Source organism: Trichosurus vulpecula, chromosome 8, assembly GCF_011100635.1.
Source record: "Trichosurus vulpecula isolate mTriVul1 chromosome 8, mTriVul1.pri, whole genome shotgun sequence".
Lineage (NCBI taxonomy): Eukaryota > Metazoa > Chordata > Mammalia > Diprotodontia > Phalangeridae > Trichosurus > Trichosurus vulpecula.
This window is the reverse complement of record NC_050580.1, coordinates 100,483,010-100,724,574: the sequence shown is the minus strand read 5'-3', so window position 1 is coordinate 100,724,574 and position 241,565 is coordinate 100,483,010. Positions and strand designations below refer to the sequence as shown.

The following is a 241,565-nucleotide window of genomic DNA, read 5'->3' as shown; positions in this document are numbered from 1 at the left end:
TTACTACCTCTGTGTCATTTCTGGGACTCCCCTCAGTTTCCTCATCTGGAAAGTAAATGTTGTTCAGTTGTTTCATTTGTATCTGACTTTTCATGATTCTATTTGGGGTTTCCTTGGCAAAGGTACTAGAGTTGTTTGCCATTTTCTTCTACAGCTCATTTTACAGATGAGGAAACTGAGGCAAACAGGGTTAAGTGACCTGCCCAGGGTCGCACAGCTAGTAGGTGTCTGAAGTCAAGTTTGAACTCAAGTCTTCCTGATTTCAGGCCCAGCGCTCTATCTACTGTGCCACCAGAAGATGGCCATAGTCTTTTCTGGTTTATCCCTATTCATCATGACTACTTCCACTGTGACAAGAATCAAAGGACATTGGATATGACAAACATCAAATAACAACTCAAAATGAAACTCATCACAGGCTAACCCACAGGGAACCACTGGTTATCTAAATGAGAACCATTTCCAAATCAGTTGTCTTTGTAAAGTCAGACCACATGTTAGAGCAGAGATAAAAATCAATGCCAAACTAGCAGAAAGAATGAAAATGAGAAGACATGAGTGTAAGTGGGGAAATTCCAACTTATTTCCTAAACGATGACATGTAGTTAGATGGACAACCCACACAGCTGATCTAGCAGTACATATGTCTTAGACAAACACTGCACGTGTTCATGAGCTGGGCCCAGAATTGAACAGGAGGAGAGTGGGCAGGATTGCTTTTGGAAAAATGCAAGAGCTTTTAATTACCCTAAGATTCTCCCTGAAACAGAAGTTCATCTCTCTTTTTTTTTTAAACACCAGTATTCTTCCAGTGATGCTGTAGGGCTGCAAATCATGGAATCATTTATAGAATATGATGGAATGTTTCTAAAGAATCAAAGTTGAGAGCCACCCAAAGGAGAACAGAGAGATGCATACCGGGTGTGAGTAGAATACAGGGGCTAGAATACTGGGCCAAATCTGGTGAAATTCAATAGTAATAAATGTAAAGTCTTATGTTTGTCTTAAAAACAAACAAGCAACCTTTCATGTACCTAAGATGAGGGAGGTGTAGCTAGAAAACATTTTATCTGAAAAGAATCTGGGGTTCTTAGTGGACAGCAAACTCAGCACAAGTCAATTCAGATATGACACACACACTAAAGCTAATGTGATCTTAGAAAACATTTAGGGAAGTGTATCATCCAGAAAAAGGAGGGAATAGCTCCCCTTCATTGTTCCCTGATCAGCCTATATCTGGAATAAGAGTTACTGTGGGGCACTATATTTTGGGATAGATATTGATTAGCTTGACCATATCTAAAGAGTTTCAAACCCTTCTGTGTCATGAATCCTTCTGGAAGTCTGGTGAAGCCAACAGATTCCTCAAAGTGTATTTTAGTCTAAGAAGTCACAGAGATAGTCAGTGGAGCTATAGGAGTAATGATTCACAATCCCTTATCAAATACAAAGGTAATTACTGATTTTATTATTGTTCTCAGGGTAAGAGATGGAAAGTGGTGGAGGAATCTGCATATGGCAGCATGTGAGATGGCAAAAAAAAATGGCCACGATAAAGCGTGGTCTAGTTAGATGAACTGACTATATATAATGGGCTCTCACCTACCAGGACAGTATAGTCCCACAATGAGAGTTTCAAAACCAATTGGCTTAATTCTCCAAAGTTTCAGTTTAGAGGGTATAGCAGCGGCACAGTATGGCAAGAAGGTATCTGAAATGAAGAAATCAAAGGCTATAAGTCAAGCGTTAAAAGTCATTGAAAATGAATGAATGATGAATCAATCGATTGTGAGTTCCTTGAGGGTACGAACTACCCTTGTTTTTTGGTTGGTTTCTTTGGGTTTTTTTTTTTTTTTTGCTTTTGTGTCCCTGCCATGTAGCACAGTGCTTAGCTCAGAGTTGCTCAATAAATGCATATTAATTGATTGATAAATGAATGAATATGCTAGCTAATATCATAATTTGATTAGTTAGGAATTACCATATACACCCTATACGTACCTCCAATTTTTAAATAACTGGAATACTTAACGCCAAATGATATTAAACACAATCCAATCTTTCTTTGATGACTCAGACAGCCCTTCAGGATTTGCAGTGCCTCCAGAGAAATCATCTTGAGCACTAATTATCATGTTACCAGTGAACAGGTTGGTAGGAAAAAAAAGTAAGTAACAAAACTATATAATGAATCCATCCTATTAAATAAAACTCAGCTATAGGGGCCAAAAACATACACAAGTATTTGACTTTTGGGAAAACATTCTAAGAAAATGTTATTTAATATAGGACCTGAGATTAGGTCCACCCAATTACTTGAGGGATTAGGATATATTAAAAAGCTTGATAAGCCCCTGAATTCTTATTTGTCTTTATAGTAACAATATATAGTGTTCCCAATACACACCTAAGGGAAGGAGTCAAAGAGAGGCCAATGATCCTTGACTCCAGGAAGGGAATAGGAGCTGTTTGTTGAAGACTAAGGAGAACCATTCTGTCTCCTTGACCCTATGAGCCAATCTGTTGGTTTAGCTGTATCAGTTGTGGGGATTTAGGAATAGACTAACCTGCAAACACCAGCTCCAAGCTACAAAGCAATGAAGTAGGGGTTGTAAAGACATGGAATAAGGACATGGATACATAGGTGTGGGGAGAGGATTGGCCACCGGGACCACCAGGTTGATCCCCACATGACGTAGGTGAAAGAGGTGACTTTTTCATCATGAGCTAAATTGGCTGAAAGTTCTGACTTGGAGGATTTGCTAAAGACTACCAACCAGACCATCAAGGTAAGAAGTGGCCAAACATCCTCCAATAGTTCTCTTGGACAAAGTAGGCCCTTAATAAATTCACATCGAATGACAGCAAAGTTGAGATTTCCACTCTGGTTTGTCACCACAGACTAAGATTCAATGAGTTGAGGTATCCCCAAATTCAGGGTTGATAGTTATAGGTGCTTCACAGGGTCATAAAATCTCAGACTTGAAAGGTATCTCATAGGCCTTCAGGTCCAAACCAACTGAATAAAAATCCCTTCTACAGAATACCTTGCAAGGCTCAGGTTGGGAAGTTATTCCTTATGTCAAGCCAGAATCTTCCTCTCTGTAACTTCCATCCAGTGCTCCTAGTCTGAGCCTCTGGAGCAAACAGAATAAAGCCAACCCATTTTCCATTGGACCTTCCTGCAGTACTTGAAAAGAGTTTTTATGTCCCACCAGAAAATTCTGTTTTCCAGGGTAAACATCCATTACATAACTCTGTATCTCCTTCCCTGTTTAGCATAGTACACTGAATATGGTGAATGATGAATCAATGTTTTTTAAACTGAACTATAGAACTGATGTCATACCCTTCTCTGACCTACACATTACTGACTATTTTAATGCAGTAAAAGTTCGGGAATCCAAGGAACTGTACAAAGAATCAAAGTCCCACAAGACAGAATGCAGAGTCGGCAGAGAGAAAAGGGAAGCAAGGCAGCTTTGTTGAGAGGAAATACAGTGGGAAGGGCAGTCACGGATCATAGAAATGGAATGCTGGGTAATAAAATTGATGTGAGGTTAAAGGGTTCCTCTCTGGGTCAAGCAGGACCAGCCCTTGAGGGGAAGGATTATGGAGCCTGGCCTGGGTTTACAGATCAGGGACAATGCTAGGAAATTTAAACTCCCTGCCAGAGAGAAAAGGAGCTTTGGGCCCTTTGACTACTGCAGACCTTACTTTGACCAAGTGACTTACGGGATTTGAGCCTCCCCAGAGGTTTCTCTGTTTAGCTGGTTGTGGAGGCTACTAAAGTTCTTACACTGAACTATGCCCTTGGAGCAGCACCCCAATTCCAAAAGGTATTTATTACCCTTCCCTGTCAACTTAATGGCTGTTTCTCATCACCTAGAGGGGCAACTATGCAGTACAGTGGATAGAGTGCCAGACCTGGAATCAGGAAGACTCATCTTCCTGAATTCAAATCTGGCCTCAGACACTTGCTAGCTGTCCGTCCCTGGGCAAGTCACTTAACTTTGTTTGCCTCAGTTTTCTCCTCAGTAAAAAGAACTGGAGAAGGAAATGGCAAACCGCTCCAGTATCTTTCCCAAGAAAACCTCAAATGGGGGTCACAATGAATTAAACATGACTAAAACATGGCCCGACAACGTCACCTAGAACTGCCCCTCCACAAAAGCATTAAGATTCAAATCTTTACTCTGTACATATCAAGGCTCCAAAACATTAAAAGTATGACTTAAATACAGACTCATAAGGTGGAGTAAATGCCTCGTACCATATAACTCTTTCCTTATTAACATGTTGAGTGGATTCTAGGAATATTTTCTATTTGCAAATAAAGAAAGAGCCAATAATGTACATTAATATATGCAAAGAAAAAATGATGGTGAGGGGAGCAATTTCCTATCACAAAGATAATAAAATATGTAGCTTTAGAGTCCCAGTTTTATGTCCTATTTCTTTTCTTTTCCACTGACCTTAGGCTCGTTGCCTTGATTTTATTTTTATTTTAGTTATCTTATAAATTCCCCTGAAGAATTTTAGTCTGTGTTATATTCCCCGTACTTCCTCTGAACTCTTGGAAATCCACACTCCCAAAATGTAGGGTACATACCACATGATGCTCAGCTTTGCTCTCCTTCTTTGTCACAGATGCTGAGATGGAATGGTCATAGCAAAACCACTACTTGGCCACGTGCCTCAAAGAAAGCAAAGACACACGTGTACAAAAATATATATAGCAGCAGTTTTTGCTGCATCTGAGAACTGGAAACAAAGTGGGTGTTGAATGGTTGTCAAAAGGCTAAAAATGTGGTACATGGACATAATGGAATATTAATATACTGAAGGAATGATAGATATGGCAGATTCAGAGAAACATTAAGATTTGTATGAACTGGTGCAGAGTGAAATGAGCATGACAGGAAAACAGTTCACACAATAACCACAGAAATGTAAAGGAGAACAACTTTGAAAAACTTCAGGGCTTTGATTAATGCAATAACCAATATGAAGACCAACGATAAAGCATGCTTCCCATCTCTTGGCACAGAGGCCATGAACTAAAGGGGCAGAATGAAATACACATTTTCATACATAGTCAATCTAGTGTCTTGTTTTGTTTGCCTTTAACTATTTATTTAAAGAGAGGGCTTGGAGGGAGGGCAGGGGCACAATTGATAAATAATGGTTATGCAAAAGCAGAAGAAAAGAAAGAAGAGAATGTCAATGAAACATTAATAATATACACAGAAGAGAATAGAAGGAAGTTTGAAAGGTGACACAAACAAGCAGGGCAGTTTTGTTGTCTTGTGAAATTAAACAGTTGTCCTGTTAAATAAACCGTTATTTTTAAAAATTGCGTGTAACAGAAGCTCACAGTTTTGTGTATGATTTTCTTTCCTATTCTTCTTTGTATGCTGAAATGTTCATGTGTGTTAAGTTCATAGTGAAAAAGAAAAATATATTTAAATGTAGTCAAGTGAAGCAATGGTCAGCTGGTGTGTATGCAGAATGTATGATTAGTTGAACAAAAACAAAACCAGAAACCTCCACCTGCTACTGGCTCATTTCCTTGTCAAGTCTTGATGGGTTCAAAAGCAATCTGCGGTATAAACATTCAAAGATCACTAAAAATGAAAAAAAATATTCTAATTAGCTTATCCTCTTCATCTTGAACTAAGGAAAATAACCTCTCCCTTTTGGGTTTTCCTCCCCTCTCTCAATTCCAAATTTATAAGCTGAGGCAGAAATCATTGCAAGTGGCTTTATCTTTAAAAACAGTAGCTTCAAGTAACACAGAAACGCAAATAAGCATTAAAGGAATAGGCTTGCTCTTACATACTGTGGTGGCTTATGATCACAAGTTAAATCTAGCTGAAGAGACGAAATTAACCTATAGTACACTATACTTTGTTTATCTAGAATCCTCCAGGAATGAGATATTTCACCTAATTAATTTTCCAGATAAATAAGCTTCCCTTTTAAGAATTAAACATTTTTCGTTAAATCATTGCCAATGGAAGTATATCTAAGCATATTATTTCTAACCTTGACATCTCAAACAGAATAAACTGAGCCAAATTTAATTTTTTCTTGATGACTCACCATTATCAATTAACGTGCTGTTATTATACATTAGTGTCAGGCACGATTTAATTTAATTCAATTAATTTGGCAAATATTTGTCCATACTAAGTGTAATACAATGGCAATATGGATAGGGCTATTTGCTCTGTAAACAAAATGGGGCCAGACTGCTATGCTATATAAAGTCTTGTGTTTCTATAATTTTTCTTCCATGATATTTACTAAAGACTAGGAGCTGCTACTACTTACTTCTCTCAGTGTGTCTGCCTGTAGCATCATCATATGCCTTTGGCAAGCCAGGTGAACCAAATAAGCAAGTACTAGTTGATTGTGGTAGAGTTTGCCCCAGCGCCCACTGGCACTGAATGTTAAGTCCCAGAGCTTGGCTACTGTATCCCATCAATGCTGTAGAGGTAACCCTGAGGAGCATAGGAATGTATTTTCTAGTGCTTTATCTCATGAGCCTCCACCAGTGTGCTTCTCCCTCATGATTATCAGTTGATACAAATTGGCCAGACTTCATCAGCTTTTAGAAAGGGATATATTACTGTGGCAATATAGTTGACGTAGGTGTATCAACATTTCTTCCAAAAATCTGCTATACACTCCTGCCATTATATATAGAGTCCAGGACAAAGTGGGCTCAAGCTTAGAGAAAACATGTGGCAAAAAGGCTACTCACAGCTCCCGGAAGTCGTTTTACTAGAGTCCTCAAGATATTGCCCTTGGGTATGATGTAGTTTTTCTTCTAGGCCCTTTGTACAGTTTTGAATTTGCTTTCCTCGTCTAGTCCAATACGTCCTTTGTTCTCAATTTAGACATGTATGTCAACTGTTCTGGGGACATGGCAAGTCCAAAATTCTCTAGACTCTACAAAGGCCATAGTATCCTCCTCTGACCAAATAGGGGAAGAGAACAAAGCTCAGCCTGAGGTGTTTCCTCTCCCACTGCCCTCCCCCACCATGGTTCTTTCTCAAGAACTTGTCTGAAACTGGATTGCAATTCATTCAAATCTCTGATTCGAACTAGCTCCCTGGTTTTATACAGCCCCTACAGGGCAATGCAAAGTCCCTTAACCGATCTAAACAACCATCCTGTCATACCTAGGGACGAGATTAAGTTTGTTCAAATCTAGTGAAAAATTGACATATGTTCTGGCCTGAAACGTGTCAGAGTATAACATCTTGTCATTTACTTTAGATGGGGGTGGGGTGATTTATTCAATCAATTCTCTTTTACTTTATACAACCTTGTTAATAAAATATCTACATCTAGTGGGTCCAAAGGATCTGAATGGATAGTTCTCAAAAGAATTACAAATAATTAACTACTCTATGAAATATTACTCTAAATCCCTAATAATAAGAGGAATCATGATAATTACATAATATATAATTATATAATCATAAAATAATAATTAAATATAAAATAACATAAAATATAATATAATTATATAATATAATAACTATTAAAAAAACCTGAAGTTTAACCTCAGTCCCAGCAAAATTGGTAAGATGGCAACAGAGAGGAATTATTAATGTTAAAGGGGCTATGGAAAGATACCCACAGTGATGTAGTATTGGTGGAATTGTGAATTAGTACACCTGTTCTGAAAAGTAATTCATAATTATGCTAAGAAAACGTCTAAGATTTCTTCTAGACCCTTTGACCCAGAGATCTTACTCATAGGTTCATACTCTAAGAGGTCAAAGTCAGAAAAAAAAATGCCCCATATATACAAGGCACCTTTTGTAGTAGCAAAGAACTAGAAACAAAGCAGATGCCCATCAACTGCAGAATTGGTTAAACAAGTTGTAGTACATGAATGTTATGAAATATTTCTGTGCTATAAGAAATGGTGAATAAGAATACCAGAGAGAAGTATGGGAAGGAATATAAACTGATTCAAAGAAAGTAAATAGAACCAAGAAAACTGCACATTTGATCTTTATAACAATATAAATGGAAGGACAAAAGGCAAAAACAGAAAGAAATGCTGTATCATAATAACTAAATTTGATTCCAAAGAAAAGATAATAAAATTTACCACCCACCCTTTATAGAACTGGGGAACAATGGCTATGGAACACTCAGTTGATAAGTCAGTTAGTTTTGGTGCGCCATGACCTTTCTTTCTATTTCTTTGTTATGAGGGTTTCTTCTTTGGGAAAGGCAATGAATGCAGACTACAAATGGAAATGAAGATGACGTAAAAACAAAAGATAGTAATAGCAACTCTTCAAAATCAAAGTAAATGGTATCTTAGTGTGGGCTGGTGGGTTTCTTTTTGAGTAAAGTGCATGAATTTTACTGCAAAGTCTTTACGACATCTATTTTAGCTACTTAGAGGTAACTTTTTTAATCAGCTTTTAGCAATATAGTTGATACAGGATGTCCCTTTCTCATCCCAGCTGGACGTGCAGGGGCTACTCCTACTACTGAAAGGAATCATAGCTTTGACTTGCTCCACTTCTGACCTGGGCCAGTTTGCCACACCTCTTTAGACCACCTGGTGGCATCCCAACCCCTCCTGGGGGCTCACCATATTGACACTGTGGACACCTGATCAGCTTAAAACACTGCAGCTCACAACTGCTCCCTGCCTCAAGAAAGCCTCAGCCTCAGCCTCTCTAGTTAACAGGGATTACAGGCACCTGCCACCACGACTGACCCTTAGAGATCATTTGTGCTTATTTTCTGATTTTCCACTTTTATTCAGATAGTTAAGTTTGCCAGCACAAGCAATCTCTGAATAAACATCTTGTTATTGCAGAAGAAACAATTAGAGAAAAATTAGCTGCTAAAAGCTGTGTGATCATGATTATAAGAGCAAAAGGAGTTTGGAGAAAGGATGGAGACTTATGGACTGGCACTGTGGCAGAGGCAGAACTGGAGCTAATTTTGAAGGATGAGCATTTAGATGGTGGAAAGGAAGAGGGAAGGCATTGCAGATAGGGGAACTGAAAGCAAGAAGGAGCACACTATGACCCAGGCCTTCCACAGTGGCTGAAATACAGTAGGCAATTAATAAATGTTTGATTCATTGGTTGGTTGATTTGGAATAGTAATTATTAATAATAATTAATAGTGATAAGAATTGCTATCAATGTTACATAACTTTGATTATTATTGGAGCAAACATTAATATAACACTTTAAGGTTTGCAAAGCACTTTACATATATCGTTTGAGTAACAACAAGGGCAATAGAATTAGGATCATTGGATTTTGATTTCTCACTGAAGGTACTTCCGACCCCACTTCCAGGAGCTCTGATTTCATTAATGCATGTTCGCATTCCTAGGCAGCCTCTGGCCCAAGAAAACAGAAATAATGGCCAACATCTTTGTTATGTACAGGGCAGTTAATCTTAAATGCTTCAGTTATCCATTAAACAGTAAACTTTACTTTCAGGAAGAGGAAATGTTATGGTAATTCCCCACTATAAATGCCTTTCTTTGTTTTACTCTTCTTTCCCAGGATTGCTGGGAAGGGTACATCCCCAAGGACTAACCCTTCTTCAGACTGGAATCTCCAAGCAACTTGTTTTCTGACTCAGCATTGATGAAGAAACCTTGATGTCCTGGATGCAGACCTGGGCTTCTAGAAGCAAAAGGAAGAAAGCAAAACCTATTCTTCCCCCAGGGCAGGGGGCAGGTTTAATGTGGCACTTGGTGCATGGGAGCAGCCCTTGACTTAGAATCTCATACAGTGGGACCTTCTTTATTATTATTTTATTATTGTTAGTGGTAGTAATAGTGGTGTTGTTAACAATAAAAATAGTAATGACTCAAATGGCACTTTAACATTTATAAAGCACTTTTCTCACCACAAGCTTGTAAAATAAGGAAGAACAAGAAGGGAAAAAGGAGGAGGAGGGGGAGGAAGAGGAAGAGGAGGAGGAGGAAGAGGAAAAAGAGAAAGAGAAGGAGGAGGAAAAAGAGAAGAAGGAGGAGAAAGAGGAGAGGGAGGAGGAGGAGAAAGAGAAGGAGAAGGAAAAGGAAAAAAGGAGGAGGAGGAGGAGGAGAAGGAAGAGAAGGAGGAGGAGGAGGAGGAGGAAGAGGAGGAGAAAGAGAAGGAGAAGGAGGAGAAGGAAAAGGAAAAAAGGAGAAGGAGGAGGAGGAGGAGGAGAAGGAGAAAGAGAAGAAGAAGAAACATTGCAATTACATGTTATCTGCATAGCTTGTTCAACACATACTTTCTTATTTGATCCTTGAGACAACTCAGTGTGGCTGATATGTTTAAATAATAATCACTAACAAGCATTTTATTTATTTAAATTTTATGGAGTGCTTTAATATGTTATTTAATTTGATCCTTGCAATAATCATGTAAGGCAGGAGCTATTATCACCCCCATTTTATAGATGGGGAAACTGAAGATAAGCAGTTTAGTGACTTGCCCAAGGTCACACAGGTAATACGTGTAGGAGGCAGGATTTAACTGAGGCCTCTCTGACTCCATATCTAACACTATCCATTGTGCCATCATTTACTGAGCACCTGCCAAATATGCATATAGTACTGAGATTAGCACCGGAAAAACAAAGAAGTATAAGATAAGGCCTTCTGCTTGAAGGTATTACAGTACTATGGTATTATAGATAGTATTACTGATGAAAATGCTGGGCATTTACATTTTTTTAAAAAAGGCAAAGATCTCTACTGGAGGAGTCCCTTCGTTGTAGGAAGGGGAAAAAAGCAGAGGCGAGGCCTTCATCTGAAGATATGTGTCTGTCTTTTGCAATGTGCAAAGGGTAAGGATGAGTCCAGCTGTGCCCATAAGTAAGACAATCTTGGTATAATTTAGGGGGATAAAGGAAAGAGTACCTCTGTCTCAAAAATTCCTATCTGCTCCATGATGCCTTACATTCCTTTAACAGTGGATAATACTTGCCATTACACAATCAAAAAGAAGGCTCAAATTCAATACCTCAGGAAAAGAAACCTTGTTTATACTAAGGTTTAAATGGTTGATGGCAGAGCCTTTGCTGACGATGGAAGGAAAAGAGAGGTCTGGAAAGGGTGAAGGGAAGGGGCTAGAGGCATTCTACTTCACAATGTTGACTCTAGAATTAATACTCTGCCACCAAATCCCCAAAGCCTTACTTTGGGAACATCTAAGAGAGCATGATAACTCAGCCTGGAAAAAAATATTTGGGTTTGTCTAAACTTTGAATGATTAGGGCCTAGTTGGAAGTCTTCCACCACTTAGCATAGGGTCTGGCACATAGTAGGTACTTAATAAATACTTGCAGAATTTAATTGAATTTCCTCCTAATTGTCCCCTATCCCCTTCCATTTAACTTACAGTTTAAGGTGTCTCATAACTATTATTGGACCTCTTTATCCCTAAAGCTCTAACTTTTTTTCCATTTACTGAACCTATGTGTGTAGACATCCAGGCCAGAGCATCAAAGCTACTTTTTAGGTTCTAAAGTATCCAATCTGCAAATTAACACTGCTCCAATGCACCAAATAATTGCTAAATCCTTGAATTAGTTTTGTCTGAGTAGACCTGTTGTGAGAACGATAGCTACTCTGGATTAGAGTCAGCAATGGAGTAAAATATTTCCTATCCCTCTATGATTCTAGGTCTCTAATGGAGGTCTGATACTAGCTCTCTCAACCTATAAAAAAGCATTAAATGTGCACTTATTATGTGCAAAGAAAGAGGAGGTCACTGAACCAAACGTCTCCTTGCCTTCTTTCCCAAACCTGACTGCTATCAAGGATCTGATAAACATGTTATCACTCTGATTGTATAGACCCCAAGAGTTTAGAAAGATTTCCATCAAGAACTTCACCTTTTTCCATTTGCTTAACTAAGATTTATTGCACATCCACTACGCCCAATACATGTGGTAGACGATGGAGAAGATCAAAAGATAGGTAAGATACAGTCTCTGACCTCAGTGAGGTCTACAAAGACGATAAGATGTGTGCATTGATAAATATACTCCAAATTAAAATATGAGTAGGACTTAAGAAGACTATAAAGTGTTATGAGATCAGCTGATGGAAATATCACTTCAGATCAGAGAAGCTTGTTTCATTTTTCATCTGTGAATTCCCAAAATCTAGCATAAGCCCCTGCGCAGAGAAGGTGCTTAAAAAGTGTTTGCTGGATTGAACTGAGGTGGCGTTTTAGGGCCTCAAAGGATACACAAGATGCTAATGTCTCAAACACACCAGGCAGTATGGAGATCAATCCCTCTACTACCAGAACATTGGCAAGTTCTTCCATCAAGCACATGGAGAGGAAAGGAAGAATGTGTTTAACTGGTTACCCATCACAAGCAAGATGCTACTGGCCCAAAACAGCCTGGACGCCTTTTTTAATTAATATCTGACACAAACAAAGTGGGTGCAATACCACAAAGTCCTGCCAAGATTCCTCACTGCTTGCATAAGCTACACTTGAGCTGAGATTTGGATTTATTAGACAACACAACAGACATTTTTAATGCAATATTTATTTGCTGAGCTATATAAACAGACTACAAGACTAAGTGTCACAGTCAGCTTGAAGAAGATGTTTCCCTTTAAATAGCCTTATGTTGGCTGTTGAGCATTTGCATAGCATTCATCATCTTCAAGGCATTTCATAACCTTCCACTCCAGAGCCCTCTTCCCCATTATCTGTGTGTGCAAACGACTAGTCCAGATTATCCAAGCTGCCATATTGGACTTGAAGCATTTAAATTGAATTCCCTATATCACAGGGACTGAAGGGGCCTCCAAAGAGTAAAGTAAATCATAGACTTCAATATTGGTCAGGCTTTGAATTTCAAGAAGCAAAGATAATGACTCATGTGCATCTAAGCTAGTTGTTACTATTTAGTTATTTTTCAGTTGTGTTGGACTCTTCATGACATCATTTGGGGTGTTCTTGGCAAAGATACTAGAGTGGCTTGCCATTTCCTTCTTTAGCTCATTTTACATATGAGGAAACTAAGGCAAACAGGAATAAGTGACTTGTCCAGGGTCACACAGCTAGTAAGTGTCCAAGGTCAGATTTGAACTCAGGAAGATCAGTCTTCTTGACTCTAGGCCTCGCACTCTATCCACTGGGCCACCTAGCTACCCTCCCCCAAGCTTGGGTTTAGCAATAGTAGACAAACTAACTTAGTGTGCATACTCACTCACGTAAGAAAGGTTCAAGGCATGTACACCCAGCTCCACTGCCATTTGCTGGATCCTCCATCATTGCTGGCTCAGGAAAATGATGATGATATAACTGGTACCATAAAGTCAGATCTATCTAGATATGATTGGAGTTTTCTTCTGAGGAGAACAAGGGAGTTGGAGCCTCTTGTAAATGCTTGAGTCTTGGATAGATCAAGTAAGAGTAAACACAGGAATGTGGGGAATTCCCTTAGAGCTGAGTGCCGTACTCATGGAGATCCACTAGTCACTCTAGATGTCTCTGTCTGCTTGTTCCTCTTCTTCTTACTACATGGAGCCTTATCTAATGAGTCTATCCTAACTGTCAAGTAGGCTTCTATAATTTAATACCAAGAAAAGCAGCACCCCCTGTTCAGTTTACTTAGCTTTGCTGCCTCAATACACTAAGTAGTTGCCTAATCCTCTGTTCTGAGAATTGATCTCATCCAGAGACAGCACTGGATTGTAGTATGACCTAGCTCCCTAGGATCTCTATATCCCCAAATAAGGTATGAATTCAATGTTAACCTTCTAGAAATTGCCCTTAAATTATCTACCTGCAAGGAAGAATGGATCCAGTAATACCAACTGGAATAACATAGAACTAACAGAGTTTCTCATAGAATTCCAGGCATCAGTTTCCTCATTAGCAAAATGAGGAATATTATATTGCTTACCTATGGAGGAAGCATGGCACAGTGGACAGAGCGCTGGCCTTAGAGTCAGGAGGACGAGTCTCTGACACGGACTGGCTGTGTTACCCTGGGCAAGCCCCTTAACTTCTCTGTATTTCCAGGTAACTCTGTAAGTGTAGGTGCTGATCTGCTTTGAAAGAGGAAGCTTCCTGACAGGGAATTCCTTATGCTAATGAAGTCATCTAGACCAAATAAAATTGTTGTGGGGAAAGCATTATGGTAATGGTGACCAAATCACTCTTGTGTTCCCTTATGGTCCCTTCTAGCTTTAGGACCTATGATTATATGATTCTATGGGATAGGAGTGAGGAGTAAGAGGGAGGGAAGATAAATAAGGGAAGGGGAAGGGAACCAGCACTGAATGTCTTTCATGTTCCAGTGCTTTACAAAGTGCTTTACAAATATTATTTCATTTTATCCCCCTAACAACCCTGGAAGGTAGGAGCTACTATTATCTCCACTTCACAGTTGAGAAAACTGAAGCAGACAGTGGTTAAGTGACTGAAGAAGGCATCTGAAGCCAGATTTGAACTCAAGTCTTCCTGATTCCAGTCCTATGGATTTATCCACTGTACCACTAGATGAGACTTCAGTGGAACATGGAAAGATAAGTAAGATCTGAAGGAGGGAGATGGGAATAAGATAGGAAGGAGGAAGAGAAGGAAGTTGAAGGTATTTCAGGTAAGGGGAACAACATAAAGGAAGGTACTGAGGTACAAAGGAACACAGAGTGTTAGCCACCAGAAGAAGTGCAGGCCTGAACTAAAGCAAGTGGCACATGTTGGGGCTGGATGATGGAGGGTATGATGAAATGACCTTTCACTTCTTATAGGGTATATGACAACTACTATACAGGTGGTATTGAAATCTTGTAAACATTTGAGAGATCTTGAGTTATGACTTATCAGCTTGCACACAAAGAAGTAGGTGGGGCCAACAGCAGGGCTGGGACAAGGACAAAGATTGACTAGTTTGATTAGACACAATGAGTGTTTAGTCTCTAAAACCTTGTTAATGGCAATAGGGTAGAAGAGGTGTCATATTTGAAATGAAAACAAAGCAATAATTGGGTTAAACCTGACAGACTGGAGTATCTCCTGGGGCTGCTACCCTAGGCCCCTAGGGATACAGGATAGTAAAAAAAAAAATCAGTACAGAAAGTAAGTAATGAGAAGAAATTCCCAGGTGAAACCAAGATAGAGCTTTGAAAGAAGGCCTCCTTCCTGCTTGGGGTCATGTCATTACCTAGGGCCATTTGCAAAGTCTGTGGGATCACTAACTACTCTTGAGTTCTCAAGTCTCTGTGAATTAATTTTTCCTACCAGGTGTTATGAGAGACAGTATCAGAGATCATTCTCTAAAGTCCTTGACGCATTTGACACTGCCTCACCTCATGGCGGGCACAATAATTCCAGTGCATTTGATTCCCTAGTTGCTCCATCACACTCCACTTTTGCCAACTGTAACTGATAATATCTTTTATTTTGCCGAATTCTGAGGTCACCAAAATCTGAAGGTGATTTCCAGTATCTGCTTTGCTTCCTTTTTTCTGCCTTACATCTCTTCTCCTTTTTGAATGCTAGTATTTAATTAACATAGTCACCTAGTAACTCCCTATTCTTCCAGGTTATTTAGGAGAACACTGGGAAGGGCCAGTCAGTAAGGACACTCAGTTTCCATAATTCCATCTGATGCCTCTCATTCACATAGAGAGTCACATTTTTTAAAGAATTTTGTGCATCATCCTCAGAAGCTGTTTGAGTGAGGCCTAAATCTCCTGAACTTCATTTTGATCATTAACAGTGAGCTCATCTCATTAGGATTCTCATTAAGTTCCTGACTCTTCTTATTTCTCCATGCTTCTACCTGCTGGTTCCCTGTCTTTTTTTGTTTTCCTAAGCTTCCTCTTTTTTGCTCTTCTCCCTTGTCTCTTCTAAGAAAACAATACTGCTTTTTGTGTTACCCTCTCACAGAGTTCCTACAGGCCTCCCTTCTACTGTTACTCAAAGCACCGAATACATTTTGAATTTAAGATCTACATATGACAGAAATAACCAATCCCTACTGATCCAAGTGACTCCAAAGGGAGTTGTATTTTTTTTTCCCCACCCTATCCCCTACTTCAAAAAGCCTTTGATAAGGTTATCTCCACTCAGTGGTTCTGTTGAAGCATTTCTTCCAACGTGGATAGAGCCAAATCATTGGTGTTTTAGTATTTTCAAATGATCAGTTCCTACATCACATCTAAATTCTCAGAATTTTAGATATGAAGGTGACCTTAAAAATACTCTAGACCTTGGGTGCTTAAGCTGAGGTCTCTAAACTCTTCACAAAGAGGTTCAGCGGCTAGAGTGCTGGGCCTGGAGTCAGGAGGACCTGAGTTTCAGCTTCAGTCACTTTGTAGCTATGTGACCCTCGGCAAGTCACTTAACTCTGTTTGCCTCAGTTTCCTCACCTGTAAAGTGAACTGGAGAAGGAAATGGTGAACCACTCCAGTATCTTTGCCAAGAAAACCCCAAACGGGGTCATGGAGAATCAGACACGACTGAAACAACTCAACAACAACAAATGAACTTTTTTAAAAAATATATATTTTATTTATATAGTGCCTGCTATGTTCCAGGCACTGTGCGAAGCACTTTTACAAATATTATCTCATTTGATACTCACAATAACTCTGAAAGGTAGGGGTTATTACCCCCATTTTATAGATGAGGAAACTGAGGCAAACAAGATTCAGTTATGTACCCAGGGTCACACATCTACTGAGTGTGTCTGAGATCACATTTGAACCCAGGTTTTCCTGACTCCAGGTCCAGTGCTCTATCCAGTGGGCCATCTAGCTACCGTGAAACCACTTCAAAGGAGACTGAGATATTACCTCCCCATTGCCATAGAAAGGGCTCATCACTGATGACCTGCTGATGCATGAAGTCAATAAAATCATGATCCCTTAAGCATCCACAGATGCTGCACCTAGAATTAGTCAACTTACCACCCGACTTGTTGGAACAATTGGATGGCAGGAAGTACTACTAACTATAGTACATTTTAGGAGGTGCATCGAGGAGGACATTGTTTAAACAATGCACTTCCTAAAATGTGACACCCGGAATTGAACACCATGCTCCAGATGTGGCCCCTGAATGGCAGAGCATGCTGGGAATAGCATCTCTTCATTACAGGAAGGCCTGCCTCCCAACGTCACTTGAAATCATCTTTTTTAAAAAAGTATTATATCTTTTGTCTGCCATATCACACTATTGACTCCTATTGAGCTTATGATCCGCTAAAGCCCCTAGACCAAGGGTGAGTAACCTGCAGCCTCAAGCCCACATGTGGCCCTCTAGGTCCTCAAGTGTGGCCCTTTGGCTGAATCCAAACTTCACAGAACAAATCCCCTTAATAAAAGGATTTGTTCTATAGAACTTGGACTCAGTCAAAAGACTGCACCCAAGGACCTAGAAGGCCACATGTGGACTTGAAGCTGCAGGTTCTCCACCCCGGTGCCTAGATCTTTCCTGAGGGATCTACAAGTTCCCTTCCAGACCTAATAGTCTATTTTATACCAATGTTTAAGCTCCAAATGGGTGCCCAGCAAAAGGAAGAGTCTTTCCAGAAGAAATTAAAATTTGAGCAACACTAAAGAAGGAAGGTGATTCTAAGAAAAATGGCAACTCTTTCGTGAATAAAAGCCAGAAGTGGGAAGCTATCTTTAAGAATTAGCAGGTAGATACAGATCTGCCATTAAGCTGAGAGAGCAAGAAATGAAGAATATCCCATTATCATCAGTGTGAGAATGAACTCCCCACATGTCTGATGCCCTCTAGTGCCCTTGAGCACAAACTTCAGGTACTGGCTTTTCTCTAACCTAATCCCTAACTATAATTTTTAAAAATCACCGAATAAATCAGAGTTAGAAGGTACCTTGAAGTCCATCTGGTTTAGTGTCCCATTTTACAGGTGAGGAAATTAAGGCTCAGACAAGTAAAGTAACTTGTCCAAAGTCCTCCGACTATATAGTTAGAACTTGAAACAATCTGTGGCTTTTTCTATTATCTCCCAAGAACAGAAAGAAATTGAGTGGCACATAGGGTGATGAAACAAATAGCTTCACCCCAGTGCATAGGCTTTAAAGTGTTTTCTTACTGGCAGCATAAAAAAATTATCTTAAAATAACACCAAAGTCATCCAGATGGTAAATTCATATGGAATTTCATAAGGATGGTGCCTTAGAAATATCGGTGAGGAAGTACAGGTTTGTATAACATTTTTTCATAAATCAATCTCTTTCCATTTTATTTTTGGAAAAAAAAGAAATTTCTGGAAATAGAAAAAAAAAGTTGCTGCAGGACTGAAAAGACAACATGTCTATGTGATCAATCACCATGTAGAATTTTTCTGAGCCAGTATTTCCTCAGAAAAACAGAAGACGACGTCTGAACATCTAAGATTCATAATCCTTATTTTTGTCTTGATCAGCCTCATTTCTTGAAATGTAATTGTGAATGTCTACTGTTCAATTCAATTAAATAAACAATTCTACTAGCAATAGCTCATTTATTTAGAACTTCACAGTTTACAGGTCAATCAATCAATCCATGGCATTTATTAAATGCCTACTATGCCAGTCATTGTGCTAGGTATAGGGATACATATACAAACAATTGAAAGATCTTTCCTCCCAAGGAATAGAGATTCTATGGGAGACACATTAATACGTATGTATGTAGGTAGGTTGGTAAGTAGGTAGGGGGTGGGGTGGTTTTTATGTGTGTATATACATATGTGTGCATATGTACAAACACATATGTATATACCCACACAAGTACACAAAATAATTATGAGTATTAGGGGGAAGGGTCCCTAACAATTGGTGAGACCAAAGAAGCTGTGTAGAAGGTAATTTCTGAGCTACATTTGAAGGAAATGAGGCATTCAATGAGACAGAAGTGAGAAGGCATCTTCCAGGCATGGGAGATGACCAATGCAAAGGTACACAAACAAGAGGAGAGGGTGATGTGTGAGGAAGAAAGAGAAGTCCAGTTTGGCAGTTTGTCCAGGAGATTCATGTAAAATGAGACTGGACAGATAGGTACCATCCCTGCCCTAGAGAGGTTTATAAATTAGGGTGGGGAAAGGAGAAAAACACACCAATAACTGTAGTTCAAGATAGAAAAATGCAAATAAAATGGAATAGGGATTCAGAGGAAGAAGAAATCACATCCATCTTGGAGGGAATCAGGGCAGCCAGCCAGGAAAAAAGATGACATTTAAGCTTAGCCTTCAAACGTGGGTGAGATTTCAATAAGCAGAAATAGTGGTGGATGGGCAGGAATGGGAATGGCAAAATTTAGATTTGGAAAGGGTCTTAGAAGTCACTGAATCTACCACTGGTCCTCTGTGTTACAGATTAGGAAACTGAGACCCAGATAAGTTAAATGATATGCCTAAGGTCTCCAGGTAATAAGTGACAGAGCTAGACTCCCAATGGGATCCTTATCCAAAGCTCTTTCTTCTGGTGAAGTAAACATGAGCAAAAGTTCTGCAGTAGAAAAAATAGGTTGGATCCATAGAATAGTAACTGGTCTGGCTTGGCTGAAGGACACAACATGTGCAAGGGAATAACAGAGGTTGGCCAGGAAAAAAAGGTTGAGGAATATAGGGGGAGGGAGAGGTATTGAAGGCCAGGGCTGTGGGCTGAAGATTCAGAGAATATCAATCAAGTCGTCTGGAAACTAACATTTTTTCCCTTTGATCAGTCTCAATCTCAGAGCAGAAGCAAAAAAAAACAAAAAAAAAACCTAATACATGTCATTTCCACTTTAGCAAATTTCTAAACTGCCCTAGACCTTGTCTCTTGCTGGTAATATCAGCTCTGTGTGTGTGTGTTTAGTTGTTTTTAGTTGTTTGATTGTGACCCCATTTGGGGTTTTCTTGGCAAAGATACTGGAGTGCTTTGCTATTTATTTTTCCAGCTCATTTTACAGATGGGGAGACTGAGGCAAACAGAGTTAAGTGACTTGCCCAGCGTGACATAGGTAGTAAGTTCTGAGGCTGGATTTGAACTCAGAGAGAGGAGTCTTACTGAGTCCAGGCCCGGCACCCTGTCCACTGTGCCACCTAACTGCCCTGTGTGTACACACACACACACACACACACACACACACACACACACATGTTAATAGCTAAAATTTACATATACCAGGTACTGTGCTAAGCACTTTAGAAATATCATCTCATTTGATCCTTATAACAACCCTGGGAGGTAGGTACTATTACTATCTCCATATTACAGAAGAGTAACCTGAGGTAAACAGAGGTTAAGTGACTTGCCCAGGGGTCACACAGCTATTAAATATCTGAGGCTGTATTTGAACTTAGGTCTTCCTGACTCCAGGCCCAGCACTCTATCCACTGAGCCACTTAGCTGAATCTACCAAATAATCTCCTGACTCTTTGGACTTTCTCTACCCTGCCACAGAAGACTCTTCACTCTGGAAGTTCACTGCACCCCTGTATTTCTCATACCGAAGTATGCTCCACCCCTGGGGCCCCTTCTTCTGATTGGCTTGTTCCTCCTAGACCCTGAACTTTAAGGAAAACACCCAGGCCAGCCATGTCTTTGTTTCTCTGCCGGTTCTGTTTCTGAGTCTTTGGACTTTCTCTATCATTCCTTCTTCCTCCCCCCCAACCCCGCTCTCCCTCCACCCCATTTTTCAGCTTCCTTTTCTGGGGAGTTGTCTTTACCCGGTTAGAATGTAAGCTCCTTGAGAACAGGGACTATCTTCCTGTATCTTCCTGCTTGTATTCATGTTACCAGTGCTTAGGGCAGTGCCTGGCACATAGCAAAAACTTAATAAATGCATGTTGACTGTATGTGGGGAGAGCTGCTGAATCAGGGGGTGGAAATACATATAACTGTGTTCTACTTGCTTGAAAAAGACATATAAAGCTTGCCAATTTCTTTTTTAGGTTCAGTTTTTATTGATTGAGCTCACATGCACATTAAAAAATAGCCTGTTTTCAGTAATATGTATACATGCATATATGTTATGTAATACAAATTTAAATACCATTTGTTTAGACTATGATCTAATCTTAAAGAAAATCTTGAATTCATACTCAATATATAAGCAGTCTCAGAAACTCTTCCAAATTGTCTCTCTTTTATTCCAAAGATCTTCTGTCTTGCTAGGTTAAGATTTCTGGTGCCAGCATGATTTTGGCTCTCCTTATTTGACAAATGTAGTCTTTTTCAAGACTTGTTTTTGTCCTGGGAAATCTCAATCCCACATGTGTGTCCTTGTAAAGGTCCCAAATCCCTTTTCACTATTGGCTGCATTCCTATAAGGTAGCTGGAAAGGTCAGAGCCTTCACAACAGCATCTTTATATCAGCCCTAACCCGATAAGCAATTATTAGGCACCTACTACATGCAAGGCAATATTCTAGGAAAAATTGTTCCAGACCTCACAGAGCTAACTTTCTAGGGAGACATAACATATATACAGATAAGCATATATATGCATGTGTATATGTATACATGCATATGTATGTGTATATGCATGTATACACATGTATGCATACACACATATAACTAACTGCAGAATGTGGTAAATGAGCAGAATTATAATGGATATAAAAGATTCTAAGAAGGGATGTGTGGGGATGGAATATATTCCAGCCATCAGGGACAGTTTATGCAAAGGCCCAGCAATGGGAAATGGATGACCAAGTTGGGGATGGGAGGAGAAACAAGCAGACTGGTTTAGCTGAAATAGACATTACATAAAGGTGAGTAATGGGCAATATTCCTGGAAAGGTAAGCCAATGGCTTCAATCACCAAATTGAAGAATTCACAATTTATACTAGAAGCACTAGAAAGCCACCAAAGCTTCTTGACCAGTGGAATGACATGATCCACCTCTCTGTTAGAAAGGTTGTTTTTACAGCTTTCAGAAAGAAAGAGACTATACTTAAATAATCCAATAATATTCTGTACCGTTGCAATAAAGTCAGAAATTGCCTTAAAAAAGGATCATTTTAAGGGTTAACGAGGTCTCTTTGGGCCTCAGTTTCCTCATCTGTAAAATGAAGGGGTTGGATTAAATGGCCACTAAGGTTCCTTCCAACTCTAAAATCCTGTTATTCTAGGCTTCATGCTGAGCTATGGTTTCTTGAATTTGTCAAAAGAAATGAAAATAACACATGTGGGCTCACCAATGAATCATCAAGACAGAAATCAGCCTGAAGTTACCCACTGTTCCATCTTGACCTGCGTCAGTATCCCATTTTGAAAATCCATTAGATCTCCATATAAGAATCCCTCCCTCATAGTCTGGTGATAATCTGAATCAAGCAGACTGAACCCTGATGAGCTGTCCCATTTAAATTTAAATAGCACAAGATTTGGAGGCTGAGCAATCCATTTCAGTGATAACATTTTTGTTAATATTGACACTAATCTCAACATCTTTAAACCAGCTGTTAACTTTTCAGTAAAGAGTTCAGAAATGACTTGTTCCCAGGGTTTAAATATTTACTATTTTAGCAACAAACACACACACACACACACACATCCACATATACATGTGTATATGTATGTGTAGATATATATATATATATATTTTTTTTTCAATCATCCCAACCTCCTTAGGTCTATTTTAAATACTCTGAATTGCAATCTTGGTTAAGTCCAGGGTTGGAATATTGTGAAATTTACTCCTACACCTTCACTAGGAAGCAAACAGCATCATAGAAAGATTGAAGTATGGAATAAAGGGCTGCCCCACCAAAGAGTCAATGTCCCCAGCCATACTTTGGTATGTTGTTTTCAAGCTGTTGAAAGACCAGATGTCTGGGTCTTCTGATTAATTTCTTTAGCAATAAAATTAATCATTGGTCCAAGAGTTCAGGTCCTCAAATGAATAAGGATAGGAGGCTGGCAATGGGACTATAGGAAATTTCTTTTTCTCCTTCTATTCCCTTTTGGATCAGTTTATATAATGGAGGCAATATGACTTAGTAAATAGAGAGCCTTGGAACAAAGAAGACCTGGGTTCAAGTCCCACCTCCAACACATACTAGCTGTGTGACCCCGGATATATCACTGTTCTAGGCAAATCTCTTAACACCACACATTGCCATTGGCAAAGGGAATTTCCTCATCTAGCACTTCCCTACAGTAATGAAATCACAAGCATAGTTTCTATCCCATATGTAAGAAAATGTATGAAGTGGGAAACTTTGGGAGAGGGTTCTTATTGATTCATACCCTACTTATATGAAATTGGTGATAGCCCATGTAGAGTAAACTATATATGATTCTTTGGAGGTAAAAGCAATTGAAATCCTTTTTCTTCTGAAGCGTTTCATGGTCTTCTTTCAGAACAAGGAAAATCCGGTATAAAACCAATGGCTCAGCTGCCAAAGGGATCTTCCCAAAACACGGGTCTCACAATATCACTTTCAATAAACCCTACTGGCTTTCTATCATCTCCAGAACCAGCTCGTGAAGCCCTTCATTCATGACCTTCACCTCATTCTCAACTTCAGTCCTTTTACATCTCCCCCCACCTCACCCCCACACACATACGTATACACATCCTTGGCCATCCATTGATGTTGGACTCCATTTTGTTCCTCATGACAATCCACCTTCTGGCTCTAAGCCTTTTCAATGGCTGCCCCCCGTGCCTGGAATTCTCTGCCCCCTCATTTCCTCAGCTTCCTTGGCTTCCTTCAAGTCCCTCCACCTTCTACAGGAAGCTTTTCACAATCCCTCTCAATTCCAGCACCTTCCTCCTGTTGATTATTTCCTATTGATCCTGTCTATAACCCATCTGTACATAGTTATTTGCAAGCTGTCTCCTCCATTAGACAGTAAGCTCCGTGAAAGCAGGGACTTTCTTCATATCTCTGTCTCTTAACACAATGCCCTGTACATAGTAGGCACTTAATAAATGTTTACTGACAATACTGGATATAAGGATTCTAAAAATCAACTGTTTCTTTTATGGCTCTGAATTCTGAATACAACCATGAAGTCTTGTATAATGAAAGGCAGCTATGTTTACAGAAACATTATTTTGAAAGATAGGCCTATTTTTATGAATTACTATTTTCCCCATGAACTTACCTCATGCTTATTATTAGTATTCTCAACACTTTATATGTAGAGATAAGGGGCAGCTAGGTGGTGCAGTGAGTAGAACACTGGCCCTGGAGTCAGGAGGACCTGAGTTCAAATCCAGCCTCAGACACTTGACATACTTACTAGCTGTGTGACCTTGGGCAAGTCACTTAACCTCACTTGCCCTGCCTTCCCCCCTTGAAAAATAAATTAAAGTATATGTAGCGAGAAGATCATAGATCTAAATTGGAAGGGTCCTCAGAAGCCACCTAATTAGTGGTTCTTCTCTCTTCATTTTGGAATCCCTACATTATTTGCTTTTAATATAGGAGAAATATATAGATTAAGATTCCAAACAGTGGAGAATCTACTTTGCAAGCTAGGAAGGAACCACACACATAAGCATGCACACATGCACACACACATATACACATACCCACACAAAAGTGAAATGTTAAATTGAATTGAAATGTGCTAGTAAAATAACCAAGAGAAAATTTTACAGTAGAATCATACTTCAACCCCTTCCCCCCACCCCACCACCACCACCCTCCCAGGTACTCACACTCCCAGTGGGGAAAGATAATAAATCTCTTAAACACTACTCACTCCCCACAGAAATTCGCATACCAAGGTGAAGGAGGAGTGCCTCACCTTTAGATGGGACATCTCTCCAAGGGGCAGTTCTTGCCTCCTAAGTTATCATTTGCCAAACCTTGGTCTCCAAGGCTGTCATTTACTGAAGTTATGATCTACATCTACTGCTGTCACTCACAGAATCTCTGACTCTAAAGGCGCCTTTCACTGAAGCCATATGTCTGCTAAAGGGCTGCTTTGGTTTTTGTTGTTGCTGCTGCTGCTTCAAATAAATGGATGTTATACTTTTAGACTCCTATTACCTCTGTTACTATTTTATTAGAATCAGACCAGCTGGGCTATCTCTCTAGAAAGTTATTCACCAAATTTCTGTCTTTTTCACCTATGATGTCCACCTGCTTGGCACCCAAAAAGGCCCCCACCCATCCAGGCAACTGCTATGAGACAATTCCTCACCCTTTTCCATAGAAGGTCCCCAGCCCTTACTACCTGCTGGGTTAAAGTGAGTGACTTTGTCTTATCAGAGACATTGATTTTCCTCACATTTTCTGAACCTCATGATGCTTTTATCTGAGGCCAGGAATAAATATGTTGACCTTTCTTCATTAGTCCTTTTTTTATTCTTCTTCCCTACTTTCCACTCCAAACAGTGGTCTCTCCATTTTCCATCAGCTTCTCTGTTTGGTTTTGACTCCCCCAAGATAAGATATCCCTCTGATAAAACTAGATTTCTTTGGACAGCTCATAGAATTCAGATTTTACCATCAGACTAGACAGGCTCTCTTCCCACCCCTGAATTAGAGAGATTTTATTGCAAATGAACTATAATTATCTACTTTTGATCTAGAAATAAGGAATGAATAGGTTGTCCTTTGTGCAGAAGATATATACCTCCAATCTGTCTTCAGAAAAGAGCGATAGAGGCAAGCACAATCTTCCCACTCTGTTTCCCAGTAGCAGTGCTGAATATGAACATGGCCAATGCAAGTCTGGCAGGGCAAATTGAATTTTTGTGGACCAAACAATTTTGGGAAAACTATTTGCAAGGCTGTGTTTCTTGGCTGCCCCTGCTATTTATACTTAAGATTCAGAGCTTTGGATGTTCCTCTTGCATTATATTAAGGCTAGAGATGTCATGGTCTGTGTAAAAAAGGCTGGAAAAATTTGGTAGGGGAAGAGGATAGGTTTTTTTCCAAGGACATTTCCTATTCTCTCTACTCAAACAAAACAAAACAAAACAAAACTATGCATTGTTTGTAAAAGCAAGTTGTGTTTCTTTTTCCTGGGCCTTTTAATATCTTTAACTATGGATGGCTTTAGGATATTATGAAACTTCAGTTAACAATCATTTATCTTGGTGGAGCCAAGATGGTGGAGTACAGGCAACAACCCAGCTGAACTCTCCCAACATTCCCCTACGAACAACTTTACAATAACTCCTCTAATGAAATTTTGGGTCAGCAGAGCCAGCAAAAGATCAAAGTGAAACATTTTTTCATCCTAAGACAATTTAGGAGATTAACAGGTGAGGCCTATGAAATTGAGGTCGGTGTCTTCTCGGAGTAAAGCAGGAACACCAGCAGTCAGCCTTGGAGGCCATGGCAGCAGTGGCAGCAGTAGCTTTGGGACTTCTCAGCCCAGAGACAGAAAGGGGGTCGCACAACTGGCCAGATAGAGATTACAGGGGAAACTTAGCTGGCACTAAGTACAGCTGGTATAGATTGGCAAATCTATTGCCATCAGGAGTTCTAGGTCACAGTTCCAGGGCAGAGAGAAGTGTATGGGACTGGTCACAAGGGAGCCAGGGCCAATGTCACAGTTCCAAGATGGAAAGGAGTACTAGTGCTTGTTGTTGCAGGGGAGTGGGGCCTTTCCTGGGTAAAGACCACAGCACAGATGAGAGAGTGACTACACCTCTCCCTGGGTCACACCACCTTGGGAGCACCAAAAAACTGCAGATCTACAGAGTTAGCACTGAAAACAGCAGCATAAAGAAGCCTGAAACTTGAGACAGTGCCTCCCAAGTCCCAGGTGAGCAGAACCCAACTTTAACATAAAGTTCAAAGTCAATAAATAGACTGGGAAGATGAGCAAACAACAACAACAACAAAGAATTTAGCCATATAAAGCTACTACAGTGGCAGGGAAGACTAAGACATAAAATCAGAAGAAGATAACAATGTGAAAACAGCTACAAGCAAAGCCTCAAAGAAAAATAATAAATGTACTCATATCCGACAAGAGTTCCTGGAAGAATTAAAGAAAGAGATAATATTAGAGGAAAATTTGAAAAAGGAACAAGAGTGATGCAAGTAAATTATGAACAGAGAATTAACAGCTTGGTAAAAGAGGCACAAAAATACTGAAGAAAACAAAGACTTAAAAAACAAAATTGGCCGAATGATAAAAGAGGCATAAAAACTTAGGGAAGAAAAGAACTTAAAAAGCAGAATTGGCCAAATGGAAAAGGAGATACCAAAATTCACTGAAGAACACAACTCCTTAAAAAGTAGAATGGACCAACTGGGAAAAGAGGTAGAAAAGCTCACTGAGGAAAATAGTTTCTTAAAAATTTGAATTGAGAAAGTGGAAACTAACAACTCCACAAAACTTCAAGAAACAATAAAATAAAGTCAAAAGAACAGGAAAATAGAAGAAAATGCAACACATCTCATTGGAAAAATTACTGACCTGGAAAATAGATCACGGAGAGGTAATTTAAGAATTATTGGACTACCTAAAAGCCATGATCACCTCAAAAAAGAGCCCTGACATCATCTTTCAAGAAATTATCGGGGAAAACTGCCCAAATATCTTAGACACAGAGAGTAAAATAGAAATTGAAAAAAAAATCCACTGATTATCTCCAGAAAGAGATTCTCAAATGAAAATTCCAGGGCTCCCATATGAAGGAGAAAATATTGCAAGCAGCCAGAAAAACAATTAAAATATTGAGGAGCCTCAGTTAGGGTCACAGAAGATTAGCTTCCGTGTTAAAGGAGAGTAGGGCTTAGAATATGATATTCCAGAAGGCAAAAGAGATTGGATTACAACCAACCATACCACCCAGCAAAACTGATATAATATCATGTGGTATAATATTTCAAGGGGAAAATGGATATTTAATGAAATTGAGGACTTTCCAGCATTCCTGATGGAAAGATTAGAGCTAAATAGAAAATTTGAAATTCAAATACAAGACTCAAGAGAAGCATAAAAAGGTAAACATAAAAGAATAATCACAAGGTACTCAACGGAGTGAAACTATTCGCATTCTTTGTAGGAAAGTGATACATATAACTCCTAAGAGTTTTATCATTATTAGGGTAACTAGAAGGAGTCTACATAGGCAGAGGGCATGAGTATGAGTCAATTGTGTGGGGATGATCTCCAAAGAAGAAGAAGATGAAGAAGAAGAAGAAGAAGAAGAAGAAGAAGAAGAAGAAGAAGAAGAAGAAGAAGAAGAAGAAGAAGAAGAAGAAGAAGAAGAAGAAGAAGAAGAAGAAGAAGAAGAAGAAGAAGAAGAAGAAGAAGAAGAAGAAGAAGAAGGAGAAGAAGAAGAAGAAGGACAAGGACAAGAACAACAAGAGGAACAAGAGGAACAAGAAGAAGAACAAAAACAAGAAGAACAAGAAGGAGAAAGAAAAGAAGGAGGAGAAGGTGGAGGAGAAGAACAAGAATAAGAACAAGAAGAACAAGTCGAAAAAGAAGAAGAACAAAAATGAGAAGAACAAGAAGAAGAAGGAAAAGAAGGAGGAGGAGGAGGAGAACAAGAAGAAGAAGAAAAACAAGAAGAATGAGAAGGAGAAGGAAAAGAAGGAGGAGGAGAAGGAGGAGAAGAACAAGAATAGGAACAAGAAGAACAAGAGGAAGAAGAAGAAGAACAAGAAAAATAAAAACAAGAGGGAGAAAGAGAAGCATGAGAAGAAAAAGAAGAAGAAGGGATGAGAAAGAGGAATGCATTGGGATAAGTGGAAGGGAGAGGTAGAATGGGACAAATTTTCTCACAAAAAGGAAGTGAGCAAGGAAGAGCTTTTATAATGGAAAGGAAAGTGGAAGAAGATCGTGGGCAATGCTTAAACTTCATTCTCATTGGAATTAGGTCAAAGAGGGAAGAATAAATAGAACCATGTAATGGCAAGCAAAGTGGGGCTTTTTGCTGTTTTTTTTTCTTTGGAATGCTTCTCAGCACTAAGGCAATCAAGTGTCTTTGATTGAGTCTTGCCTTTGTTTCAATCAAGAGTCTTTGGTGGAATCAAGAGTCTTTGATGACCTGCTTAAGTCACAAGAAAGCCTAAGTCACATGAGCTTGAGTGACATGGTTGTGAAGCCCTCAGGCCCTGAAGAAGTGTATATATACTCTGAAGTTAGCATTCTGCTTCGGGGGCTCACTCATTGGAGGAGTGTTTGTGTGATTTAGCCAGACAAGACTCTGGGTAGCCATTAAGGAGTCCCCCGGCTTTGAAAACCTAGATGTTGGTGTTTCTCTCTCTGGTAACTATGTATGTACGTATTGCTATGGACAGACAGAAGCCTTGTCTGCTGATTTGTGTTATTTGCTCTGTTTATATAATTTCTGCTTGTAATTTTTGTTTGTGTTTTCTCTGAAGTTCAGGGTACTGACTTTTTCCCCTGAACTAAGTGAATGATACATGTATGTTTAATTAAAGTGAGATTGTAAACCCCTTAAAGTTGCTTTCCTTAGAAAAGCATATCAAAGAACCTTTGCTAGCAGCCCTCCTGTGTGCTGGTGTTATTGGCCTTACACCTCTACAGCAGCTGCAAGCAGCATTGTTGTTACAACCCACTTAGTTGGTTATAGAAATCTACCTTGCCTAGGTAAACAAAAAGGGAGATAAGAGATATGGGGAGAGGATGACAAAGGGAGGGTGGATTAAAGGAGGCAGACTTTTGAGGAAGGATAGGATAAAAAAGAGAGAGAAAGATAAACAGAAGAAAATAGGATAAAGTGAAATACACAGTTAGTGAGCATAATTGTGAATGTGAATGGGATGTGCTCACCCATAAAACAGAAGCAGATGGCAGAATGATTTAGAATTAGAATTCTATTTGTTTTCTAAATGCCTACATATGTATGTGCTTTCAAGAATACAAGGTCATTGAAGGCAGAGACTTGACTCTCTTTTGCTTTTGCATTCCCAGCACCCAGTATAGAGCCTCACACTTAGTAGACACCTCATAAGTACTTGTCGATTTATTGATTCAGTTATAGCTTAGACTGAATGGATAGGAGATCGTATTATACCCTTCTATGGGTGTATTTAAGAGCCTAAGATATCAGACTACTGGATTGTGCAGAACCTTGGACTAGGTGTTATAACCTCATCAGGATTGAGGATGCAGAGTTTCTAGAATTGGGCATGACATTGCTTGTTCAACAAAGACTACGCGTGAGGCAATCATTGCTCCAAATACCTGGGCATGTTTTTTTTGGCTTTCTCTTGCTGCCCAAGGAATTAGCTAAAATAGGAGTTTCATTTAAAGCTACTTAAATGTGACTAAAATAGGACATTATCTTGTCAGCAATTAAAGAGAGGCTTGCTTCCATTTTCTGTTACTGACTTCTGGAGAGAAGCCCAGCTTAAAAATGTTTATAACCTCATGGCCTCCCACTCCAGAGAGCATAATAAAGATTCAAGTTAGAATTAAATTTATAATGTGATGACTGGAGATTTCATTTCTAATAAGATGCACTACATTCCCCATAAAGCATTGCATTCATTCTATGCAAATATCTAGAATTTACAGATGTCCACCCCTACCCTCACTCCACGAAACTGCAAAATACTGTTAATGATATCTGGCTTCTTAAATGCTGACAGATTTGTTTACAGGCTGAATTCAATATTATTTTAAGCTTTCCAATAAAAACTGAAAGCCTTAGTAATCAACAACAGTAGAGCACTTAATCATAACCTCCTTGCATTGCTAATTAACTGTTTGACAGGTTCTTATTTCCCCAACTGGATTGTAAACCCCTAGAGGACCGACATAATTTTCCTTTCTGGTCGCATTGGTATAGTATGGAAAGCATCAGACTTGAATCTGAAGACAAAGATTTTAACCCTAACCCTCTTACTTACTAGTTACATGACCTTAGAACTTACTCTGAGGATAATAAAGTGAAAATTCAACATTCATCCACTCAGCATTTGTTACGCACCTAAAGAATACATAGTGTTGTACTCACTGCTGAGAGAGATATAAAATTTAAGTAAGACAAAGTCCACATCCTCATAATTTTTGATCTAGTGGGAGGACAAGACACAAACACAGGTATGTTTAAATTATAAGTCCATTAAACAGCTGAAAATAAAGTGTTAAGGTGAGTCCTGGGTGGGGGAGAGGTCATTTCTGATCATGAGGTCAAGGAAGGCTTCACGGAGAAAGTGAATTGTAAACATTCCTATTCCAAGCAGATGTTATATTGCTCCCAAAATTACTGCCTTTGGCCAAATTAGGTTTAGCTTGTAGACCTAGAGCTTGACCTAAGTAAGAAACTGACCCACAGCTGCTCCCTATTGCAGTCTTCTCTTGGAGTGACATGCGTGTTCTACTCTGGAATGCTGACCCATTGGAAAGCATCCAGGAATGAAAGAAGACATTTGCAGTTATTGTACTGTGTCTGTGCTTGGTATCCACCCTGGGGTAAGAGGGTCAATACACCAGATGGTCAACTCTTCTTGTCTCTGAGGCCACTTAGTTCAATATTAATCTGAACAGGAATCTCCTCTATAAAATACCCTACAAAGTGTTGTTTTGGCTTGAAGACCTATAATAAGAGAGAACTTGCTGTCCTGTGAGGCAATCCGTTCCATTTTTGAATGGCTCCATTTGTTAGGAATTTTTTTTAAAAATTTAACATCAAGATTGAATCTGTTTCCACAAAAAAGTACTGAAGAAAATATCACCTTAAAAAACAGAATTGAACTAGTGGTAAAAGAGGCACAAAAATTTACTGAAGAAGAGAACTTCCTTATAAGCAGAATTGGCCAAATACAAAAAGAGGTACAAAAGCTCACTGAAGAAAATAATTTCTTAAAAATTAGAATGGGGCAAGTGGAAGCTAATGACTCTGTGAGCCTTTTAGAAACAATAAAATAATAAGAAACAATAAAATAACAAGAACGGAAAAAATAGAAGAAAATGTGAAATATCTCATCAGAAACACAACTGATCTGGAATATAGATTGAGGAGCAATAATTAAGGAACTGTTGGACTACCTGAACAATGACAAAAAAAGAGCCCAGACAACATCTTTAAAGAAATTATCAAGCATAATTGCCCCAATATCTTAGACACAGAAGGTAAAACAGAAATTGAACGAATCCATTAATCACCTCCAGAAAGAGATCCCCAAATGAAAACTCTCAGGAATATTATAGCCAAATTCCAGAGCTCCTAGGTCAAGGAGAAGATATTGCAAGTAGTGATAAAGAAAGAAATGAAATATCAAGGAGCAACAGTCAGGCTCACAAAAGATTTAGCAACTTTCTTGTCAAAGGAGAGTAGGGCTTGGAGTGTGATATTCTGGAGGGCAAAGGAGCTAGGATTACAACTGAGAATAACCTACCCAACAAAACTGAGGATAATCCTTCAAGGGAAAAAAGGAATATTTAATGAAATTGAGGACTTTCAAGCATTCCTGATGAAAAGACCAGAGCTGAATAGAAAATCTGACATTCAAACACAAGACTCAAGAAAAGCATAAAAAGGTAAACATGAAAGAGTAATCATAAGGGACTCAATGGAGATAAACTCTTTACATTCCTTTGTGGGAAGATGTCACATGTAACTCCTAAGAATTTTATCATTATTAGGGCAGTTAGGAGGAGTCTGCATAGGCAGGGGCCATGAGTGTGAGTTGATTGTGTGGGGATGATTTCTAAAAAAAATGAAGGATAAGAAAAGAGAATTCACTGGAAGAAGGGGGAAGGGAGAGGTAGAATAGGACAAATTTTCTCACATAAAAGAGGTGGGCACAGAAGAGCTTTTATAATGGAAGGGAAAATGGGGGAGATGCTTGAACCTCACTCACATCAGAATGGGTTCATAAAGGGAAGAATATATATATATATATATATATATATATATACCCACTCAGATGGGTATAGAAAGCTTTGTTATCCAGTGAGGAAGTAAAAGGAAAGGGGATAATAGATATGAGGGACAGGTGATATGGGGAGAACAGATTGTGGGAGGTAGTGGTCAGAAGGCAGACTTTTAAGGAAAAAGAGGATAAAAAGAGAGAAGAGGATAAACAGAAGAAAACAATATGAAGGGAAATACACAGTAATCATAGCTACAAATGTGAACGGATGAGCTAATCCATAAAACAGAAGCAGATAGCAGAATACAATAGAAACCAGAATCCATCAATATGCTCCAGTTGAAGTAAAAAAGAAGGCGGTGGCAATCATGATCTCAGACAAATTAAAAGCAAAATGAGACCTAATTGAAAGAGATAATCAGGGAAACCACATTTTGCTAAAACGTATCATAGACAATGAAGTAATATCAAAACGTTTTACAGCAACTTTCTCTGATAAAGACCTCATTTCTCAAATATATAGGGAAATGAGTCGAATTTACCAAAAAAAGCCATTCCCCAATTGATAAATGGTCAAAGGATATGAATAGGCAAGAAGAATTTTGCAAGAAGAAATCAAAGCCATCTATAGTCATATTTTAAAATGTCCTAACTCACTGTTTATTAGAGAAAGGCAAATTAAAACAACTTTATGGTATTACCTCATACCTATCAGAAGTGACAAATGCTGGAGGGAATGGAGGAAAATAGGAACATTAATGAGCTATTGGTGAAGTAGAGAATTGGTCCAACCATTCCGGAGGATAATTTGGAGCTATGCTCAAAGGGCTATAAGACTGTGCATACCCAGCAATACCACTACTAGTTTTGTATCCCTAAGAGATCAAAGGAAAAAGAAAAGGACCTATGTGTGCAAAAATAGTTATACCAGTTCTTTTTGTGGTGACAAAGAATTGGAAATTGAGGGGATGTTCATCATTGGGGAATGGCTGAACAAGTTGTGGCATATAATTGCAATGAGTACTATTGTGCTATAAAAAATGATAAGGGAGGTAGTTTAAGAAAAAAAACATGGCAAGATTTATATGAACAATACAAAGTGAAGTGAGATCTGGGAAATCATTGTGCATAGTAACAGGAATGTTGTAATGATGACCCTGTGAAAGACTTGGCTACTCTGATCAATATAGTGACCCAAGACAATTCCAAAGGACTCATAATGAAAAAATGCTATCCATCTCCAGAGAGAGTGAATGGATGAACTCTAAGTGCAAATTGAAGTATCATTTTCTCACTTTTTTTACAATATGGCTAATATGGAAATATGCTTTGTATGACTTCCCATATACAATTAATTGATATCATATTCTTTACCTTCTCAGTGTGTGGTGGAGAGATGAGAGAGAAAGAGTCAGGAACTCAAAATTTAAAATGAAAAGTATGTTTAAAATGAATAAATAAAAAATGAAAAATCTTAAAAAAAGATTAAATCTGTCTCTCTGCAATTTCCACCCCTTATTCTGCAAACGAAATCAAATCCCTCCATTAAACAACATCCCTTCAGATATATTACCTATTACGCCCCCACAAGCCTTCTCTCTTCCATAGGCAGCTAGATGGCACAGTGGATAAAGCACTGGGTCTGAAGTGAGGAAGACCTATGTTCAAATTTGACCTCAGATACTTACTAGCTGTGTGACCTTGGGCAAGGCACTTAACCTCTGTCTGCCTCAGCTCCCTCAACTGTAAAATGGGGATAATAATAGCATCAACCTCAAAGGGTTGTCAGAAGATCACATGAGATATTTGTAAAGTTCCTTGTATATAGTAGGTGCTTAATAGATGCTTATTCTCTTTCCTTTCCCTCCCCTTTAAGATAAGCATCCTTAGATCCTTCAACCAATCTTCCCAGCTTCTCCAGCTTACTGATGTTCTCACTAGAATGTGTTGCCCAAAAACAAACACAGCACTACAAATGTGTTCTCAGTAACTCCCTATTTTCCCTCCTGGTCCTATGCACTGTGTCTCTTGATACAGTCCTAACATTAACTTTTGCGGCTGCCATATTATATTCAATTCAACAAGCATTTATTAAATTCCAACTGTATGCAAGGCACCACGCTAGGTGCTGGACACTAGACAGAAGATGTATAAGACAGTGTATCACATTATTGATTCATACTAAGCTTTCAATCCACTAAGGCCTTCAGATTCTTTTTAGATGAGTGACTGCCTAACAATGCCTTGCCCATCTTGTACTTTTGAAGTTTATTTTTTTTAAAAAGAGTAAGAATTTATATTTATCCCTATTAAAATTTCATCTGATTATATTAATCACAACATTCTAGGATATCAGTATCTTTTGGGAATCCAGATTCTGTCATCGAATTTGCTAATTGCCATCTGCAAATGTATTAATTATACCATTTATGCCTTTAACAAAGTCAATGTTAAAAATAATAAACAGAATAGGAAAAGAACAGATACTTAGGAATTCTACTAGAGACCTCCTTCCAAGTTAACATTGAATCATTAATAACTGCTCTTTGGGTCTGGATAGTCAATTGATTCTGAATCCACCTAATCAGTCCTTTAATACTTCCTGCCAGCAGCACTGGCCTCCTGGCTATTCCACAAACAAAAAACTCCATCCCTTGGCTCCAGGCATTTTCCCTGGCTGCCCCTCCTGCCTTCTTATCTATGCCTCCTGGTATCCCTGGTTTCTTTCAAGTCTCAACAAAAACTGCATCTTGTATGAGAAGCCTTTCCCAGCCTTTCTTGATTTTAGTGCCTACTTTCTATTGATTATTTCCAATTTAATCTGTATATAATTTGTGTGTACATAATGGTTTGCATGTTGTCTCTGCCATCAGATTGTAAGCCCCTTGAAAACAGGGACTGCTTTTTGTTTGTTTGTTTGGGTTTATTTTTTTCTTTCTTTGTAACTCCAGAGCTTAGCCCAGTGTCTAGAACATAATAGGCACTTAATAAATTTTGTTGACTTCATTTTCCTTATGATTACTCAACAACCTAATCTTGGGTGACACTTCTAATTAGAGTGCATTTTACCTGGAGGAAATCTCTCTTTAGATAGACAGATAGATAGATAGATAGACAGACAGAGCTATATTTACATATAGATCTATATCTATCTATCTATATACATATATATACACATACACACATATATATCTATAGATATACATATACACACACATACATATATATGGATATATATGTATGTGTATGTGTGTGTGTATATGTATGTGTGTGTGTGTGTGTGTGTATATATATATATATATATATATATATATATATATATATCTTAGGATTGGGAGGTAAAGCCAAACAGAAGAGAAGGCAACACTGGTCTTGGATTTCGAAAAATGGTATTTGAATTCAAGCTTTGCTACTCACTATGTGGTCCTTGAGAAATGCTTTGTCTCTTCCAGGTCCCAGGGTTTTGCGGTTTTTTGTTTGTTTGTTTGTTTTTTAATGTAAACTGAGAATATTGGACTATAGGATCTCTGACATCCCGTTGAACTCTAACTCCTATGAAAGGAGTTAGAACAAAACTAGGAATGAAGGGGAATTCAACTTTTGTTCCTAAAATAGAGCATGGTTATGTTTGCTCCCTTAAGCATTAGAAAGTCACACCTTAACTTAGTATATGAATTTCCCTGGCTTGTATACTCTGTATAGAGTATGAGAAAAGCACACATCTTTTGAGATCATTAAATAAACAGATGTCAAAAGTTGCCATAATAACACCAGGACACTAAGGATTGTTTCTGATTAGTAAGAAAATAACTTCTGTGGAATGAGATGGGCAATTTTATATTTCAAGGAGAAGATACAAAAAAATTATGAAGTTGAACATCAGTTTCAGGCAAGGTATTTGATTCAACAAAAGAAACCTCTGATTTAGCAAAGTGAATTCAATCATTAGAATTTTTACCTGTTTACTTTAAATAATAAAACAGGAAGAAGCATGTGTTATATTGACTCATTAGGTATGTTTTTGGTATCAGTTGAGATTCAATGTTCTCCTACCTGAGGGATGCATTTCCCCAGCATGATGAATCACAGTATCCAAAATCTAATTATGTAAAAGTGGAACATTTCACCCACCAAACCTTAGTCCTAGGAGACAATACTCCTTGCAATATACTTGCAGATTTGCCTAGGCAGGAACCTAGGATCCAAAATAAACTGGACAAAGACTGAGAGAAATAGAGATGTAATGGAATGATAAGGATTAATGAGCATAGTTCTCTGATGGATGTTTAAAAATAGTGGATATCCCTAAGGAGCTGTTACGAGTCCAGTAAACTCCTTAAAGGCAGAGATTGTCTTTGTATTCCTGGCACCTAGCAGCACATTGCCTTGAACATAGATAGATAAACAGATAAATAGAACATTTATTAAATACTTAGTATGTTCCAGATACTGTGCCAACCCCCAGAAACACAAATACAAGGAAACAATGGCATCCCAATCCTCAAGGACCTTACATTCTAATGAAGGAAGACAGTACATACAGGGAGCTATAAAAGAGGCCAAAGTGGTTGGTCAAGAGGTGGAAAAAAAAAGTCCATAGAGTACATCTAGCCAGGAGTGAAGTGAACATGATTGGGGCTCCCTTCTAAAACAGCAGTCCTAGAGAAGGAACCACCACTAAGAGAGCTGGGTTTAAGAAATGTTTGCCAAATTGAATAATTTTTACAAATCTATGTTTTCAAAGGTTTTATGACTTCCTCCATTACAGCTCTCTACACCTTTTTATCTAGTAGTATTTTCATCCATTATCTTTCAGAACACCTAGAGAATCCACCTAATTCACTGGAGTTTCTTTTCTGGTTCTTTTAATAGTTAATGGGGAGAGGGGGAGCCAAGATGGCTCTGTGAAAGGAAGGAACTACCGGAGCTCTCTCACAAATTCTGTCAGATATGGCTAAAAAAGTGAATCTGAGCAGACTTGAGAGAGTTAGAAGCCACCAGTAGACTGAGAGGGGCAAGAGCTCCAGGCACGCACAAGGGCACCAGATCAAATCAACTGGAACAGCAGAGGAATCCAGCCAGCATGCAGGTCTGGGAGAGCACTGGGTGAGGGAAACGCCGGAGCAGGCACCGGCCCAGGGTGGAAGTACCAGCTGCGATTGAGCCCCAGGCCTCTTAGCCTAGGACAGGAGTCTGTAGGAGCGCAGAGCCTGTGGCCGCCACAGGCACAGCTAGCCCAGAGGCCTCCAACCCACAGTCTAATGGTTTGAAAATCGCCTTCTTGAATTTCCGGGAGCCATGATGTGCAGGTAAAACAGCTTTTATCCCTCCCTTGAATAAACTGAGAGAATAATACTTCAGGAGAAACAGAGGAGCCAGAAGTGGAGCTTCAGTAGCGAGAGAAGTAGAGGAGAGGGCCCTTCCTGTGGTGGCAGAAGGAGACTTAGTGCAGGAAGAGAGGTGTCCCAGCAGCCCTCACTTCAGCAGAACAACAAGAGTAACTGAGCCCCAGGGGGTGGAGCTAACAAATGTCAATGCCAAGACACCAGACTGGGCTTTGCACAGCCAGGGGAAGTGGCAGACACCAGCACAGACAAGAGCTGAGACCACCCACTCTATAGAACAATCCTGGGGAAGAGAAGAACCCCCAGTAGCCAGATCACCCCTCTCCCACACTTCACAAAACCAGAGGCTGTAGAATGTAAAGCCAGTGAGCAGACCCACAGATTCCAACACAAGAAACTTGGGAGAGAGCCCCCGGAGCTTCAGAAACAGAGATCCACTTTAGAAGACAGGAGGGAAAAAAAAAACACCATGAAAAAAGATGCTAAGAAGCCAAAGATGGTTGATTCGTATTATGGAGACAGGGAAGACCGAAATACCAATTCAGAAGAGGACAGCATAGACACTACACCCACATCTGAAACCTCAAAAGGGAAAGTGAACTGGTCTCCAGACCAAAAAGCATTCTTGGAAGAACTCAAGGAGAACTCTAAAAACCAAATTAGGGAGGTAAAAGAAAAAATGGAAAAAAAAATTCAATGAGCAAAACAAATCTTTAAAAGGTAAAATTGAGGAATCAGTTAAAGAGAATCAGAATATAAACAGAGAAAATGTCTCATTGAAAAGTAAAATCAACCAAATGGGAAAGGAGATAGAGAAGATAAAGGAAGAAAACAATATATTAAAAATTAGAATTGGGCAAGTAGAACCTAATGACTCTATGAGACATCAAGAATCAGTCAAACAAAATCTAAAGAATGAAATAATAGAAGAAAACATGAAATATCTGATTGGAAAAACAACTGACCTGGAAAATAGATCCAGGAGAGACAATCTAAGAATTATTGGTCTACCTGAAAGTTATGATGAAAAAAAAAAGCCTGGACAGTATCTTCCATGAAATCCTTAAGGAAAATTGCCCAGAAGTCCTAGAACCAGAGAGTAAAATTGTCATTGAAAAAATCCATCGATCACCCCCTGAAAAAGAATCCAAATTGAAAACTCCAAGAAATATTATAGCCAAATTCCAGAACTACCAGGTCAAGGAGAAAATACTGCAAGCAGCTGGAAAGAAACAATTCAAATATACAGTAGGATCATGCAGGATCTTTCAGCTTCTACCTTAAATGACAGGAGAAATTGGAATATGATATTCCAAAAGGCAAAGGAGCTTGGACTACAACCAAGGATCAACTACCTAGCAAAACTGAGCATAATTTCCCAGGCAAGTAGATGGATATTCAATGAAGAAAGGGAATTCCAGACCTTCCTGATGAGAAGGCCAGAGCTCAATGGAAAATTTGATCTCCAAATACAAAACTCAAGGGAGACATAAAAAGGTAAACGGGGGAAATAAACTACCTAGTTAATCAATAAGGCCAATTAGTTGCATCCTAATATAGGATTATTTTGCTTTATATATGTTTTATATATGTGTCAATCTTGAGAATTGTATACTTATCATGACAATTGAAAGAGATACTCAGAGACTGTGGGTATCAGTATAAAATAACCGATATAATGACAAAAATATAATTAAGAGATCTAGAGGGATGGTTCTGGGAGAAGAGGTAAGGAGGTAGTAGAAAAGGGTAAATTACATCACATGAAGAGGCACAAAAACATATTGTAGTAGAGGGAAAGAAGGGAGGGAGAAGAGCAGTATTTGAGCTTTACTCTCATCAGATTTGGTTCAAGAAGGGAATAACATACCCTGATGAGTATAGAAATCTAACTTGTCCTACAGGCAGTGGGAGGGGAAAAGGGGAATAAATGGGAGGGAGTGGTCAGAAGGGAGGGAAGAAGTAGCAAGGGGAAAATGGTAAGATAAGGGAGGGGAATCAAGAGGGAGGGTAAAATGAGGAAGGTGGCAGTCAAAAGCAAAACTCTGTTGAGGAGTGGAAGGGGAAAGGGAGAAACAAAAGCATAAATGGGGGGAAATAGGATGGAGAAAAAGACACAGATAGTAATCATAACTGTGAATGTGAATGGGATGAACTCTCCCATAAAAGAGGTGGATAGCAGAATGGATTAAAAACCATAATCCTACAGTATTCTGTTTACAAGAAACACATTTGAAACAGGGGGATACACACAGGGTAAAGGTAAAAGGCTGGAGTAGAATATGTTGTGCTTCAGCTAAAGTAAAAAAAAGCAGGGATAGCAATCCTAATCTCAGACAAAGCAAAAGCAAAGCTAGATCTAATTAAAAGAGATAAGGAAGGACACTACATCCTGCTAAAAGGCACCATAAACAATGAAGCAATATCATTATTTAACATATATGCACCAAGTGGTATAGCAGGCAAATTCTTAGAGGAGAAGTCCAAGGAGTTACAGGAAGAAATAGCAAACCATACTAGTGCAGGACCTCAACCTCCCCCTCTTTGAACTTGATAAATCTAACCTCAAAATAAATAAGAAAGAAGTTAAGGAGGTAAACAGAATTTTAGAAAAGGCAGATATGATAAACCTCTGGAGAAAACTGAATGTGGATAAAAGGGAATATACTTTCTTCTCAGTGGTACATGGCACATATTCAAAAACTGACCATGTACTAGGGCATAAAAACCTCACAATCCAGTGCAGAAAGGCAGAAGTAGTCAAAGCATCTTTTTCAGATCATAATGCAATAAAAATTATTTGTAACAAAGAACCATGGAAAAATAAGCTAAAAATTAATTGGAAACTAAATAATCTAATTCTAAAGAATGAGTGGGCCAAAGAACAAATCATAGAAACAATTAATAATTTCATTCAAGAGAATGACAACAATGAGACAACATACCAAAACTTATGGGATGCAGCAAAAGCAGTTCTTAGGGGAAGTTTTATATCTCTAAATGCTTACATGAATAAAGTAGAGAAAAAGGAGATCAACGAAGTAGGCATGCAACTGGAAAAGCTAGAAAAAGAACAAATTGAAAATCCTCAATTAAATGCCAAATTAGAAATACTGAAAATCAAAGGAGAGATTAATAAAATTGAAATCAAGAAAACTACTAAATTAATAAATAAAACCAAGAGCTGGTTTTATGAAAAAGCCAATAAAATTGATATACCTTTGGTCAATTTGATCAAAAAAAGAAAGAAGAAAATCAAATCACCAGTATCAAAAATGAAAAGGGTGAATTCACCTCCAATGAAGGTGAAATTAAAACAATAATTAGGAATTATTTTGCCCAATTGTATGCCCATAAATTTGACAACCTTAGGGATATGGATGAATATCCACAAAAATATAAATTGCCCAGGTTAGCAGAAGAGGAAATAAAATACCTTAATAAACCCATCTCAGAAAAAAGAAATTGAGCAAGCCATCAATGTACTCCCTAGGAAAAAAATCTCCAGGGCCAGATGATTTTACATGTGAATTTTATTAAACATTCAAAGAACAATTAATTCCTATACTTTATAGACTATTTGGGAAAATGGGTGAAGAAGGAGTTCTACCAAATTCTTTTTATGACACAAATATGGTACTAATATCTAAACCAGGAAGAGTCAAAACAGAGAAAGAAAATTGTAGACCAATTTCCCTAATGAATATTGATGCAAAAATTTTAAATAAAATATTAGCATAAAGATTGCAGTAACTTATCACAAGAATAACACACTACAACCAGGTAGGATTTATTCCAGGAATGAAAGGCTGCTTCAATATTAGGAAAACCATCAGCATAATTGACCACATCAACAACAAAACTAGCAGAAACCATATGATCATCTCAATAGACAGAAAAAACCTTTGACAAAATACAACACCAATTCCTATTAAAAACACTAGAAAGCACAGGAATAAATGGAGCCTTCCTTAAAATTATAAATGGCATCTACCTAAAACCATCAACAAGCATTATTTGCAATGGGGATAAGCTAGATGCATTCCCAATAAGATCAGGGGTGAAACAAGGATATCCATTATCACCCCTGTTATTCAATTTGGTACTAGAAACGTTAAGAGAAAAAGGAGAAAAAGAAATTGAAGGAATTAGAATGGGCAAAGAAGAAACTAAATGATCCCTTTTGGCAGGTGATATGATGATTTACTTAGATAATCCTAAAGAATCAAGTAAAAAACTACTTGAAATAATAAACAACCTTAGCAGAGTTGCAGGACATCAAATAAACCCACATAAATCCTCAGCATTCCTATACATTACTAACAAAGTCCAATAGCAAGAGATAGAAAGAGAAATTCCATTTAAAGTGACTGTAGACACTATAAGATATTTGGGAGTCTATCTGCCAAGACAAACCCAGGGCCTATATAACATAATTACAAAACACTTTTCACACAAATAAAGTCAGATATAAATAAATGGAAAAATATCAGTTGTTCATGGTTAGGCTGAGCTGATATAGTAAAAATGACAATTTCACCTAAATTAATTTATTTATTCAGTGCCATACCCATCAAACTACAAAAAATTATTTTACAGAGCTGGATAAAATAATAACAAAATTCATCTGGAAGAACAAGAGGTCTAGAATATCTAGGGAATTAATGAAAAGAAATGCTAGGGAAGGTGGCCTAGCCATACCAGATATTAAACCGTACAATAAAGCAGCAGTCATCAAAACTACCTGGTACTGGCTAAGAAACACAGACGTGGATCAGTGGAATAGGGTGAATACACAAGACACAGTAGTCAATGACTATAGCAACCTACTCTTTGATAAACCCAAAGAATCCAACTTCTGGGCTAAGAATTCACTATTTCACAAACACTGCTGGGAAAATTGTAAAATGGTAGGGCAGAAACTGGGCATAGACCAATATCTTACACCATATACCAAAATAAAGTAAAAATGTGTTCATAATTTAAGAATAAAGACTGACACTATAAGCAATTTAGGAGAGCAGGGAAAAGTTTACCTATCATATTTATGGAAAAGCAAAGAATTCATGACACAATGAGAGATAGAGAGCATTACAAAATGCAAAATGGATAAGTTTGATTATGTTAAATTGAAAAAGTTTTACATAAAAAAAGCCAGCGCAGGGGCAGAGCCAAGATGGTGACTGGAAAGCAGGGACTTGCTTAAGCTCTCCCCCAGGTCCCTCCAAACACCTGTAAAAAATGTTTCTGAACAAATTCTAGAGCTGCAGAACTCATGAAATAGCAGAGGGAAGCAGGGCTCCAGCCCAGGAAAGCCTGAATGGTCACTGGGAAGGGTCTATCTCACAGAACTGGGAGTGGAGCACAGCACAGCCCAGCATGAGGCCAAGCTAGGACCAACCAGACCGGGAGCCAGGCAAAACAGGCAGTAGGGCCCTGAATCATTGAGCTGTGGCAGTTACCAGACTTCTCAACCCACAAACGCCAAAGACAACAGAGAAGGTTAGTGGAAAAACTGCTAAATAGAAATGAAAGGAGTGTGCGGTTCGCCCTAGCCCCAGGAGTGTGGAAGTGGTGTAGCTCTAGGGCTGTTTCCAGAGTTCCAGCTGCATTTGCCTCCAGCCCTAGGCCCACCCTGTGGGAGGAATTAAGCAACCGATCAGAGTGGGAGTGCAAAGCCTGTTTGGATCTGGGTTGCAGTCCGGGTTGGTGGTTCTCGGGGGAGGAGGAGCCCTGGTGTGGCAGAGCTTGCTGTGTAGAAGTAGCTCTGAAAACAGCAGTGCAAACCCTAAAGCTTGGGACAAAGTACTCTATACTCTACAAGCAGTCATACACTGACAAAAAGCTCAAGGGTCAAGTAGTTGGCTGGGAACATGAACAGGCAGCACAAAAAGACTCAGATTCAGACTCGGAATTTTTTTGGTGACAAAGAAGAGCAAGACATACAGCCAGAAGAAGTCAACAAAGTCAAAGAACCTACATCAAAAGCCTCCAAGAAAAATATGAATTGGGCTCAGGCCATGGAAGAGCTCAAAAAGGATTTGGAAAAACAAGTGAGAAAGAAGTAGAGGAAAAATTGGGAATGGAAATGAGAGTGATGCAAGAAAATCACAAAAAACAAGTCAATGACTTGTTAAAGGAGACCCAAAAAATTCTGAAGAAAATAACACCTTAAAAAATAGACTAACACAAAAGGCAAAAGAGCTCCAAAAAGCCAATGAGGAGAAGAATCCCTTGAAAGGAAGAATCAGCCAAATGGAAAAGGAGGTCCAAAAGATGACTGAGGAAAATACTACCTTAAAAACTGGATTGGAGTAAGTGGAACCTAATGAATTTATGAGAAATCGAGATATAAAACAGAACCAAAGGAATGAAAAAGTGGAAGACAATGTGAAATATCTTATTGGAAAAACCACTGACCTGGAAAATAGATCCAGGAGAGATAATTTAAAAATTATTGGACTACCTGAAAGCCATGATCAAAAAAAGAGCCTAGACATCATCTTTCAAGAAATTATCAAGGAAAATTGTCCTGATATTCTAGAGCCAGAAGGTAAAATAGAAATTGAAAGAATCCACTGATCACCTCTTGAAAAAGATCCTCCCCCAAAAAACTCCTAGGAATATTGTCACCAAATTCCAGAATTCCCAGGTCAAGGAGAAAATACTGCAAGCAGCCAGAAAGAAACAATTTGAGTATTGTGGAAACAAATTGTGGAAAGCACAAGATCTAGCAGCTTCCACATTAAGGGACTGAAGGGCTTGGAATATGATATTCTGGAGGTCAAAGGAGTTAAGATTAAAACCAAGACTCACCTACCCAGCAAAACTGAGTATAATGCTCCAAGGCAAAATATGGGCTTTCAATAAAATAGAGGACTTTCAAGCTTTCTCAGTGAAAAGACCAGAATTTAATAGAAAATTTGACTTTCAAATACAAGAATCAAGAGAAGCATGAAAAGGTAAACAAGAAAGAGAAATCATAAGGGACTTACTAAAGTTGAACTGTTTTGCTTACATTCCTACATGGAAAGATGATGTGTGTGATTCATGAGACCTTTCTCAGTATTAGGGTAGTTGAAGGGAATATACATATATATATAGACAGAGGGCTCGGGGTGAGTTCAATATGAAGGGATAATATCTAAAAAAATAAAATAAAGTTAAGGGATAAGGGAGGAATATATTGAGAGAGGGAAAAAGGGAAAGATAGAATGGGGTAAATTATCTCACATAAAAGTAGCAAGAAAAAGCAGTTCATTGGAAGGGAAGAGGAGTAGGTGAGGGGGAATGAATAAATCTTGCTGTCATTGGATTTGACTTGAGGAGGGAATAACATACACATTCAATTGGGTATCTTAACCCACGTGAAAGTCGGGGGAAGGGGATAAAAAACTGGGGACGATAGAAGGGAGCACAGATAGGGGGAAGTCAAGTAATCAAAAGTAAACACGTTTGAAAAGGGACAGGGTCAAGGGAGAAAATTGAACAAAGGGGGGCAGGATAGGACGGAGGCAAATATAGCTAGTCTTTCACAACATGACTATTTATGGGAATGTTTTGCATAATGATAAATGTGTGTCCTATGTTGAATTGCTTGCCTTCTTAGGGAGAATGAGTGGGGAGTAAAGAGGGGAGAGAATTTGGAACTCAAAGTTTTAAAGCAGATGCTCAAAAAAAGTTGTTTTGCATGCAACTGGGAAATAAGATATACAGGCAATGGGGCATAGAAATCTATCTTGCCCTACAAAAGAGTAAGGGGAAAAGGGATGGGGGAGAGGAGGAGTGAGGTGACAGAAGGGAGGGCTGACTGGGAAATGGGGCCATCAGAATATATGCCTTCTTGGAGTGGGGGGGGGAGGGTAGAAATGGGGAGAAAATTTGTAACTCAAAATCTTGTGGAAATCAATTCCAAAAGCTAAAAAATACTAAATAACAAAGTATGGAATTCAAAAAACTAAAAACACTAAAAAAAAAAGGCATGAAAAAAAGCTTGAATGTTGTCTATGTTCTGAAAGAAGCCCTCTTTGGAAAAAAAAAATCTTTCTATATACATATTTGTGTCTAATGGTAGCCACCTCTAGGTTGGGGGAGAGTAGGAAGGAAAAAAGGGGAAAAAAGAAAGTTACATGATAACTTTATTATATATTTAAAAGTAACAGCAAGTTGCACATAATAGATTTGTAGTTTCACATACAATCATCTTTTTTTTTCCTATTCTATGTTACAGAAATGTTTGCTTTATTTCTTAGGTTCAGAATAAAATAAATAAATAATTTTTAAAATGCCAATGCAACAAAGATTAGGAGGGAAGCAGAAAATTGGGAGAAAATCTTTACAACTAGTGTCTCTGATAAAGGCCCCATCTCTAAAATATACAGGGAACTGAGCCAAATTTATAGGAATACAAGTTATTCCCCAATTGAGAAATGGTCAAATGATATGAACAGGTAGTTTTCAGAAGAAGAAATTAAAGATATCTATATTCATATGAAAAAATGCTCTACATCACTACTGATTAGAGAAATGCAAATCAAAACAACTCTTAGGTACCACATCTCTCCTCTCAGATTGGCTAAAATGACAAAACAAGAAAATGATAAATGCTGGAGAGGCTGTGGGAAAATTGGAACATTGTTACACTGCTGGTGGAGTTGTGAACTGATCCAGCCATTTTGGAGAGCAGTTTGGAACTATGCCCAAAGGGCTATAGAAATGTTCATACCCTTTGACTCAGCAATACCACTCCTAGGGTTGTATCCCAAATAGATCACACAAGTGTGAAAAGGACCCATATGTACAAAAATATTTATAGCAGTTCTTTCTGTAATAGCAAAGAATTGGAAATGAAGGGGATGCCCATCAATTGGGGAATGGCTGAACAAGTTGTGGTATATAAATGTAATGGAATACTATTTTGCTATAAGAAATGGGGAAGATACAGACTTCACAATAACCTGGAAAAACCTACACGATATAATGCTGAGTAAGCGAAGTAGAACTAGGAGAACATTATGCACAACCACAGATATATGGACTCTGTAATGACTAACCTTGATAGACTTAGCTCTTCTCAGCAATACAAGGTTCAAAGACAACTCCAAAGGACTCATGAGGGAGAGAGATATCTACATCCAGAGAAAGAACTATGGAGACTGAATACAGATTGATGCATACTGTTTGCTCTCCTTTTCTTTTATTTTGTTTTTGTTTTTTTTGGTTTTGTTTCTTCTTTATCATCATTCATTCCATTGGTCATAATTCTTCTTTACAACTTGGACTATTGTGTAAATAAGTTCAATGTGAAGTTATATGTAGAAGATATATCGGATTCCATGCTGTCTTGGGAAAGGAGGGGAGAAGGGGGGAAAGAAAATCTGGAACTCAGGATCATGTGGAACTGAGTGTTGTAAACTAAAAATAAAAAAATCTTAATAAAAAATTAATTTAAAAATAGTTAATGGGAATCACTGAAGTATATAGGCTGTTAATCACTCTCAATACACAGCCTGTCAAACATCCTTTTTGCATTCATACATGTCCTTGATTTAATGCCATTTCTAAAATGCGAGTTACATTTGGCAATTTGTCCTAGTCTAGTTATGGCTACCAATCATTTTTCCCCATTACTCTTCAGGTCATCCACAATTTTGATTCTTCAGGAAGTCTGTGGTGTTCAATGGTTCATAGCCATATGAAGTCACTGGGAAAATATTAGTATTAAAAAGGTGGGTTTTTGTGTAATGAGTTGCTTAGGTTTCATTGAAAACATGCCATTTCATAAAATTGGTGTAACATACTCTTTTTCTGCTATTCAGTTCTAAACTCATCTTACTGTCCTTTGTTATTTCCTTTGTTACATGTGTTGTCATTGAAAAGAATTATCACCTGGTGGCCAATTTGCTTATCACTTTAGCTGGCCAGTTCTTTACATAGCTAGGCTAGGTCTCAGATAGAACACACAATTTGTCACTAGAATAGTATTCAAATCCTTTTCAACTCGATAGAACGTGCTGGAGTTGACATGTGGATGAGAACCCAGGATCACCTCCATTGCACAAAGTCCCTGGAGCTGGACATTTGAAGACAGAAAAAATTTAATAGCCACATATGTTGGGTTATTTTTTTTAATTTTGGAAATCTGTATAAGGCAAGACAGTTCATGTGAAAGAAATGTTTTAAGGCTTTTTGTCTAGTCCTTCTGAATGGAATGCCATGGGGTTGACAGCACGTTCAATGAGTTAATGGTGTGATGGGACAGCCAAAACAGCTAGTGTGACCTCAGACTATACTTTGAGATACATAATTTCTAGAAAGAAGGTCAAAATCCCAAGCTACTATTCCCTCATCAGACAACATCTTGATTCAATTTCAGATAATGCATTTTTAGGAAAGACATTGATAAGGCAGATGATATCCAGAGAAGGATGATCAGGTTGGTGAGGGGAGTGGACACTATACCTTAGGAGTAATTGGTTAAAGCAACTGGGGATATTTAGCCTGGAGGAGAAGACAAGAGGAAAATTATCTGTCTTCAAGTATTTGAAGGGCTGTCTCATGGAAGAAGGATTAGATTTGTTTTACTTGGCTCCAGAAGACAGAGCTAGGAGCTATGGGCAGAAGCTACAGAGAGGCAGATTTCAGCTCCATAAATGAAAATCTTCCTAATGATTAGAGCTGCCAAAAAGGGAAATGGACTGACTTGAAAGTAGGGAATTCTGCTCGATATAGCTCTTCAAAATATGTTAAATGATTACCTCTAGGATGTCATTAGAGGGTATCCCTGCACTTGTATTATCATTGAACTAGGTGACCTCTGAGGTCACCCAACTTTTTAGACCATGGATTCTATGAAACACTTAGTAAGTTCTTACTATATGTATGTTGAGGGAGATACAAATTTTAGTTGAGGCAAGATTCCTACCCTCATGGAGCTTAAAACTTAGGAGAGGAATATAAGACATACACAAAGAACTTGCATTTTTCTAAGTATACAAGTACATAACAGAGAAGTAAAATACCCTGTGAGCTTTTCATTTTTTTCCTTTTTCTCACACAAGACACTCCATTTCCCTCACTGGCTGTTCCCCATGTCTGGATTTTTCCTTTTCATCTCCACCTCTTACCCTCCCTGGATTCCTTCAAGTCTCTATTAAAGTCTCACCTTCTGGAAAAAGCTGCTCCCGATCCCGCTTAGTGCTAGTGCCTTTCCTCTGTTGATAAACTCCGATTTATCTCGTTTGTTCATAGTTGTATGAATGTTGTCTCTCCATTAGTTTGTAAACTCCTAGAGAGTAAGGACTGTCTTTTGCTTTTTTTTATATCCCTGGTGTTTACCACAGTACCTGACACATAGGAGGTACTTAATAAATGCTAATTCGTTAAGTAACCAATGAATCACTGGAGAGAAATGAAGTGGAAATCATGGAATGCATTTCTGCACATATTTGCTCAGACATTATTGAGGGAGAGGAAGTTATGTTAATATTCCTGATGTGTTAAATTTAGCTCCTGCCATTAGGTAAATGCAGTTGTCAAGAGGGAAGTAAGAGAGGGAAGGGGGCAGGTACAACATTGGTTGCATCAAAGCTGCTTCCATACCTTGGTCTCGGCACACTGGATACCTGAACTAATTTGCATGTGTCTATGATCCTCTGCTGGCATGCTAGCCTCATGGGAAAGTAGCAGAGAACACTATTCAGGAATTGTCTGTGTTCCAGAGAAGGCCCATCTGAGACTATTCTTTGCATCAAGAAGTGGCTGGTAAAGCCTAAGTATATTGCAAAGACAAATGCTTCCAATGGAAGATATAAGAAAAATAGTGGAAAGAAAAAGTCTGAAAATAAAATGATTTTTCTCCCTGTAAAATTCTCCCCAAAGGTTGCCATAATCTAGTTTGGGGTAGCATTTTGCTCAAAGTTAAAACAAGGAATTTGGATTAGGTGATCTTCAAAGTCCCAGATCCAAATCTCAGGATTCTATTGTTTCAGTGTAAGAGTAACAACCTCAGATGCCAGCAAAGAACAGTAATGTTGGCAGGGTTTGTCAACGTGGATACACAAATTGAATACAAAAGTAATCATTAAATAGCAATAAAGTCATTACAATAAAGGAGATTAAAAAGGCAGTTTAGAATGTCAGACATTCTAAATGTCAGACAACTGAGACTTTCGGAAATGATTCTCTTTGATACTTCACTCAATAATGAATTCCCTGCCATTGGAGGTGTTCAGAGACTGAATAACCTCTTACTGGGGATACCATAGAAAACGGTTTCTTAACCAGACATCTGTGACCTTTAGATACATAGATAATTATATTTCAATATAATTTGTTTCCAATATAATTGGTTACTAAATATAACTGGTATTTCAATATAATTGGGTTGATTTAATGGTCTGTAACATATTCTTTGTGCTATTAAAAACACTATTCTGAGAAGCCATCCAAAGGCTTGACCAGACTGACAAAGGGGTTCATGATACCATAAAGGTCAAGAACCCCTGTTCTTAGAAGGAATTCATGCGTAGGTGGATGAAGTAGATGACCTCTTATGTCACTTCCAACTCTGAGATCCTATGATTTTATTAATCAGTCCTTATGTTATTCTACATTTGCAATTCACAGAATACCTTTCCTGAAAAAAGTTTAAATTGATTCTCTAGTACGTTTTCATTCCTAAAGTTAGGCAACTTTCATATGCGCCATTAATAAAATACATTTTAAAGCATATCCTATATTCAGGGCCTTGAGCTAGGTACTAGCTAGGTTGTTTGTTTGCCTTGTCACTCTTAAAAGGAGGTTTAAATCTCTAGGCAGAGCATAGGAAAATAAAAAACAACATATGCTAAAATTATTCTTAGTCTTCCACTAAAGTACGGGTTCTTAACCTAGGGTCTGCGAACTTGTTTGTTTGTTAATATTTTGATATTGTATTTCAACATAACTGCTTTCCTTTGTAATCCTCTGTATTTCATTTTATTAATTTAAAAACACAATTATGAAATGAGGTCTATAAGGATCCATTGAACACAAAAAAAGAGAGAATTCCTGCAGTGAAGTCTTACCGTGATGCCTCATTTGGTGTGGAAGTAACCTTGGATTCTTGAAGACTGTACAATGGACCTCCAACATGACCTACAGAGTTAGAAAGGTAAGAGTCCCATGATAGTGTCTTCTGTGGTCTCCAGACCTGAGCTAAATTAGGAGAGAGTCATCAGCCATTTGGATGAAGGGAGATGTTTGCTTGTTTTTTTTTTTTTTTTTGTCTACAACAACTCTCAAAGACTTTTTGAAGGTGGGTGTTGTTTTCTTGTTTTCTTTTATCCATCATGCCAGCAGAGTGCCCTATGTGTTACTAGTGCCAGCTAAGTATTGATTGAATTGAATTCTACTACATCACAGAGGGGCTGTGATCTACCACAATAGGAGAAGTACCCACACCAATTAAATGATGGTTGATTGAAGCCTTGAAAAAGTCTTTAGAGCAAAGGAATATAAGAGCTAATCAGTTTGTTGTCATTATGAAACAATTTGGAATAATGGGAAATGGGAATAATACAGAATCAAAAGAACCCCCAAAATGAGATTTCAATACAAGCTGCTATCCTATCTTCGGCATATTGTTTATTTTCATATATAGAATTTGGAGAAGTAATTTGGAAGTAGCCTATTAGAGAGACTTTTTAAGCAAACCTTGCAAAATATCAATTAGTAGGAATCAGGACAAATAAAAGACTGCTTATTAATCAACACCTTCCTTTATAAAGTCTCACACATCAGACAGTGAAGTATTGTTTTCCACCTAACTCACTCATCAGTCTCATGAAAATTTCACTTCATTGACTCAAAACCTCATTTACCACAGAACAATTTAGACTCCAGATATCAATAAAACTTTGTTGACATTTGTTCCCTTTTCTTTGAACATTCAGTTCTATAGCCCAAATGACTATTTAAAATAATCATCTCTCTCTGGATCCTTAATTTGGCTTAATATTGAACAAGTGTAGCCATATTTTCATTCTGCTTATACCCATAAAGAATGGATTTTAAAAGAAGGGACAAATAATGGATACAATGGAAAATGGCATGGAACTTTCCAGCCCTTGGCTATTCCCAGAGGCCAAGGTCTCAAGTATACTGAGAAACAAGTTGGACTCAAACAGCTCAGAAGCTGAAAGGGACCTTAGAAGCCACCTAGTCTATTTCCTTCATTTTACACATTAAGAAAATTGAGACCCAGGGAAGTAATGACTTGCCGATGGTCACAAAGGTAGCAGGCATCAGAGACAGGATTTGACGCCAGGTTTTCTGATGCCAGTACCCTTGCACAGCATGACACTGTCTCTCCTAAGTCAAGAAACAGAGATTCAAATCCCAACTCTAATGCTCACTATCTATGTGATCTCAGACAAGTCATTAACCTCTATGAGCCTCAATGTGTTCATTTGTAAAATGAGCAATTTATAAACCTCAGAGCGCATTATAAACATAAAGTGCTGTCATCCAGAGTACTGCATTCCTACTAATAGACTCACCATGCCTGGAACTTCCACTCTCTCTGCCAGTCCTTAGCTCACAACTCCCTGAAACTTCTACATGTTTGACCTAGAGGTAAAACAATATTTGGCTCCATCAAACTTGACCGCACAGATTTTTAATGTGCAAATGATCCAGCCAATTAGTTGGGCACTGGATTCCAGGATTCTCTTTACAGAGATCAGGATACACTGGTAAAACAGTCAGTATTCCAAACCCACAAGATTCAAAGATATTGAGAGCACATGGAAACACGTTTTTCAGCTCTATGAGGGAGGAGCCTCTGAACGAAGTCCACTCAAGAACAGAGCCTGCCCATGCATTCCAAATCAGATTAAAATTAGGTAAGATCTAATAGGGGCAGTTCAGTGGCACAGTAGATAGAGTGCTGAGCCTGGAGGCAGCGAAACTCTGACCAGTTTAAATCTGGCCTTAGACATTTATTAGCTGTGTGACCCTGGCCAAGTCACTTTACCTTGTTTGCCTCAGTTTCCTCATCTGCAAAATGAGCTGCAGCAGGAAATGGCAAGCCACTCTAGTATCTTTGCCAAGACAACCCCAAATGGGATCATTGAAGAGTTGGAAACACCCAAACAGCAATTACAAAGATCTAATTAAGTGAGATCTTTTAAAGTCGCAAAGTCAAGTATTCGCCTCTGGTCTGAGAATCAAGACACCCGGGGTGAAATCCCAACTCTACCATCGACTTCCTATATGACCTTGAAAAAATCCCTCTGTCTCAGTGGGACTCAGTTTCCTCATCTGAAAAGTCCTTTCTAACTCTAACAGACTACTATTTCTTTTTAATTTATTTTTTAAAAAATTTCAGGCCTGGGATCTCTCTGGGAAAAGGAAACAGCCTCTCCTGTCCCTTTTATGGTAAGCCATAAAAGTCTCAATTACTCACAAATGGCAAAAGATGACTCTTTATGTTCAAAGAAAGTTTCCACTGAAAGGGAAGCTAAGCATTTACATGTCTTTTTTGTTGTTCAGTCATTTCAGTCGTGTCTGACTCTTAGTGACCCCATTTGGGCTTTTCTTGGGAAAAGATACCATAATAGTTTGCTATCTAGTTCATTTTACACATGAGGAAACTGAGGCAAACAGGGTTAAGCGACTTGCCAAGGGTCACACAGCCAGTAAGCATTTGAACTCGGGAAGATGAGTCTTCCTGACTCCAGGCCCAGCTCTCTAACCACTCTATCCACTGTGTCACCTAAATGACTACCTATGCCTAACTAAATGTTAACACTGCAGAAAGATTCTCTTTTCCTGCAACATCTGTACAAATAAGTTTTTGTAATGTTTCAGGAATATGACCTAGTCTATTCTGAGTTTTAAAAAGTTTATTTTAAAGGACTAAATTCCTATTAAATGTTTCCTCTTGTCATGGAATTAACCCAAGATTTTCAAAGGCTTTGCCAGTAGGGTACAAGCTTTAGCAAATCATTAAAGTCCTACTTTTCTAGGTTTATTGTATGTGTCTGTATGTATGTATATATGCATGTATATAAATATGTGTATGTGTATATATGTTGCTTCCCTTCATGCACTCCTTGATCCAACCAAGCTGCTCTCACACTCTTCCTCCCATCTCTGTGCCTTTCCGTTGCCTGTCCCCCATGCCTAGAATGCACACCTTTCTCATTGCCACCTCCCAGAATTCCTCATTTCCTCCAAAGCTCAGTTCAAGTACTACCTTCTACATAAAATCTTTCCTGAACCCTTCAGGAAATTATCTTGAATTTCTCTCGAATAATCTCATAATTATCTTGAATTTCTTTTGTATACACTAAATTATCTTGAGTGTATTTTGTATACACTGAATGTGTATATATTATTTTCCATGCTAGAATAGAAGCTCTATGAGGGGAGAGACTGTTTTGTTCTTTTGTTTCCTTGAATGTTTGGGCATTTAGTAAATGCTGACTGATTGATTGATTGGAGGGTGGGACCCATAACAAACTTGTCTGTTGCTCAAATTTAGAGAGGCTCATCACTAGATTGGTTGCACGGTGATTAATTTTTTGACCATAGGGTCTCCAAAGTCCATCTACTACATCCTGGAGGGGTTGCAATTTAGCTTGGTAAAGGTCATATTGCATCAACAAAATCATGGCACAGGAATATTGTACTTCCTGACCTGAGGTCAGAAGACCTCAGTTTTTTATCCTGCTTCAGAGACTTATTGTGGCTATAATCTTGGGCAGGTTACTTAACCTTTCCTAAGGACACATATTTTTGATGTATTAGTGTATTGCAAAGGAACCAGTAGGTACCATAGCACTAATGCTGATGAATGTTTGTACTCTATCAGTCCCATATGTTACCATTTTTCTTCTTTTCCTTTTTTTTCTCTTTCCTTAACTTTCTCTGTTCTTGACCATCCCTTCACAGACACACAAACACCCCCCCTCCACACACACACACACAACCACACACATTTTATTATTTGGATTTGAGATTTCAAGTAAAGAGATAAAGATTCACCCTCAGTTGGTCAAACTATAAGACAAAGAACCTGGCCACCAACAAACATTAGGGGCTAGGTAGTTTTATGCTGAAGCTGACCAAGGGAGCTGGTACCTTTTGCAAATGCACTAGCCTAGGGTAAGTAGACCTCAAGTATCTTTGAATGTACCAAGAGAGAAGTCATCAGTCACTCTAGTTGTCTCTATCTACAGATCCCCTTTCTTCCCTTCAGATGAAAGGTCTCCATCACCTACCTATTCCTTAGACTTAACGATGACATGCAAAGGCATTAATTAGCTGATGACTCTCATGCATAAAGAGACTTCTGTCCCTCTTATGCAAACAGGACAGTATCTTCTATGTATTTTATACATAGATATTCTATACCAAGTGTCATTTTCACTCAATCTTCATGTACTTGCGGTTAAATCATTCAATTATTAAATACCTACAAAGTACACTATGCTATTCACTGGGGATATGAAGATGAAAATGTCACTGTCTCTGCCCTCAATCATCTTGCAATATAATAGAGATGATTTCAGCTCAAAGATATTTTAGCCCATGAAGAGTTAAAAACATCTTTGTGTGAATGAATTGAACAATCCTCAGTAGAAACCATCTGGATACCTTCAAAATGGACGACATGGACATGTGCTTTATTTCACAAGATAGTCACATTTCATCACCCAGAGGTCTTTCTTTCACAAAGAAAACATTTTTCAGCCCATCTAAGTAATGGATATTCTTCCTTCTTTCAGGGACTCATCTGATATTTGCCAGTTAAACATTTTAATGTGAACAGAGAAGGTGGAAATCAATTTGCAGACTGGTCCTGTCATATAACGTTGTGGAGATGTTGACCAGAGTTGAAAGAAAAATGAGGGGTCAGAATGACCAATGCCTAAATACTTGACTGTACTGAGTAGAAAAGGAAAGGAAAATCTATATGCATTTTCATTAAATCTAGAATATATCAATATGCCTACTTTTAATTATCAAGTAGTAGGCATACATTGATAAACCAGTAATGGTAAAAATAAGGAGCTGAGAGTTAATGCCTCACTGGTCATACTCTAGAGGGTAAGAATGTAATTTCCTAAGTATCATTCAAGTGCATTCAAAACTCTTTCCCGTTGGGGTTTTCATGACTATGCTCTATCTTTTTTCTTCTTCTTCTTCTAGTCTGTTCATACCTTCTCAGTCATCTTCACCCCCTAGCATTGTCTCTGTCCTAGGCCTTTTTCTCTAACTTGAACTCATCTTGCATTCTGCCTATTGGACATTTCTAACTGGAGGCCCTATAGGCATTTCAGAGGCAATATATCTAAAAACAAAACTCATTGTCTTTCCCTCCAGCCCATCACTTTTTCCTCACTTTCCTATTTCTCTCTGGGGTGCCTAAGTTTATAACCTCAGGGTCATCCTTTATCCTTTCTTCTCTCTTACAACTCATGTCCAACCAGTTGACAAGTCTTGTCAACTCTGCTGTCATAATATCTCTCATATCCATCTCCTTCTCTCTATTCACATGGCCAGTACCCTACTTAGAGAAGGTTGGATAGTATAGTGGATGGAGTGTCGTACCTGGAGTCAGCAAGACCTCAGTTTGAATCCTGTCTCAGACACTTAGCAGCTCTGAGACCTTGGAAAAGTAACTTAACCCCATCTATTAAATGGTGATAACAATGGCGCCTACCTCACAGGGTTCTTATATGGATCAAATGAAACAGCATGGGTAAAGTGCTTTACAAACCTTGAAGGGCCATATAAATACTATTGCCACTATTATGATTCTATGAGACCCTCATTGCCTTTCTCCTGAACTATTCTAACAGCTTCCTAATTGGCCTCCCTCCTTCAAATTTCACCTCTCACTAACCTATCCTCCACTCAGTTACCAAGGTAATCTTCATAAGTCTGACCACATTTGGGGTTTTCTTTGCAAATATACTGGAGTGGTTTGCCATTGCCTTCTCCAACTCATTTTATAGATGAGAAAACTGAGACAGCGTCAAATGACTTGCCCAGGGTCACACAGCTAGTCAGTGTCTGAGGCCAGATTTGAACTCGAGGTCCAGTGCTGTATTCCCTCTGCCACATAGCTCATGGACTCTATGGTCTAAGCATATTGGGCTTCTTGCTGCTACTTTATGCATATGACATTTCCATCTCCCATGTCTAGTCTGTTCCCCATACCTGGAAGGCAGTCCTCACCTAAACGTCTCTGATCTCTAACTTCCTTTGAAGTTTAGCTCAAATGCTAGCTCCTTCACGAGGCCTTTCTTGCTGCCCAACCTCCCTCCAAATTACTTGGTACTTATTTTATATTACTTCCCAGTATGCATGTGGTTTTTACTGTTTAACTGTAAGCTGCTTAAGGGCAGAGCATTTTGTTTTAGTCTTTGTGTTCCTACTACCTAACGTAATGCTTGGCACATTTTAGGTGCTTGATAAATGTGTTGACTGACTAATGATGAAGGCCCTTTTAGGCATGGAAATTACCACTGGACCAAGACCTCACTAACTTACTGAACAAAGACATTCTGAGCTGCTTGACCATGTCAACCAAACTCAAATCTATCTGTGAGTGGCAGCTATTGAAACAGCTCTATAAGTCTTACCAATGTTCAAAATGAGAAATCAAAGAGAACTGTTATCAAGATTAATCACCTAGGCAACTCACTGCTAGAGAAGGGAGCTGTGCTTTTGAAGTAGATGTTGGAGAATTGGAGGGTAACAAAAAATGAATTTATAAGCTTGTTGACACAGCCAGAGCTATTTACAAGCAGAGTCTGCCATTCTTTTATCAGTGAAGCAAACCAGCTGGCCAAATTTGTCTTGACACTGAAATCTGAGGAGAGAGATGGAAATTGGTTCACAATATGATCTCTCATTAAGCCAGGAAATGATAAAGAAATGCTACCATGGTCTCTTTTAGGCATAAACAGGGATCAAAGATTCTAATTTCCTTAGGGACTCAAGTCTGGGGTTCAAAAATAAGCAAGGGTGAAAAATTGACTGCATCCTAAATATTGGTGCTACTTGGTGTATAAACAATTGTTTGCTTTCTTGAGTTGTCGTCATGTCCAGAGGGGCTAATCAGTTCCAAGAGTGTAATGAACCACTTGTTGTTCCATTCCTAAATAGCTTAGCTCACTCAAATCTTTCTCAGAAGAGTACGTTTCTCTACCTTACCTAAAATTAATATTTTCAACCGTATAACTGGGCACTAGGAAGGAGGAAGAAAGGAATAAGCATTTAAGTACCTAATGTGTGCCAGTCACCATGTTAAGACCTGGGGATACAAAAAGAGGCAAAAGACTGTCTCTCAAGAAACTCACAGAGCCCTCAAGAGGTTCACAATTTAATAAAGGAGACAGCAAATTAACAAACATGTTGGCAAACATTTCAAATGTGGTGGCAGAATGGTTGGGAAAATGGCAGAGAGTACAAGGAATCACATAATTTTTAGATCATCTATAAATAATAACCATTGGCACTAAAAATGTTGTTTGATAACAAGTAGACAAAATATTGGAGGAATTAAATTGTATCAATATTTATATTCTCACAGTGCATGAACCCAGAAGATAGAAGGAAGTTGTAATTAGGATGGCTCACAGCTTCTCTTTGGAGAGGCTGATAAAGGAGCTGGCAAAGTTTTTCATCATCAATCCAAAAGCAACCTCCTTTCATGGAACATTTGGTCATCTTCTATTTCAGTGCTCACAATAAATATTTTGCAGTTTATGTAAAAGCATCTGTTGAAGAGGATGAAGAGGAAGAAGAATTCAATAAGATCTTTCAAATTAAATTAATATGTACTCTTACTTGGTGTCTTCAATGCAGAGATAGGAATAGTTGAGGGAAGGCAGCAAAACATGTCTGAAAATATGGTTCAGAAATAAGGAACGAGAGAGACAAAGATGTATAGACCACAGATAATTCTCACATTTATAAACCACAAATAGTTCTTAAGAAAATAATTGGAAGATACTAGACCTAGAGAGCTCCAAATGACATTTAAAAAATTAAATTAATCATATTTTAACCAATAGGAAATTATTGACAGAGGTGTCATTCTTGAATGTCATCTTTATGCAGTCAGACCACCATTTTGTTAGCACAAAGATCAGAATAATATAAAGCCAGAAGAAAGAAAAAAGTGAGGAAAAATATAGTTTACAACTAAAAACTTTGGTCTTTTAAGACAAGTTGTTTATGTCAAAAAGTAGGAAATGAATGAAAGAAAGGATTTAAATACCAGCTATAATAATTTCATATGGGAAGTTAGCCAACATAAATTCATTTCCGTAATGAAGAGACCAAGAGAGACCTTAGTCAGCAAACACTTGACTTACTTGCCAAGGAGAGACATATGGCAACCAAGGGCAACACCAGTTTAGAATATAAACTAGCTTGTAAAATCTTGTGGAGAAAAATTGTGGATAATGGTGAGCAGTATCATGTCATAAAACAGTGAATCAGTGGAGGGGGAAAAACAGTTAAAAGAAAGCTTGGCAAGAGATCCAACTATGAAAAGTCCTCTCAAGGGCACTGAGGTGTGAATCTAAAAGGAAGACACCAAAGAAATCAAAGAAAAGATCTGCAAATATTTTTTTAATGAACTCTTTTCACCATCAAGGATAATGGAGTCACCACAATTGTACTCTAACCTCACTGTCCTATTTGTGTTTCCAGAAGAGATGGAATGGTACTTACCAAAGATAGAAAAGGCAGCTGAACAAACTAAATGTACTGGAAAAGGTCCGCGTGATAGAATATTGAAGGCATTGAATGATCAATGTTCATGGTATCTAAAGTAGGAAAAAATTCCAAGAACACTGAAACAATCTTGACCTTATTAACCACCACCAAAAAAAAGTGATAGATTATCAATAACTACTGAACCATATGCTTACTTTTCCATCTGCATAAATTTTTTATGAATATAAACTGCACACACATTGATAGTATTATAAAAGATCAGGAAGAGTTTCCTAAACAAAATTTCATATCTTTACCATCATACAAAGATATAGAGAATAAAAAAACCCATTGCATTTACTGTATGTTAACTATAAATTAAAAGCATTTGATTTGGTAGAGCAAAATACCACTTTAAAGGCTCTTTTCCAGCAATGTGTCTCCCAATGTGTGAAAATTACATACTATTCCTTGACAGATAAGTTCCTTAGGGATAACTTTGGTCATTAGTATCAGGCAAGGTATAAAACAGGCTTATCTGATGTATACTCACCAACTGTGTTCACTATTGTCTTAGAGATTCAACACATGAAGATTCCCCTATGGAGGAAAGAAGAAAACAAGGATTCATTAAGCATCTGACTAATATGATAGGGAAGAAAGGTGGTGCAGTGCATGGAACACCCAGCCTGGAGTCAGGAAGACCTGAGACATCATTAGCTATGTGACCCCAGGCAAATCATTTAAACCCTGTTTGCCTCAGTTTTCTCATCTGTAAAATGAACTGGAGAAGGAAACAGCAAACTGCTCCAGTATCTTTGCCAAGAAAGCCCCAAAATGGGGTCTTGAAGAGGTAGAAACATCTGAACATGACAGGCATTGTAATAAGCTTTATAAATATTATCTTATGTGATCCTCACAACAATCCTGGAAGATAAGTGCTATTATTATCCTCAATTTAGAGTTGAGCAAACTGAGGCAGACAGAAATTAAGCAATTTGCCCAGGGTCACACAGCTAGTAAGTATGTAAGGTCTGATTTGAACTTGGGACTTCCTAACTTTTAGTCACAGCACTCTATCCACTGCACCACCTAAACAGCTTAGAGCAAAGTAGATGCTGTTTTTGAAGCTGAAATTGTGATGATTGTTATCAAGTCTCTGAACGTTATAGAGCCTTCTGGATGAGACCAGTGATCACTCTGAAGAGTTTAGCCTACCTACGATGTTGAAAAACACATGTATATGAAGAGCATTCATTTTCTAAGCTATCATATATAGTTAGTTGCAGGGGTAGGTGGGTAAATACTTGACAAACAATACACACACACACACATACGCGCACACACACGCGCACACACACACACACACACACACATACATACATACATCTTTTTATTACTAATTATTTTCCAGTGATGTTCTTTATCTATAAAATGAATCATTGAGTCATGAAACACAATAGTCTTAAAGAATTAAAATGGAGAAAGTCATCCAAAGAGAAAGAGAAGAAGTAATATTCAGGGCATGAACATCCTGCAATACCCAATGAACAAAGGAATTAAAGTAAAATATGTCATCAAACCAATGTATCAGCAAAACAAAAAATTGTACTAGTCATTTGATGAGAATAAGGGATAGTGAAACAGATTAGGTTAAACATTAGATTAGTGAAACATACAGAAGCAAATAATATTAATAGCCTAGTATCCAATTAAATTCAAAGATGGACTAACTACTTGAGAAAAACTGACCAGAAAATTGGACAACAATAGGGAAGAAATTAGATTTAGACCAAAATGGATCTGTTACCTAAATTTAAGAGGTCATATCATAAACAAATTAAAGAAACATAGGAAAATAGCTTTTAGATCTATGAATAGAGGAAAAGTTCATGACAAAAAAAGATATAGAGATGATCACAGAAGACAAAATGGATAATTTTGAATAAATAAAATTTAGAAGGTTTTGCACAAAATTCAACCATGCTAAAACTTCAACAAAAACAACTAGGAAAAATCTTTGCAGCAAGTTTCTCTGATACAGAACTCATTTCTAGGATATATAAGGAATTGATTCAGATTTATAAGAATATTAGCCATTCTCCAATCCATAAACAGTTAAATGATATAAACACGTATTCTTTGAGGGAAGAAACCCAGGTTATTCCTAATCATATTAAAATAAAATGCTCCAGATCACTAATAATTAGAGAAATGCAAATGAAAGCAATTTTGAGGTTTCATCTTCTACCTATCAGACTGGCAAAGATGATAAAAGTGGAATGACAAACGTTGCATGAACTGTGGTGGGGGGTGGGGGGGGGCTGGAGAAGCACAGTAACACATCATAGGTGGACATGTAAATAGGTAAAACCATTCTGGAAAGCAACTTCAAATTATACACAAAAGTTACTAAATAGCACATATCCTTTGACCCAGATCCAAAGAGCAAAGAAAAAGGAAAAAGATACTATATTTTCAAAAATAATTATAGTAGTTCTTTTAGCTAAAAATTGGACCCTAGGGGAATAAGTTGGGGAATGGCTGAACAAATCATGGTATATGAACATAATGAAATACTATTGTGCTTTAGGAAATGATGAAAAAGATGATTTCAATGAGACATGGAAACATTTGTATCAATTGACACAGAGTAAATGAGAAAGACCAGAAGATGAATTTTTACTATAATATCAATATTATAAAAAAGAACAATTTTGAAGTTTTGTATAAAATGATAGAGAATGAAATGAGAACCAGAAAAGGTTGTTGTGTTTGTCCTTTGTTTTCGAAGAGGACCATGGCATCAGGGAAATGATAACATGACTTTCAGTTGACTTTGATTTGGGCGAGGGAGGGTTGTGCAAGGTCACCAGCCTCACTTTCTCCTCCAGAGCCATCTGGGTCCAGTGGCCTGATATTCACCAGGACTACTGGAGATGGCCCAGAATGCATTGGGAGACCCTGGACCTTTTAGGCTAAGGCCTTTTCAGGTACTCACTTAGAGTGAGGTAAAACCCATTCAGTGAATAGGCCTCTTTAAGAAGTGAGTCAAGTGATAGCCCCTTTAATTAGAAAAAAAGAAGAAAAAAATCAAGCTGGGAGGGGATGACCCTCAGGGTTGCGGTTCCAAAAAGAAATAGTTACCATTGACATTCACTCTAAGCCAGGAGGGCCCAAAATACAGCCATTAAGTGGAGCTTGGGCAGGGACCTATTGTGGTCCAGTCTGAGCTTCAGAGTGAACTGGGTTTAAGGTTTTGTAAAAGAAGAAAGGAAAGATAGAAGGAAGGAAAGAAGGAAGGAAGGAAGGAAGGAAGGAAGGAAGGAAGGAAGGAAGGAAGGAAGGAAGGAAGGAAGGAAGGAAGGAAGGAAGGAAGAAGGAAAGGAAGAAAGGAAAAAAGAAGGAAAGAAAGAAAGAAATCTAGCCAATAACCCCCAAGTTAAGTAGGCAGTTTCTGGCCATCAAAATTTACATTCCTTTAGAGAGGAGAAGAAGAGGGAGAGGGAGAGGATGAGATGAATTACCCAACTAGCTGGGTACATGAAAAGGCCTTAGCCTGAACGGGCCAGGGTCTCCCATTGCATCCTGGGTCATCTCCAGTCATCCTGATGAATGTCTGGTCACTCGATCCAGATGACTCTGGAGGAGAAAGTGAGGCTGGTGACTTTGCACCAGCCCTCCCTCACTCAAAACCAGAAAAACAACTTATATAATAATGACAACATCATAAAGGCAAATGGCTTTGAAAACCATAAGAACTCTGAGGACAGATGATGAAGCATGCTAACTCACCTCCTGACAGAGAAGCGATGGACTCAACGCAGAATGAGACTTATTTGCTTTTGGACATGGCCAATAAGGGAATTTGTTTTGCTTAACTATGCACATTTGTTACAAGGATTTTGTTCTTCCTTTTTTTTTCCAATGAGGTAGGAGGTAAGAGGGAAAAAAGCAGGTTTCTGTTTATTAAATAATAAAATTTAATTAAACATAAAATTTAAAATAGTAATAAAAATGACTAGGCAGCTAGGTAGCATAGTAGATAAAGTTCCAGGCTTGGAGTCAGGAAGACTCATCTTCCTAAGTTCAATTCCAGCCTCAGATACTTACTAGCTGTGTAACCCTAGGCAAGGCACTTACTCCTGTTTGCCTCAGTTTCCTCATCTGTAAAATGAGCTGGAGAAGGAAACGGAAAACCGCTCCAGAATCTTTACCAAGAAAACCCCAAATGGCGTCATGAAGAGCTGGACATGACTGAAATGACAAAAACAAGTATCTACATCTAATCACCTTGAGCATTCTAGGACCATTTGGGAGTAGGTCAAGTTATTAGTGATAAGGGAGGTCTGGAGATGAACTATCTGTCCCTTCAGATAACACTAGTGCCAGTACCCACACTACAACTTATACCAGCAAGTTCACTTATTTCAAAAATTATCTCTTCAGAATGGAGACAGCTGCTTCCCAGATTACAAAGCTGTTTTCTGTGCTAGGGAATATCACTATCAATATGTTACTGACACATACAGGTATGTGTTTGGTACTCCTATTCATAACTGAAACACAAAACTGAAACAGATGGATTTTAAATGGGATAATGACAAGAATGTTGCTTTTGTACTCAGAAAACTTCAGTTCAAAATGCCAAAATTCATAAAAATGCATATATTTTGGAGAAGAATAAGTACAACTGTGAGAATGAAATTGAGTAAATCAATGTACCAGTCTAAAAATTTTGTCAGCTGGCACTTTGTTTCCTCACAGCAGACCAAAAACCTGCAAATTAAATGTTAATATCCTTAAGCCATTCACCAAATTTGGTTAAAGTAAATTAACATTTTAAAAAGTTATTTTGGAAAAAGACAAATGTAAAACATGAAATGATGAAACAAACAATAAAACAAAAGGAAATAAAAAACTTCAGAAGGAGACAAAAAGGTTGATTTTATTACAGTCATGTTGAATTTAATACACATTTTCAAATTGTAGATAACAGAAGCTCATGATTTCATTACAAAGTGAATGAATGAAAAACATTTATTAAAAACATTATGTATCAAGCATTATAATTAAGGGTTAGGGATAAAAATACAAAAGATATTGAATTTGATGTAGTCCTGGTCCTCAAGAAGCTTATACTCTAATAAAACCAATAGGTTTATGATAATAATGGCCAAGAAAAGATATTCCCTCCTGAGAAGTCACAGGGATGGTGAGTAGAGCCATTGGGGAATAGATTCACATGCCCTTCCCAAAAGTAATGGCAGTATTGAATTGATTATAGTTCCCAAAGGAATATGTGGGAGGAGGGGGTGCCGTAAAGAAGTTATGGCAACAGGGCAAAAGGTAACCTAGGTAGGATAGGGGCTGAGAGCATTTGTCTGGTGATTTGGGACCCACTAGATATGGTGGACTGGCTACCTGAATTTGAGCTCATTGACTCACCAGTCAGGACAGATATTGAAAGTTCCAAAGCTGGGGCCATCTAGGTGGTGCAGTGAGTAGAGCACCGGCCCTCAAGTCAGGAGGACCTGAGTTCAAATCTGGCCTCAGACACTTAACACACTTAATAGCTGTGTGACCTTGGGCAAGTCACTTAGCCCCAATTGCCCTGCCTTCCCCCCTCCAAAAAATTTTTTAAATTAAAAAAAAGTACCAAAGCTAGGTAGATTGAGTCCCCTAGGACATAATCTCTAGAGGACCCATACCCTAGATGATGCAGTGGCATGGTAGATAGCAAGAAGATGTCTGGGATGGAGTGATGGAATCCTTAGCCAAGGAATCTTGGAAACACAATGATCTGCATATTGATAACTGATAGGAAAATTCTGACTGCATAATTTCTAATACCATTAAACTGCATTATTTTAAGGATATTTTTCTTAAGATAGTAAGGCTAAGTTTTGCAGAAATTCTGAACTTTTGGATTCTTGCTCCCTGTGTAAAACACACAGAAGCATCTAAACACAAAGCAGGAACAGTTTAGGAGCTGAAGGTTTGATTTGATGGGAACTCATGCTGGGAAGTGGCATAATCCTGTCTCTGTCAGCTTGCTGATAACACACTGATTTTAAATGTGACCCAGTGGAAAACTTTCTCTGCTGCCAAACTGTCCTTTGGAACTTTGATAAGGTGATAATTTAGGAGTGGGTAAAAGTTCATAGAATTACTGAACTTAGAGGAGGAGTTTTTTTTTTGGTCATTTAAATTCTCTGTTATAAGGGAAGGTTCTTCGGGACTAGGAAAGGGGAGAGATACAGGGTAAATAACAAAAGGTAACAACAAAAAAAATCTATTAAAAAAATTAGAAGAGGAAAAGATGTGTTTTACCATTCCATCATTTGTCCTGCATCACAAAATGTACTTTGTGGTATATCTTAAAGCATTTCAAATATGCTGAGAATATTCTCCATTCTCACCTCCACCCCCTAAAATTCCTGGCTTCCTTCAAAGCTCAGTCAATCCTTCTGCAGGAAATCTCCCCCCATCCCCCAGCTGCTAGAGCCTTCTCCTCTAAGATTACCTTCCCTCTATTCTGAATGTATCAGGTACGTTACTTACGTACTTAGAATGTAAGGTTACTTACATTCTACCTCTAACCATTAGAATGTAGGTAGTTGAGTGGCACAGCAGTTAGAGTGGTGGGCCTGAAGTGAGGAGGAACTAAGTGCAAATCTGGCCTCAGACACTGACTAGCTACGTGACCTTGGGCAAGTCCTATATCCTCAGTGTTGTCAATTGGTAAAATGATGGCCATAATAGTACCTACCTTACAGAGTTGTTGTGAAAATCAAATGAGATAATATTTGTAAGTATACACAGTGTCTAGCACATGTGTATGACAAATACTTGCTCTATTGTATTAAGTTCCTTGAGGGTAGGAACTGTCTTTGCCTTTATTTGAATCCCCAGTGGTTAGCCGAGTGACTATGGCACATAGTAAAGGCTTGATAAATGCTCGGTGACTGGTTAATTCAAATAATGGTTACATTCATCCTTCTACTTGACAAAAATTCTCAAATTAAGACTTTCCTCAAAGTAATTTTCCATTAGTAGTATTTAAAGTCAATTTGAATTTAATTTCAAAGCTTTCCTCTCCTTTCTACCTATCTAAATCCTATCTATTTTTAAGAGCCAGTTTAATTTTCAACTGACTCTTGCAGGAAGGTTTTTCCTAACTAGTATCTGCTTTCATTGAACCCTTTTACCCTGAAGATTCCGTTCTACACAATGTAATACTTTATTATATGTTAGCTTGTCTATTTATTGTGGTTTTCTGTGTATTATTTTTTAATATAAATTCCCTGAGTGCAGAGACTGTTATATATTGAAGCCTCAATACTTGTGTTCTTTCTTAGGTCACTCTCCTGTTGGTATTTAATCTCATGAGGATCATAAAGTTAGAGCTGAAAAGGGCCACACTGAGTGCACCCACTTCACTTTCCAGATGAGGAAACAGAGTCCCAGAGAGATTGGATGACTTGCCCGTTGTCACACAGATAGTAAAAGCATTAAGCAAGATTTAAACTTAAGTATTCCTGACTCCCATTCTATCTGATGTGGAACCAAAAAATCAAACTACCTTCAGAGTTCGTTGCCAAGATATATTAGTGAATTTCAAAATTTAAATCACCTGATAGAAGAAAACTCAGGAAAACTATTTTTCCTGTTTTCCCTATAACATATAAAGTCATCTCGATCAGCTTCTTAAATTTCCTTATCCTCATATAGTAGAAGACAGGAAACAGATTCTGACAGATGTCTAGGGCTGAGCACAACACCTACCTAACCTTCCCCCTTCTTCTCGACATAGATCAGCATCAAAGGGATCTATATCCTTTTCTCCCAAATTGGCTTATTTGGCACAGCTGATGTGTTAGAAGCCATCTGTTCTCCCTTGTTCAGGAATTTCAAATGGTGACAAAAAAAAAACCTTGGTACTGAACTTCTGATGACTTCTGACTTCTCACCTGCTTTTTGTCAGAATCCCATTTTAAAAAAAAAAAAAGTCAAATGCCCATCTAGAAGTATACGAAGACATAACTTGGAATAAGGACAAATTTTTTTAAGGAAAGTCATCGGCCTTAGGAAGGAAACGCAAGAGTTTCTTGGCCAGTTTTCTCTGGTGACATAAGAATAGGTGAGATGTTTAAAATAATGTATGGTTTTATGTATATGCTTTCAAAATGTTTGAAATTAACCAGTGATCAGATAATTATAATATTTTAGGGTTGAAATGGACCTAGAAAAGCCATCTATTCTATCCCCCTGCCTTCATGGAGGATCTTAGAGTCTCAGCCCTCTGGGATATATCATATTTTATTTTAAGATAGAAGTGGAGGAATGCATCTGTCCTCCCAACCTCACCCCACCGGAAAGTCCTGTCAATACTTAAGAATCAGGACATTGTCTAACCAAAATTCTTCATACTCCTAGAGATAGAGACCAGCTGGTCACCATCTTTTATATAAAAGTCTTTTGTTTACTTGAAAGATCCATGTTAAAACGTTCTTTTCTCCAATCAAAATAATCTGAGTTCTTTTCATTTTTTCTCGTTTCTTGTTGTCCAACCCTTTGTCATCTTTGTGTTACTCCTTTGTGTCAAGCCTTCCCTCTGCTTATAAGATCCTTAAGAAGACACGAATACCAGAGTAAAGAAGTGGCCAGGGTCTTTCTACTTGTTATACTCTTATTTACATCTCTGTGCAGGGCCTCTATAAGATCCTTGTGTACTTTTGAATTTGAATAACTTGGATTGTACACATAAAATAAAAATCCATAAATGATAGCTGGAAATATTCAACCAATGAGCATTTATTAAACACCTGCTGTGTGCTAGGCACTGCTAGGCACAGGAGACACAAAGAAAAAAATGAAATAATCCTTGCTCTTAACAGCTTGGAGGAGACAGTGTGTAGATATAAAAGTATATTCAGAATAAATATGTATAGAATATTTTTTTTGGTTAAATACAAGGTAGTTAAATATAAAGAAAATAGGGAGACAAGACAGTAGTAATTGGAAGGGTCAGGGAAGGCTCCAAGGTAGTAGTTAACTGAATCTTGAAGGAAGTGAGGGATTGCAAGAGGCAGAGGTGTGGCGTGAATACATTCTGGGTATAGAGGATTTCATTGTTGTTCAGTCACATCCAACTCTTCGTGACCCCATGGATGTTTGCTTGGCGAAGATACTGGAGTGGTTTGCCATTTCCTTCTCCAGTGTGTCCCCATTTTACAGATGAGGAAACTGAGGCAAACAGGGTTAAATGACTTGCCCAGGGTCACATAGCTAGGAAGTGTCTGAGGCCACATTTGAACTCAAATCTCCCTGACTCCAGGCCCAGTGTTCCATCCACCGTGCCACCTGGCTGCTCACATAGATGAGGTGAGGAAGAGCGAGGGGTCAAGGATGATGCTGAAGTGATCAATCTAGGGTCTGAAAGAATGGTGTTGCCCCAGGTCCAAACAGGAAAGGTCAGTAGAGAAGTGGGTTTGGGGAATAGATACTGAGTTATATGCTTTATGTCTACTAATGTTGAGATGTTTTCTGGATATCCACTTTGGAACATCCAATGGACTGTTGGTGATGAAGAACTCAGGAAAGCTCCTGGTGGTTGGATATATAGACCTGTGAGTAATTTCCATAAGATGATAATTAGATCCATGGCAGATGATAACATCCCCCAAAGAGAGTAAAAGGCCCAAGACAGAAACTAAGAGTATACCCACAAAGTTAATACATCCCCCTATTTAGGGGATGAGTTAAATTACAGATATGTTGCTAATTCAAGTTCATTTTATTAGACTAATTCTTATCTTAAAAAGATATCTTAAGATTAAACACACATCTTCCCCATATACATATATGTAAGAATAGAGATTTTCCCCTGCAACCTCAATTAATGCAATTAATCACAAAAAGACCAGACAGATGAATAAATCAAACAAAAGTACAGAGGAGGTGTGAATAATTCCCTATTCAATTTGAGAATAGCAATAAGTGCTCTGATATTTGGAAAAACAAGGATGACACCATATATAATTGAGTAAAAACAATCACAAACACCCCCTTAGGCCTATATACAATGATAGACCAAATCAAAATTAAGCAGTTCTGTGATAGGTCAGCCAAGTGGTGAACCAGAGAGTTGTAGTGGGGTGGGCTATACTTGACTCAGACTGGTTTCCTTTGTAGCTTAGGTTTGATATTACAATGAAAGGAGGTGTTTATAGGTCATTCAACTATTAACCCAAGGAGATTTATCTAGTCATGACTTAGGATACTCAACATGGATATAGGACTCCGTCTTGAGAGATGTACCTGAACTCCCACCTTGGCTCCATATGGAAATAAATCTGGTCAACACAGCAGGGTGTGCTGATTCATGCGTCCTTGGGTCATCTGCCAGAGTCTGAAGGACCTGCCTCCCCGTGGGCTTTTTATGTCCTTCACTGAAGAGGAAGCCATATAAATAAGGCCCGAGCCCACCAAGGAGCTGAATAACAATTAGGCAGCTTGAGCTTTAGCCCTGGAGGACAGTCAAGTCTTTGGCATAACTTCACTGGTTTTTTTTTTTTTAAGAGAAGAACTTACCCCAAGCAACATGGCCACAGTGGGCAAGGGAAGGGTAGGGACAGGGTGAAGGTGTGGGGGTAGGGGCAATCCCTGGGCTAGCACATGAAACTGATTTCCTGAGAGAGACTCATCCCTTGGAGTGGTGAGGAAAAATATCCGCCACCACCACCCTGCCCCAACCATATTATTGGAAAAACTGGAACAAATTACGTCATAACTGGAATATTATTCTGCTGTGGGTAATGATGAAAAGAAAGTTCAAAGAAATTTGAGAAGACTTGTGTGAACTGATGGAAAGTGAAGGGAGAAGTAACTAGAGAACAAATTATGCAATAACAACAATATTGCTTTTTTTAAAAAGGAATAACTGAAAGACTTAAGATGTCTAATCAATGAAACGACTAACCATGATTTCAAGCACCGATGATGAACAATGTTAGCTATCTCTTGACAGAAAAATGATGGAATGAAATATACATTTTTGAATATGGTCAACACAGTTGATGCTTGTTTTGCTTGACTATGCCTATTTGTTACATGGGCTTTTTGTTTTTTTCTACTTAGGGAGAGGGAGATAGGAGGGAGGGAAAAATAAATGCTTATTCTTTTTTTTTTTAATTTTTAACTAAAAAAAAAGAAATTGGAAAAGTAGAAAATATAACATATCTAAACAGTAGCAGAGAGAAACGTACTGGGTATAAGCTTGGGGTCTCCTGAGGAAAGGAAAGGTTATGCCTCTGTTTTCCTGACTCCCAACTAGAAAGGTGACAAGGCATTAAGCTTGTCTCCCACCCAGCTACCACGTGTCCATGAGCACCTGGTGCCTCCATTTGTATTTATTTTTTCCTGATCTTAGACAAAGGATTATTTTGAGATGGGAGTAATCTAATGACCTATTAAGTTCAGAAGATATAGAAGTCCCATCAGAGTTTGCACTAGTGACCAGAGGCAGTAGCAGTGACCATTTTGGTAGCAGTCACTAATGACAGATGAAGCCTTTATAGCCAGATGTGGTAAGACAGGTACCTGAATGTAGGGACAAGTTCGAAGAGTAATATCTCTTCAAGGCAGAGAGAAGTATTGGGTGCATGGTCAACAGAGGTATTGACCCTCAGAGCCTAGAAGAGAAAACACCTAAGGGAAATTTAGTGAGGACTCCAGGAAGGGAGAAATTCAGAAACCAGAATTTGTGAAGTACCCCTTTGTCACATGTTTTCTCAACATATGTGTCTCACTATCAGTGTCCTTCAACACTTCGAACTAATGCTTCCTAGAGATCTCGTGTATACAGGAGGAGAGTATATCCCCAGTATTTGGGTGAATTTGCGGGGAGTTGTTTCATTCCAACTGTTATTGTATTTGCTTAGTAATATCTTTTGTAAGAGCTAAATAAATTTGACTGATAATGGAAAGTAAGCCAATGGGAACATATGAATGGCAATATTAGAAACCTCAATGCTTCAAGGTTATCCCAAGAACCCTGAGGAAAATAGCAGTCAACTGACTTTTTGGGGATGCCAGCGTATCAATGTGCATGAGGATTAGGGAGAGAGCACAGAAGGGAGTGCTACAGCTCCACAGTTATTAAAGTTAAATAACCACAATTATTAAAGTATAAGATAAGTATATGACACCACCATACATAATAGATTCTTATTTCAGATGAAATGATAAAGAAAAAGTGGAAGCCTCTGACAAAAAGATAAACTAAATCTTGTAGCTGGCAAAATTGGAGAACATATTAGCTCTTAAGAGAATATTTCCTTTAAATGCCACTTACAGGTTAATAGTAATAAAAATATTATTTCACATTTACACAGCACTTTTAGCTTTGCATAGTGCTTAATAAACACTATCTCATCAGACTAGGTATGTAAAAAAATGAAGCTATTCAAGTTCTAAAAACAACATGAAAGCTTTCTGAAGATGCTATATAACCCTAGCTATGTCTTGCGATATTTCAGAAATTGTTGGCTGACTCAAAGGCAGCTTGTTTTATTTACTAAGATCCATAGCTATTTTTCTACAGACTTTACCATGACCCACTCAACGTTCTCTTCCATTTATGCAGTTTTGGTTTTTCCTGTTTCCCTACATCCACCCCACAACCTTAAAGGGAAAGAACTAGCATCCTAATAATCTGCACATCTACCTTCAAAATGCACCTGGTTGAATTGGGGAGGTATTAGTAGTTCAATTTAATTTCTATTAGACTAATTCTTAACTAAAAAGGAGTTATATTTTGACATTACAGAATTGTCCACACACATTCCATATAAATATGTAAAGGTGGGGCTGAAACCACCTGAGTTCATTTAAGCCTTAATACCATAATTAGGTGAGCACTTGTCTCAAACAATCACTGAAAGGCCTTAAACTAAGTGCTAAAAAGCCTTTGAGTTGGAATGATTTTCTACAAGAACTGAGTTTGGATAGGCCAAGGAAACTTGGCCAAACCCCCGGGATTTTCTCTAAATTATCAAGTGAGTTAAAAAGGGAGTGGTTTCCAGAAATTGGAGGAAATGTGGCTTTTTAGCACCTTGTGAGCAGGGATGCCCCCCTGAGGGGAGGCGGAAAGGCTTCAGCTTCAGCCTTGGTTAGGTCTCCTCCCTGCTTCCTCTCCTCCTCCTTCTTTGGCTGGAGGAGGACTTCGAGAATACGAGGGGTCCAGAGGATTTGGACTTCCCATCTTCCCATCAGCATTCAACACCCCAAGATAGTAGTGGTTAACCATAATGTCCAAGTCAGGAGCCAAGGACAGTCTGAATTCAAAATCATAAGGAGACCAGGAAGGAAACTATGCCAGGACTAAAGGGAATTTCTCGAGCAGCCTACTAATAGGAGAAAACAACTTCTAACGACCAAGAGCTGTGAATTACCTCTTTGCCACATATGTTTTCTAAGCTTGAGTCCACTTTCCCCTGGATTCTGTATGAACTTGCAGAAGAGACTGGTATAGATGTTTGGGGTGGTGAGAAGGGATGTTTTGTAAGAACTGTTCCTATTGTCTTACCTTAATAAATATTCCTCTTAAAATATTTATTTAAGGGTTAGTGACTAAATTGATTCTCAACTGATAATCTTGGAGGAGATATATACCAGTGGGAGATCAAGACAGTAGCATTGGAGAATTATGCCCAACCCTTTGGGGGTACTCTAGAATCCTGAGAGGGAGATGTGGTCAAGCTCTGGGGATCCATTGGAATTTACATAGGCTACATATATTTTTACACACACAGAGGCACAAATATGGGTCAGCCTCTGAGCAATGTGCTAGGCACTGGAAATACAAGTATACACACAATTCTTTATGTGGGTGTCTCTCTCTCTCTGTATGCTACAGCTTCTTAGAGTCACAGGTGAGAGCTGACTGTCAGGAAGACACCAAAGATGGATGAGCAACTCTGAAAAGGACTTGGTAACTCCTAGCAAAATTTTAAGTCAATTAGAGAACCAAAGGCTGTGATAATGACTATTTTGCTTGGATTTTAGATATATTTTAAGTCATTCATTTGATTCTGTTTTCTGTAAATCTGTTTCTTTGTAGGTTGTTTTTCAACAGTAACAGAACAAGGCTCAGAAAACAGAAGACTGCCCTATTTCCATGGATTATAGAAACTAATAAAAAAAATCTGGCTGATTTAGCAAAACAAGATTATTTTGCCTTTTTTCCCTTTCCAGACACTGTTGCTCTTAGTTCATTTACAATTTTATCTCCTTATGCCATGTGATATGTAATCAGAGCCCAGAGCCTCAACAGGAAGTCCATAGTAGTTCTTTCAAACAAACTTGAACAACAGTTTAATAATATTATCTAACTGCATGTTGAATTACTTTGGTGCCATCTTTGTGGAATTCAGCTCCAGCTCCGCTTAAATGCCAGACAAGTTTTAACAAATCACATAATGTCCAACATATTGAACTTCATTTTAAAAGTTGCATTACATTGGGGATAAAACAAATAACACCCTTGTGAATTATTTAGAATAAAATAACAGTGGCTTACAATAGGACTGATAGCAAAATAATCCAAAAGCATATGTTATATTTAACTTAAATGGGCTTTTGAAAGGCTTTATTAACTTCCCCTACCTTCACTCCTTGTGATTACGTACATAGAGGTTTGAAATTGTTCTTGTCACTTTCACATTTCACCAGTGAGTAAGACTTTTTACTCCTCTAGTATTTTATCTTGATATCACATATATAAGTAACACAGGCCCCATAGTACCACACAATTTGGCACTCAAATTTTCTAAAATATATTTGGTAAGTTTCCCCTAACTAGCCTGTGAGCTTCATGAAATCAGAAATCATTTATTAGACTTCTGAATTCCTCAAAGTACCTAGCACAGTGCTAGGCATGTAGTGGGCTGTAAATAAATATTCTAACGGTGCAGAGATCTCATTGATGAGGTAATTTCCTCCAGTAATGCTGGTTTCTGTAGCCCTCTTCCATGTCCTATTCCTAACAGTGCTGGGGGGGCCTCCCTTCCTTGAGTTCTCTACATTATATGGACATCAATAGGGTACACAGGCTCTCCGTCAGTTGCCCTTTGTTCTTGCTCAATAAGTCCATCTTTTTTGCCTTATTCACATGATCCTTGGATGATGTCATTTATAGTTATCAGTCACTCAGTCAAAAAGCATTTAGTAAACACCTACTGTGTACCAGGAACCATGCTAAGTTCCGGGGATACAAAGGCAAAACAAAACAAAATAAAATTGCAAATAGTCCCTGCTCTAAAGGAGCTCACCATCTGAACAGGAGAAAACATGCGAACAACTATGTACAAACAAAATATATGCAAGATATAATAGACATCATCTTAGAGGGAAGGTGCTAGCATCAAGGGGGACTGGAAAAGGCTTCTTGTTGAAAGTGGGAGTTTAGCTGGGATTTAAAGGAAGCCAGAGGAACCATGTGAGAAATATAGGCATGAGAGCTGGCAAGTGAGAAGGTGGAGTTGGGAGCTGGAATGTCTTGTGTGAAGAAGAATAAGGAAGCTAGTGTTATTAGATCAAAAAAAATATGTGGATGGGAGGAAGACATAAGAAGACTGGAAAGGTAGACGGGGCCACATTATGAGGGCTTTGAATTCCAAGCAGAGGAATTTGTACTTGATCCTGGAGGTAAATAGGGAGCCACTGGAGTTTACATGGTCACCCCTGTGCTTTAGGAAGATCAGTTGGACAGCTGTGTGGAGGATGGACTGGAGTGAGGAAGAACTGAGGCAGGGAGACCAACCAGCAAGCTATTGCAATATTCCAGGTATGAAGCGATGGAAGCTTGTACAGGTGTCAAAGGAGAGAATGGGGAGCTACAAACCTGGGAGACTGGGAGGGTGGTGGTACATATGATGGTAACAGGGAAGATAAGAAGAGGAAAGAGTGTGGGAGGAAAGAAATTGAGAGTAGTTTGGAGGGTTTGGGAAAAGATGTTGAGGTCAGTTTTGGACATGTTAAGTGTAAGATATCTACAGGATGTCCAAGAGGCAGCTACTTATGTGTAACTCCTTTTCTCGGAATATGTTACTGCCCACTCACACCTACTCTGTGCCTTTTGAGTGAACCTCAACTGCAATGATTCACAGACTGTGGTATTCCAAGAATCACAGCCATACGTTATCATCAGATTATTTGTGTTAAAAAGATGGACCTTTGTTTCAGAGAAAAGCTTGTTGCAGTCATTTAAAAAAAAAAAAAACTTTGAAGTTTTCTCAAAGGCAATCCAGACTACTCTCTCTGTTCAGTTCTGGGCTGAGTTCATTTCCAATTCAATAAATATTTATTACGCACCTACTATGGGCCAGGCACTGGAGAGAAAATTAATAAAAAGAAAGAGATTGCAGCATTTGTCCAATCCATTAGATTGTAATTGCCTTGAGAGCAGGGCCTGACTTTCAGAATATACATATGTGTGTGTACACACACACACACATGCACATGCACTCACACACACGCACACACATACTATATATGTGTGTATATAAGTATATATACATATTTATATAATATATTACACATAATATATAAATATATATTTATATAATACATTACATATGATATAAATATGTATATATTTGTATAATATATTACATATGATATATAAATATGTATATATTTGTATGATATATTACATATTATATATAAATATGTATATTTGTATATTATATATAACATATTATATAAATGTGCATATATTTATTTAATATATAATATATACATATTATATAATATATAGATGTGTATATATACATATATACACATATGTACAGTGTGTATACACGTATACACACATATACATGGATGAACATTCTAGGCTAACAATACCACTGCATATCATAATCTGGATAATAGGTTTTCTTCATGTACTTATTTTTCCTGTGTGAGTAGTTAGGTCAAACTCTTTTGCATAATGATAGATCTCATTCAACAGATTCTTTGAGGCTGATCCCCTGGTCATTAGACAGAGATCTCACTTTTGCAGTACCAAAAGTTAAGTTGTTTATAGACCAGCTAAAAACTGTGATTTTTATCACAGGAGCAATCAGTGCCGTTTGGTTTATTTATAGAAGTGCAAAGGAGTGGGGAGGAAGGGAACAAGTATTTATTAAGTGACTATTACAAGCCAGTCAGGAAAGTGCTTTACAAATATTATCTCATTTAATCCTCACAATAACTCTGTGAGGGAGGTGCTGTCTTCCTGGGGGTCTTCCTGGCTCCAGGTCCATGCTCTATCCACTGCCCCATCTATCCGGAAAGAACCTTAACTATCCTCCAAATGCAACCCACTTGGTTGCAAACTTATCAAAAAGGGCAGCTAATCTGGAATTTGCCCCCTAATGTCAAAGATAAGCTACCGAGTGGCACTAAGAAACATCCTAGTGGAACAAAGATGGATTTTCCCCAGGAACATCTGACTTCAAGTGCTGACTATGCTGCTTACTAAGGATGTGATATTGGGTAAGTCAGAGTGGTTGAGTTCAAATCCCACCGCTGACTTGTACTCCTTGTGTCATTACTTTAGCTTCCTGAGTCTTGGGGTGTGGGGCCAGATGGCTTCTGATGGTCCTCAGTTTCCTCCTGTGAAAATTGGAGTCATTCCAGATGACCTCTAAGCTTCCTTCCAGGTCTTTAAAACAACAGTAACAACAAAAACTGTATCCTATCAGACAGGTTTTTTAATGCATAAACATAAAGAACCGGATGTTTTGTTTCAGAAACCCAGACTTCCGGTAAGCTATCTGGAATGACACTCAGGGGAATTTTTACCTGGGAAATCAGTTCTTAGAATGTAGACGGATTTTTAACTTTCAAATAAGATCCCAAAATATTTTCCTTATTGGAACATGGATAGATTGCTGGACTAAAAGACTATCTAAATGCATCTCTCTCCCCATTTGAATAAATTCTGAATGTGATATTCAAGCTTTGAGTCCAGTCCAAAAAATAAAAAAGGTGTAACAAAGTTTTATTTTGGAAATCTTCATAAGTATAATCTAAAGACCAAAGCAGGGTAATGCACTCCTATTTATTAATGTTTATGGAAACACTTCAGATTCTGGTGACAAACGTAGCTACATCCCAGCCATGGAGTTTCATAACAATAATTAAAAATAGAACTATAAAATCTTGGGGAATGAGTTACTATGATAATATAACATGGATTATTTGAAGTGGGAAGAAGAATCAGAATTCAAGTAAAGGAAGAAATGATGAGATTTGGTATATTAAAATAACTAAGAAGTTAAAAGTATATTCAAGGAGTCATAGACTCAAGATGAATCTCACATATAAGCCATTCTACTATTACCAATAAACCATTCTGCTGTGCTTTTTCTGATTTAAAAGGACTTCTGTGTCAGCATCTCTTCTAGATCACTACCAAATGAACTGACTGGAAAGCTGCAAGTGGGCCAGAGAAGCTATCAGAGCCAATGTCAATGACGTTTCCAAAAAATACCATTTTTGTGGTTAGTTTCAGAAGAGGATTCTTTTTTGAAGTTTCTTGTTCTGGCCAATGATGCCTATTTCAGGCTCAAAAGAGGAAATTTTGAATGCATTCATTGCACTCAAGTAAATTAAAAATAACTACTGGGCAGCTACTAGTTCTATGACCTATAGCCACTTGAAAAATAAATAGAATGTTTATACAAAGCAACAGTCGTGAATGAATTAGCCATATCAAAAACTTGCTTCACTTTGAGCCATGCACTTTAAAATGCAGTTAACTCTGATTTACGAGACTCTGAGGTCAAGTGGGTGTGGCATTCCAGCAACACCAAATCACATAAGGCAATCTTGGGATGCTGCACCTATGAATTAAAATGCCAAATGGACAAGAGAGTGGTTTCATAGAAATATAAAGCTAATCACTCTGTTCACATCTGCTTCCTTTTACTTCTCTCTTTGCATGGATTTTAGGTCACCATAGAGCTAGACCCATTCCTGAAACATATTGGCTTTGTGATCCTAGGCATATCCCAGGGATTGGGAACCTGCAGACTGGAGGCCACATGCGGCCCTCTAGGTCCTCAAGTTTGGCCCTTTGACTTAATCCAAACTTCCCACAACAAATCTCCTTAATAAAAGGATTTGTTCTGTAAAATTTAGACCCAGTCAAAAGGCCACACCCAAGGAACTAGAAAGCCACAAGCATCCCTGAGGCCACAGGTTCCCCACCCCTGACTAACCACTTGGTTTTTCTAGGCTACCCTTAAAGACTTTCAGAGACAATGCTGACTTGCTTTGATGTAGGGATTTTCCTCCTCTGGAAGTTCCCTTAATAAAATCACAGATCCATTTTCTATCCCTATCCTACAAAGCAGATCCTTATTTTGCACATATAAATATAGTGGGGAGAAGAAAAGGGCAGTGGAGGTATCGGTTCTTAAAATAGCTCAACGTACAAATCCATCAACAAACACTTGGTTAGTACATAGCTCTAGACTAGGCGTGCTTAATTTTTTTGGTATCATGGACTCCTATGTAGTCTGATGGAGCCTATGAACCCCTTGTCAGAATGTTTGAGTGCCTAAAATAAAGTACATAGTATTTATTACAAAGAAAACCAAATATACTGAAACGAAGTCATCCAATTGTTTAAAATGTCGCAGACCTGAAGTTAAGAATCTCTAATTTAGACACACCCTACCCACTTTAAAAAATGTTAGTTTCTATATGTGAATTATTTGTGGAACTATTCAGTTATAGGTTTTAAACAATGTTGTAGAGCAAAAGCTGCAGAACAAAAGCTATTTCCAGATGCCATAAATGGTGACGTTGGTGCACAGAGCTGTCTTCACATAGGATAATAAAAAGGTTGAAGCTGTTCTTATAACAATATTCCTGGATTTCCAAAGAAAAACATTCCAAATGTCCAGAAAGCTTCTTGCCAATGGGAAAAAAAATGAAAATCATAAGAAAAAGCAGTTACTTAGAAATAAAATAGTTGCAAATGCCTCCAACAGCATCCTATATTCCAAACATAGGCATTTTAAAAGTACTTACCTTATTTAAAGTGTAATTCTGTACAAAATGACTTTTGAGATTTTAAATATTTTTTTTTTCAGTTATGTCTAACTCTTTGTGACTCCATTTGGAGTTTTCTTGACTTGGAGTGGTTTGTCATTTCCTTTTCCAGTTCATTTTTTTTTTTTTTGTAGATGACGAAACTGAGGCAAGCAGTGTTAAGTGACTTGCCCAAGGTCACACAGCTTGTAAGTAGCTAAGGCCAGATTTGAACTCAGGAGGATGAGTTGTCCTGACTTCAGGCCCAGCACTCTATGCACTCTACCACCTAGCTGCCCTATTAAAAAATTGGGAAAGTCAATTAAGAATCAATGCTGACACTAGAATTTCTATTAGCAAACCACCTTCCCTGTGAGTAGAATGGGAAATAGTGTTGGACTTATGAACACAAGTTTGTGTCCAGGCTCTCCACCATTACTTGAGACTTTGAACAAATCACTTCCCTAGACTTCAGTTTCCTCATCTTTTAAACTGAAGGCTGGACTGGATGGTTTCTAGGATCCTCTACAGTTGTACATTCTATGACTCCTTTCCTTTAAAAGTGGCCACTATACTACACCAAAACCTAAGATAAGCAAATAAGAGTTTAAGAGAATTTATTTTAGGGGGAACTAAAATGATAGTGTTAAGTGTGTTTTCCATGAACGTATGCATTCAGAAACATTAGAAATGGACATTGTTAATGGGATATAAAAACTGGTGGTTGAATTTATTGAATCAGTTACCCTAAGCCTAATGATTCTATTTCCATTATAAGCAAAGGCCCATCTTTTCAATACTACTACATTCAAATTATACCAGTTTTGCTGTACAACAGCAAGATACAGAATATGAGTGTCTGAAGAACTAAAAATTAATACACAGACAATAACGGAAAGGCACATTGTGGGTGTGAGCTGGCTGTAACATATAACCAGAGAGGAACTTCAAAGAACACAGCTAACAAATATAATAAGGAATTGTATAACAGGAAGAATAGATGGGCTGGTCATGTGGCAAAGGATGAAAAATGGACAGCCAAAGTGCTTCACTGGTGTCCTTATGATATCAAGAGAAATCAAGAAGGGCCTCCACTATTTTGGGTGGACTTCCAATGACAAACATAGGACAATGGGCAAGACTTGCACAAGACAAGCAGGCATGGCGGGGTTGAAATATGTATCGTTAGAAAGAACTTCCAGATTGATGATACATTTCCATTTAAGTAAGAGCAAATCTAAACATTTTACTTGTCTAACATCTTAAAGCAAAGAGTTCAATTCGGGAAAACAAATAATGCTTCTTTAAATGGGGCCTCATACTACAACAAATGGAATGAAGATACTTGAATTTTCACTTAAAAATCAGGATTCTCTATTTCCATTACTTTATTTGCCAGCAAATGCCTCCCCATTGATTCTATGGTAAACCCTAGTCAACCCTAGGAAGAGGAAAGGAAATCTACACATAAAACTTACATGCCCAAGGGAGATTTATTAAAGGGTATTCTTTATACTCACTTGGACATGGGAGTGGTTTACTTTGGGCTTCTAGAGGAGGTCCAGATTGAGGAGTTGTGGTGTCACAATTCCCCAAGTTGGGGTGGTGTGACAGCTCCAAAGTTGGCTTCTCAGCTTTTCTTTTTGTGTAAGAAAAAGTTCCTTCTCTGGTGTGTTAGAAATGCCCCTTTCTTTGGGGAGTTTCTAGGATGATAGCTGGTAGAACAAAGTGTTATTTGCTATCTTTGCTATGTTCAAGTGCAATAACTGAGGGGTAGGAAAGTATGGTACTGGAATGTTCCTTGGTCTTCTCAAAGTTAAATAACAAGGGGGGCATGTAGTTATTTTGGCCCAAATGGGCACTTACCTATGAAACAATTGGAAGGAGAAAGGGGAAACTTTTTTAGATGGTTTCAGAGGTAAAAACAAAGATCAAGGGAGATGGATGTAGTGGTGCATACCTTTAATTTCAGGTACCATGGAGGCTTAGGCTGAGACATCTCTTGAACTTGCAGAGGACTACCTAGATCATAAGTTCACACTAATTCAGAGGTCAGGAGCCACCAGGACGAAAAGGGAGGGACAAATAAGACCAGGCTGGAAGTGAAGCAGGTCAAAATTCCTATGCTGAACAGCACAGGGATCAGGCTCATGAGTAGCACTTGAACATCCAGCCTAGGCAATGTGGGAGATCCAGCATTTTTTAAAAATCAAGGAATTAATTCTTCCAGGATTCATACCAATTATCTAGAAAGTGTCAGGAGAATGACACTGGGTTGCTCTTTCAAGTGAGGAATCAAAGGCTTCTCTGAGGTGTTAATAGTTCATAAAGCAAAAAAGAAAACCACAAACCTTAATCACCAGAGCCAAAAAGAAAAAATCACATATCTCTGTGAGTTCATGTTATTTTTTATTTAAAAAAATATATACCATAAAAATTCCATTTTGTAAAAAATGGAATGATTTTACCATAAGATGTGATACTACATATAATAACTAATTTGTAATACTTTCAGCCTGGTGTGGATGTTGTTTGTGGCTCCTTTATGTCGTATATAGCCTAGTTCCCTCCCAGGAAGTCATGTGGAAATGAGGATAGCTATGTATTCATCTACACAGGCCAGAGAGGATCCTAAGGACGAGTTACAAAAAAGAAGAAAAGGTCTTTGAAAATGGTCGATAGTCTGCTCTTGGTGTCTTCTTGCAGACTACAGGAAATAGATTTTAAAGAAGCTTTACACACATTTTCATTTTTTCACTGAAGGCTCAGTCAGCTTACTGGATACCTTATCGCAGATGTAAATTGGGAGAAAATAAGCCTCATAAGGCAAAATTACTGATATTTCTGTAACTTTTAAGTAAAGTGCATGTATATTCATGGTAAGGGGTGGGGCAGGGGGAGTAGGAAATTTAGATGCTTAGAGCAAAAAAAATCCACATCTGTTGTTGGACACCTTAACGCCATTTTTCAGTCTTTTAATCAATAGCCAGCTTCATGCTTCCATTCATTAAAATATTTCTCCATCGTATTCCTGGATTTCCAGGAACTAACATTTACTGTAGATATGATTTTCTGTGGCTTTAGCCACTGGACAAAGCGCTTCATTTCCAGGTAACTGCTATGTTCACTGTAAGGAATTCCTGCAATACAAAAAGGAAAATGGTTGTTGCTTTACTAAAATCACATTTACCACAAATAAATTTCACATGCAGGAAACTTTTTAAAATTTCAACATCTTTTGCCAGACACATAATGATTTATATTTTCTGTCGTAGGTAAAAAAGATTCATTTGCTAGCGACTAGTACTAATCTATATCTTTGCTAGGCAGGTATATGATTTCTCCTTTTATTTGGATTCTCTTAATTAGGCCCTTCTTCCTCGACTTAATATTTTCACATTGGATAACTGTCTCTTCAGAAATCTATTTCTGATATATGAGATTCTAAGTGTCTGGGATGAAGTATGGAGGAAGAACTTGAAACTCTTGATTTCTGATAAATCAAAAGAAGAGGTAAAAAAAAGACAGAGGAGTAGAAAGCTTCTCTTTACCATCATTAGCAGGCCAACGATTGTGTGGAGTAGCCACACTGGAGGATAGGAGACTAAAATTAGAAACGGAGTTCTTAGAGGCTAACAGGGCCCCTCTCAAATAGGCCCACTGACATACAGAAGAAACATTTTCTTAAGCTTGGCTTTTACTAAAGAATGACTTTTGGGAAGAAAACCTGAGAAATTAAAACTAAAAATAGGCCAAATGACAAAGGTCTAATATTTAAAAGCAATTTTCACTACAACATACCAAACCTGACACCTTCCTGCTTTTAATCTCAAAAAAAAAAAAAAAAAAAAAAAAAAAGAGCCCAAGCTTCCTGGCTATGTGATTACCTACTATTTACTTTTTAAGAGTTTTCACAGTTCCCTCAAATGTATCATCAGTGACAAAAACCAGGATTGAAATGTTATTTTTATTATTTAATTCTCTGGTAGGCAGATTCCTTCACATCATCAAGTAATTTTATAAAATTTCCCAAGCATCTTTTTAAATACCAAAGACATTTTTTATATAGTATATTCAAAGAAAAGAAAAATCTTGAAACACTAGTGGTTTCTTAGTATACTCTGCAATACTCTGGAATTAGCAATTAATGTATTAATTCTTCCTAGATCTTGTTTTCAACCTCTAGTAAAATGTAAAGTCATCATGGATACGAAAAGCGGAAGAGTTTAAGCACTTATACCATATATTGAAATATTTCCTTTGGTTTGGGGAATAATATCTGCTAGAGAGCCAAACTTCTCAGAATGTGTCCACCCTGTAGGTCGGAAAGCCAAAACTCGATCATACTTCCCACCACACTTTTTCAAATGGTTCTGCAAGCCCTGTCAAATAAAAGCAATATAATGATCCAATGGTATAGGTTGATGAATTGTATGAAAATATAATAAAGATAAACAAGTTCTACCACATTAGTATCCATAGGAAATTTCCATTTTCACATGTTAAATGCCAGGTAGCAACAACTAAGTAACATTCTTAAAAACGTATTACAGTATTCTTCTCTGTTTATTTAGCCGAATCTAAACACCGGGTCTCAAAATAGACTTGAAAAGATGGAAGGAACCTAAAATACATTTTAGAGGATAAATTTAGAGTTAGAAAGGTCCTTATTGTTTATCAAGTTTAATACCTAGGAGCCAGATAAGAAAATGAGGGCCAAGGCATTTACTTACACGCCATACACTGTGCTGGGAATAACAAGAAAAAGAATGACTGCCTCGGCTTTCAAAGAGCTCATATTCTAATTGGAGGAGACAACATATATATAGAAGAGTTCCACTGCAGGAAAGCCTAGTAGTTTTTAGGGGGCATCAGCATGGCTGACAGAAAGGCCCAAGTGTCTTTAGGGTAGAACAGTCTTGGGAAAGGGAGAGCCTGAAGGGATCTGGGTAGGACAGAAGGGACCTGGTGCACACGTCAGGCAAAGAAATCTAAAGACAACAAAATTACCACAATAAAAAAAATGAGCAAGGAGAAATCACAACAGAGAAGACAGAAAAGGATTCTCAGAACCTCCTATACATAGTAATAGTAAAATTGTACATTTAAAAGAGATTGAGAACACTCTCAAAAAACATATTCAAATTAATAGAAAATAAAATAAGAGATCTTAACTCAGTTTCAGAAAATAAAAATGAACAAGCCAAAAAAGAAAGGTCTGCTGCATATAAAATGTTATTTAACTGAAGTCTTAAAGGAAGCCAAGGATTCCAGGAGTCAAAGGTGAGAGAGAAAATGGGGGAGAGCCAGCAAAAAAGGCAGAAAGATGAGAGATAGAGGGAGGAAGCAAAAAGAAGGCCAGTATACCTGGAACAAAGAGTGTGTAGAAGGGAGTAAAGTCTAAGAAGACTGGAAAGGCAGGAAGAGGCCACTTGTGAAGGAAATGCCAGGGGACTTTACATTTGCTCTTGGAAGTAACAGGGAGCCACTAGAAGTTTTATTGTATAGATGAGAGTCAAGGGACAGAGTGGAAGGGCATGGCATGGTCACTTCGGTTGCTGCCTCTAGAAGTTGTAGGCTTTCCCTCACTGGAGGTTTTCAAGCAAAGGCTAAATGACTACTTGTCAGATACGTGGTAGGAGGGGTTCTTATGGCTTGGACCAGGTGGCCACTGAAATCCTTTTCGATTCTAAAATTCTGTGATTCTAATTGAAGGGTACCTTAGCTTGATGGGTACATGCATGTCAGTACACACACACACACTCCTGTATATATTTTTGTGCATATATGTGCATTTTCAGCACTTATTTCAGTATTAATTTTATAGCACTTCCTACTACAAAACAGTAATCAAATTCCAGGGTCAACAGACCATTTCACAAAGACCAAATATCACCTGAGCCACTTAGCCAATCCATTACTGCTTGCTGCTACTAAAAAATTCACCAGGAAAACTCACAGGCCATGTGTCTCCTTATTACCCCCTGGGTAATTCTCATTTTTAACTGTTCAAAGGCTGAAGTATTTCATAAATTACAGTAATACACCCCCACCAGTAGAATACTAGTATTAAAAAGATGGCCTCTATTTCAGGGAGAAGTTTGGGGTCATGGAGAAGTTTTACAATTTCCCAAAGACAACCTGGCCTGCTCTCTTTCTCTTGCTTATTTCTGGGTTCACCTCAGGTCACCTGGTCACCTTTTCTGTCCATCTCTCGCTCTCTCTCTCCCTGTCTCTCACACACTCATACACACAAACACACACACACACACAAACACAAACACACACACACAAACACACACACACACACACACACAAACACAAGCTGTAAAGGTTGCTTAGCTACATGACCTACTCTGGATGACAGGCATCTACTGGTTTGTTTTTTGCTAGATGGATGGATAGGTGTAACTTGTGAATGATTACAGGTCTCATCCAGGAGGCTTGGTGATGTTCTGGGACTAGGGCTTTAGGTAAAAAGCTTGGAAGACCTCATCATCTATAAGAAGCCAGTTTACACATGGAAAATTATTAGGGTCTCCTCTCCAACAGGGGCAAGAATACTGCTGTTTAGCATGTATCTCTGTTTTATGCCTTGTATCAATGATCAGATAATTGGAAAAGGTTATCTTCATTGTTAAATCTTTCAAGGAATTCTACATAATTTGGTGTATATATGCAAAACACTTTGTTGAAAAAGAATTTTTATGCTAGTGTTTTGTTCTAACAAATCAAAAGCTTTTTTAAAAGTCAACAAACAATAATACATTTTACAATTATTTATATTAATATAAATGTTTAAATTTATTTAAAACAAAAATAAAATTTTCAATTTATTGTATAACAGCAAAGATGTGGTTCAGGGTAGCTAAGTGGTGCGGTGGATAGTGTGCCAGACCTGGAGTCAGAAAGACTTATCTTCCTGAATTCAAATCTGGCCTCAGATACTTACTAGCAGTGTTACCCTAGTCAAGTCACTTAACCTTGTTTGCCTCAGTATCCTCAACTGTAAGATGAACCAGAGAAGGAAAAGGCAAACCACTCCAATATCTTTGCCAAGAAAACTCCAAATAGGGTCACAGAGAGTTGGACACAACTGAAAAATGACTTAACAACGAAAAAGATAGGGTCTATTGTGCCTATCTGTTCCTCACTGATACTCCCTTATCAAACCCTTGACGCACCAATAGATTGTTCTCATAACATTTTATATAGCTAGGGAAGTCAACATATAGGTCGGTTGTTGGTATTCTCTTAAGTTGCTGCTTTTTCCTACTATAGTCTCCAATATAGAAGGTTTGGCACATGCCAGTAGAATATTTTCTCAGTTTCCAAAGAATTGTGTAAAAATACAAGTTAATGTTTTACTACGTTCATTTAGCACTAGGTTTGTAGTCAAGAGGTAGTGGTAAACTACAAAATATATATTTGAATTTCAAGAGGTTTGATAACATGTAGGCAGATAACATGCATAGATGTTGTTTACACTGTTTAAAAGATATGCTTATCCTTTGGATACAGGTCTGTCTTTTTAAAATGCCACCATTTTTAATGCAATGGAACAAACTGGGTAAAACACCGCATTAATCATCAACTAAGTCATAACCTCACAGGGTATACCTTTTCTGCTATTGTTTTGCACAGATATCACAAAATTACTAAATCAAGTGACTGAAGAGATCACTAAATCCAATCCAACCTTAGGTTTTTATTGAAACAAACAGACAACATATTTTGATTTGCCATTTTAGTGAGAGCTCTGAGGTAGCTCAGCTTCATTTACTAAAGCATTTATGTAAATTTCTATGCTTGTAAGCGGGCCGCATAAATCCCACTGTGGGCTGCAGGCCACATTTTGGACTGCCCTGCCCTACAACATGCCCGACAATTGGCCACACAGTCTTCTCTTGAAGAACTTAGGTGAGAGGAAACCCATTATTTCCTAGAGCAGCCCAATCCACTTTGGGATAGATCCATCTATTAAGTAATTGCCACTTAACTCAAGCCTAAATTTGCCTTTTTTAAAGCTTCTAACTCAGTGTTTATAATTCTGCCCTTTAGGGCCAAGCAGAACAGCTCAAATCTATACTCCATTCAAAAGCCCTTCAAATATTGGAAGATAGCTATTATATCACCTCTAACTCTTACCTCTTCTACACCAAACATCCTCAATGTCAAATGACTAAAAATATCATCCTTATCTAATTATCTTGACAGGAAGAGTATAGGAAAGGGGACTACTGAAGAGAAATACTAAAAAACAGTAATGATTTGGACTGATTTTGTCTACATTATACTTTCTTTCTGACTTTGTCAAATTCAAATGTAACTATCTCATTCAGATAATCACTGGTGATCGAAAGACATAAGCTGCTATAAGCATTTATTGAAATGAAAAGCCCCTATCTCTCAGGGTTGTTGCAAGGATCAAATGAAATAATTTTTGTAAAGCACTTAGCACAGTGCATATAGTAGGTACTATATAAATGACAGCTATTGTTATAGCAAACGGTCTGGAAAATGGCATGGAGAGATAATTTTAAAATTATTGAGCTCCCTGAAAAGCATGATGAAACAAAAAACTTAGAAATCAAAATTCAAGAAATTTTCAAAGAAAACTGGACATAATTATTTAAACTAGAGAGCAAAATGAAAATAAAGAAACCCAAAAGTGAAGTCACCAAATGCCAAAGTTTCCACAATGCAAAAGTATCTCAAGGCTCTGTCCTGGGTCCTCTTCTCTTTTCCCTTTATAATATTTTGTTTGGTGATCTCATGAATTTCCATGGATTCAATCATCATCTTCTATGATGATGACTACCAGATCAATTTATCCAGTCTTAGCCTCTCTCCTGACCTCTAGTCCCATATTTCCATCTACCCAGCAGATATCTCAAACTGAATGTCTTATAGCCACCCTAAACTCACCATGTCAAAAAACAAACTCTATCATTTCCCCCCAAACCCTCCTTTTCTTCTTAATGTCCCTATTAATGTTGAGGTTATCACTTCATCCCCCAAGACCCAATTTCTTCTTCCCATACCTCTCATCCTTCCCACCCCAAAGTTCCAACCAAATCTCACCCTCTCTTTCCAGCATGTCCCCTGGAATGCCTGTTCCACAGGCAACAAACTCCCCTTTATCTTAAATCTTTTCCTCTCCCATCCCTTCCATCTCCTAGCTCTATTGAAACCTGGGTCCCTGCTAGTAACAGGTTTTCAGGCTGAACCTTCGCCCATTCTCCTCAGTTTACCAGTCAATACCAGGTAGTTGGACTACTCCTTGCTCCATCTTGCTCCTCAACACTTTCAGGTTCTCCCCCTACCTTCTTCAGTCGGGAACTTCTTCCTTTGAAGTTCATGCAATCCACATCTATCACCCAATCTAAATCCTGGTAGCTTCTGTCTACTCCCTCCAGGTCATTTTCTTTCCTTCCTCAATAAGTTCACACAATTTTTCTCTCCTCAACATCTGCCCTCATACAAGGGGAAGTCAACATACATACTGACTTCCTCAAACACCTTAACAATTCAGTCCCTCAAACCACTTACTTCCCATGAACTACTCCACCCTACCTCAGCCATACACAAAGATGCCATTTCTTACAAATGTACCACCTCCATGTTCAAGAATCTTGAAATTCTCTTATCTGATCATAATTTTTTAGCTTTCCACCCCTCCCGCTGTCTTTCCTTACCAAACCCTACCTTTTTTCAATACCATGACTTCCTATCACTTGACCCTTCAGTTGTCTCCCAGGCCATTATCCCTGCACTAGCCATTTTCTCCTCTTTTCCCCATCTTGATTCCTTGGTGAATCAGTTCAACTCTATGCTGTCCTGTTCCTTGAGTCTCTAGCCCCCTCATCATAATGCCAATTATACTCTGCCAACACTTAATCTTGGATTACTCCCACAAGGTGCCACCTTGGCTTTTACACATATGCTACTAAACAAAGGTGGAGAAAAATTGTGCCATTTTGATTGGGTGTACTACAAATTTATGCTAAACAAAAAACTGGGTCCTTATTGCTGCTAAGTACTCCCTGTATACCTCCCTTACAAACTCATTTATCCTACTCTTCAAAGCAGCTCTTCTAAACCTTTTCATCCCTCCTCAAATCTCCCATAGCTCTCTCTACCCCTACTCTCTCAGCTAGAAAGACTTATATGAACTAATGTTCAGTGAAGTGAGCAGAACCAGAACATTGTACACAGCAGTAGCAACATTGTACGATGGCCAACTTTGATAGACTTAGCTCTTCTTAATAATGCAATGATCTAAGACAATTCCAAAAGACTAAAGATGGAAAATGCTACCCACATCCAGAGAAAGAACTACGAAGTCTGAATGCAGATCAAATTTGTTTTTTTGTTTTGTTTTTTCTTTCTTGTGGTTCCTCCTTTTCGATCTAATTCTTCTTTACAACATGTCTAATAGGAAAATATGTTTAATAAGAATGAATATTTAGAGTTATATCAGATTGTGCACCATCTTGGGGAGAGGGGAAAGGAAGGAGGTGGAGAAAATTTAAAACTCAAAAGCTTACGGAAGCAAATGTTGAAAACTAAAAAAAAAAATTAATTTTTTAAAAATAACTAAAAATTTTTTTTTAAATCTCGCTTTCTGCAAGAAACCTTTCCTGATTCTTCCCTGATGTCTTACTTCTGAGATTATCTCCAATTTTTTCTGTATCAATCTTGTTGATTCTATGTTATCTCCACAATTAGAATGTGAGCTTCTTAAAGGCAGGGACTGTATTTGCCTTTCTTTTTAGATTCAGTGCTTAGCATAGTTCCTGGTTCATAGTAAATGCCTGATAGATGCTAAATGACCAAGGCCTGGAAGAAACATATTATTTACAAGACAGCCCTTGTGAGAACCACACAGGACTATATATTTGACAGTAGAAAGTAAACAAAGGATGGGAATATGATGTACCAGGAGATAAAGGAAAAACAATATACATACAAGAAAAACATCTTGTAAAGCACAGCATAACCCTACAGGAAAAATTTAAAAATGACAATGAATGACTTCCACTTTCAAGCATTCCCACTGAAAAAAGCAGGGCAGGGAAGAGTCTTCCAAAGATAAATACAGCAGAAAAACAAAGAGGAAGGTAGATAAGGTTGGATAAATCCAAAGGACTAACATAAGAATAAAGTTCAGTGGGAATTCTCTAGTAGTTTTTCTATAACTATAGAAGCCTATGCTTCTTTAAAATCCCTAAATAACTAAGGAGCAATGAGAGGAGAAAGAGGAATGCAGGGCCAGGGTATTTAGAAAAAAAAATTAAAGAAAAAAAGATATATTTCAAAGCAGTGGTGTCAAACTCAAATAGAAAAAGATCTTCGTGGGCTGCATGTTAACTTAGGAAATCACAAATTAACATTATCTGCATCGTATTTTTTTTTTGTTGTTGTTGTTAAACATTTCCCAATTACATCTTAATCTGGTTCTCCCATACTTGGTAGTTTTCTGGTCAACATCTCTGTTAAGAAATGAAGAGCAAGAAGAAGGAAGCAAATTATTTTTTCTCATTGGTATACCACAGAAGATGTTATTCAAAGATATAGGCAGGAGGAGTTGGAATTTCATGATTGTGCTCTCATCTGATTCAGGCAACAGAAAGTTGGAGAGAGAAAAAAAAAGATAGTGGTAGAAATATACAAGTAAGCCAGGGTTTTGGTTGGGATAGGGAAAAGTATGCCATGGATTTAAGAAGAAAACAGAATTAAAGAGGGAATAACAACAAATTACAACTACATAGCACTGATTACAAAAGGAAAAAAAATGAGAGAAAAAAAAGGCCAGACCAATTAATTTGGATTGTGAGAGAATTGAGAAAGAAGGGGTCAGGGGTTGAACTGTTCCAGGTAATATAAATTAGCAGTGATTTAATTCTCTTTCTCACAAACTCCTATTCCTTTTTCATACGAAAAAGGGGATTGTAGGCAAAGACAAAAAAAATATTATAATAGGATTTAACCAAAACAAAAATAAACTTCACAATCTTAACTGTGAATGGGGACATGATGAACTCACCCTTAAACCCAAGAAGAGGGAAAGAATGAATCAGAAAGCAAAACCCAACTGTTACTTATAAGAAATATACTTAAAACATAAAGATTCATTTGAAATTAAAGGAGCTGGAGTAGCACATGTTACGTCTTAGCTGAATCCCTCAAAGCAAGAAATACAACCATATTTCCAGACATGGGATAGAATGTGGACCTGTAATTTCTTTGGTGTAGGGAACTCCTGGGCTGGGGAAGAAATAATACTTTCCTTGCAACTTATTCTTTTAAAGAGTGCCTAGAGTAGGGGCTCTTAACCTTTTTCTGTGTCTTAGATGCCTTTGGCAGTCTGATGAAGATTCTAGATCACTTCTCAAAATAATATTATTAAATACATAAAGTTACAAAGGAAACCAATTATATTAAAATAAAGATGTAATTTTCTCCCAGTCATGTACATGGACCCACTGGTCTGTGGACCCCAGGTTAAGAACTTCTGGCTTAAACTATTGAGAAATTAAGGGATTTGCCCATGATAATACAAACACTACATGTCACAGGCAGGATCTCAACCCAGGTCTTCCTAGGCTTTGAAGTTGGATCTCTATCTCCTCACCATGCTACTTCTCAGACAAGGCAAAAACTAAAAATAGACATGATTACAAGAGATATATGTACATATACATATGTTTACATGCACTTAATAGGATAAGCAATAACATAATTAAGAAAAACCTAACCAAACATCAGGAAGATGCAGACAATAAAGCAATAAAAGATTGCTTTGTTGGAGATTTCAATATGCTTCTTTCATACTTAGATATAGCTAACAAATATACATAAGAAAAAAGTTAAGGAACTGAAGAGAACATTACAAAAATTAGACATCTTAGACCTTTTGTGATTGCTGAGTGGAACTCATAAAGAATATGTCTATTTTTCAACAGGGCATGGTATTTTTACAAAAACTGACCATGTGCTACGCCATGAAGAATGCACAGACAAATGCAGAAAACCATACATAAAAATATCTTTTACAGACAACACTCACTAAAAACTAGTCAATATGGGAAATACAAAGAAAAATTTCATACTGAAATGGAGACTAAATAATATAATAATAATATTGGATAGGTCAAAGAATAAATCAGATACTACAAATAATTATACTAAATTAAATAAAACAATAACAATTAGAAAACATACCAAAATTTGTGAAATAAAACTAAAGCAATCCCTAAAGGGAATTTTTTCTCACTAAACATATTAAACAGATAACAACAAGAAAAATAAAGTGAGCATTCAAATATCAAATTGGTAAAGATGTTAAAAGATGGAAATAGTTAATGTTGAAGGAACTGCAGGAAAAAAAAAATCATTAATATTTCCTTAGTGGAAATGTGAATTGATCCAACCATTCTGGATAACAAGTTAGAGCTATCCTAGAAAAGTGACTAAAAATGTTCAGATCCTTTGCCCCATCTATATCTAGACAAAATCTCCAAAGATAAAGGGAGGAAAGTCACATATATAAGAAAAATATTTAAAGAAGTAACTTTTGTGAAAGGAAAATGCTGTAAACAAAAATAAAGCCTCATAGACTGAGGAATGCCTGAATTATGGTATATTAATGCAATGAAATATTATGCTTTCAGAAATGGTGAATGTGAACTATCCAGAGATACTTATAACGGTTTTTTATGAACTGAGAGAGTTGGAGCAAACAAGTCTAAGAAAACAACCTCTACAATAACCACAATAATTTAAAGTAAAGCAACACTTAAAAAATATCAGATCTCAAGTCAACACAGTGACAACCTTCATCTCAGAGATTTAATAATGACATGTACCACCTTTTTCTTGGTAGAGAGGCGAGGGACTACAAATGCAAAAGAAGGCATGCACTGTCAGGCATAGTCAATGTGTTAGTATATTTTGCTTAAATGAACTTCTTTGTTAAAAGTAATAGTTCTACTGTGTAGTGGATATCATTGGAAAATAACAATATTTTCAAAAGATGTTCTCACTAACACATCTAAAAAAATAAGATAGCAAGGGAGCCTGAAATTAACATTCCCCTGTCTTTACTAGCCTATCGTGGAAACCAAATTGGTATGGGACCTCTAAGAAATAAGGATTTCAAAATATGACCCACAGAATAGACACTGTGCTTCTCAAAACCAACAGTCCATTCCTACAATTAGATTAAATAGAAGGGTTACAACTTTTCATAGGCAACTTTGATTAATGAGCCCAAGATTTAAAAAAAAAAATTTACAAATCTGGCTTACACATCATTGGTAAAGATTGGGATTTGTATATGCGTTGAAATTTTTATGTACTGTAGACCAATGAAAACCAGCTATAAAAGTGTCACCACCCACAGTAATGGAGAGTTGAGTAACTAGGCCAAAAGGAACTGTTTTCCTCCTCCAAAGACACACCAAAAATACTTACTCCCTTTTCATAGTAAGATGATAGTATAAATGAAGTAGCATATATCACAATAATAAGTATTAATATGAAATTTACTATAACCAGCAATTTACACCACTTTCTAAAATTCCTTAAACAAGCCTGCTTTTAAGGACTGATTACTTTGGCCTAGGATAACTAAAAGGTCAAATTATATTTTATCTTGTTTTGATTAGGACTTTAAAGTATATATGCATTTCATTTGCTCTAAGATCTTACATGTCAAAACACTAGGTACAAATAAAATTTAACAAGTGAAAAGTTCTCAAGATACATTATTACATAACAGGTATATATTTGAAGAATTACCTTAAAATTAATTTGCATCATGGGAAGAAGGTGTACTAATGCACTGCTCCAGTCTGTAGTAATAAGGGAATTAACTTCCTGAAGCTCTAAGCACTGTAGTGTTTTGTATTTTTCCCGGGACATGCTAACTTTGGAACCTAAAACATCAGCAATTGCTATAAGAAAAAAAGAGGTGAGAAATAATGAAATTAAAATATATAATTAAAATAATTAACTTGAAGTTAAAACTAAATTTTTAAAAATTCAGTATTATATAATTTTTGAAACACCACTTCAGGAAAAAACTAAAGAATTTTGTTAGGTGAATTATATGAAATAAATTGCTGGAAAGGCAAAAAAGACTATTTGTTAAAGGGGTGGAGAATGATAAGGAATGCAGATAACACAGAATCTAAGAGTTAGAAGGAACCTCAGAGACCATTAGTTCAATTCATACCTGAATAAGAAGCCCCTCTTCAACATATACAAGCAGTTATCCAGACTTTAACTGAGGATCTCCAAGGAGGGGGGAAATCCATCACCTCTAAGATAGCCTGTTTTACTTTTAAATAGCTTTAATTCCTAAGGAAGTTTTTTCCTTAAATCAAGTCTGAATCTGTCTCTTTATATGGTCTGTTATCCTAAATGACCTTGAATTTAAAAAGGTCACCTAATTATTTCACATTGTTAATTTTCTTAAATGAAAAACAATTTTACCTATGGGTATTTTACAAGGACTAACAGACAAAGGAATGCATTTTGTAAGATACCAAAGTAATACAATAATTAGTTATCAAGAGACTTTACTGATTTCAAAAACTATTGAAGAAGCAAAAAAAGTTATAACTTCATCAAGTAAAATACTTAGTTTTAATTGGTCTGGAATATGGGAAAATAGTTAAATCACAATCACCTTAAAAAATATGAAGATATTTCACCTTAATCATCTCTCAGGAAATTAAATGCTAATGGAATATGAGTGTTCTCAAAGCAACTTCTAAATATCAAGAATGCAAAAAATATGCATCTCAAAATAGTCCACTATGCTAAATATTTTAAAGTTCAGATATATTTCATACAAATTTCATCTTCAGCTCAAAAAGTAAAAATGCAACTATTGGGGGGGGGTGTTTAACAAAGAAAAATATAACAAAAAAAGAAGCAGACCATTAAATTTTGAGGTAAATACATTCAAACACACACCTAGGAATATTTTCTCTTTTCCAATAGAATAAGTACCACAGACAACAAGAGTACGTGGGGATAGAGTTACAGTCTCAAAGGCAATGTTGATAGCAAACTGGATAACTTCCTGCTGGGAAGGAAAAGTATATTCTGGGCTGCAGTATCTGAAATATAGAAATGAAATATAGATTAATAGAATAGCCATACCATCAAGTAGTATGCTGTTTTAGCAAATGAATGTTGGCATTATTATACATAAGGAGTTATACAGTATACTAACATCACTACAGTTTTCTTAATTATCTACTGCTATTCCATTTGTTCTCAGCTACGGTAATTTAGTTCAATTCAGACATTTATAAAGCACCATGTAAAAGATACGGGGATAAGTGCTAGGTAATTTCTGGCCAAATTCTAAACTTTTAGCACTCTTTTCTTCATAAATTTCATGCCACTATTCTATTAATTATGTAGAGACTCTTTGAGGAATATTTTTATCGAGCTAGTTGCATGAAAGCACACCATATAGGTTTCAATTTTTAAAAATACCACATTCATTAAAAAAAAAAATGCTGTTCATTTTTTTATACTACATTTGGACTAAAACACTCAAACTATATTTTGGATACAGTTCAGGAATCAAAGAACTTTAATAAAAATGCAAATTAACTATATAATTATTCCGGTGCCTCATTACATCATGGACCTTACCAAAATTTATGCCAGCACAATGCAAGTTCCGTTAGGTCTACTAAATGAGAAAGGCCTAAGTATGAACTTGGTTCCTGGCCTCCTAAGCAAAACTTCCTTAAGGACATGGACTGTTTTCATTTGCTTCTGTTCTCAGGGCAGCCACCTCTTCTTCTTTTTTTTTTTTTTTAATTTATTTATTTATTTTATATATTTAGTTTTCAGCACTGATTTTCACAAGAGTTTGAAATACGAATTTTATCCCCATTTCTACCCTCCTGCCCACTCCAAGATGGCATATATTCTGGTTGCCCCACTCCCCAGTCAGCCCTCCCTTCTGTCACCCCACTCCCCTCCCATCCCCTTTTCCCTTCCTTTCTTGTAGGGCAAGATAAATTTCTATGCCCCATTGCCTGTGTATCTTATTTTCTAGTTGCATGCAAAAACTTTTTTTTTTTATTTTTGAACATCTGTTTTTAAAACTTTGAGTTCCAAATTCTCTCTGCTTTTCCCTCCCCACCCACCCCCCAAAGAAGGCAAGCAATTCAACATAGGCCACATGCGTATCATTATGTAAAAACCTTCCACAATACTAGTGTTGTGAAAGACTATACTTTGCTCCTTCCTAACCTATCCCCCTTTATTGAATCTTCTCCCTTGACCCTGGCCCTTTTCGAAAGTGTTTGTTTTTGATTACCTCCTCCCCGTATCTGCCCTCCCTTCTATCATCTCCCCTTTTTTATCTTCTTCCTCCTTCTTTCCTGTGGGGTAAGATACTCAATTGAGTGTGTATGGTCCTCAGGTCAAATCTGATGAGAGCAAGATTCACTCATTCCCCCTCACCTGCCCCTCTTCCCTTCTTACAGAACTGCTTTTTCTTGCCACTTTTATGTAAGATAATTTACCCCATTCTATCTCTCCCTTTCTCCCTCTCTCAAAATATTCCTCTCTCATCCCTTAATTTGATTTTTTTAGATATCACCCCTTCATATTCAACTCACCTGTGCCCTCTGTCTATATATCTATACACATACATATATAAATACATACACACATATATGTATATACACACATATACACACACACACACGTGTGTGTGTGCATGCATATTCCCTTCAGCTACCCTAATACTGAGGTCTCATGAATCATACACATCATCTTTCCATGTAGGAATGTAAACAAAATAGTTCAACTTTAGTAAGTCCCTTATGATGTCTCTTTCTTGTTTACCTTTTCATGCTTCTCTTGATTCTTGTGTTTGAAAGTCAAACTTTCTATTCAGCTCTGGTCTTTTCACTGAGAAAGCTTGAAAGTCCCCTATTTTATTGAAAGCCCATATTTTGCCTTGGAGCATGATACTCAGTTTTGCTGGGTAGGCAAATCTTGGTTTTAAACCCAGCTCCTTTGCCCTCCGGAATATTGTATTCCAAGCCCTTTGATCCCTTAATATAGAAGCTGCTAGATCTTGTATTATTCTGATTATGTTTCCACAGTACTCAAATTATTTCTTTCAGGCTGCTTGCAGTATTTTCTCCTTGATCTGGGAGCTCTGGAATTTGGCTACAATATTCCTAGGAGTTTTCTGTTGGGGATCTTTTTCAAGAGGCAATCAGTGGATTCTTTCAATTTATATTCTACCCTCTGGCTCTAGAAGATCAGGGCAGTTCTCCTTGATAATTTCTTGAAAGATGATATCTAGGCTCTTTTTTTGATCATGGCTTTCAGGTAGTCCAATAATTTTTAAATTATCTCTCCTGGATCTATTCTCCAGGTCAGTGGTTTTTCCAAGGAGATATTTCACATTGTCTTCCACTTTTTCATTCCTTTGGTTCTGTTTTAGAATATCTTGATTTCTCATAAAGTCACCAGCTTCCACTTGCTCCAATCTCATTTTTAAGGTAGTATTTTCTTCAGTGGTCTTTTGGACCTCCTTTTCCATTTGGCTAATTCTGCCTTTCAAGGCATTCTTCTCCTCATTGGCTTTTTGGAGCTCTTTTGCCATTTGAGTTAGTCTGTTTTTTAAGGTGTTGTTTTCTTCAGTATTTTTTTTCTGTATTTTTTTAGGTCCCTTTAGCAAGTCATTGACTTGTTTTTCATGGTTTTCTCGCATCACTCTCATTTCTCTTCCCAATTTTTCCTCTACTTTTCTAACTTGCTTTTCCAAATCCTTTTTGAGCTCGTCCATGGCCTGAGACCAGTTCATGTTTTTCTTGGAGGCTTTTGATGTAGGCTCTTTGACTTTTTGACTTCTTCTGGCTGTATGTTTTGGTCTTCTTTGTCACCAAAGAAAGATTCCAAAGTCTGAGACTGACTCTGAGTCCGTTTTCGCTGCCTGGCCATGTTCCCAGCCAACTTACTTGACCCTTGAGTTTTTCATCAGGGTATGACTGCTTGTAAAGAGTACTTTATTCCAAGCTTGAGGGGATGCACTGTTGTTTTCAGAGCTATTTCTATACAGTCAACTCTGCCACACCAGCACCCCTCCTTCCCCAAGAACCACCAACCTGGACCTGACTCAGATCTTAAGCCGGCTCTGCACTCCTGCTCTGATTTGCCACTTAATTCCTCCCACCAGGTGGTCCTGGGGTGAGAAGCAACTGCAGCTGTAGTTCTGTAGCTGCACCACCTCCACGACTCTCAGAGCGGTGGCCAAATGGCAAACTCCATTCGTTCACTCCCCGTAGCTTTTCCCACTAACCTTCTCTGTTGTCTTTGGTGTTTGTGGGTTGAGAAGTCTGGTAACTGGCACAGCTCACTGATTCAGGGCGCTAGGGCCTGTTCAGCCCAGCTCCTGGTCTGGTTGGTCCTGCCACCGTCCATGCTGGGCTCCACTCCAGCACGATAGACCTCACCCAGCGACCATCCAGGCTGTCCTGGGCTGGATCCCTGCTTCCTTCCGCTACTTCGAGGGTTCTGCGGTTCTTCTCTGTTGTCTTTGGTGTGTGGGGGTTGAAAAGTCTGGTAACTGCCACAGCTCACTGATTCAGGGCACTAGGGCCTGTTCCGCCCGGCTTCTAGTCTGGTTGGTCCACGTGGCCCACCGCAGCCTCCTCTTCTTCTCCCTCCCTCTATAACCTTAGATCCCAGCCCTGGGTTCCTTACTTTGCTAGAGGCCTCAGGCCTGCCATAGCACTTCAAGTTGTCTCTTCACCAGCATGCTGCATGTCCCCTTTCCCCAGTTTATGTGCTGTCTTCCAACTTTAGAATGTAAGCTCCTTGAGGGCAATAACTATCTTGCTTGCTTATATTTGTATCCTCAGTGCTTAGCACAGCTCCTGCCACAGAGTAAGTGTTTAATGAATGCTCTTAGCACAGTGCCTGACCCACAGCATATCAAGATAAATACTTATTAGACTAGGCTAGATTCCAATGAAGTCATCAGAAAATCCAAACAATACTCCATTATAGTCTATGGACTATAAGGGTAGCTAGGTGGTGTAGTGGATAGAGTGCCTAGCCTGGAGTCAGGAAGACTCATCTTCCAGAGTTCAAATCTGGCCTCAGACAGTAGCTTTATGACCCTGGGCAAGTCACTTAACCCTGTTTGCCTCAGTTTCCTCATCTGTAAAATGAATTGGAGAAGGAAATGGCAAACCACTCTACTATCTTTGCCAAGAAAATCCCAAATGGGGTCACAAAGAGTCAGATACAACTGAAAACATCTAAACAATAATAGACAATAAATCATTTACAAGTGCATTCAAACTAGTGATATACCTAGGAATTTAACTTTACCAGGTACTCACATAAGCATCTGAATTTCAGTAGTTTCACATACTCTATAATTTCCAAAAACGAATGTCACAAAAAATGACATTCAACAACCAATGGAGCACTCTTCAATAAAGGAGCAAAGTAAGCCGTACCCCCACTGAATTATACAGTCACTGGAAAAAAAGCAATACACAAATAAAACCCTCTTACGTTGTATCTAAGTAAAGCGTATGGACTTTCTGGTTGGCGAGAAGAGAATAGCGTTCCATGGAAGGATCTGCTCTGAAGTCTCCAGTATGCAATGTAACAGTGCCATTTGGAAGATAAAAAAGGATCATAACAGCACCTGGACAACTAAATACCAAGAGATTACAAAGGTACATTTCTGCAAAATTCCCACTTCAGTGAAAATGAATTAACATTCTTTATTAAGTAATCATGATGCAAAATTGTACTGCATAGTAAAAAAAATTCAAATTTTTAAGGAAAAAGTTTGAAGCTTATTAGCAGGAGATCTGGAAATAGTCAAAATTCTGGAAAGAAAGAGGCTTCTGAGTAAAGTAAATTACAGGGAAGGAAAGTCATTATTTTTGGCCAAAAACTGACTCCTTACAATGTCCTAAAAAAGAAAATGATTGTGGTCGAGGCAGCAGGAGAGTGAAAGGAACTCTTGATTTAGGGTTAAAGAATTTGCATTCAAATCCCAGTTCTGCTACTTCCATCTATATGACCCTGAATAAGGCACATAGCATCTCTACGTGTAAATTTCTTCATTTTTAAAATGAAGGTGTTGACCATACGGTTTCTAAGGTCCCTCCCAGTTCTAAATCTATGTTATTAGAACCAGAGTGAGAAGACCTACATGTATAACCTCAGGCAAGTCATTTTACCTCATGGAGGACTGTTTTCCTTGTCTGAAAAATATAAATTTCTCATGCATTACATGCATATACTTAATCTTGCAGGGTTACTGAGAGGATCAAATGAAAAAAAGTATACAAAATGGTACATATGGTCAAGTCAAGAACCATTTATTAACTGCCTACCATGTGCCAGACAGTGTGTTAAGGGCTGGGGATTCAAAAAAAAAAAAAGCAACAGGCAATGCCTTCACATTCCACTAAACTTTAATTCCCAAATTCACTTTAAATTCCAGGAAAAGAAGCTTCCTAAGATTTAAGATCACCAACAGCCTGAAATTTACTTTAATTTCAGAGGAACTGAGAATATGCTTATCTAGTAATATAAACTTCGTTGTCACTAATGAAAAGACATTATATATGTTGAAAGGGAGGATGGTCAATTTATAACTTCAGTTATATAAGATATAATCTTAAAAAGATATAAAGAATAGCATCAACAATAGGCAAATCTACTTTTATTTGGCAACTAAATATTTAAGAAAAATACCACTAACTTGTCTGTTAAAAACAGTTCAGATACAAGCTGGCCTAGAGGTAAAATGATAATTATGATCATTCCCAGAGATTCCCTTCACTTCAACAATTCCTGATTCTGTAATAAAACTTCACCTAGCACTATCCACAGAGGAAGAGCATGTATTACTCATAAAGTAATAGTGGTAGATTTAAAAAAAAAAGTAGTTGCTAGTTATTTTAAAAATAGTTGTTTAAAAAACAGTTGACCCTTCCACATTGGTGGATGCTAAAAACTAGCCAAGTAATTATTCTTTTCTTCATATTTGAAAAATAAGGCCCTTTTGAAGTCATTTTCATACTTACTGATTAGCATCTAACAAAACAACTTTGATGCCATTTACTATACACACAGTGTCCATCGGCAGGGGATGGAGGTACCGTTCTTGCACACAAAGCTTGTTCTTTACCAAATTGCTTGTTACCTGTAAAATAGGAGGTACTTGTTAAATGAGATTAATATGTTCTTTCTTCCTCAAATTTGGATCCAGAGTCTTTAGAGAATACATGAAATAAATGCTCAAAAGTACTGCACTAGTAATTAAGAGGTTCAGAGCCCAGCACCAACTATGATACTAACACCCTGTACTGCAATTAGTGACTATTTTAAATAGAGTTTAGAGGTTAATAGATAGGAAGCTTTTAGTCATTTCTTTTCTAGAATGGGTAAAAGTTCAATTATTATTCTCTTCAATCAAGTTGCATATATAGTTATAGATGTTTCACAAATTCTTTTATGTTAATCTTATGTCACAAAGCTTTTCATCCTCTTACCTTACTACAATAAACTGGAAATGTAAAGTTTTTTGACAAGCCAGCATAATGGTCCGAATGAAAATGTGTGAGGAAATAAGCTGTACAACCCTCTACTGCTCCATACTGAAAGGCATCAACTGTAAAGCCAGTTCCTAAAGTATAAAAAAAATTGCAAGTAGAAAAGGTCATATAAGACTCAGCATATTAAAAAGACATTCAGTTATGAGCTAATTCAGTATCACCACCCTCAGTTCTCCAGCCCATTTCTAATTAGTTGTTCTGGTTTACCAAAAGCCCTGCAGACTGTAGACATACAAGAAATGATAACACTCTTGGGCAAAATAATTCTAAGTAGAATGAAAAATCTGCTGTAAAGCTTTCTTTATAAATAACTGCATCAAATAAGGCAAATGTTAAGATACTAGTCAATTTTAAAATATACTAATACTTGTATTAATACTCATATTTATCGAAATCCTTTACTTCTGTAATAATTTACAAAAGAGGAATGTTAAGTTCTTGTATCTAAGGAACACTGATGCTATGAAAGCAGGCAAAGAAACAATCTCCCAAAATGTGCCTAGTGCTTCAAAATATTAATGTGCAGTATGAAAATTCTGGGCTGATTCTACAATGAAAATCAGTCATGTTAATTTTGTTCTAAAATAAAATGGCTCTATGACATACACAAAATACACAGTCAAGACATTTTAAAATATAAACATAGAATAACATGGTGACAAAGATCTAGAGCTAGGAAGGACCTTAGAGGCCATATAGTCCAATGTTGTCACTTTAGGATAAGTAAACTGCAGCCCAGAGAGAGTGTGACTTACCCAAGGTCACAGAGGTAGTAACAAGTTGTAACAACAATGTTACTTGCAGCTACTGTGGCTGTGTAAGGCCAATAATACCAGCACACAGGAGGGCTGCTAGCACAGGTTCTTTGATCTGCTTTTCTAAGGAGAGCAACTTTAAGGGGCCTACAATCTCACTTTAATTGAACACACATATATCATTCATTTGGTTCAGTGGAAAAAGCCAGCACCCTGAACTTCAGAGAAAACAAACAGAAATAACAGAGAAAATAACACAAATCTGTTGACAGTCTGACCAAGACATTACATACATAGTTACCAGAGAGAGAGAAGCACCAACAACTGGTTTTTTCAAAGCTGGGGGGGGGGGGGGCTCCAATGGCTACCCAGAGTCTTGTCTGGTCAAATTACATGATACTTTTCCAGTAAGTGAGCCCCCAAAACAAAACCTCTCCTCCTGTGGTTCTGAGTTCTCGATTCTCAATTCTCCATTCTGAGTTCAATGGCTATCCTCTGGGTATATGTACCCTTTTTCAGGGCCTCATAACCTCTCTGGACACAATTAGCAAAAGGGTGTAGGCCTTCCTACAAACAAAGGCAAGACTCAATCAAAGGTACTTGATGGCTTTAGTGCTGAGAAGCACTCTAAAAGAAAAAACAATAAAAAGTCCCACTTTGCTTGCCCTTACACAAGTAGAGCCAGGATAGGAATTAGGGTCCTCTACGTTGCCAATGCTCTTTCCATTGCATCATGCTGTCTCCCTTAGGCACATTTTTTTGATGGAGGTGGGCAGTTGACACCAAATGACTTATTTTATATTCCATTTGGATCATGAAATAATTTAATTATATAATTCATCAGACATTTTCCTACTAAATCAACTATACTTTCTTCCCTTTTGTACAAAAAAAAGCATAAAAACTTAGCTATAGTCTGATTTAAGAAGCTAGGCAATATTATGGATAAGAAGCTAGGTAATATTATGTATAATATATAGCAAAAAAGAATGGGGAAAGAGCCAACTTTAAATTTTCACAAGGCATCCCCTAAATAGAAGATGTATTCATAAACAAGCACACAACATACATTTTGAAAAAATAGGCAAAGAATCCAACGAAGCTCAAGAAAGGTGTGTGTATGTGTGTGTAACTTAAATACATATTACAATTTCAATTTACCTGGTATTTTCTTATAGAAGGGACATTTCTTTTCCCTCAATCCTCCTTCTGTATGAACAGAATCTTGCAATCTTGTTCTCCACCTCTGCGATCTACCTCTAGCTACCTTACTTGTCACTAGTTCTCTCTTGTTCATGAGCTCATCAGTTTCTCTCAGTTGTGCCTTGTCTTCTATTACAGCTGACTTTCTAAATCTTTTTCTTCTTTGTGACCCTTCACAGGATGCTTTCACAAAGGATTTAGTTCTATTTAAATTGTGTGTGTCAAGTTCCAAATCATCCAGAGATCCTTCCCTTTTCCTCTTGCTCTGTCCTAACTGCTTTTCATTAGGACTTGCATTTTTTGTTCTTTTCAAAGCACTTTTCTCTGGTGTTTTCTCTTCCTTTGCTTTTGGTGGTAATCCAAAAAACACACCTATATCCATTTGTTTTAATACTTTAGTAGAAGATGGTCTTGTGTTAGAGTTGGGAGTACATGGCAGCAATACCTCTGTAGACATATTTGTAGTTGTTTTATTAGAAAAAGCTTCCATGTTTAAAACTGAAGCCTTAGTACCTGCCTTACTATCTAATGCTTCCCTGCAGAAATTTATTCTATGACTATTCCTTTTACTGTAAAAGGATCTATTTGATTCTTCTATAACTTCACTTTGAGTTGACTGAGGAGAAAAAGCCTTTTCTTCCTTGCTTTCCAAGGACTTTGACATTTCACTGTTAAGTAATTGTTGAGAAGCCCAATTGCAAGCAGCTGATTCTTCAGTAGACACACTCCCTCTACTTGATTGGGATGAGAACAATTTTGGCTCATCAGAGCCTTCTTTATTGAACTGATAATTAGTAGAATTCAGCTCCCCAGTTAAAGAAGTTGGAAAGCATTTGAAATGATTAGTGGCACATGTTGGCTCACAAGACTTGATCCTCTCATTCTGAGAAACAGGTTTAGACAAATCACTTAAAGTGTGGGGTACATTCAATTCTTCTTCATATTCATTCTGGTTTATGTAACTGTTCATTTTCCTACAGTCAGGTTTATATTCCTTTTGTAAGGTTCCACAAAGTCTTCTAAACAAGACACAGCTGTCATCCTCATCGTCAATGCTGTAATTTTCAGAGTTTTCAGCAATAAATAGTTCCTTTTGTGAATTTTCTAGCTGCTCTTCTATATCATACATTTCTTCATCACTTTGGAGAGGAGAATAGGAGATTTCACAGTCACTGAGATCAGCTTCTGGCAGTGGAATGTTCAAATGTTCTGAGCTGTTCAGTCTGTCTAATTCTCCATCAGCAAGAGGCAAACCAGAGCTCTCAAGTTTGTCATTATCAACAAATTCTGTGAACTGCATAGTCTGCTGGGATTTTGAGATGTTTGTGGAAAATGAAATCTTTTTATTGGTTTCATTTGGAGATTGACATTTTCTTGGACTCAATGTTATCAACAAGGGATCATTTGAAACATTTTTTGCATTCTCTGTTTGTTTTTGACACTGAGTCCTTCTTTCCTCAAGGCTATGGAGAAAGCCTGATTTAGTACCACTGGAACCAAGAAGCTTGCTGCTTGACATAGAAGTTGGAGAGCTAGAAAGATCATTCCCTGCTCTACTTTGAGCTAGCAGGAAATGGGCATACCGTGTGTAATGAGAAGGAACTGTAGAAGTACAGAGAAGACCATCAGGACATTCTAAAAAAAATTTTTTTTGAGAGAAAAAAAAATTAGGATCAAGTTATAGAATAACTTTTGATTATATTTGCATGTCAAATCCAGTAAAAATTTTCAGAACCAAAAGCCAACAACGGATTGGTATATTGGAACAAGCAATGGATTTACAGTTAGAAAATCTGGGTTTGAATCCAGAGACTCTGCTACTTACTATGCATGTGACCTTAGGCATGTCACTTGGCCTCAGTTTCCTCAACTGTCAAATAAAGAGGGCTCAACTAAATGATATTTTAAGTTTCCTCATAGTTCTAAATCTTATGAACCTACTTTCATATTACAAAATATTAGCAGGCCCGAACCTATCTTTCTTGTTATACATCATTTGCCCTTCTACATTCTGCAATCCAGGCAAACTAGCTTTTTCTCTTGTCCTAAAGACAGCACACTATTTCCCACCTCTGTACCTTCTTACTGAGCATCCTCCATTCTCTTCTTACCTCTGCTTCAAAGTTCCTCTCAATTAATCCACAAGTATTTATTAAGCACCTAAGTGGAAAGCATTGTGCTGGAGGGTAGAGGGTGAGGGGTTACAAAGAATGAAAGGATACCTACTTACAAAGGGCTTACATTCTAATGGGGATGGCACCAAGTACATATATATGTATTTTCAGCACAAAGTTAATACACACACAGAGTAATTAAATACAAGGCAATTTGGGAGGGAGCTTACTAGTATTTGGAGGGTGGAGAAATCAAAAAAGGCCTCTTGCAGAAGAAGCTGGTGCCTGAGCTGCTTCTTAAATGGAAGAAAAGGACTCAAGGGGAGGAAATAAAGAGTTAGTGTATTCTAGGAATGGGGGACACTGAGACCGGTGTCAAGAAGTCAAGTATCCTAAGTGAGAACAGAGAGAAGGCCAATTTGGTAGGATCACAGAGAGTGTGAGGAGTAACGTCCAATGACACAGAAAAATGAGTTTGGGCCAGGTTGTAAAGGGCTTTTTAAAAGCTAAACAGGTGAGTTTACACTTTAAACCGAGGAAACAGGAAGCAACTGAAATTGGTGAAGAAAGTCACAAGATCAGATCTGTCCTTAAGGAAAATGATTTTGGCAGCAGCATGTGGGATGGACTGGGGTGGGGAGAGACTTGAGGCAGGGAGACCAGTTAGAGGTGACAGGGGATGAGGTCCTGAATGGATTTTCAATTGCTCTTCCTTTAAGATGAAGCTTTTGCAACATCTTCTGCTTGAAACCTTTCTTGGTTCCTCCCCAAATAGTGATATCAGTGCCCTCTCTCTCAAACTACTCCATATATGTATATATGAAAAACTTTGTGCATATTTGTACTTATTCATTTTACTATTATGCTATATATGTTTATATGTGTAAGTGCTGTCTCCTCCACTAAAATGTATACTCCTTGTGAGTAGGAACTGTTATTCTTTGAACTTGTTTAACAATCAGTTCTCCCCCACCCAAAAAAAGGCACACAAGTGTAATCTGCAGTACGAATTAACATTTACTCCATCACTTTCTTAAGTCTAGACAATCAACAAAATAATTACTCAACCCCTGATCTGTAGCCTTTGCTAATTTCCAAGGTGTGACTTTTCACAATGAAAATTTAACTGTAGCTCTCCAGAGCTAGCTCCAGCATGATGCTTGCATGTCTGGTATCTACCACAATCCCTGGCACATAGTAGGTCCTTTAAAAATACTTATTGATTTTGTCCAAATTTCCATAGTCAAAACAGCAGGAAATTGTTACACTTCTGCTATTCAACTCTAATTATGAAAGACTCCAGAATCCCAAACAAAAAAAAAGTCAGATCAAATTTTGACAATTTCTGGTTTTAAAATACAGCAACAATTTATTTTTCTTGTTTAAAAAAAAAAAACACCAAGGGAAATTTACTAGTTTTCTTTTTCAAGAAATTCTCACTATACAGGCTCTTTAAAATATATGTTCCTTTTACTTTATATTCCTTCAAGGAGAGGCAACATGGAATAATGAACAGAGGGTCAGTCTTGCAGTCAGTAAAACCTAGTTTCAAGGCCTTCTTCAGACAAATGCTAGTTAAGTAATAACAGAAAAAGTCACTAGTCTTCTGTGTCCCAGGCAACTCTGTAAGACAGTAAATGACAATGAGTTGCCAATTTGTATATGTGAAAGGAAGTTCCACACCTGAAAGTTCTCCAAACTGCTGTGATCACACGTTCTGGCCAAAAAAAAAAAAATCCTTCAAGGGGAACAACAAACAGATGCTAGCTAAATTCTCATCAACTTCACTACTGAGATGCTGAACAGGAAGCAAAGAAAAGTGAACTAGTCTAAGTGTCTTACAGAACTGCAGAATGTAAAATCCAGTTTAAGAAACTGCCAGTTTTCAATTTACTGACCAAAATTCACTTACTGATTAGAATACAGTCTAATTCAGCCATATTGTTGTAATTAGTTTAAACAAAGTTTAAGACAAAATTTAATAGGATATTGCTCTAATACATAACACTCAGTTACAGTCAGAAATTAGTCAGATATATAGTCAAAAACCCTATATAAATCTCTCTGCCTAAATAAATTGGAAATTTATTGGAATTTAATTGAAAAAGAGGAATAAGTTTGGACTAAAACTTAGGTGTTAACATTAGGTCTTTACATTCTAGATGTAATAATAGGTTCATGAAATAGGATGATCAAAAATACTTGTAAAATATTCTGGCATATCCCAAACTTACTACAACCAGGGTGCAGATTTATCAAGAATACCATAGAAAACTTCTCAATCAGAATGCATTACTCATGATACATAAAAAATAAATAAAAATTCTGAGTTTGAATTCTATTTTAACCATGTATTTTAATACTATTATGAATTAAACAGAATGTTTTTAAATAGTCCTCAATGGTATTAAGTCTTTGAAGTACCAAAGGGTCCGATGTGAAGGTAATTTCAACTAAGTGGCTATCCTATTACCTGGACTCCCAAGGCCTCCTTATATTATGACTTTTCTTTATCATGGTAAATTCAAGCTTCTTTAAGATGAAGCAATTGGTAAGTTAAAATAACAAAGGTTTGAAAGGTTTTTGTAAATGTACCCTACTTCTTTGAGAAAGAAAAATGGCCTGTAAATAGTTGATTCATGAATTTATTAAAAGAAACTAGATTACGGCCCAATGATAAATGACAGTTGGTAATAATGAGATCTTGTAAGATTCTGAAGTGTCTTCTGAATCAAAGAATGATTAAATTCTGCTCAGTGTGACTTTCATGTTGTACATAGTTTATTGCATTCATTAGCAGGTCTGCTGATTACAAGTCACATGGCCTTTAGGCAAAAGTTAACCTCTATGGCTTTCTCGTTTTACAAAATTTAGAAAATATTTGCAATATCTACTTTTACAAGGTTATCATGAAGATCACGTGAAATAACCTATGTAGAACTGCAAATCTTTTAGTGCTGCATAAATACTAGCTATTATCAGCTGTTAAGATAGGTTCACAGACTTTTTTAGACTATATACCCCTTGGGTAGACTGGCAAAATCTACTGACCAGAATAATATTTTTAAATGCATAAAATATGTAGGATTACAAAGGAAATCAATGATCCTGAAATAAACTTATCAATTAAAATAAAGTTCATAGACCCTGGTTTAGGAACTCATGTAAATTTATACAAGCCTCTGAGGTCATTCCTTCTATTTTATAGATGAGGAAACAGATTAAGTTACTTGCCCAAGATCACACAGGTATCAGAGCTGGGACTGTGTGTTCAGTGATATTGCCACTGTTCTGTTGCCTCGGCACCTGAAACCTTCCTAGGATCTTCCTTCTACATATGTTATCATGGTGAATGTATCGTGCACATGTATTGGTTTCAAAGCCAAAATATTTACTTTCCTTTAACATTTAAATATTCATTATTTTCACGAAATTATACAGCAGAGGGGAAGTTTTTAAAAGCTTTCTTAAAAAGCTTCCTTACAAAATTATTCCTGTTTATACTTTTTTTTCACAGGAGTACCTTTGACCTCTGGTACTTTCTTCACCCTTCTTAAATCTTTTAAACTGCATCTTTAATAAGCTCAAAGTAAAAAATATTCCTGATTCTTATCTTCCTTCTTCACTGTAACCCAGTTATACTCACAGAAGCTTTCATATCCACCCTGGGATATTTCACATCCATTGCTTGACTCATTTAATTGTCATTCAATTGATGTAAATCTGGCACATCTGACCATTTTGACTTGTTAGAGATCATTTTCCTTTACTATAAAAGCTTACCTCTTTCTGAGGACTGTGGAGCTTCCAAACATTCAGAAACATGCCACCGAGGTGTTTGACCCAGCAATAAGGAAAAAGGCATTTGGCAACTTGGGCAGTATCCACTGTAAACTGGATGCTGCTTTGTTGGGGTTAGTTTTTTATTTGTCTTTCCAAGCTTTGCTTTTGTAGGTACCTTACCCAGGGACTGCTGAATATTATTGCTACTATTTAGATTAGGTTCAGATGCAAGTGTCTGAGAACCACTTTCACCTGAATACAATTCATTGTCCTTAGATTCTTCCTTAACTTCCACAGTCCTTTTGTTCTTACTTTCATATCTTTTTGATTTGCATTTGCCATCTGTAGCCTTTTGAACAGAATTAGAAACATCTGATTTTCCCAGTTTTGTTTTTCTTATGGATTTATATTCCCAGATATCTTCTTCCAATAAGTTTTCTTCTGACATGATAAAGCAGCAGTATCATCAAAACAAGACTAAACCTAGATGAATTGGGAGTTCAAGCTTTAATATAAAATTATTATAATTGCAAATGTCTTTTAAAAAAATAAGACAAAAAAATTAAATCACTGAAAAAGCCTAAACCTTTAAAAATTAGTACAGTGTCAAATTGACTGAGCTTGGGAAAATACAAACTGCTTCAAAGAAAAACCTACAGTAGTTTTCTTCTTCAAAAAAATAAAAACTTGCAGTAGTTTTTATACCACAATAAAATTTTAAAGGTTTCACATATAATGATTAATTATTTGTTGTTGCTGGTTCATTCTGATAGCTAACTTGAGTTGTAAATGAGCAAAGACATAGTCCTAAATCTATAAATCAGAACTATTTCCAAATTCAAGCACTTAAGGAAATTTCAGAATTCCTAGGCATTAAATTATTCCGGAATTCACTATTTTAATATGCAAATAGTGTTGTAAAAGGGATATCAACTCTGTCCCAAATGCATATATGTTTAAATTACTCTCAAAACAAAATCATTATTTTTTTTTCCTCCTAGTTAACTGGTGCAAGAACTTTTCCAAAAAGGAAATGGCCATATCTTCTTATTTGGAGGTGGGTGAACAAGATGATTCCCTGTAGCAGCAAGAAATCGCACTACTATCATTCAAAGCAGTGGGCACTGAGTGGATTTGGCTTCCGGGAACAATCCAGCATCTTCCACTGCACAAGGAAACAGACAGAAGTCTTTAGTGTGAAATTCCTGGGTAGAGATTGCCATTAACTGCTGGTACAGGGGTTCCCCAAGGAGTCTATGATGGCAAGGTGGCTGGCCTTCTTTACGCTCTGCAGCCAAAGGGGAGCCACCTGATACCTCCCTCTACCTTGCTCTTGCGTTGCCTGGTTTCTGAATGGAAAAGAGACCAAGGGGCCCACCGTGCGCCCAAGGCTCAGGGCCTGGAGCCCTCTCTATCCTTGGGGGGAAGGGAAGAGGCAGCGCTAGCCAAGCCCCCAGTAGGGAGCCAGCGATCAGTCTAAGGACCCAGCCTTCTGGGGCTCCTGCCTGGCAGGGACCCCGGTGCCATCCACACCTGTGCCCTCAGAGCCCGTCCCCCACCCCACAGAGCTGCAGCTGCATCCTCTCCCCCGCCTGCTTTCCCCCCTCTCTCCCCTCCGCTCCCCTCATCCTCCCGCGGGCTCGGCACCAACCTTCAGTCCGCTCCAGCACTTTCCACACCCTGGGGGGAACAGCTGACAGAATGCTTTGCTTCTCCTTTTTCGAGTCCCCCCCACACCCTTATTTCAGCGCGCGGCCTCTTCCATTCTACTCAGACCTCGATTTTCTTATCTTTGTGCTTCTTTTGAGGCGGGAACATCTTCCCGCCCCAGGGGCCGTGTCGAATCGGCTGATCTTGAACAAAAATGGGGAGGCAGAGAGGGGCTTCAAAGGGAGCGCGGGGAATTGTTATCAGAGTTCCAGGACTTTGATTTAAATACGTATTTCCTTTTAAACCTCATGTGTCTCGGGGCATCCATTTACCCAGGGTCCTCCCAGGAGCGTATTTCTCGGGCCTTTTTGCTTACGAATCTGCCATTGCGAATGTTCACGTCCGGCGGTGGGGAAATGACCTCGAAAAGGTAACGCGCAGTGGGGGGAGGGGCGCGGCAATTTCGCGTTAAGTGGTGTTTAAAAAGCATCAGGACTTTGGTGTTTAAGACTTTAAAACAAAATCTGCTAGAGGCAAATTCCGCCGCGGAGGGAGGCGAATGTGCCGCACTGAAACCGAAGGGCCGCTGGGCTTCCTTCCTTCCCTCCCGCTTCCCTCCCCCGCCCCTGGTGCCCGGATCCGGCCCGCGCAGCCCGAGAGACGCAGGGAACATGGCGGCCCCTGGAGCCGCGGGCGCGGGCCTGTCGGCCTTGCTGCCCGCCCAGACCTCGCTGGAGTACGCGCTGCTCGACGCCGTCACCGCGCAGGAGAAAGACACCCTGGTCTACCAGTACCTGCAGAAGGTGGACGGCTGGGAGCAGGACCTGGCCGTGCCCGAGTTCCCGGAAGGTGAGGGGACCCCGGGTAGCCCCGCCCCTGCCCGGAGGCGGTGGGGAGGGGGCCGTGCGTGGCCTTGCGCCGGGTCCTCCTGATGCCTGCCATGTAGTAGGCGCCTAATAAATGCTTATTGACTGTCAGATATCTCCTCACCAGCGCTCCTCCCCCACCCCACAGCCAGCCAGGCTTCTGTGTTCGCTGAGGTTTCTATAGAATCCCTAGGGCCACCTCCCCCCTCCCCCAGGCTACCCCGACGGTATATTACCAGGTATTGCGCTAAAAGCCTGGGGAGACCGAGCCCCGAAGCAGCCCCTGCCCTCGAGGAGCTTACAATCTGTCTACAAGCTAGTATTGCTGATTTCGCCACCCCACTTAGGGGTGTCCCTACTGGTCTGCACCCCACTCAGGGGTGCCTGCAGGGACTGCCCTGCACCCAATTCAGGGGTGTCCCTCCTGGTCTGCACCCCACCCAGGGGTGCCCCCACTGCTCTGCACCCCACTCAGGGATGCTCCCGCTACTCTGCACCCCATTCAGTGTTGCCCCTACTGGCCTGCACCCTATTGAGTGCAACCACTGCTCTGCACCGCATTCAGGGGTGTCCCCACTGGTCTGCACCCCACTCAGGGGTGCCTCCGCTGCTCTGCACCCCACTCAGGGATGCTCCCGCTACTCTGCACCCCATTCAGTGTTGCCCCTACTGGTCTGCACCCTATTGAGTGCAACCACTGCTCTGCACCCCATTCAGGGTTACACTCTCTGCACCTTGTACTTCAGAAAGGTTCATTCTTGGAGATGCATCCTTGGGGATGAGGCACCTCATGCTGTTCCACGAAGCCCTTCGTTGGCCCCTCTTCCCTGGCAGAATGGGCAAAGGGGAGGCCTTTGCACTGTTTACCTGAGGTGGAGGTGAGCTGAGAGCTCATGCATTGTTAATGGGCTGAAAGTAGCCAGGCTCAATTATCAGCACCGGGGAGGCCGGGACCTGGCCTTTTCCCTGACCACAGGGCCCTGCTGTTTGCCTTGCAGAAACAGGACACTTCTCATGACCCAGCGCTTACCAAGAGCAGGGCCAGCTTTTCTTTGACAAAGCCCTACTGAGTTTTCACAAAGAAAGCCACAGTAGTGAGTTCATAGGTGTAAATCTAGAAGTCAAGTCAACAGGTATTTATAAAGTGCTCACTGTATTGCCGGAAAGTGGGGAGACAACCCTGCCATCAAGCTTACAATCTATCTATAAGCCACATGGGGCCAACACGCCCTTTCTGTCATTTTACAGATGAAAAAACTGAAATATAGAGAAGTTAAGTGACTTGCTTAGTGTTATACAGCTACATGAGGTAAAACTTGAACCCAGGTCTTTCAGATTCCAATTCTAATGGCCTGTTATTTCATGCTGATTCTTAGAGATTCTATTGAAAATGGACATTAAAGAGGATACAGAGGTTTCTTTTGTTTTATAGAAATTCTACTGTAACTTGTACTACTTAAAATAAATGAACCATTGGCAGGGGTTCGGAATTTTTTGATGATGACTAATTTTGTTGTAATGATATTTGACTTCTAACATACCATACCAGTAAAGGCCATTGTTTGGAGCATTGGCTTCTGAGGCTCAGAGGAAGCTGAGATTTATTACAAATTGTCCTTTTTTGTTTAAATTACTCTCCACTTCACATTACTTTTCTTGCTATAGATAAACATTTCAACATTGTACAATACTAAATTTTAGTAGGATGCTCTTTAAAGTAAGATAGATGCCCTGTCAGATTAGATACATACAGTCCATGTATCCAAGTTTGCCACAGATATATTATAACCAAGATTTCAGAGGGTTTGATCATTACGAACACAATACTGAAATGTTTTCTGTCTTGGTTTGCTGATTTTTAAGTTGATTTTGTAACATAAATGCTTTACCAGTAAGAAAAAGTGGTAAGCTAATAGACATTAAGTGAATGTCCGAAATAGTATAATTACTTTGGTCCTTTCTTAGAAAAAGTTGGAACTTAACTAACTCCTGCTGTTATACAAATAAGCCATAACAAAGACCTTATGTCTTGGTGTCTTAGTCTAGACTTGGAGCCAGGAGACCAGCGTTCAAATTCTGCCTCTGATCCCTAATTAGCTGCATTACAATTTCCCCATCTGGGAAAAGGGTACAATAATTGACATTTATGTAATGATTTAAGGTTTCCAAATTGCTTTATATATATTCTGTCATCTTCACAGCAGCCTTTTTTGGTAGACATTCCAGAGATTATCCACATTTTAAGGATTGTATTGTTATATCAGTGATACTTCTTTTTCAATTTTTCTTAAGTTTTTATTGAAGTATAGTAATTCAAGCTATTATATGGCTTTTCACAAAAGGAATCCAGTAACAAATTATTAGTATTCAAAAAACATTTAAGTGCCTCATGTATAAATAGGCACTGTACTAGGTATCTAGAATACAAAGACAGAAACAAAAAATAAGGAAAAGCCCAAGGACTATACAAATGAGTAAATTCAAGGTGATATAAGAAGAAAGAAAGCACTAGCAACTAGGAAATCAAGAAGGGCTTGAGGGGAGGGAGAGCTTGAAACCTGGAGGAAGTTGGGATTTTGAGATGTAAAGATGAGAAGGGAGTACATTCCAAGTGTGAGAGAGCCTTAAGTGCCAGGCTGAAGAGTTTGTATTCCTATAGGCAGTGGAGAACCTTTGAACACTTTTGAGCAGGGTAATGATGTAATTGTAACTGTGCTTAGGATGATAATTTTTTTAACATCATTTATTTATTTAATATTTTTAGTTTTCAGCATTAATTTTCACAAGACTTTGAATTACACATTTTCTCCCCATTTCTACCCTCCCCTCACTCCAAGATGGCATATATTCTAATTGCCCTGTTCCCCAGTCAGCCCTCCCTTCTGTCACCACACTCCCCCTTATCCCCTTTTCCCTTACTTTCTTGTAGGGCAAGAAAGATGTTTATGCTCCATTGCTTGTATATCTAATATCCTAGTTGTATGCAAAAACTTTTTTTTTGAACATCTTCTTTTAAAACTTTGAGTTCCAAATTCTCTCTGCTTTTCCCACCCCACCCACCCTCCCTAAGAAGGCAAGCAATTCAACATAGGCCACGTGTGTATCGTTATGCAAAACCCTTCTACAATACTCATGTTGTGAAAGACTAACTATATTTTGCTCCTTCCTATCCCCCTTTATCCAATTTTCTCCCTTGACCCTGGCCCTTTTCGAAAGAGTTTGTTTTTGATTACCTCCTGCCCCTATCTGTCCTCCCTTCTATCATCCCCCCTTTTTTATCTCCTTCTTCCTTCTTTCCTGTGGGGTAAGATACCCATTTGAGTGTGTATGTTATTCCCTCCTCAGGTCAAATCTGATGAGAGCAAGATTCATTCATTCCCCCTCACCTGCCCCCTCTTCCCTCCCAACACAACTGCTATTTCTTGCTACTTTTATGCAAGATAATTTACCCCATTCTATCTCTCCCTTTCTCCCTCTCTCAATATGTTCCTCTCTCATCCCTTAATTTGATTTTATTTTTTAGATATCATCCCTTCATATTCAATTCACCCTGTGCCCTCTGTCTATATATATGTGTGTGTGTGTGTGTGTGTGTATACATATATACATACATATATATATACATACATACATATATGTATGTATATATATATGTATGTATGTATATTTCCTTCAGCTACCCTAATACTGAGGTCTCATGAATTATACACATCATCTTTCCATGTAGGAATGTAAACAAAACAGTTCAACTTTAGTAAGTCCCTTGTGATGTCTCTTTCCTGTTTACCTTTTCATGCTTCTCTTGATTCTTGTGTTTGAAAGTCAAATTTTCTATTCAGCTCTGGTCTTTTCACTGAGAAAGCTTGAAAGTCCTTTATTTTATTGAAAATCCATATTTTGCCTTGGAGCATAATACTCAGTTTTGCTGGGTAGGTGATTCTTCGTTTTAATCCTAGCTCCATTGACCTCCAGAATATCATATTCCAGGCCCTTCATTCCTTTAATGTAGAAGCTGCTAGATCTTAGGTTATTCTGATTATGTTTCCACAATACTCAAATTGTTTCTTTCTGGCTGCTTGCAGTATTTTCTCCTTGACCTGGGAACTCTGGAATTGGGCAACAATATTCCTAGGAGTTTTCTTTTGGGGATCTTTTTCAAGAGGCAATCAGTGGATTCTTTCAATTTCTGTTTTACCCTCTGGCTCTAGAATATCAGGGCAGTTCTCCTTGATAATTTCTTGAAAGATATCAACTCTTTTTTTGATTATGGCTTTCAGGTAGTCCAATAATTTTTAAATTATCTCTAGGATGATAATTTTGGCAGCTGGTTGGTGAGTTTATTGGAGATTAGAAGCAGGGAGACCAATTAGAAGGCTATGCCAAAAGTCCAGGGGCGAAGGTTATAAGTGCCTGAATTTGGGTGGGAGTGGTGGGAGTTGAGTGGAGGGGATGGATTTGAGAACTATGAACACTTGGTAACTAATTGGATTGGGTCGGTGACCAGAGAGGAATGAAGGTTGACAGATTGTGAACTAAAGTTACTGGAAAGATGATGGTATCCTTTCCATCAGTTAATCGATAAGCATTTATTAAGGCCTTCCAAGCACTGCATTAGGTGCTAAGGATACAAATGTATAAGCAGAGAAATGGGAAACAATCTTGGGTGTTAAGGAGCTGACATTTCTAACATGGAAGACAGACAACAAGGGCATGTATATCCGAGAATGTATGTGTTCATATATATATATTTGCATATCCATATGTGTATAATATACAATTTAATACATTATTATATGTTATATAATAATATGAAGTAGTTAAATGATAGTTTGAGAGGGAGGGCACTAACCTCTAGAAAGATTTGGAAAGACTTCATGGTGCTTGAGCTATGCTTTGAGGGAAGGGAAGGATTCTCTGGCAAGTAAGGAGTGAGTACATTCTGGGTGTGAAGAATACAGAGAACGCCAGTTTGGCTGAATTGAAGAGCGCCGAAAGGGAAGTAATGTCTAGTGAGGGGGCAAAGATAGGTTGGTACCAGAAATAGAAAAATTTGGAGAAGGGATGGGCTTAGATAGAATATGAAGACTTTCCCTTTTTAGATGTATTGAATTTGAGGGCCTTTTTGACATCTGGTAGGAAGTTGGCAGTATGAGCTTTGAGATTGAGATACGGGAATCAAGAATGCCAAGAGCCAAGACAAGCCCTTGGGGAACAAAGTATCAGGGCCACAACTAGAGGGCTGACCTCGACCAAAAGGGCTACCAGAGAATTCAGCAGGTAGGAGAGGACACATGGGGGACATGAAGCAGCTCACTGGTTAACTTTAATTCTTTCAGTAGGGTGGGAGGCAAGTTCATCTTGAGAGGGATTAGTGATGGTAGAGGATTAATTCCCCTTAAAGAATAGAAAAATTGCAGAGGAATAGATTTGAAACAGCCACTTTCTGAAGACCTGTGGAATCAAGGAAGAATAAAAGGATTCCCATGCAGCATAGACAGTCCATTGAAAATTAGATAACATGAATTTGATGTGTATGGTTGTATGACCAGTAATGTGATTCCCAGGGTTAAGAATAGGCATGGTGAATGGTGGAAAGTCATAGGAGCAAGTGATTCAATGGTAGAAGATAATATTTGGTTGAAGTGGTAAATTGTAGAGAGGAAAGTTAAGACAAAAGTATGATGGATTGGGTGAACAGAGAGGGGCAGAGAGAGATGATGAGTATAAAGAGTAGGGAGGTTTAGGACCTCAAACGGGAGAGAGGATAGGATAGGGAAGGAAAGAGACTAGGATCAGAATGGGACATTTCAGTGAAGGGTTTTAGAAAGGAAGATTGCTGTTCAATTAGCATGTACTTGCTGATATAAACTTCAAAGACCGGTGATTTCATTGGTGCTAGTGTTCCAACTACTGTACAGATCAAAACTCTTTGATACCTTAATTGACAGTTTAATGAGTTATAGCCAACAACATGATCATGGTGACCCTAAGTTATTAGGATCATCTAAGAAGTCCCTAAGCTCAGTTGTTTTGGGGGCCTGTTTTGGGATCAAATGCTAAAAATTTTCAGTGTGGTAGGATCTTTTAGATCTTCTTCCTGGCTGAAATAACACATTAGAGAGGACTTAGAGTTTGCAATTTAGCAACTACCAGAAATCTTATTCTGTTATTTTGCAGTCGTCTTTGTGTTCCTTATCTGTGTTGCAAAACTTTTTTCATATTAAGCTTTTTCAGCCTAGATCAAATGATCTGGAATCCAAACGAGTAGAATACAGGTTTAATGAAGCATTGCCATTTTTTGAAGAGTAGGGAAATGAGCATTTGCTGGATGGAATATACAAGAAATCTGGTTTTCTCCAGAAGACTTAGCATTCCTGGTTGCTATCTCTAGTTCTGATTGAACCTTCTCTCAAATGATAGATATATTGGACCAAGAAGGGGAATAGACATACTACTTGACACTTCTAGCCTCTGCCTTTTATAACTTCAATGTTTTCCAACCCTTTGAGGTCTAATCCACCTGTTAATATTGCTTGTTCCAAATCTCTTTTGATACTATCCGTTGGTTTCCACATACTTCTTTTTTCCCAAGTGGTTTGTTATGTGACTCACAGTCTTCCTTTTCGTCCTATTTCCTTTAAATTTGAGGACTCAGTGTACACCCGAATGTCATGTCTAATATTCCGGCCTCCTAATTTGTCAATCCTGTCCACTGCCATAGATTCTTAGTCTGACTCAGCCACCAGTAGTTGTATCTTAGGCCTCGCCATTATCTAATTCTTGCTCTCTTACCTCTGGTTATCTTGAACTTTGAAACATCCCTCCTTCATCATAATCTCTTATTTTTATTATTGTCCTTCTTCTAAGCCTAATTTCTTCCTCCTCACTACATATGACCTCTAGTTCTTCTACACCTCACTGTTTCTCCAATTTATCATGCTTGCTGTGATCTCACTATATTTCCTTCACAGTCTTACCCCTGTGACCAACCAACTCAACTTTACACTCTCATCTATTCTTGAATCTTTTGTCCCTCTTTCATCATTCACACTTGTCCCTCTACTTAACCGTGGGTTTCCCTTCCTCCAGCCTTCTCTGCTACTACCTCCCATCACACAGGTATGCTAACTGGATCTACATGTTATCTATCTCAACTAGATTCTCACTGTGCTACTGAACTACTTTTATTCTTCCTTGATTCACACCCTTATCTTCCTCTTGGAAGTGACTAAAGCTTTTCCTTTTCCCAAGACCTTACCATACCACTTGTAATTTTTCTCTGTAGAAAGCCCTGACTCTTGCTTTGCTGAAAGAGCCAATCAGTGAACAACGTTATATTAATCAGTGTGCCAGACACTGTGCTAGCCAAGTGCTAGTGAGATATGGACAAAAGTGAAACAATCCCTGCCCTTATGGAGCATACATTCTCTTGTGGGAAACAACACATGAATTTTTTTTATATGTTTCTTGGCATCAAAAACTTTTTAATCAAAAGCATTTATTATGGACGGCACCTATGTGCTGGGAGCTCAGGATACAAAGTTGGAAGTAAAACAGGCCTTGCCCTCAAAGAGTCCACTTTATTGCACCTGATGTAGGTATGCATAAAACCCATACGAGGCTATAAACAGACATATCCCAATTGCACACACCTTAAGTTAGAAATTTTAGTCATCTCTTCAAATTCTTGGCCTGTTGTATTACAGTTATTTTTTTAAAGACCATTTCATTTTTTTCTTTACAGTTTTAGTTGAATTATCTATTCATTCTTATAACTAAAATTCTTTCATATTAATTTCAGGACTAGAATGGCTGAATACAGAGGGTTCCATTTCTGTCTACAAGGATCTTTGTGGGAAAGTAGTAGTCCTGGATTTCTTCACTTACTGCTGCATCAACTGTATCCACCTGTTACCTGATCTTCATGCATTGGAACACAAGTACACAGATAAAGGTATTGTACTTTAATTAGCTACTAAGAAAATTTCCTGGCAAGCGTAAAGGAAGTATAGCTGAGTCACTTATTGGTGGATGACTAAACATTTGGCAAGCCTTCAGTGATTCTAAAAGTAATTTCTGATCTCTGCTAATCTAAAGAGAGGACTCCATGTACTCATTAAAACGTTCATAAAGGGTTAGATTTAGTTACTGTGATCTGTCTAATCAGAGGACCAACATTTAGAACATCATCTCATCTTGTCTTATAATTGCAAAATGATTCTACGATCAACAAGCTTTTGTGTTTCTACTATATGCCCAGACTTATTTTTAATTTTTTTTAAATTAAAATGTATAACCATTTATAACTTTTGTTCTTGTGGTACAATTTTGAATTTAGTTTTATTGTTGCCTATTTAAATATAATCTGACACAGACTGTATGATACTACAAAATATTATAACAGTTACCTTTTCTTTGGTCACAGCCACATATAAAGTTTGTTTCGTGTAACCCAGTATTTCCCAGTATGGTGATCTGCCATGGCTTGTGAATAGATGTTCAGCAACATGCAGAATATTTGAGGAAACCTCACAGAATGGAGTAAAGGGAGAATATGAGTAGTAGGAAAGTTGGAGGGAATGTACCAAAAGGAAAAAGTAGCAGGTACAGTAAAACTTTCATTAATTGAATTATTTAGACAATAGGGAGTTGTGATTTATTATGTTTTGTAATTAACAATAGTAGAAAGAATGTTGGACTCCAATTAGAAGGCTGAGTTCTACTTTATGCCTTTGGGATCATTCTGTCATCCGTAAAATGGGGGTTAGATTGGATAATTTCTAAGGGCTCTTCCAGACCTAAAAATCAGTATTTCTTTATGGAATGTAATTTTAATCTTTCTTTGGTGATTTTATAGTTCCTTAAGGATCATCTTTATGAATACCTATTATGCAGTATTATATATATTGAAGATATAAAAAATTATGCCCCCTCGCTGCTGATTGCAGAGTATTATCTACAAGTTGTTTATTTTAAATCTCTACTTTTAGATTTCTCTTCCATCATTGGCTTTTTGTTTCATAAAAAGATAATTCAGAAAAAAATTCTAATTTATTTTTAATGGGGCTCCCCATTACCTCCAGGATCAAAAACAAACTCCTCTGTTTGGCATTTAAAGCCCTTCGCAACCCGGCCACAACCTACCTTTCATAGTTTTCACACTGTTCCCCTTTGTATACTTGATGTCCAAAATGACCTTCTTGGTATTCCTTACAATTGACAGTCCATCTCCTGTCTCTTTGCCTTTGTACACATTGCACCCTGGGTGTTTTTGGTTCCTGTGATTGTCCAGGCTGTTTCTTATGCCTAGAATACACCCCTTCCTTCCCTCTGCCACTTAGAGTCCTTGATTTTATTCAAGGCTTAGCTCACATGCCACTTCATACATGACACCTTTCCTGATTCCCCCAATAGGTCCTAGTGTCTCCCTTTCAAAATTCCTTCTGTTTATTTAATACATATTTTATATTTACATGTGTACATGTTTCCCCAAAGTAATGTGAGTTCTTTGAAGGCAAAGACTATTTTACTTGGGTCTGGCACCAGGTATGTAGTAGGCTGTTAATAAAAGCTTCTTGATTAATTGATTTCAAATAGTTCTTAGTTAACTGAAGAGGAGAAAGAAAGGAAGTTTGTAAGATGTAAAAAAGCGTTATCTGTGGGGCATAATGGAAAATAAAATTTACATAAAAATGAAAGGCATCTTGTAAGTTTAGAGGAGAAAAGAGGATAGGCAGAAACAATTAGAAACTGCTTATCTATCGATTTCATATCAGTTTGGAATGTGTAGCTGTGACTAAACTTTGCCAAAAGAGATGGGAATCTGAGGTGAGTTTTTGCTTAAAGGATGATTGATAATTAAAGCTTATTCAAACCACTTCCTAGTCCTACATCTGTTAGTTATAATTTTAATTGACCACCCAAGGAATCCATTTCATACTATGTTTGTGCAAATATATTTGCACAACAGAAATATCAGAATTTTTTACCTCTGATGTGTCATACCTTGAAACACCAACTTGTCAGTCAGTAGTCATTATCGAGAACTCAGCAGATATTTGCTAGACGTTTTACAAATGCTTTATTTCTCAGTCTGTGTCAGTGGAACTGCCTAGATAAGGGAGAATCAAAAATAATGGAATTCAGGTAATTCAGTATTAGATTAACCTGAAAACATAAATTAGTAAAGAACTCCCTACTTGATAACAACTAGAAAGCAATCTGGAAGAAATGAAACTCAAACCAACCCATTACACCGTATTCCTTATCAAATTCAAAGTGGGTAAGTGACCTGAATATTAAAAATCAAGAATTAGAGGAGAAGAAGATCATATTCCTCTCATAGCGATGGGGAGAAGGTAAATTCCTAACCAAATAAGGGGAAAAAGCAACGGATAAACTAGATCATTTCGATCACACAAAAGAGAAAGTCAGTCTTCAAGGATTAAGGATCTAATACGTAACCAACAAGTGCAGCCAGGTGCTGCAGTGCATAGAGTGCTGGGCTTGGGGTCAGGAAGACTTATCTTCCAGAGTTCAATTCTGGCCTCAGACACCAGTTGAGTGGCCCTGGGCAAATCACTTTACCCCATTTGCCTCTGTTTGCTCATCTGTAAAATGAGCTAGAGCAGGAAATGACAAACTGTTCCAATAAAAATTCCAAGAAAATCCCAAGTGGGGTCATAAAGAGTTGGACATGACCAAAAATGACTGACCGATAACAACAAAACGTAACCAGCGTCGTTAGGAATGCCAAGAATAAAACAATTGCTACTTGCATTGAGTTTACATTCTAATAGAGGAGAGAACAAGTACATATAAAATATATACAGCACAAATATAATAAAGTTACTTAATAAATGCATGAAGAACTTAACTACGAGGTAGTTTGGGAGATAGGGCACTAGTAGTTGGGAGTTCAGGAAAGACTTTTTGCAGAGCATGGTACCATGTCTGCATCTTTAAGAATGTATAGAATTAGCCATTCAAGCCCAGATAGCACATTATAACATTCCATAACCTGGAATGCTTCCAAGGAAGATTGATCAGCATTGCAAATGGCCTCAAGTTTGTACCATGTGAGAACTGATAGAAGGAGCTGGGTGGGTGTATCTATCTCTTAAGTATCTGAAAGCTTTTCATGTAGAATTGGGATTAGATTTGTTCTGTGTGGCACTAATAAAACATTGCCTTTTAGGCATGGTTAAGAAAAATCAACATTGTTTCAGTTCTCCATTACCATTAGGACGCCAAACAGGACCAGTGTTTGAATTATCAGCCAGTCTTCTGTGCCCAGCACCAGAGCATCAGCTAAGTAATAGGCCTTAGGCGCCAGTTCCAAACAGGAGCCAACCATGACCTTACATGTAGTGTTTTCTAACAGTGCAATTATCACGTGCTGTCTTGGAAGAAGACAAATAAACTAGAGCTGAATGTGAGTTTGTCAGTATCCTGGGGTACTTATTACTAGTTATTTCCTATCTCTGATGCCCATCCTACCCCAGCATTTGAGAGAGAATCCAGTGGCATTATCCTCCTTTCATTACAGGACACACAGTAGATGGGAATTATAGTTGAATACTTCATCCTAATGCTAGCAGATTCCTTCATTATTTACTAATCTTTATGATTCCGAGTCAATGGCTACCTAGTGAAAATTCCCTTTTTATATTAGCACTATCTGCTCCACTTTCATCCATCTCAGTCCTACCCTTCCTAAATTTCTAGGCTGTTTGTCCCACCCCGTCTCCTTCACCTTCCCCAACCATCTTTCCATGTACCCTGTTCTATTGTTAATAAACCTTCCTTCATCTCAGACATCATGCTTTTTCCATCTTGCACTTGCAGAAATCTCTCTTCCTCAAGAACACCATTCATCTTAGTCTACCCTCTATAGTTCTACCTGTACCTTCTCTCACACACCTTGACACGTGGGTCTAGGAAGAGGAACGAGCAACTTTTATTCTTCACTGCTTCTTCTAGACCATCCTTCTGCCCCTTTCACATAGCAACTTCTCTTCTTTTTACATTCACTTCAACTATATCTTCTTCTCCATATCTGGTCCTACCAGCCCTCGGCTTTTTCTCTCTTTTTTGAATTCAGCACCTAGATCGCAGTATTCCTTTTTGTCCCAACACCTGCCCAAATATTTGGAGCATTCAGTATATGTAGGTTGACTTCCTCTCAATATTTCGATACTGTGGCACAGAATCTAAAATGCTTGTAGCTGGAAAGTGTAATAGTTATGTTTCTAATGATGAGAAAATTACAAATTTATATTAACAGAAGCAGAAACACCTAGAGTTTACCATATATAACTGCAGTGGGTTTTTACTAAATAAAATTTGCTTTCTTTGGATCAAATGTCTTTTCACATCATTATCTGATATGACTTTGTTCTTATCTGCAGTGGTACTATTTCTGTTCTTGAAGTGGCATTCCCCAGGCTATTTAAAATTCCGGTGGATATTCAGTTCATGTTTATCAGTAAGCCAAAAATGGTCAGCTGTGTGAGGAAGTACTTATTAATTCAAAAATAGCCTCAACAAGTATTAACTTTGTAACTAGTCTCCCCTCTCTGTAAAATAAAGCCTTAAAGCCGTGTACATCCGGTTACAGTAATTAACCACAATCATCTTTACAGTGAGAATAAAAGAAAATTATAAATATTCAAAGGCCTAGTCACCAAATAAAAGATGGATTATAGTATTGAGTGGTTCTAGCGTTGAAAGATATTTTTTAAGTTGTATGTGTCATTGCTCTAATTCATGATAATTCAACACATATATTTGTATCAAACTGGCCTATAGCTACATTTTTATGCTATCCAGTCACCAAAAAAATGAGGATACAAAAATTCTGTAGGATTACCTAATTCCCAAAATTAGCATGTCAACCAATGCTAGAGGAAAAAGTAGTTTTCTAAATGCGGTTTGTTCACGTTTTTATAAGAGCAAAAATCTTTTGGAAAATAAGCTAAGAACCTCCTTTTAAAAAAGTACTTGCTAAGTGTATATACCTGTGAGTATTTAAATTGGTTATATTTAACAAGATATAACTAAAGATAACTTGCATTTTGGTTGAGAAGAGTGATTAATTGCTAAATGAATGGTTAAAAAAATTCTATGGAATAAAAGTTGAATGCTTATGTTGAATAATTTCTTTTCTAACTTCTGAGTAAATACAGGTATCCATATATAATAACTCAACATGCCAAATATTTTTGTTAAATAATATACAAAACAAGGTATAGATATATTGAATTGAATGTATAATAATACATTTCTAAAACATAGAGGGTTTTTGTGAGGAAGAGGCAAAGATTTTAACAATGCAAGTCTTTCCTTAGGGTTTAAGTGTGGAAAAAATGCCAAGGTACTGGTGACTTCTCTTCTAGGACCTGTTTTGAGTTAATGAGTGGTTAGAGGAGGCGTAGATTAGCCCCACTAAAGCAGAAAATTGGATGCATTGCCATTTCTTTCTCCTCTGTGACTTACTGTTCTTCTCTATCTCCAATCTGTCTCTCTTCTCCCTTTTGCTTTTCATAGTTGGAGGAAATAAGAATTATTTTTCTAATTGTTGTTTCAGCTACAGAAAAGAAGAAAGATATAACAACAGTGATGACATCCTCTATACTTCTCTGCCTCTCTGTCACTGGAATATCTCTTTTCTCTTGCTACTCCTATAATCTCCTGATTTTGGGATGCACTCATCAGTTCCCAGACCCCACTTTTCCAAAAGCAACTTATGTGTAATTTATGAATGAAAAGTCAATTCATTATGTAGAATAATAGAATAATTCTTTAAAGTTGATTTCTCAGGAGCATATTTATTGTAACTCTGTTTTCTTAAATGATTACATGCTATTTCAGTTTTTTACAACTCTGAAACAGATACATAAAACAGAAAAGTTGAAATGTTATATGTAAAATTTAGCCAGCTTACAGAAAATTTTAAACTGTCAGTACAGTTGAAATCCATTATATTGTGATAGCAAAGGATTGGAGAAAAAAAGATGCCCATCAATTAGGAAATGACTAAACATATTTTGGTACACAAATAACAATATTACTATGGGGTAAGAAATGATGAATTTGATGAATACAGAGAAGCATGGAAAGATTTGCAAGAAATGATGCAGGATGAAATAAGCAAAGCCAACAAAACAATATACACAGTGACTACAATAATGTAAACAGAACAACCACAAAAAAATCAAAAGTGGATATTGCAAAATTATAAAGACCAAGCATGGCTTGAAAGAAGAGAATAGGAGAAGACATCCCATCCCATCCCCTGGCAGAGGTGGAATATCCACAATTGTACATTGCATATATTTTAAGAGTTTTTCGATGTATCATTGAGTTAGGCTGATTTTTTCCTCTTTCTTTTTTTTGTGTTAAAAAAAATACTGTTTGTTATGGGATTGTTCTCTGGGAGGGGGAAAATGTTTTATAGTAACAAAAAAAGACATCAATAAAAACTTATTTTAAAATAAGAAATCCAGTGTAGTCTTTGTCATATTCTTGTATGACCTCCACTACCCATACTTTTCCATGATTTAAACCCATTTACCTTTATGATTTTTTTTTCATCAAAAATCCATGACTATCTTAATTATTGTATTTGTATATAGCTCTTGGCCGGTAGGTAGGTAGTATGTTTCATCTTGAGTCTTCTGGAATCATCATTGGTCATTGTATTGATCAGAGTTCCCAAGTCTTTCAAGGTTGTTTTTCTTTACAATATTGTTGTTACTGTATCTTGGTTCTGCTCACTTTACTCTGTATTCTGGTCATTGAAATCTTCCCAGATTTCTCTGAAACCATCCCCTTTTTCATTTCTTACAGCATATTATTCTAGCTCCTTTATATACCATAACTCGTTTAGCCATTTCCCAATTGATGGATACCCCCTCAGTTTCCACTTCTTTGCCACCACAAAAAAAAACTGCTATAAATATTTTTGTGCTTGCATACTTAGTTTGTTTTGCTTAAGACCAATCCTTCCTTTAATCTGTCCTTCCTTTTATCCTTTCCTTCTGTCAAGCCTTCTTCTTAATCTTTGTATCCTTGTTCCTTATTTTGCATAGTGCACATTTTGACCACAACCAATTAAAATATATCAAGATTTAATTCAATAAGATTTATTGTGCCTACCATGCAAGTCACTAGGTTAGGTGCTGGAAATACAAAGACAAAAACAATCCTTGCTGTCAAGGAGCTTTCATTCTCTTAGATGATACGCTCTCTTTACAGAGGTAAAGGTAGTTTGCGATGGAGAGAACACAAACACCTGAAAGGATAAGGATCAGGGTTTTGTGGTATCAAGTAGGGCAGGTGAGGGAGCTCAAAGGCCTTAACTTTTTTAGTAAAGTAGGGAGCGAAGTTCTCTACTAAGAGGTAGAGGGAGAATAAGTGCTCTAGGAGGCTTGTGGATAAACAACATCTGGAATGGCCACTGTGGTGAGTTCCAGCATCAGAAGAATTAAAAGGATTTCCATGTAGTAGCAGCAATCTAGTCGAGATCCAGAAACATGAGTTTGTAGTGAACTTACTGACTTGGCAGCTTCATGGGACTTTCTCCAGTCTCATTTGGTAGCACTTGAATAAAAATGGAGAAGATAGAAGGTGGAGGTAACTCAGAATTGGGATTTGGCAATGGGTGAATGGTGGCAAGAGATGCAAGGGTAGAGAATGGTGTACTGTATTATTGAGCTGGTCAGCTACAGGGTAAAGTATATGAAGAGGCTAAAGAAGGACTAATGAACTGGTAGGGAGGATTATTAGGATAGAAGATCATAGTGGGAGTGAAGAACAGATTTAGGAAGACAAGCAAAAGATTGAAGACCAAGAGGTTATGATTAGCGAGGGGAATACCAATTTAAGACCATAATGGTAGCCTGCTTATCAATGATGGTGAAATCTAAGGTATGATCCCTGTAGTGCCCGAGGTGGGGTACAGATTTGGTTCATCACAGTTGAGCTTATTTAAGTACTAGGAGGCTGACATGTTAAAGAGATTATTAGTATGATATTGGAGTACCCAAGTATGAATAATAAATTTGGGGTAGAGAAGAGAAGACTGTGAATCAGGTGACCAGTTGATTGTAACAGCAAGGATCTAGAATGAGTGGTATAGATGGTATACCCTAAAGGGGATGAATTTCTTGGTGATGGTGGCACAAGCTAAAAGTGGCATTGAGGAGCCAAGAATATGCCTAAATCTTCTGGTTCATGGGTCAGGTAGTTTGCAGTATTTGAGAAAGTAACCAAGGATACAATGTCTTATGGAGGGAGTCAGGTTTACTTGAGCATAAGAAGTTTCAAAGTATGAGGAAGAAGTTTTAGGACCTTTTGGAGCTTGTTTTTTGGGTGTGTTTGTGTGTGTGTGTGTGTGTTTAACGGAATAAATCTCCTACATTGTCCATCTAGTCTTACATGATAGTATGGAAAACAGGAATTCTTCATCAGTTGGCTGGGGGTTGGTAAGTTAAATTTTTGAGTAATGAAAGATATAATTTTGGAAGCTCCACAATATTTGGGGACTTGATGCAAGCTGCACATTGGTATCTTCAAAAAAGAAAATCTGGAGGACCTTACCATTTAGAGGGGATTGTTCTTTGAGATCTCCATCATGACAGTCAGACACCTTTAACACACCTATGCCTTCCTCTTTACTGTACTTTGGCACAGATCATACTTTCCATACGGGAGAGGTAGGCTCTGGTTCCCTACCATTAAGTCTAAACCAAAGCCTAGTGAGGAAGCGAAAAATAGGTGATAGGTTTCTGATTAGACCTCTCAGACACCAGGAGTATGTCTTTAGGCTAGCTTGTCCACTATTACTCTTCAACTTTAGCCATTGTTGACCTGTGACTGAGGAAATTTTGTAAAAGAGAGTTTTGTTCTCAAAAGATTTGTTAATCAAAGTATCATAAGGATAGTTCAGTTTTGTTTCCCTAGCTAAGTTATTGTCTTGAGCGAAAGGTCATTGTCAGATATTTTTATTCTTCCTCCACATACCCAGTGATGAACACATAACTTTCAGTACAATGTGTGGTTGATTAATTTTCTAAAGACCTTTAGATACCAATCAATTTATTGGAGACTATATATGTTATTATTCTAAATGATAAATTTCAAATGAGCACTATAGGTAGAAGACATGAATCCCTTAAAAAAAAAATCACTGTGGATGGAGCCAAGATGGCAGCTGGAAAGCAGGAACTTGCTTAAGCTGTCCCCCAGGTCCCTCCAAACACCTGTAAAAAGTAGCTCTGAACAAATTCTAGAGCCGCAGAACCCATGAAATAGCAGAGGGAAGCAGGTCTCCAGCCCAGGACTGCCTGGATGGTTGCTGGGAAGGGTCTATTGCACAGTGCTGGGAGCAGAGCGCAGCCCAGTGTGGGCCGTGCCAGGACAGACCACACTGGGAGTCGGCCTGGAGCAGGCCTTAGGGCCATGAATTATTGAGCCGTGGCAGTTATCAGACTTCTCAACCCACAAACGCCAAAGACCATGGAGCAAGTTAGTGGGAAAACTGCTAGATCGGGTTAGAAAGAGATCTGGCCCCAACCCTAGGGGTGGTGGAGGTGGTACAGGTCTGCTCCTGCGGCTGCTTCCAGAGCTCCAGCATCAGCTGCTTCTGGAGTCCCTGGCCCATGAGGTAGGAAGAATCAAGGGGCAGACCAGAGCAGGAGTGCAGGGCTTGCTTTGCCCTTCTTGGATCTGGGTCACAATCCTGGTTGGCGGTTCTTGGGGGAGCAGGAGCACTGCTGTGGCAGAACTTGCAGTGACAGTGGAGTAGATGTAGCTCCGAAAACAGCAGCACAGCCCCTAAAGCTTGGGACAAAGCACTCTCTACAAGAAGTCATACCCTGACAAAAAGCTCAAAGGTCAAGTAGTTGGCTGGGAACATAGCTAGGCAGCAAAAAAGGACACAGATTCAGACTCTGGAATCATTTTTTGGTGACAAAGAAGATCAAAACATACAGCCAGAAAGAAGTCGGCAAAGTCAAAGAGCCTACATCAAAAGCCTCCAAGAAAAATATGAATTGGTCTCAGTCCATGGAAGATCTCAAAAAGGATTTGGAAAAGCAAGTTAGAGAAGTGGAGGAAAAATTGGGAAGAGAAATGAGAATGATGCAAGAAAACCATGAAAAACAAGTCAGTGACTAGCTAAAGGAGACCCAAAAAAATACAGAAAAATAATACTGAAGAAAATAAGTCCTTTAAAAATAGACTAATGCAAATGGCAAAAGAGCTTCAAAAAGCCAATGAGTAGAAGAATGCCTTGAAAGGAAGAATTAGCCAAATGGAAAAAGAGGTGCAAAAGACCACTGAAGAAAATACCACATTAAAAATGAGATTGGAGCAAGTGGAAGCTAGTGACTTTATGAGAAATCAAGATATTCTAAAACAGAACCAAAGGAATGAAAAAGTGGAAGACAATGTGAAATATCTCATTGGAAAAACCACTGACCTGGAGAATAGATTCAGGAGAGATAATTTAAAAATTATTGGACTGCTGGAAAGCCATGATCAAAAAAAGAGCCTAAACATCATCTTTCAAGAAATTATCAAGGAAAACTGCCCTGATATTCTAGAACCAGAGGGTAAAATATAAATTGAAAGAATCCACTGATTGCCTCTTGAAAAAGATCCCCAACAGAAAACTCCTAGGAATATTATTGCCCAATTCCAGAGTTCCCAGGTCAAGGAGAAAATACTGCAAGCAGCCAGAAAGAAACAATTTGAGTATTGTGGAAACACAATCAGGATAACCCAAGATCTAGCAGCTTCCACATTAAGGGATCAAAGGGCTTGGAATATGATATTCTGGAGGTCAAAGGAGTTAGGATTAAAACCAAGAATCACCTACCCAGCAAAACTGAGTATCATGCTCCAAGGCAAAATATGGATTTTCAATAAAATAGAGGACTTTCAAGCTTTCTCAGTGAAAAGACCAGAGCTGAATAGAAAATATGATTTTCAAACACAAGAATCAAGAGAAGCATAAAAAGGTAAACAGGAGAAAGACATCATAAGGGACTTACTAAAGTTGAACTGTTTTGTTTACATCACTACATGGAAAGATGATGTGTGTAATTCATGAGACCTTTCTCAGTATTAGGGTAGTTGAAGGGAATATACATATATATAGACAGAGGGCACAGGGTGAGTGGAATATAAAGGGATGATATCTAAAAAAAATAAAATCAAATTAAGGGATGAGACAGATATATATTGAGAGAGAGAGAGAGAGAGATAGAATGGGGTAAATTATCTCACATAAAAGTGGCAAGGAAAAGCAGCTCTGTTGGAAGGGAAGAGGGGGCAGGTGAGGGGGAGTGAGTAAATCTTGCTTTCATCGGATTTGACTTGAGGAGGGAATAACATATACACTCAATTGGGTAGGAAGATGGGGGGATGATAGAAGGGAGGGCAGATGGGGGAGGAGGTAATCAAAAGCAAACTCTTTTGTAAAGGGACAGGGTCAAGGGAGAAAATTGAATAAAGAGGGACAGTATAGGATGGAGGGAAATATAGTTAGTCTTTCACAACATTACTATTATGGAAGTGTTTTACATAATGATACATGTGTGGCCTATGTTGAATTGCTTGCCTTCTTGGGGTGGGAAGGGAAGAGGGGAGAGTATTTGGAACCCAAAGTTTTAAAATCAGATGCTCAAAAGAAAAAGTTGTTTTTGCATGCAACTGAGAAATAAGATATATCGGGAATGGGGCATAGAAATCTATCCTGACCTACAAGAAAGTAAGGGGAAAGGGAATGGGGGGTGGGGATGACAGAAGGGAGGACTGACTGGAGAACAGGGCAATCTTGTAGTCGGGGGGGGAGGGTAGGAATGGGGAGAAAATCTTTAACTCAAAATCTTGTGGAAATCAATGTCAAAAACTAAAATATTAAATAAATAATAAAATAATTGAAAGTGAAAAAAAAGTTGAATATGTAAAAAAAAATCACTATGGTCAAGGTAGGTTTAATAGAAGTAGAATTTAAGCTGAACTTTGAAGGAAAAATAAAATTTAGATATGAGGAAAGGTATTCCAGGAAAAAAGAATTGACTGCATGACCAAAGATGCAGAGGCATGAATGTTTGTGATATGTTCAGAGATTGAATAGATCAGTTTGATTTGTATGCTCATTGTATGCCCCCCTTTGAAAATTCCATTTTTAATTGTTAATATACTATCAAAGCCATGATTCATTTACATGAAGATTATTAAGATACCTTCTAAAAAAGATTTATTTAGGAAGAAAATAACCAAACCTGACAGCCAGCTTTTATTCTTAGTAAAGTTTAACTTTTAAGAACTCTAGGGTTGAACTCTTGGGTTTAGTCATTAGTTTCTCTGAGGCTTTATTTATAGTGCTGCTGTACCATAACTACATATTTAAAAAACAAGCCAAGTATTACTCATGTTATTTTCCCTTTAAGGTTCTGACAAGTTGAATAATACTAAAATCAAATGCTCAATTGATCATGATGATAAGTGAATTAAAATTGTTTTTCACATGGGAATATTGATGCAATACTTCACAGATTTTCTGGACCTTGTACTCCCATACTTTGAAGATCAATTTTCTGTTTTTGACAGTATTTTTTAGGCCTACTGTTCAAACATTTTCACTTGTCTTTGTATCTATTTAAAAATTGATGCAATTTTATTTTGTCTGCCTAAAAATAAGTAACTTGCCTCTTTCCAGGACTTCATCCATCACCTCTTACTCAAGGACTTCCAAACTTTGATCTCTAAACCCACCTCTCTACCTGTAATGCGACTGTATTACATATAATGTGTTTTATTACACATACCCAAGTGCCTCTTTTTAGAGTAGATTAAACTTTCTTTCCTCCCTCCCATTGCCAGTGGAGCACAAGTTTGCCAAATCCAAGCCAAAAACGGCCTTAAGTATAGTACCAATGTCAGACTCTCTGTTGTCCAAGAACTGACCTAGCATAATTCAAGATGCTTATAACCAGAAAACTGGTCACCAATTGATGGGGTTTTGTTTGTTTTGTAGCCAGTGCAGTTAATAAAACCATCTGTTAAGTTGTAGAAAGGCAGGTTGCAATAGGTATTTGTGAAGGGAATTTTCTCACTGACTGAAACATTGGCCCTTAAAATGCTGAAGTAATTTAAATACATTCCCATTTGATCCTTACAACAAATCTGAGGCCTAGTTTGCCTATTTTCTCTATGAATTAACAAGGAACAAAAACAACTTACCAAGATCAAAGAGTTAATGTTAGAACAAGGACGCAAACTGAGGTCTTCCTTGCTCAAAATCCAGTGTTCTTTCCACCATACCACATAATCTGAGCTATATGAGACAGACTATGAGTTTAGGAAGACTGTAGAGAACAGAATTTCAGCAGAACCCCAAAGAGTTAGAGAACGCTTCCTGAAGAAATAGAGACAGCATATATAAATTATTGTAGACACATAAGTGAGGAGAGGCAGCATACCTAGGGCCAGTGTGGCCTGATGGTGTGTGCCATCCTGATAGTACACACCCCCAAGCCATGAACCACTGTCTCATCTTGAAGCAGTGGCACAGTAAATAGAGTGCTGGGCCTGGAGTCAAGACCTGAGTTCAAATGTGGCTCAGATACTTATTAGCTGGGCAAGTCTGTTCACCTCCTCAGTTTCCTTATCTGTAAAATGGAGATAATAATACCACCTGCCTCCCAGAATTATTGTGAGGGTCAAATGAGGTAACAATTGTAAGGTACTTAGTACAATGCCTGGCACTTAGTAAGTGCTATGTAAATACTAGCTGTTATTATTAGGCAGCCAATCAGCAAGCATTTATTAAGTACCTACTGTGTGCCAGGCACTATGCTAGGTGCTAAGGATAGAAGGACAAATAGAACAGTGCCTGTCCTCAAGGAGTTTAAATTCTATTGCGAGAGAGAACATGTACATATACAAATATATAGAATAAAAACAAAATATGTGCAAGGTAATTTTGAGGGGGGGCAGCAGCAACTAAAGGAGAAATCATCCAACTTTAGTTTCCTCATTTGTAAAATGAGGGGATTGGACTAAATGGTCTCTCAGGTCATATCTAGATCTGTCTTGTAATAATAACACTCCCTTAAATCTGTATAACACTTGATTGTTTTCAGAGAGCTCTTACATATGTTGTCTCATTTGAGCTTCACAATAGCCATGTAAGGGGGTCAGGGCAGGTCACTATATCCCTGCTTTACTGAGAAAAGTGAATTTCAGAGCAAGCAAATAACTAGAAAAGTAGATCTGGGACTAGAGTCCAAGTGTTCTGATTACTGTTGCATCATTGCTTTTTCTATTCAGTAACTTGGATTTATATAGTACTTTAAGTTTTATAATCACTTTATCCTGTGAAGTAGGGAGTGAATATTTTCTTTTTGAAGGTGAATGGGCTCAGTGCTATACCCAAGTTCACAGAGTCAGAAAGATTTGCAGGCAAAAAAAAAAGGCCCTCTGATTGTTCTACTGTTGTACCTTCCATCAGTTTCCTCTTGCAGTTCAATCTGCATCCTTAATCTGACTCTAACAAGGGTTTCCAGGCCAGTTCAAGTGATATTCGGTAGCCAAGAGTCTTCTGCTACTAAGAATATCTAAATCAGGTCAATGTTCCATCCAACCTAATATTCTGAAGTAACATGGAGTAGTGGAAAATATGTTCAGAGAGCAGAGACAGCTGATTTGAATCCCATCTCTACCTAGCCACCTCATGGGCTATTGTTATGAGAATCAAATGAGATAATGTATATAAAACACTTTGCAAACCTCAATTTTCTCACAATTGACTGAAAGGTGTAGAGAATAGAAAATCCAGCTGTGCTTATAATTTGTTGATTACAAAAAAAAAAAAAATTGACCCATAACAAAATGCCTCTCTAGAGGTTCCCCAGAAAATTATCTCTACATATTTAAGATTGTGCAAGATTACTTGATAGATATAACCACATATTTTACACAGTCATCTTCTCATTCTCAAAAGTCAGGTGAGAGTATCAGACAAGGAGACATACAGCAAAAATGTTCTTTACTGTCATGCATGGACCCAGCATTAAGTAGAGGGAGAGGATGGGCTGGATTGCATTTGGGAAATTGCACAATCAACTAATATTTGCTAAGAACATATGCGTCCGCATGCATGCATGTGCACATACACACACACACACACACACACACACACACACACACACATCAACATTGTTCCAGGAACTGAATCTAAAAATACAGTAGTGAAAGAATGTCTCTCCCAAAGAGTTTACATTTTGCTTACAGTGATCCCATGTTTCTTGATGTGAAAACTAACAGATTTAGTCAAGTATCAAAATATAATTTTTGTAGGAACTCCAAGACATGATTTATGGAAGCCAAAAAATTTGGATGACTTCTGTGAGATTAATACCAAAACATTAATGATGTGCCCCTAAATATATGCTTTCCTACCTTGGCTTCCTAACACTGGCTTTCCTGGTTTGTTTGTTTTTTCTGCTATTTATTATAATTACTCTATGTTGACTTCTTAGGTATTTGCATATTCTCATTTTCCTAGATTAAAAGTGTAGCCAGTTTTGGGAACAAAAGACCCTCTCTATAATAATTTAGTTATGCAAGTGTTATTACTGTGCCTTGTATATATGATCACATAAGAGTTGTACTGAGAATATATTATTTATTTATTATTTACTTGGCCCCTTAATTTCAAGATACACCTTAGTTCTAAAAAGCATATCAGAAAGTATATATTCTTATTATGAATCTCGAGTTTAGAGATAAGAGCGCTTCTATTCTGAAAAGCCAAATAGATTTTCAAACCAAACTACACTTTCTATAATGTAAAAAACTCAGGTGTTTAGCATTATAATGACTGTCAAAACTCTCTTTTAGGAAAAAAAAAATCTCAGTGCAATTCTATTTTTTTTACATTAATAAATTTTATACCCGAAGTATTGCTAGCATAAAACTTTAGAGGAGACAGTATTATTTTTCTACTGATATTTTTATTTATATAGTATTCTGCTTTAACAATATTGTAAAGTATTCTATTTCTATTCCTTTAATTAGTTCATATATCTATAATATATATTTACATGTTGACACACATACTTAAAACTAACTTTGCTTTTTATTTCTTTTGAAGCTTATGAGTTGCTTATGGAATAACTAGAAATGTTATTGGAATGTTCTCTAAGCAAATAGAAATTTTGGTATAGTCATATATTTTTGTATTCTGTTGTCAACTGGCTTAGGTAATATGCTCATCAAATCTGCAAATAAGCCCAAGGATCCAAAAAAAATCTTGACAGGCTGGAGCATTGGACTGAATCTTTTAAGAAATTCAGTATGAATAAATGTAAAGTCTTGTACTTTAGTACAGAAAATCAGCTTCATTGAGGATTTTTAGTGTTAGGCAAACAAGTGCTTAAAGCAAGAAAATAAACTTCAAAAGTTTTATAAATGGTAGATACATATATATACATACATATGTATATATATATATATATATATATATATACACACACACACACATATATATATATACACTTTAATTTGTGCTTTAAACATACACAATGAAAAATGAAAATGCCACACATAGTTTGAATGTCAGATAAAATTAAGTGGATGAGAACTATATTTTGAGAACTGTATTTTCACATCATGAGAATTCATTGTGGAATCTCTCAATCTCTTTCTCATCTATAATGAATGAAATGTAAAGGGTTTTTTTTTTCTTTCAAATGTTCAGACACAAATTTTGGGGTCCCTCACTCATATTTTTAAAGTTGTAAAGCTTGATACTTTTATACTTTTTAATTTCTCTAGGTGGAATTAAATTTCTAGTTTGGAAGCAAAGCTTGTCCACTGCCAGTAAAAAACACATTATTCCTTTGTGGGGTGAAAAGAAAAGTTTTAGTGATTTTTATATAAAAATGATTTGCATTCAAAGCCATGTACTGGAACTGTGTAACTAGATATTTCCGTATGAACTTATCTTTGTTAGTGTACTTATCTCAGTAAGGATGGAAAGTAGAGTTCACTCTGAACAGGCTATGTATGAATCATTTAAGATTTTTGTCCTCACCAAAAAAAGAAAAATTGTGAAGTCATGGAAAAAATAAAGAAAATAGGGCTTGAATTATTTTCAAGACTAAAAGTTGTATTTTAGTGTTAAGATTTTAGATTTTTTTGCTTTTGCTAATGGCAAAAAAGTAATTTCTTAAATTTAAAGAAAAAACTGTATACATATGATTAGTTTTTGAGATTTAAGTGAAGTCTTTTAATTTTGGTTTTAAACTAGAGAGATAACTGAGATGCTAATGTATACTTTGATGTCTTTAAAGCAGATGTTTAATGGAGTTCTGTTATAACCAAAGCCAAAGCTTTGGCCCTCTAAATGAAAAATATTTTTAATGTCTTTCTTGATCTGTAAAATGTCAAAGAGCTTTTAGAGCTAATTCTTTAATGATGGTTAGGTTTTCCAAGTACCAGTTTATAAAATGAAATAATTGTTTCAAAATTTCAACGGTTCTTAAATAAGTATTTTCAGCCCCAGGAATTGCTTTTTTTTTTTCTTTTAAACAAAATGTACTTCAGAATTTTTCCAGCAAATATTCATTCAAAAGATAGTATTAAATGTATATGAAAAAGTATATATACTCTCTCAATGAATCCAGTTTAACATCTCTTAAGTTTTTTCCCCATGCTTAGTTGACATACTATACTGATTACATAATAGAAAGCTCTATTTCTAAGGTTTTTTTCAGCTGTCTTATCTAAAGGAAAGTATGTTTTAATTATTATGACAGTCAAAACAAATTCAAAGGTTTGTGTGTCAAGAAAACATTTTGTTCAAATAGATCTTACTCGTTTATAATGATTGGAGTGTGTAAAGATTTTAGAATTGAAATTTTAAAAGAAAGCAAAATGGTAATAAATTCAAAATAACCCATTCTAAGTTTGAATTGTATAAAAGATTGTGTTCTGGTACTAGTTTCAGTGTTTCCAAGGGACTTAAAGAATTTCTAAATGGAGGGGAAATTTCAAAATTTAATTCCCTTCTGAAAAATCAAAGGCATAATATAAATCATTTTTGGAACAAGATATATTTACATAATCCGGAATTATTGTTGGCTTTTCAGAGAATCATACCATTTCCAATGCCACACAAAGGGCATATTACAAGTAAGACTTTAACATTGAGCTGAGACTACCTTTTTCTTATAACATATGCTACCATGACCTTTCCATATAATTAGTGTTAATGGCCTTAGAGAAGTAAGTCCTTTATCTGCTTAGATTTCTTTTTTATAGGATAATATTTTTATTATGTGTACTCTTAGACACATGTAAAGACCTCTATGCACAAATATGGTCATTTGTACATACATTTTAATTTGGTTAAAAACATTAATACAGTGTCAGCAAATCTCTCTACTGATATGTAATTTCTAGTTTTGACTAATAGTATTTTTTTCACTCAGTAAAACATTGGTCCTTTTAAAATTGTGAGAAGTTGTGTTCACACAATATAACTTGTATAATGTTTTGCTTCTTCTTTTTACACTTTTCAGATGGCCTTCTTGTTGTTGGTGTTCATTCAGCTAAATTTCCGAATGAAAAGGTTCTGGATAACATTAAAAGTGCTGTTCTTCGCTATAACATCACCCATCCCGTGGTTAATGATGCTGATGCTTTCCTTTGGCAAGATCTGGAAGTTTCTTGTTGGCCAACCCTGGTCATACTTGGACCCCGTGGAAACATACTTTTTTCTTTGGTTGGAGAAGGGCACAGAGAAAAATTGTTTTTGTTTACTTCGATGGCTTTAAAATATTACAAAGACAGAGGACAAATTAAAGATAATAAAATTGGAATAAAACTTTATAAAGATTCTTTGCCACCCTCTCCTTTACTTTTTCCTGGCAAAGTAACAGTAGACAAAGTGGCTGACAGGTTAGTGATAGCAGACACTGGACATCACAGAATTTTGGTTGTCAGAAAAAATGGACAAATCCAGCACAGCATTGGAGGTAAAATATATGCATGATATACATTTTTATGATGAAAATTGTGAAAGTGGGGTGATTGAAAGTGGAATTATGAATAAAAATAATTCCTGGGCATTGTAATAAAATAATTTTACCTTCTCTCACATGAAATTAATCCAGTGTATATAATGAGCTTAAGTGAAGGTGGTGAATACCATGCTGTAACATCAGTGTAGTGGAATCAGGGTTGGTGACTATAAAACATATTTATGTTTTAAATTCACTCGTAATTTTGTCCCTAAACAATACAATGACAACATGGTTTCTAAAGGCAGCTAAGTGGCATGGTGGATAGAGTACCAGCCATGGAATTATTTCACTTTTCTATTAAAATAATTTTTATCTTGTTAACAAGATAAAAATTATTTTAATAGAAAAGTGAAATACTCTCTACATTGATGTTGTTTATATTTCTTTCTGGCAGAATGGAGGAAGAGAGACAGTCAAGGTTAAATGACTTGTTCAGGCTCACGCAGTTAGTGTCTGAGGCCAGAACTGAACTAGGTCCTCCTGACTCCATGGCCAGAATCTGGAATGTCTTATTTAGATTATAAGGTGTGGAAGTCTAATTTGTTTAAAACCTAAGAAGGAATTGTTACAAAGTAAAACCCAAGTTTTAATTTATATATTCAGTGCTTATTATTTTATATTATTTATATTTGATATTATTTTATATATTTAATATTTTTATAATATAACATGGTATATAATACATTAATAATATGTAACAATATATGATTGTTAATATAATATGATATATAATATAATTATATAAAATTTTTTATATTTCATATTGTTTATATATTTTTAATATTATTTATGAATGAATGCTTAATAGCTTGTAGGATTTTTGTGAAATATAAGTTTTACTTATTTTCTAGCAGAAAACTACTATGATGCATTGGAAAAACCATGTCAGTTCAAATCCCTTTTCTGACCCTTAGAACATTTGTGACTTTGAGCAAAATCACTTAATCTCCCTGGGCCTGAATTTCCTCATGTGTCAAAGAAATTGAGGTTGAACTAGTTGGCCTCTGAAGTTCCCTCTACCTCTAAATTTCTGGTGCTTTTATCCTAAGATCTCCAGCACAATGTAAATAAAGAATATTCATTTTACTTTTACAAACAAGCATCAAGATAGCATAAACCATTTTCTTGAACAACTCTGTAGTTTCTGGACTAACAAGTACTACCTGCTTAGGCTACTTTTTAAATAAGATCTGTTAAGACATTATAAAGACAGAGAATTTTGAAAGATTTAAGAATTCTGAGCAACTTGCAGTGGCACACCATGATTCCAGAAGATTTATGATGAAACATCCTTGGCATCTCCTGACAGAGAAGTGATGAATTCAGGGTGCAGATTGAGACATATTTTGTATGTGGCCAGTGTGGGAATTTATTTTCCTTTACTATGCATATTTGTTAGAAAGATTTTGTTTTGGGGCATGAAGGAAGAGAATAAGCATTTATTAAATACCTGCTATGTACCAGGCACTGTACTAAGTACTTTACAAATAATATTTGATCTTCACAACAACCGTGAGATTGGGCTATTTCTATTTTACAATTGAAGGAACTGAGGTAGACCAAGATTAAGTGATTTGCCCAGAGTCACACAGCTAGTAAGTGTCTGAGGCTGGATTTGAATTCAGGTCTTCATGACTCCAGGCCCAGTGCTGTATCTACTGTGCCATCTAGATTTTTCAGTGGTGCAGCAGAAGGTAGAAGGGAGATAAAATAGGTTTTTGTTCATTGAAAATTAAATTTTAGAATATTAAAGTTAGGGTTACTTACCAAATTCAGCTAAAGCATCACTGTCCACAAGAGGCCTTTCATCATCTTTCCAGCTAAAAGTGCCTCCCTCTCCCCATTACCTTGTCTTTATTTGTATCTGTTTTCTATTTATTTAAGTAATGCTGTCTCCATTCAGAAAATGTAAACCGTCAGGGCAGAGGCTTTTTATGTTTTTTCTTGGTATCCCTAGCACTCTATTAAAATACTATTTTATCTTGTTAGGAAGTTATAATGGAATCTAGAACTTTGTATTTAGATTATAAGGTTTGGAAAATCTAGATAATTAACAGTATCTTGCACATAATAGGTGCTTAATAAATGCTTGTTGTTATTTTTGTTTGCTCCTTTAACACGGTTGAAATCTGTCAGTCAAAGGAAACAATAACTTCTCCATCGTCACTAATAAATTAACAAAACATTTGCATTTGCTAATTTTATATATTTGTCAACTCTTCAATATAGTTAAGCTATTAAAGATTTGTAGCAAATATTTTATCCATTCCATGGCAACTTTGTTATAACAACATAATATCACTATTACTTTGGTCATTTTTTTTCAGTCTCAATTCATAATATACACAGGCAGTGATTAATAATTACTTAATAATAAATCCACAAAAGAGTTAAAATGTAGAATAACAACTTCTTAGAATTGCTGAATACTCAAAATACTTAATATCTGCTCCATAACTTGAATCCAGAAGTTTCAAAGCAAGTTTTCATAATGTATTACATAGTACTCAGAATCTACATATGTGAAAATTAGGGACCTATTGTTAAGCAGAGAAAATGATCCCATGTAGGCCTGAAATAATTTATTCCATGATTCCGGAGTATCAGTGTCATCCCTAGAATGCAGCAGTCAGTGCAGAAGCCCAGAAGAATTAGGACCAAGAGAACAGTGCTCTTAAAAGACAGTTCTCTTTCATTCATTTTTTTTTCTTCCTGAAATACAAAATCTCTTCTTGTCATAAGCAAAGCAAAAAGTAGCTGTCATCATTTTAGGGCTCATTCTTTTACTTCCTAAGAACTAAGACTGATAGTTACCTTGAAAATGTGTTTGTAATCTAAGACAGTAAGACGAAAACTCGGGAATACTTACAAAAGATTTCATTTTAAAAGTTCCTTGGGGAGAAACTTACTGTGTCTGTATTAAAGTCAGGAAAAAGATAGCTTTCACTAATTTTTTTTAAAAACCTTGATTTAAGAGGAAATGACATTTAGAAATAAGATCAAATAACTTGTATACTTCATATTTCTATGAAAATGAGCAATAATAAGTCATAAGCAAAATCTCATTGATTTATAGCAGAACAAAAAGAAGGTTGAAAATGTCATTGAACTCAAATTCCTTTTGTTATTTACTATATGTGTTGCTTATTAAAAATGAAAAGCTAGTTTGTGTTATTAATGTGCATTACAATTTTAATTTTAAAAAGAAGAGAAAATAGATAAAACAGAAAATTATCTTTTTCTTTTTTTCCTATTCATTTGGATAAATAACTTCTTTAAATAGCTCAAATGATTGCCAGTTTTGTTGATTTAGGTCTTCCAACAATGAAAATTACAATTTTTCCATACCTTAGTATATAGTTTTCTTTAGTTGCTATGGCTGGTGATATTCATCACCTGCCCAACTTTCTGGTGATGGTTCTCTCCAAACTTAGCAAGACTGGATCCCAAGACTGTTGTTCTGCTGTTCTTTAGAGCTTCCACAGTTTTATAAAACTTGCACTATGTTGGCATGGCCTTTTGGAGTTCAAGGTCACCTCCACACCATAATCTGACAAAGAAGAAGAACTTTTGTGAAGGGGAAAGGGGTGTATATAGAAAAGAATATGTTACATTCTTTTTTAACACTGTAGCAAAATGTAATAGCCTCTGAGTCTATACTGAGACTACCTTTCAGTAGTTAGTAGATAATTAGATTTTAAGGGAGCAACACACAATTAAAACCACTTAAAAATTTATCTTGTTGCACTTATGTGTACATCGTTATTGAGACAATTTTGAGAAATGTAGAAATAAGTTACAAATATGTTCTAGTCTCGCAATTTTTTTTAAAAAAAGCCTGAGATTATTTCCCATTTATCTTGGTCATGTTTTGAATAGAAAGATTTTAACTGACTTATTTTCTATTTTAGGTCCCAACAGTGGAAGAAAAGATGGGACATTTTTAGAGTCAACTTTCAATTCTCCACAAGGTGTAGCCATAAAGAATAATATCATATATGTAGCAGATACAGAAAATCACTTGATAAGAAAGGTAATTTTTCCGTACATGCCAGTTTAAATATCCTTAATTATAAGCATACCTTATTTTCTGCTTGCTGCTTTATTATTTGAAATTAGAGGAAATGATTATGAATTTTAAATGTGTCCATGTTAGTCCCACCTGTGTGAGAATAATTCCACTGTATTGTAACCTCTTCAGGCTTTATCTGGATTATGTTCACTTCAAGGCTTCCCATTTTAAAAGGGACATTGACAAAGTTCTACAAGCCATGTCATGAGGAACAACTGAATGAATTTGGGAATGTTTAGCTTGGAAAAAAGAAGGGGAATAGGTTAGAATTATTTTATATAGTTTTAGTTAAGTTATATAGTTTTAGAAGGCCAAATTTAGGACTAATGAAGATAGTTGGAGCCAGGATGGTAGAGTAGCAGGAAGAAGTATAGCCTAGCTCCTACAGCATACCTTCTCCAACAAGATCTAGAAAACATATTAGAAGTCCTGACCAACAGAGGATTCTGGGAAGATGGTGGAGTAGGTCAGAAAATTCCAAGCTCTCAAGATTTTCCCCCACAAAAAGAGTTAAAATAGCGCCTTAGGGCAAACAAAGTGTAAGTAAAGACAAAGAAAAATAGGGGCACAACCAGGATCTTCCTCCACAGTTTGAGAAGATCTGAAGAAAAACCCCAGGACCAGGTTTGGTCCCTGTGAGGAGTAAACACCTCCAGGCTAGGTTCCGTTTTAACAAGTGACAAGCCGCTAAAATAACTAGTGGCAACCCCCAGGGTTAGTTAGTTTGAGAGGCCAGCCCCAACTTTTCACCCTGGGATAGTGAGGAAAGTGATTTGTTTGAGCCCAGGAAGATTTCGGGAACCTCTGCTGAAGAGGAGCGCCAGACTTAGCTGTGCTCCAAAGAGCAGTGGTGGGGCGAGAAGGAACCAGCACACGCCCAGTGAGTGCATAAGCAGTGGGGCAGAAAGCCCCTGGCTGTGGGTACTTACAGGAAGTTGGAGGTTTGGCTTTGGTTCCAGGCCAGAGGAGAAAATTGAAGATTTGGGGCAACAGGCACCATTTCCCATACCCCAGGGCTAGAGGTATTACAAAAATCAAGTTATTACCACACACACAAAAAAAAAATGCACAGGCAAAGGAGAAAGAATCCAGCCATGGAGACCTATTACGGGAATAGAGATGACTGGGGTTCATCTTCAGAGGAGGATATTGAAGTAAAGAAACCCCAAAGAGCAATGTCAAATGGTCACTTGCCCAAAAAGAATTTGTAGAAGATCTTAAAAAAGACTTTAAAAATCAAAAGACAGAGATGGAGTAAAAACTAAAACTAATCCAAGAAAAACAAGGAAGTTATGAAAGGAAGGTCAACCAATTAGAAAAGGAGATCCAGAATCTCGAGGAAAGCAACACCTTGAAAATTAGAATTGGGCAAAGTAAAGCCAGTGAAGTTATAAGAGATCAAGAAATAATTAAACAAAACATGAATAATGAAAAAATAGAAGAGAAAGTGAAACACCTTATAAGAAAAACAGCAGATTTAGAGAATAGAAAATATAGAAGAGAAAATATAAAAATAATTGGAGTAACCGAAAGTGATACAATAATACAAGAAATAATTAAAGAAAATTGTCCTGAAGCATTAGAACAAGGCAGGGAAGTAGGAATAGAGAAAATCCATTGCACAGCACTTAAGACAGATCCTGTGAGGAAAACTTATAGGAATATCATAGTCAAATTCCAGAACCCCCAGCTCAAGGATAAAATATTAAAAGCATCAAGATTAGAATAATTTAAATATGATGGTGCCACAATTAGAATTACACAAGACCTAGCAGCAGAGACATTAAAGGACCACAGATCTTGGAACACAACATATCGAAGAGCAAAAGACCTGGGGCTTCGGCCAAAAATAGCATACCCTTCAAATTTCAATAATATCTTGAATGAAAAAAATGGACATTTGACAAACCCTCAGACTTTCAAGACTTTGTTAAAAGAATCCCCAACTTAATAGAAGATTCTACATACAAGAACCAAGAGAAACATAAGGTACATACCAAAGACAGACTATAAGAGATTCATAAGAACAGGCTGCTTACATTTTACATAACATAAAATGTAAAATGTATGTCTAACACTCTTATTAATAATTGTTGAGCTCATAAGAAAGAGGGGGATAAACCTATGATATCAATTTAAAAAGTAAAACCATTTAGAAACAGCTAAAAACAGTAACTGTTTCATACAAAAGAGGTGCAAGAAGAAGAGAGGATACGGAGGATTTAGATAGGGACGAGGGCTGGTAGTTCTGGTAACCTACTTTCATCAGGAATGGGTTTAAAATGGAATAATACATATATATGTAAAAGAGTATAAAAGTCTTCTTAATTTAGAAGAAATAAAATGGTAGGGGTATAGTGAGGAGGGTGGACAAGGGAGGGATTTTTAGAGGGGAGAATGAGGGAATAGGTAAAGGGAGTTCAGATCAATGGGAATGGGAGGATAGGGGAGGGATCCTTGGAGCAAGGAAGGCAAGTATTAGGAGGGGAGGGCAGTTGGTGGAGGATGGGAATGGGAGGATAGGGGAGGGATCCTTGGAGCGGGGGAAGGCAAGTATTAGGAGGCAAGGCAGTTGGAGGGTGGGAATGGGAGGGTAGGGGAGGGATCCTTAGAGGGGGGAAGGCAAGTAATAGGAGGGCAGGGTGTTTGGAGGAGGAGGGGGGATAGGCAAGTAATAGGAAGGTGATGTAGTGGGTAGAAATAAAGTAGAGGAGGCAGGAGGGATAGAAAACAAGAGATATGTACAAATATAAAAAAAAACAGCAGGAGTAGAGTATGTTTGGGAAAGTATATGTCTATATACGCATGTATATATGTATAAGTGTATGTATATATTTGTATGTGCATAAATATATCAAGAAACATATCTAAATTATGTTGTAGCCTTCTGGGGGGAGGGGAAAAAAAGAACAAAGTTAAAAAATGCACAGCAGAGAACAAAAGAAAACACAAAGAAGCAAAGTTGGACAATTCTCAATACAAGGTGTATTATTTATCATACAGGCTTTCTTGAAACGAAAATTTATTGTTATGTATTTTGAATGCTCTCCTATGTTCTGCTGTGCACATGACATGCTTTTTTTTCTTTCTTTATATGTAAGTTTCAATATTTAAGTTTATGATATGTTTTTGTTTCTTTTCTCTATTTTGTATTTGTGTTCTGGTAAAATAAAATTAAAAACTGTCAAAAAAAAAAAGTCCTGATCAAAAAATCCAAGAAAATATTAGAATGAGACATTTTCAAGCTCAGGTTCACTTAGGGCAACCAAGAGGGCCTATGGACACTAGGAATGGAGATTTATCCAGGATCATTTTCTGTAACCATTCCAGTGCTCAGGAACTGAAAGAGGACAAGGCTGTGCAGCAGGACTAGACAAGGTCCCAGACTCACACTGGGTTACCTTGACTTCATGTAGGAACAAGTGCAAACTTTTGGATTTCAAGGTCACCTCCACACCATAATCTGACAAAGAAGTAGTTAGTAGATAATTAGATTTTAAGGGAGCAACACACAATTAAAACCACTTAAAAATTTATCTTGTTGCACTTCGTGTACATTATTAAAACAGTTTTGAGAAATCTCCCCAATTTTTTAAAAAAACCTGAGATTATTTCCCTTTTATGATACCAGCATGTTACCAACTACCCAGTTCCACGTCAGAGATCCAGGGCAGACCTAGCAGTGGACCTGCACATAGTGGGTTGCATTCCAGCCAGTGGTCACAGGTCCTAGGGAGGAGCAAGTGTAGAAATAAACAGCAGCCATGGGGCTCTGACCCTAAGAACCGAGTGAGGTGTTCCTGCTTGAAAGTTCCAGGTGACAGCTGTTGAACCCAGCCCCTTCCCCCAACTGAGAGGCTGTACAGTTTTAGAGCAACAGAATTGCAGGCTTCTCTTGGTTCTGGAACTCCTGTCCTGGTTATTCCAATAGGGCATAGAGTAGGTGCTTAGTACATGCTTGTAGTCTGCTTGATTAATTTAGAGTGAAAATGCAAAACTGATGTGATTCAGTTACTATAGTAAGATGTCCACTCAGTGCCCCTAGACAAAGATCTCATAGTTAGAGTATCAATAGCTAAGTTTATATTTATAGGGAGGCTAAAAATTTTGAAATATTTAGCATCTTCTGCCCACTTTTCTTCCCTCTGCCACCATCACTGCAGAACTGGAAAGGGATTACAGAAGCTTAAGGGCCATTTTGTATTTTTTTTTCATAGTTCACCACAACCAAAGAACTCACCAAATGGTCAACCTACTGGTAATGATCCTCTCCCTATTTAACTATTTTAGTCTTTGGAAAGCAGACGTAGTCTGTTTCTAGGATTATACCCTAAGCCTCTAGAGCACAGTAGAATCCACTAGGTTTTGTGCTCTGCCACCTTAGTTTTCAAGAACTTAGAATTACTGATTCACTGCCATGCTATGATAGGGCTTAAGAGCAGGACTGTGTGGAATCTGACCTTCAGGGTCTTAAATATCTGGTTTTTAAGAAATTTAGTGTGAACTCAACTTTTTGAAGTTTCTACATAGACCATTTCTTCTTTAGAACATAATAGTTGCTACAGCATTAATCATAATATGTCTATATACCACATGATGTTGAAGAACAAGTTATAGTTTTTTGGTGGCTTTTCCTATTCTCTGAATTGGTTTATAAACTGTGAAAGGTAAAAGTAAAAGGAAGAGCATTATTATTCCTTAAATCAAGATATATTTCCAGTCTCATCTTAGTTTCCTGTTATTAGCCCCATAACCTTTCAGGAAGAAAATTTTAAAGCTTTTTTAAAAAAAGCTCAGAAAAAAATAGGAAATGAGATTTTTCATAACATAGAAAATTGAATTTTTATTTTAAGAAATAAAATGAAATTGAAAGTTATATGCATCCTGAATAGAATTAACTATGTATATTTCAATGTGTAATGATCTTGTATAGGTACTAAGTGTTTTGATTTAAAATAAGTTTTTAAATCCTAATTTCTTCTCAAATATTGGTGCCTTATAGCATCCTTAAACTTTTTTGTGTCATGAAATCCTTTGGTAGTCCGGTGAAGCCTATGGACCCCTTCTCAGAATAATGTTTTTAAAGCATAAGATGAAACAATATTATTACAAAGGAAACCAATTATGTTGAAATACAGTTTTCAAAATATTTGTTTAAAAAATCCATGGATCCCAGATTAAGAACATCTGCCTTTGAGGATGTCCAGATCCATTATTTGAGTAAATGGGAGGGGGAATAGAAGAGATAAAGAGCATTTGTAGAGCATATAAATTTTAGTCAAGCAGTAGGAGCCTCATAGCTAATTTTACTTACAAACACACACACACACATATGAAAGAGGGAAGGTGAAGGAAACAAGCGTTTATTAAGTATTTGCTATGTGCCTTCAAGTATTGTGCTGAGTGCTTTACAGATATCTCATTTGATCCTCACCACAAGTCTGTGACATAGGTGCCCTTGAGATCCCCATTTTACACTTAAGGAAACTGAGGCAGACAGAGGTTAAGTGAACTTAAACTCAGATCTTCCTGATTCCATGCCCAATATTCTATCCACTGTACCACCTAGATGCCTGTATATAACACTGAAAGTACTGTTCTGTCTATGTATTCTATTGAGATTCTCATACCCAGAGGAAAGATGAAAAATACCGTGAATCATATTAATCACAGACTTAATTTTTTCAAGATTGATCTAGAAACTGAAATGGTGAGCACTGTGGCTGGCATGGGAATACAAGGCACAGACAAAGAAGGTGGAGCAAAAGGAGAGGAACAGCCCATCAGTTCACCTTGGGATGTAGTTTTTGGAACGTCAGGTACATTTTTCATATTTTGAATATTATTATGTATGAAAGCCTACTTCAATACATAAAAGAAATTGTATTTTTTGTTGTAATAATATTTTTCCAGTACTTTTTTAATTCTCCAGAGTAATGTGAAAATGGACTATCGCTCATATTTGAACTGTTTAAAATTTTAAAAGAAATTAAAGGGATGTCCATTTCAAAGTGACTGGGCATTTAATATGTATGATGTCATTTATAATTGGACTTCGAGTAGAAATTTGACTTTTTACACATGGTGATTTTTTTTTATTGTAGTGGCGATATGGTCCATGATCCTTTCTTTATCTTTAAAAGTGTGATCAGCATTTTACTGAACTCTAAAAGTATTTTCTAAGCATAAATTGACTGTCTTATTGCATCTTTGCCAGATTTTTAAAATGTGTATTTAGTCTATACCAATTCAGCTTGTACAGTGGATATTAACCTGAGGGATTCATATTCTACAGGTCAGCAACCATCTTTGGATGGCCTGAATTTTAACCTATTACATGGAAGATAATGTACCCATATCCCATTAACCTTTCTTGACCTCTTAATCAGTATTCTTTTTATAGAGAAGGTTAAATGAATTTATATGACCTTTAATGGTTGAGATCCAACTGTTTTAGTGTACAATTTAGTTAATCTACAGTACATGAAGTTAGATAGTATGCTGTTACAATTCTATCATTTCTATTAATGTACCATAAAATATCCAGTGTAGTATACTTATTCTTTAAAGTTATCCAGATAATGTAGATTTTTCTGTGAGAATAAATGTAATGCTATGAAGTAAATATGTTTCATCATTTATTCAGTAAAAATTATATAAGATTTCATATTTCATGCCTTAAGCTTTGAGAAAAAGCTCTTGTCACTAAGCTATCCCTTTAAGTTAGGTAAGACAGAACACTTGTAAAATAAAATAGAATTTGAGTTCACCATCACAGATTGAGATCCCTAGTAACAATCAGTTTTTAGGCAAAAAATTTCTATTGATAGAAAGTTTGAGGCATCAGGTTGTTGCTGCAGATTAATATGTTCTTCCTTTTTATTGGAGCTAATTAAAAGAGCTTCGTGAATCATAAAGTGTTAAAATCACTTCAAGTAACCCCTTTAATTGAAAAAAAAATCAAGGCATGACATATATATATATTTGTTCAAGATCTAAGCCATCCTACTTTTTTTTTTTCCCTTGGAAGTTAGCAGACTTGTCAGTAATGAAGGTAAGAGTTGAAAAAGTAAAGGATTAGTTGGGAGTAGCTGTCAGTTCCTGTAAACATAGAGACATTCAGAAGTTGACTGTGGTGGATAGTACATTGCAAGAAACTGTCTGCATTCCCATTGCTAGGGAAACATTATATTGTCCTAGAAATATTTACCTATTTCAAAATGCATTCCAGGAAACTCTCTGTACTTGTCAGTCGTTCACCAGTGCCAATTATACATCTTTATGATGTAGGGTAATTCTTTCTTCCAAAAAGAAATGGTGATAAATAGCAAATCATTATTTTGCTGTTATCTACTATATCTTGTGCCATTTCACAGTTTGTATTAACTACCATCTTATTTTGAAAAGCTTCTTGTATGCTGAATAGGAAATTATATATCCTTGGTTTGCAAAAATAATAAAATGGTGTATAAAAACATAACTTTTATGTTTGGAGAGATCAGGAAGAAAACAGGCTGCATGAATGAATAAAAAAATTGCTTTCTACAGTTTCTGATATTTCAGGGAAGAGTAAAATAAAAAGAATTCAGTCTATAACACCAAAATGTATCAACTCCTTTAAATATTGAACTTCTGTCTTTTAGGTATTTTTAATCCATTGATGTATATTTTCTTTATAAGCTGTCCTATTTCATAGTTTATTAGTATTAGTCAATAATAAAATGAAAAGTTATGAATGATAACTGTTAGGTTTGTATGTTAAATACAAACTGATGTAGTTGTACTAGATTAAAGGACTTGGAAAAGTTTGCTTTTGATCAAAAACAGTCTTAATCCATATAACATTTATGATAGTTCTGATAGTAGGGGTTATTTGGATTTCGTTAGCTTCAAATAAAGCAATAAAGTAAGAGAAAGAATGTTATGAATTTTGAGGCAAAGGTTACAAGTTGCATTTAACAAAACTTATTCATTTGTTTTATTCCTTCTTTCTAAAATCTGTGTTTTAATTGAGAGGTTTTCATCTTTAAAAAATACTTTACATGCTTTTTGCTCTTCTGCATTATTCTTTTCTATTTTTGATCAGTAGGTATTGAAATTAATTGATACTTAGTACGCCGTTGATATGTATGAAATATTTTTGATAGACACGTTCTTGCTAAAAGGAACAAAACTTGTATTACCCTTGCTCAATGATATAACATTATGATTTTGATTCTGCAATCTAGCTTTCTATAGTATCATGTTACTAGCTTGTTCATTTTCATAAACATGAAGATCAAACCATTTTATCAATTTTTTATCAGATTTACATGGAAATGCTATAATTTAAATAATTGGAGCAGATCTTGATTTTTTAATAAGTCGATGTTTGGTTATAGGGTTAATACATGAATGAATAAATGAATGAATGAATGAATGAATGAATAGCATTTATTAAACATTCACTATCTGCCAAGCCCTAGGATGTAAATACAAGAAAGCAAGCTAGTGCCTACCTTCATGGAGCTTACATTCTAATACAGGATCACAACACATATAGAGGAATTGTGATCTGGTAAGAAATGTTTTGGACAAAGTCCAAATACTGTCTTTCTTCACCCTGAAGTTTGCAAAGGCAAAACCAGAAATCTTTTTGCAAAGAACTTTACCTAAGATTTATGCTTACCTTGCATACATGTGGACTATAGTTAAGACAAATTATGAAGGACAAGCCAATGAGTTGCTAGAAAATAGTGGGGAAAAATCAAAGCCAGGGGTTACAAGGGTGGGAGCCCAGAGGTCAGAAAATTTTCAAACAATGTAAAGAATAGAATATTATGAAAATGTCTCACTTAAAATGGTTCAACATTAAAAATTCAGTCTTTGATCGATCTACTGCTATAGGCCAAAGGCATCAGTTAGAAAGAAAGATCCAAGTACACCAAAATATTCAGAATAGTACTTTTGTGGTAGCAGAGAACTGGAAACAAAGGTGTCCTTCAGTTGTGGAATAGTTAAGTAAATTGTGGTACAATAACATAATGGAATATTATTGTGACATAAGTAATGACAATTATGAAGCCTTTATAGAAGCATGGGAAAAACTACATGGACTGATTCAGAGTGAAGAAAGGATAACTTTGAAAACCATGTACACAGTGATTGACGTAAAGAAAAAAACAACAGAAGCAATTGAACATTATAATTATAATGATCAAGTTTAACTGTGGAATAGTGCTGAGAAAATGCATATTGCTCCTCTTTGCAGTGGTAACAGGACAGTAAGTATAGAATGTTACACACACTATCAGACACAGTTGATGTATTGATCAAATTTGCTGAACTGCCTGTTTTTTCCTCTTTTTTAATCTTTGTAACACAAAATGGCTTATGTGGGAGGAAGGATATATTAAATATGAGTATTATGTAAATATGATCAATAAAAATAAGACAATTCATTGGACATAGAAATTTGATTAGCTATTCCTTGTCTTAAAACTAGTATTAGTAGTGCAGTGTTTCACATTATGCTGTAAGCATCTTTATCAGTCATATAACTGTCCAAGTAATCTTCCTAAGTTACTGTTCTGATGAAGTTGTTCTTGTGCTCAGGAACCTCTATTTCATTTGCTATTACCTACCTAATATAACCCCTACATCCTGGCATCCAAGACCCACTGTCTCACATTATTCCCATTCATATACTTTTCACTCAAGCTAAACTGGCCCATAATCCTTCCCTATTTATTGTTCTGACCTCTTCCATCTCTGCACCTTTGCTCACAGCAATTCCCATAACTGGAGTGAACAGTTTCCCGCATCTCTGCCCCTCCCCAATCTCTGCCTGTTGAAGTTCCTCTCTTTCTGTAAGGCCCACTTCTAGTGACACCATCTCTAGAAAAGCTTCCTTGACTCCCTTCCACTTAGCACTTAAAAGTGTTTTCTCTCACCTTGAATTACTTTGTGTACTTTCTTTTTGTATTATAGTCATTTATATGCACATTTTCTCTCCTTGCAGTTACATCGTAAGTTTATCCCTAATGCTCTGCAAATAGTACACAGTTAATATGTGTTGAATTAATTATGGTTTTCTAATATATAAAAAATAAGATCATTCTAAATTTACAGGTGATTTTGTCAATTTTTGAAGTAATTAAGATATCTGTATGTATCCCATAAAGATTTCTCTTTTTGTATTAAATTCTAATTTGAGTGAGATACTTTGGGCCCCACCTACAGTTTTTCAGTTTTAGGAAAGGAAGCACCTTATACCATCACTGAATTTGAACTAAATAAGACAGAAATGAAGTAGTTAACTTCTCTGTACTAAAGAACCATTACATTATGACCTAGAAGTAACTGTGTTTTCATAGCAAATACTGTAGTTCCTTTTGGAAAGATGGGAAAAATGAGGAATCTACATCTGTAAAGGGCTTTAATATACCGTAAAGGAGAAAAATCACTATGTGATTATATAACATATAAGGCATTGTCCAGAAGTATGTCCTCTTTTTTTAAATTTAACTTAATTTTTTTGGTTACATTTTAAGTTCCAACCTGTCTTTTAAAAATATATCATAGGTATCAAATATAATCTGCTTATTTATTATATTAACACTGGAAGAATCCCGTGTCGTCCATCTCTCTCAAAATGTTTATTCAGGTGTTCTGTAAACTTGTTGAATGCATGGGAATAAGCTTAGAGACTAGTAGTTGTTTCATAGAAATTGAAAGGAGTTTAAAATACTTAAAAACTTTAAATATGCAGCTTTTTGATATTCTGAAAAATTAGAATTTCATGCATCTAATATATTGATCCTATAAATTTATTGCCAATAATCAATGGCTGATTACAGTAATTAATTATATTCAACCTGAAAATAGAAGGTTTTTTTTCATTCCAGCTATATTTTTTCAGGAAGTTTTAGAGGATTGCATATTAATTTCCTTTTACATAATTTCTTAATTTCTTTAGTTTTCTTCTTTTGTTGTTCTCCAGTCATTTTTTAGTCATGTCTGATTCTCTGTGACTCCATTTCCTTTACCAGATAGTTTTCTTTAGGCTATATGGTTAGATGAAAATTTGAATTGATTTAACTTTAATCTTTAATTTTAAATGTTATTTTCAAGCCTAACCAAAAATGATGATCTCCTAACTACGTTTGGCTCTGGTTGAATGAATGAATGAAAAAACACTTATTGAACACTTACTGTGTGTAAAAACTGGGTACAAATAGAGAAATGAAATAGTCCTTGCCTTCAAGGAGCTTACATTCTTACAGAGAGAAGCAAAGAATGGACAAGGATGAAGTGTTTTGGTTTGGAAAAGTCATAGGAGGGTGAAGGGAGCCATAGGAGAGGTGATTGACATATCTTTTCCCTTAACAGTGGCACTGTTCATTTGCTTATAGTTCCAGTGCTAGAAGGGGATTAAGAAAAAGGGGTATATTTGCACAGTAGTAAAGTAGATGGCAAGATAGCCAGAATGAAATATGAAGCATGGCTAACACTAGATGTATATATTGATCCGTTTAATGCAGTCAGCAAACAAAATAATGTGGACCCGTGGTCAGAAGTTCTAGGACATAGTAGGGCATGGTCTGTAGTGTTCAGCAGCAGGGCAAATGGCAGAGTCCAGTGGTCCAGAAGGTTACATTAGAAAGCAGGGTGGATGGCAAGAAGATGGATTAGGTAGAAGGCGAAACATGTCTGCATTAGGTAAAAATATCATGGGCCATGTGACATACTCACCAACCTAGACAGATTCTGGGTGGGAATTCCAAAACTGACCATATTTTTTTCTGATGATCTTTTGTATTTGTGATACTACCCAGATGACTGATAGTTATGAATTTAATGTAAATTACGCGCACACACACACACATACATATACATACATACACATACACTTACATACATACACATACATACATACATACATGCATATTTAATGCCACAAAATTAGAATTTTAAAAATTCATTATGGAATCAAAACCTTGATCTACTCATGAGTTTATTTATAAAGTGATAAATTGGTAATTGAGTCCCATTCACTTTAGTGTAAAATTTTTCATTTAAATTACTTTTGAAAATAGCCTTAGAATGGATTTACAGCTATTACATATTTAAATATATCCCAAATAGAGTATATCTTAGAAGTAGGTTGCTATGTTCTTTTGCTTTTTTAAAAAAATAAATTGACTTAGCTTTTATCCTAAAGAATAGATTTGGAACTACCATTAAAAATTAGAAAACAGAATAATAGAAAGTTAACTACTTGAATTTGTCGTTAGTAGAAAAAAAAAACTAGTACAATCTTTTCTTCTCTTTTACTAAGTTCTCTAATGTAAATGGCTTATTACGATTTTCTTAATACAACTAGTTATTAGAAACAGTTTGTTTTCAAATACATTCTTTGAATGAGTTTCTAAGCCTAAAATCCAACTGATGGGAGTACCTATTGCTTGAGCTATTAAAACACAAAGGTCTGTCCTTGGAAATTGTTCAAAGTTCTCGTTGTAGAAGCATAAAATTTTGGTATTTATCTAGTGGTATTCCACTGGCAAATCTTTTTGACAGAAATCAACCTGTTTCCTCTACACAATAAATCTTTGATTCTTAGAATAATCTGTAAATGTATCAGATCAGTGTAATATGAAATGAAACATCTTAAAAAATGTGTCTCACATGGAAGTTATAAAGTAAATTTTCAAACCTTTTATTTCCCGCTACCCAAGTCAAATTGGGATGCCTGAAAAGCAGGTTACTATACTCCCTTAATTAATTAATTTTCTTAAACTTTCAGAGGATTGTAGAGATGATATTCTGTGGATAGCTATGGCAGGGACTCATCAGATCTGGGCACTTCTGTTGGATGATGGGAGACTACCAAAGAAAAGGTAAGCTACAGAGTGTCTCATTAGATGGTTTTAAAATTTCATGTAAAACCCTATGACAGTATGAAAGTAGGATGACCGACACACAGTAGGCATCGAGTGTTTGATGAATGAATGACAGGATGTTTAATCACCAGAAAGTGCATAAGACTGCTATAGTGATTTGTATTCATTGGGAAAAAGTTATTTAATGTACGCCTTTGCCTCCATTGCATTTTAATTCAAGTAGTCCATAGTAAAATAATAGGGTAATTGCTCTTGTTGCATACAAGGTCCACTTAATTATCAATGAAAAAGAATATAAATAATTGTATGAGATTATTAGTTCAACATCTACTATATACAAATACAACCTTTATGCTGAACACTGATAAAATTAAAAAGTAAACCAGTTAATCAACAAGCACTTAATACTGTGCGAAGTGCCAGAGAGCAAAGAAAGGCAAAAAACCAGTCCTTTATCTCAAAGAGCATGCATTCTAATGGGAAGTTGTGGGGGGAGACATAACATGTAAATAGCTGGATACATAGAAGAGATGTATAGAGTAGATGAGAGTGATCTGCAAAGGGAAGCAGCAGAGGGAAGGCCTGTTGTCGAAGGTGAGGTTCGAGCTGTGTCTTGAACCAAACCAAGGAAATAAGAGGCAAAGGAGATAGCCAATGCAAAGGCATAGCTCAAAGAAACACTGCAGTGATGGAGACTAGAGAACAGAAGATGAGATACAAATAACTTAAGATGTAACATAAAAGTACAATAAAATTAAAAGTTCAGACTAATGAGAGATCATAATGCCAAATATTATGTATATTTAGCTTTGGAATATATTTCTATGTTGTTTTTACAACTGGTTTGCCTTTCTAGTTATGTTTTATGTTATCAACAAACATTTATGCTGCACATCCTGTTTGCCAGGCATTGTTCTCAGTAATAGGAATTCAAGTGTAATCAATAACATAATTGCTATAAGCAAGGAGCTTATATTCTAATGTGAGAGACAAGGCCATATAAAACTATAGACAGAATAAATACACAAAGTAGTTAAATACAAGGTAGTTGGGGTAGAGGAGACAGTAGCATTTGAAAGGATCAATCAAGGCTTCACGTAGAAAGTAATGCTTAAGTGTATCCTGAAGAAAGGGGAATTCTCTGAGGTAGAAATGAGGAGGGAGTACACTCCAGGCATGGGGGGCAGCCAGTACAAAAGCATGAAGAAGAAAGATGGATTGTTGTGTGTGAGTAACAGAGTAAAGGCCAGTTTGGCTGGATCGCAGAGCATGGAATTTGTTCTAATGTTCATTGAGACTGGAAGGAGGATAGATTGGGGACAGATTGTGAAGGACTTTAGTAGTGAAACTATATTGAGGAGCAATAAAGAGTCATTGGAGTTAATTGAGTAGGTAGCATTGCTCAAATTCACTGTGACAGGGTAGAAAGATGAGTAGAGATTTGGGTCAGGAAGACCATTGAAGAGGTTTTTGTAATAATCTAAGCATGAGGTTAACAAGGGCCTGAACTAAAATTATAGCTATGTGAGTAAAGAGATAGGCTCAGATGCAAGAAATGTGAAGGTAGAAATGGCAAGATTTGGCAACTAATTAGATACCCTACAGGATGAGAGAGAGAGAGAGAGAGTTAAAATTAAAAGTAGGGGGAAATGACACTCCATTTCTTGGCTCTGACCATTTTCTCTGGCTGTCCCCCATACCTCTAAAGCTCTCCCTCCTCATTTTCCTGGTGTCCTTTAAGTTCCAACTAAAATCCCATCTATTACAGGAAATCTTTCCCAACCCCTCAATTCTAGTTCCTTCCCTTTCTTATTTACTTCCTGTTTATCCTGTGTCTAGTTTGTTTGCACTTATTTGTTTGCTTGTTGTTATCCCCATCAAATTGTGAGCTCCTTGAGGGCAGGGACTGTCTTTTTCCTCTATTTGTATCCCCAGCATTTAGCACAGTGCCTAACATATGAGGGGCTCAATAAATGTTTACTGACTTACTGTTTCAAACCTAGAAGACTTAGAATGGTGGTGGCATCTTCAGTAGAATTAGAGAAAATTAGAAGACAGGAAAATTTGAGGTGGGGGAGCAAGGATGATAAATTTTATTTTGGACATATTTAGTTTAAAATGTCTCTGGGACATCCAGTTTGGAATATATAATAGACAAGTTGGTGATATGGGACTGAAGTTCAAGGGAGAGACTGAGGCTGGATACATATATCTGGGAGTGTTCTGCAAAGTCGTAATAAAGAAATCTATGAGGAGTGATGAGGTTATAGAAAGTATTAAGAAAAAAGAGGACCTAGGACCAAGCCCTGGGGAGGTGGGGTGGGAATAGAAGGGGAGCATTGACAATTAAAGTATATGGCAGGGATGATTATCCAGCAAAGAAGATGGAGAAGAATAGATGAGAACCAGAAGAGGTCACAAAAACCTAGAGAGGAAAAAATATTTAGGAATTAAGGATAGTCAGGAGCTACAGATGGAATAAACAGATCAAGAAAGAAGAGGACTAAGAAAACACCATCAGATTTGGCAATTAATGCATCTTTGACAACTTTATAGATAATAATAGTTTTACTTGTGGTGAAGAGTGATGAGGTCAAGAGCCATATTGGAAAGGTTTGAAGAGGGAGGGAGAGAAGATGTGGAGGCAACACATACAGATAGCTTTTTCCAGGAATTTTTTTCTGGGAAACGATTGAGAGATATAAGCTGATAGCTTGAGGTGATGGGAAGAAAGAGTGAGTTGTGTGTGCACAGTAGTGTAAGTGTACCTTCCTGAGCATTGGTAAGAAGACAGCCGAGGGTGGAAAAAAAAAATTGTTGCGATCTACAGAGATGATTGCATCACATTACTTTCTAATATAGTATAATTATCCTTTTTCTGAAGTGAAAATGTTGATGTATTCCTGGAAAAAATTGTGTATAGAGCAATTTTTAATACATTGAATCATTATAGTTTTGGTTACAAATTATCTTTTAATTAGTACACTTTAAAGAAATGTCTTCAATTTAAAATAGCTCTTAACACTCTCTATTTTTCCATACCCCAACCTCTCTGCCCCAGGTTTTTCCCAGTCACTTTGTGTTTATTTTTTAACATGTTGTATTTTCTTGTCTTTAAAAATGTTATTAGATTATCAGTTCTCATTACAATGTCAGCAGCTTGGAGCCAGGTACTGTCTGTCTTTTGTATTTGTGTCTTTAAGGCTTAGCACTGTGGCTGGCACATAATATGAGCTTAATAAATGTTTATTGAATTAAAAATGCAGTTTTAAAAATCTTACTATGTACCAAGCACTATGCTAAACCCTGAAGATGTAAATACAAAAGTGAGATAGCCCCTGCCCTCAAGGAACTTATATTCTAAGGTGAAGGGGAAGAGATTATACATATAGGGGAGTAGGTGGCCAGGAAAGAGTGTTTCACCGATCAGTCTCTGGAGCAAGTTTTTTATATCTACGATATATAAGGAACCCAATAGATAAAAGATCAAAGGATACGAACATGCAGTTTTCAAGGGAAGAAATAACAGCTGTCCACAACCATATGAAGAAAACACTTCAATCAGTAATGATTATAGAAATGCAGATTAAAGATGACAAAAGGAAAATGACAGATGTTGGAGGAACTGCATGAATATAGGCATATTGATATACTCTTGGTGGAGCTATGAATTGGTCCAGTCATTCTGGAAAGCAGTATTGGCACTTGCCCATGAAGTCATTAAACTGCTCATCTATCACCCAGCAATACCATTACTAGTCCTCTACCCCAAAAATGTCAAAGAAAAAGAATCCATATGTACAAAAAATACTTATGCCAACTTTTTTCTGGAAATTACGGGGATAGCTACCTATTGCTACCTATTGAGGAATGGCTAAATAAATTATGGTATATGAATTTGTAACAAAATACCAACGAAATGCCATAAGAAATAATGAAATGGACATTTTGACAGGAAACTGGGAAGACTTCTATGAACTAATGCAGAGTGAAGTGAGTAGAACTGGGTGAAAACTATATGTGTCAACATTATAAAGAAAAACAACTTTCAAAGTCTTTAGAGCTGTAATTAATGATAAACCAGCTTGGCAGAGGACTGGTGAAGCACACTTCTAAGTGAAGAACTGAAAATGAAGAATGAGACGTATTTTTGGAAATGGCCAGTGTGGGAATTTGTTTTGTTGGACTGTGCTTATTTGTTATGACTTAAATTTTTTTTTAACATTTATTTGGGAGGTGTGGGAAGAGCAGATAATAAATGAATGAAAGTAAATTAAATGGAAGTTAAAATGGAAGAAGAGTGTTTCAGGCTGGGAAGTCTGGTGAATGGAACCATCAGACACATAATTAACAAACCCTTTCCAGAAGCAATAGTGGTATTGATTTGAGGTGAAAAAAAAACAACTGTCTAAATCTATCATTTGTATGTATACACACATATGTGTGTGTGAGTATTATAAAAGAAAGCTTTAAAACCTGTTGGGTGTTTGAAGTCAGTTATATTTGGTGAGCTCTTACCAGGCAAGGCAGCACAGTCATATGTCAGGATCTAGAAGAGTGACAGGGACGTTGATGAATGGATTAACTGAATTAGCTAATGATACATAAGTATACTGAGACAGTTTACTACTAAAATCCAATCCTATCATAAAGTCAAATGTCTTGTAATAATAGCTCCCTAAATATTTGTCTTCTCTCTGGTAATGTAATTGTTTCATGTTTGTTTAGCAAATGTCTTTATATACTATGTGCCAAATAATTCTTAGAGGAATGTAATAATGACTGTTGTGTGGTTTGGTAATGTTTGTGCTTTTGAGAGACATCAGAATTTCTGTATTTTAAGAAGACTGGATACAAGTAGACCTTACTTGAGTAACATTATGTATAAATCAAATTTCTTTAAAATAAAAATCTTAGATAACTCAGAAAGTTGTTACTTGAAGAAATTTTATAATGACTTCTTTTAAAAGACAAAGAATCTTTTTTTACTCTGGCTACTACTAATGTTAGTTTATGCCAGATAGGTAGTAGAATCATACCATTTTAAACCTGAAAGGAACCGTTTTGGTTGTTGAGGCCAGGAGGTGCTCAGTTGTATATTTTTTATGTTTCTTTTTTTATTAATTTATTTTAAACTTATATACAAAATAAGAAGAGAAAAACAAAAGCATTGCCATGTGCACAGCAGAATATACGTAACAGCAATGTTGCTGCTTGCTGCTACTGTGGCTGTGTAAGGCCAATAATACCAGCACATAGCGGGACTACTAGCACAGGTTCTTTGACCTGCTTTTCTAAGGACAGCAACTTTAAAGGGTTTACTGTTTCACTTTAATTAAACATACATATATCATTCACTTAGTTTGTAATATTTTCTCCTTGATCTGGGGGTTTCAGAATTTAGTTACGATATTCCTATAGGTATTCTTCATAGGATCTCTTTCAGGTGATTCCTATTCCCAATTTCCCCTCCTGTTCTAACACTTTGGGACAATTTTCTTTAATTATTTCTTGTATTATTGTATCAAGATTCTGTTTTTGCTTATGGCTTTCAGGTAGTCCAGTTATTCTTTTGTTTTCTCTTCTTGATCTGTTTTCCAGATCACTTATTTTTCTTATGAAATGTTTCATTTTCTCTTCTATTTTTTCATTCTTTATATTTTGTTTTGTTTTTCTTGGTCTGCTACAACCTCACTGCTTCCCCTTGCCTAATTCTAATTTTTGAGGAATCATTTTCTTCCTTAAAATTCTGAATCTCCCTTTCTCATTGGTTGACTTTCTTTTCATCATCTTTTTTCTTGGATTGTTCTTATTTTTTTTATTTTTTTCCTCAGTTTCTCTCATCTGATTTTTAAAGTCTTTTTTAAGTTCTTCTATGAATTCTTTTTGGGCAGGTGACCATTTGACATTACGCTTTGGGGTAGGGAAGGCTTTTTTTGCTTGAATTTCCTCCTCTGAAGATGAACCCTGGTCTTCTCTTTCCATAGTAACTAACTTTCTATGGTTGGGTTCTTTCTCCTTTGCCTGCTCATTTTAAAAAAATTTATAGTAGTTTATTTATTGTAATCACCTCTAGTCCTGGGGCATGGGGCATATTACCTCTGGCCTCAGGTCCTCCTTCACTTTTCCTCTCTGGCCTGGAACCTAAAACAACAACTCTGCTGTCCTGTAAGTGCCCACAGCCAGCAGCATCCTGCACCACTGCTTCTACACCCACCAGGTATGTGCTAGTTCCTTCTTGCCCAGGGCCATGTCTCTGAAGCAGAGCTTGATCTGGCATCCCTTATCAGCATAGGTTCCCTCAATCTTCCTCAGCGCAGACATCTTTCTCCCCACACTGTCCAGGAAGTAAAAATTCCTGTGTCTGGGGCTAAGGCTACCCTCCAGTCCAGCTAGCCTCAGAGCTCACTGCTTGTTGTTTCAGTGGAACTAGCCTAGAGGTGTTTTCACTTCACAGGGACCAAACCTCTGATCTTGTTCAAATGTCCCAGGAGGACAACTGTTCCTCCCCAACTCTTATTTATTTTTACCCGCTCTATGTTAGCCCTGGGGTGCTCTTTTATCTTACTTCTGGAAGAAATCTGGAGAGCTTGGAATTTTCTGACCTATTCCCCACCATCTTCCCAGAATCCTCTCAGGCATATATTTTGTTGGGTCCAGGAAGAAAATGACCCAGGATTGAAAAATGCTTTTCGTTGTATTGTCTTGTTTCCAAATATAGCATAGCAAATAAAAATCCAACAGCAAATTAGTCATCTTTGTATATTATTTGCCTAGCACTACATTGTGCATTTGGGAAGATATATAACAATTATAAAATACCTCTGCCCTTAAGGAGCTTACTGTCTAGTAAGACAGAAGACATAGATATAAATGAATTATAATAAAAAATAAAGTGTGACAAATGCACAAAAAAAAGTTTAAATAAGTGGTATGAGTTCAGAGGAGGGAGATATCTAGTGGAAAGGAAGAACTATAAAATATAACCTGCTTATCAAGTCCTTGGGAGTTTTCTTATCTCTTCAGATTTCCTTGTTTTACTGAATTACATATAAGAGGTTATTGACGACCCCTCTTTTAAAAAACAAGCAAAATTATTACTATCTCACCTATTTTATATGCACTGTGCTGAGATTGATTGCATGTCTTGTATTATTCAGTGATTTCATTCTAGAAGCAGTAACAAGCCAACTTTTCAGGTATATGACCAGTTTTGATAAATTTCTTGTCTTTTCTCCCATCAACTTAAAGTTTGTGTTTTGTACAATAGAAAGCCAAGTAGAGAAGTTTGTTGTTTTATGGACTTGTCCACTATTACAGCTTTTCTCTTTATGACCCCTTGGGTTCCTTCTCAGACCCCAGAGTTCCGTGGAACATTGAAACACTGTCTTCAGATACTCACTGTAAAGAAAATTTGGTTTACACGTGATTGTGCTAAAGTGAAATTTACCTGTAGCCATTTTTCTGAAAATAATGGTACAGCTAGTTTATCTATTTATTTTTACTTAATAGCAGACTTTAATATATATAAAGATACATCAACCTGTTTAAAACTTCAGACTCTTAAGTTAACTGTTTTTGTTCTTATATGTAGAATTCAAACATAATTAAAAATGAAAACATAGTCTTTAAACTGCCAAGAAAAACAGAAGCAATGGTATAGTGGAAAGGGTAGGTATAGAGTCATAAGACTTGGATTTGAATTTTGCCTTTGCTATTTGCTACCTCTCTTACCTTAGTTAAATTACTTGCTTCCCTGACTTTATTTATCAGCCCTAAGGTACCTTCCAATTTCTAAAGTACATTGATGCTAAGATGCAGTCAGAATGGTTGAAGTGAGATTGAGTTCCAACCACTCTTGGTCTTTTGAAAAAAACAATTGTTTGTAACTAGTGGCTATAGTCATTTTATCTTCTAATCCTACGTCTACAACCACAACCTTGCTTGGCCTTTGGGAAATTACTTCAGTTCTTTATGTATTGATTTGCTTTTATGAAAAGAGGATTTCTCAGAGAATATGGTTAATTAGGAAGTGTTATGGGAAAAAAATTGAAAATGACATATGTGTTTGTTTTATATGCCAAAATACAGGGCACTGTATAAATTTATTATTACATTAGTTAATGATAATCATCAAGTCGATTATTTGCACATATTTTGTTTAGTAACCGAATTATTTAAAATATATCAACCTTGATACCAAGCCTGTGAATTTGTTTTTCTTTAGCGAGTTGACAAAAGGAACTTGCCTTCGGTTTGCTGGAAGTGGAAATGAAGAGAATCGAAATAATGCATATCCCCACAAGGCAGGTTTTGCCCAGCCTTCGGGTCTTTCTGTGGCTTCCGAAGAACCTTGGAACTGCTTATTTGTAGCAGACAGTGAGAGCAGTACTGTCAGAACTGTCTCATTGAAAGATGGAGCAGTGAAACATCTTGTAGGAGGAGAGAGAGACCCCATGGTAAGGAAAATTACATTGTTCATGTATCATTTTATTATAACCATTGTGAGCATAGGTCAGTATTTATTGAGCTTTCAAGTTATCAAGCCATGGGTATTTAGGAAAGAGAAAGCATGATTCTTACCCTCAATTTAATGTAGAAGTTAGGACAGAAAGATACAAATTCATGACAGAAACACATCAAATACAACCAACCACTGTAGACAGCTATATATAGTTACATATAAGTGCTAAGCATTCAAAGAAGAGGGAAAGATAAAAGATTGATTGCATGAAATACTCAAGATGAAGAGACCAGGAGAGAAATCATAAGATCATAGATTCAGAGGTGGAAGAGAATGAGGAGAACAAAAATTCATCAAGCAGCTACTCTATGCTAGTTACTCTTTTTCTGATGCATATGATCTCATTTGATCCTTAGAGCAACCCTCTGAGAAGGGACCTTAAAGGCTATCGATCCAAGCTCCTTGTTTTACAAATGAAGAAGCTGAGGTCCAAAAAGGTTACACAGAAGCCATTTTATCATGTAGCACAAAGCAGACTGACAACTGTGTTATTCATATGCCTACGACCAAATTAGAAAGCATTAAGAGGTAATAGAGGTTAGAAGTTTTGTCAGCACTCCTGGTCTTCTAATTTAGGTATCCAACCCTATTAAGACGAAAACCAAAGCTTTTCTTTGCCTCAACTTACATTAATGAAGCTGTTTTCTAAATCTGTGTTACATATCTAACCAAAATAATATAGTAATTTAATAACAAATGCCTTTTCTTTTTCTAAAAAAGAATTTATTTGCTTTTGGGGATGTTGATGGAGCTGGAATCAATGTGAAGCTTCAGCACCCACTTGGAGTGGCTTGGAATAAGAAAAGAAACTTACTTTATGTGGCAGACTCCTATAATCACAAAGTAAGTATAATTACATGATACCCTATTTTTCATATGTAGCAATTAAAATGTTTAAAAATCTGTGAAAGCCTCCTACAAATGCCATTTTAAAATATATAGTGCCATTAGCCATTCTTGACAACCATATTCGTGTTATTCCATTCTCTGCTTTCTTGATTTTGTTTTTAGAATGGATGCTATGTCAGGGCCTTGAAATAGGAAAACATAAGTAGATTCACAGTGTCCATGATCAAGCATTATTAATTGCAGCTATTCAGAGCTGCTTAGCAACACATTCAGTAAGTGGGAGAGGTTGCACGTGGAAATGTAGGGATGAAGGAGAGTGAGTTGTAGGGGAGAAGGAAGTGAAACATGTCAGGGAAATTCATCATGGAGAGAGACATAAGAACATAAGGAGAAAAAACTGCTAAAAACCTAAACAAATATGAATATTTATCTTGAGAAACATTTTCAGATATAACAATGTAATTTTTTTCTCTCATCTTATTACTGCACAAAGCACACAATCATAGCTTATGTGATTTGTGACATCACATAGAGCCCCAATATTAAATTCTAACACTACAATTCACAGTTTTTTTGTGGTTCACTCTGGGTCATTTTACTCAGAATTAGTGGATTCGTACTACTACAAAGTTAACAAAATTGGCAGCAATTATTCTTTAGGAGAGGATAAAATTTCCTCCAGGCCCCAAATTTATTTGAAAGATTAAAATTTGATGGATCCTGATACTTCTGGGGCTAATTATTCTTTAGATGTATTTCACCCTTATTTTAAAAGTTGCAAAAAAGCAGACTCATGATGGTATATGATGGAAATTAATTTGGAAATGGTTTTTCTTTCTTCTGCATATATGTAGTACAGTGGAACATTGATAATTCAGAGTTCCAGAAACTGTTAGATTTCATCTAACATCTCCCTGTAGTCATTCTGAGAATGAGGCTAAATAAAAATGGAGTAAATGAAATCTTGATACTTGAGAGTTTCTGGATTTGAGTTGCCAAGTTTCATGCATTCTTTATTACTTCTAAATTCTTATGATAAATTTTTAAATCTTGATGTGCTTTGCCAAGTTATTAGAGTTGTGTTGTTGTCTTTATTAGAAGAGAACTTTAAGTTGTTTTGTCATTTTTTTAAGAAAAGCTAACTAATATAGATCTGTCTCATTTTTCCTATACCGCACAAAAAAAATTTCTAAAATACTAAGCGCTTTCTGAATATTCTCAAAATGGCTTCAGGATAACTTACCCAAACTATCCTCCAATAGCCTGTTATGACAGTATTAATCATGATGTAGCAAACAATTTATTAAAACAATCACAGATGACTTTTTTCACATTTAGACTATTCTGTTATCCCAAAACAGTTTGGTTCATTGCCTCGAAGGATCTCAGAACATATTTCTGATTTAGTACTTTGACATTGGTGTTGTGTTTTGTTTGGTTTGATTTTTTATTTAAAATATTTGTAGGGAAAAACTAAAGTAGAAGTGAAAAAAGTCTCAACTAGGCCTCTCCAGCCAAGGCAAGTACATCTGGATGATTATTAGTGGAAAAATTGGTAGAAATATTCATGTCATTTTACTTTAATATATAAGCCTTTAGTAAATATAATAACCATACTCTGTATATACTTTCCTGACTTTTTCACTTTGTTAATTAAATTTCTCATTTCAGTTAAATATTTAAAAGATTTAAGTAAATGAATGAATGTTTTCACGTGATTTTCCTTAGGCCGAAGAAAAGTGATTTGGGAAAATTTTGGGTTTTTTTTTGTTTGTTCATTTGTTTGTTTGTTTTTTGTAATCAACAAATATTAGACAGTAGGATATTAAGTTTTCCACATCTTGCTTCACATAACTGGGAAGATTTGGGCCATCGTCTCATCAAAAGTATTTATTCGTAATGAATCACATAGACCATCTGATAAACATTTTGTAGCAATAAGAAAAGAGACATTTTAGGAATCGCTTGTGTCTTTTTGATCACTTGTCTTTAAATGAAAGTGCCTTCCTTATTGTTTTCCATTCTTTTGAAATTTTATTCTCATTCTTTTGTCTTAAAAATCAATCTCTGAGTGCTTTAAAATCCAATAATTATTGTTGTCTATTTTTTTTAAAAGCAGTTGACTTGTTAGAATAAAGTATAGCTTTACAGGTTTTCCTTAAACAACATGTTATGTTAAATGCAATGCAAATGTTAAAATTATACAAGATTCTATGGCAAATACAACCACAGAAACAGCTTTTCTCAACAATCCATTGCATATCACGATGAGTCAAGGGGTCCAACAGGGAGGAGACATGGGTTCACATAATGATGGTTACTAACTGTAACATGAGAGACTTGTCTAGATGGCCTCTGAAGTCCCTCAGAGTTCTTGTATATCTCTGATCCTGTGATCCCTTTTAGTTTTCAAATTCTGTAAATTTGATTCTAAACTACTTTAGGCCAAGGAACCTGTCTCTCTATTGTTTCATAACTCCACAGCTCTTACCATATAATGGGCATTCAGTATATATTTGTTGAATAAATGAAATGATACCTCTTTTTAAAAAAAAAATCAGAATAACTGCAGAGGCATGCATTAAATATTTTTATTTCCAAATACATGCTCCAAGAGAACTTAGATTATGGTTTCTGGAAGAAAATGGCAGATGATGGCAGAATAGGAGGAATTAGTATAATTTAGCTCTATCCCACCATTAAACAACCAGATTACTAAACAATTCAACTTTTAAACAAGTGGTAAATATAATCCATTAGAAATGAAAGTGAAAGGCTTCAGAACTCAGCCTTAAGAAATCCCCTGAGAGACTAAAGTGAAACTGACAGACCTCACCAAGAGTTAAAAAAAATAAGCCTTAGCCTGAAGAAAAAAACATTCCTCTACCCAGGCTGATGGTTGATTTTAGGGAGGGAAAAAAGATTGTGGAAGAAAAGTACTTTTGCCATAGTAAAATAAATTAAAAAGCCTTCCTCTTAAAAAAAAAGTCTCAACTAGGCCTCTCCAGCCAAGGCAAGACATTCTTGCATTTGACCAAGGATTAAAGAAAAGGCCTCTTCTTCCTTTTTTTTTTCATGATCCAGAGGAAAGGGCTTCAGCTAAAACTGATCACGGTAGAGGAAAACTGTATTGTCCATGGTGAAGGAAAAAGCATAAAGACCACCACAGCAAAGGAACATTCTTCAATTTAATTTGATACCCAAAGTAAGGGAGAACTTAAACTCAACTCCTGAGACCTCAGCAACAAAAGTTAAATGTTTGGGGTTTTGTTTCATTTTGTTTTTAAAGGACTTTTATGATGCCAGGGATGACCAAGACACAACACAGAAGAGGAAACAACTCAAAACACCTGTAATCACAACCTCAAAGAAAAAAAAATTGCTTTCCCACAAGAACAATTACAATTCTTTAAAGAAGTGATGTTGTTCTTTATTCATTCAGTCGTGTCCAACTCTTCATGACAACACGGACCATAGTACTCCACACCCTTCTGTCCTCCACTGTCTCCCAAAGTCTGTCCGAGCTTATGTTCTTTGCTTCCGTGATGCTGTCCGTCTCATCCTTTCCCATTCCCTCCTCTTTTTGACTTCAGTCTTGCCCAGCGCCGGTGTCTTTTCTAATGAGTCCTGTCTTCTTATTATGTGGCCAAAGTATTTAAGCTTCAGCTGCAGTATTCATCTGTCCAGTGAGTAGTCTGAATCAGTCTCTTTAAGTATTGACTGATTTGATCTCCTTGCTGTCCAAGGGACTCTGAGAATTCTTCTCCAGAACTGCAGTTCAAATGCTTCAATTCTGTGGCACTCAGCTTGCCTTATAGTCCAACTCTCACAGCCATACGTTACTACTGGAAAAACCACAGCTGTGACTATACAGACCTTTGTCAGCAACATGATGCCTCTGCTTTTTAGTATGCTGTCTAGATTTTCTGTAGCTTTCCTTCCAAGCAGCAAGCGTCTTTTAATTTCATAGCTGTAATCCTCTTCTGTAGTTATCTTTGAGCCCAAAATCTGACACTGTTTCCATTTCTTCTCCCTCTGTTTGCCAGGAAATAATGGGACCGAGGTGCCATGATCTTAGTTTTTTTTAATGTTAAGCCTCAAGCCAGCTTTTCCACTCTCCTCTTTCATCCTTATCAAGAGGCTGCTTAATTCTTCACTTTCTGCCATCAGAGTGGTATCATTTGCATATTTGAGATTGTTGGTATATTTTCCCAGCAAATCCTAATTCCAGCTTTTGATTGTCCACTTCTCATGATATACTCTGCATTAAATAAATAAGGTAACAGTATATGGCCTTTTCATATTCCTTTCCCAGTCTTAAACTAATCAGTTGTTCCATGTTTGATTCTAACTGTTGGTTCTTGACCCGCATATAGGTTCCTTAGGAGACAAGTAAGATGATCTAGTATTCCCATCTCTTTGAGGACTTGATACGTTTCGTTGTGATCCAGTCAATGAAGCAGAAGTAGATGTTTTTCTGGAACTCCTTTGCTTTCTCCATGATCCAGAAAATGTTGGCAATTTGGTTTCAAGTTCCTCTGCCTCTTTGAAAACCAGTCTGCATTTCTGGTAGTCCTTGGTTCACATGTTGCTGAAGCATAGCTTCCAGAATCTTAAGCATAATCTTGTTGGTGTGTAAAATGAGAACAATTGTTTAGTAATTTGATCCTTCTTTGGCATTACCTTTCTTTAGGATGGGACCTAAACTAATCTTTTCTGATATATTGGCCACTGCTGAGTTTTCCAAATTTGCTGCCATAATGAGTGCTTTTAGGATTTTAAATAGCTCAGCTGGAATTCCATCACCTCCACTAGCCTTATTGTTAACAGTGCTTCCTAAGGCCCACTTGACTTCATTCTCCAGGATGTTTGGCTCTAAATCAGTAACTACAACATCATGGTTATCAGTGATATTGAGATCTTTCTTTATAGTGTCTGTGTATTCTTGCTACCTCTTCTTAATCTCCTCTACTTTTGTTAAATCTCTACCATCTTTATCTTTCATCATGATCATTTTTGTATATGTTCCCTTGATATCTCTAATTTTCCTGAAGAGATCTCTTGTCCTTTCCATCCTTTTGTTTTCTTCTATTTCTTTGTATTGCTCATTTAAAAAAAACAAAACTTTTTTTATCTTTCATTGTTATTCTCTTATTATTCTGCATTCAGTTGGGTATGTCTCTCTTTTTCTCCTTTACCTTTCACTTTCCTTCTTTCCTCAGCTATTTTGAAATCCTCATCAGACAACCATTTTGCCTTCTTTCTCTTCTTAGGGGTGTTTTTTGTTGTTATTGCAGATCTCTGTCTATGATTCTTCATGCACTCTGTCTACCAGATCTAATCCCTTAAATCTATTCATCACTTCCACTTCATATTTATAAGGAAAGTTATTTAGGTCATACCTGTATGGTCTGGTGGTTTTCCCTACTTTCATCAAATTTAAGTCTGAATTTTGCAATAAGATGCTTATGATCTCATCCAGAGTCAGTTCCAGATCTCATTTTAACTGACTGCATAGATTTTCTCCACCTTTGTCTACAAAGTATATAATCAGTCTGATTTTGGTGTTGACCATCTGGTGATATTCATGTATAGAGTCACATTTTGGGTTGTTAAAAAACAGTGTTTGCTACGACCAGCAAGTTATCTTGACAAAACTCTGTTAGTCTCTGTCCTGCTTCATTTAATATTCCAAGGCCAAATTTGCCTATTATTCCAGTTATCTTTTGATTTCCTACTTTAGCATTCCAATCCCCTGTGATGAATGCGACATCTTTTGTTGATGTTATTTCTAGAAGATGTTGTAGATCTTCCTAGAACTGATCAACTTTGGTCTCTTTGGCATCAGTGGTTGGAGCATAGACTTGTGGTACTAAACAGTTTGCCTTGGATTCGATAGATATTCTATCATTTTTGAGATTATACCCCAGTACTGCTTTTCTTAGTTTGTTATTGACTATGAGGGCTACTCCATTTTTTTCTAAGGGATTCTTGCCCACAGTAGTAGATGTAATGATCACCTGAATTAAATTCACCTATTGTTGTACATCTAAATTCACTGACATCCAATCTTTCCATCTCCTGTCTGACCACATCCAACTTTCTTTAGTTTTATAGATCTTCTATTACAGGCTCCTGTTCAATATTTATCTTTAGAACATCTGACTTTCCTTTTGTCACCAGACACTTCTGCAAGTGAGCTTCCTTTCAGCTTTGTCCCAGCAGTTCCATTCTTTCTGGAGCTACTTGTAGTTGTCCTCTGTTCTTCTCCAGTAATGTGTTAGACAACTTCTGACCTGAGGGGCTCATCTTCCAGTGTCATATCTTTTATCGTTCTAATACTATCCATGGGGTGTTCTTGGCAAAGATACTAGAGTAGTTGACCATTTCCTACTCCAGTGAATCACCTTTTGTCAGAACTCTCCACTATGGCCTGTCCATCTTGGGTAACTGTGCATGTCATAGCTTATGGTTTCATTGAGGTATGCAAGCCTCTCCACCATAGCAAGGCAGTGATTCAGGAGGGGTATGAGATGATGTAGGAGTTTTATATACATACACATATACATATGTACATATATACATACATATATGTTTTTTAAAAGAAATGAGAGCAGTGAAGGAGACAGTTGGAAAAAGGACCATCAGTTTAATAGAAGTACAAAACCTGACCCTAGTACCAGGCACTCTGAAAATCAGAATGGTCCAAATAAAAATTAATAACTCCAGGAAACAACAAGAATAATTAAAATTAAAATAAAGAAAATATAGAAAAATGTAAGGCATATTTAAAAAAACTGTCTGAAAAGAGTTGAGAGAGAGATAAATTAAGAATCATAGGATGACCTGAAACCTATGACCAAAAAAAAAAAAGGTAATTACTTGAAATAAACAGAGAGTGAGGAGTATAGAGAAGAAAAACTGTTAAGAGAATAGACTGAAGAGAAATAAACAGCTATCATAACTGTGAATGTGAATGAGATTAACTCACCCCTAAAACAAAAAGTTAGCAGAATGGATTAGAAAGCAAAATCCAAAAATAATGTTGATTATAAGAAGAAAACATTTGAAACATAAAGACTCACACAGAATTAAAATAAGGGTTTGGAACAAAATTGTCATACCTCAATTGAACATAAAAAAGCAGGATAGTATTTTACTTCAAACAAGGCAATAGCAAGAATAGATTTTATTAAGAGATAGAGGATCTACATTTTGCTAAAAGGTAACATAGACAGTTTTGATTTCAGTAAAATATACATGTACCCATTACATAAATTCTAAATAGTTGAAGGAACTAAATGAATTACAAGCAAAAGACAATACAACTGTAATAGTAGGAGAGGGATTATCTCAATTTATTCCTATTAGCCCTAGATAAATGTAACCAAAAATTAAACAAAAAAGAAATTAAGGAACTGAATAGAATATTCAAAATATTAGATTTAATAGAACTTTGGTGATTATTTAATGGAAATTAAAAGGAGTATACATAAATCACAGCTCAAAATTGTACTGTTACAAAAATTGATTATGTCTTAGAACATAAAAACCTCACAAATAAATGGAGGAAAATTATTTTTATTTTTCCAATTACATGTAAAAACAATTTTAACATTCATTTTTAAAATTTTGAGTCCCAAATTCTCTCCCTCCCTCATCTCCCTCCCCTCTTCCTGAGAAGGAAAGCAATTTGATATAGGTAATAAGTATGTAGTATAAAACATTTCCATATTAGTCTTATTGTGGAAGAAAACACAAACCAAAAAAAGATAAGAAAAATAAAGTTTAAGAAAGCATTCTTTAATCTGCATTCAGACTCCATCAGTTCTTTCTCTGGAGATGAATAGTATTTTTCACCATAAGTCCTTTAGAATTGTCTTTTATCATTGTATTGTTAAGAATAGCTAAGTCATTCATAGTTGATTATCATGCACTATTGCTATTACTGTCTACAGTGTTCTTCTGGTTCTGCTCATTTCACTTTGTATCAGTTCATGCAGATCTTTCCAGGTTTTTCTGAGCATCCAGCTCATTTCTTATAGCACAATAGTTATTCCATCGTAATCATACACCACGATTTGTTCAGCCATTGCCCAATTGATGAGCATCCCTCTCAATTTCCAGTTCTTTGCCACCACAAAAATAGTTGCTATAAATATTTTTATACATGTAGGTTCTTTTCCTTTTTTGTTCTCTTTGGGATATGGACCTAGTGCTGGTATTGCTGGGTCAAAGTATATGCATAGTTTTATAGCCCTCTGAGCATAGTTCCAAATTGCTCTCCAGAATGGTTGGACCAGTTCAAAATTCCACCAACAGTGTATTAGTGTCCCAGTTTTTCCACATGCCTTCCAACATTTGTAATTTTCCTTTTCTGTCATATCAGCCAATTAGATAGGTGTGGAGTAGTAGCTCAGAGTTGTTTTAATTTGCATTTCTCTTATCAATACTGATTTAGAGCACTTTTTATATGACTATAGATAGCTTTGATTTCCTCATGCAGAAAAGGTGTTCATAGGCTTTACTGATGACAATGTAATGTACATTAAATAAAGGGTTACTGAAAAATATTAAAAATCAACTAGAGACTAATTTTATCCTAAAGAATTGTTAGATAAAAGAACTAATCATTGAACTATTAATCAATTTCCTTAAAGATAACAACAGTGAGACATAAAGTTTTGGAGATGTTGCCAGTGCAGCCCTCAGGAGAAAATTTGTATCTCTCAGTGCTTATTATCAAAAAAGAAAAAGAGCAGATAAATGAATTAGAAATGCAATTAAAATATTAAAAAACCAATGGATTTTCAAGATCAATTGAAAACCAAAGCAGGCATTCTGAAAATTAAAGAAACTAACAGAACTGGAAAAAATGAATTAATGAATGAAAATAGGAACTGGTTTTACAGAACAAAATAAATAAACCATTTACTAGCTTGATTTTTAAAAAAACAAATTGTCAGTATCCAAAATGAAAAATAATTCACAAATGAAGATAAAAGATATTATTAGACACTCTTTTCCCCAGAACTGTGTGTCATAGTGAATGGAATTCTTGGCCTAGAATCAGCAAGACCTGAGTTTAAAATCAGCCTCAGACACTTACTAGCTGTGTGACCCTGGACAAGCCACTTAACCTCTGCCTGCCTCAGTTTCTTCAAATGTAAAATGGGGCTCATAATAGCATCTGCTTCACAGGGTTGTTCTGAGAATCAAATGAGATATTTGTAGGTCATTTAGCCCAGTCTCTAATACATAATAAGCACATACTTGTTCCATTGTCTTTCTCTTCCCCCAAGTATATGCCAATTAAACCAACAATTTAAATGAAATAAATAAATATTTACAAAAATATGAAATACTCAAATTAGCTAATCAAATAGAGCATCTAAACAACCCGAATTCAGAGGGTTGGGGTGGGGGGTTGCATTCAATAAGCCAAAAATGAACTTCCAAAGGAAAAAATAATCTAGGACCAGACAGATTTACAAATGAATTCTTCCAGACATTCAAAGAATAATTAATCCAATATTACATAAATTATTTGCAAAAATAGCGAGATAAGAGATCCTGCCAAATATAGATATGATCTTAGTACATAAACCAGGGAGAATCAAAATGAAAGAAAACTGTAGGCCATTATCCCTAATGAACACAAATGCAAAAATTTTTAAATTTTAGGGAAGACTAAAACAACATGTCACAAAAGTTATACACTATGATCAGGTTGGATTTATACCAGGAGTTTAGAGTTAATCTAATACTAGGAAAACCATTTAATCACCCATCTTAATTACCAAAAAAAAAAAAATTGTGATTTTGTCAGTAGATACAAGAAGGGTATTTGACAAAATATAACAACCATTTTTGTTTAAAAAAAATACTAGAGAAGACCAGATCTTTTCTCAAAATGATAAATAGTATATATCTAAAAGCAAAATAATCTATTATTTTTAATGGAGATAAACACAAATCCTTTCCAACATATTCAGAGGTGAAACAGGGGTGTTCACTTTAATTCTATTTGACATGGTGCTAAAATTCTTGCTAACACAATAAGACAAAAATTAGTTGAGGAAAAAACCATAAGTTAAGAGTAAACAAAATTATTACTCTTTGCAAATTATGTGGTGGTTTACTAAAAGAACCCTAAAAAGTCAACTAAAAAATTAATTGAAATAGTTAATAGCTTCAACACACTTGCAGGATATAAAATTAATACAAATCATCAGCATTTCTATGTAATACTAATAAAACCTAGCAGGAAGGGATAAAGAAATTCCATTTAAAATTGCCACAGAAAATATATATAATACTTGAGAGTCTATCTTCCAAGATACATACAAGAACTTTAAATACAACTACAAATAACTGTTTACAGAAATAAAAAATAGAACAAAATAATTAGAAAAATATTAATTCCCCCTGGGAAGGATGAGCCAATATAATAAAAATTGTAATACTACCTAAGTTAAACATACTTATTCAGTCCCATACCATTCAAACTACCAAAGGACTACTTTATAAAACTTGAAAAAAGTACTTTCGATATTCATATGTAGGAAAAAAGGTCAAGAATTTCAAGAAAACTAATGAAAACTACTTTTCCCCCTCATCCCACCTTCAACCCCTTCATCCAGTCAATTTGGAACTCAACATTAGGCAGCCCCTGGAGCATCCAGGCTCCTAAGATTCAGACAGGGGCAAGTGGTCAGGATCAGGCAATGGCAAGAGAAGTGGTGCCTCCTCAGTCTCCCTTATGCCCCAGCCTGCGCTCCATGTTGCTGTTGGTTAGTGCCCCTTCCCCACACAGTCAGTGGTAACACCATAGCCATCTTGCCTCACTGCCAAGAGTTCAGCAGATAAGGCTATGCTTCTTTTTTTTTATTTAATTTATTTAATATATTTGGTTTTCAGCATTGATTTTCACAAGAGTTTGAATTACACATTTTCTCCCCATTTCTACCCTCCTGCCCACTCCAAGATGACATATATTCTGATTGCCCTGTTCCCCAGTCAGCCCTCCCTTCTGTCACCCCACTCCCCTCCCATCCCCTTTTCCCTTCCTTTCTTGTAGGGAAAGATAAATTTCTACGCCCCATTGCCTGTGTATCTTATTTTCTAGTTGCATGCAAAAACTTTTTTTTTTGTTTTTGAACATCTGTTTTTAAAACTTTGAGTTCCAAATTCTCTCCCCTCTTCCCTTCCCACCCACCCTCCCTAAGAAGTCAAGCAATTCAACATGGGCCACATGCGTATCATTATGTAAAACCCTTCCACAATACTCATGTTGTGAAAGACTTAACTATATTTTGCTCCCTCCTAACCTATCCCCCTTTATCCAATTTTCTCCCTTGACCCTGTCCCTTTTCGAAAGTGTTTGTTTTTGATTACCTCCTCCCCCATCTGCCCTCCCTATCATCCCCCCTTTTTTATCTTCTTCCTCCTTCTTTCCTGTGGGGTAAGATACCCATTTGAGTGTGTATGGTATTCCCTCCTCAGGTCAAATCTGATGAGAGCAAGATTCTCATTCCCCCTCACCTGCCTTCTCTTCTCTTCCTGCAGAACTGCTTTTTCTTGACATTTTTATGCGAGATAATTTACCCCATTCTATCTCTCCCTTTCTCCCTCTCTCAATATATTCCTCTCTCATACCTTAATTTGATTTTATTTCTTTTAGATATCATCCCTTCATCTTCAACTCATCCTGTGCCCGCCCTCTCTCTCTGTGTGTGTGTGTGTGTGTGTGTATATATATATATATATATATATATATACACACACACATACATATATACACACATACACATACACATATATGTATACATGCATACATATATACATATATATGCATATTCCATTCAGCTACCCTAATACTGAGGTCTCATGAATCAAACACATCATCTTTCCATGTAGGAATGTAAACAAAACAGTTCAACTTTAGTAAGTCCCTTGCAGTTTCTTTTCCTTGTTCTTTTTCTTGATTACCTTTTCATGCTTCTCTTGATTCTTGTGTTTGAAAGTCAAATTTTCTATTCAGCTCTGGTCTTTTCACTGAGAAAGCTTGAAAGTCCTCTATTTTATTGAAAGTCCATATTTTGCCTTGGAGGATGATACTCACTTTTGCTGGGTCGGTGATTCTTGGTTTTAATCCTAGCTCCATTGACCTCCAGAATATCATATTCCAAGCCCTTCGATCTCTTAATGTAGAAGCTGCTAGATCTTGGATTATTCTGATTGTGTTTCCACAATACTCAAATTGTTTCTTTCTGGCTGCTTGCCTTATTTTCTCCTTGATCTGGGAGCTCTGGAATTTGGCGACAACATTCCTAGGAGATTTCTTTTTGGGTTCTATTTGAGGAGGCGATCGATGGATTCTTTCAATTTCTATTTTGCCCTGTGGCTCTAGAATATTAGGGCAGTTCTCCTTGATAATTTCTTGAGAGATGATATCTAGGCTCTTTTTTTGATTATGGCTTTCAGGTAGTCCAATAATTTTTAAATTATCTCTCCTGAATCTATTCTCCAGGTCATTGATTTTTCTAATGAGATATTTCACATTGTCTTCCACTTTTTCATTCCTTTGGCTCTGTTTTAGAATATCTTGATTTCTCATCAAGTCACTAGCTTCCACTTGCTCCAATCTCATTTTTAAGGTAGTATTTTCTTCAGTGGTCTTTTGGACCTCCTTTTCCATTTGGCTAATTCTGCCTTTCAAGGCATTCTTCTCCTCATTGGTTTTTTGGAGCTCTTTTGCCATTTGAATTAGTCTATTTTTTTAAGGTGTTGTTTTCTTCAGTATATTTTTCAGTATTTTTGGGGGTCTCCTTTAGCAAGTCATTGACTTGTTTTTCATGGTTTTTTCGCATCCTTCTCATTTCTCTTCCCAATTTTTCCTCTACTTCTCTAACTTGCTTTTCCAAATCCTTTTTGAGCTCTTCCATGGCCTGAGTCCAGTTCATGGTTTTCTTGGAGGCTTTTGGTGTAGGCTCTTTGACTTTTTTGACTTCTTCAGGCCATATGTTTTGATCTTCTTTGTCAGCAAAGAAAGATTCCAAAGTCTGAGACTGAATCTGGGTGCGTTTTCGCTGCCTGGCCATGTTCCCAGCCAACTTACTTGACCCTTGAGTTTTTCAGGGGGGTATTACTGCTTGTAGAGCGAAGAGTACTTTGTTCCAAGCTTGAGGGGATGAGCTGTTGATTTCAGAGCTATTACAGCCAGCTTTGCCACCCCAGCACTCCTCCTTCCCCAAGAACCCCCAACCCAGACTGGACTCAGATCTTCAGCAGGCTCTGCACTCCTGCTCTGATCCGCCACTTAATTCCTCCCACCAGGTGGGCCTGGGGCCAGAAGCAACTGCAGCTGTAGTTCTGTAGGTGCCCCACCTCCGCTGCCTCTGGGGCGGTGGCTGAACTGCAGACTCTATCACCCTGTCCCCAGCAGCTTTTCCCACTAACCTTCTCTGTTGTCTTTGGTGTTTGTGGGTTGAGAAGTCTGGTAACTGCTGCAGCTCACTCATTCAGGGCACTAGGGCCCGCTCCACCTGGCTCCTGGTCTGGTTGGTCCGCGGGGCCCACAGCTCTGCTCCGCTCTGCTCCCAGCTCCGTGTGGGATAGAACTTACCCAGAGACCATCCAGGCTGTCCTGGGCTAGAGCCCTTCTTCCCTCCGCTGTTTTGTGGGTTCTGCAGTTCTTCTCTGTTTTCTTTGGTGTTTGTGGGTTGAGAAGTCTGGCAGCTGCCACAGTTCACTGATTCAGGGCATTAGGGCCCACTCAGCCCGGCTCCTGGTCTGGTTGGTCCACACGGCCCTGGGCTCTGCTCGCCTCTGCTCCCAGCTCCGTGGGCGATAGACATCACCCAGCAACCATCCAGGCTGTCCTGGGCTGGAGCCCTGCTTCCCTCTGCTATTTTGTGGGCTCTACAGTTCTAGAATTGGTTCAGAGCCATTTTTTATAGGTTTTTGTAGGGACTTGGTGGGGAGCTCACACTAGTCCCTGCTTTCCAGCTGCCATCTTGGCTCTGGCCCCCAAGGCTATGCTTCTGACTCTTCTCCACAAGACTGTTTACCATGCCATTGAAACCTCATCACCCTAGAAGCTCATTCTGCCCCTACACTACTTCTCAAAGTGGAAGTACCCTCAGCTCCTGTGGCCTCTCCCTCTAATTGGTGGTTCCTCTCAGAGCCTCCATTTTAAGGAGGAGGGCCAGCCAACCATATCTTCATTCCTCCCCAGCCTGAACTTCTGACTGACCTCCACAGCACTGTCTACCATTCTCCTTAGAGTTCCTTCACTCACCCACGCTGCTTTCAGCTCCCTTATGCTGGCTTCCCCCATCAGAATGTAAGCTCCTTCAGAACAAGGACTTGAATTTGTATTCCTCAGAGCTTAGCACAGTGCCTGTCATAGTAAATGCTTAATAAAAATGCTTGTCGGCCAACTGACTAACAAGAAATGGGAATGGGGGTGCCTAGCAGTATCAGATCTCAGACTAGACTTCAAAGCAGTCATTATTAAGACTTTTTGGCACTGGTTGTAAAATAGATCAATAAAACAGATTAGGTACACAACATGCAGAAGCAAATCCGTCTAGTTCTCTAATATTCCTTAAACACACAGATCCCAGCTACTGGAATAAGGACTCACTGTTTGGCAAAAAACTGCTGAGAAAATTGGAGAGCAATTTGGAAGAAATTAGATTTAGAAAAATGTCCCACACCTTACACAAGATAGGCTCCAAATGGAAATGTGACTTAGATATAAAAGGTCACATCATAAACAAATTCGAGAAACATAGAAAACATTACCTACAACATACATGGACAAGAAAAAAGATGATGACCAAACAAGGAATCAAGTGGATCACAGAAGACAAAATAGATAATTTTGATTAAAATTTTAAATGTTTTATGCAAGCAAGTATAATACAAAGGGAAACAACTGGGGGGAAAATCTTTGCAACAAATTTCTCTGATAAACATTTCTAAGATGTTTAAGGAACTGGTTCAAATTTATAAAAATGAGAGCCATTCTCTAATTGAAAAATGCTCTAAGGATATGAATAGACAGCCCTCAAGGGAAGAAAGCTAGACTGTCTATAGCCATACCCCACCCTAGATGCTCCAAAATCACTAATAATTAGAGAAATGCAAGTTAAAGCAATTCTACAATTCTACCTCATGCCAATCAGAATGGCAAAGATGGCAAAAAAGGAAAATGACCAAAATCAGAGGACTGTGGGAAAACAGACACATTGATACACTGTTAGTAGATCTGTAAATGGATGTACGGCCTTTCTGGAAAGCAATTTGGAATTTGTACACAAAAACTAACTAAATAATGTGAACTCTTTGACCCAGCTAGACTACTACTAGGCCTGTACCCTAAATCGATCAAAGAGGAAAAAGTGCTTTATGTACAAAAATATTATTTATAGCAGCTGTTTGGGGGGCAGCAAAAAGAAACAATTGGAAACCAAAAGGATGCCCTTCAATTGAGGAATAACTGAATAAGTTTTGGTATATGTTGCGCCAAAATAAATGAAGAAACTTAACGATTTCAAAAAGATATGGAAGGACTTGTATGAACTGATGCAGAGTGAAGTGAGCTGAATCAAAAGAACAATTTACATTATTACATCAGTATTATAAAAATGAATAACTTTGAGAAGAATAAAATGAGCAGAACCAAGAGAACAGTTTATACAGTTAACAACACCCCCCCCCAAAAAAAAAAAACTTCGAAACTGTAAGAACTGATCAGACAATGACTGTTTAAATCCAGAAGACTGATGGTGAAACATGTTATATGTTACAGAGAGGTGATAAATTTCAGGTGCAGAATGAGAATGTTTTTCTATACAACCAGTCGTGAAATTTGTTCTGCTTCATTATACACATTTGTTAAAAGAAATTTAATTTTCTTTTTTTTTCCCCCAGTGGAGTAGAAATGGAAGGGAGAGAAAATGGATTTCATTGATTTTTTTTTTTAAATTAGATGGAGGGCTGCTACAACTGTGAAATGCTACATTCACTTTTATATGGGGTTACTGTCCTTTGTTTTATTTAGTTGTTTTACTTTGTTGCAAGAGACATTTCTCAAAGAGGGAATAATCTATTAATATTTGTAAACAAAACATGTCAATAAATTTTTAAAAAAGAAAAGAAAAACACATTTGATATTTAGTCCCTTCCTTTTGTAAATAGATAAGGTTATCCTTATTGTTATCTGTGATAAATTAGAATGAGATATTCTCCCTATGTACAGTGAAAATATATCCTATGAACAGGCAGTTTTCAGATGAATAAATTAAAACTATCAATAGTCATATGAAAAAATGCTCTTTATCACTATTGGGTAGAGAAATGCAAATCAAATCAGCTCTGATGTGCCATATCACACCTGTCAGGTTGGCTAGCATGACGAAACAGGAAAATGATAAATGTTGGAGAATACCTGGGAATATTGGAACATTAATGCATTGTTGGTGGAGTTGTGAACTGATCCAACCATTCTGTAACGATACCCAAAGGACTATAAAAGCTGTGCCTGTCCTTTGACCCAGCAATACCATTTCTAGGTCTGTTTCCCAAAGAGATCATAAAAATGGAAAAAGGAACCACATGTACAAAAATATTTATAGCATTCTTTTTTGTGGTGGCCAAAAATTGGAAATTGAGGGGGTGCCCATCAATTGGGGAATAGTTGAACAAGTAGTAGTATATGAATGTAGTGCAGTACTATTGTGCTATAAGAAATGATGAGCAGGTGAATTTAAAAAAAAAACCTGGAAACACTTATATGAGTTGATGCTGAGTAAAGTGAGCAGAACCAGGAGAACATTGTACACAGTAACAGCAACACTGTGCGATGACCAACTTTGATGGATTTAGCTCTTTTCAGCAATTCAAGAATCTAAGACAACTCCAAAAGACTCATGATGGGAAATGCTTTCCACATCCAGAAAAAGAATTATGGAATCTGAATGCAGATCAAAGCGTACTATTTAATCTCTCCCCCCCCCCCCGCCGCTTTTGTTTTGTTTCTTCTTCCTCGTGGTTCCTCCCATTGGTTCTAATTCTTCTTTAGAACACAACTAATGTAAAAATATGTTTAATATGAATGTATATGTAGAGCCCATATCAGATTGCATGCTGTCTTGGGAGGGGGAGAAAATTTAGAACTCAAAATCTTATGGAAGCAAATGTTGAAAACTAAAAATAAACAGGGCAACCAGAATATACACCATTTTGGAGTGGGGGGGGGAGGGTAGAAATGGGGAGAAAATTTATAATTCAAACTCTTGTGAAAATCAATGCTGAAAACTAAATACATTAAATAAATTAAATAAATAAATATTTAGAATATTAAAAAAAGAAAACTAAAAATAAACTAATCAAGAAAAAAGAAAATTAAAAGGAAAGAAAATATGATATCCTGTTTCTGAATCTTTAAAATTTATTGGTTTTTCCTTAGATTAAAGTTGTGGATCCCAAAACAAAAAGCTGCACTACAATTGCGGGTACAGGAGAAGCAAGTAATGTTATTAGTTCAGCTTCTACAGAGTCAACTTTTAATGAACCTGGAGGCTTATGTATTGGAGAGGATGGTAATTTGCTATATATTGCTGACACAAATAATCATCAAATTAAAGTGATGGATTTGGAAACAAAAATTATTTCTGTGGTAAGTAGAAATCTTATGATTGTAAATTAAACATTTTATCGGGTTGAATCTGTTATCAGCTTTCTTATAGAATTTAAAGCATGAACTGGACAAAATCCCTCTATGTCAAATGATAGAAGACAATTACTCAAAATAGTAAATGATTACCCACAATATTTTTTTGATAACCAGACCAACAAGATTGATTTAAGGATATCCTATTATTCTTAAAATAAATGTTCCACCTATAGAGCTGACAGTTTGGGAAGGATATTGCAGCTTGGAGAAGTATTGATGGTCCTGTTAAAATAGAGTGGGGGGGAAGCTCAGAGTTCTGTTTTTTTTTTTTTTTACATTTATATATATATGTGCACAAGAACAGCAACCTAGTATAAGGGATTGAGGGCTGGCCTTAGAGTCAGAAAAAAAAACTGTGTTCATATCCTGCATATTGATACATAAAAGCTATGGCATGATAGGCAGATCACTTAACCTTTCAGTGCCCCCAGGCAACTCTTTAAGACTATAAATTAGAACAAGTTGTCATTTGCTTTGCTGGAGGGAAGTTACATACCATCAAGTTCAGATAGTGATAAAGTCGCAGGTCTGAACATACATGTATGTGTGTGTGTGTGTCTGTATATGTATATATGCACATATACACATATGTGTGTATATGCATACATGCAGATATGCATGTGCACAAATATAAGTATGTATGCATATTTATAGTGATTGGTGTTAAATTAACTTTTAAATATGTAGTCTCAATTGCTGATGGTAGATAAATTATTAGATAACCTTGCCAAAAGAAGCACTGGAGCCCAGTTTTCTAAGCCACTAAAATTTAGATAAAGTTTGAAAAAAATAGTACAGATTGAAGGGAAATAATCTTGTCAATCTAATTCTTGTTAAAACTCTTCTAGGTTTTTCATTTTAACAATAAGAGATATTAAAGAGGTAGCATAATGTAGTAGATAGAGCCGGGAGGAAAAGAGGAAAAAGAGAAAAGGATATAAAGGAGGGAAATGCACAATGAACAGTCATAACAGTGAAGATGAATAGAATTAGCCCACTCATGAGGGAGGAGGGGGAAGGAGTAGTAGATTAGATTGGAAAATAGAATCCAACATGTTGTTTACAAAAAAAACCTACTTAAAATATAACTATTCACGTAAAATTAAATGAAGGAATTGAGCAGAATTTTTTGAGCTTCAGATGAATTTTTAAAAGTAGGATGGTTAAAAGAAGTAGCAAAGAAACTACATTATGCTTCTTGGCTCAATAAAGCTGTCATTTCTTGACATATACACACTAAATGGCATAAAATCTACAAACTTAAAAGAAAAGTTCATTGAATTATGCAGAATGGTAGAAAGCAAAACTCTGTTAAGGGACCTCAATGAGCTCCTTTCAGATCTAGATAAATCTAGAAAACATTAAACAAGAAGTAAGTTATGAAATTCAGTACAATTTTCAAAAAGGTAGGTATGACATCTCTGGTGATTATTGAATGGAAATAGAAAGCAATATCCATATTTCTCTACTAAAGATGGCACCTTTACAAAAATTTACTGTGTACTAGGACATAATCTCATAAATAAATGTAGAAATGGAGAAATATTAAACACCCGTTCCTGATAACAACGCAATAAAAGCATAATCAACAAAGGACATTTAAAGAAAAGATTCAAATTAAATAGGTACTAATTAATTTGATATAAAGAATTGGTGAGTCAAAGAATAAATCATAGAGAAAAGAGATAATGTAAGCAAAGGAAATCGCGACAATGAGGTGTCATATCAACCCTTTGGAGACACAGCCATAACAGTTCTGAAAGGAAAATTTCTATCTTTAAATAATCTAATCAACCAAAGAGAAGAATAATAGATCATTAAAATGGCCAAGCAACTAAAATAATTAGAAAGGCAACAAATTTTAACAGCTCAACTAAACACAAAGTTATAAATCCTGAAAATCAAAGAAGAGATAAAACTTAAAACATTGAAGTCGAATTTATAATTAATACCAGGAGCTATATTTTTCAAAGGAAAACAACTAATAAAATGAGCAAATGGCTATTTAATCTGATGGAGGAAAAACAGTACCAGTATCAAAATTGGAAGGGGGAATAAAAAGAATTCATGACAAATGAAGAGGAAATAAAGGATGTTTCTTACAAACTATTGTGCCCAATTATAGAAAGAAAATTACAGAAAAAACAATAAATAACTTAATTAAAATTAATTACTCTTTACAAAAAACAAACAATACCCAGATTATCAGAAGAAGAAAAAACATTTTTAAACTTAATTTGAGAGAGGACAAATTGGATAACCCATAAGTAAACTCCAAAAGAATAAACCCTGAGAACTAGATGAAGATGGAGATCCCTCAAGATGAGTTTTCTTATAATTTGGTCTAGTTCCATAAAATTAGAGGAAAATGAAAAAAGTTTCACAATTATGGATAGGGGAAAAGTTCTTGATGAAACAAGGAATAGAGAAGCTCAGGAGAGATTAAATGGACAATTACATAGCATCCACTCTAGCAATAAGTTCCTTTTTGTTGGTGAGAATCAATATCCAAGCCTTCATTGGCCTCTCCACCATCTGAAAGATGAAGTCAATTTCTTAACTGTTCTGACCAAAGAGAAGGATACAAACAGATGTCCAGATAATTGAAGTATCCCATTATTACCGTATCATACCTCTGTTGCCAGATCTGATCTGATACCCCAATTCTCCATCTGTTTCTTTCAGTTTCTGTGCTTTCCCTCTAGTTTCTTAGATTTCCCTCCTTAATATACAGTGCTACTCTGCTCTCTTTACATCTGTATTTCAACTTAATTTGTTCCTTTTTAAAAAGGTATATTCTTTCTGTGCTGTATTCCAACCTTGGGCTTTGTTCTACCAAGTCTTACTGATATTTATTAATTTTAAATTGTCTCTTTGATTTAATTCACTTTCTTTATTGCCCACACCTTGTGCATTTGTGCATGGGTATCTGAGACCATAGGTTTTATTACTGTCCCCCTTTTTGAATTTTGTACCTTTTTAATTTGGGGGTATCTCTGCTGCTCTTCTTTCTACTCCAGACAGACTATTATAAATAAAGTAATCCATTAAACAAATTTGTGCTTAGTAACTTTTTAAAATGTTTTATAGCTCTCTGTTATCAATTCGGAAACTGCTGTTGTTGATGGCCCATTTCTAGAAAAGCAGAAGACAATAAAACTACCCAAACTTCCTAAATCTTCTCCAAATGTTAAGCTGTCACCATTGACTGTATCTCCTGGACAGAATCTTCAGTTTATACTAAGATTAGATCTTCCTGCAGAAACAAAACTAACTGAAGGAGCACCTAGTTTCTGGTTTCTAACAGCTGAAGGTGAGTATATTACTGATATTGCCAATGTCATAAGATATTGATATGCTTCTCCTCCAGTATCACCTGATACAATACAAACATTCACACAGTGAATAGAGCACTGGATATGGAGTCAGGAAGACCTGAGTTCAGATTTTTCTTCAGACTTACTAACATTGTGATGTTGGGCAAGTCACTCTCTAAGCTTCAATTTCTTCATCTATAAAATGGGTATAATAATCGCATCAACCTCCCAGGGTTGTTGTAAGGATCAGGTGAGATAACAGATTAGCTGCTTTGTAAACCATAAAGCACTGTACAAATGCTAGCTATTACTGTTTATGTTGTAATTATTATTATTAAATTGTAATAATTTAAAGTGTTATTCCTCTCAGATTATTTCTTCCTCAGAATCCTGTGAAAAGACATTAAACTTTTAGTCAGAAGACCTAGGTTTATTTCTGAGCTTGGACACTTTCTAATATCCTTCCCCCTTTAACAGTCATTTTGGTGAACATCATTACTCTTTGAAATTCTTTTTCTCATTTAGACAGTAATTTATCTGAAGCTACATGTCAGTCATTGTCCAAATTAATTGGAATGTTTATTATTGTTAATGCTTATTCTTGCCACTATTGTGTTTTTCCTGAAAAGAGCCACTATGAACAAAAAAATCTAAAAAAAGGAATGACATTGGAAACTGCAGATCATTGGACTGGATGTCAGGAGACTTTGGTTCTTGGTCCAACCCTGTCACTTGCTGATTGTGTGACATTAAATAAGTGACAAGTTCTCTGGACCTCAGTTTTCTCATCTGTAAGATGAGGCTATAAATTAGGTTCTTTAGAAACCTACTTAGGTTCTAAAATTCTGTGGTTCTGTGAAATCATCCTGTAGTACTCGCAGAAGATACAGAAGGAAAGTAGACAAAAAGAAAAAAGAGAGAAAGGCAATTGGACAAGAGTCAGAGGAGTGAAAACTCATTTATTTATATCCCATCCAGTGGCAAGAAACTGGTACATCTACTCTGACAAACTAACCAGGATATAACATTCTTAAAATTTCCGAAGAGCTCCTTCTATAAGTCATGATCGTTGCCTCAGAGTTAAAAGGGAATGAAATTATGTTCTTTATAAATAATGTTTTTGTTATAAGGTATGACAAGAATGGACACATTATTAAGTGTAATAAATTAGCATTCATTGCCAACCAAAGAAACATAATCATGTGCAAAATTTCTTGTTAAGCATATGCAATGAATCATAATCACCAGAGATATTAACTGTGGGAGGAAGAGCACTAAATGAGCACTAAATGCAGAAAACTTGGGGTATTACCCATCCCTACAAGTAACTCATAGTTTGTAGAGGACCATTTCTCTTTCCATTCATTCATCTGCAAACTAAGAGTGACAGCTCTCCCTCCCACAGTTGTGTTGAATAAGAAAAGTTACAGTAACATCCTACTTAAAGTAATAAACTTTAATATTAATCTTAGGAAACTGAGACCCAGGGAGGTTAGCTATATCATTACTAATTAGTGCCAGATTTGAGACTTGGATCCAGTTCTCTTGACTTGTAGTCCAGTGTTCTTTCTTCTACATTACAGTGCCTCCTTCTCTGAAAGTTGGATATCCAACAACTTCAACTGTGTAGGACATAATTCTAAATACAAAAGTCAGTGAATATGGTTTCTGACATTGCAAAATAGTTGTCAGAAAGCAATAGCATTAACTCTGTACACTTTATTGCTTCACCATATTACTAATTTATTTATTGACATGCAATTCTTAACAATCTTGGTTGCCTAATTTCCCAGCCAGAAACACTTTATAAGTAGTCAGCTAGAATGGAAATGAGTTACCACAAAATTATATATGGAACAGAAACTTGCATTTCCCAAGCTAAGTATTTCGTCTTTTTCATGTTAAGACTATTTTTTATCAAAATATATAATTTTTAAGCAGTCTAACATATTTTATAGAAAATTCAAATTCCAGCATTTTTGCAAATACTTCATTTTGCTAATGTAAAGGCATTAGATTATAAATAATATAAGAGCATAAAGTTACAGAAAAATACTTGATAATTCTGTCTTCAGTATTTGGCATACTTTAGTGTCAATAGACAGATTTATAAGTTTGGTATAGTGTTGTTCACATAAAGGAAAAAATATGAAGACATCCTATAAATGCATAATAAAAAGGACTTTATTCTCTATTTACACGTAAATGTTTTATTATCTTAATGATTTCATTCTTTATTTCCCAGGTGATGAATGGCTTCTTGAAGGACAGACTCCATCAGGAGAAATTAGGAGTCTTTCTAAGCAACCTGTGATATCACTGCAGATTCCTCATAGTTGCTTGTCCTTTGAAGTAGTTGTGTCCATCTGTGTGTGCCTCTATTACTGTAGTGCAGACAGCAGTGCCTGTATGATGAAAGGAATTCTATTTAGTCAGCCTTTACAGATTGCTAATACACACCACAGTAACATACCTCCAATAGAGCTGAGATATGTGTTTTAGATAGCTAATCCTCCACAAGCAGCCAGTCACTTTAACTTATAGCTCACTATTTTTATACAAGCAACCAAACAGATGGCTTTCCTTCTGTCTCTTACCACCTAGTGTTTAAGACAGAATAACTTGATATTCATTACTTTATGACAGCATCTGCTATTTAAGTGAAATTATGTTAATTTTCTACCTATTTATTATATGGAGAAATATCCACATTCAGTTTGTGGACTAGTTAAGTCCTAGGTTGTAGTTTGGACTGTGGCTCTGTATGGAGTATGGCTCTGTAATATAACTATATTCTGAAAAGAAATGTTTGAGGTCCGTATTAGGACTAGTAAAATTAGGTGCAGTTGATAAAATATGGAGTGCTTTATCTAATTTGCCTTTATTGAACTCTGTAGTGTCTTTCAGTAAATCCACAATACCTTTCATAAGAACCAAGATTAGATCTACACTTTTGTAAAGAATCGTCTGAATCCAAAGCATAGGTTCTTTCTTTAATTAAAAACGGTTTGTCTGTCACAGTAAAATTTTAAAGAGGACCTTAATGAATTTCCTCATTGTTCTCTTCTGTTACTATCTGAATCATAACATGTATTTAAAATATAGATTTACCTATTTTATGCACATTGAGTCTGCTGCTCTAATTTTTTTACATTGTGTTTGCCTTGTGTGGAGAGGCTAGCCTTATAACAAAAAACTGCAGAGATTGCATTTATGTGAATCCTACTTTTTTGAAAGCTACTCTTTGAACTTGGGCTGAAATACTTACTATAGTTATACCAAACAGTGAATGTGGTCCAGCAAATGTTCTAGTTTTGCAAAGAAAAGGAACTTTTTTGTGTTACCATTTATAGTAATGTTGTTAGAGAATTCAATGTGACTGGCAGTTGAAGCAGATCAGCATTGTTTATACCTCATGGACTTTATCTTTCTGTATTAATATGAAATGCAAATATATTTGGTTGCTCTCTCTTGGTTTCTCTCTTCCAAAATTAAAATTCTATGAATTTTGTGTTATTTTTTAAACAGCTCCAAAGTTGAAATATTCCACTACTGTCAGTAGGTATAGTACATTGTACAAATTAATTCTCCACACTGTCAAAGCTGAATTTAGGTTGTTCTGACGATCTCTTTTTTCTCTTTACTAAAAAGAACAACCTTTGAGTACACTTGGAAGGGCTGCTTTTTTTATTTATAAGCCATAAAAGCTTATTCTTCTATGCTGTTGAAGTAACTGTAAAGTATGTACTAAGATGAGAATGACACTTTCCCCTAAATTATAATTTTAAAAATATCTTCAAGGCTTTTCCTGACACCTTTTAGTTAATTGTTGAGATGGTTTGTCGTATCTGTTACCTTCTACAAAAGCTGAACCTGCTCACGATTTGATCAAATGTCTTGTTTTTAAAAACATCAAGGGAGCCATATTTATTCATTCGGTTGACAAATACTTTCTGAGCATATGGAGAGGTATGCCTTTTTTTTTTTCTTTCATGAGACAGTACTAGAAAATTCATATCTATGTAGCAGTGCTAGGACATTTCTCCATATTGATAAGTAAGTGGTCAATTTGAAATAATTATCTGCTGTCATCTCTCATGGTTGAAACTCTAGTTAAGGAATTAGCCTAATTATAAAATTTGAGTTAGATTGTTTATTTGCTAAATCTATCCTTTAAAAAAGACTTCGAAATGCATAAAAAGTGGGAAACAAGAACCTTAGGTTCTATGTCTTATTAGCTCATAAATTTCTTTCATAAAACACAAGAATGAGCTTTAGTACCAAAAGATAGCATAATATTATTCCTATTGTCTTAGTATTAGAACGTGGCCAGAAAGAACAATACTCTTAAATTCTCACCTGATTTATTTTATTTATCTTTTCCAGTTGGACAGGATGAGAATATTCTGGCTCAGTCATTTCCTATTCTAAAAGAACATGGATACTTTGACATGTTTTCCAAAAGTACATTTAACTTAATTCAGAAATATTTTTTGATGGCAAATATATTTACAAGTATACTTAATTATGTGCTCTCAAAAAGAATACTTATTCAGAAATATTTTATGATAGCTGTATTTACAAGTGTACTATTTTTATATAATTAAAAGATTTTATTTTTAGAAGTGTGATTTTTTTTCTTTGTCTCTTTCAAACTAAGTTTATGTCTTCAGTAATCTTTGAAGCATAATTTTTAAAAATTATTATCACGTAGCCAGCTGCAGCTGTTTTCTCATTGATAACACTTCTTTACCAGAGGCTAATTAAATTGGTGAATAGAATAAGTTCTTTAAAACAACACTAAAATGCCCAGTATTGAAGAAAATAGAATTTTAATAGATTATCAGATAGGAGCAAGTATCCTACATAAGAAAGAGTAGACAGTTGGGGATAATGTTTCTTCATTTTGGTGTCTTCATTGCCTTTTGCACATTTTTAATTTTTGCTTGGCAGCAGCTTAATTTAATTTACCCAATGATGGTGTTATTAATCACTAACATTTTGATGAAAAGGAATGTAATTAAATGCCTATAATAAGGTATTTACATAAATCTTTTAACAAAATATATTAATATTTTTGAAGCAAACTCGAAGTAGGGGTAGTGCTTATACAAAGTCATTCTGCTGATTTGTAGCCATGTTGTTTTTTTTTAATCTTAATAGCAGCATTGTATGGATTATTTGTAGGATTTCCTCTGATTTTATCCACATGAGCGCAGTGTTGCTGTGGTTCATGCCAAAAAGAAATATTTATTTTAAATATACAGTTCTGTCTTGGTCGAGTGCTTAATCTTTTTACAGAGAAAAGGCTATGCTGATTTTAAATATAAGGTTGCAACTAATGTACACAATAGGCTACTGTGATATCTTGGCTCATTTAAAAATTATTCTTAATATTTAATAAGAAGGCAAAGTTGAAAATTTTGAACTATCCATTTTTTTATTATTATGGTGGCCTACCTACATAGTTGGTACTCTTCTTCCTCATTTTCATTTGTCTTTGTGATATTTACAATTCAGAGTTGATAGTATCATTGAAATATGGGAGGCTTTTTAATACAGTAAGAAAATATGAAATTATGTTGGAAAAAATTAAAAATCCTCATTGCATAATAATTTTTTTCTTATATTCTGGTTTAAAAAAATACCATTGGTCTATATTCATATTCAAGCCACTTGTTTGTTTATATTTAACAACTGTCACCATTTATTTGACTGATTTAAATCTATTTTTGACTGAATTGTCCCTCATTTACATGTGAAGACAATTTTAAGCAGATGAACATACTGAAGTACTCTGTATCTTTTAGCACCTTCAAGATAAACTACTACAGAGTAAACACTAATATTTTGCAGCCTTTTAAAACAATCACATTGATGTCTTTGGAACAACTATCTCTTTTGTGCCTTCTTATTAGCCGGTTTCAGCTTTCCTAAACTATGTTTTCTGAAGAAGTGCAAAAATGGAATTGATTTTGCCATTTTTGCTCTTTCATTATCAGTTTATATACTTTGAGTTCTTTGCAAAAACATTTTAAAAAAAATTTTCTAACAGTTTCTCTTAAGTAAGGAGGAACATAAATACACTGATATCTCAACTACATAATAATGTCCTTGGAAACCATGTTGCAGAGCTGTTGAGTCTTTCTAGAATGTCTAGTAATATACCCCTGCCTTTTGCAGAACCCAAAGTAGACACATCTCATTCTGAATTTTATAGCAAGTGCTACAGTTTTATCTAATATATCCAGAACCAAATAAATTTCTCATATACGCTTTTCCCAAATGAACAAGCTAATTTTCTGTTTTAAAGATTTGGATCTAAAAAGAAATAAAAGTTTCTCCATTTATGCTTTTTAAAAGTTCTGATAACAATTAAAGTTAGTGTTAGCCGTCATCAATATGTCTAACAAAAAAAAAACTTAGCAATGATTTCCTTAAAGGAAATTTAAAGTACTGGTATTTATCATACCAGTGGTACTGAAATTGAACATTAATATTTTAGAAACAAAAAAAAGACAAAAAATATTTTTGATAAATTTTCTGCTGAGTTTGTTGCTGTAGCATTCAGGGTCTAAAATAGCTCATTTTTAATAGTTCATTCCTTAGATATTTTGTATTCTCTTTTTGTCTTAGATTCATACAGTGACCAGAGTACTATGAGAGATTTTACATTCTTGGCAGATATATCCAGTTCTTACTCTTGTCGTGTAGGTTCACTAACTTTCCAATATTAACCATACTACTACTGCTATTTTAATTATCCTTAGAAATATAATTAAGACCTTGTTATAAAGACACATTTAAAAAATGAATTCCTGAGCACAGGATTGTTTGAAATTCTTAAAGAGTTTCATGAATATTCAAGTAAAAAAAATTTAATAATAGGGAAAGAGATGTAGAAACTGTTAATCAGCTAACCTGTTAACACATATACAAAATGACTAAATTTTATTAGTGGCATTGTATGAACTGTATTACACAAATAAAAAACACATATAGTTGCTAGCTTCTACTCCTCTACGTCCCCTCCATGACAATACACTTTAACATGTGATAGTGATCCTGATTTCCCTTTATTACAGCCTATTTGATCAAATTGCCCAAGTTCAAGAATGAAACCTTTTCGGTTATCAGCTAATTGCTCTTATATGACTATGGTCTTCAAGACCACAAAGCCCCATTCTAAAAATCAGCATTAGGGTGAATTGGTGTTATATTTAAATAAAGCTGTATTGTGGGGAAAATTCTGTACTAGAATCCAGAGACACGAGTTGTTGTGGCTGGGGCAGAGCATTTCATCTTCACAGGCCTTAGTCTCCACATCCGCAAAATGACAGTCCTTCCAGCTCTAACTCACAGTGGTATTCTGTAGTTACAGGCAATTCAGGTAAAGCATTCAATTCATTAGGTACAACTGGTTAATAAGAAGCAAGATTCCCTTTTCCTCATTCTTACATGATACATGATTCGTTGACATGAAATAATTGGACCCTGAGAATACATGTAGCAATGTGTTAATTTGGTCAAAAACTTTGTTTTAATTTCACTCAATAGAGTAATGTAAAAGGGGGTTGTTTTGAAAGTTAGAGGCTAAATGTCCTATCTTGTGTGTTTAATCCCCACTTAACTCAGTTGCAATCAAGGTGGTGAACAAACCCAGGACCTTTGCAGTGTTAGAAGATCAGGTCAGACTAGCGCTGCTGGTTCACTGTTTTGCCTGTAGATAGCTGAAATAAAATGGCAGTCTCTTTTCAGGTCTTCAAAATTCACTCCCTCAGTTCCTAACCATTGATTTGGTTTAATTATTTTCAAAGGTCAATACCATGAAGTCGAAGCTGGAAAGTTAAAACCCCAGATACTTGTTGTGGAATGTTTGCATAGCTATAGTTAGGCATTGTTTGATGTGTACCTCTTCTTCACTGGCATGCTGCTTTCAAGTATAGCAGAGGACATTTTGTTCTACTGAAAACCCTAGGACAAAGAGAAAGAATTATAGGTATTTCAAAATCTACTTCCCTACCTCGACCACCAATCATATGCTTTAAAAGGAAAAAAAAACACTTCAGCAGTATGCCCTTTTAACAGTTTACCTGAATTCATATGAGTTCACCTTCTTCAGCTTTAGGTAGCATGCATTCTGTAGTCCTCCGTTGCCCTAGTGATCCGAGATTGGGCCATTCCAGTTTGTTTGTTTTACCTGAAAGACTTAAAATTGCCCTCAAGGTGTATGAATGATATGAACAAGACTAGAGTAATACACTTTGCTGTTTTTCCCCCCAATAGCCTGGAACATATTTAGCATTTAAAAGTAAGTGAATCTCAGTATCTGGAAACAGAAGAACAAGTATTTCATTTGCATGGTTTCATCTTGTTTGACTTCTCATAAGAAATATGTATTTTAAGGTATATAGTTGAACAAAAGTTGAATAGTATTAGCAGGGGCATAAAAGGCTTTGCTTACTGAAGTCTTATAGGACACTGTCATGTAACAATATGTGTGATTGTTATAGATATTTTAACAGTTTTGTGCCAGTGGGAGAAGCATTCAGCGGCTTTGTGCACTAATGTGTATCCACTGTTGTGTGGTCTGCAACTCTTTGCTAAGCCCCAGATTTTTTTTTCTGATAAAGGATTGAAATATCTCCCTAAATGAATACTATTAAAATCAGTCATCCAGATTTATCCATATTCAAAATACCCCCCTATTTTCTCAGCACACCCTAATGCTCAGTCTTTACACAGCATACAAAACTTACATTACTAGTGTGTGTTTATATTTGAGGAAAGTTAGCTGGGTACACAAGCACCAGACAATAACAGGATGGCTCTGTTACTGTGAGTCATTGTCTCCCTAAGCATATACCAGTTGACAGTGGTATGGCAGTAGGAAGCTACCTTGGGGTTTTAAAATTGCAATTTCTTACTTTGAATCAAATAGTTTAAAACATTGCTTCAAACTGCAACCTTGCACTAGACAAATTGGAGAGCCTCAGGCTTTTCCTATTGTTTGTGTTACATAAAAAAGTTAAAGAATTTCATTTCTGAGCATGCAGTTGTACTGGCATGCTGTCTTCTTTATATCTGTCATTCCGAAGGTTTGATTCAAATCTGTTGATTTCATATTATTTTGCTCTTTAAAGATAAAACGCAGCAAAGTTCTATTTAAATAGGACACAGTGACTCTAGATATGTATGATGTTATCTTTAGGCAGAATTGTTTTAAAAGAAAATATGCTGTGCATTTGTAAAGTACTTTATGTGGACATATGAATATTTTTCTACTGTGCTATTCATTTTAATGTTTCTACATTTTCAAGCTGATATGCTTAATCTTCACTATGCATTTTTAAAATGGTATAATAATGTTAATGAAGTTGAAAACTGCTATGAGAATGTTTTTATTCAGTCAAGAGAAGTATAAAACAAAGTGATTCATACAAAGTATGTGCTTGTACTGTATGCACTGAAATCTGATGTCTCCTTTTCTAAAGCTTTGTATTTTTTTTCATTAAACAGATGAAATATTTTCTCTCTAAGACCATGTTTCTTTATTATTTATGCCTTTTTATTTTCTTGTACTAAGCTGTTTCATGAAAGAAATTTTACTATGTGGATAATCAGTTAAGTCATAGCTTAAAAATTTGAGATTTTAAGGAATTACTAGATGGGTAGCATTGAAATTTCAAAATGTTTAAATTTGTTCTCTCAGTCTAATATGTAAAATTTCTATTTTAGATAGTTTGTAATCATGGCACTTAACAGTATTTCCATACATAAAAGAACTTAATTTATGAAAATTTACATAATACTGTACTTAAAATCATTATATAACAAAAATATAAGGCCAATTGGAGATGCTCAATATGTGTTATATGGAAGAGACTAGGAGAAAACATAGTAGCTATCTTAAAATATCTGAAGGATAGTCATATAGAGGTATGAGTAAAAATTGCCTCACTCTGGGGGAGAGAACTAGAACCAAATCTGAAAATTAGAGGAAATCCAGTAGTGGAACAGGCTACTCCATGAGGAATAGATACACTTTCCTATCTCAAGAGGTTAGATGACTGTCAGAAATACTATAGAATGAATTGTTGCATGGGGTGAGAGGCTGGGCTAAACTAAGATGCCCTTTCAAATATTTTGCGATTTCTGTTAAGGAAAAGTTTGAACATGTTTTATGTAATTATAGTGGCAGTCTTGGTTATGGCATCATTGTAGTTATTATAATTTAGGACTTGATCTTAGAAAACTTTCTTAGGTGGGCCCATTCATGTTTACAATTAACAGTGCAGGCCAATTTTAGTTTAATACTGACAGATTTGAGAGTAAGAAAATATTTTATCATGTATATATATAATTTATAATAATTATTTCTAATGAGAAGCAAGGTGTTGTAGTGAATAGAGACTTGGCCTCAAAGCCAGAAAGGGCTGGGTTCCAGGTCAGCTTCTGACACACATTGGCTGTTCGTTGCACAGTACTCTTCAGGCAGCTGTAAGACCATAAGATAAAGAGAAGGTACCCAGCTACATTGGTCTCACAGCGAATACCCTCACTTGAGTGTTCCCTATGTTAGTAAAATCATAGGTCAAGTCCCAATCTCTTTCGCTAGTAACTATTAATAACCAAATCCCAGGATGTTAATGTTTTAAAGGGTCTTGTTCATTCCTCTAATTTTACAAATGAGCAAAGAGTCTCACAAAAGGGAAATAAATGACTTCCTAAAGTCACAGCTAATAACTCAGAGCCAGGAATTGAATATGGGTCATCTGATTCCAACTCCAGGGTTATTTCCACCACAGCACTCTATCTTCAAGGAACTGTGAATTTATCCAGGCTGATCCTTGGATCACCGAAATCTCGTCCTTTGAGTGGCTTATACTGGAAGCCTTATTGGAACTAATAAGCGGCAAAGTTGGACTCAAGTCCAGTGCTGCATCCGCTATGCCAGCCTGCTTTTGAATTATATAAATCTTTGTAACGCAGTCTAGTTAGCATAGATAAATTTTTAGTTTTTTGGTTTTAATTCAATTTTATTTTATTTTCAGTTCTGAATTCTCTCCCTCTACACAAATAAATTTTGTACAGCTTGAATCCTTAGCAGCAAATAATTTGTTTTACTTTTAACCAGATAAATAACTTTAGATTCAAAATACCACCATTTCAAAGCATCAAAGACCTTTTCAAGGATATGTTTAAACTCCTTTCATTTGAAATAATATAAATGGTTATTTTTTCTGACATTAACCATCTTTAAATTTGTGACTGATCTCGTTTACCAAGTTTGGTTACCAAGTAACATCCATAGAAATGTATCATCTCTTTTGTCATTTTTCTTGAAACTTGTAAATTTAATATTTACTACACTCATCTGATAACCTGTGAAACACATGGATGTTAAAATTTATATGACATTGGCCCTGAAGCTTTAAAATAATTTCTTAATTTACAAACTCTTGCTCTCTAAAACTTGTGAACCAACCTCTTGTTAGCAACAGTGAAGTGGAACCTGTGTTTTACAAAAGTAGACGAAACCTAACATTTAGAAGGGAGAAAACTACGAATAAAAATATTCAAATCCATCTTTTTTTTTACTTTTTTATTAAATTTTACTTTTTCAATCGACAAGCATTTATATTCTCTGCCCCCTCCCCCACTTAAAACCATTGTAACAAATTTTAATTAACCTAGAATTCATTTTTCACATAGGTACACTTCATGTTTTACCATATTATTCACTGGCACATGTAAATAATCCACCTCTGCTTTTGATGGTTTAGGTAAGAGTTCAGTTACTTAGTGGAAGATTTTGTTGTAACTTTTAAATCATACCTTGCAACTCATTTTCTTTCAGAAACAGGCCAAGGCTAGTAGACCTAATTAGGAATTCAAGACAAGGTAAAATTTAAATTTGAATTTGAGTTCATTTGACGTATTTAATCCAAACCAGTGGTGTGTTCTAGGTTTCCTGTTTTGGTCCCCAAGGAATTTTTATTTAACCATAGAAGATAGATTTAATCGAGTAACCTATAAATGCTAAGTGAAAGCTATATGACAAATATGTGCCTTTCTAAAAAATATACCAGTTCTTAAAAGATAACATATATCTTGTTGTCTAGTCAGTTTGCTACTCCTGTCGCAAATCACCATAAATTATGCAAATGAAAAGATGATAGAATTCTTAAGTGATGCATCTAGCTCTACGATTCTGCCAGTGTGTAAAAATTAGACATTTCACTAGAGGAGATTTTAATTTGGAAAAACTCTACAATTCCGTATACCAAGCAATACATGCCACTTTAAGTTACACTCGTTCTATATTTGGCATTTCATTTCAGTGACTACAACAAAGCCCCTTAGTAGAGTCGACAGGATAAGGAGGATAAATATTTGAAGTATATTTTGTCTCCTCATCCTGGAAATTGAAAACAATGGCTTACCTTATGTTCAGGAAACTGACATGGCCTAAGAGTCAGCATTACAAGGGATCTCAAGGTCGTTGAGTTTGCCCCCTTTGTTAAAAATAGGCCCAAGCCAAAAAGACAGAGAGCCACTTCATTCAGGCCATTGATGTACGTTAAACAAGTAGGAAAATTTTTTTTTAAAAAAAGGGATTGTAAGTTTAATTAGTCTCTGGCAGGAAAATAGGATAATTTGAACTGGGAAGAAACTAGTAAAAAAAAATTTAGCATATTGGTACATTGCTATACCAGGTCTTGTGATGGCTTTTTTTTCAAACCCCTCAATTTTGCGATTTCATCAGGGTTTCCATTGTGGAAATTCTCTCTACCAATGCAGGTCAGCAACTTATCTGTAATTTAAGAGTCTTCGAGAAGTTGCCTAGGGCACAGTGTTGGCAGTGAAGCAGCACACTAATGAAGCCACATGGATATTTCCAATAATAAGCCACCTGCCAAATTCTACCATAATAGGTTGTGTAATATTGAAGTTCCATTGTGGTTATTAGAAAGGTAGCTTCTCATAGTGGATAGTGTTGGACTTAGAGTCAGGAAAACCTCTATTTGAATTCAGTCTTTGACCCCAGTTTTGTCACCATGGACAAATCATCTGACCTCTCTGCCTCAGTTTCCTCATCTGTGTAAAGGATAATAACCTGTTGTTCCTATCCCACAGGGTCATTGTGATGCCCAAATGAGATAATGTATGTAAAGTGCTTTGCACTATATAAATGTTGTTGATGATGATAGTGATAACAATCTAACCTATTTTTAGAGGAAACTCAACAACCTCTCTTCAGCACACATTCCAGCTTTTAACAAGCCCATAAAGCAATACCTCCTTATATCTAATCTAAATCCCTTCTGTGCAACATAAGCATTCCTTTTGTCCTTTGCTCAGAGGAGACATATAGTAATCTTGCATATACTTGGAGACTTAAATTTTCTCAACCTTCTCGTTTCCAGATTAATTGTAGTGACTAAAATGTTTTTGATTCATATATATTTGTATGTATGTATATATGTGTATACATAAATACATATATACATACATACCTTACGGTTCTTTCTTAGCCTCTTGTTACTCTCTGATGAAACTCTTCACGAGTTTTTCAGGACTATTTTGTGTCCTAAAACCAAGCACTATGTGAAATTTCTTCTCTGGTAAAACTAAACAGTGCCAAATACAAATAGGAGAAAATGTATTTCATATTCTTTGTATTACCATTTACAGATTATTTTATTTCATGAGCCCTTTTAACAGTTCATAGGATAATAAGATTGTACCTTATGGAACACTTAGTCCAAGCTAAGAACTGAGGCAGACAGAGGTTAAGTGACTTGCCCAGGGTCACCCAGTCAGTAAGTGTCTGAAGCAGGATTAGAATTCTAGTTTTTCCTGAGTCCAAGTCTAATACTTAAACCATTTTGCCACCTAGCTCCCTGACAGTGTCTCGCCCTATAAAGAAGTCAAAGTAGATGAGGTAATCTTAAAGAAAATAGTTCCAGTTAAATGGTGAAATTGGACTACAAGTTGTAAGGAGTTGAGAAATAACTCACTCATGATGGGAAAATGGAAGCAGCAAGGACAGATGATTCTTTAGAAACTGACTCAGCCAGAAAACACTTGCTCTCTTGGCCAAGAGGAGATATATGGAAGCCAAGGGAAACATAGGCTTTAAGTACAAGCTCATTTGCAGAACATTACATAGGACAATGGAGAAACAAGTCACATCCCTTCCAAAACAGGGAGAAAGAGTAGAGAGGGAAATGGGCCTTCACAAAGCTTGAGGTGAAGTAATAGCAGATCATCTCAAGATTATCCAGAAAAGAAATAGATGAAACCAAAAGGAAGAAAACAGACATGCAGAATGGAACAGATTTTCTACTAGCCTCACAGCAATCTTGTCTTAACATCAATGATAGTGGAACTACCACATTTATCAAATGTGTTTTTCAATAGAATATTGAAGGTACTTAGCACAGTCCCTGGCATATAGTAGGTGCTTAATGAATGCTTATTGACTAACTGGCTGGCTGACAGAATAAAAGGATCTTGACAACTGAGACAATTTTTTTCTTTATGCTTCCAACACCCCACATAGAACCCTGGACATAGTGAATATGTAACAAGTGTTGTTTTTTTTTAATCTCATTGAAGCCTAACCTGGAACAGTGGAAATAGTACTTGAGAAGATGAAAGCAGGAAGTTATTGGACCAAAACAAACACATATGAAAAATCTACGCTAAGAATGAAAGAATTTTGAAATCACTGAGCAATCCATTTTCAAAATATCTCACGAGGAGATGATACCAAACAGAATGGGAAAAATCACATATGGTACTGTCACACACACATACACACAACAAAAAAGACGTGAACAACAGCTAACTCATGTCTACCTCGTATCTATGAAATCTTCATAAAAGTGGTTTATGCACATATCTATGTTATCATTAATGAAAACACAGAGACAAAGTAGGCTGTCACATATCTGTTCTATAGCAGAGTACATCTTCACAACAGAATTGACTGAAAGTTACAAAGAATACAAGAACTAGCTGTGCTTAGTACTTTGGGTTGTTTTTTCTTAGTGTACTTGTGATTTCATTTGGTGTAGGAAATAGCCAGGGAGGAAACTCCCTCAAACAATGCAATCTACAACTCCTTTGCAATTTATATTCTTAGAAAGTTGCCTGGAGAACTGAGAGGTTAAGTAATTTGCTGATAGGTGTCATGAGAGACACTTGAAAACAAGTCTTCCCTATTTCAAGGATAGCTCTCTCTGCACTATACTGTCTTCTCTGTGTTTATCATTAGTGGATTTTAAAAAAAAATTATTCCATAGAGGAAAACATAGCATTAAAGACTGTTAACAAATAGTCTCCCATGCATAGGACAAAATCATTCAAGATTCTTTGACAACACACCCATCAAGATGACTTTGTTCAACAATCATTTTATTATCAACGTTAAGCGAAGCATAAAACAAATGAACAAATGCTGGCCAAAAATGTTCAGCATTGTCATTGGAGAGAGGCCTGAAAAGAGTTAAAATAGAAGAATTCCCTACTGATAATAAGGTTCTCCAAATGCTCCCATTTGCAGATGACATTTGGCTGATTACATGAAACTCCAGAATCCTACAATAAGATTCATGGATCCTGAAAAGAATGATGTCCCTATATACTAAGGAAAATCCAGATTATGCCTATTGCCCACATTATGCCATGCAATTAAATGATCATTCCATTGAGTTGGTTCATTAGCACATATAACTTAGGCACTACAGATGGACAATAAAACAATCCCAGAATTGACTAGAAGGAGGAGAGGGACTTGGGTTATATTTGAGATATTATTCAGTCCTTTATTTATGTTGATTGATATATGTCAATTATTTAAGCAAAAGGAAATTTGCCACTGCTTTGAATGATCCTAAGCCCCTCCATAACCAAAAAGAAAAGAAAAAAGAAAATCCAAACACCCATTTAATGCCAATTGATCATGATTGCATATGGCTATGCATCATAGAACAGCATGATCTCTGAAGAATCCAAATTTTAGGTGACCCAGAGGGATATGGTGGCCATAAGTAGGTTACACAAATCAAATGGTGTTATCAATATTTAGCAGCTCTAGATTTAAAGATTCATTCATCAAATATTTGTTAAGTACTTGCCAATTTGGGGCACTAAAGACGTAAACAAATAAATCAGACTAATTCCTTGTCTTTAAAATTTTCAGGCTGGTAGAAGTCATAATCCATATATTCAAGGACTATAATACAAAATAAAATGTAAGTATGTAAGAGGTTTTTTTAAAAAAAAAAAAAAAGGTGTTATGAGTTTCTGGTGGAGAATAAATTACTTCCATTTAGGAGTCAAGGCAAGGATTCACAGAAAAACTGATGTTTGATCTAGTTCTTGAAGCACAAGTAAAATAGCAGAGATGAGGGGAAAAGACACTTAAGATTACGAATATTAGAAGGCAAAGGCATAGGGGCCAAAAAGTTTAACTAGTGTAGTTAAGCTAATTGGATGTATGGGTAGTCCAGTTTGGCAACAGTAAAGGGAAGGAGTGTAAAATAAAGCTGAGTGTAGTTTGAAGTCATATTATAGCATGTTTTGAATGCTAAGTTAAGGAATCCAGGCTTTTATCAGTAAGCATTTGAAGGTCTTGAGCAGTGGAATGAAATAACTAGAACTGCGCTTTAGGAAGATCACTTTGTCAAGACTATAAGGAATGGACTAGAAAGGGGAGAGGTTGGTATTAAGGAGGATGATTACAACAGCACGAGCATGAATTAAAGGCCTGAACCAGGAAGGGGCAATGGGAATGGAAACAAGTGGGAAGATATAAGAGATATTATGAGGCAAAATTGACAAGACTTGGCAACTAATTGAATAATAGAGGTCAGGGAGACAAATCAAGCAATCAACAAGCATTTATTAAATGCCTGGTATGAGCCAGGCATTGTGCTGGGTTAAATCAAAGATGACCCTGAGGTTTTAAGCATGGGTGATTGTACCATTAACTGAAATACGGAGTTTGGGGAAGAGGAACTAGGTTGAATAAAAAGTTGATCAGTACTACTGTGCTATTAGAAATGAGCAGAATGCTCTCAGAAAAACCTGGAAAGACATGCATGAACTGATGCATAGTGAAGTGAGTAGAACCAAGAGAATATTATCACAGTAGCAGCAATATCATACAATGATCAATTGTGAATGACTTAGCTATTCTCTTAGCAATATAATGATCCAAAACAATTCTAAAGGACTTATGGTGAAAAATGCTGTTAATTTCCAGAGAAAGAACTGATGGAGTCTGAATACATATTGAAGCATATTTTTTTTACTTTATTTTTCTTGGGGTTTTTTTGGTCTGTTTTCTTTCACAATATGATTAATATGGAAATATATTTTTTCATGACTGTACATGTATGACCTATATCAAATTGCTTGCCTTCTCAATGAGAGGGGAGGGTCCGGAAAGAGGGAGAGAATTTGTAACTCAAAATTTTAAAAAAGAATGTTAAAATCTGTTTTACACATTATTGGGGAGAAATAAAATATCAAATAAACTAAAAAGTTGATGAGTGTAGTTTGGAACATTGGAAGTTTAAGGTATTGGCTATATGTTCACACAGGCAGTTGGAGATTCAGGACTAGCTGGACAGACATACATTTGGGAGTCATCTACATATCAGTAACAGCTAAGCCTATGTAAGTAGGTGTGATTTCCAAGGAAGATAGTACAAAGAAAGAAAAGAAAAGGGATGAGGAAAGAAACATAAGGAAGTATAGCAACCAGGACATTGTTGGTGGCTTTAGAGTAAATTTCACTAGCTATATGGACTAAATCCAACTTGCAAACATCAATGGAGGAGTAAAGGTAGCGAGTATAGACTACTCTTTCTAGAAATTTGACAATCAAAGGAATGAGAAAGATGGGATAGAAGTGAAAGATGACAGAAGCATTCAGGGAAAGATTTTTTTTTTAAAGATCAAGAAATCTGTTTTAGAGAAACCTGAGGCTTGCCGCTAGTAACGGTGATAATGGCGACCCTCAAGTGAAGAAAGACCCACTACTTAGTGAAGCAAGTAGAACCAACTATTTCAATGATGTAAAGATGAACAACTTTGAAAGGCTTAAGCACGCTGACCAACACAACAATCAAGCGTGATTCCATAGGACTGGTGATTGAAACGTGCTACCCACCTCCTGATAGAGGCAATGGACTCAAAGTAAAGAAAAAGGCAAGTGTCTTTGGATGTGGCTAGTATGGGAATTTGTTTTATTTGACTGTGCATATTTGTTACAAGAGGATTTGACTGAGAGAGTGGGGTAGAAAGAAGAGGAAGGCCAGGTGGAAGGGAGAGAAAATAGATGCTTCTTTACTGAAAAAAAATTTTTTTTTAAATAATAGTAGGCTCTGTACTCAATGCTTGATAATGGCGTAGAGGGGATAGTGGAGTTTCAAAAGCTATGCTAGGAGAGCACAAGCTGTGATGAGTCTTACAAATCTGGAAAGGTTTTGGACATAGTTTCAATCATAAATTTCATCGGACAAGCACCAGCCTCCTTTGAGAAAGGCTCATTACCGTGGAATCATGGATTCTTGATGTTAGGAGGGACTTTAGAGGTCCTCTAATCCAGTGGTGTCAAACTCAAATAGAAACAGATCTGTAAAGGCTACGTATTGATGTGGAAAAATACAAATTGACATCATTAATATGACGGCGAGTTTGATACCTTTGCTAGTCCAATCCATGGTACAGTGAATGAATGCTCTTTGCCACATCCCTGACAAGCAGTCATCGAGTCTCTCCCAAAACACCTCCAGCTACTAATCATTGTGATATTCCTGGGATTAAGAAAGTTATATGAACTGATGCAGAATGAAGTAGGCAGAACCAGGAAAAAAAGTCAATATGACGTAAATGGAAAGAACAAATTAATCAAAACTGAATGCTGTGTAGCTATCATGATCAAACTTGGCTCTGAAGAGAAGAAATGGCAACATACTTTACTCCCTTCTTTGTAGAAGTGTGAAACTATGGATTTTGAACCCTGCTTACATGTTGTTGGGCTTGCTTTATGTGATTTTTTTAAAGTTTTGTTTAACTTTCTTTTCTCTTTGTCATTAGGAATGAATTTTGGTCAAGAAGGAATATATGGGAAATGAATTATATGTGAAAGGCATAAATTGGGGAATACTGAACAATTTATGATATATGTAACGTATAGGCAGTGATCTACTCCAACACAATCATTTTACAAATGAGAAACTGAGGTCCAGAGAATTACAAATAAGTGGCAAAGGAAAGATTGGAACCTAGTTCTTTCCACTCTACCACAGTAGTAGCTTCCTGTCTTCTTTCATAGAATGAAAAGTTAGAATTGCTAAGTGCCACTCTTAAACATTGCAATCATTGAGTTTTTTAAATGTTGGCTACCAAGTGACTATAGGGGCAGCCAGGTGACACAGTGGATAGAGCACTGGGCTTATAGTATGGAAGACTCTTCTTCCTGAGTCCAAATCTGATGTCAGACAATTAATAGCTATGTGACCCTGGGCAAGTCACTTAACCCTGTTTGCCTCAGTTTCCTCATCTGTAAAATGACCTGGAGAAAGAAAGGGCAAACCATTCCAGTATCTTTGCCAAGAAAACCCCAAATGGGGTTATGAAGAGTCAGACACAACTGAAACACTCGAACAACAACCAAGTATGATTTTTTTTTAGGCCACAGCTCATCAAAAACTCTATTGAGCCCCAAAGAAATTATCATTTTTGGTAGTAGAGGGAGTACCCCAACTGATTAAATCAGAGATTCATGAAGCATTAATGTATAAAGGTGGGATCTTATCAAAGGACTTAGAGCCTAACCTTTTCCCAACCTTGCAAGCTAGTATGAATGTCTGTTGTTGCTTAAACAAAAGCAGATCCTCAAGAAAGCAGAAAAGATCTGAGGAAAGTTTACTCAACTCCAGTCTCTTTTTTCTGCTCCCATTTTTAAAAGTGTCATAGGGAATTTGTTTTGTGGAGAACTGTTGTCTACTTGAAAATGGCATGTTTTTACAAAACTTTAAAAAGTTTCAGTTCTGTTAGACACTTTAAAATGGATTTTCCATACAACCCTAAAACATTTTCTGGTAGCAAAAACTACCAGAATGAATTTGCTCCACAGCAAGGGATGGGTTAAAATTCTTTTCCTCTGGACTGCTGGGTGTTTGCAGATTTGTACAGTATAAGAGGTTTTACAGTACCCTCTTATGTTCTCTAATCTTTATGGTGCAGAGGAGACCTTATTTTAGTAGAATGTGGAATGAGCTGTGTAGTTACAGAAAGAAAGCAACCAGATGGAGGTGTCTGGCCCAGATCCAGCCTCTGAGAATCCTATCCTGAAAGCTAATCCAGTTTGATAGAAGCATGACTTATGCGCTAGGACTTCCTTCCCCTGGTCCCAGCTGCCCTCAGAAGTTCTGGTGTGTCAAGATTTCTAAAGAGTCTCCCTGTCTTAGCACAGATGAGCAACACAGAGCATTGAATCAGTGGTCCAAAAACCTCAGTCCTTATGTGGTAATGCACATATAATCTCTGAGACGGGTAGGACCACAGATGCTACTTAGGCCAACCCATACCTAAACAAGAACTTAGCTTTCAAACAATTGTGGCTTCAAAAAGTCTTCCTCCTCTCTTTGACCTGGAGTGCATGGGGCAATTGAACAGAAGAATAATTAAGTGAACACCAAGACTTATTGATGACTTCCCATAAGGCCAGGCCATCATGACAATAGATGCCAAAGCTTCCATTTCTCTGCATTGTGATTTGCACAGGTCTTTCTATTTAAACTAGCTATGAGCTGATGACAAGAAAACAGCTTGTGGTTAACAGATGATGGAGGGTGGGAGGAGGAGATTGAAGAAGAAACCCTATTTCATTTGAAAACTTTATTTCTCTGTGCTTATTTTATAATGAAACCTCTTCTCTCCAATTATGTAGCTTTTAAAATACACATATAACAAATAATTAACAATTAAAAAAATTAACGAAATAATCATTATTTCATAGGTGGCAGCTAGATGGAGCAGTGGATAGAGCCCCGGTCAAGAAGACTCCAGTTCAAATCCAGCCTCACTTGCTAGCTGTGTGATCCTGGACAAGTCACACAATCCTGTTTGCCTCAGTTTCTTCATCTGTAAAATGAGCTGGAGAAGAAAATGGCAAACTGCACCAGTATCTTTGTCAAGAAAACCCCAAATGGGGTCATGAAGAGTCAGACATTACTGAACAACAACAACAAAAAAATATTCAACCATTAAAAGTACAAGGAACACCATCTATGTTATGCAGTGTCCACAGATCAGAGAAAGTCAGTACTCCTTCCCCTCTTCCCCATTTAAAAGCAATGAAATCCACAATTCGACCTCCAATTTCTTCTGCTTAAGGCAAGGAAAACACATTTTCAGGTAGAGCAAGTTCTGTATAGTCAAGTGAACTCCCTGCTCAAAAACAAGAGAACAGCATCCCCACTGAGAGGCAGCGGGGCTGCTCACAAAACAGAGCTTCTAAGACAAAATGACATGAAGCCTAGAACTATATTTGGACAGTTCTAAAACCGTATCTGAACAAGTCTTCCATCAGATGGCTCTCATGTTGGATGAGTGACTGGGGGCCATCTGGCTAATGGTTTCCTGTAAGGGTGTTTCTTCATGGAATAACAAAACCCCTATTTAACCATAGCCCACAGCCACTCCATGCTGAAGGCAGCATTGGGAGAAATCATCCCCAAAATGAACGGACAGCAGAAGCAGCTGCTGAGCAGCTTGGTGTCTGCACAGACACTAGCCAGGGGGATCACGGCCAACATCTACCCCATCGGGATACTCGGCTATGAGGAAAATATGTTTTGCTTCATACCTTTCATCAAGGTGGGAGAGCTTAAAGTTGATAGGCAAACCAGAGCTATCTAAACACAGCTGCCACCACCCTCCCACCTCCAAACATAGGGAAATCAAAAAGTGGAAACTCTAGGCTTAACACATGCTGTTTCACAGGGCGTCAGAGATGGAAGGGACCTCAGAAGGCAAAAAAAAAAAAAAAAATCCAAGGTTAGGTAACCAGAATGTAGGTTATGGAGCTAAAGGGCCAAACTCAGAAATTAGTGCCTGGAGTAGAACAGGGTCAAAAGATTTAGGAATCACAAAGTCTGAGCTCTCCCCAGACCCCCCACCACACACACACACAAGAAGCGAGGTCTATGATGAGGCTTTGGAGGATTAAATGCCAAGGCAGACAACAGGGGGTTGAGCATGGCAATTACCTCAACACAATGTACTCAACATTTGCAGGCACATGCACATTTTCCTTCCCGACCGTGCCTGGCCAGTCCTGCTCTCCAGCTAACTAGGAATGTACCACACAGCTGGATAGCTCCTGTTGCCCTCGAAGGGCTCTCTGCTGCAACATCTGGCCCAGAGCAGGAAGAGGCACTTGCCCCCACCAAACTTCCTCTTCAGTGATTTGCCCAGGTGTCTTTAGCCTGCACTACACTTTCTTCAAAAATGAAAACTATTCCATAGTTCATCTGCACAATTCACTTTCTCTCAAGAGTTACAAATCCCATTTCCCCATACCTTCTGCCCGTGTGTCCTAGGAATTTATATGCAACTCTCCCTGAGAGTCTAAACCTGGCCCAGGAGGATGAAATATGTATTTGCCCATTTTCCTGTTAGAGCATGCTAGCACAGGTAAAAAGGCTTTCCTTCCTTCCTTCCTTCCTTCCTTCCTTCCTTCCTTCTTCCTTCCTTCTTTCCTTCCTACCTTCCTTCCTTCCTTCCTCCCTTCCTTTCCTTCTTCTTTTTGGGTCTGAGGCATTTCACCAATGAATAGAGAACAAGAGATTTTCAATGTATTTTTCCCAAGGATCACTGGGTAATAAAAACCTTATTCATAAGGACTTGAGCAGGATGGTATGGTGGAAAGAATACTGGATTTGGACTCGAGAGAACATAGGTTTCAATCAGAGCTCTGTCCCCTACTAGCTGTGTGACCCTAGCCAAGTCATACTACCTATATGGGCCTCAGTTTTCACATCTGTCTAATGAGAGGGTTAGACTCTACACTCTCTTCTAGCTTTCATTCTACACTACTATGTCCTGTGACTACGTGCACTTGGAATTTCTAACAATTATGAAAGGGAAATTACACACACACACACATGCACATTTAAAGTTTAATGCCATGTAAACAAATGATAGGTTGATTAGATACCATTCTCTTTTCCTTAAGGCAGTTTGTCAAATAATGTTAACCAAGCTGTTGTCGTTCAGTTGTTTTCAGTCATTTTCTGTCATTTCTGACGCTTCATGACCCTATTTGGGGTTTTCTTGGCAGAGATGCTGGAGCCATTTGTCATTTCCTTCTCCAGTCCATTTTACAGATGAGGAAACTGAAGCAAACAGGGTTAAGTGACTTGCCCAAGGTCACACAGCCAGTAAGTGTCTGAGGTCCCATTTGAATTCAGAAAGATGAGTCTTCCTGGCTCTAGGCTTAGCACTCTATCCATTGCACCACCTAGCCGCTATTCAATCAAGTTTGTGAATATATGTGGTTGAAACCAAGAAAACAGAATTTTCATAAATGTTGTACAATTCAGACTTTCCAATAATTCATATTGATCTCTCTGTTTCAAATATGCCAAGTTTAGCCATGTATAATGTACTGAGCCAAAAGATGGTTTACATTACTGCCTTTTGTAGAGAAACACACATATTTACGTTTCGGAGTAAAGAGCCTTCTAAAAGAGGTTGACAATGAAGTCAACACTTGGTATGATGAAAGAGGAAAGTGTTCAGCCCTCTAGTTCTCATTAAGGTAACCAATTGCTCTGGCACCAAGAAATAAACACCAGGACCCAAAAGAGCCAAATTCTTTAATATTTATTCCCAGATTTTCTTTCTGTTTGCCATTCCAATAATGTCTCCTTTTCTGTACCTTCACCTAGGGTGTACAGGTTAAAAAGAATTTAATGTGTCAGTCACAAAGGGTTGGTGCCTCACATGTAGCATAAACATCTGTCACAAAGCACGGGGTACACTGATGAGCCCCAGCTCCAAGCTCTTGGAGTAGGAAGACCCAGTGGAATTTGATCTTACAAGGGCTTAGCTCTTATCTTCCTCAAAGGCTTATCTCTATTAGGTCTAGGAGCACATATATGTATATATACATCCATACATATACACATTTGCATACGTGATATGTAGAGATATGCACATATATATCTATATACCCCTATATGTATACATATGTCCATATATAGTCATTTTTACCTATACATATTCCTGTATACATATATATGTATGTACATATATGTATATCCATTTACATACAGATGTAGATATAGGTAATCATGACTATTTATAGGTACTTCCATTTATTGGAAACTTGTATTTGCTTACGTAGGGCCAGGGTTTTTAACCTGGGGTCCATGAACTTAAAAAAAAAATTTGATTACCATATTTCAATATAATTATTGGTTTCCTTTATAATACCATATAGATCTTATTTTATAGGAGCAGCTGGGGGACACAGTGGATAGAAGACCAAGCCTAGAGTCAGGAAGACTCATCTTCCCGAGTTCAAATCTGACCAGACACTACCTGTGTGATCCTGGGAAAGTCATCTAATCCTGTTTGCCTCCATTTCCTCATCTGTAAAATGAGCTGGAGAAGGAAATAGTAAACCACTCCAGTATCTTTGCCAAGAAAATCCCAAATGGGGCCATGAAGAGTTGGACAGGACTGAAATGCCAGAACAACAACAACGCACAAGCCTGAGCCTATAAGTACTGTCAGCAGCAGGATGCAACTGTCTTCAAACAGGATTCCAGACCTGAAAGTGCCCTTAGCCTGCATTTGAAAATTGATATTTGTGCCTCTCTTCCTTAATTTCAATCACAACCTATGTGGAGCTTATACTCTAGTATTTAACAGTGTTGGGGAGATTAGAGGGACCTGAAATACAGAGCAGGTTTTCAGCACACAATCTGCCTCACCTTGCAGCTGAATGAATGTCATATTTTCACTCGAGCCTTAGGTAAGAGTAGAGGAACCAGGAAAGAAGAGATCAGGATAAGGACCCATGTTTCTATGGACTAATTTCCATGTAACTTGAGTTATCTGGCAGTGAGAGTTACGCTGAAGGTGAGGTTTGACTTGGTCTGGGGTGTTAACAGAAGTTCATGATGTGGACATTATCCAGCTCTCCCCTCCTGAAACGCTGCTCACTGACAAAGCTTAAAATCCATTTCAAGCCAGGGAGCAGTCTGTGGTCCCATTTATGCCATGTTATTATTGGGAGCTAGAAAATTACTTTAACTGGAGTACTGGACATTTCCCATCAATGGTGGAGATAAGGAGAGAGTGGTGTGATTAGGCCCCATGTAGCACACTGAGAACTGCAGAGATAACCGAGGTCACCATTTGTTTACAGAGTACGCCTTTCTCTGAGTCTCCCCACCCCACCCCACCCCAAACCCATCTAAGAAGTGCTGAGTAACAGGAGAGATACATCTACACTTGCCCTCAAAGACAGTATAGTCTTAGCTCCTGTCCAAATAGTACTCATTTCAGAGGGATTGGGATGCATGTCTGAAAGCCCATGCTTCTTAAACTAAAGTAGCTAAGCCCAAGAAGCTGTTTGTTTCAGGCGTATAAAAAGTGCCTTCTACTACTCCATGTGTACTCCTCAGAAGGATCTGGAAAGGATTGCAAATCCAAAGCAGAATTATAGAGCCTTTATAGTTAGGAAGGACTTTAGAAGTCACTTAATGGAGCCCCTACCTAAAGCATGGATCCCCTCTATACTAATTTGCACTCATGGGGGGGGGGGGCGGAAACTGAGGCATGATTCTAAATTATATCCCTCAGAGGCAGAGAACTGGTTAGTTACTAAAGTTCCTACTAGGATGCACACTGGCATCCCAATGGGTTGAAGGTGTTCCATACCTAAATTTGGCTCACTGCAAAGGATGAATGTTTTCAATTCTTTTAACACATGTACATGTCCTGGAAGAAAGCAGAAGGAGCAATCTCAAAAAGAAATTTGAGTTGAAGGTTGGAGGGGAGGGAGTGCGGGGAGGGAAGAGAGAAGATGTCAAGTCTGACTGCATCTCAGGCAACTCAGAACTTTGCTACCATGAATGTGCTTCCTCAGGCACCTTTTATATTCTCTCATGAAAGTGGTGTAAATTTTGCATCATTCGAATCTCCTCTCAGGCAACAGTAAGTTTGATTTTACTTTTTCTTCTTTTTTTTAATACCATATAATTCTCCACAGTTTTTTTTTAATTTTCCTCCTCACCAAATAGATTTTTTTTTGCCCAGCATCCCTCACTTCAGAAGATCTGACAACCCCTCATAAGCCCACAGACTTGGTGACAGATCTATGATTATAGTCACATAGCCTTGTCACAAGAAGTGAGCTCAGGCTTTGTTGCTGATTTTAAAGCATGCAGTGAACTCTGTAGCATCCTAATGAAAAACCCTCAGCAGCCTGAAAAAGAAAAAAAAATTAGGTTTGGGCATGTAGGTGACAGAAGCCATCATTGATAAATAAAAGAGAAAAAACATGCACACCCAGGGCCATGCCTTGCTGAGGAGCAGCCCCATGGGTGGAGAGAAATGAGAGCACAGATTTATGTGAGCAAAAGGTGTTGGGTGGGATCCTAGAAAAAGCAAAGGTCTGAGAGTCGGGCAACCTGAATGAGTTACAGACACAACTTGGCTCTTGCCCAGCTATTATGTGACTTATTCTGGGTAGCTCCAGAAGGCAGAAATAGGACTGAAAGGTGGAGATTTTCTGAGAAGTAGATTTCTGTAATATAATAAAAGGCTTTCTTACAACTAAAGCTTTCTAAAATTGGAACAGACTGGATGGCCATCCAGCAGGGTTTTATTAGAGGGGATTCATTCCTGTTTTTGGTGTGAGATTGGAATAGACAAGGGCTTCTCCAGCTCTAAGAATCTATACTTCTATAACCCAATGCAAGGTAAAAAGTATGCTCCTGGACTAATGTACCCTGGTTTGAGTCCCAGCTCTCTGGTTTATTGTTCTTTATTCCCTAGGCAAGCCATTTCCTCTCACTAAGCCTTTGTTTCCTTATTTGTGAAATTTGAATTAGATTTGAATTAGATGATACTCCAAGACCCTGTGATTCCATAATCTGCTAAATTCAAAATAAGTTGGTAGGGAAGCCAGTAACTTCTCTAAATGTTGTGTCTCCCCCAGCACCTAATACAGTAGGTGCCTAATAAATGCCTGTTGAATGGGATGGAATGGAATATGTTGAACTTTTGAAATTTAATTCTATTGACACATTCTATAAAGTGGGGAAGTTTACCCAAATTCTCTGTATCATAAATCTCTCCCTTGTATCCCATAGAAATATTATGGTAGCAAGTGGAGGGCCTCATGCCTGCAAAGTGCTTGGGGTTCCATACTGAAAGACATACTGTAGATAAAGGTACAATGACCACAGATATCATTTGAATGAAAATCTCTAAGCACCCCAAATTTCCAGTCTCCTTTCAGTGGCCTGCTTCTTTCAGGCAATAGCTATCAACAAATGCATTTGGACAGTGCTTCTGGCTTTGTTGTCCTGGGATTTGACAAGACAGATGATTAAGCTTATGCTGATGGCTTGGCTTAGATAGTTAATTTCCATATCCAAGTTAAAACTAATTTATAAAAGAAACTCATCCAACCTGGAGGCAGAGCATGCTGCCCCACTGCTTCATAAAATCTTTCTTTGAGTTAAGTTGACCTTGTCAGCCTATCTACTGGCCTTTCAGTCCCATCTCTGGTAAAGAAAGTGTCCATTTAAAATAAATCTTTGCAAATAGAGTAGGTTTTTTTTCCCCCTTTTGAAATACCCTGAAAAAATAACCCAAGAAAGGAGACAAAAAGACATCTTCTGAGCCAGTTAGCTGTCAGGGACAATGCCCTCAGAGGTTCCAGGCTGGGCACCATCTCAGGAGAGGTTCAGGGAAGCACTAGGCAACCCTGAATTCCTTCAGGTGGCTGTCTGGTGAGTTCTGGTCCAGATAGCTTTCATTGGTTGGAGCGGCCTAATACCTGTTAAATTAACTGATAAGAAGAGATAATAATATTTGCCTCTCTGTGGGCCTTTGGAACTTGGACTATCTGTGGGAGGCACCAGAACCACTTCCTTACATGCCTGGAGAGAATAAGGACTTGCAATAAGTCAATGGAATGCGAAGCTTACTTAACTCTCTTTGAGACACTGGAAAGAGAGAGGCAGCAAGCTATCCTTACCTATCAACTGCAGGGAGAAAAAAGAGATGGATTTTTCCTATCTCCAGAATTATGCCTGGGGGCTAATTACCAGACCACTCTATCTGATCCGAAAGACATAGCTACATCACCAGGAAAACAACTGAAGAGTGGCAAGCCTTCCTCACTCCTCAAAATTAATGTTGGCTGTTTGACCTGAGGCCAAAAAAAAAAAGATTATGCTTTAAAAACCACAACAAAACTTTGAGAATCCTAGGGCCAGCCCCCGGCCGTGGCATTGAACACAGGGAACATCCTTTTCTCCTCCCCATCCTTGGGTGCAACTCTGCTAAGTCCTCTGTGTGGACCTGCCAGCGGTCAGTGCAGCAGAACAATGTGCCCTGAGGCCTCCTCCTCCTCTTTCCATCTGAAATGTGACCTTTGGCTCTCCCCTTGGCTCAGCCCAGTTAGGAGGGTTCATCAGATATAACAGCAAACACATACACACGCACACACACACACGCATGCACATGCACACACACGCACATGCACGCACACACTGTTCTGTGATCAGGCTATTGTAAGAGTATGGAAGTTCATGGACTAGAGTAAGGAGGGAGTGGGAGTTAGGAAGAGGATACTGAACTGGCCCACCCCAGGATTTCAATCTTTGGCCTGTCACATAAAACTCACAGAACTATGTCAGGAGGCTATAATGTGAGTTTGCACAAGAGTCAAAGACAAGATTTAAACCTAAGTCTTCTGAGTCTAAAGGGGGGGAAGGCTAAGGTAACCTTAAGACTTAGTCTGCCATTAGAAATTCATTTATACTTCAGTCCCAGGAATCTTCGCACTCTCGCCATTTCCAAGGTCCCAATCCCGCCCCTCTCTCCTACTTATTATCTGTGACCTTGGGCACTTAAGTCATGTATCACCCCTGGACCTCAGTTTCTCTTTTCTAAATAAGGTGGGAATGAATTAGATGATATCTAAGGCTTCCAGTTAAGGCTGCCTGGAAAAGGAGATTCTACAAAACGAACACTGTGCTGCCCTTTACGGAGACCGCTGAAGTGATTGTTCCAATCTGTATAAATGAATGCCCCTAAGTCTGGCCCTGGTATCAGTCTATGGCAAGGAACAGTGGTGTCTCTCCCTCCTCTATGCCCTTACCGTCCCCACCATTCCCTTTCCACTCCTTTGCTACTGATATTTTCAGTTGTTTCATGCACACATTCATTTCCCACCTAGTCTTTAAGCTTCTTGAGGGCTGTGAACCTATATTCTATACATCTTTGTATCTCCCCACAATGTACAATGCAGATAGAGCAGGAATTCAACACTTGTTCAACAATTCAACAAACATTCCTTGGATGTTTATCGCATACAAATGCACCAAGCAAGACAGAAAGAATGAGAATAAAACATGACCCTTCTCTTCAAAGAACCCTGTGTACAACATGGAAGAGAAGATAGGTAGAAAAGTAATTCTAATACAAGGAAGGAGGTAACGTGCTAGAAGAGCAGGGATGGATACAGCTGATTAGGGGAATCAGGAACAGCTTCGAGAAGGAGGAGGCATTTGAGTTGGCCCCAAGGACAAAAAATATTTCAAGAGCTACAAAGGACAGAATTTGAGAGATGGGGTGGGGTGGGGTGGGGGGGAGGCTTAGAAATCATCTGGCCTGACCTCATTTTATAAGTGAAGAACCTGAGCCTGAGGGAGGGGGAATGAAGGAAGTGTCTAAGGTCACATACACAGTCAGCTGGTGACAAATACGAGATGAAAACCCAAATCTCCTGATACCGAATCCGGTTTTACTTCTACTATAATGTGGAGATGGAACAAGAAGGATATTCCAGGTGGGAAGAAGGACACAAACAAATATGGGTAAGTATGAGAAATGGTCAAGGGACAATTAGTATGGTTAGGCTAGAATGTAGGATTCATCTAGAAGCAGAAGGCAACAGAGGCCCCATTCAACTAAAATTCTATGATTCTGTGAAAGGACCGAAAAGGTAGGTGGGATACAAATTGTGAAGGGCATTAAATGCCAGACTTAAGCATTTGAACTCAATTTGTTAGGGAGGTGGGTACCTGGTGGGTGGGTTGGGGGAAAGTCTTGAGGCCAGGAGATTGATAGAATCAGAGCAATACAGTGTGCCATGGTTAGTGAGGAGCTGGCCATGGAGTCAGAAGACACAGGTTCAAATCTTGACACTGAAACATACTGGGTGTATGACTTGGGCAGTCACTTAATTTCTCAGGGTTCTAGGCAACCCTAATACTCCAAGCTGCAGAGAGGATGCCAACCTGAACTGGTAGGAGTTTCCTCATCTGAGAGTTCCCTATATCAATAAAATCACAGACCCAGTACTTATCACTAGCCTTTTGAAAGGCTGTGTGGCATTGTGAATAGGACCCTGGGCTTGGAGTTAGGAAGACCTGAGTTCAAATCCTACCTCAGATATTTGCTACCTATGTGACTGAGACCCTTCTCAGTCTCAAATAAGGTGAGGAGGTTGGACTTAGTGGCATCCAAGCTCCCTTCTAACTCTCAATCTGTGATCTTATGTTCGGTTTTAGATGTAATTAGCTTGATGTGGCATCAAGGGGAAGACTATTGTTTAGGAGAGGGTTCAAGGCTAAAGACATCAGCCTTGGTCTCATATGCAGAGAGGAGATAGTTGAAGCTGTGGGAGTAGATGAGATCACCAAGGGAGTCCAGAAAAAAAGTATAGGGAGTACCTAGATTTAAAGAGTTCAAGGGAGAAGAGGCAAGATGAAAGGATTATCAGAGGCATAGGAGGAGTGTCAAGAGACAAAAATCCAAGGGAAGAGGAGGTTTAAAGGAGTCCAGGAAGTGGTCAATAGTATCAATAAATGACAATAAATGTCAAGATGATGGAAAAACAATCATTGGATTTGTTGATGTGTGACTTTGCAAAAGCAGTTTCAGGAAGGTAGAAGTCAGATTGAAGGGGCTGAGGAGAGATGGAAGTAGTAAGGTCCCTGCTCTATAATAATCGTCATCTTCATAATAACAGTAATAGCTAACATTTGCATAGTACTTACTGTGTGCCAGACACTGTATAAAGCTCTTTATAATTTTAATCTCATTTGATAACCCTGGGAGATAGGTGCTGTTATTGTCTCCATGTTTTACAGAAGAGGAAACCAAGGCAAACAGAAATTCAGTGACTTGCCCAGAGTCAGACAGTCTTCCAGACTCCATGTCCAACAGCAGTCTATCCATTATGCCACCTAGCTTCCTTACTAGGTGGAGAACTTGGGTTCAAATCCTACCTCTGACACTCACTACCTGGTATAATCTTGGGCAAGTAGTTTAACCTCCTCATCCACAAAATGAGGAGGGTGGACCCTATGGCTTCTTACTGTAATTGGGCTTTTTACCCTTCTTGCTTTAATCCCATAATCGTAGGAGGTACAGGTAGCGTTGGGTAGACCGTGATTTCCAAGAGTTGTTGATGGAGTGATCCAAACTCATGCTAAGTAGGTGGCCTAACTAATCACGATGTGCAGGGAGTCGAGTAACAGAAAGAGCCAGGCAGATGATTGCTGGTGGCGTCCTCCGCAGTTCTGAGGTCAGTCATTAAAAATAAGCCTATGCTCCAGCAGGCTTGCCTCCTCACCATCCCACTAAGAATCACAGAAATCTAGAGGTGAAAGGGCTGTAGGAGGCCATATAATCCAACCGACACTCACTACAGAATCCCCATCGTACCATAACTGAAAAGTGGTCGTCCAATCCCTGCTCAAACACCTCCCAAGATGGAGACCCCGTCACTTCCCAAGGCAGCCCATTCCTCTTTGAAACTGATGGGAAGTTCATTTTCCCCCTTTGCTTCTGGCTTTGTCCTATGATTCCAAGTGGAACAAATTGCATCCTTTCTTCACATAACAACCCTTCAAACATCACTCTGAGTCTTCTCCAGGCTAAAATCCTTAGTTCCTTCCAGTGATATAGTGAACACTAGACCCTTCACCATTTGTCTCATGCAGGGGTGCAGACCTGCAGCCTCAAGGCCACATGTAGCCCTCTAGGTCCTCAAGTGCCACTCTTTGACTGAATCCAAACTTCACAGAACAAATCCCCTTAATAAAAGGATTTGTTCTGTAAAGCTTGGACTCAGTCAAAAGGCTGCACCCAAGGATCTAGAAGGTCACATGTAACCTCAAGGCCACCAGTCCCATCCCTCCCCCCCACCCCAGTCTAACACATAGGTCTGACAGTGTCATCCCTCAACTCAATAAATTCCTTTGGTACCATGTTACCTCCTGGATCAAATGTGAAGTCCTCTGTTTTGCCTGTAAAGATCTTTATAACCTCACCTCTTCCTACTTTCTTAGTCTTCTTACACTTCTCTCCCTTACAGGACACACTCTAAGATGCAGAAATACTGACCTACTTCCCATTCCTCACACATGACACACCATCTCACAAACTCTTGCACTGATCCCCCTATACCTAGCATACTCTCCATCCTCATCTCTGCCTCTTACCTTTTCTAGCTTCATTCAAGACTCTGTTGAAATCCTACCTTCGATAGGCTCTCCAGCTGCCATCACCTTCCTCTTTGAGATTACCTTCCCTCTATTCAGTGATTATCTTGTATGTACCTAGTTATTTCACGTTGCCTTCTCCATTGTAATGATAGCTCCTTCGGAGTGCTGACAGTTTTTGCCTTTCTTTATGTCCTCAGGGACTGGCTCATGGTAAGCACTTAATAAGTGTCTTGGCTACCCTGTTCTGGATGCTATCCAGCTTGCCAACGTCCTTCCTAAACTGTGATACTCAGAAATGAACAAAATACTCTGAGTGTAGTCTAAGCGGAGCAGAGCACGTAGGGCTTATCACCTCATTATTCCTGGAAACTGCTCTCTTAATATAGCTTAAGATTGCATTAGCTTTTTTTGGCTGCTACATTAACCTGCTGATTCACACGGAGCCCACTAAAAACTCCAGGTCTTTTCCAGTGAAACTGCTTTCTCACTGTGCCTCTCCCATCTTAAACTTGTGAAGCTGATTTTTCTGAACTTGAGTTTAAAACTTTACATTTTTCCTCCCTGAATTTCATTGTATCCAATTCAGTCCAGGGTTCCTGCCTTTTGAGAACTTTCTGGATCCTGACCTTGTCATCTGGTGTGTTAGCTGTCCCTTTCCTGTTGTGTCATCTAAATATTGGATAGTAAGCATAAAGGCATAGGCCTTTATAGAAGCCATGCATAAAAAACGTTAAACAGGGCCAAGCACAGATCCCTGGGACAATCTCTGGAGAACTTCCTGTCCAGCCAACAACAAACCACCAATGACTGCTCTTTGAGTCCTGACATTCCACCCATTTTAAAATGTTTTCCTCTAGTCCACAACTCTGTCTTTGGTATAAAAATAGCACCAGATACCTTATGAACTTTTTAATGGTACTTTATGTTTTTTTAAATTATAAACTATATTTACAGTAATCCTCTGATTTTTTGTTAACTATGTAAAAAAAAAAAAAGGAAATAAGATTACTTTGACATGACCTCTTCTTGATGAAACCATGATCACTCTTGTTAATCAGCACTTCTCTTTCCAGACATTCACTAACCATTTCTTTAATGCTCCATTCTGGAATTTCCCCAGGAATAAAAATCAAGCTTATTGGCTTCTGATGTGCAATCTCTTTTCTTTTTCTATTTTTTTTACAAATTGAGTCAATATTAGCCTTCTTCCAGCCCCATAGCTCCTCTCCTGCTCTCTACAATTTTTCAACTATTATTGACAGTGACTCAGCTGTCACATCTACCCTTTTTTTTATTACCCAAGAATGTAGTTAGTTCACGTAGGCTGCATGACTTGAATTGATCAAGGGAAATTAGTTGTTCTGTTACAATTCCATTTCTTATCTTGGGTATTTACTCCATCGGTCATTTTGTTCTGTCATTACAACACAACTGTTCCCTTCTGGATCTCCCATCATCAGTGGGAAGCATGGAGGAAAACAATCTGCTACTGTGGCCTTCTGTTTCTTGCTCAAGACTCTGTGGCCTTTAGCAATACTTTCTAGGTTCCTTCTGGCAATAGCATGTGTGCCCACATGAATCACCAGAAGTAGGTAGTTTGGATAAATCTTGAGAGATTCTCTGTTATGTCTTGTATACATGCCTGGAAATACAACAGATCTCTCTTTGTTATTAGTTTGATAAATAACTTCCTCGTAGCTCCTAAGCAGGGAATTACCAACCACTGCTACTATTCTCTTATCCCTCTGACCCTAACTGAATAATCTCTTGTCAGATAATGTCTGTGACTCTACTTTATCATTTCTTGGAGGATAAGCAGTTGCTTTCTCCTCAAAGTATTCAGCTCTCTCCTCTTCAAGAAGAGTCTCAAATTTGTTTACTTTGAATCATATAATATCTCCTTTTCCCGGAGACCTACATGTTGTTGTTCAGTCATCGGTCAGTCATTTTTCAGTTGTGTTGGACTCTTCATGACCTCATTTGGGGTTTTCTTGGCAGACATACTGGAGTGGTTTGCCATTTCCTTCTCTAACTTGTTTTACAGATGAGGAACTGAAGCAAACCCGGTTAAGTGACTTGCCCAGGGTTTCACAGGTAGTAAGTGTCTGAACCAGATTTGAACTCAAGAAGATGAGTTTTCCTGATTCCAGCCCTAGGATTCTATCCACTGCTGACCTATATGTACAGAAATATTTATAGCAGAAATTTTGTGGTGGCAAAAATCTGGAAAGTGATGGAGTGCTCATAAATTGGGGAATGGTTGAACAAGTTGTAGTATATGAAGGCAATGAAATACTATTGTATGGTAAGAAAGGGATGTTTTCACAAAACCTCAAAAGAATAATGTGAACTCATACAAAGTATAGTGAACAGAACCAGGAGAACAATTTATACAATAATAACACTATTGAAAAGATAATCAACTTTGGCAGACTTGGGAACTCTGATCAATACAACAACCAACCACAGTTCCAAAGCGTGCAGGATAAAACATGCTATCCACCTCCAGATAGAAAGCTGATGGGCTCAGAGCACAGACTGAAGCATATTCTTTTCTTCATTCCTTTTATTATTTTGGCTGATTCAGGAATTTGTTTTTCATAACTATGAATATTTCTAGCAAGTTTCCTTTTTCTTGCCTTCTCAGCAGATGGGGGAAAGGGAAGAGAACACAAGAGAATTTGGAACTGAAAATAAAATAAAACAGAATTTTTAAAAAGTTTACATGATGTCCTTTTCCTTCCCTCCCTCTGTGTAACATTCCTCCATACTTCACATCCTAAAAGCATCAAATTTCCTCTAAACTAATTCGGTTTTTTTTCCTCCCTATTGAAGTGTTTCTTTTTCTTATTTGTTTTTAGGAACACATCATTGCCCCCAGATAACCTGGACTGTGCAAAGGTGTTCCACAAGTGCCTTCCCCTTCTCTTCATAGGAGAGAGACCAACCAAGGCTTGGAACGTAGAGATTCATTATTTGGCTGTGGCAGACAGACAATTATGTACAACTTAAATCGCTGAACTTTTTTCTGTGCTTCCCCATACTGACTGAAATTCTTAGCCCTGTTGTCTGAGCTGTTGGTGGGTATTTATACTTCACCTCTAAGCTGCTATTAGCAACTATCTCCACAACCTTTTTTTAATCACCTAACAACTTGAAAACCACAGTCAACTTTCCTTCCTTTGTCAGCCCTTCCCCATTTCCTTTTCCTTTTCTTACTAATTTTCTCTTACTTATTCTCACTTGTATTTTTTTTTCTCACTTAACCTCTCCTCCTGAGCCTATGCTCTGCCCACCCTGACAAATTCTGCCAAATCCTATTCTTCCTGGTATCTTTGGTCTGACTTAACATCTCTGCTTTTCATGAAGTCTTCCCAGTTTGAACAGCCTTTCTCCTCACTAATCCTCTTTGCCCATAAAGATCTAGCCCTCTAAATATAGGGCTGAATGCAGAAATTTTGTACTAATTTGAGCATCAGAAATAATTATGGAACACATAAAAATTCAGGTGAGGAGATCATCATTTCCTGTCCCTTTTCCTATTGACAAATTTATGTCAAATGTAATATTCCCTTCTCTGTCAAAAGGCCATACAGACAGTAAGAAAGCCCCTCCCTCTCAACAATCCCAGGAATGTCATTGCATTCCTGCTCTGGAGGTAGTTACTCTCAACTAGGTTGGGCTGGGGCCTTGTAAACATATCTAGCTTAGGCTAGCTCAACTTACCAAATGTCCTTGCCTCTTTCATTAAGATTTATGTTTGAGTTAGATCATGAAGGGTAAAGCAACTAGAATTAAGTGGGTTTTCTTGCTCAGACTGCCAAGGATGGCTGGGCTCATGACCAGGCTTCATTCCTTATATGCCTCCCTCTCTCCCCCTGCCCCTTTTTCCTTTCTGAAAGTATAAAAACTTTGCTGTAAGTTCTTTTGGTCGATATCCATGTGCTCAGATATATGGGTGACCCACGCAGGCTCATCACCCTGTTTATCTCAATTAAAAATGCCTTTTTCCTCCACTTATGAGTCTGATTTATTTCAGCACTAACACTACCAATATTGCTGGCTAGCTGAGCTGTCAGTCAATAGCAAGCTGTAGCAACAATCTGCTAGTAGCCACTGTGGCTGTGTAAAAGCAACAACAACCAGCACACAGAGGACTGCTAACATAGATTCTTTGATCTGCTTTACGAAGGAAAGTAACTTTAAGGGGTTAATAATCTCACTTTAATCAAACATACAAATATCATTTACTTAGTTCAGGGAGGAAAGATCAGCTCCCTGAACTTCAAGGCAAATACAAACAGAAACTACAAACATCAACAGACAGACCTTGTCTGATGCAAATTACAATTCATAGTTACCAGAGAAGAACCAATGGGTCTGGGTTAGCAAAGCTGGGGGGGCAGTCACAACAGCTTGCCCAGAGTCTCAACATTCCTTCCATGGGTGAGCTCCAAAAGTCAAAACACCAACCTTGGATCTTATATACCGGGGCACTTGATTACCTCAGTGCTGAGAAACACTCAAATAAAGGACAGTGAAAAATCCCATTTTGCTGGCCATTGCATTTGAAAGGCAAGACTCATCAAAGGTGCTTAACTACACAGCATTCCAAAGGAGAAGACAACCAAAAGTCCTTCCCTGATTACCATTACATTCTCTTAGTGCTGAGAAACACTCCAAGACAAAAAGATCCCATTTTACCTGCAGTATTCAAACAAAGGCCAGAATCATTAAAGGCACTTAAGAGAAGAATAACAAAAAATCCCACCTTAATTACTGATACACAAGCTAAGCCTAATGCTTTGAATCCTTGTATCATGCCCCTATTGAAGGGTGCAGGAATTCTGGAGGGGACTGGGTGTGTTTTCATTGGCACTTCCCCTGTGTAATCAACACAATAAGAAGGTCCCTGTATCTTAGGATTCGATTTGTATAAATTTTTCACTTTTTCTGAACAATTATGGTAAGAATTATGATTATAGTAAGAAGGCCTTCTTATAATGCAAACTATTATTCATTGATGTTCCAAGTTTGGGGCAACAAAGATTACTTTTATCTCTTCAGACTGTCCCTAGTAACTTGGTGGGAATAAAGACAATGTTCCTTCCAATGAGGCTCAAGCATCCATAACTGCACTAATGTCTTCAAACATCTCTGTATGTTCACAGCCTTACTGAACCGCCAAAATGCTAACTCATCTGGACCAGCCATGAGGCACTGATTCCATATTGCTTTATAGTGTTAATTATTTGTTCATGTATATGTGTTTTCCTAGATAGACTGGCAACTCCTTGAGGACAGGGATTGTGCCTTAAATTTCATTGTATGCCCAATGATGCTTAGCAGTGGGTCTTAATAAATTGATGTGAAACAATAACCTCAATATAACTCAGAGAATAAAGTAGAGTGGTTGGATTTAATCTGCCTATTTAAGGCAATTAATGCCTATTATCTTCTGTGGAGAAGTTTTAATACTGAATCAATAGGATGGTAACCTATCAATTGCCCAAGCCCTTAGGGAAGGCAAACTAAATTCTACTACCAGCTTCAGTGAACAGATCTAGACCTGGTTCAACCATTGATTAGCTATGTAATCTTGAATAACTCACTTACCTTCTTATGTGCTTAGTTTTCCTGTATGGTATAGAGGGAAAACTCTGGATGTAGGGGGAGAGGTGGCAATAGATTATTTCCATCCCAGTCCTAACATTTTTTAAGAAAAATAAGGCAGAAGATGGCGGCTGGAAAACAGGGACTTGCGTGAGCTTCCTACCACGTCCCTCCAAAAACTTATAAAAAATGGCTCTGAACAAATTCTAGAACTGCAGAACCCACAAAATAGCAGAGAGAAGCAGGGATCCAGCCCAGGACAGCCTGGATGGTCACTGGATGAGGTCTATTGCACACGGAGTGGAGGGGAGCAGAGCTCAGCGTGGGAGGCAGCAGGACCAACCAGACCAGGAGCCGGGCAGAACAGGCCTAGCACCCTGAATCAGTGAGCTGTGGCAGTTACCAGACTTCTTAACCCACAAACACCAAAGAAAACAGAGAAGGTTAGTGGGAAAAGCTGTGGGGGACAGAGTTCGGGGTTCGGCCACCACCCGAGGGGCAGCGGTGGAGGTACAGCTACAGAAATACAGCTGCAGTTACTTCTAGCCCCAGGCCCACATGGTGGGAGGAATTAAGTGGCGGATCAGAGCAGGAGTGAAGAGCCTGCTGAAGATTTGCATCAGGTCCGAGTTGGTGGTTCTTGAGGAAGGAGGAGTGCTGGGGTGGCAGAGCTGGCTATATAGAAATAGCTCTAAAATCAACAGTGCATCCCCTCAAGCTTAGAACAAAGTACTCTTTGCTCTACAAGCAGTCATACCCCAATGAAAAACTCAAGGGTCAAGTAAGTTGGCCGGGAACATGGCCAGGCAGCAAAAACGCACCCAGATTCAGTCTCAGACTTTGGAATCTTTCTTTGGTGACAAAGAAGACCAAAACATAAGGCCTGAAGAAGTCAACAAAGTCAAAGAGCCTACAACAAAAGCCTCCAAGAAAAACATGAACTGGTCCCAGGCCATGGAAGAACTCAAAAAAGAGTTGGAAAAGCAAGTTAGAGAAGTAGAGGAAAAATTGGGAAGAGAAATGAGAAGGATGCAAGAAAACCATGAAAAACAAGTCAATGACTTGCTAAAGGAGACCCAAAAAATACTGAAAAAAATATTGAAGAAAACAACACCTTAAAAAAATAGACTAACTCAAATGGCAAAAGAGCTCCAAAAAGCCAATGAGGAGAAGAATGCCTTGAAAGGCAGAATTAGCCAAATGGAAAAGGAGGTCCAAAAGACCACTGAAGGAAATACTACCTTAAAAATTAGATTGGAGCAAGTGGAAGCTAGTGACTTGATGAGAAATCAAGATATTATAAAACAGAACCAAAGGAATGAAAAAATGGAAGACAATGTCAAATATCTCATTGGAAAAACCACTGACCTAGAAAATAGATCCAGGAGAGATAATTTAAAAATTATTGGACTACCTGAAAGCCATGATCAAAAAAAGAGCCTAGATATCATCTTTCAAGAAATTATCAAGGAGAACTGCCCTGATATTCTAGAGCCACAGGGCAAAATAGAAATTGAAAGAATCCACAGATCGCCTCCTCAAATAGAACCCAAAAAGAAATCTCCTAGGAATGTTGTTGCCAAATTCCAGAGCTCCCAGGTCAAGGAGAAAATACTGCAAGCAGCCAGAAAGAAACAATTTGAATACTGTGGAAAAACAATCAGGATAACACAGGATCTGGCAGCTTCCACATTAAGGGATTGAAGGGCTTTGAATACAATATTCCGGAGGTCAATGGAGCTAGGATTAAAACCAAGAATCACCGACCCAGCAAAAGTGAGTATCATGCTCCAAGGCAAAATATGGATTTTCAATAAAATAGAGGACTTTCAAGCTTTCTCAGTGAAAAGACCAGAGCTGAATAGAAAATTTGACTTTCAAACACAACAATCAAGAGAAGCATGAAAAGGTAAACAAGAAAGAGAAATCATAAGGGACTTACTAAAGTTGAACTGTTTTGTTTACATTCCTACACAGAAAGATGATGTGTATGGTTCATGAGACCTCAATATCATAGTAGCTGAAAGGAATATGCATATATATATATGTGTGTGTGTGTATACATATATATACATATGTGTGTGTCTATGTATGTATATATGTAGGTATATATATGCATATATATATATATACACACACAAAGGGCACAGGGTGAGTTGAATATGAAGGGATGATATCTAAAGAAATAAAATAAATTTAAGGGATAAGAGAGGAATATATTGAGAGAGGGAGAAAGGGAGAGATAGAATGGGGTAAATTATCTCGCATAAAAGTGGCAAGAAAAAGTGGTTCTGTAGGAAGGGAAGAGGGGGCAGGTGAGGGGGAATGAGTAAATCTTGCTCTCATTGGATTTGACCTGAGGAGGGAATACCACACACACTCAATTGAGTATCTTACCCCACAGGAAAGAAGGAGGAAGAAGATAAAAAAGGGGGGATGATAGAAGGGAGGGCAGATGGGGGAGGAGGTAATCAAAAACAAACATTTTCGAAAAGGGACCGGGTCAAAGGAGAAAACTCAATAAAGGGGGATAGGTTAGGAAGGAGCAAAACATAGTTAATCTTTCACAACATGAGTATTGTGGAAGGGTTTTACATAATGATACGCATGTAGCCTACGTTGAATTGCTTGCCTTCTTAGGGAGGGTGGGTGGGGAGGGAAGAGGGGAGAGAATTTGGAACTCAAAGTTTTAAAAACAGACATTCAAAAACAACAACAACAAACAGAAGTTTTTTCATGCAACTAGGAAATAAGATACACAGGCAATGGGGCATAGAAATTTATCTTGCCCTGCAAGAGAAGAAGGGAAAGGGGTAAGGGAGGGGAGTGGGGTGACAGATGGGAGGGCTGACTGGAGAACAGGGCAACCAGAATATACGCCATCTTGGAGTGGGGGGAGGATAGAAATGGGGAAAAAATTTGTAATTCAAACTTTTGTGAAAATCAATGCTGAAAACTTAAATATATTTAATAAATTTAAAAAAAGAAAAATAAGGCACCAAAAAAAATACAATTCATATAGAAGCCTAAAATAAATCTTATTTAATTTTTGTCTGCTAGTTTGTATTATCCATACTGCTACTTACCTCTATGAATATGGATAATTCAGTAGTGAGCATAATTAAATATTCATGTGTCCCCTATCCATGTGATTCCCTGTAGGTACAAATGGCTTCTCTTTGCACTCTGTATGCTAATGTGTCATGTCTCCCTCCTTCTTTACATGTGGAGGTCTTCCACCAGTGGGGCTGTCTGCCCATTCCTCCCTCAAGCCCTCAATGTGTGTGGAAGGCACTGCCTTTGTACAGGTCAGTGAAGATGAGCATGAGTTTGGCTGTCACCACCAAACACATCTGGCCTGCTGCCTGCTCCAGTATCCAGCCAAGGTTGAACTGCCAGAATATATAGTATGAGAAGAAAACATTGTACTCACTACTCAGTACAGGCGTGTATTGATTTACTTTGTAGGTGTGTTCTAGAGACATAGCACCATCTGATTTAAATTTGGAAGGGAACCTGCTCCCTCATTTCATAAGAGAGGAAGCTTATATCTAGATAGATTAAGCGACTGCTCTAGGGTCAACTCATGGCAAAGCATCTCCTGACTCCCAGTACGGTGTTCTTTCTACTACATCACTCTGAAAGGATAAAGGCATTGGAATCACACAGAAGCATTTTATTTGGACCCCTCCTTTGCAATTCTCTTATTCTAATTGACATTGTAGTTATTTATTTAAATGCAATTTCCCTTACTAGGTGGCAAGTTCCTTGAAAACAGTATTGTACCTTATTTCATCTTTATGTACCCCATGTCTTGCACATAGTAGGCACTTAATAAATATTTGAATTAAATTGAATTGACTCCAACTACAGGAATTCACTATTCAGTAGACTCCTCTGATGACTCTTTTTCATAAAGTAAGATCCCCCTACATTTGGGTTTTGTAATTTGTTTTATTTTTTTCTTCTATTATTTTTTATTGATATTGTATCTTTTTATTTCACCTTCATGTCCAAACATGCCTCTCTCCCCTCCTCTACCCTGGGAACAAAGAATTTTTAAAAAGTACTTCAGCAAAACCAATCAATAATCTATGGCATACCCTATGCCCACAGCCATTCACATCTGCAAAGAAGGGAAGGGGGAGGGCTTCAGACGCTTAATAGCCATTTGACCCTAGGCAAGTCACGTAAACTCTATTTGCCTCTGTTTCCTCAAATGTAAAATAGGGATCATAATAGCACCTACTTCTCAGGGTGTTTGTGAGGATCAAATGAGATAATATTCGTTAAATGCTTAGCACAGTGCCTACCACATAGGAGGTACCTAATAAATTGTCCTTCCCCCTTCCATAACCCTAATTCTTGAGGTTCTCTGATTCTGTTACTATTACTGTTGGATGCTGGCCCATCATAGAAATAATTTCTGCTTAGATCATTCCTAAGGTGAAATTCCATAAGGTGAAATCACAGGAAAAAAGTCAGTGTCTTCAAGTGAAATTTATCTCTGAGGCTCTGACTTTCATCAGTGAGCTTCGAATCTTGAGGCTACCCCTTCCCTGTCAACAGTTTTAATATATAAGAAGGAAAGTCCATCGAAATTCTCTTGATTTAAAAAAAAGGGGGGGGGGAATGTAACTGGAGTCTCCTAACTATGAAACAGTAAGCTTGACTTTGACTCCTTGAGAAATCCTAGAACACATCAATGAGATGGTTAGTGAAAATCTAAAATGGGGGGCATTGATCAAAAAGAGGTAATGTGGCTTCATCAAGAATAATAGGTCATTTTGCATGCAACTAGGAAATAAGATACACAGGCAATGGGGCATAGAAATTTATCTTGCCCTACAAGAAAGTAAGGGAAAAGGGGATGGGGGGCAGTGGGGTGACAGAAGGGAGGGCTGACTGGGGAATGGGGCAACCAGAATATATGCCATCTTGGAGTGGGGGGGAGGGTAGAAACAGGGAGAAAATTTATAATTCAAACTCTTGTGAAAATCAGTGCCAAAAACTAAAAATATTAAATAAATTAATTTTAAAAAAAGAATAATAGGTCACATCTAAGTTGTCGCTGTTGTTGTTTTTCCATAGAGACAGAAACAAAGCTAGAAAAGAAGAGAGCATTAATGGCCTGGTTGCTTCCTTAAATGGTGATCCCAGACTAGAATCTACCAAGAGGACGAAGGGCAGAGGCACGTACAGGGTGAGAATGGAGGTTAAAAATCTGGAAAGTTACGAGCAGAGCCAGAGAGAAAAGTTATGCTTATCAAATTTTCAGATGACACAAAGCTTAGGGAAATAACTTGGGTTATTGCTCTGCTGATCTCATAGTTACTGAGCTTTTCTGTGTATTAATTTCTGGGATTCGTTTCTTTAGAACCACCTACTGGCCACCTCAGCTGCCATAAAGCAAACCCTAGGTCATTGTCTAGAAAGTTTCTTGAGATGGGCAGATTGACAGCTCTTGTGTTATAACTGAAAATATGTGCTACCATAACCAGTTAAGGAACAGCCTGACACACAAATCAGAGTGAATGCCTCCAGACTGAGAATAGGGTTTTTCTTTGATTTGCCATTTCTGGTGATGAATTAAGTCCATTGTCACATACAACTACATATTTTGGGATTAGACATTCCTTGTAACTCCTATTTAACTCTTTATGGAGATTCGGGGGCCCAAAATCAATGGGGGGCGGTGGGCTACTAAAGAAAACACATAGGAACTATATGGAGATTGGGAGAGTAAATTCCGCTTTGCTCCCCCAAACCTCTCAGGATTGGAAAAACAATTTCAGCCAGAACAAAAGGTGAAGGTCAAGGACTAGAGATCAAAGCAATCTACTCTTCTGGACCCCATTCCTTCCTTTCTTACCTATATCCTTCAGCAGGGGAAACAAAATACTGTGCTGTATTATGGCAGGCAAAAAGCCCTACTGTCTCTGTACATATAAAACATTATACAAAATTATTCCTCCATGTGTAGCCATAGAGTTCTAAAATTCAAAAAGGCCTCAGAGTTCATTTAGTCTAATTTTTACATGGTGCATAAATCTCTCCTCCCACCCCCATCCTGTCTGCACATCCCTGATAATCCATCCTCTGCTTCAACAGCTTCAGTGACAGGAAACTCACTACCTCATCAAACAGTCCAATCCACTTTCTGACAGTTCTAATTATTCGGAAGTTCTTCCTCATACTGATCCAAAATTCCTCCTCCCTGTAACTTCTATCTCTTGATCCTAGTTCTTTCTTCTGGAGCCACATAAATCTAATATGTCTTCTATATGACAGCCCTTTAGATATTTGAAGACAACTTTCATATCCTCTTATCTTTAAGGTAAATGTACTCCAGGCCCTTCAATTCATCTTCATCTGACATAGCTTCATGGAAAACTCAGAAACTTTTCTTCATGTAAAGGAAAGAGAAGCAAAAATGCCCTCTATCATATGGAAAATTCAATTATTTGTCACTACTTTAAGTTACTTGGTTTTGAAATGAAAGTTGTACATCTACCTCACAAAGAAGATGAGAAATCTCCATTTGCTTGTGTATTACAATGGCCTCTGCACCCAGGGGCCCATCCTCTTCTGCAAACCACACTTGATGTCACTACAGTGGGAAAAAAATATATATATAGATATATATATATGTACATATATGTTCAAAATGATGGTAGCAATGGAACAGTAATTAGAATTTTGAATACCTAGTTTTCAAATGTTGTACATGTGTGTATACATCCACTCTTGGTTAAATATTGACCAAATCTGATGATATAATTAATTGCCACTGTTTCCATTTAAGTCACGTTGATCTAAAACCCTGGTTCATGCTCAGTCCCCTTGACAATTTCCAAAACCATGTGCTTTGCATTATGGTGTATTCCCAAATTAATTCAGTGTGTGTCCTTGTCCCTAGCTCAGGATTTTGGCTTTCTCCCAGAGCCCTGCAGAAGGTCATTCATACAGTATAGTGGGAATGCATTTATGATGGAAAACAAAGCAAGAACTGCTCCCAAGTTCAACTACAGAGTTCCCTTGGGATTTGGAGAGTACTAAACACCAGAGTTGATTTGGAAATTCTGTGGCAGGCAGTGTACCTATGTGACACAGAATTCCCTAAGAGCCAGAATGCCTGAGTAAGCAAAGAGATGTGAGCTTCGGATTCCCTTTCAATCTGCTGTCTACCATTGAAGCAAAGCAATCATGAGACCTCATATTTTTATGCAGTTAATGCTCAGATTATACTAAATAATAGGTTCGCAGGATCATAGACTTAGACCATGGAGGGGACTTTTTAATCTAACCTTCATTTTGTGGCTGAGAAAACTGAAGACCAAAGACTTTAAATTGTTTAACCAGCCATATAAAAAAAATATGATGCTACATTTCAAATATAAGAAATGTAAAATGTTTTCAATTTTTCAAAGTTCTTGTGCCATCTCATTTGATTCCCCCCAATCCCAGAAAAAAGACAGGGCAAATATTAGTATAACCATTTTACAGATGAGAAAACTAAGATCTGATAAGGTTAAATCAAGTCAGCAAGCATTTATTAAGTACCTACCATGTGCCAGGCACTGTGTACTAAGTCCTGGAGATACAAAGAAAAGCACAAAAAACAAACAACACTGGCTCCCCCCACAAGTTTCTAGTCTCAAGGAATTCACAGTCTAACAGACGTTAAATGGCTTGCCCAAGGCTACACACCTAGCTGGTGACATAATTAGTACTAAAACATAAATTTCATGTCTCCCAGTCTGAGTTTTGTTTGAGTAACCCAAAATGACTTCCCCTGCCATAGACTGTGTCTCTTTACCTCCTGCCAACTGGTTTGTATTCAAGGAACTGAAACTAGCTAGAAAGCCTAATTCACACACACACACACACACAGAAAGCTTTCTAAAATCATTCAAAAATTACCTTGCTTTCAGATTAGCATTAGCCTTGTATTATTCATAATGGCAGATAATTGAGATAATTCATATTTGACAGTAATTCCTTGCACAAAGCGTTTTCACAGCTATTATCTAATTTGTTCCCTCAATATCTCTAGGAGATGGCAAGGGAGAGAGGGCAGGAATTATTATCCCCTACACAAACACTTTTGTTCTACCAGAATTGATCTATTCTCAATCTGCTTATCATTCTCTCTCTGTGAGTGGCTAAAATGTCTGTACCTTTTGATCCAGAGATTTCTCTGCTAAGCATATACACCAAGAAGGTCAGTGACATGACAAAAAGAAAGACCCATATACACCAAAATATTTATAGTAACACTTTTTTTTTGTCATCAAAGAGCTAGAAACAGAGTGGATGTTCATAACCGGGAAATGGCTAAAGAAAATGTGGCACGTGAATGTAACGGATTACAACTGTGTGGTAAGAAATGAAGGATATGAAGAATTTAGACAAGCACAGGAAAATTTATATAAACTAATGAAAATGTATCAGGAAAACAATATATACAATGTCAGTCAAAACTGAATGCTATGAAATTATAGTCACCAAGCTAAACCCCAAATAAGAAATATGAGAAGGTACTTTTTGCTGTTTCTCTGCAGAGCTGGAGACATCAGTGTGGAACACTGAATGTAATGTCAGGCTTTTTTTAAATATTTTGGTTAGTTTTCATGAATTTTTTTATTCTTTATCAAAATATAGAAAATATCAATACAATTTTATTTTTAAAATTATTTCTTCTTGCTTTTGTTCATGCTGTCTTTCCCAGCAGCAATTCATAACCAAGTTCCATCCATCTTTCAAATCCCCTATTTTCCAGAAAGCCTTCCCAAGTTACCTCAGCATGGGGATTTCTCCCTTTTCTGAATTCATCGTACTCAAAACCACATTTTTGCACTTAAGCATAAGCTCGCATGTCATCTCTTTTAGTTGTTTAATTGGGGGGGCGGTACTTAACTTTTCAGGTATGTGTGCCTTGTTCTCCAAATAGATTATAAACTTTTTGAGGGAGGGGACATGGCTTACATTTCTCTGTAGCCCCCCAGTACCTGACACAGGGCCGTAAACATAGAAATAGTTAGAATTTATCACTTTAAGATTTGCAACGCACTTTACATAGTCTCTCACTTTCTCTTCACAATAACATTATGAGGTGGATTATCTCCATTTTATTGATGAGGAAACCAGGGCAGGGAGAATTTAAGTGATTTGCCCTCAGTCAGACAGCTAAAGTCTGATACCTTTTTTTTAATGATCTTCATCTGAATTAAAGACTAAGGATAGTGTCGATGATAGTCCTATTGTACCATCCCATTGTACAGTTCAGGTCAAACAATATTTGCCATATTGTGCTAGGCCCACAGTATATTGTGTTAGGTTGACATTGATAAACTTGAGTGTATCCAGAAGAATGTAACTGGGAAGATGGAAAAGTCTTGAGATCATGCCATATGGCTCTAATCAAGGTAGTCAAGGGAGGTCCCCTCTCCTCATTTTCTGGGCCAGAGCAGCTCCTGTGAAGTCTGGCTTGTGCTTTGGAATAATAAGGCCATGCCTTACTGATCCCTGTGTCTTGGGGGACTACACCAAAGGTGACCGGTGACTGAGCCAAGAAGAACTACCCCTTTAGAAGGTAAATAAAAAGAAGAAAAGGAAAACAAAACAAACCTCTTTTCTATCCTTCATCATTTTGAATGCAATAGCTTTGGGACTCTGCCAGCTCTCTCTTGGATTCCAGGCAGGGTAGGAAAAGATTTTTCTCCTCCTGCTCCTCTCCCTACTATAACGATGCCAAGAAGACATGTCAGCAAGAACATATTCTGGCCTGCTTGGGCCTGACATTGGACCTAGAGTCCCTGGCTGCCTCTTCTCTTTTGTGTTTCTTTCCCTGAGCACAGGTCACTGAACAGGAATCCAGAGAGATAATTCTCACCTTAGTGGCTACCTCATGAGTTTGAGAGCTCCTGACTTCCCGAGCCATCCTTACAACTCCAGAGGAGAAGATAGCAACCCCCAGGAAAATGCTGCACCTGAAAGGACTCACAACATTTCTTGGCTGGCCAGAAGACCTCCATCTTGTGAGTTGTATAGACAATGAAAGTGAAATATTAATTCATCAGTCCTACAAACTGTCTTTGCCTCTAGGAAGAGGTGTGATGGGTTATTGTTTTATGTTTCCAGTATTTGTTAATGCATGTTTATAAGACTGCTGTGTTTTAAGCATTCCTTTTGTGATGGAGGAAATATATAGCTATGCTACACCTGATATCTATTTCACATATTGAATACTTTTTTAGAAATGACTTTGTTAATGGGCTATACCAAATTTCAATTAAGAGATTTTTCCCAGAACTCTGAGTTGGGGAGTGGCAGTGGGGTGAAGGTGGGGTGGTGGGGTGGGACAAGGCAGTAGAGATGAGAAACTGCCTGAATCCTCTCTTTTTATTGAGGGGAAGGGCAATCAAGACTGAAACAAGTCCTTGTAAGTCCAGAGCAGGAGCCGCCTTTCTAAGGAGGGCCCAAAGGTCATGAACAACATGGAGATTGGTTGAGTCCTTTTCAAATATTTGAAGAATTGCCATGTAGAAAAAGGATTGGATTTGTTCTCCTTAGCCTTAGAGGGCAGAACTAGATGAGATGCCTAAAAATTGCAGGAGTATATTTATAGCTGATACAAAAAAACAAACAAATGAAAACAACTTCCTAAAAATTAGTGCTGTCCAAAAGTGTAAAAGGCCTCCCTAGGAGGTGGGGAGTTCTGTCCTCCCTGGAGGTCTTGAAGCAAAAACTGCATGACGATGATGTTTCCTCATATGCTATTCAAGAATGGACTGGATAGCCTCAGAGACCCCTTCCAACTCTGAGCTTCTATGATTCTACCACTTACCACCTATTTTGTCTTGAGCAAGACACTTAATCTCCCTGTGCCTCTTTGGTTATCTGTAAAATGATGGAGTTGGAGGAAGGGACCTCCAGGTTTGATTCTCTGATCCTAGGACTTGATGGCCTCTAAAAACTCTTCCAGCTCTATGCTTATGATATGATGACACAATGATCCTTTGTGGGCAGTGAGAAAAAGGAAGAAGGAGAAGTTGAAGATGAGCCCCAGGGTTTTTTGTTTTTTTTTTAAACATGGGATATTGAGTGAATGGTGGTAATGATGAAGAAAAAGTTTGAGACAAAAATGGGGAGCAGGTTTTTAGAAGAAAGTTAACTTCTCATTTGGATATGTTGCCTTTGAGATGGTAGCACAATATTCAGATGTAGATAGAAGTCTTGTAGGTGGTTGGAAATATGGATCTGGAGCTTGAGAGAGGTTAGGATTGAATTCATACATCTGAAGATTATCTGCATGAAGGGAGATAACAAGCTGAAGGAACAAACATGATTGCCAAGGGACAAAGGGTGGAGAGAAAAGAAAAGATAGGCTGATGATTTAGAATCTTGGGGAACACTAGCAAAAAGGGGTTGTGGAAAGGACAGAAAGCCTTCAGAGGCAAACAAAGAGATGTCGAGGAGGAAGGAGTACAAGGAGGCTGTACTATCTTAGACGCTAGGGAAGGACAGCGTATTCCAAGGTGATAATGACAATGTGGAGAGGACAAGGAGGATGAAAACTAAAAATAAAGACCACTGGATTTACCAATAATCAAGTCCCAGTGGAGCAATTGAATCAGGAGTCAAACCACAGCAGGTGGAGGAGTAATTGATGAGGAAATGGAGACATTGGGTCTAAAAAAGCTAAGTCCGTAGTCAAATGGGAAAGAAGGGATCAGGAAAGGAGTTTTGTGTTTGTTTGTGTGTATATCTGTGCATATCTGTGAGCATTTTTCTCTAGGATTGGGGAAACCTGAATATCTCTATAGACAGATGGTAGGGAGCCAGAAAAGAGGAAGGAATTTATAATTCATGAATGGGGGAGGATGATTAATGGACAAACTGAGATAATTTGCATCTTAATGAACACTGATTTGCATAGTTGTTAGGACTAAAACTTTTTTCCAAATCATCGTTGTACAAATTAATTCTATAAGCTCAGTAAATTTGTGCTTCTGCTTTCAAAGAAGCATCTGTGTGAGTTTCCAGGTACAATCTGGGCACACAATGGCCAAATTTTATAGATTCTAAACACAGAGGACTCCAGGAACATGCAAAAAAGAAGAACGTCTCCCAAAAAAAAGGAGCCTCAGGGGTCGTCTTTTCCAACATCTTCATTTTATAGATGCAGACACCAAGGCCTAGGGAAGTGAAATAACATATCCAAGGTCACACAGAATCAGGATGTGAACTCCAGGTGTCTCGATGCTAGATTGATGGATTTTTCCGCTCTACTACACACCCTTTACAAAAACAACTATGATGACAATAATAATCATAATCATAATCATGACAATAACAGCTAGCATTTAAGGTTTGCAAAACACTTTACAATTATTGTCTCATTTTATCCTCACAACGTGAGTCGTGGGACCCTGGGTAAGTCACTTAACCCAGTTTGCCTTGGTTTCCTCATCTGAAAGTGAGCTAGGAAAGGAAATGGCAAACCACTCTAGTCTCTTTGCCAAGGAAACCCCAAACAGGGTCACAAAGAGCTTGGCATGACTGGAAAACGACTGAACAACGTTACATCCTCACAGCAATCCTGGGAGGTGAGTGCTTTTGTTATGCCCGTTTTACAGAAGACGACACTGAGATTCAGAGAAGTCAAATGTCCATTAATTAGAAGAACATAACAAGATCCTATATTCCAAGGCTACACCAGGAGTGGTTCTTTCTACTAGAATGCATTCTTTCTACCATAGTCTGTTACTCAACCCCACCCCAGACTTCTCTTTCTTCCCTTTAAAAAATTCAAGAAAGAACTGGACAAAAGGAGCTCTAGCATTCTATGGTTCTGTGATTCCTCGTTTGGGAAATACATTAAAAGATAATTTCCCTGACATGTCTTCCCACCCCTGCCAAAAGCAATAAATAAGGCTTCTCTTAGAGATCTTTCCCAAATTTCAGGTTTCACTCTTTGGGAAAAGGGGTAAAGAGAATGTTGTATTCTTTTCTGGGAGCCACAGCTTGGCATCTTCCAATGGTCTGTTGCTTTCTCTCTTCTGGACTGCACCACAGATGGGCTAGGCAGTGGGGATGAGGAGAAAGAGAGAAACTGGGCTCACTCCTTTGAAGCCGAGATTCCTGGGAAGTTCCAAAGAGCCTGGGTGGGGCATGCGTCCAGAGGGAACTTAAACTTTAAATTGTTTGGACTGAGACAGCTCTAACTCTTGTTGGCAGAGACTTCCTCTCCCAATGCCATTCATCTTTCTCAGGATCTCCCTTCAACTTAAAAAGTACACTTAGAAAAAACAAAACTCACAGCTCATACCCTGGACGAGGAAAGTTTCTCTCTATTCGTGTGTGTGTCCATGATAAGAACAACATTCTGCCAATTGTTGCGTCCTGTTCTAGATGCCCCCACCTCCTCCCACTACCACCACCAATTCCCCCCCATTCACGCTTCCTATTGAAGCCTGTGAATAAACAGCCCGCAGGAGAACATGATTACCCTCTGGAGACTACTCAGATTGGGAATCCCACCAATCAGGATTCAGGAACGCAAAACTGTGCCCCTCCCTTCGTGTGAGAGTCGCTGCTGTTAATAATCGACCCCATCTCTAATTCCATGTCCTTTCCCTGCCCCCTTCCCCATCCCTACAAAACATCACACACATTTTCTATTGGTAATCTCCAACGGAAAAAGTCACCCTCAGCCACTGTGTCACCTGTTGTCATGATGGTGTTTTACATACCAGCAACTAAAATATTTTGGATGGAGTCCTAGACATATCCACCTTCAACTAAGTCAATGCAATTTAATTCAACAAACATTCATTATGTTTGTGGAAAGCACTACACTAGCTGCTGGGGATGTGAAGATGAAAACTGACAGTTCTGGCCTTCAAGGAGCTTACAGACTACAGGAGAATATAATAGGTATACAAGTATGTATAATACAAGGTAGAGTGCGAGCAAGTGGGAACATTCACAAAGTTCTCCAGACAAATCTGGGGAAGAAGAAAACACTTTCGGTAAGATGGTAAAGGGGCTAGACTAGAGTGTTGGACTTGGAGTCAGGAAGATGAGTTCAAATCTCACCTTAGACACTTGCTAGCGGTGTGATCCTGGGCAAGTCACTTAACCTGTCTGCCTCAGTTTCCTCATCTGAGAAATAAGGATAGTAATAGAGCCCACCTCATAGAATTGTTGTCAAGATCAAATGCAAAGCGCTTTACAAACCTAATAGCACTATGCAGTGGTAAGTTATTATTATTGTTATGGTTGTGTTTGTTGAGGTTTCATGTTGGAGCTGCCACCTTACTGGAGCCTTAGAGGAAAAGAAGGATTTTAACAGGTAAAGATCAGAAGAGACAGGAATGAGAGACAGACTGAAGGAATGCAGAGTGAGATCAGAGAACAGTTAGAAGTCTAGTTTGGCTGGAATCTAGAGTATATAAAGGAGAATAATGTGAAATAATAATAGAAAAGTAGGTTGGAACCAGATCATGGAGAGTCCTAAATGATGGTCCAAGTAGTTTCTAGTTTATCCAAATTGAAGCAGGGTGAGACTTGTTCATTAGAAAGATTATTGTGGTAACTAGGAGAAGGATGGAAAAGTGGGGAACCCCCTACAAGAGGTGGGGAGATTACTTTGGAGACTGTTCTAATAACCTAGGCATAAGGCCATGAGAGATGGCCATGTGATGAAGAAAAGTAGACAACGTGAGAGTGAAGTTAGGAGAAGTATCATATTTAGGGGAAAAGTCCTGGTAGATTGAGGTCATATTTACAGTTAGAAAGGATTCTGGTCCAACCCTCTTATCATATAGATGAGGAAACTGAGGACCAGAGAAGTTAAGTGATTTTGTCCAATGTCATGCAAGGGTGGGATCTGAACCCAAGTCCTGATGAGATGTACGATGGGCAGGTTGAGATGAGGGATTAAAATTCAGAGGAGAGATTGGAGCTGGAACTACACACTTGGAAAACATCTTCAATAGGGATGATAACTTATATTATGAGAGAGAATAAGGTCGCACAGGAGGAAAGTGAGTTCTGCCTTTCTTGAAACCCCAAGTTGTTCACAGGCTCTACCTATTAATATTAACCTTGTATTAGTTTATGTGTCAAAGTGGAGGTTCCCTCCCCCCACCCCAATGGATATAATCACAGAAAGCAAAGTATAGATCAACCAATCAATCAATATTTATTAAGCTCTTACTAAGTGCCAGGCACTGTGCTAAGAGCTATGTGAACACTTTTCTCCAAAAGAATCAAAGGAAGCAGTGCAATTGATTGAGTGAACAAACTAGCCATAATCCTGGGGGATTTAAATAGCTTAGCCCTGGAGAAGGTGAGACAGTCAAGGCTGTTGACTGAGACCAGTTGTAGAACTAGATACCTGCATGGAGGTAGTGGGGATGATGGAAGGGATTTCTATCTCTTTCTCCATTATCAGCTGCGGCAGTGACTTGCCTAAAGGAAGACATCCAATCCAGCACTTTAAAAGTTCATCAATTTGAGAGAGTTTGAGGCACAATTGGAGACACATTCTAGACAGAAATGGATACACAGAGTCAGTAACTCAAGGGAGGAAGCAACTTCAAGGAATAAGACCCCTGGAAGTAAAGAAGAAAAGCAGATAGGAGACCCAGGTAATCCAGCACAGAGACACTACATCCAGTCGAGTGATAACTCTAGAAAGAGAGGACTTCTAAGCCCTGCAGTAC

At 37.4% G+C, this 241,565-nt stretch overlaps 2 protein-coding genes across 2 annotated transcripts; one reads left to right on the top strand and one right to left on the bottom strand.

The window, feature by feature from the left end:
* Window positions 1–82,302: 82,302 nt before the first annotated feature.
* DCLRE1A (DNA cross-link repair 1A) lies at window positions 82,303–112,260 on the bottom strand. The gene is made up of 10 exons (XM_036736416.1): window positions 112,063–112,260; window positions 110,412–111,576; window positions 104,473–106,149; window positions 102,494–102,627; window positions 102,026–102,144; window positions 100,494–100,637; window positions 95,898–96,043; window positions 94,716–94,870; window positions 84,151–84,292; window positions 82,303–83,050 (listed from the first exon to the last, which is right to left on the bottom strand). The coding sequence occupies exons 2-10, from the start codon at window positions 110,857–110,859 to the stop codon at window positions 82,890–82,892; spliced, it is 3,126 nt and encodes a 1,041-aa protein (XP_036592311.1). The 5' UTR covers window positions 110,860–111,576; window positions 112,063–112,260; the 3' UTR covers window positions 82,303–82,889.
* A 453-nt stretch (window positions 112,261–112,713) lies between these two features.
* On the top strand, window positions 112,714–196,962 carry NHLRC2 (NHL repeat containing 2). Its single transcript, XM_036734568.1, has 11 exons — window positions 112,714–112,910; window positions 120,729–120,881; window positions 139,528–139,983; window positions 143,943–144,064; window positions 149,793–149,922; window positions 156,891–156,984; window positions 165,215–165,446; window positions 166,232–166,354; window positions 183,840–184,049; window positions 187,197–187,419; window positions 189,669–196,962. The coding sequence occupies exons 1-11, from the start codon at window positions 112,733–112,735 to the stop codon at window positions 189,923–189,925; spliced, it is 2,178 nt and encodes a 725-aa protein (XP_036590463.1). The 5' UTR covers window positions 112,714–112,732; the 3' UTR covers window positions 189,926–196,962.
* The last annotated feature ends 44,603 nt before the right edge of the window (window positions 196,963–241,565 follow it).

Bases quoted from the DNA above. Each gene is read 5' to 3' on its own strand.
- DCLRE1A (XM_036736416.1), bottom strand. From the start codon at position 110,859: ATGTCAGAAGAAAACTTATTGGAAGAAGATATCTGGGAATATAAATCC. The intron at 106,150-110,411 runs GTAAGCTTTTAT...AATTTTTTTTAG, and splicing joins TCCACAGTCCTCAGAAAGAG to AATGTCCTGATGGTCTTCTC. The intron at 100,638-102,025 runs GTAAGTATGAAA...CTTGGTATTTAG, and splicing joins GTTTTGTTAGATGCTAATCA to TTGTCCAGGTGCTGTTATGA.
- NHLRC2 (XM_036734568.1), top strand. From the start codon at position 112,733: ATGGCGGCCCCTGGAGCCGCGGGCGCGGGCCTGTCGGCCTTGCTGCCC. The intron at 139,984-143,942 runs GTAAAATATATG...TTTCTATTTTAG, and splicing joins AATCCAGCACAGCATTGGAG to GTCCCAACAGTGGAAGAAAA. The intron at 187,420-189,668 runs GTGAGTATATTA...TTTATTTCCCAG, and splicing joins CTGGTTTCTAACAGCTGAAG to GTGATGAATGGCTTCTTGAA.